Raw genomic sequence first — 201,973 nt, forward strand, 5'->3', positions numbered from 1 at the left:
AGTCTCAGAGCTCTTAAGTTTCTTGGCCAGTTCATCCCACGGGTTAGTGTACAACATCCTCACTTCCTAGTAGAAAGAGAGGGAAGATCCTGACCCTCGTTGCTAAAGTTTCCAGGCCCAGCTATCAGAGGTCAGGTGAGCAGGTTTCCCTGGGACCCACAAGATCTTACCCCTGAAAACCCCATCTCCTCTGCCACCTTCTTTTATCTTACCTAGTTGGTTTGTGTGTGTGTGTGTGTGTGTGTGTGTGTGTGTGTGTTTTGTTTTGTTTTGGTCTCCAGTTGGCATCTAAGAACTCTTCAGAGCTATCATGGAGAATCTGAGGCCTGCTCTGTTTGAGGAACTAAGAAGTTTTAAAAATCATTCTAACTTTATAGATGCAAATAGGAAAGGATTATATGAAATGCAGGAGGCTTAGTAAAGAAAATTCCTAAGATGTTAGGAGGGATACATTTAGGAAGCTTATTGTACAACGTGATGACTACAATTAATAACAATGTATTGTGTTCTTGAAAAGTATTAAGAGAGTAAATCTTAAGTGCTCTCACTACAAAGAAAAGCAAGTAAGAAAAGTGAGGCAATACATATGTTAACCCAATCTAGCTATTACACAAGGTACACATATTTCAAAATATCATGTTGCACATTATAAACACACAGTTTTTATTTGTCAATTAAAAAGAGAAAGGAGAAAAAGGAAATTCGCAAGATGAATGAGAAGGTAGCTATCACTAATATAATAAAATTCAGTGAAACTGGTATGAAAAAAGATCATGAATCAGGATTACTTGGATGTCTTGGTACAGATGACAAATAGTGAAACTGTATCTATGATGTTTTCTCCTTAAGTTGCTAAATTGCTCACCACTTTGAGTTCATATCTTCCTCTTTTCATTTGTGTGATTTCTTCCATGTCCTCTAATTTTGTTACACATGATGGCATTTTATAACTTTTTATTTTATGATATTAACTACCAGTTGTACATTTTTGTCAGCTAGAAATACTGAACAAAATTAGGCTATAGATTGCTGTAAATCCTAAAACTATTATTATTATTATTATCATTTTGGTACCAGGGATTCAACCCAGGGGTGCTTAGCCACTGAACCACATCCCCAGCCCTTTTTTATATTTTATTAGGGACAAGATCTTGCTAAGTTGCTTAGGGCCTCACTAAGTTGCTGAGGCTGGCTAATTGAGAGTCAGATTTGCAACACACTTAAAATAGTGAATCAAGATACTGAAGGTTGACTTTTTTAAAAAAAAAAATTGGTTTAATTTTTTAAATTTTTATTAGAACTTTACTTTTTTAAGAGCAGTTTTAGGTTCACAGTGAAATGGAGAAGAAAATAAAGGGAGTTTTCCTATGCCCTTTCCCAACACACACACACACACACACACACACAGCCCACACAGCCAACACCCTTCCCCATCAACACCCTGCACCAGAGGAGAGCATTAGTTACAATCAATGAAGCTACATAACACACTGTCATCATCCAGAGTCCAGAGTTGATATTAGGGTTCACTCTTGGTGTTGTACATGGTGTGGATTTGTTCAAACATACAATGATATGCAGCTCCTGACAATCATGGAGTTCTTTAACTTGCAAAAATTTAAACAATATATTCAGTAATGATGGCAGTGATGATTAGTAGTCAAACAAGTTTACATTTATGATTTACCATGAATAAATTTTTGTGCTAATTATCATCCCATATAATTCCTCATGATGTAATACTACTATTCTATTGTCAGGGTTTGGATATTAACTGTCCCCTAAAGGCCACATGCTAAATAAAAGCTTGTTCACCAGTCTGTGGTGCTAATAGGAGGTGGTAGAACCATAGTAGTAGGAGGTGGGGCCTATGGAAGGAAGTTAGGCTAACCCTTGGAGGGGATATTAGGACCATGACTCCTTCTTATCTCTTTCTTTTTTGCTTCCCCAGCCACCATGAGGTGAGTAGCCTCTCCTCATACACACCTGCCATGATATACTATGGTGGCAATGTGGTCAAAGGATCATGGACTTAAACTTCTGAAACCATCAGCCAAAATAAATATTTCCTTCTAGTAAGTTTATTTTCTCAGGTAATTTGTCACAGCAACAGAAAGCTGACTAACACAACTATGATTATGCCCATTTTACTGAGGAGTGAAGTAATTTGTATCAAATAGAAGCAGATACAGGTTTTGTGAAGAACCAGACACCAAAGCAATTAAAGGTCCCCTTTCAAGAAAGGGATCATGAAATCATGAAAACAAATTGCAAACAGAGCTTTGGATGAAAGTCCAGAAGTTTACACTTCTCATGTTCTTGACCTTTGGCCTATCAATTCTCAACTCAGATCTAAGAAAGTCACAATTGATCAAGGGTGTCTGACACCAAAGATCATGACTTGAGTCTCTGTTATGCTGCCTCTGGATAGGTAAACATAATTTTCTGTTCAGATTTTTTGCCAAGTTATATTAAATTATTGTATAGGGAGGTGGAAAGCAGGTATCAAAGCTATGAGACATATTTGATACAAATTTTTTAAATAGAGAAAAAGGTTCCATTAAGTTAGTATTTTCTGCAAATTTCTGCTCAAAACTTTGGTTCAATTCCTGGGTACCAGAGTTTCATAGGAACATAGTTTATGAACTTTTGATCCAAACTCTTCAACTGAAAAGATCTCCTACATGGGTTTTAAAGATCTTGGAGGACAAGTGACTCATAATAGGCACATCTATATTTGTTGCATGAATAATTTGCCTAATCGGGAAGGCATTTTTTCTGTCCTAACTTAATGCCACATTCACCTCTTGATAGCATCTCTTTGGTTTGCAGAACACATCCGTGTCCTCCTTCTGAAATGTTACTGCCTGAAACCAATGAATATAAAAATGCCGTATTGTGTCTGCCTCATATCTCCCAAGCTCTGAGTCTGATGAATGTCAGGGGCCCAGGGGTGGTTGGGGAAGATCATGTCATCGGCCCTTTATGGTGCTGACTTCAGGAGATGGGGACCATTCCTAGCCTGTGGCCCAGCTGTAGTGTAGCCAAGGACAAGAATCTTGGACTTGAGCTCCTGCTCTGCCACTTCCTTGTGTGTGATCTTGTGCGAATCACTTGATTTCTCTCAGAATTGGTGATCCCATCTAATCTGTGTCTATAGAGTTCCTGGCTTGGCATCTAGGATATCAGTGATCGTTCTCTGTTATCCTTGATATCTTTCAGGGTCAGAGTACTTTGAAAGCTGGGCACCGTGATGCACACCTGCAATCCCAGCCACTTGGGAGGTTGAAGCAGGAAGCTCACAAATTCAAAGCAAGCCCTCAGCAAATTAGTGAGACCCTGTCTCAAAATGAAATTTTTAAAAATCAGGGGTGGGGGAGGTGACTGAGGACATAGAGCTTAGTGGTAGGGTGCCCCTCTGTTCAGTCCCCAGTGCCACACAAGATACTTTGGAAATAGTCCTCCACGACCTCTCAGACCACTAGAGAGCACTGATTTAGTATCTGAATGACAGAATCATCCATAGAACGAACTGAATTGAACTAGGCTTCCTCTGTTTCATTTCTCATCATTGAGAACTGGGCTGGGAAGGGCTGTGTCATGAGGACATAGACCATTGGATTAGGCATGCCTGACACCATTTATAGAACGTATGTTCCCCTTCAAGATAATGCTTTACCGGTTTTATAGCTTGATTTGTGATTCAACTATTGAGAATGGAAACAGTTTAAGTTGCTCAATGGCACATATTCAGAGAAAAATAGTTCTCCAGGCTCAATCCTGACAGACTAATCTTGGTCATAAAATTTCTATCCTCAAAATTCATGAGGTGGACACTTGATTGGGGGGAAAATTATGTTTAGACCAACCACACTCTTCACAGTCTCATGGATTTGGTCATATGCCCACATTATCTTATTTCCAGCCTAAGGAATCCATATTGTCTTAGTGCATCTTCAAAGACCAACAGAGCTAGCTGATTATTTCACTTACCTTCCTATGCAGGCCTGACTACATGATTTGCAGGACCCAGTGAAAAATGAAAATGTGTAGCTCCTTTTCAAAAAAGTGCTAAGCATTCCAGGATAACAACTGTAGAGCACTAAACCAAGCATGAGGTCCTTCTGAGCCTGGGGCTTTGTGTGAGTGAATGATGGCCGCGCTCAGCAGCTCCCCTCCTATCCCTTCATGCCTGTGGCTTTCTTGGAGACTGTCTTAGTCAATTTAGGCTGCTATGACAAAATACCTTAGACTGGATAGTTTATAACAAAAATTTATTTGTTATAGTTCTAGAGGCCAGGAAGTCCAAAATCAAGGCACCAATAGATTTCATATCTGGTGAGGACCTACTCCGCATAGATATGTCTTCAATATGTCTTCAAAGGTCATATCTCTGAAGCCACATTAGGGATTAGATTTCAACATATGAATTTTGAAGGAACACAAACATTCAGACCATAGCAGGGACTTATTAAAGATGTTACTGATGACAACATCTAAAATTTCAAAATCATGCTTTTTGCAATGATAAGTCTATACTCTTCTTTTCTTCAAAATCCAAGTATGTTTTCTAGTGTTTTGACTTTCTGAACCAATCATTTGGAACTTCTTTTTTTTTTAATCAATCAGAATATACATTTTTTTCTTTTCTCTTAATCACTGTACAATAATCTCTAAATTATCAATACTTTTCTGTATCCCTTTAAAAAATATGGATACCAAAGTCAGACCTAAGGCTCAGGTACGTCAGGAAACCTGACAAGTATTCAAGAGAGTAGAATCAGTCATTGTGATGGAAACATCAAAATGTGTGATTTTTCTTTCTTTGATTTACTAATATTTCTGCATCTACTGTTCATACGTGAAACTGGTTTATAGCTTTAATTCTTACACTTTATTTGGTTTTAGAAACAAGGTTATAGTAACCATATACAATAAAATAGGCAGTTTTACTCCTCTTCTTTACAGTAGTGTTATGAAATAGAGATGACCTTGTTCTTCAATATTTATTAAAACACATCTGGAAAACTATATGATGATATGTATTTTGGGGAGGTAGAAAAGAAATGGAATTTTTTACATTAATTTAGTCTCCAATCAATAGATCCATTTAAGTTTTACTTGAGTTAAAAAGTTTTAGCTGTTTGCATTTTTTAACTACTTTTAAATTTTATTTATTTATTTTTAAATTTATATATGATAGCAGAATGCATTACAATTCTTATTATACGTGTAGAGCACAATTTTTCATATCTTTTTCATATGAAAAATTGTGCTCTATATGTGTGATAAGAATTTAATTGGAATTTTAAAAAGAAAAAATATCAGAAAATTAAAAAGAAGAAACAAAAATCCAAATTTCTATTATCTTTTTTTTTCAAAATATGTATTTCTTGGGAAGATAGAAGATGGAGTAGAATTAGGGAAGAGGATATATTTTTTATCAGTTCTTTTTAGTTATACATGACAGTAGAATCCATTTTGATAAAATTATACATGCATAGATCATTTCAATACTTTGATATGTATGATCAACTTTTTTTTTGAATGAAGAAGGCCTTTGGTGAATCCATTAGTAGAATGGACCCAGCTGAGGAAAGAATCTCTGAGTTTGAGGATATATCAGCAGAAACCTCCCAAACTGAAAGGAAAAGAGAACAAAGACTGAGAAAAATTCTAAAAGAACAGAATAGCCAAAGACTGTGGAACAACTACAAAAGCTGCAATGTGGGACTAATGGTGAGATCAGTGCATTAGTCGGCTTTCTGTGGCCAGCACAAAACACCTGAAATAGATAACTTACAACAATGAAAGGTTTCTTTGGGCTCACAGTTCATGGTTTCAGTTCATGGTTGACTGGCACATTGCTTTGCTTTGGGGCTGTGGTAAGGCAGTACATCAGGGTGAGAGCATATGGGAGGGAAAGCTGATAACCCCCCCAAAAAAACCCCACAAATGGCTCTCATACCTTAATATTTTGAAAATTTCTCTTCTTAATCTTAGAGAAAACTTAAAGGAAGTATAGTTGATATGCTAAGAAAGAAGAGAAAATGGAATCATAAAATGTTCCCTCTAACCTCAATAGGCAGAAAAGAGCACAACATAATGAAAAAAATAACAAAAGCAACAAATTAGAAAACAGTCACAATTATGGTAGATATTAAGCCAACTGTATTAAAAATCTCTTTGAACACTAATGGTCTCAATGCACCAATTCAAAGACACAGATTGTCGGGGGCTAAAAAACAAACAAAAAAAAACCCAACTCTAGATATAAAGACACAACCAATTAAAAGTAAACAAGTGGAGAAAAATACCATACTAACACTAATCAAAAGAAAACAGGAGTCATTATGTTAATTTCAGATACAGCCAACTTTAAATCAAGGGATAATGTCAGGCATAAAGATATTCAATACATAGTGATAAAAGGGTCAATTCTCCAAGGAAACATCCCTAACATGTATGCACCTAACAAGAAGGCATCAAAATATATGAGGCAAAAACTTATAGAGCTCACTAAAAGAAAGATGAATCCACTATTATTATTGGAAACTACAACAGCTATCAAAAATAGACAGATCCAGTGAGCAAAAAACCTTTAAGGACATAGTTGACATCTGTAGACTACTTCATTCCAAACAAAATAACACACATCCTTCTCAAATGCATATGGAACATTCACCAATATAGACCGTGTTTTGGGGCCATAAAATCATAACTTAATAAATTTTAAGAAATAGAAATCATACAGTATTTGCTCTCAGACCATAATAGAATTATACTTGAAATATATAGCAGAAAGATAACTAGGAAAAAATGCAAAATATACATACTTTTAAAATAACAGATGTCAAAGAAGAAATCTCCAAAATAAATTTTTGAATGTTTGAATTAAGTGAAAATGAAAACACAACTTAACCTAGTTTGCAGGAGGCAACAAACCAGTATTCTGAGAGAAAGTTATGGTTTTGAAAACATATATTAAAAAATAAGGAGGCTCTAAAATTAATAATTTAAGCTTCTTCCTTAGTAAAGTAGAAAAAGAAGAAATCAAAACCAAAGTAAGTAGAAGAAACAAGAGCAAAAATCAACAAAATTGAAACCAGAATATCAATAGAGAAAAATAAATGAAACCAAAAGTTGGTTATTTGAAAACATAAATAAAACTGATTAACCTTTAGCCAGCATAGTTATGAAAAAAAGAAAAAGGCCACAAATTACTCAGAAATGAAAGAGGAGACATCATTGTATCCCATAGACATTAAAAGTATATTAAAAGAATACTATGAACAACTCTATGTCCACAAATTTCTAACATAGATGACGAAATGGACCAATTCTTGAAAGACACAAAAGTCACATAAAAGGGCTGGGGTTGTAGCTCAGTGGTGGAATGCTTGCTTAAAACATGTGAGGCACTGAGTTCCATCCTCAGCTCCATATAAAAAATAAATAAAAATAAAAGAAAGTTAAAAAAAAAGGTACTTAAGAAGCTGATAAGCTGAAGAGACTTCTGTTAAAGAGAATGAATCAATAATTAATAACCTTCCAAAACAGAAAGCACCAGGTATAGATGGATTCACTGGTGAATGCTACCAAACATTTGAGAGAGAAATTAAACCAATTATCTGTATCTATTATGTAATAATGGTACCTGGGTATTTGATTGCTTTCCTTATGTCTGCAGACTCTTTGATTTCATTTTGCTATTTAATAATTTAGTCAGGATAGGCTAGGTTATGATATAGTAACAAATCTCACCAAACTTTTCAGTGGCTTACCGCATGGAAGTCAGCTGTTAGCCGAAGGCTGATAGCTTTTCAGAACAGTTTCTTTCACGACATGTAACCTATGGCTTCTAAGTTGCAGAGGCAGAAGAAAGATCTTTATAAAGGACTCATACCCACTGGCCTGGCATTGGGTGAATTGACAGGAAATTTTCACAGATCACTTACATTTGTTGCTAGAATGTACACTTTGGGGCCAGAACTCTTCAGATGTCTGTATTAACTGTCAGGCAGGCAAAGGAACGTAAAATGCCTGGTTGCCCAGGAAGAGAAAAAGGACACAAGATTTAGTGGACACATAGCTTTCTCTCCGTCATGTTTGCCACATTATATCATCCTTGAGTTTTATTGATTGTGTGGTTTTGCTTTATTTATTTATTTTTAATTATTCTCTAGTGTAAAGAGACTGGGAGGCATTCTGTTCCACTGAGTTAAATTTCTTCTAATCAAGTTGGTTGCCGGTCTTGGGCTTGCCTTTCTGTCTGCTTATTTCTCTTGCTCCCTCCCTTCCTTTTCCCTTTCTTTTCTTTTTCTGTCTCCCTTGCTCCTTCTCTTCCTCCTTCTCTCCCTCTTTCCTTTCTTTCTTCCTCTCCTCTTCTCCTCCTTCCTTCTCTCTTTGGTAATGTATTTACATAGTTATCATGTCATTTATTTTCATCTTGAACAATTCAGTTCATAATCTAATTTTTGACTTTTATATTCACTTTTTTCCCCACTATATCTACAAATCAGCTCTTTCTCCCCCAAATTTTGTCTTGTGGGTTGAATAGTCCGGGTGTGTATGTGAGTGTGTGTGTGTGTGTGTGTGTGTGTGTGCGCGCGCACACACGCGGGCTCACACACGCACGTTTAATATGAAGAATGTATTTCTGGAGAGTCTATCTGGGGTCTAAGTAGCATTGGTTAGAACATATAATCCTTTTCTCTGAGATTTTGTTAAATTCTCACACCAGGATTTACAATGCCCATTGACCTTGGAGCTCCAGCCACCGGATGTTCTCAGGTTTGGGACAGTTTCTATAATAAGTTCACTTGGTTTTTTTTTATAGCTACTGCTCTTTAGAAGAGAAGATGAAGATGCCATGTGACTCGCTGCTCTTCGGTGAGGATTAGTGGAGTTATTAATGAGAATGCTTGGAATTTTGAGATGCTGAGGTGGGTCTAGAATCCTAGCTTTGCTGTGCTCCAGAAGTTCTGATGACTAATTTTTGCAGTGTTGACTGATATTTGCAGTGTATTTCATCAAGTTGCGGTTTCATTCTCTCCTATTTGCTGTTCATTCATATTTTGGGACTGGGCCTCATGAGTTTTCTCTTTAGGTGTTGAAGGGGGAATATTCTTTGATAAAAATCCCATCTGTTATTTCAACTTAGATCTCTCTTCAGTTTAATGTTGCAATTTTTTAATATAAGTTGTCAATTTAACCTAAATGACTTGCTTGCTTTAGTTCAGAGATTTTTCATTTTTAAAACTCTGGATTTTATCTGTGGGTTTGTAATTTTTGTCTCCTCTGCCCCCTTTTTATTCGTTATCAGTCCTGCTTAAAGATTTTCTAACTTTTGGTTTCAAAATCACACCAACAATAGAAGTTCTAAAAAGCTTAAGACAGGCTCTCTACCCTTGGTGAACTTTTAACAAAGGTGTAAATGTTAGAAGATTAAGATTTAAATAGTTTAGTTATCGGCTAGAAGATGAAAGTGTAGAATTTAGAATTAGGAAAGTGAGCCTGGTGCTGTGGTGCATGCCTGAGAGCCCAGCTAATCCAAAGGCTGAAACAGGAGGATCACGATTTCGAGGCCAACCTCAGCAACTAAGTGAGACCAGTCTCAAAATAAAGAAATAAAGAGGAGCTCAGGGGTAGAGCTCCCCTGGGTTCAATCCCCACTCTCACTAGGGGGAGGAAAAAGAATTAGGAAAGCAACTGGGCCTAAGTAACATATTAACTTGCTAGGGCTACACAATAAAGCACCAAAGATTGAGTGGGTTAAATAGCAGACATTGATTTTCTCACAGTTCTGGAGGCTGGAGATCCAAGATGAAGCTGTTAGTGGGTTTGATCTCTTTCCTCTTTGCTCCGTGGCTTGCAGTTGTCTGCCTTCTCCCTGTATCCTCATGTGTCCTCTTTCTGTCTCGATCTGTATCCAAATGTCCAGTCAGATTAGATTAGGGCCCACTCCAATGACCTCATTTTACCTTAATCACTTCTTTAAAGAACCCTTCTCTAAACACACTTGCATTCTAAGTACCGGGGTTAGACTTTAGGGAATATAATTCAGCCTATGACGTGTGGTCAGGAAAGACTTTCTTACTCATTATGCTGCAAGCAAAGAGTGAAAAATACAGTGGCTCAAAAGGAAGAAGTCTTGTTATTTTCTCTCATGAAAGTAGATGACACAGGACTTCTTCCATGTCATCCAGACGTCCACGTCGTTCTTGGTTGTTGCTCATTCATTTCCCAGAGAATGGCTCTCCCCCGGGCCTGGACCTGGGCAGGCACTCAGTGCACGCCTGTGGCCCAGCTGAATGAATGAACAGCTTGGTGTGATCTGGGACAATGAGGAGCTGGCTTAAAGGAAGTCTGAATCTTGATAGAAATAAATAGGCAGGAAATATAATTAAATATATATTGAGGTGTCCTTGAAAGCCATAGGGGACTTATGAGGTTGGGATTGAAAGGGATGATACAAATCCAACTCATTTATTGTACACAAATGAGGAACTTAGGACTCAAGAAAATGAATTGATTTACCAACATAGCTAATAGGTCATCAGTTCTGTTATTCCAAGTTAAAGTCACTGGTTTTCCTACTATGATAAGTAGAATATGGACACAGAACACATATATTTTTTAATCTGAGAAGTGACATGGTGTTTGCTGTTTTAGGAAGGCCAACTTTTTGGCTCCTATGTGTCACTCATCAATGATTATCCATATGCTCGCTAGGACTGATTTTGCTCACACACAATATAATCTGTCCCAGGACAGCTAACAGCCCCCTAGTCTTGTTCGTTTTGGTAGGAGGGGAAAGGAAATCCTTTGTTCTAAGAAATTCTGTGTGTTGGGGGGGTGAAGATAATCCTCCCTAGTGTAAGCCAGTCATGTTACTTTCATTTCCTTTTACCAGTGATTGGTCTAAGTGTTGACATGTGACCCAGGTGAGCCAGTGAGATGTAAAGAGGATTCTGCTGGGCCGCTCCTTGGTCAGCTTTTCTTACAAATAACCAGGCAGAACCCAACTCGGAGAAGACCACTTTGCCCCACATCCTGCCTTGAAAGCAGCTGTACAAGCCACCTTATTGATCATAAGGCAACATCAGCGATGGCAGGGCAGAAAGAGAAGCCCTGCTTGGGTACACTGTCACATTGTGAAATTGTCACATACCTCTTGGAAGAGCCATTTGCAGACTCTTTGACATGTGAGATCATTAAATTTTATCTTTACTGCTTAAGTTGCTATTAGTCAACTGTGCTGTTCCTTGCAACCAAAAGGATTCCAAACTTAATATTATATGTGCTTTTTAAACAAGCACTTAAATGACTAAAAACATCCCTTGCAAACCCTGCAGTATCTAAATAAGAAAGTATAAAATAAAAATTCACAATTTGTACATGGTGAAGAGAGGGGTCTTGTTGACCGGAGGGTTCAGGAAAGTCCTTGCGGGGCACAGGGCATATGGTATCTGGGGCTTGCTCACACTGTGGGCAAGAGTGAGGCAGATGAAAATAGGGTGCTCCAAGAGTAGGTGAAAGGTCCCAGCATGAGCCAATGACAGCTCTTTTGGACACTGTGGAAGACCTGGATTACATTTTGCCTTAGGCTCTTGGCCTAAGTGTTGGACCTCCAGTGGGTGCCACAGGAAGCCTGCTCCTTCAGCGTCACAGTACTCAGTAAAGACTGTAGGCAGGCATGTGTTGAGGTAGGAAGCTCTGGGGCTGAATGGCTTGATAACAGCCTCCTCTGTATCCCCCACTGGGCTGCAGCACTTGCCCACAGCTCTTTCTGAGTGAGTTTCCTGCCTAACATCTTCCTCCTGGGCCTGAAGCTTTATCTCTTTGCTTTATATCACTGTCTTAATCTTTGTGTTGGAGGATCAGATCTACAGCCTGAAAATTTCCTTCATGGTCCTGGCTCTTCATATCTACTTAAGACAAAAGACACTCTTGTGATTTTTTGGAAGCCTTCCAGTTTCTAGTCTCCTCAGATCATCTCATACTATTCATGATGAAAAACCCCATGTTTTAAGGGATTCTTCACCTGTGAGGCCTGACCCTATGGTTACAGAAGGAAAGGCTGGTCTCTAGGGCCAATGGGTTACTAGTGGAGCTACGTGGTCTTAGTTGGATGCATCACTTAATGTTTGGGGGCTCCACTTTCTTCATTTATAAGCAGTAAGTTACAGGGGCTTTGCTAAGCTGAAATTGGTTTTGGTGGTTGTTAATTAGAATTGCTGTTCTTCTTAGACAATGAAATCATAGGATCCCACTTCTTCCTCATCTACCATCATTTTAAAACTGAGATTGTATTTTAAGTACATAGAATGAAATAAGTAAAGGCAAAAGCAAGCTTTGGCTTGCCAAGCAGGGCAGAAGGGATTGGTGTCCAAAGCCTCAGTGTTCAGAGGTGGGGTCTTTGGGCAGTGATTGGATCATGAGAGCTGTGATCCTATGAATGGATTAATCCACTTATGGATTCACAACTTAATGAATTATGGGGAGGTGGTGGAGAGAATGTAGGAACTTTAGTTGGAGGAAGTAAGTCATTGGGGGCATGCCTTTGAAGGAGATATTGGGATGCCAGACCCTTCCTCTTTCTCTTTGCTTCCTGGCTGCCATGAATTGAGGGGCTTTGTTACAAGAGGCACTCCCTGTCATGATGGACAGCCTCGCCCAGGTCCAAATCATGGACTGAAACCTCTGAAGCCATGAGCTAGAATAAATCTTTCCTTCTTCACGTTGATTTCTCTCAGATATTTTGTCACAGTAACACACAACTACCCACAATGACCTAGCTTCAGCATTATCAACACAGGCCCGTCTCGTTTCATTCTTACTCCTCTCAGATAATTTTGAAGCAAACATCAGACATTTCATTACATCATCTGAGTTACTCTGGTATAAGAAGCGCGGCAATATTATTTAAATAATAAGCTGCTATTTGGGTATGTTTTAAATTCTAGCAAGAAAACCATATTGCTATATGATGTGATGTTTCAGACGCTGAGTCTTATGTTTAAAAACAAAATTTGTATCTTGAAATTAACTTTTTTTCTCTTATGTGGAAAAAGAGAAGTTACAGTAAATTTAAATATATATATATATATATATATATATATATATATATATATATATATATATATATAAACAGAGATACCCATCTTTTAATTAGGTGTTCTGAGGACTATTTTATCACAGAAGTGATAGAAACTTTTACTCATAGACTAAAAGTTAATGTAAACAAGCTTATGCTGTTGTACTTTCCAGGTAATAATTGGAAGCAATGTTCTAGTTTAGTCGAACTTGATTTTATAGACTATTATTCCTTCAACAGAAAAAAAAAATCTGTAGCCACCTACTCTTAATTCTTCCCTCCAGGGTAGGGTTGAGGGCTGAGGGATCTAACTTTTTTACAAATACCAGGTGTGTCAGCTGCTGCACACCTGAGAATGGTTGAGAGAGCCACAAGGCCAGGTTCCTGCTGTCTGCTGACCTTCAGGTGGGACAGCCCAGTGCTTTAGCAGAATGTAGTCCAGAAGGTTCCTCTGGGACTTCTGCAGCTGCTGTTGCTGCTAGTCACGAAAAGTGCATCTAGGAGGAGCCTGGAAGAGGTGCAGGAAGGAAAGGGCTGGTCTTCCACTGAAGTCGCCAGCAGACCTGCCCTGAGGGTGTGTCTGGAGTTAGGGGAACTTTTGAAGAAGGAAGTCTGTAGAGAACTCTGCTATGGCCCTTCTTATTCAGTAGAATTAAATTCAGGGCCTTTGTTGTTGTTGTTGTTTTTCTTTTTGGTACTGGGTTTGGAACCCAGGGGTACTTTGCCACTGAGCTACATCCCCAGTGCATTTTATTTTTTACTTTGAGACAAGGTCTTACTAATCTGCTGAGAGTCTGGCTAAGATGCTGAGGCTGGCCTCAAACTCACCATCCTTCTGCCCCAGCCTCCCAAATTGTTGGGATTACAAGTGTGCACCAAGCACCTGGTTAAATTCATGTCTTTTAATAAATTTCCTAGTCAGAGCCCAGCCATTACACACGATAGTCTGTCTATTGCTCAATTTACCTACCCACCTATCTCTTACATCTATTATTTACCTCTATCTTTTATCATATCATCTCTTTATCATCTCATATTTATGTGATTTTGTCCAGAGTTAGGGTACAGCAATATGTTGCATTTCTAGTTTATTATGTTTTGACCTGAGTCATAATTGCCCTTTAGACTCTGCCTTGGCTTAAGCAGGAACATAGATTGCTTTCAGTTGCCCACTCCTTCCCACAGGGCTGAAAGGAGGCCCCCTCCGCAGCCCCAGCAACCGCCCCAGCCTCCCCACCAGGCATTACTCCCCTTCCTTAGAGGCCTTCTTGGAACCCTGGAGATCTCACAGGCACCCCGCACCCCGTTTCCACCCCAGGATTCATGCTGTCTGCCACCTTTTCTCTGAGCCACTAATCAAAGCTTCCCTGCTCCCCCCAGCCCTGTTCATCCCAGTGCCGCACCTATCCTGTCACCTCTTCACATTTTTCTTCATAAATTTGTGTCTTCATAGGTTCTCCCTTTCCCTCAGTTCTTACTCCCCTTGAATCCACTATTTTCCAGTCTAGCCATCCTAAATCCATCCCCTTGAAGTATTGGTAAGATGAGACAGATTTAAATGTATCTACCAAGCAACCCAATGGAAAAGGCCCCTCAACCTTATCCACCGATACCTCACCCTGTGTTCTGGGGAACCTTCCATCTTCAGCTGCTATCTCCCCACACACTCTTCCTCTCACAGTCACTGGTTTTATTCCCTTTTCCTCTTTTTCAGAATGCCTTCTCCTCTCTACTGATATAAATCTGTTACTACCTTCAACCATTTCCCAATTTAGTAATGAATAAGCCCTTTTAGCACTCTTAACTATATCTTACTTTTAATTGCCTTAGAATTGTTTCCTAATGCTTCATGTAAGTCTGGCCTTGTCAAATTTATTGTAAGGTCTTCTAGGGCAATGATTAGATCTTCCATGTTACTATTTCAATCAGACTAGCACAGTATTGTGTATGGGGCATGTGCTCAAAAAATATTTACTGGATGAAAGACTACATTTCCTGGATCATGCACCATGACATGAACCATTTCCTTCTGACTGTTCAGCCAGTTCCCTATTAGATGGAACTGGTGGAAGGGCTCAGGTTGCAGGGGAATCAAGAATATGAATGAGTGTGTGGCAGGGGTGGGGGTGTGCTCCTGCCTGATTAACAAACATTCCAATGTCAAATTAAATTTATTTGGGGATTATTAATAATACAGAAACTGACATATCTAGCAGTAGGATAAATGTTGCAGCTGTTAGATATAATATTTATGAAGGCTGTATACAAACATGGAAGAATATAAACACATTCTACCTGAAAAAAATACTACTGTGAAATACACCAAACTGATCACTGTGGCTCTGTTGACATGAAATTTTGACTCATCCTCCAGAGCACTACCTGTCTTTTCATCTTTCTAAAATATTTTAAACCCAAAGAGTATATTAAGAGTGATAACATGAAAAAAGTCATGGCAGTTGAATGACTAGAAAAAGTGGATCTAAGATGGTTAATTATAATGATTAGATGACAATTATTCAGATATTTTCTTTGACATATTATTTGCTTATCTGTTTTGCCTCTTATCTTGCCCCATGCTTCTCTAATTACCTCAGTTTTTTTTTCTTTCCTAGATAAACTTGGAGAAAACATTCTTGTCTAGTTTCCTCTGGCCAGCACCAATTATTCCTACATATGACGGTGAATATTAATGATTTCCCATTCATCCTCCTTTAGTGAACACACAACTAGAAATAATGACACAAAGAAATAATCTGAACCCTTCCTTGGTTTACTGGACCCCCACAGATCTCTATTTTCTTTCTTTATTAAATATTTTTAGTTATAGACGGATGCAGTATCTTTGTTTATTCATTTTTATGTGGTGTTGAGGATCGAACCCAGTGCCTCACATGTGCAAGGCAAGCGCTCTGCCACTGAGCCACAACCCCAACCCCCAGATCTCTATTTTCATTCATTCATTCAGCACTGTCCTTAGTCAATATTTTTTTTGTTGTTTTTTTTAAATAGGAAAAAGAACACTGCAAAGTTTATTACATGCCTAAGGCATGGAAGTCAATGATTTTGATGATCATCCAGAAGGCACATTATTATTTTTACAGGTAATTTTAGCTTCAAGAAGTACTGAAAATGCACTGAATTAACAGAATTAGAAACCAAAAAATTTCAATGGGTTGGAAAGATAGATAAAATAAAACAGAACAAGTAATGAGTCAGTGAGTATAAGGATCTGCAGTGATCATTTAGCGCTGTGTTTGTAGAAATAAATGCCCAATCTCTGGTGAAAAGGCTTCAGGGGGCTTAACCAGGAGGAAGTTCCAATCAGAGCCCCAGGTGCAGAGATGCTGAAAGAAGAGGCTCCTTTGATCTCGGGTCATAGTGACAGAAGTACAGTAGTTGCATCAGAGCCTCTGCAGGTAGGAGGAGGAGCAGATCAAACCAGGAGTCCAGAGCTGGGGCATAATCCTCAGAAAATAGACAGAACCCTGAATAAATCAAAAGATCCTATAAACAGCAGCAGCACCAATATAGGCAAGGGAGATAGCAGAGCGCAACAGACAGGAGCTCCTGCAGCAGGAACCAGAGGCGTGAGGATTCCCGTGGCCCTTGAGCAGCAGCAGCAGATGGAGGTGCTGCTCCTGGGCTCTGTGGCTCTGGCCCCATCTCTCAGAGGAGGCTTCCCCTGTGCTTGCAGCCCTCTCACTGCTCTTTCCGTCTCAACTACTCTTCCTTCCTTGCTCCCCTCTGGGTCTTCCTGCATGCTTTTCTCTCTGCCTGGAAAAAAAAAAAAGTTATCTTTAGGAGAAGGGAAATAATATGAAGCATATTCAGTCCTAAGGATCTCACCTGTAGAGAGGCTGACAAGCTGGAACCTTCAAAGGGAAGCTGGAAGGAGTTTCTAGAACATTCCATATGATGAGTGACCAAAGGGTCATGAATGAGAAGCCTGGAAAGAATATGCCAGGACACAGGAGATGTTTCTGAGTGTCCAGTAAATCATCATGTGACAATATCAGAGCACCGAGGAGGATATAGAGCATGGTTACAGTACATGCCTCTAGTCCCACTTATTTAAGGTGGAAGGACCACTTGAGCCTGGCCAGGAGTTCAAGACCAACCTGGGCAACATAGCAAGACCCCATCTCAGACAACACATAAGATTTAAAGGAACTGACTCAGTAAATTATTATTATTTTTTTTTTTGGAGGGGGGTGGTACCAGGGATCTAACTGAGAGGTGCTTTACCACTGAGCTATGTCCCCAACCCTCTTTTATTTATGTATTCATTTTTAAATTTTGAGATAGGGTCTCAATAAGTTGCTGAGGACTCCTCTAGTCTCAGGATTCCCAAGTCACTGGGATTACAGGTATGTACCACTGCACTCAACCCTTGAGTCTTTTGAAAACCCGTGCCAGATGTTTAAGTTCTTTGAAATAGGAACATGTTCAGCCAAAGTGGTAGGATAACATAAGCAAGACTTTTGTGCCAGTGAGCTGACCAACCTCTGATTGATAAAACTTAAATGTGCTTGTCTGGTATGAATTCAGCAGATCCGAGGAGGTGTGCTTCTTAAACTAAGGAGCCTAAATTGTCCAGAAGATATGTAATGTGAGGGGTTTTCAATAACACAGAAGGATTTAATAAGATCTTTTGGTTCTTATTAGTCCTCCTTACACATTTGCACTATGCACTGTTGTAGCCACACAGTATATTTTTGCTTTGGCATCCAGCTACCAAACCCATGTGGGGATGAAATTCCTGACTGAGCCTCAGCTTCTGCAAGCTGAGCTGCTCCATGGTTGGTGTGTTGTAGAAAGTCAGGCCTGGGCTCCCTTCTGTCTCTGACACAGATGCTCCACCACTTCTACTCGGTCTACAATATTAAAGCTGTTGGCTGTACCAACAGTGTGCTCCTGAATAGGGGCGAGAAAGAAAGCTCAAGAGAATGTTTGTAGCTGATAACAAGAGAGAGTGTCTGGTTTTGCTAACCAAACAGAAGATGAAATGTTCTTTTGTATGTGAGCAGGAAGCAAACAGATAGTCTACTTCAATAGCTTTTTATATCCACCAGGCGTGTTGAATTTGATCTTTTCCATCAGTATTATCTATACAACCTCTTTCATGAGTGATTTAGTTAGAAGAGTCCTGTGACCCATTATTCAAAGGTATTATCTCTTTCAGGGACAGGATTGAGAGCTATACCCCATATCGAAGTGAAAATGAAATGACAAACAAAACCTTATAACAATTTGTGCCATTTTTTAGTTCTTTATAGAAGGCTAGTAAAATTCACAAAAGAAGTAGTGGTGAAGAAATTGCTGACTATAATTAAAAGCCTTCAGCTTTTCAAAAGAATAATTGGTGAATTTGTGAAGGCCCATACCTTCTGCAGCATGATTTTCACATAATCCTAAATTAGATTTGACTATGACTTTATTAGGGTTAAATAATTAAGCAATGCATTAGCATTGTTGATGACTACATTAGATTATAAAGATCAGTTGATCTGTTTATCAAATAGCTGTCTGGCTAAACCAACTCAAGTGGATTCATTTCTGGCAGCAGGTTTGGGAAATGTCTGTGTTTAAAAAAAAACCAAAATAGCATTTGAAAAAAAGAAAAGATACATATTAAATAAAACCTTTGTGGGTTGTATTATGAGCCCTTTTTCTCCACAGTCAGTTGTGTCTTGCCTGAGAAGCCCTCTTTGATTTTCCCCTGCACAAGGTCATATCTTTTCTCATACCCATGGTGGACTCCATGCCCCTCCAGCACTGTGAACTGGGCACTGCATGGCTTCTTCATCTGACCGATTCCTCCCTAGATTCCAAGCCCCTTAGACAGCAATGAGTGATTCAAGGACATCTCAGCATTGGATTGTTCTTGGCTCTAACAATACCTGGTTTCTGCAGGGTGCTACAGAAGAGCAATGCTGTCAGCTTTTCCTTGGAAAGAGGGTGTGGGAGTGACAAGTGGTATGAGGTGAGGCAGAAGGACATCTTGGCTCTGTGGGTGTGTCCCAGACTGTGGGAGCTGGGAACCAGTTGGAAGAAGGCTCAGCTGCCAGACATTCTATGGATAATTAAGTAGTTTTAGAACAACCAGGTGTGCTGATGGCATAGAAAGGGGGGCAGGAGCAGTAATGAGGGTCAATGGAAAAACAAACCAAAAAATTGGGAAGAATGCCGAAGCCAGAGGGGAGCACTGTTTCCCTAGCGGGAATCTAGGGATGGTGCCTCAGGTGCTGCTGCTCCAGATGCCTGGTCAAGCATTGCCTGTGTGGAGCTGCAGGTGGCCACCGCCTCTCCTTGCCCAGAGATGTGGCAAGTTCAAGTTGCCCAATCTTCCCAGGTGGGGAGGTAGTCCAGTCCTTCAGGAAGAGTCACTAGCTCCGTTCAGGAGACATCAGTCCCTTTTATCATGGCCATCAAGTAGGTTCCAATAGAACTATGTTTTAAACCTGCAGTATTTACAAGGACAAGACTGGGCTGCTCCGTGGTGCCTGGGACGACTTCAACCTTTGAGCTAATGGAGACATAATTGAGTAACAACGTGAAATTAGTGTCATCGCAAATGATCTAGTGCCTCAAGTTAATTTCACCCGGTTGTGTTCCAAGAGCAGCAGACTCACTCATCTTGCTAGCAAGCTGCCACCAGAAAGATTTCTTTTTGAGCATTTAGGAAATAAAGTTCACGTATTCGGCCCTTACATGTTGAAGGAGAAGTTTCACGCCTCAGCCTCTTAAAGGTATCTTGTTATTCCCTGTTTTGCTTCTAGGAAGCAGAGGGTTGCGGAAATGACTTGGGCGGGTGCATCACTGTAGCTGAAAAAGACACAGACGACTTCCCTGGGGACCTGAGCCCGCCCGCAGTCTTCCCGAAGGTGCCAGGCAAGCGTCCGGTTCTTTCGGACGCTCGTAGTCTACAGCCGTGTGCAGAGGGTCTCTGGCGCCTTCCTAGACGTCTTGGGACAGTCTGGCTGGGTCAGGGTCGGCGGGACAGTGCAAGCTAGGGGAGTGGGCCCGACTGAGCCTCGCTCCTCGTGCCAAGTACACCGTCGCGGAGGCGCGGTCAGCTTCCCTTGAAACTGACTTCCCGCCCCGGGGGCCTGGCAGTGGAGCTCCAGCCCCATCTCCTCCCCAGTTTCGGGCGGCCCCCAGAGCTGAGTAAACCGGGTGGAGGGAGCCGGTAAGGATTTCCTGAGCGCTAAGGGCAGAAGGAGGGCGGGGGCAGGAGTGCTTGGAGCAAGGACCCTGAACCTGCCAGCGCCGCGCTCCCGGGTCCGCACAGCCAGCGCCTCCCCACGCGCTCTCCGCCCGGGGCCACCCACCCTCGGCGGCCCCCGCCCCTCTTCCGAGCTGTGGGGAAGCGAGCTCGGGAGGAAGAAGAGGGTAGGTGGGGAGGCGGATGAGGGGTGGGGGACCCCTTGACGTCACTGGAAGGAGGTGCCGGGGTAGGAAGTGGGCTGGGGAAAGGTTATAAATCGCCCCCGCCCTCGGCTCTGCTTAATCGAGGTCCGCAGGAGGCTCGGAGCGCGCCAGGCGGACACTCCTCGCGGCTCCTCCCCGGCGGCAGCGGCAGCGGCGGCTCGGAGCGGGCTCCGGGGCTCGAGCGCAGCGGCCGACGGGCGCCGGACAGCGAGGATTACCCGAGAAGTGGTTGTCTCTTGGCGGGAGCCGCGGAGAGGGGCTCTCGTGGAGCTAGGCAGGAGCGCCGGGCCGGCAGCCGCGGAGCACCAGAGGAGGACTGGCTCAGGCGGTCGGGTCGTCGGCCGCGGGGAGCGCGGGCACTGGGCGAACAGGCCGCGTCGCGCTCACCATGGTCAACTGCTGGGACTCCGGGGTCCTGCTGTGCGCGCTGCTCGGCTGTCTGCTTCTAACAGGTGAGGCACGATCGGGCCCTGGAGCCTAGCGGGGCTGGGATGCTGGGGCCGGGGCCAGGTGCACGCGGGGAGGCGAGGCTGCAGCCGGGAGAAGCGAAACTCAGAGGGAACCTGGGGCACTAGTTGCGGCGGGAACTCCTGGGGCCACGGCGCCCCAGTAGCTGGCGGGGGACTAGCGGGCATCACCGCCCACACCCGCGTGGCGCCGCGCTCTGGTCTGTGCTGGGGCTGCGGGATTGCGGCAGGAGTCGCTTGATCCCCTGCCCGGCTCCTTACTGGGGTCCCCGCTCTCCGCATCGAAACTCTGGGCACCGGAAGCATCACACACCGGACCTGCTTGGCACCCAGAGCCTGCTCCCAAGCCGCCAAGAGCGGGTCCGCAGGGTCCTTCGAAGCTGGAAAGAGCGGCTCCTGAGCGCCGGTGAGCCTGCCCAGGGCTGTGCTGAGGCTGGGGAGTTGGCGATATTGGGCACTGCCCATGACCTCGCGCCGCCAGACCTATAGAGAAGAACCAATTTGGAGAGGGTCGCGTGCCTCTGGGGAACAGACAGATCACAAGAGAGGGCCGGCCTGTTATTCCTGGACCCACTTGGGGCCCTCGAGCCAGACTACCCTAGGAACATTCAGCAGCGCCTATTCCTCCCTGACGCTCGCTGTGCGCAGCCACCGGGTGGGGCCTCTGCTGGTAGCTGGCGGGCTGCGCGGTCCAGCCCAGGTCGTGGACTGCGTGATCCTAACCAACCAAGGCCCAAAGTACCATTAAATTTTGGAATTGTAAGCTTGTCTTTTAAATTACGAGCCAAGAAAGGGCGGACAATTTGGACCAAAAGATGCTGTTTGAGGAATCGTTGAGGTCTGCACCCGTTACTTAAGTCAGCTTCGCCGGTCCTTTGGAAAACAGGCGCTGAAACGGTCAAGGGCCAGATTTTTAAGAACAATTAGTGTGGAGACCGCCGCCCTTAAGGGGTCAAAGCTTGAGGGGACTTAGGGACTCGTCTTTTCTGCTCAGTGGGGTTCCCTCTCCTTGCGCGCAAAGGGCCAGATTTTGGAGCGCCTTTCTTTTAAGCATCGTGGGAAAAAGGTACAGTACCACGAAATAAGTCATTGTAATGATTCCCTGGAAGGAAAGTCAGAAAGATTAAACTTCTTTTTTTTTCTTTTTTAACTTGCAAAACCCAAAAAGCAGTAACAAATATTCTCAGCGGGAAGACTAATTAGATAGTTCTACCGATCTAATTGCAACTATTTAGAAGCTAAGAAACCCAGAGGAAAGGCGAAATCCTATTGTGTGGGAACTCCCTACAAGCTGGGAAAGGTGCTAAAATAATTACATTAAATGAAAGATTGCATTTTCTACTTCACAAATATAGTTTTTTTAAATTTGAAAAGTTGCTTATATTAAAATATAATTGCTCAGAGAACTTAACATTCCCAGTCTCATAGGTAAATGTAAATCTAGGTAAATTCTCAGAACCCCAAAATACAAGATAAAACGGAACACCTTATTGGATTTTCTGCTTCACACACGTTTATTTTTTCAAAACTGTGGTGGACTTTAATGAAGCATAGTTCTGTTTGCATTTAGGAGCATCTTAGATTGGTGGAAGCTTTACAAGAAATGTTAGTGGGATCCTCTTGTCGTTTGGATTATAATTTATTTGGACACGAATCTTGGAAATCTTTCTGATTTTTTTTTCACATTTGTGAGAAGAAAGGGAGACAAACTGACAAAGTGTGAACCCCCTTACCTGATTGCTTCGGGAGTATTCTGTTAGCAAGCAGGTTTGTCACGCTAAAATGCGTCTTTGAAAACTGCAGCTTCTCTGGCTGAATTAGAAACATCTCAGTAAAATAGTCAGCTACCTGTTTTCTAAATAAGACTTTCCAATTTATCAGGAAGCTCTCTTTGTCCAGAAAGAGGCCCCCCTATTTCTGCCTGTGGATTCATCCTGAGTCACCCTTACCCATATGAGCTCCAGTCTGTGACCTTTTGGGTGCTATATTTAAATATGTATCAGTTATCAATATTGTGTGTGCATGCATGGCATGTAAAATAACTAGAGGTTTATTAATACAAATAGGTAATGCATCTCTCTCCTAAAATTTATGGGGGTTTTTGTTTTCTTTTTGTGGTACTGGGGATTGAACCCAGGACCTTGCATTTTGCCTGTACCACTGAGCTACCTCCCTTAGCCCAATGCATCTGTCTCCTAAAGTGTGCAGTTACCCTCCAGATACCTAGAGAATAAAGAGACACTCATAATTCAGATACTTTCAGGTCCTCAGTATTGTGATCACTTTCTCCATAAAGGAAATCAGTCATCTTTCTCTAGAGGTGTCTCATTTTCTTACTTTTAAGGCACCACACCCTTGATTAAAGTCACAGATTCTTTAGGTTTTGTCCTCCACCCCGGTTTTCTTGAGTTCATTAGCAGCTGACATTTACAATTTACCATAACTAATTGGAAACACTTAAACTGAATTTTGTGAGGCAAGTCCACAGTAATAACATTAGGTTGAAATGTATAAGAAAATAATACCTATTTCTAAGTTGAATATGATACATCTCTCATACTAGCTTATTTTATGTGGTAATTTTTGTTTTCTCTGAGGCTTATAAAGTCATACTTTTTTCCAAAGTTGCATCTTTGACATGTTAATTATTTAGGACCTTAGGCAGTCCCCATCTTTTTTTTCCCAATTCATAGATCATTTTACAGATAAACTATAGGTCACTGCCTATTCTAGTTCCTCGAATATTTTTACTTTTCTTTTGAGTTTAGCACTTTGTTACATTTTTTTAATTTTCCTGTTGAAAATTCTATAATGGACTAAGTAGTTTCTTTTCTAATGATCACCAAGTAGATTTTGTTTTGTTTTTATACATAAACTGCAGAAATTAGAATAAATGGTCATTTTTCCATGAAACAGACTAAACTCCGCATCTCATACTTATATATAAAATGGAGAATAATCATCTGATGCTGTGGCTGTAGGGATAAACTGGGTTCTCCTTGCCATCAGCAATCACATTGTGGAATGTACCTGACTGACCAATTAACATGGTCTTTACTGGGTAGCGTTTTGCAGGAGATCGGCTGTCTGAAGATGCCTAAAACAGTGGACCTAATGGTCTTGGGCTTTTTCACCAGTAGAATGTGTAAGTCTGTGACAGAGATACTCCTTTATAATAGTCACATTAAGTCTTATAAGGATACTTGTTATTTGAAGCCCCCAGGCATTTCTTGATAAAAAAATTGATGCTTTATTTGATCAAAATGGCTTTATTTACAAAGAATTCCAGGTTTCAACAGAGCTACTAAACCCTTTGTTTAAAAATGGAACCTATTTCATTTGACTTTTAAAAAGAAAGCCAAATAATTGCTTTTTCTCCCCCAAACTATGTAAACCTTTTTTAAAATCTGCTCTGAGTGAATGTAATATAGAAGTTGAAAGCAGTGTGACACCAAAGAAAAAAAGAAATGGTTTTATATCAACCAAAAAAAAAAAAAAAAAAAGACGTAGTGCCCTTCAGGAAGATTATACAACACATTGCTTCTACACAGCAAACTTATGGCTGATGGTTACTATGGCTTGGGCAGTTTGGCAAGGTGAGAACAAATAACAGAGTAGATTTTGCCCCGGCTTTAAATTGACATGTGTGAGTGTGCTTAAGTGAGACCTCAGCCTTGAAACTTAGTGAGATCCTAAAATAAAAATAACAGTATTAGGGATGTAGCTCAGCGGATGTTTGCCCCTTGGTTCAATCTCCAGTACAAAAAAAATTCTTTTAAAAGCCCAGGGCGGGGGAGAGACTGTGGAAGAAGTTGGGGGATGGAAAAAGTGAGAGAAGTCTCTTAGCCCTGGGGTGTTAAATGCAAAGCCTGCTGATAATAGAAAACAGTATCAGGTTCTTGGTTCAGGGTATGTTGGTAATATCAAGTAAATATCACTTTTCAGTGTAGCTGCCATTGTCGATAGTAGAGGGAGTTTGAAATCACAAACAGTAAAAATATTACAATGAGTGGCTAAAAAGTGTAAAAAACATCTGTTGCACTGGTTTTAAACAATTTGATAGATCAGTCCATCCTCTGGAAGAGGCTTGTAGAATGAGACCTCCTGCCAAATGCTTTCCAGGATCATGGTTGAGTCCTCACACATTTGGGTGCCTAGGAAATTGCATGCTGCTGATTAAATTGCTGGATTTCATACCAGATTGAGGAAAGGGAAGGAAATGGGAGGAATGGGGTATTTGAGGGAGGGCTTGAAAGGAAAGCTTCTGGCTCAGTGCATGGGGCTGCAGGGGGGTTTCATTAAGGAAATGGTTCCATTGAGTCTACTGAAGATAGTGGACTAGATTTCCTGCATTGCTGTTGGGGCGGATATAGGGAGATGTCAAGAATTCCTGGGGATTTCCCATCAGCCTTAGTAAACCTGGACGCCTAAAAGCCATTTCTGATCGCTGCTCCTTTCCCTGATTTCAAGCTGCATGAGAGACTTGATCTTGTCTGTCAGACACACTCCACGCTTGTGAGAGCCGGATGGAATCTCAAGATCCATCTGCTCATTTCAGAGACAAGAAACTGACCCAAAGATGTTTAGTAATTTTTTTCAAGGTCAATAGCTGGCTGGTGGCAGACCTAGGAAGACAGCCTAATGTTCATCCTACAGACATTTCTTTTTCATTTGTATTATATTCTCTATCCTAGAAAGAGTAAAGATGCACAAATACTCATCGAATAAAATTATTACAGTGCTAAAATTTCTTTCTAAATGATAGCATCTCTTTTATTTATTATTATTATTAATTTTCTTTTCTTTTTTTTTTTTTTGTCACATTGGGGATCAAACTCGGGGACTCTTACATGCTAGGCAAGCACTCTATCACTGAGGTACACCTCCAGCTCCAGCATCCTTTAAAATATATAATTATCTTTTACTTTTTAAAGGCCATAAGGATTTAAATTTAAAATATCCAAAGGATGGCTGCTTAGTAGTACACTGAGACATTTGGAGAGAAGACTAATTTTCCTTGGGAGCACTTGGAATCCCTATTTTGAATGGCTGTGGCCTAAATATTTGTGGCATATGGCACCAGCTTCATCTGTTACCAAATCCCTCCACATACTCTATTCCAGCTACTCAAACTCTACCCCAATCAAAAAAATTACTCTTCTTCAGATGGGGCTTCACTTTTGTCATATCATTCATGCTGCTCAGGTACCTGTAAGACCCTTCTTCCTTCCTATTTAATCTCTTCACCTCTACCTACAAAATCCAGCTCAGCAATGCAGAACTCCTCGTAATAGCCACACACAGAACTACTGGTTTCTTCTGCTCCCTACATCTCCTGTATGAATCCCTCTTTCAGCACTTCTCACGTTGCATTATTAGAATTTTATGTGCCTATATCCTCCTTCTTTGACCAAGAGATTATATCTTGCAGATCTTAGATCTACCTCCTCATGTAATGTCTGGTGTGGAGACTTAGTGTTGGGATGGATGAATGAATGAATGAATGAATAAATGAATGAATAGGTATTTCAAAGAAGGCTCTTAGGGTCAAATATGCATTTATTCCAGCATGCTAATGTATTCTTTCCCATCCAATTGGCTTCAGTTACAGGAAATTAATTAGAATGACTATTCTCAATAGATATTAGTCCTTTCACAAAGTGATTAAGATATAGAAAATAAGCTATTATTTTCAGCTGAGAAACCATCCATGTAACCACCTCCTGTTTGGGCATAAACTGGGACTCCTGAGTCACTAAAGCCAGGCTTTGGTCTCTGCAGAAGTTCTATCTTAGCCTCTATTGGCAAGGTGCTAAGCATTTCCACTTTATCCTGCAGTGCCTTATGCAATCTTCACAAACAACAAGGCTGTCAGATCTTATGGTTTCACTTGCTCTCCCACTGACTCAAACCTGAGTCTTTGGGCTCAGCTGGGATACAAACCTGAATGATAGATGCCAAATCAACTCTGTTTCAATAGGCACCTTTGTTATGGGACCAGGTTAGTCTGCCTAACTAACTTGCTTAGGATGAGTTATCCTCAACCCTTCATTGCAAATTGGTTCCTGGCAGGATTACCTTACTAAGTATGAGTCAGGCACAGAAAGACAAATACCAAATGTTCTTTCTTCTATGAGGCCAACTTTCTAGTTTCCCAATATAAGTAGAGAGAAAGTAGAGACTAGGAAGGATGTTGGGGAGGGAGGGATGGAGACAGGATGGTTAAGGGGAACGTTGGATATAGGTATAGATACCTATATAAGGGGAACGTTGGATATAGGTATAGATACCTATAGTTAACAAAACTTAATTGTATATTACAAAATAACTTATACAGAAGATTTTGAATGTTCCCAACATAAAGAAATGGTAAATGTCTGAGTTGATCGATATGTTAAATATCCTAATGTAATAATTTCTTACTATATAAACATATTGTAATATCATACTTACCTCATAAATATATACAATTATTATGTTAAAACTTTTTAAAAAAGAATTTAAACCTAAAAAGGAACCATAAAGTAGTTAATAATAAATAAAAATATAGTTCATTAATTTAAAAAAATCCAAATTCCATGGTTGGGGCTCAAAAACTCATCCCCCTTCCTACCCCAATCTCCAGTCCAACCTACATACCCACAATAGACTCCAAAACAAGCTTCTCAAAGTGTGGTTCATGGTCCAGCAACATTATCCCTGGGAACTTAATACATCACAGCCTGTTATTTTTGTTTGTTGAAAAAAGGAAAGGCACTGAATTTTAATAAAGATTCATAGTTCTGATGTCAGGATCCAATTCCTCTTCATTAACACCCTCATAATGACCTCTGAACTGTCAAAGATAGTAGACTGGGGCTAAACACAAACCTCTTCTGCATCAGTCTTGTGCCCTGTCTTCTGTGGGGACACCTGTGTCCCATTTCCAATCTCTTTTTTTTTTTTTTTTTTTTAACAAAATCTTACACTTAGCTCCAACCTGTAATCAAAGTAAACAAAAGTTGTGGTCTTGAGGAATATCATGGTCAACCATATCATGGGTGGCACAATCAAGGTCTTAGAAAATGTGGATTTGGTGGAAAATAGTAAAAATGGCATTAAATAGATAGGTTTTAACCAGAAATAAAGGTTCTACAAGGCATATGCTTCCAAAACAAAATTACTGGTGTTGAAAACCATCAGGGGTAAGTAACCATTTCCAGAATTTTCAGCTGTCAAGGAGATACCACTGTCTTACTGCAGCTATACATGTATTTGTTCTCCTTATTGGCTTGAAATTTAATGTCTTGTTTGTTTTCACTTACATTCTTCCTTGTCTCATTGCCCATCTCGACAAGTGTCTTTTCCTTCTCATAGATTATCACCATTCTTACAGGAACTTTTTCTCAGCCTCATTTTCTATCCTTCTATTTAATGGGTGGAGTGTAAATGGGATTTCCTTTAAAGCCACAGAACCACCCATGTGGTCTACAGAAGCAAAGCTACAACAATGATCAAGTTCTTTTGTTAAAAGAGGCCTGAAGTGAACCTGGAATAAATGAAAAGCTTTGGCTCTTATTATATACAAATGTAAAACCACTTAAACTCAAGGCCACCTTTAGCAAAACCTTAATAAGTAGTTTTCCTGCCAAGGGATTTCTGTGAAACCCTTTGCCTCTCTCTAGGGCCATGGTCCCAGCCTAGACTGTTAGAACTGTCAGGAGAGCTTTAAAAATCTTCATACCCTGGCTGCAGTTCTGACCAATTCAATCACAATCATATTCTCTCCCTCCCTCCCCAGCTCTCTCCCCTCCCCTCTCTACTGGAGATTGAACCCAGCAGTATTCTATCACTGATCTACATCCCAGTGCTTTTCATTTTGAGACAGGGTCTCCCTAAGTTGCTGAGGCTGACCCTGAACTTGTGATCCTCCTGTATTGACCTCTCAGGTAGCTGGATCTCAGCAGTGTACCACCAAACACAATCTCTTGAGTGGGACTCTGGCATTGATCATTTTAAAGTGCCCAGCAATTGGCATAACCTCAAATTGTACAGAACATTAGAATTACCTGGAAGCCATGCTAGATCACTGGGTCCTACCTTGGAGTGTCAGATTCAGTAGGTCTAGGTGGGGTTGACAATCTGCTTTTCTAACAAGTTGCTAGGTGATGCTGATATACCTGGTCCAGAGACTACACTTTGAGAACCACAGCCCTAGAGTCAGTTTAAGAGGCCTCACCACATGGGAAGCACCTGTACAAGTGCCCACCTGTAAAAGGCACTAGATGATCACCAGACCTAGGCAGAGGTGGAGGAATTATCTATCTCTGAGGATTCCTGCCAGGAAGAGTGTGAGTCAGCAGAATGTGGCCAAAGAATCATTCATATCAAGTGCTAGGGCATGTTACCAATGGGACTAAATGAAATGCCTTTTGGTCTATTCTGCCAGCTCAGAGCCAGAACTAAGTTGCCAGTCTAGACAACAGAGCTAATAGTAGCCCTCCTCTGCCTTACTCTACGTAGCATTCAGACTTTCCTCTAATTAAGGGTTGGCCAACATCATACTACTGGCCTATCCCAGGTCCCCAGTGCCTCAGTTGTACCCTGTTTCACTCCAGTATGTCCTGCAAAGTGCTGCCCAAAGCCTCATGATGCTTTGCCTCTCATGAGCTTCTCACTCTGTATTTCCTGGGCTGGGATCAGCCTACCCTACTTGGAAGGCTAACTTCTACCTGCTGGAACAGTAAGATTCTGCTGGCTTTCATGGGGTGCTGATTCTGTCCCCATTGTCAAGAAAATGCACCATTATTTGGAAACATGATACTGGAACTCTTGTGACACACCAAGAACCCAAGCTGTTTTGCCTTCCCTGAGAGCATCTAGAGGTACTTCTGGAGCGTTTAATGCCTAATATTATGGGGCTCCACTTTGGCACTTTTACTTTGGAAAACAGAATGAGTCTATTCTCTGCTAGTTGAGCACTTCTTCTGCAGGGCTGAGATGCAATAGCTATTTGTATCCATCATCTGTAAGTTGGTGGCCTAAAACAATTCATTATGTTTTTGAGTCTATAGATTAGACGTCTGGGCTGGGCTCAGCTGGTCTTACCTGAGGGAGACAGATGCTTTGGGGTAGGAAAAAAAGGAGGAAAGTAACCTCTATTGACTGTCAGGCACTGCGATTTACTATATTATTTCACTCATTCCCAGGAGTAGCTGTGGTAATAACTCTGAGGAAAGTGATGCTGAAGTAAATCAGATACATTCTCCAGGCCTCACCTGGGTTATCCAGGCAGGTTCCAGTCCCTGGCAATTGAAAGGGGGCCTTGCCATGGGGTCTTCCTCTCCATGCAGTTCTTCCTCCTTGAGAAGTCTAGCTGGGGCTTTCATAATGGAGGCAGGGGTGTTCCTAAGAGCACATGCGGGAGCTGCAGGGTGTTCAGGAGCCTAGGCTTTGAAATTCCTCTATCACTCTGCCATATTCTGTTGGTCCTAGCCAAGGCTCATGGGATGGGAGGCAGCCTCCTCTCTTGATACACAGTATGATAGCAATGTTTTCCAATGTGCCATGTTGCTGTTTAGCATTTCACTTTTTCTTTTCAGTCTAATTGTTAGGTTGGAATTTGGCAAGAAAAATCATAGTAACTAATAACTAATAGTGAATACTAAATAATGCCTTGGCTCTTCTAAACAGCATCTAGGAACAAAACAACTGACCAATGGCAGAGCTTCACATTTCAAACATCTTTTGTTTAGGGTCCTTAGGTCACTGTTAACTTGATATGCCATGTTGGTACAGTGACCTCTTAGAACAACCACAATACCAACAAAGGAGGACAGCTGACCCCAGACTCCCAGTAAAGGCAGCTTTGCAACTTCTTGGGGCTTATCTCATGGGGTTCCTGATCTAGCTCCTTCTTCCAGAGGATATAATGATACTGTAAGGCGAGAGATCCTTTTGGGGAGGAAAAAAGGAAGAACGTAACCTCTATTAACTGTCAGGCACTGTGATTCACATACATTATTTCACTCATCCCCAAGAGAGAGATATGGTAATAACTATAAGAAAAGTGATACTTTGATAAATGAAATGCTTGTTCTATGATCACAGAAGTGGTATTTAAAGCTGGAATTATTTGAATTTGATCCTGTCAGACTTTGGAGTTTCCTTCCTTACCATGCATTACAACCTAATTTGAAAAGCAAAGAAGGAAAAAATACATAGTGGGGGTTCTGACAGTCTTCCCCTGCTCTCAAAACCAGTCTATTCTTGGAATTTTGCCAACCCTAAAGAATGTGAGAAGCCACTGCTACTCCAGCTTAAAGTGGCCTTGGGAGATTCCACTGCTGCATGTTGCAGACACTGTTAAAATCTCCAAGACAGAATTTAATCATGTGTGCTTTCTTATCATAGATATTCAAGAACCTTCCCAAATAAAGTCAGAAAAGGATCCCCAAAGCCGTTAAGAACATGGTTTTACATGGCCTTCCAAACTGGCCTCTTAGAAGTGGCTTTAAACTAGTTCAGATTACAAAGAAGGATAGTCTGAGGCCAGCATTTGATTCTAGAAAAGTTCATGCAGACAGGTCCTTGAGAGAAGCTGGGACTGGCCTCTGACAGTTTCCGGGAATCAAGTGTCTGCTCCTCTGTGTACTTTCTAGATCCCAGCAACCTCAAAGACTTGAGCTTCTTTGGAATGAAAGTGACGTACCTGAGGGAAGGACCCAGACATGTGTTGACCCTGATGGCAGTCACCTGTGAAGGAGGGAGGGAGGACACTCACTCTGTCCTCAGGGAAGAGGAGGAATACAAGTCCTGAGCCTCTCTTCAGCATAGGCATGGTGCTGGCTCACAGTTGCCCCTTCCTGAACATCCATGCGGGCACTTTTCATTTTGTTGATGGGTTGAAACCCTGAAGCTGAGGACAATCTGATTACTTGCCAAAAGCCACACACTTAGGAAACAGACAGGCCACATTCAAACATGTCTTCTTGATTTCAACACTGGAGTTCTTTCCACCATCATTTACCTAAAGGAGAAAATCTAGGAATTAAAGAAAAGGCAGAGAAGTTCCATTTTCAGGGTTTAGAATGAAAAGCTGATGTTGTTCAAGGCCTAGTTCTAGAGAAAGTTAAGTTACTTTTTAGTCTGGGGTAGCCAGCTACAGGCCTTGATTGACAGTACTTGTACAGTTTGCAAAACAAGAAGTTTTTTTTTTTTTTTTTGGCAGTGCTGGCATAGAACCTAGGGCCTTGCACATTCTACGCAAGGGCTTGCAGAGCTATGCCCTGGCCCTGGAAGCATTTCGACAAGGCCAGTTGCTCTTTGTGTCCCTCCTTCTCCTAGATAATTCTTTTAGATATTTAGATGCAACAAGTCAAGAAAGAAACAACAAAGCTTTACTTCTGCCTTGATCTACTATACTGTTCCATACCAGAATACGAACATGTTTATCAGAAACAAAAAAAATCCTATTCTGCCACCTATTGAGGAGTTTTATCTTTTGCTCTAAGGAAATAGCTGGAAAGTATGGTCAAATGTAGCTACATGCTTTGGATGGAAATTAATGGGAAGGGGTGAAAGAAATCCTGTTTGATTTTTTTTTTAAATGATTGTTTTCTTTTTCCTAAATTGGCATTAGAGAAACCAAAGATATATGTAAACAGATGAAAAGACAGGGATATATTAGGATTGCAAACAAACAATTTAAAAAGGCAATGTAAACTCTTGCTACAGCATTTCATCTATGATTAATGGTATTGTTTTCTTTTGGGGAAACATTGTTTAATTCTCTTTTTCCACTTAATGTCTCCAGCAGGACCAGATTTTTGTTCTCTGTTACAATTTGAAAATTTTTATAGCTTCAGAATCTTCCCCATAGGGAATTCTGTTAGAACTACAGCAGGGGAAACACATGGAAGTTGAATGATTGTATTGACCTAGAATGGACTTTGGATACCTATAATTTCTTGAGAGCAAGGGAATATTTGACTCACATTGTTGATGTACCAATTAAAAGCAATCTACCTCTCACATCCCCATCCCATTTTTTGTCCTCAGAACTGGTAAATGAAAAACATCCTGTGCAGTGTTTACCACACAAAGATACAGAGAAGGCCAGTGGGGAAAATGAAAAAACAGGAATGCTGATTTTCAGGAATTTCTATTTCCCTTTATCTTTTTTTGACTGACAAACTGAAGTAATTCTATATCCTAATATATCTTTTTTAAAAGAAGCAGTAAAACTCCAAAATGTAGGAAAAAAGTTTTCTTATTTTGTTATTTTTTAATGTGCTTTATAGTCCAAACAGATGGGACTGGGACTGCTTTGCTGGAATAACTCATTCCCCATTTTGGGATAATGTTAATAACAAACTTAGTGGTAGAGACTTAGGAACTATATTTTCGTACAGTGAGAGAAAAATATGGATCATGTCAATCTTAATTCTCCTGATGCCAGTTTCATATCCAGTATTCACTGCAGATTTATATCTTTCCAACTTGAGTTCAGGCATGCATAGGAGGCTATTTTAGAACATCTTACCATATTCACTTAGAAGGTTCTCAAGTGATTATTAAGTAATCCATTATGTTTTATTTATGACTACATGTATGGTTATATTCATTATGCTCAATGTTTACCATGGAAAAAGTGTTCGTTCTTTGTATATTTTACTAAAGTGAATCACTTACATTAGTGAAGAACTTGCAACTCATATCAAAATGTGTCCCTTAAACACAAAGTGCACACAGTTTGGAGATATTTGTTCACTTAGATTATCATCTTAATTTTTTCGGTATTTATCTATCCACTTCTAAATGACATCTCCTAAGAGGCCAACTTTTGGCAGAAAGCCCTTCAAGAGTAAGGGCTCTTTCTGATCCAACTTTGCAGTTGCGAATATAGCATTTGACACCTAGTCACTCAATAAATGCTGTTGAACTGACAGATGCTGATGTGAGTGTGTAAGTGGAGGTGGCAGTAACTCTCTCAATATGTTATGTGATGTTCTGTTCTTTCCATTTGGACCATTCTCTGGGTCCAGCCTATCTTCTGAGCTGACTGTTCTCCTGATCTGACTCTAGACAGGATTGAGAATAGGGATGTAAGCGGTCCAGCCACTGGAGAATTTGTTCCCAAGAGATATTGTCCTTGAGATTAATCTTCACTCTAAGATTCTCTCAGCTGGTCAAGGTTCCAAAATAGCACAAAAGAGGGTGATTGGAAAGTTTTAATTTCTAGCTTGAGATACTAGGTAAGGCTACTATTGTAGCAATTGTTTTTACTGCTTTGTATAAGAACATTTTGGCTGAAAACTATTTTTTTTTGGCCCTTCATCATCCATGGCATGGACTAGACAAATAGAGAAAAGGAAGGACAAATTAGTCCTGGCTAATGTGTCGCATCTGATAATTTTCTTTTATCCATCTATGAATCTTCAGCCTTGCTTTCCACCATGATGCTATGCTTTAAAAAGCACCACTTGATATGGGAATGTCTTCCAAAGAATGTTTCTTGTGGCTTTTTTCTTTCTTTTTTCTCCCTCATCTTTAAGAAGCTATCATTTTTAGAAACAGAAGTACCAGTTTGGGGACAGCAAAGTAACTTATTAACAAATATAATTTAAGACAAGAAATATAGAATCATGTAGCTTTAGAACTAGAAAGACTTCAGAGACTCTCAATGGGCATGGTACCTACAAGAAATCTAAGAACATCTGAATGAATGAAGACTGCTTATTCTTTATTTATTTTTTGTAAGGATAGTTTATTTAAAAATTTTAAAGTATTCATGTCCTTTGACCAGCATTTCTCTACAAAGAAATAACCCTAAATGAATTATTATGGGCATATCACATATATTTACTGTTTAGAAGAATAAATTATTATAAGTTACCCATAAGTCCCCAGGCAAGATCCTGGTTTAAGTTTTTTAAAATACAACATTTGCCATATAATCAATAAAACATTACATACATGTTTAGGGGAAAAAAAGTCAGATGAAGCCAGGGTTAATTCTTACACCTTGTACATAAAGTATTCTGTATTTTCTACCTTTGATATTGAATAAGTATTTTTATTCTAATGTCAAAAGACATTCTTTTTAAAATTTTTTTATTTTTATTTTTTAAATTTATTTATTCTAATTAGGTATATATGACAGCAGAATGCATTTTGATTCATTGTACACAATTGCAGCACAACTCTTCATTTCTCTGGTTGTACACGATGTAGTGTTGGACCATATGTGCAGCCATACATGTACCTAGGGCAACGATGTCCATCTCATTCCACCATCTTTTCTGCCCCCATGCCCCTCCCCCTCCTCTTCCTCCCCTTTGCCCAATCAAAGTTCCTCCATTTTTACCATCCCCCACCTTCATTATGGATCAGCATCTGCTTGTGACTTTTTTTCCCCAGTGCTAAGTGAAGTCAGGTAGACCACAGACTGAAAAAAAAAAAAAAAACTATGTGAACTAGAGCACTGAAAGAGGATGACAGAGCTTTCATTCAGAAAAGAGATGAAGGAGAGCAGAGTCATTAGAAGCAAGAGAATCTAAGGGATCTTGTTAAAAAAAAAACAAAAAAACAGTTGTTGAGCTGGGGATGTAGCTCAGTGCTAGAACATTTGCCTAGCATGCATGTGGCCCTGGGTTCCATCCCCAGCCCTGCAGAGAAAAAGAAAGAAAAGAAAACAGTTGTTTAAAAATAAAGTTGAAATTCTAGAGGGTTTGAATTCTTTGAACGAGAAAGAGTTGAGAATTCCTTCAGCAAAAATGCACTCTTCTTCAGGTCTCACCTTCAACTTTATTATTCTGGGAGAATCTTCTCCTTCACTGGTCTGGGCAAAGCCTTACCACACCTGTTCCTTTTGCATGATAACATGAAAATATAATGCTGTTTTATATTTATATAAAAATTCTCTATAATATTTCATATATCTGTATATAGTAGTTTATTTATACATCATCCATCTAAAGTTACAAACACTTTAAAGAAAACAATCTTCTTTGTTATTGTATCCCTCTCTTAGTATATGCTCAGAAATATTAACTGAGAGAATTAATGCTGAAGTTAAAGATTGGAGAAGTCAATAGGGTAAGGGGGTGAGAGAAAGGGGTCACATAGGGAACATAGTGGGAAAAAAACCAGGAATGGCTGGCAGTACAAGAGAGATAAGAAGAAAAGATAAACCAGGGAGAAGAGTTCTCAGATTCCTAGCCTCATGCATGGGAGTCCAACCCTTAGCCCAGTTCATCAATCTCATGGGGGTAGGGAACTGGTGGCTTAATTCCACAGGAGCAGCTCTAGGGTTGGGGAACTTACTACCTCTTCAGAGTTCTTCTTTCTGGTTTTATGCAAGTCCTGCTGACTGGTTAATGTCTTGTCCTCAAGAATGGGCTGATTCATAAGTTGTTTCAAAACCTGTCAGACTGGGAGACAAACATTGGCAGAAATTATAGCTTTCTCTTCTCTCAGAGATAAGTATCTTGATGATATTAAAAAGTTTCTAGAAATAAAGAAATTTCTAGAAATGAAGTTCTAGATAGAGTAAGAAGGTGTATAAATAAAAATGCCCTGAAAGTTAAAACAAATATTTTCCAGATTTGTAGTACAAATGACTCTAAAGTTTTCTATGGATATTTAGAAGGAAAGACTTAATTCACATACTGGAGTGAATCATGAATATTTAGCAAACTCTTTCTTTTATCAGTTGAAATATTTCTGATGGAAGCATACTGCTTTTAATAGGTTACTTTTCCTTCCAGAATTTTGACTCTAGGCAAAACTTGAATAACAACAATTCCAGCTAAGATTTTTTTTTCAAGTTTTCAAAATCTTGGGAAGGCAGAGCTATTATCCAATATTAACCAATGTAAATTAAGTGAGTCTTAGGAAGTGTGAAAATTATAAGCACCCAGAATTAAAAAGAACAATTTAGTCACCATGTCAATTCCACAGTTAAACAAGATTCACCTGAAAGCTATGTGTAATGAAAAGGAATTGTATCTCAAGTTTAATTTAGAAGGAAACTGATTCTGATGATAGCAGATATAATGGTCAAGAATGCTGTGCAGTGAGGCTTACAAAGTTTGCTGTCATTGTTTTAAAAAACTCAATTCCCCAATGATGGATAACTTGATCTCATACTTCTGGCCATTTAAATCTCAAAGGTCAGAGATCTCCTCAACTTTCCTCTTAGTGAATTCAAAGCATCTCCTTTATAGACAATCTGAGGGATTCCAGAAGAATATTTTCTATGGAGTTCATGAACTACATCAAAGAAAGCTGAAAACTAACATAGGAACTTCACACTCAGCCTTCAATCTCATTTTATTCCTCTCCTATTTTTATATGCAAGGCAACCTGTATTCTGTCATTATGTGTAATTGATAATAAAGTTGAAAATGTTGAGTATATTAAGGGAATAGAAGAAACATAATGTTAGCTCTAACAGTGTATTTTGCCTTTCCTTGCATAGACAGCTACAGTGTTAAGTACACGGCTTGTCTTCTTTGCTTTACTGTACAAAAAGGCATTATTTTGGATTCAAACTTAACGCCTAAACAGGATGCATTTTTTATGGTTAATAGCATTATAACACAGCTCCATGACATTTTTTCTCCCCAGAAAGAATTGTGTGTGAATCTGAAGTTTATCTGTGCCACATGAAAGGTTGTAAGACATGGCTGAATGTAATCAAAGTTCCCAGTTCCCACTCATGTGCTTTAACCATTCCATGGCAGGCTCCTAAACTGAACCGACAGTAGTTTCCAATCTCTGTGATGCTTTCCTTCTAAGAAACTCCACAGGAACGCATGTAAATAACATGTCCTTGAAATTCAGAGGCCTGCTGTCATCATCTCTGCAAATGCCTGGAACTTTAATGGAAGCAGAGTATTTGGTAAAATCTCTGCCAACTGTAATCCTAATGCTCTGGAGAACAGAGAAAACTTTGAATTTTAAATTGTGGGTTGTACATATCATCTTTGCTTCCAGACATAACTGTTTTCTTAAAGAGAATATGAAGAATGCTTTTGACAGAATGGAACTTGTAATTCTAAACAATTTAACATTAGCCTTCTAATCTCTAAGGCAGTTTGTCTATTTTATTAATATTACTACCATGCCAATTAATGCCATTTTATCCAAATACTCTTTCAGCTATAAGCATTCTGTTACTGAATTCTGCTATATAGAACTGTGATTCTAAAGAGAATAAACCAACTGATAAAATATTAATTCTATTAAAAAAATCACTTCCATGAAGTCAAGTGTTTTACATGTTATCTTGTATATATTGAGTACATATTTTCTGAAGTTGCACTTCTGAGGAATCAGTTACTGTATATTTTTCAGATGTTTATTATCAGAAAATACATATAATCTGGCTTGAAATAACTTGAACATTGTTCAACTTGAACAATAGCATAATGCTACTAGTGATTATGAACCATTCTATGAGACATGACATCAGAGTCCTCTGAACAGTGACACTAGAGAAGAACATAAGCTGCAAATGGAGCTTCCTGCTACTGACAGAGAAAAGGGAGAAGTGTCCAAGACAAAATAGTCCTTTTTTTTTTGCATTTTGGGGGTATAAAGAGCATCCATTCTGTTCATAACCAGTTGAAAGTCTAGCAGAATTTTCTACTAATACTTTACAAGCTATGTCAACCAGATCTTGACCTTTGCTCCAGGCAACTCAGATAACTTCCATGACACGGTGTGGTAAACTCAAATGACATGTTAGCTCTATGGAGGTGGGTTTTAAACTCATTCAATAAAAGAATAGCAGTGTGGGAGTAGAGCATTTTTTGGGAAAAGGTAACCCCTTGGTCAGCAGATTTCTCCTGCCCAACCTTAATTAACTCTCATGTCACATGAAAAGGAGTTGTGCATGGCAATAGGTCACTGGAAGGGTAGGCTCCTGATGGTAGCTGGTGACAGGTCTAATGATCAATGAATGTGCCCTGTTAAACTGTGACCCTCTGAGAAGCCAGTGTCAAGTAAAAAGCTCCAAGAGGCACCCTGAGATATGCTCCCCTCGTAAACATTGACACTAGGAATGTCCATGTTACTAAAGGACTTTCCCCTGGTGAACATTTTAAACCACAGATTTTTTCTTTAAAATAACTTTTATAAAGTTATGGGGAAAACGAGTAAAGTCAATGATCCATGTATGGATGGAATGAAGTTCCAAATTCCAGTCATTTTAGACATTACCATTTCAGTGACATCCTTATGCCTTGAGCTGCAAAACTGTGAGTTTTATTAACTCACAACTAAAATATGTATTATGGGGGTTGGGGGTATATAGCTCAGTAGTAGAGTGCCTGCCTGGCATGCACAAAGCCCTGGATCCCATCCCCAGCATCATATACATGCACTCAACACATTCTCTATTCCCTTTCCCTCCCTCCCTCTCCGAGACCCCCCCAACCAACTTATTAATTATAAGATAGTTTTAAAACAAACTTTTCTCCTTCTTGGACAGAAAAGTATAGGCATACCTGTATGCTGGTATATATGTATGCATGTATTAACACATTCTTTCATTTGTTTTCTTTTGATTTAAGACCAACTATTAACAAATAGGAGCTTGGTGTGTAGCTCATGGTAGAGCACTTGTTTAGCACATGCAAGGTCCTAGGTTCCATCCCTCACACCAAAAATCAAACAAGGCCAATTGTTTTAGAAGAAAACCCCCAATATTAAAAAATTAATATATGGCTAATTGTGGGACTTAGTTATTTTTATTTTTTTAAATATATTTTTTGGTTGTAGTTGGACACGATGCTTTTATTTATTTATTTTTTTGGCAGGGGTGAATTTTTTTTTCATTATTTTTTTAAATTTTTTTTTATTATTAGTTGTTCAAAATATTACAAAGCTCTTGACATATCATATTTCATACATTTGATTCAAGCAGATTATGAACTCCCATTTTTACCCCGTATACATATTGCAGAATCACATCGGTTACACATCCACTTTTTTACATACTGCCATACTAGTGTCTGATGTGTTCTGCTGTCTTTCCTAGCCTCTACTATCCCCCCCCTCCCCTCCCATCTTCTCTCTCTACCCCATCTACTGTAATTCATTTCTCTCTCTTGTTTTCCCCCTCCTTTTCCCTCACTTCCTCTTATATGTAATTTTGTATAACAATGAGGGTCTCCTTCCTTTACCATGCAATTTCCCTTCTCTCTCTCTTTCCCTCCTCACTCTCGTCCCTGTTTAATGGTGATCTTCTTCTCATGCTCTTCCTCCCTATTCTGTTCTTAGTTGCTCTCCTTATATCAAAGATGACATTTGGCATTTGTTTTTTAGGGATTGGCTAGCTTCACTTAGCATAATCTGCTCTAGTGCCATGTGGTGCTGAGGATTGAACCCAGGGCCTCCCACATGCTAGGCCACTGCTCTACCACTGAGCCACAACCCCAGCCCCTGTGGGACTTAGTTTATGCTGCCGCCATACATATTCCCATGGTTCCATATCTTCTGTGCAGCCTGTTGGCAGATGGAACACAAACCCTCCAGTCGTTCTCCAACATCCTAGAAGTGAGAAAAGAATTTAAGAATGTACATTCTAGTGCTCTTCATTATAGTGTTGGCCTAGCTAGTGCTGTTGTCTTTATTTAATGCAGTAATTCTAATCAGTGCATTCAGTGAGAATGTCCACTTCATATTACCTGATAAATACCTGAACAGAGGCAGACACAGAAGTTAAGACCCAGACTGGACTTTTTCTCAAATGCCACAACTAGCATCTCAAACACAAATTTTGGAAGCTTCTAGAAATTTGCAGTTACATTCTTCACTTCTTTCCTACCCTTGCCATCAACAAAAAAGGTTCAATGAGATTCAGTCTGTGAAATGTAAGCTTTTAATAAGCTACATCTTGAGGAAGGAATCCTTTTATTATAAATGATGTTTAATTAACCTCACACAACCTTGGTAAATGGCTTATGGTCTTAAATTCAAGTTTTAGAAACATGATACTTAGGAAATTATATTTAGATAAAGATTCCATTTATCATGTAGGATTATGTACTATTGAAAACATAGTAGGCAAAATCAAAGACAGATGCTTCTCATTTGAAATAAATCTAATATACAAAGCTTTGAGTTAAAAATTTTATAATCAATAATTTTTATTTTAAAAGGAAATGCCAGTAGATTCTTCAGAGTTCTAGTAACAGAAATGTCAATGTGACTTAGTTTATTATATTTTCATTTAAATAGTTAAAACTCAAAATATGAAATTAGAAGTGACTTAAAATTAACACTAAATTGAATTTAAATTATTCTAATTCAGTAAATTTTTTTTGCAATATGTTTGTAAAACTTCCACTATATAAATAGTGATGTTATTTATCATAAAAGAATTAATTACTTCTCTAAAATTGGACTTCTGAACTTTAGGATGGAAAAACAACTAGTGTTAAAACCTTAATACTGAGGGGATCATATGTAGAAATAGATTTCAAAATAACACAATATTTTAGACCTTCAATGTAACTTTGTGATTACTGTAGTCATAATTTGTTGGGGTTTTAAAAAGAAACAACAGCTTTATTGAGATAAAATTTACTTCTGTGGGAGACCAGAATAAGACACCCCTAATATGACTGTAGGAGATCAGAATATTGAAATGTTAAATTCAGTGATTTTTTAAAATATATTCCGAGTTGTGCAACCATCATCACTAACTGAATTTTAAAACATTTCATACCTCAAAGAGAAACTCCATGCCATTACCAGTCATTCTTCGTTCACCCTCTTCCAGTCCCTGGCAACCACTGATCTGTTTTCTATCTCTATGGATTTGCCTGTTCTGGATACTTATATAATGAAATCATATGTGGCTTTTTATGACTGGCTTCTTTCACTTGGCATAATGTTCTTGTTTTTAAATTCACTTTCTCATACTTCTGGAAGCTAGAATTTGAGATCAAGGTGCTAGCAGATTTGGTTTCTCCCAAGAGACTTCTCTGTGTGACCTCACTATGACCTCACATGGCCCTTTTGCTATGTGCTCCAGCACAGTCTTTCAAGTTTCATCTATGTTGAAGCAAATATCAGTACTTAATTCCTTTTTATTATCAAGCCACATTCCATCATAGGATATACCATATTTTTCCATTCACCAGTTGATAAACATTTGTGTCATTTCCATTTTGTGACTTTTACATATAATAGTGCTATTAGCATCTCTGTATACATTTTTATGTGGACATATGTTCTCAGTTATCTTGGGTAATTGTTGAATACTGTGTTTAACCTATGATTAACTATGTTTAACCATTTGAGGGACTGCTAAACCATTTTCCAATATGGCTACACTGTTTTAAAATCCTACTAGGAATGTATGAGGGATCTAATTTCTTTACATTCTCACCAACACTTGTTATTATCTATATTTCGTATTCAAGCTATTCTAAGAGGCATGATGTGCTATGTCACTGTGCTTTTTATTTTCATTTGCCTAATAATGATATTCTTCATCATTTCATGTGCTTATTGGTCATTTATATATCTTCTTTGGGAAAATGTCTATTCAGATCCTTTGTCAATTTTTTCAATTTAGTTACTTGTCTTTTTATTAACCATAAGTATTTTTAAAATGTAATTTCTAACTTGTACACTGTTATCAATGACTTATGGTCTCAGAATCAGAATTTTTAGGCTGGAAGGGATTATACAAATCAAAGTCTAACCTCCTCCTTGACAGTTGGATCTGAGGCTTAGAGAGGCTTGCCCATGGCCTCAATAGACCTACTCTGCCACAGAGCTGGGGAGATTAATGACTCTAAATTAAAAATAGAAAAACAGATGTTTCATGATCTATACAGCTGTGCATTGCTTATTGACCTGGTTACTTTCTGAGAAATGCATTTTAGGCAAATTCTTTGTTTTGTGAACATAATAGAGTGTACTTAGACAAACTAAGACTGCTATGATGTCAACAGGCTTATAGGACCATTTTGGATATGTGTTTCATCTTTGATCAAAACATGGTTATTGTCTTTGACTAATAAAGCACTTTTTAATATAGACTAACCCTTTGATTTCAATATATTAAGAGCTTGGGCCAGTGTCTAGTTGGAAGTGGAGCTATGGGACTTGTCTTGAGGTTGCATACAGTTAACAAGAACACTTTTTATTTAGAGCAATAAAAATAGTAGTTCTCTAAAGATACTTTTAGTCTTATAAGAATCTTCCTTGAGTCTTAAAAGTGACAGCAAAGCTGTCTGGCTCATAATGACCTCTGCTGGGCGTATGTTCCTTTAAAATCCATCATGGTAGCTTTTAAGAATTTTGAAGAGGGCTGGAGTTGTGGCTCAGTGGTAGAGTGCTTGCCCAGCATGCACAAGGCACCGGGTTTGATCCTCAGCACCACATAAATGAAAAATAAAGATATTGAAAAAAAAAGAATTTTGAAGAAAGAAAATCATTTGGGCTTTGGATTTGGTTACAAAATAAAGCCATATTTTGCTTGGAAATGTACCCTTCCCATGGAAGTCAACTTTCCATTTTGCCTAATGAAAGGAAGATGGGGAATGGAGGGTAGCTTTCTACCTGATATATGGCATGTGGGAAAAGATAAATGGGATTGTTGTTGGAATCATAAAGTTCTATTGTTCCTACAACAAAAGAATATTCAGATAACATCAATATAAAGTGTCAGTGTTCAAATAAGGATACATTCACACAGTGGTTTCTTAATGCTACTTGCTCATACTGCTTGAACTATGGATTTTTCTAATAAAGAAACATTCATAAAGTCCATTTTCATTGTCTGCATGGAGTGTTTTCATTTTATTTAAATAATAATTTTCATATCAAGAAAATTTATATAAATAATCCATATGCCCCTCATGATCATATTGTAGTTGACTTTACCAAAAAGGGATGGGATCATTCACTGAGGAAATGATTCTAAATCTGATTTTTAGGCTCCCATGGCAAACAGTGGAAAGTTTGATACACACCCAACCTTTACAGTGGGAGAATCATTGTTAAATTACAGCACTCCACCCTCAAAATTGAAATACCCTGTAGATTTATTATCTAAATGGGCTATCTAAATGAATTTATTATCTAAGTGTGACTCTGGGCTACTGAGAAGAAGAGTAAGCCAAGTTGCCCATGGTATAAAGATGTATATGTTTATGAATATGTGCATATTTATATCTTTACATATATCACTCATGAGATATAAAAAGTGACATGAAGTAGATGCTTAAAAATGTTTGCTGAATGGCTAGGCTCGGTAGCACACACCTGTAATCCCAGAAGCTTGGGAGGCTGAGTCAGGAGGATCGCAAGTTCAAGGCCAGTCTCAGCAATAACAAGGTGCTAAGCAACTCAGTGAGACCCTGTCTCTAAATAAAATACAAAATAGAGCTGGGGATGTGGTTCAGTGGTCGAGTGCCCCTGAGTTCAATCCCCAGTACAAAAAAAAAAAAATGTTAGCTGAATCTTCATTACTTGGTGGTCATATGGATATTAAACTGACTCAAAGAAATGTTTTAAGGCTTAATAATGTGATTTCAAAGCATTCAAGGAATTTAACTTTCTTTTTCCCCTACTGGTTTTCCTGTTAAGCTATAGTCTTGGTATTTCCATTAATTTTTATGAGACCTTAGTTTCCTATTAACTGAAGAAAGGAGATTTACTAGAAGTGTCCAGTTACTTGAAAGTATAGTTTCCTTATACCTTTCCTTTGTTTTAATTAACATTTATCTAGCTTCCTCATTCCAAGTGAAAAATTAATTTATATTAGTGGAGACAAATGTAATAGAGAAACCACTTTCTTGGCATTTCCCCAGGTAAAGTTTCTAATAACCTTCTTTTTGCTGCCTAGTATCTTCTAACCCCTCAGTCTGGGTGTCTCTGAGTACAAAGATGGCACAAGGAGTACAAAAAGGAGCTTGCAAAGGGCATGTTCTTCGAAGGGTCTTCTAAATACAACACTTCACAGGGCTGGTTTGGCATGGCTGTTTGAAGTTACAGGTTCTCTCTGATGACAGAAGTACTGGTGTTCTAAGTTGCTGATAAAGAAAAAGTCATAGGATTTAGAAACCAAAGTATCAGATACTCATAGCATGAAAATGGAGGCTTCTCCCGCCATGGCCTCTCTGGATGGGAAAACGAATCACTCCACCTAGACCACAAAGGTAACTATATAAGTAATGCCAGAATTTTCCTCAGGAAGCTTTGTTGGATCTTTTCCAGAGTAGGAACAATTGTTCAATTAAGTCCCCAGAATTCCATGCCATAGGGAAAGGCAGAAACTATTCTGGCCTAGAAATTTTTCAGGGAAGGTGTTCTTAATTGCTGGATGTGGCTTTAGAAAAGTCTCCTGTTGACAAGAATCACTAATTTTCAACTACTTTGCCTAGACTCTTAAAGATGAGTAAAGTACAAAATGTGTCCCTTGGTATGTGAATGGACTGAATCGTTTTATGGGGTTATTTAATCAACCAATCAGATGTATGTGAATCTGATTTCAATTTAAATATGTTACTATGGAATCATTAATACTATCAGTAATTTGATATCAGGACCTTAGCTATAAAAGTTACTTTATTTTCTTTCTTTTCTCTTTTTCAGTATTGGGCATGGAAACCAAGGGTATTCAACCACCGAGTTACATTCCCAGATCTTTTATTTTTTTGAGACAGGATCTGACTTAGTTGCTGAGGCTGGCCTCGAATTTGTGATCCTCCCACCTCAGCCTCCCAAGTTGCTGGGATTACAGGTGTGAGACAGTGTGCCTGGCTAAAAGTTATTTTTAAATATTACCTTATTAGTAACATCAGAAAAGCATATAATGTTCAGTTAGCATCTTTCTTTGCAGTTAAACACCCAGCAAAATTATCTCTAACAGAAGGGGGCGTGAAGGGAGCAATTCCAACAGATTTAAGGACCAGTGGATATCTGCAACATAGAATGTAGTAAGCCAGCCCATCAAGGACATAGCATTGAATTCACATCCCTCCCTAAGAAGTAGATCATGGGTTTTTCCATTTTATTCATTTTATTCACAGCTGTAATCCCTGCAGATTAGGAGGCTGAGTCAGGAGGATCATAAATTCAAAGCAGCCAGCCTAGTAATTCAGTAAAAACCTTGTCTCTAAATAAAATACAAAATAGGGCTGGTGGTGTGGCTCTGTGGTTAAGTGCCCCTGAGTTCAATCCCTGGTACCAAAAAAGAAAAAAGAAAAAAAGAAAGAAAGAAAGAAAGAAACACCAAATTAAGTAATGCAAAAGGTCTTGCACTTAGTAAGTCGAAAACAAAACTTAAAATGCAGATCTTTTAACTAAGTCCAGTCTTGTTTTTTTTTTTTTTTTTTTTTTTTTTTTTTGAGACAGAACCCAAAACATACAACAGAAAGCACAGCTGGGTATGGTGTGGGAATTTGACACCTGAATCTCATCTCACAGATCTGTAACCCAACATGAAAAATTTAGAGGACCATTCATCTCAAGCTGCTACCTTAAGTTCCACTGTATAAAACCCATTTTTTAATATTTATTTTTTTAGTTATAGGTGGACACAATATCCTTATTTTATTTTTATGTGGTGCTGAGGATCAAACCCAGTGCCTCAACAATGCGAGGCAAACGCTCTTCCTCTGAGCCACAATCTCAGCCCTATAAAACCCATTTTTAAAGTAAAAAAATTTCCCAAGATTTGTCCTAAATAGTTAAACTTCCAAGTCTGTCTTTCCTCCCTTCCTCTAACCCTTGTACTTACCTAAATGTCACTAATTCTGGGTCCCTGGTTTCCTGCCTTAACCAGGTTTTGCAGTTGCCTCAGGAGGAGGAAGCAGAGGATGGAGAAGAAGGGAAAGCAGAGAGGGGCAGGAGGGATGAGAGGAAGGAGGAGGCAAGAGAGACTGTTGCTGACTTTATTCTGGATGGTCGACGAGAGTTTCAAGAGAAACTCAACCTCTGTAGGACCTTTGGCTCAAAGAATCATGACCCCAGGAGAGTCCAAATGGAAGGTCACAGATCCGAAAGCACCTAGTTCCATCTCTTGGTTTATAGATACAAAAACTGGATCTAAAGAGAGAGAGGACTTGTCCAGGGTCACACAGCTAGTTGCTAGAACAGATGTCATTATTGCACTGTACAAAGATGTACAAATCTTAAAGTACTTTCATACACTTTATTTCATTGCTTCACAACAGTCCCCTGAGATGTGCCTGTCAAATGTCACGTAAATGAACAATTTCCTTTTTACTGTACCATTACAGAAGTAACTTGTAGATTGCGTAAGAAAAACCAAATAGTTTCTAAAACTGACTTAGATCCTAAAATTAGTCTTACAAATGAGGAAACTACTTTGGAAAGAAAAATGTCTGGCCCCCAAAAGCATTGCTCAACTAATTGCTTATCTATTGCTAAAATTCAGGAAAATTCCTATACCTTTTAAAAAATTATTGGTTCTTATCATACTTATTTATAGGGTAATGTGATAGTTTGATACCTATATATAATATATAATAATCCAACCAGAGTAGTTAGCATTTCCATCTCCTTAAATAGTTTTTAAATTTTTAAAATTTACATATAATAATTGCATCAGTTTATGAGGTATATAGTATGATATCTCCTTTTTATGCAGAAAAAAATACAGAAGCCTAGTCTAACTAACTAGATAACCCATACTGGTAGAAATTTAGAATTTTAAATATACTTTGGATGACACTGACATTTAATCTTGAGAGTTTTAAATAAAATATTATATATTTTATCATATATATATCATATATATAATATGATTTCATTTTGAAACATGAATCTATTAACATTCTAGATATATGGGCTTTTAGATGATATAATACTTAAGTTATTTAGTATAAAAGTATATATAATATTTATGAGTCATATTTGGATTAGAAAGAATTTGTGAATTAAGAGAAACTTAAATTCAGTGTATCTTTGTGCATGTGTAAGTAAAGAGAAAAACTTACTTTATGAAACAATAACTTTAAAAAACAAGATGAGAAGGCAATTTGTAAATAATACAAGTAAAATTTTTGTTTTCCAGGGTCTAGTTTGGGTTCAAAATTAAAAGGTCCTGAGCTGAGTTTAAAAGGCACCCAGCACGTCATGCAAGCAGGCCAGACACTGTATCTCAAATGCAGGTAAGTGACTGTGCTGGTTTGGGAATAATCTACTTGTCCTTCACAGGGCCCAACTATTATTTCCCTGGTAGAATATAGAGGTAGATTTTAGTGGTCTCTTTTGATCTGCAAAGTTCAAACCACCACGTCTCCAGCTTCACATGGACGGGAAAGAATTATAAAGACAAAGATGACTACACTTAAGAGAAGACAGAATAGTGCTTGCCAATAAAATGAATGTTTAGGAACTTTGCTGAGCCTTGGCTCCAGTCTTGATTGTGTTTTATTTTCTTATTTACAATTGCAGGGGGGACTCACCCCATTCATGGTCTTTGCCTAAAATCGTGAGTAAGGAAAGCAAAAGACTGAGCATAACTAAATCTGCCTGTGGAAAGAATGGCCAACAATTCTGCAGTACTCTGACCTTGAACATGGCTCAAGCAAACCACACTGGCTTCTACAGCTGCAAATATCTACCTATATCTAGTTCAAAGAAGAAGAAAGCAGAATCCACAATCTATATATTTATTAGTGGTAAGACTTCCATTGCTATGTTCTGTTTGCTATTGCTTGGCAGAGGGCTTTAAATCTACCCTGGTCCATTGGAAAGGTGGCTTTCCTAGAGAGTATCAAACAAATGGACCAGGAAAGAGATTACACCCTAGTGTAGAACTTAAGAGAATTCAGTTTTGCATAATGCATTTGAACAAGAATTTTTAAGGCCTAGTCAGTGAATTGTACACTCCATAAGATAAGAGACTCTTGTCTATTTGGCTCACCATTACACCCATAACATGTAGAAGTGTCTGAATGGATAATAAATGGTAGGATCTTAGTTCTATTTCTTAATTATTGAGAAGCCTAAAATAGAATACATGATTTTGGTACTTTAACACACTATACTGTCTTATATGTTAGAATCGTAAAAATTTTTTTTTTCTAGGCTAAGGAAAGTAGCTCAATAGTAGAGCACATGCTTAGCATGTTTGAGGCCCTGGGTTTCATCCTAGCACAACACACACAGACACACATGCAGTTGTTTTTCTTCTAGATTAATAAATGTAGTATTATTATTTTCTCTTGAACGTTACAAAATTGGTTCCAGTTGACAATGGTTTATTATTTCATGTTCACTGAGCAAATATTATATAAGAACTGGCATACACCACTGAATAGTGAAAAGGACAAAAGGTAAAACTGAATCTCTCTCTCTTTCTTTTTCTTTCTTTTGGTGGATCTGGGGTTCAATCCAGGGCCTCACACATGTTAGGCAAGTGCTCTACCACTGAGCTATATCCCCAGCCTGAAATGAATCATTTTTGGTTCTAATTTCTATGATACTCTTTTTTTCTGTCCTTAGAGAATGAGCAAATGAAGTAATAATATTTAAAGGGAAGAAATGAAAATTTTTTAAGGAAGTATACATTGAAAACAGAATTGGATCCCTGAGAAAGAATATAAAAGTGCCCTGTTGTGTTTCTCTTTGTTTAATCCAGTCAATTTCCAAAATCATTGAGGGGGATCTAGAGACCATAAAGCAAAATTGGTAGACACCTCAGGCACAAAATTAAGTTAAAAATGTACATATGGTGGGTCTTCCTCCTCATGAACTAAAGAACAGGATATTTGCTTAGTAGGCAATATAGTAGATTTAACATCTTGGTGCAATTCTTTTTTAATTTTTGAAATAAGGTAACTAGACAATGTTTTACTCATGCATAATCTCTAACTCTCCAGATTTAGGATTAGTCTTAGGAGACTGAACAGTTTCATGATACTGACAGTTACCTCTTTAGCTACTATCAGCCTTATGTTGACTGAGCCAGTGTTATATCCCTACTCTTCAAACTGTTCTGACCTGTACTTTTCCTGGGTAGCTAACTGTAGGGACTACACATCCTAGCAGTTTGCCACTGTAGGGATGCATCAGCCTACTTACACATAGAGTAGGCTGCAGACAGGGACCTGGGTATAGAAAGTCAGCACACGCCTGTGGGAGGGAAAAGGGCAGAAAATGGGGCAGAGTTGGAGATGGTACAGAATGAAGAATAGAGACTTTGAGAGAGGCAATTTTGCAGCTCAGAGGGAAAGAAGACACAATGCCTGATAGTGGTGGTGGTGGTGGTGGGGGAATTATACTTGGCCATCTGTTTTCTTTTTCTGGTTCCAGAGTGTATTATTATATTTTTTTCCAGTGCTTGAATAGAAAAGAAAGCACTCTGCAGTGCTTCCTAGAGACTCCTATCTCTCTGGAGGAGTGGGACTTTAATACTAAAATCTGTATAAACTTTTCTCCTGTGGGTTTATCAGAGTCTGACTTGCAATTCAGACACACAAATAAATAAAGGAAGACCTTAATGTGTCTTCTAAAAACAACATTCAGTTATTCTCCCTTTAACTCCTACAGAAACAGGGAGTACATGATTTACTCCAATCCCCTTCTATGACAGAACAGATATGTAGCTACTTAGAATTATTTACACTACCCAACGGAGCAGATCTGGCAGATAATCATGACTTTGAGTGTTAAATCAATTGTTAATCTAAGCCTCGTGAAGGCAGATCTGTGTCTGTCTGATGACTCTTCTTATCTGTAATGTGCCTCCCCAGGACAGTGCCTGACAAATGGCAAAAACTCGGTATTTGTAAAATGAATGAATGAACTGGTTAATAGGTGCTTGTGGAATACTATGTTAAAATTGATATTGAGGCTAAATTCCAGGTTGAGTACAAAGAGTGCCATGAGATTGGAGAGTAGTGGCCATTATTTCATGGACTCATAGCCTCTGCTCTCCTGTAACAGTAGCATCAGGTTACAAGTTCCAGTATCTCAAAACTCTGCACAATTTGTTAGACATTAGGAAATTGTCTCTTTCAAAGACTCTTCTAGGAGAAGAAAGAATTGTGAAATGCAGAGTGTTTCTTAGGCATTTCTTGTGAAACACATACAAATACAGTCCATAGTAAGAATATTATGAGATCACTGGAAAATTGTTAGGAGGTATCATGAGATTGATCATTTTTAAATAGCACTAATACTAAAAGATGTTTGGCTAATAATGGTAGTCACAGAGGAGTATCCTGAATCGTACTTGCTTACTAATTAATCAACAAATATTTAGGGAACATGCTATGTGCCTATAGCTGTCCTCCTATGATAAGTGACACCTATTTTGTTATCTTTTTCCTGGCAGAATATTATTAGTCTCATAATCATACCTTATAAAAGTCCAAAATAGCTGTGATATAATTCTTTAAACAATTATAATGTTTCCAAATAGCCCAACATTTTATGTATTTCTGTATTTATTATTTTATTAATTCCCTTTTGGAGGAAATTTGGTCTTCTGCTTTCATTTTTATCGAACACTTCCATTACAGGTTTATTTTAGTTCAGGGGCACTTGGTCTCTGCTGACTCAGAGGATTATCTCTGGGATTAATATAACTCCATCCATTTTTTGATCACTCACTAGATACACAGCTGTGATTACTCACTAAATACAAATTGGCTATCATGTATTTATTGTTGAATATTTACTTCAGAACATGTTGTTCTGTTTGAAGGATTTCTTATCCCTGAAAAGCATCTGCAGATGTGTTGACATTTCATTTTAGTTTTTAAAAAGAGGGGGAACCATCTTTTGATATCTTCTGAAAAAGCAAACCTGTAGTCTATAGTATTTTTTGGTTTTTGTTTTTGTTTTGAGGGTATTAAGGATTGAACTCAGGGGCACTCGACCACTAAGCCACATCCCCAGCCCAATTTTGTATTTTATTTAGAGACAGGGTCTGACTGAGTTGCTCAGCACCTCACCATTGCTGAGGCTGGCTTTGAACTCACAATCCTCCTGTCTCTGCCTCCCGAGCCACTGGGAATACAGGCATGCTCTACTGCACCTGGTTCTATAGATGAGAAAAAGAATCTGCAGTATATAGCTTTGTGTATGTATCACCAAATCCAATGTATGAATTATGAACAAACTAATATTTTAGACGTTGATTGCCTGTTATGTAATAGGCACAGTTCCCATCTGAGTCTCATACAGATATAAGTTTTTCTGTATATTAAAGAGAAACTAATACTCTCACTTTATCACTATTATTTTATATAAATCCACCAATCCTCTGATATATCAATTTAATTACTCAAGTGATTATATATTTAACTACTTGAATTTATTACTAAATTGTCTGGTTAAATTAAAATTAATGAACTTCTTACACTAATATAGCTTCTTACATTTGTTCCATTCCTATTCACTTAAACAAACAGTTTTGTTTATATCATGCCATTTATCCCTCACCAAGATCTACTCAGGGCTCTTGGTTCTTCACTTGTAAAAACCAAGGCTCTGTGGGGTACAGTGAAAAAGTATTGACTACAAGATCAGGTGCTCCGATTTCCCTTCCGAGTCTCAGTGGCCACAAGAGATGGAAAGGGGCAAGACCAAAGCAAGGGGACCAGCAGGACAGATGTTGGCCCCTATTCACTTCAGACTTTTGGGGAGGGAGAGAGTTGATAGGCTTGTGGGATCCAGCCAGTCTTGTGATCAGATGCCAGGTGAGTGAAGGACAGTGAAGAGTCAAGTGACACTCAAATTCTGGTAGGGGTTGTATGGCCAGATGGAGTTTTACCCTACTAAATGATGCTGATGTGAAGATATCATCACACTGGCATCCTCCCTGATACACCCTTGGAGTGGTCTAGGCACTGAAATGAGCATAGCTGAAAAATTAAACCCCCTCCCCCAGTAATTACAGCTACAAAATTCTGAGTTATAAAGAAAAGGGAAAAAAACACCACCACCACCACTGATTTGTTGCATGTTACAGAGGATTTCTGGAGAAATGGTGAATTTATACATCAGATATTCTCTCTGGGACAACCTTTTCGAAAAAAGGTTTTTGTTAAAATTATTATTATAATATATGAGTTATGACTGGCAAGTAAGAAAAATGACCAGAAATGTTTTAAAATGGCATCTCTAAATGATTTAGTACTGTGTGTCTAATTCAGTGAACAAGACCTTAAACTTTGCATGTTGAGCTCCCCACACTGTGAAGTTAGCCTATATCCCTCCCTTCTCCAGCCTTGAGCCTTTTGGGGGGTTACTTAAATATAATATTTTCTCTTGGAAAATTATAATTGGAAAGTGAAAAAAAATGGGGTGAAGCTATGGTTACGTGGCCATCTCCAGTTCTTTGCTGTGAAAGAAACACACTGCTTTTCCTCTGTATCTCTTCTTGACTATGTTTCTCTCTGAGTTCATTAAAGTAAATGGGCTAGAGTATGTTCATGAGTTTTTTCCTTCCAATTGTTTTCTCATATGCATAAAACTGATGAGCTCTGCATAATAGCCCAACTTAAGACATAAAAAATTAGCAGACACATTGGGTCAATAACTGAATAGTAGTAGAATTTCTAACAACAGATATTTTTAGAAAGAGAAATAATTATGCCTTTATATGAATGTATTTAGTTGTGAAAAAGCTCTATCTGGCTAGGGGACCCTGAGCAAGTAAAAATCTTAACAGTACAGATGTTCTGAGAAGTATTCAGTGTACTCATTTGTATAGCAAATTTTCTTAAAATTTTTCTTAAGAGTTTTTACATAATTATTTCTGAGAGAAGCTGAGTTGGCATTGCCTGCATGTTATAGAAGAGAAACATTCTCAGACACTTGCACAGGAGAGATAGAGTTCATAAAGTTGTCACTTGTCAGGATGGGGATCCAGGTCAGATTTCTAAGTTTAGGCTATTTCCCCTACATTTGGACTTTCAGCTCTTGACCTCAAACTATGACCCAATTATTATCATCTTTGAAAACATATAGTTATTACATTTTTAAAAATCTCAATTTAATTTTTTTCTTTCTGTTTTGAGTAATGATAGGGGTTTGGCTGGATTTCAGTATGTTTCCCAGTGACAGACCTTAGAGAGGCAAATCCTGATTCTGAAGAACTTTGTATGGTGGCCTGATGGGAAAAAGCCTTGTTTTGGCATCTGCTCCCTGCACTCTGTCTCACTGCTATATTCTAGCTCACACAATATGGGAAAAAGACACGACTCTATCTACAAAGTTGAGCAGCGCTTTTTAAAATGTGTATCCCAAGCCAGGTACAGTGACGCGTGCCTGTAATCTCAGCAGCTCGGGAGGCTGAGGCAGAAGGACTGTGACTTCAAAGCCAGCCTCAGCAAAAGCAAGGTGCTAAACAACTCAAGAGATCCTGTCTATAAATAAAATACAAAATAGGGCTGGGGATGTGGCTCAGTGGTTGAGTGCCCCCAAGTTCAATTGCCAGTACCCGCCCCCTCCCCAAAAAAGTTAAAATGTGCACAGTTAAAAGTTAAAATGTGCATAAAATTCAGTTATTGACCCAATGTGTCTGCTAATTTTTACGTCTTAAATTGACCCATCAGTGGGCTGTGCAATCAAATTAGTGAGTTGCAACCAGCATTAAAAACACAGAGACTAAAGTGGAAAATATCCATGTATACTACAGATAGTAAGGATAAGTTTTGTTTAGTAAAACTAATCGCTTCCACTATATCCATATATGTTCTCCCTCCCTATGGCGGGAGACACAAAAAAACAAAGATGTAGAATCCTGTAATTTTGAAATTCCTCAGTTACTTTCTACAACTATAACTCATATTTTTAAGAATATTTTTTAAAAACACAGGTTTTATGTTTTTAAGAGAATAACTATTCTTCAAACATGGGTCTCTGTGAAGAATGAAGAAGACTCCTCCTAGACCTTAACAAGGAGCCCTCTTAGTATTGTATGGAGCATGGACACTCTGTCACAACATTGCCTTCCTTTAAATTTCTTCCCAGATTTTCCACAATTAGGTACACATAGGAGGTGCTCAGTAAGTACTGTCTGATGATGGGAAGGTTGCATAGCTGGTGTGTGTCACCCAATTTGCTGTGTGGGTATGGCAAGTGGGACCCCCCCCAAAAAAAATGGCCAACGTAACAAGCAGGGACATCAGTGGCAAAACTCGCAATTGTAGACTGACTCACAGAGCCTCTCTGTGTCCACTTCCCCCTGTAATGATCAAATGACTCTTCTAAGGTCCTCTGATGTAAGCTCTTCATCCTAAGCGGGTAGTGATGCTTGCAATGCAGAAGTCATGATGGGCAGCAAGGACATGGCATGGCTGATCAGGGTGTCAAAGCCTCTAAGGAATTTCAGTGGGATCATTGTTATTTTTGTGAGAGAAACTTTAAGTTTCTATTCATCAAAATCTTCCTCCAAGAGAAAATAGACTAAAACAGTTTATGTTCTGTAGGAAGAAAACAATCAAGATACCAACTTTAAAAAATAAATAAAAAGAACACTTGGCCATACTAGTTGGCTGAATTCTTTAGATCTGGATTTTTTTTTGGAAATCTATGACAATTACCTGTTATTGCTTGGCTAATGTCTAGAGTCTTCTGGTTTTAGATTTTAGTTTTCAACATCTCCCTTCCCCACAACAATCTATACTTTCCTTATTCCTTGCAACTCTCCCGAAACTTGGCTTCTTCCACTTATTTCTTGATACTTGTTTTTCTTCTAGTACAGGTCTTCCTGTATGAGTTAGTTTTCAAGTCCCAGGGATTATCTATGGTTTCTACCATAGTAGTCACTTGAGCCCCTGTATCTCCAAGAAGCAGGGAATGTAGACAGGCTGGGTAACAGATCCTGTTTTTCTCCTGTGCATTTGCTCAAGAGACAGATGAGTACATTGGAGTGAACAAAGTCTGGACTCTCAGCCTCTGGACCACACTTCTGAAACCCAGGTGGCTTTCCTAATACGGTAGCAGGCTGATTTGCACTTACAAAATTCTACTTCAAATGATTTTCTACTAGAAATCTCTAGGAATTTTCTGGTCTATCTGTATACAACTTCATCAAAAACCTAGTATAAGGTCAGGTTTTGCTAGATTTTCTTTGTCCCCCATTTTTATGAAATTGTGAAAGAGGAGAATACAAATATGTCTGAGGTTTAACATGTGCATTGAATGTTGTTTGGTACCGCAGGTTTTTCCTTGGGAAAGAGACTGCACTATATTCTGGCTATGTGCTCCCTCTAATACTGAAGCATTCTATCCATCACAGCTGATTAGGACCACATGGCAAGAGTTTAGAGCAGAGTAACTTAATTCTTAACCATTTTCCTTTCCAGTACATGAAAATTTGATGGAAGACATTCTTGATATCTTTAAGCCCTGCTATTTCACATTTCCCTTCCAGAAAGGTTTCTGTATTGAACACCAAGGGACCTCAATTCTAGTATGGAAATACATGTAATCAGGATGGAAGCCACTAATGGTGGGTTTGTTGGCAGTGAGACCTGTTGCATTTTCTTTCCTTCGCTCCTACCCCAGATCTTGTATTCACTTAGTATGTTCTTAGGAATGTCATCCTCAGCACTTGATACTACCAGTCAAATGTTCAGGCCATTCCCTTACAAATGAGAGCAATTCCTAGTGCTCCGTAGGCTCCATAATAGGAAATTTTGGCATGCCAGTTCTGTAGAGCCACATGGCTGAGCCTTGCTAGAAAAAACACAATTGTATATCAGTAGGCATTTAGTAAAACTACACAAATACTCAAAAATAATCAGAATGAACATAATTTGAATAAGCCACTTGGATACAATCTAAGACTCTGAAAAGTTGAGGACTAGGATGGAATTATGAAATCTCAAAATGGTAGTGAAGTCCAAAGGCAATAAAATTCACCATATGCTCTCATTTCCCCCCAAAAAGAAGTGTGAAAAACAGTGGATCAAAACTTTATTATAGTTTTGAGGATTTATAAAAATATCCAAGTATGTCATTTTAAAAAATGAGGAAGGGACTTTTTCAGAAGAAATCCCCTTAAGCTGAAAAGCCTTTGAGTTTCTGACATTTTATAACTTTGATAATGATAATTAAATGCCTGTTCTGCCTAGAGAGGAAGAGCTAATCTCTTTCGATTTGTATAGTCCTTGCAGTTCTGATACACTTCAATTTTCCCTTATTATTTAAAATATTTATTGTTCTGTCACTTGGAGCCTTTTGCTGAGTTACTCTGGTAGTCATTGTGACTAACTGTGCTATTCAAAATCTATGGTTTACTAAAACAGTAAACGCCCCTCCCTTCCTTCCTTCCTTCATCAAATATCAATTAATAAGCTATAGTTGAAACAACATGACCTGGGCTTCATGATACTTTCCAGATCTTTGACTTTGGAAAAGTTGCACAAGAATAACGGCTAATATTTAAGTAGATTTTGTTCTCTGTGAAGCACCATCCTAAACACTTTACACACATGAACAGATTTCATCCTCACAACAACCCAGTGAAATTGCATTGTCATGTTTTTAATGATGTGTGTATCTGTATGCGTAAGTATATATATAAAATGAATAATTTTAAAAATTATTTTTTTCATAGCTCAGTTGCAGGTTCATAGCAAAGTCAAGAGGAAGGTACAGAGATATTCCCTATACTCACATGCACCAGCACCAACTCCCCATTATCAATGTCCCCCACTAATATGGTATATTTCTTATAACTGGTGAGCCTACATTGAGACAAGTTAATCACCAAAGTTTATAGTTTACATTAGGGTTCACTCTTGGTGATGTCCATTCAATGAATTTAGACAAATGCAGAATGACATGTGTCCATCATTGTAGTATCATACATATTATTTCCACTGCCCTAAAAATCCTCTGTGCTTCACCTAGTCATCTCTTCCCCCAACTCTTATCCTTATCCAGGGCAAACACTGATCTTCTTTTTTACTGTTTCCATAATTTGGCCTTTTCCACAATTATATGGTTGGAATCATACAGTATATATCCATTCCAGATTGGCTTGTTTTGTTTAGTAATATGTATTTAAGTTTCCTCCATGTCTTTTCATGGCTTGATAGATCTGTTGGTGCTAAATAATATTTTATTGTCTAGATGTACTACAGTTTATTTGACATTCACCTAGTGAAGGACACTTGGTTGCTTCCAAATCTTCGCAATTATGAATAAATCTGCTAAAAACATATCCATGCACAGGTTTTGTGTGTATAAGTTTTCAACTCCTTGGGGTAAATACCAAGGAGCATGATTGCTGGATTATAAGAGTATGTCTAGTTTTGTAAGAAATTACAAACTGTCCTTCAAAGTGGCTGGACCATTTTACCTTCCCATTAGCAGTAACAGTTCAGATTTTGGCCATTCTACATACATATGTAATGGTATCTCATTGCATTTCCCTGATGACATGATATGAACACCTTTTCATATGCTAATTTGCCATCAATACATCTTCTTTGGTAAAATGTTTGTTAAGATCTTGGGCCTATTTTTAAATATGTTTATTTTCTTATTGTTGAGTTTTAAGGGTTCTTTATATATTTAGAATAACTGTCAGCTGTCTTTTGCAAATATTTTCTCCCAGTCTGTGGCTTGTCTTCTTATTCTCTTGCTATTGTGTTTGGTGGAGCAAAAGCTTTTGATTTTAATGAGTCCCTCTTATCAATTCATTCTTTCATGGATTATGCCTTTGATGTTTTACCTAAAAACTAATTGCCATACCTACGGTTATCTACTTTTTCTCCTATGTTCTGGGAGTTGTATAATTTTGCATTTTATATCTAGGTCTAGGACCCATTTTGAGTTAATTTTTAAGAAGAGTGTAAGGTCTGTGCCTATGGGGTTTTGTTTGTTTGTTTGTTTTTGTTTTGTTTGCACATGGATGTCCCATTGTTCTAGCATCATTTGTTGAAAACACTATCTTTGCCCATTGATTTGCCTTTGTTCCTTTGTCAAAAATTAGTTGACTATATTTATGTGGATCTATCCTATTTCACTGATCTATTTGTCTATTTTTTTTTCTGATACCACACTGTAGTGATTACTGTAGCTTTATAGTTAGTCTTGAATCAAACTAAATTTTAGTTAGTCCTCCAACTTTGTTCTCTTTAGATAATGTGTTGGCTATGCTGGGTCTCTTGATTCCTCATATAAACTTTAAAATCAGTTTGTCAATAGCCACAAAATAATCTCTGAGATTTTAACTGAGATTGCATGGAATCCAAAAATTGAACTGTGAAGAGCTGACACTTTGATAATATTGAGTCTTCTTATGTATGAACCTGGACCATCCCTCCATCTATTTAACTTTTTGGTTTTACTCCTATTAGTTTCCTATATTCCTCACACATATAGATTCTTGATATGTATTTTATTAGGTTTGTGCCTAAATATTTCATTTGGTGAATGCTAAAGTAAATAGTATTGTTTTTAATTTCAAACTCTTCTTCATTGTTGGTTAATAGGAAAGCAGCTGACTTTATTATTAACATTGATTATACAAATTACCAGAACTCACTGTGTTATTTCCATACATGCATACATTGTGCACTGATCATGTCCATCCATCCTCAAGCCCCTCTCCCTTCCTTCTCCTCCCCCAGCACACCTCCCAGTCCCTAGAAGTCCCTCATAATTTCTCTTTTTCACCCTCCCAGCATTTGACTTTTTTATATTAACTCTGTATCCTGAAACCTTATTATATTCACATATTATATCCAGAAATTTTTGTTATTGTTTTTTTTTAGATTTTCTATACAGATGATCATGTCATCTGCAAACAAAAACATTTTTCCTTTCCTATCTTCCTACCTTTTATTTCCTTTTCTTATCTTACTATATTACATAGGACTTCCAATGTGATGTTGAAAAGGAGTAGAGAGGGGAGATCCTTGCCTTGTTCCTCACCTTAATGGGAAGCATTACTGTATTCATCTGTTTCACAGAAGGTTAAGTAACTCGCAGAGAAAGTGAAAAAGTGTTTGCCCTTAACCACCTCTCATAGTCAGGAGTTCATATATATAAAACATTTGGAACTGTTTGGTGTATAATGCTCACTATATGTGTTTATTACTATTACTGTTATTATCATCTTTTGAGGCTTGTTTTCTTCATCTGTAAAATGAGGTTAGGATCACTACCAGAAAGTTGTTAGGAGACCCTCAGCTTTCAAGGAGCTTATAATTTGATAGCAGAGCATTATGGGAAAAGAGCAGTACAAGTGGTTGCTCTCCTGGGAAACTCCCTACCTGGTTCCACTCCTCCCACAGGTCTTCTATATCAACTGGCTCCTACTCATTTTTCAGGCCTGAAGTTAAAACAGCAGCCTTTCTGGAAGCTGCCCCAGGCTCCTCCAAACTAGGAGGGGTGCTTCTGCTGACCGTCTCCTTTCACACAGAACTCATCTCTCACCAGCTTTGCTTGGATCAGAATTCAATCTATTTTGCTTACCATGATAGCCCCAGGACCCAGCACAGGGTCTGGCACATAGAACCATTAAATGTTTGTTAAGTGAGGGAAAGGAACATGGGATTTTAAGTTTATATTAGTTTTGCCTGGTTTCTTTGACTCTGAAGAGGAAATTGAGGGAACAGTGAGAAAATGACCCCAATCTGGAAGCCAAAACTCATGGCCGAAAAAATGTTCAACAGACTAGAACAGTGAACTGTGATTAGCAAGATGCGATTCGACAGGAATAGATATAAAGGCCTATATTTGGCTGGCAAAACTCACTAACTCTCCTTGTTCTATGTGGGGTAACTTGTGGCCTAGACAGCACACCTGCGAAAGATTTCAGGCTTTCAGATGACTCAGCATTCATGGAGAGAATGAATCCAACTGTGGGATGCATTAATAAACATATAGTGTCCAGAATAAAGGTACCAATATTATTGTTTAGTTTACACCTCAAGAGAAATACTGAACATAGGATTTCCAAAGCAAATTATTTAACCTCTTTGTATTACATCATCTGTAAAATGGGTACCTGCCTCATAGGTTATGGGCATTAAATAATTTCACAAGTTTATTTTCATTGGCAAGGAATGACTGAAGGGATTGAAATGTTTAATCTAAAAAAGTAAAGAACTGGGTGTAAAAATAGGAGATGGGAATGTGATGGTCTCCTTCCAAGTGAAAAAGAGATTAAACTTTATCCTTATGATCCTGGACGGCATAACAACTATCTAAGAACAAAAGTAGTCAAGAAGGCAGCTTGACATGAGGAAACACTTTTTAACACCTAAAGCTATCTAAACATGGAATGAACTGTCTTGGGAAAGAGGGAGTCCCCAAAGTATGTAGGAAATTTAGCACAGGAAAGGTGCTTGCTTGGTGGGACTGGATGAGATGATGTCTCAGAACCTTTCCATGTTGGGATTCTTTAAGTACCCAGTGTATGTCAATATTATTTACTGATTTATGGCTCAGGTTCATTTCAAAACAATCCAATGAGATAAACTCTCTCATCAGTCTTTTTCAAAAAGTTGGAGGCATTCGATATGATGTTCAAGGTTGCATACTTCATAAATTATCTAATCAAGCTTTGGGCTCAGGACTGTTTGCCTCTAAAGCCCCTGGTCTCCAATCTGCCTTGCCTGGGCTTCCACCCCAACTTCCTTGCACTTTCATGTGCAGTACAGGATTGCAAACTGGAAGTAGGCATGTCAGATTCAGGCCAGACTGGCAGGCACATCACATTTGGCTGCCAATACTTAAAACTGGAAGAGTTAAGAATCTGATTTCCTACTTATTTTATGAACTGGAAACTCTAGCCACATTGGCCCGTATTCCCACTTGGCAATAAATGACTGTAGTGAGTAAGAGCTCCCCTCTTCAGACCTACTCCTCACATACTAAACTGCCACCAATACCAATCCTACTGTCTTCCCTCCAGTTCCTCCACTCATTTTCCTTCTTTGCCTGGCTCCAGAGGGACATCAGTATAGAATACTCCATACCTAGTATGAACATTTCAAATGAGTTCAAACAAATCATGTTTGGGGAACAGAACAGTGCCTGTCCTATGTTCTAGATGAGGAAGCTGAGGCCCAGAGAGTACCCCGGTGGCAGAGGTCATCAGCATAGCACATCCATGAACTCTGGCTCCCAACTTCCCCTGCTTATGAGCAGGAAGTAGGGGCTGTCCTGATGGAATTCATGGAGGCTCTTCTCCAGGAGACCCAGTGTCCCAACGAGAGACTCTGACAAAACCTCCCCTGCCCTTGAGAGGGGATGTCCTCTCTAATCTCCATGAACCAACCAGGACTGGTGCTCATTTGACTGTTAGTTCTGAGGTGGTCATCACAAAGTCTCTCCTAGAGGCCTCAAAACCTTAGAGCAGAGAGCTAAGAAGGGATCCTGTGACTCAAGCTCAGTTCAAATCATGGAATTTATCAGTCAATTTTTTCACATTGCTAGGTTCCATCAGGAAGTTTCATGTTACCTCTGTCTTGGGGTCATCACTTCTTTCCCACTAGGTGTGGACAATTGAAGGTGTAATTGTTCCCAAGATATTCAGAAAGAGCAGGGTCAGATTTTGGTGTGGTGAATATAGTCTGGTCCAAGATTAGGAAACCCAAATTCAGGTTTGGCTTGGCCATCACTAGTCTTCCTGTGCTGTGGAAGGTCTCTCCTCTCTGGTACTCAGCATCCTCATGAGATGCAGTCTTCAGACATCCTAAAAGTCCCTTATTCTTATTTTATGACTCAGAGGAATCATAGAACTTGGAACATGACCAAAAATCTTGCCAGTAGAAGAGTTATAGCAGTTTATTACAGATGCTTGTTTTTCCTTTCCTTCCTCCTTCATTTGTTTCATTTTCCTTCCTCCCTTTCTTTTTCATTCTTTCCTTCCTCACTCTCCTTTCTTCCTCTCCTCTCCTCTCTCTAATGCCTAAACTGATGAAGTTGGAAGATCTGACTGAGGTCAGTCATCTGGAGAGAAGGACACAGAAATCTACCAATTGCGGTTAGTGTGAATACCTGAGGGGCACAGAAAATCAGGGACTTTCTTGACCTGACAGTTTATGAAGCTTACCATCTATCCAGCATTTCAGTCTCACTAAAACCTTTAAGTGACCTAGAGTTTAGCTATAAATTTTAAAAATGATGTCCCTACCCCTCTTTAAGGCAAAATTTACTATTTACTTTTTCCTCTAATCAATATGAACAATCCTGGTGGGGGCCGTTGTGCAGGTGTTGTCTATGCAGCTAGACCATAAGAACCTTGAGTCCCTGGCCTGGGCCTGATGTACACTGCCAGGTACACAATACATTCTAATTCCCCCCTTTTTTCCCCTGCCCACCTCATCTGATGTCCTTTCCATAAACATCTGTTGACTGTGTGCTATGTGGGGTAGGGTGATAGATTATCCTGATCCCCTGAAGCTAGAGCCCCCATTCCAAGGGGCAAATTCATAGAGGCAGAAAAGAGGCTGAGGCATCATCCTCGTTCTTTTCTCTCTTGACCCTTCCCTTTTCTCTTCTTGTGCTATTCCATCTACTGTGATAAGCAAGGCAATAAGACTTCTAAGCAAAAATCACATCTGAAGAAAGGTAGGTAGTAAGTAAAGAGCTTTGTTATCTTATTTTGTGGTACACATATAATCTGTTTTTTAAATATTTTAGGATAGCAGCTTGAATCTAAAACACAATAGCCTTCTCTCTTTACCTTGCTCTAACAGAAATATTTTTGTAAGGTCTCAGTGGCAGAAATGGGCAATTAATATTCCTTGGTCACTACTTTTGAATCTGGGTACTGATCCACCAGTAGTGATGACAATTGTTATGTGATACTCGTTTAGATGACCAGGATAAATTACCAGAAAATACTGAATTGCATGTTCCATGTGGAATGAACTACTCAGAAGAACCCATAAAGTGAAGAGTTGTCCCTGGAAGATATCCAGAAATTATTCCAGCTCAGAAAACAGTAGGTCACTATTTCTAAGAAAGAGCCCAAAGTTTCGTTTTCTTTCGAAATAAGTTTTTATTGGGATGTAATTCACATACCATACAATTCACCTATTTAAAATGTAAATTCAGTGGTTTTTAGCATATTAACAGATACAAGCAACCAGCAATTTCACAACATTTCATTGTCCCAAAACTCTTTGACTCTCACTCAGTGTCACCTCCACTGCCATGGTCCTCCAGCCCTGAGCAACTGCTAATTTCCTCTCAGTTCCTATAGATTTGTCTCTTCTGGACATTTTACGTAAGTAGAATCATACAATATATGGTCTTCTGTGACTGGCTTCTTTTACTCAGCATATTTTTGAATCATCTGTTATATTGTGTATCAGTCCTTCACTTCTTTCTATTGTTGAATAATAGTCTACTATATAGATAAGCTCATTTTAGCTATCTGTTTATTAGTTGAATGACATTTGGGATGTTTCCACTTTTTGACTTTTTAAAATAATGTTTTAATAAATGTTGCATGCAAGCTTTTGTTTCGACATAAGTTTTCATTTTCTTGTATAACCAGGAGTGGAACTGCTGGGTCATATGGTAACCCTATGTTTATTTGCGGAACTGCCAGATTGTTTTCCAATGTGTTTGCACCATCAGCAATGGATGAAGGCTCTGATTTATCTATGCCCTTGCCAACACATGTCATTGTATCTTTTTTTTTTTTACGACACTCACTTTAGTGGATATGAAGTGTAATCTCACTATGGTTCTCATTAGTATTTTCCTAGTGGCTCATGATGTTGGATATCTTTTTATGGGTTTATTGATCCTTTGATTTTGTCTCTGGAAAAATGTCTGTTCAGATCCCTTTCCCATTTTTAAATTGTGTTATTTGTTTTTATTATCAAGTTGCAAGAGGTCTTAAATTATTACTATTTTATATATGTTGTAAATACATTTATATATTCTAGAGATATGAAACACATCTAGATTTATATATTCTAAATATAGCTATTATACAACTGTATTTTAAAAATATATATGGGTATATATAAATATTTTCTTCATTCTTGATATAAGCACCCTAGCAGATACATAATTTGCAAATTATTGTCTCCTGTTCTTTGGGCTATCTTTTCAATTTCTGGATAATATTCTTAAAAGCACACAAGTTTTTAATTTTCATAAAGTCCAATTTGTCATTTTTTTCTTTTATTGTTTATAGTTTTGATATCATAGGATAATTTAACTCTGATTCCTTTTAAGAGATTTAGAGTTACCTCTCACAGTTAAGTCTTTGATTTATTTCTGGTTAATATTTATATATGGTATTGTATAAGGGTCCAACTCCATTTTTGCATGTGGAGTTGTTCTAGCAACATTTGTTGAAAAGATTATGCTTTTCCCATTGAATGGTCTTGTTGGAAATCAGTTGACCTGGGTTTATTTCTGGAATCTCAGTTCTATCCCATTGATCTGTAAATCTATCTTGATAACTGTTGCTTATAGTTTTATTTATTTGTTATTTGTTATTTTTTGGTACTGGGGACTGATCTCAAGGGTTCTTTACCACTGAACTACAACCCCAGAACTTTTTTCAGACAGGGTTATTAGGAATACCAAGGTATCACAAAAAATCAAAAACATGCTCAGAAGTGGGTCAGCAAAACAAACTTTACTTCTGCGAGAAGGGTGTACTACCAAAACTAGGCTAGCAAGTGCTTTGGGGAGGTAGTCCACCTGCTTTTATCCCTAATGCAGTGCTTCCCCTTACCCTGATAGGAGGAGCTCAGGGTTACAATCTACATGATTAGCTAATTTTAAAATTGGGGCAGACAAAGGGAAAGGCTATACTTAAAAATGGTTACTTGGATCTTTACATCCCAGTTAAAATTAAATACTGTTTCTGAAAATGGACCATCTAACTTTCTGTTTCTCACAGGGTCTCACTGAGTTGTTTAGGGACTATGTTGCTAAGGCTGACCTGAAACTTGTGATCTTCCTGCCTTAGTCTCTCAAGTTACTGTACCACCATGCCTGGCGTTATTGTTTATAGTTTTAGTTTAGAAACCGAGATATTTTGAGTCCTCCAATTTTATTATTCTTTTCCCAGATTATTTTGTCTATTCTGGTCTCTGGCAATCATCTAGAATTTTAGAATCACTGTCAACTTCTACAAAGAAGTTAGCTGAAATTCTGATAAGGATTGCATTGTAGTAGGTCACTTTTGCAAGTACTGACATCTTAACAATATTGTCTTCCAATTCACAAACGTGGGACATTATCCCAATTATTTACATCTTCTTTAATTTCTTTCTACAATGTTTTCCAAAGTGTAAATTTTGCACTTCTTTTGTTTAGTACTAAGTACTTTATTCTTTTTGATGCTGTTGAAAACAGAATTGTTTTTATAAATTCATTTCCAAATTGTTCGTTGCAAGTTATAGAAATATGATTCATTTTTATATATTTATCTTGTATATTGTATCTTAGGATTTTCTTTATATAAGACCATGTTATCCAAAAATAAAGACTGTTTTCCAAAGCATATCAGATTAGGCCCTGACTTCCTTAATAAGACTTCTATAATGCAAGAATTAAAATCAAGAATCAATAAACAAGATGGATTCAAACAAAAAAGCTTCTTATCAGCAAAAGAAATAATCAGTGAGGTGAACAGAGAGCCTACATTTTGGGAGCAAATTTTTACCACATGCATCAGATAGAATACTAATATCTAGAGAATATAAAGAAGTAAAAAATCTAACACCAAAAAAAAAAAAAATAACCCAATCAATAAATGGGCCAAGGAACTGAACAAAAAACTTCTCAGAAGATGATATACAATCAATCAACAAATTTATGAAAAAATGTTCAACATCTCTAGCAATTAGATAAATGCAAATCAAAACTACTCTAAGATTTCATCTCACTCCAATCAGAATGGCAGCTATTAAGAATACAATCAATAAGTGTTGGCGAGGATGTGGGGGAAAAGGCACACTCATACATTGCTGGTGGGACTGCAAAATTGGTGCAGCCAATATGGAAAGCAGTATGGAGATTCCTTGGAAAACTGGGAATGGAACCACCATTTGACCCAGCTATCCCACTCCTCAGTCTATACCCAAAGGACTTAAAAACAGCATACTACAGGAATACAGTCACATCAATGTTTATTGCAGCATAATTCACAATAGCTTAACTGTGGAACCAACCTAGATGCCCTTCAGTAGATGAATGGATAAAGAAAATGGGTTACATAAACACAATGGAATATTATTCAGCATTAAAAGATAATAAAATCATGGCATTTGCAGGTAAATGGATGGAGTTGGAGAATATAATGCTAAGTCAAGTTAGCCAATCACAAAAAAACAAATGCCCAATGTTTTTTCTAATTTAAGGATGCTGATTCATAATGGGGTTGGGGTTAAGTATGGGAGGATTAGATGAACTCTAGATAGGGGAAAGGAGAGGGAAGGGAAGGGAAGGGAAGGGAGGGGGCATGAGGGTAGGAAAGACAGTGGAATGAGATGGACATCATTACCCTAAATACATGAAGACACAAATGGCATGTATGAAGACACAAATGTACACTTTTTGTACAACCAGATATGAAATATTGTGCTCTATATGTATACTATGAATTGTAATACATTCTTCTGTCATATATAACAAATTAAAATTTTTTTAAAAATCCAGCTGATTTCATGATTAAAACATTCAGCAAACTAGCAACAGAATAGAACTTTCTCAAACTGATAAATTACATTTAAAAAACAAAACAAAAACAGAAAACAAAACCCCACAGCTAACACCATACTTAACAGTGAAATACTGAATGTTTTTTCTCTAATATCAGGAACAAGACAGGATTTTTCATCTCCATCAGTTTTTCATCTCCATCAGTTCTACTATACTAGAGGGTCTAGCCGTGGCAGTTAGACAAGAAAAAGAAGTAAAGGTATCAGGATTGGAAAGACTTGGGCCTACTTTTTCTTCTAATAGGAGCAGTATCTCTGGTTTAATTCCTAGTATCTCTAGTTTAATTCCACTTTGAGTTTAGTTTTATGCATGGTGAGAGATAGGTGTTTAATTTCATTTTGTTGCATATGGATTCCTAGTTTTCCCTGCACCATTTTTGAATAGGCTATCTTTTCTCCAATGTATGTTTTTGGAGGCTTTTTCTAATATAAGATAACTGTAATTATGTGGGTTTGATCAGTTAGATTTTATAAAATACTTTCTATACCTATTGTGATAATCATGTGGTTTTTGGTTTTTGCTCTAATGATATGGTATATTAATTACATTGATTGCTATTGAGATGTCAAACCAGTCTTCTTGTATTCCTGGGACAAATTCCCCTTAGTCACTGTGCATAATGCTTTTTACATGTTCCTGGATTTAATTTACTACTTTGTTGTTCTTGTTGTTCCTATATCTATATACTACTCTGTAGTTTTCTTGTAATGTCTTTTTAGTTTTAATATCAGTAATTCTGGCCTCATGGAATGAATTCAGAAGTTATCCTTACTCTTCCTATTTTTTGGAATGATTTGTGAAAACTTAGTATTATCTCTTTCAGTTGGTAGAATTCACTTGCCATTTGGGCCTCAGCTTTACCCTGTGAGCAGTTTTTTGTTTTGTTTTGAAATTACAAATTTAATCTCCTATTATAGATTTGATTGGGTTGTCTATTTCTTATTGAATTATTTACAGTAGTTTGTATCTTTCTAGGAATTTATCCACTTCATCTGTTATATAATTTATTGGCATACAATTATATTACTTTATAATATTTTTTGCTTTAGTAATGTCAGTAGTAATATTCACTGTTTCACTTCTCATTCTAGTAATTCACGTCTTCCCTTTTTTTTTTTTCTTGGCTTATCTGACAACTTTGTCACTTGTGTTTGTTTCCAAAGAATCGGCTTTTTGTTTGCTGTTTTCCTCTATTATTATTTTTCTCTTTAGTTTCTACTCTAACATATCATTTTCTCCCTTTTCCTTGCTTTAGACTTAGTATGCTATTCTTACCAACATCCAAAGGTAAAAGGTTAGATTATTGATTTGAGATCTTTCTTCTTTTTTAATAGAAACATTTGCATGTGAATTTCTCTCTAATTACCGTTTAGCTCATCCCAAAAGTTTTGCCATGTTGTTTTCATTTTCATTCATTTCAAAGCATTTTCTAATTTCCCTTGTGATTTCTTCTTTGACCACTAGTTATTTGTTATTTAATTTCTACATTTTTGAGAGTTTCCCAAGTTTCTGCCTGTTATTTGTTTCTAATTTAATTCCACTATAGACAGACAACATTACTTTGTTATTATTTATCCTTTAAAATTTATTACATTTGTTTTATGACCTAGCATATGCTATGTCCCTGAGAATGTTTCATGTGTACTTGAGAAAAGTGTATACTGCTGTGATGGGAAGACTATTCTAGAGATCATTGTCAGGTATCGTTGTTTGACAGTATTATTCAAGTTATCTATTCTCTTTTGATTTCCTGTCTTGTTGTTCTATTCATTATTGAAAGAGGGTACTATAATCTCCATTTTTATTGTTGAACTGCCTATTTTTTCCTTCAACTCTCTGTTTTTGCTTCATGTAGTTTTGATGTTCTGTTGTTAGGTATGTATGTTTTTAATTGTTATATATTCCTCATGGATTGACCCCCCCTTATTCTTATTAAATTTTCTTTTTTATCTCTACTAACATTTTAAAGTCTATTTTGCCTGATGTTAGTATAGTGACTATAGCTTTGTTGCAATTGCTTCAAAACTCTGTTTGGAATTGTCAAAAGTTTCGATGGACAGTATGAGTCAGTATAGAACTTGCCTCTCTTTTCCTTTTTTTGGGGGGGGTGCTTATATTTCAAATGAAATATTTCACTAATTGACAACATGCCCTTGAGTATTAAGGATGATCCATTGCATAAAGATGGAACTGTCTAGATGGAACTGTCTTCATGGGACTGGTTAATGAGTTTTTATCCTCTCCATTTCATCCTCAATAAATGAAATAATATTCACCCTCAATAAATGAAGCAGTTTGTGTCTTTCTAGGAATTTACACATCTTTCTTAAAGTAACTAAGAATCCTCATGACTAGGACTTGGAGGTAAGGAAAATGAAAATTAAGGGAAAGGAAATCTGGGAAAAGTTTATAAAGATCATAAAAATGTAAATGTGCTAGAAAATAAGATATTTACTCTTGAACCCTTCTGAGTCAAAAATATCCTTAAATTTCAGGAGTCATTCATGTGCTCTGAACCCAGCAGTATTCCCAGGTGATGCCAGTAGGAAACAGAGTAGAATAAGGATGGCATGCTGGGGCCCTGATGCTTCTTAATGTGCCCATGACTGTAGATTTCAAAAGGAAAAAACACATTTTAAAAATAGACATAATTCCATTCTGAGCAAGGGTGCCTGTTTGATCTTTCCCTGTGTCCAAGCACACTTCTTGTCCTGAAGGATAAGTGACAGTCCAGATACTCCCATTGGGTGAAAAAACCTCATATTCTATGCCAGTTTCCTGTTACTGCTTTGAGCTCTAAGAATTCAGAGAGGTGAGGGCAGTGTGACCTTTACCTAGCTGTGTGTTGGCATGCATCCCTGGTGACAATGTGTCTGAGCTGCCAGTATACTGGCAATCTTTGGAGCAGGTCTTCCTCACTCTTTTAACAACCAGCCAATTTGGTCTCAGGAAACCACTCTGCAGTTGTAGCTGGGTTCAAAAGTCATTTTTAATTTTGTGACAAAAACAAATGTGCCTTACGGGAGTAGTAAGTGGTTTTACTGGTGATATTAATGGAACCATGACCTCTTCTGTATCTATGGTCCTACAAAACAAAATATGTTTGTATTATGTCAGACAAGTTCTTTCTTAGCCCTTCCTTGAAGCAACTGCAGAGGAAGTATACTATTAACAAGCCAGAGAGTAGTGGTGTGTGTGTGTGTGTGTGTGTGTGTGTGTGTGTGTGTGTGTGTGTGTATGTGTCTACAGTCATAAGCTCATCTACAAACACAGTGGATTTATAATGACACCACTGTCATAAAAATCCTGTGGTTTGAATTGTGTTTGAATGAACATAAATCACTGAAGTTCTGACATCTTTGAACAGAACTCTTATGGGCCCAGTGCTGAAACTGAAGTTGGCTTTTATTTTAATTACTTGCTTATTTATTTGCTGTACTGGGATGAAACCCAGGGGTACTTTACCACCCAACTCTTTTTATTTTGAGACAGGATCTTCCTAAATTGTCCAAGCTGGATTGTAAATTGAATTTGCAATCTTCCTACCTTAGCTTCCCAAGTAGCTGGGATTACAGGCATGTACCACTTAGACCAGTTTGGGATTGGCTTTTAGAGGCCAACAGCAGTGGTAAAATTTAAGTGTTTAGGGATCCAAAGAGACGAAGGGGAAGAAGAAACTCAAGACTTATCAAATTAGCCACTCTAATTTTCATTTGGAATTAGCATTTCACTAGCCTAGAAATGACTCTACTGATGTTTACTATTTCCTGTAGGAACTTTTAATGCCAGTGTCCTTTGTTTTTCAACATTTTCATGGTTGTTTAAGGAGACAATAAATTAAATATGAAGGATTTACTGTTTAGTTGAATGAATTAAACCATTTCCTGGTGTTTGTGTTTACCTTGGGAGTCACAAAGGAGACAAAAATGTAGACTCACAGGAGGAAGGAAAGGAATGATCAAATCCCAATAGTTCCTAACTGAATGTCTAGCTCAGCAACTTTATTTAGAGGAAGAATTTAATGCTGATAAGAAACCCTTGCTTCCATTTAATTAGCTTTTCCTATATGCATATGTTCTACACACATTGAAAATTCCTAATACACATACAACTTTATTAATCCTGACAGTTAATGTCTCATTCTATTATAGAAGACAAACTAAATCAAATGCAAAAATGTATACATTTTCTTAAGTTAAAACATACTTTATAATTTGTTTTAACTTTAATTGATTACTATTGTAAAATAATACAAAATCATTCTAGAAGAGCTACCATCAAAGATAATCATAGATAACATTTTAGTGTATTTGCTTCTAGTCTTTTCTATGCCAGCATGCGTCTAAAGTCAAGGTGTTTTCAAGGACAAGCCCATTCTGACACTTGTTGAAGAAAACATCCTTGTCTCTTGCTACCCTCTGGTGGTTTCCCTCCAATCCATGGCATTCCTTGGTTTACAGATGTCACATCAGTTTCCATCTTTGTCCTTAGATGGCCATCTTATAAAGGATGCCAGTCATATTAGATTAGGGGCCCACTCTGCTTAGCGTACTTAAGTACATCTCAGCAACCCTATTTCCAAATCAGGTTACTTCAGAAGCATGGGGTATGGAGGAATTAGAACTTCAAACATATCTTTTGTTATTGTTCTAACAATCAGTGTGGCCACCATCTGTTCTAGGCAACCACTGCCTGACAACTGTTCTTGTTTCTTCCCGATTCATTCTCCATTCAGCATTAAGAATTTCCTAACTGATTGATCTGAGATGACCAGTAGGCAGGTGAAAGCCTGGCTGGTTCTTTTGGGTCGAAATGGAGAAAGTTTACTCTGGACATGTAAGGCTGGAGCCAAAGTGGGAGAATCAGAACACAGTGATTACAGAAGAAATGGCTGCCTGAGGGGGATTCCTGAGGGCAAGGACAAGATGGACAGTGAGAATGTTTCTAAAAGCATCTGATGTTCATTCTGGTTGGAGGTGTGGGGGTGGGGAGGGGGCGGGAGGGATGATTTATAGGAAAGCTAAACAGGAGGTTTGAATCCTCTTTGCCTTTGAGATGGGCCAAATGCCACACTTAAAAGGAGGAATTTTGGTAAAAATTTGAAGTCTTCCAGACCTCTCTGCAGGGACTTGCATATATTTTGCTCTTAGTAGATAAGAAGTACATACTAAAGAAACAGATCTAATATGCATACAAAATAAATGCAGTTTTCAACACTGTTTCTCACACTTTGTACCCTCCCCCTAAGCAACTCAGATTTTCTTATTCATTATTCATTACCAAGAAAGGTCTAGAAAATCTTTAAATCATGCTTCTATCATCCAATGATAATCCTCTAACCAATTACACTTCTGCATCATTTCTAACTCCAAAGGGAATTAACTTTCCACACTGCACCTGTGGCTTTGAGTTGTCACAAAGGCTCTGGAGGGTGCTTCCTGGAGAACTTAGCATAGCTGTGTTAAGAACAGTCTCCTTTCTCTCTCACTGCACTTCTATAGCTTTACCCCATAGCAGTCCCCCATATCTCACTTGCATATTAGGATATCAGAGCAATCCAATTGAAAGCCAACAACTGAATAAGAAATTTGGTTTTATTAGGCAAACTTTCCTTTTCTGGGCAGAAACACAGAAGTCCAAATTCAGAGACAAAAGAGTATGAATTTAGGAATTACTTTAAGGGCAGTATGGTGTATCCTTGGTTGTGTGTTGAGTACCTCACCAACTACCGTGTCTACATGTTTCTATTTCAATCACTTTTATGTTTTTTTTTTAACTGTGGGTTTGTTTTTTTTCAGATATAGGTAGACCTTTCATAGAGATGTACAGTGAAATACCTAAAGTTGTATATATGAAGGAAGGAAGGCAGCTTGTCATTCCCTGCCGGGTTACATCGCCTAACATCACTGTTACCCTAAAAAAGGTAAAACTGGGCAATGCTACTCTCAAGAGTGTTTTTATTGCAAATGAGTATAATAAAGTTTTAATCACTTTGTCTCTCTGAAACAATTTTCTTAGATATTTGGGCTTCTCAGTGGACTTATCTATAGTATCCTTTTACTACAAAATACTATTAGTTATACCTGTACATGCTTTTAATTTTTAAGTAGGATAAAATAATAATTTCTTAAGCACAAATCTACATAAATAATGAAAGAACTAAAGTCATGGAGCTTTTAATATACATTCGTAAGTCCAAATGTATGCAAATGTGAGAAAAGCCAATTCTATTGTTTGTACAAATTAATAACTTGCCAGTGGTTCATCAAGATCAATGCTGAAGACAGACTGTCAGCCGGGTGCCTAATTTTCCAGGCATTGACATGCTCTTGCTTCATGCCATGAAGCCATCACCACATTTGGTTTAAAGTTGAAGAGTTCCTGGTGACCAAAAGAAAAGCTTACCTAATGCTGGGTACCCAAATTTAGCCTTTTATAAAAAAAAAAGGGGGGGGGGAGAAAAATCCATCCATGGGACTTTTCTTTATATTATGCTGAAAGCTGTAAAAGAGATTTAGAGTGGAATCCAGTAAAAACAAGCTTCAATGTGACATTCTAGCTAATTCATCAGCAATCAGAATTAGGAGTATACTAGAACTACAGACTGGATAAAAACTCCCCAAATGAAAGCTGTACCAAATCTTGAAAGCTTAGAGCTTTTAAGATTAAACCCCCAATGCAGCACCTCACACTGTTCACCACACAGCAGGTACTCCAAAAGTGTTTGGTGGTAGTGGTGGGGAAGTTGAAAGTATTGAAGTTGTGAGTCTCGTATCACCTATTAACGCTGAGTCCTGAAGTGTGATGAGGTATCTCCTTGACTTCTTCCTTTGCAGTCACTTTCCTATATTCCTAACTCAACTTAAGCCCTCAATGTAGTCCATAAAAGTCAGCTTTTGGCCTCCATTATATCTGGGTCCCATTGCCAGTAAATATAAAAATCACTGGATATAACACCAGAGAAGTCTAACTCCTCAACTGATCTAGAAAATATTGGGGACTACTGGCCATACTAAGCATTACAGCCAAAATTCTGACTTCCCATTTAGGTATCCCTGCCCAGAAATTTCTTAAGGCTGCCATCTCCCTGTCTACTTGTGTGTCTCTTATGACATCTATCCTACGTAATGGTTTAGTTTGTATAAGAGAAAGGAGAACTAGAGCTACTCAGAGCAGAGGATGGTGCCACATTACCACTAACCTATTGGCCAACCAAATGACCCAACCTCTGTCCACCTCAGTAACCCCATTTGATGGGTGGGGTGATTACAGTGGTACTGCCTTGCAGGTTGTTAGGAAGATCAAATAAGGCAATATATGGAAAGTATTTAGACCAGTGTCTGACACAAGACATGCCCAATTAAAGAGTCCGCTGCTAGTATTGTTTATTTTTAATTTTAATATTCAATATTTGATTTATTACCAAATCATGTTTTCAGCTGCATGGCATTACACCTCTTGGTCTAAGATAATAATTGCTACATGACCAACATGTAGGAGAAAACCATGGGGAGCCACGAATGGTGGCACCTGCCTATAATCCCAGCAACTAAGAGGCTGAGGCAGGAGGACTGCAAGTTGGAGGCCACCCTGGGCAATCTGGTTACAGGAATAGGGAAACTTTGCTCTTTCATGCAGACCCTACTGGAGATGGGTTTCCTGTCACAGGTAGAGCAAAACTAAGTTATTTACTCTGTTTTACTTCCTAAGATCTATAATGCACAATTTTTTAAAAATTGAGGGAAACAGAAACGGATAAAATTCTAACCAATTTTGGTTTGGCATATGCTAAACACAGAAAATATTCTAACTTATTACATATCTATGCTGATGTAAAATTAACATCTTTTCCTTCTGTTTCTCTTATCACCTCTTTTCTTCTAATTCACTGCCCCCTACTTCCCTGTGAACCACTGTTAGGTAGAAGCAGGTAGCCCTGCCCAGAAATTTCTTGAAGTTGCCATCTGTCTGTCTACTTGTGTGTCTCATGACATGCAGCAATGACCAGAGCTGATGGGCTGCGCGATCAATTACTGTTTTCCCTCTTGTCAGCAGAAAACAGTTACTTTTTCAGTGGAATAATATTAGTGGAGGCAACAATATGAAAAACTTTAAAAGAAATGTTAATATATTTTTAAGTTATACTGAGGAAATCCATCAGCAAACCTTTCTTAGATTCAGCACATATTTATTTTACTTATTTTAAAAGTATCATAGATTTAAATTCTGAGGTTTTTTCCCCTTGTTTGTGCCAATTAGAATACAAGGTCCTTTCCCCCACTGAATGTAGAGCATTCTTAAGCTAACAGGTAGAATCTTGATTTTCTAGAACATGAAAGGAATTTTTCAATTGATTTCAGTTCTTCATAAACAGGATGTAATTAACTATAAGCAACATTGTCAACAAATACCAATGTAGATACATCTACTGGAAGAGAGAGACACAAGTGACTTCTGGACTAGAAATTTCTTCCATTGGATCACAAGTCCAGATTCACAGCTTCAACAAGCAACATAAATACTTGATAAGGGGAGAGAGAGGGGGATGTCAGATATGCCATTTGAGAGGAGACAGAAAAGATTTCAAACATCTTTATGGAAGTTATTAGATATTTCCTTTATAGTCTGTTGGGAGAAGGTAATCTGATTTTTTCCACTTTGCCAAACTGGGGACAAGTAATCATAGTAGTATATACCTCTGAAATTGGGCTGGCAACTTGGCATCTAAGGAATTTGGCTAGCCAGCCTATGGAGCAATGACCCCATTCTCCCTGCTGGAGTGTTTAATTTAAATATTAAGTCTTGGAGTCTGGGATTATTGTTCAGAGCAGAGTACCTGCGTAACATACTCAAATTCCAGGTTTGATCCTCAGGACCACACACACATAAAACTCCTGTATATTGTAAGAAGGCTTGAGAATACTACTAAGAACTTGAGGTCACTCCATTTCCCTGGCCTTCAGAGGCCATCCTCACTGTCAGTGGCTTCCCCTCTCAGAGGAAGAATTGACACCTCCTTGTGATGCAGCAGTACTCTCAGACTAGCCCCAACCAGTTATAGCGTTAATTTACAAATCTTGGAGGATCTAGAACTATTAATAGTCCCTTTAGAGACAACCATGTAAAATGGGAGAACAAAGTTATGACTTATTAAAATTTCCAAAAGATGAGAATAGCTCAGCAGCCCATTGAAAAATGCTAATTGGTTTCTCTGTTGAGTACAAAGCCAGTTTACTATCAAGATTCCCAGAGGCCAGAGAGTATGGTATGGGCTCCCATCAAAAGTCTGACATGACAGCAAGTTCTATCCTGGGTGTATGCAGGTTTTTGCCAAGTCTGAGAATATATTACCATTAATTACTATAATGTATCATAATACAAATGTATCTTGATGTATGAAAAAAAAAAAACACTAAAGAACCAACAAACAATCCAGAATTTTTACGTGTACTGTTTTTTCATTTTGGATGAAAATTATGTTTCCATTTACAGCCAATGAAAATTTTGCCACAGTGCCAATGTGATTTTTTTTAAAGCATATTTCTTCCTTTTCAGTTTCCATTTGATACTCTGATCCCTGATGGAAAAAGAATAACTTGGGACAGTAGGAAGGGCTTTATAATATCAAATGCAACATACAGAGAAATAGGGCTTCTGACCTGTGAAGCAACAGTCAATGGACATATGTATAAAACAAACTATCTCACACATCGGCAAAGTAAGTGATGCTCCAGGGGCATGAAACGTGAGCCAGAATGTTCTGTGGCTTCTCTGCCTAATGAAATCTTGATTTTTTTAAAAACCTGTCTCTTCTGCTTTCAGCCAATACAATCACAGATGTCCAAATAAGCACACCAAGCCCAGTGAAATTACTTAGTGGTCACACCCTCACCCTCAACTGTACTGCTACCACTGCACTGAACACAAGAGTTCAAATGACCTGGAGTTACCCTGATAAAGTGAGTAACCCATTTCTTTATTTCTTCTACTGCACACTATTCATTTTTACCAAGTAAAACCCCACTGGGTTTTTGAGATGAGAAAATTCTGACTCCTGTGGCAGCTGTTGGTCAATAAAGAAGCTTTGAGCTTGGACTGGGTTCTTTCCTTGCCTGGCGTTCATCAGTGTGATGTGCATAGATACCGTCTTTTGATGTCTAGGGGTTTGTTTTGAAGTGTGTTGGGTGCTGTTCCTATTGCATGATTCTAGGTGGAAAAGGGGATTGTTTTGTCCCTGGAAACAATTCTTTAGGATTTAGAGATGAGAGAGGAATTTATCACTAAATGCCAGGCAGGGACTGTCTTTTGTAATGACAACAACAACTTTCTGGAGGCTGTTTTTGTCAGCACATTCATTTAAGGTACTGGCAGACATTCAGGCACCTGATTACAGCATGTTTGGAAAAGATACTACAACCCAGTCATCCAATATTCCATTTGTTAAGTGTCAAAGGAGCAATTCTGTCCTTCAGAAAAATGAGAAGAATGAAGCCTGAGCTTGGATCCCTTATTCAAATATATCCTTTCAGACAGCAATTCTTTAAAAAAAATGTGTAGATGGAAAAAAGATGATAAACTGTTCAGAGAATTCTGACAATAGTTCCAGCCCCCAAACTGCGTATGACTTATGTGGCATATCCCAAGTATGGTCATTTCTTATGTCATTCAGATTACCCAATCACAAAGCTAATTTATGATAAATTATGTATAAAAGATTAATGCATCATCCCCAAGCGATTGTTGTTTCCCATAAATATTTCTTGCCATGGAAATGGAATCATTCAGCATCAAGATGCAATAAGCACCCTATAGGGATACAGGGACTTCGGAGTCATAAACTATTTTCTAGAAAATAATATTGCTTCATTTAAATTAAAATACTATGACTTGTAGCAATATTTTATGGGTCTTGATAAAAGTCAAATATTCTCAATAAATGCCAAGAGGGAGGAAACTTTTTTATCTTGGTAGTGTTGCTGATTTAATTTAAGAGTATTGATAGTACTTCCATTGAATGCCAGAAATCTAAAACGGTATTGTCCAATGGAACTTTCTGTGGTGGAAATATATTATACCTGTGCTGACCAATAAAGTAACCACTAGCCACATATGACTAATGAATACTTACAGCGTGGCTAGGTGCACTGAGGAAGTGAATTTTAATTTTGATTAATTTTAATTTAAATAGCCATGTGTGACTGGTGGCTGCAGTACTGGACGAAGGAATTCCAAAACACAGGATGAACTGTTCTCCAAGGCAGAAACAATACCAATGTTATTCAAACTTGGAAAGAAAAGAATTCTCAAGCAAGTAGTAAAGCCTATGCAAACAGGCTGCAGCAGAGACTCCTCAGACTGTTAGGTTAGGGGACTAACTGACCTTTGATAGTGGTGACTGACTTTTCTCTCTGGTTACTACTGAGAATAAAGAAAATGGCCTGAACATGTCTGTGCCAACAGACATGAAATTAAAAGGCAGGTGAGTTGAAGTTTATTAAACAAGGCAAAGAGAAATGCTAAGCTCAAAATCCAAAGATCAGTCTGATTGGTTTTCAAAGTCTTTTTTTCCATGACCCACCCCAACCCCCACACGAAAATGTTGATAAGAGGAAATTATATATTATGTGTTTGAAAATGAAAAGGAGAAGGCACTGTGATATTGTCTTCTCAAAACAGTGAGCAGGTCATTGCTACCAGTTTAGACTACTGTGCCTCAAGGGCTTCTTTTGGTCTTCCCTGAGATAAATGTGGGACAACACCCTCCAAATGCTGGCCAAACTTGCTTGTCCCAGATCCATTTGCCAAGATTTTGCAGGAATTGGCAAGCAATTCTCACGAAGTGAAATAATGAAACAAGGAGTATTTTACCTTAGTATGTAGAACTTAGTTCTTTTCATTTCCAGTAGTAGCAAAGGAAACTTATGTAGTGATTTATTAAGAGAAACACTGTCATTAAGCCAGGTACTAAAGATAATTATTGCTCACATCTGTATGTTCCAGAGAACAGGTTACTGTTTAGAGAGGTATGTGTCCTGGAGTAAAAATACTAGATTTGTGCTCAAAAGTTCTGAGTTTCTGGCATACTTTAGCCAATGTCTCTGTGGTTTCAGTTTCTTCATGGGTAAAAGAGGCAATGATTCTGCCCATGTCACAGGGGTTGTATAAAATAACTGAGATGATACATGTAAAAGTCAATTTGAAGAATTTAAGTGCCAAATGAAGGCTGGTATGCTACATAATTGAAACACATCTAGACAGATGTAGTTTCCAAACATCTTGCTCTAGGTGGATATGGTATCCTTCTCAGAAGAAAAAAGAAGCACCTGTCAAAATAATGAACTGGGAACTGTCAAAATGCTATTACTTTAAGCATGAACAGTTACTACATCTACCTTTGTTATATGTTTTCTTTCTATAGACAACTAAGAGAGCTTCTGTAAGGCAACGAATTGACCAAAGCAATTCCCATGCAAATGTGTTCTACAGTGTTCTTATTATTCACAAAGTGCAAAACAAAGACAAAGGACTTTATACTTGTCATGTGAAGAGTGGACCATCATTCAAATCTGTTAACACCTCAGTGTATATATTTGGTAAGCAATAATTCAGCATTGCCAATTCAAGTTATGCTTTCTAATCATTGTGGACTTCGAGTTCTTTAAAGGAATAAACGTTCTTTTGGCTAAGTGTTAACACTACCACAAATGAATACAACTTTGCCACAGTTTCTTCCACCCCACTGCCAAAAAGCAAATCACATTAAGTGCTCTTTAAATTTAATAATTTTGAATTGGACAAAGATTCTTTTCTTTAGAAGCTCATAATAGTTAATACCCAGATCATAAGATATTTATGAAATCCTTCATTTAGTGTTCCATATAAACAAAACAGGAAATGGTCAGCTTTACATTTCTTATCTGGGAAAATTTTCTCAAGTACTTCCATGAAATAAGGAATTAAAGGAGAAGACACTGTGATCTTGTCTTCTCAAAACAGTGAGGCTTGATACATTTTTTGATAAATAAACATAAGGCTTGATACATTTTTTAGAATTAGTGCTATTTTATACCTGGTTTTATTATCATGAAATCCTAAATTTGTTGCTTGATTCCACTATGAAAATTCTGTAGAGAAAGTGCTTAAAAACCAATTTCTATCCATTGTTGAAAAGGAAAACTATGCGAAGAACAAAAACTATGGAGCAATTCTATCAAAAGCCATTTATTTCCTTTTGGCTTTCTCGGTTATTTTAAAGGCCAAAGAAACTTTCTCCCACCTAACTCATATTTGCTGAGAAGATTTTTTAGAAATATTGCCCACTTTTTTGTTACTGTGATACAGATGTTTCAGATGTTTCCTGTCGCTCTGACACTGTTTTATGTCTATAGGATTTTCCACCTTTTCATTTGAAAGTATTTCATCAACTAAGGTGCTTTCAACGTAGTTTATTCATTGAGCAACCACTGGGTTCACTGATTGGTGCCATCATAACTCAGCTCTCTTTAGCTTTTTATTGACTGCACCCTCCCTTAATATTCAGGAAGGTTTTTATTACTTTCTAATGTACTTATCACTTCTCCTTTCCAAGAAAAAGCGTTCATCACTGTGAAACATCGGAAACAACGGGTGCATGAAACCATAGCAGGCAAGCGGTCCTACAGGCTCTCCATGAAAGTGAAGGCATTTCCCTCACCAGAAGTTGTATGGTAGGACCATAACCATTTTCATATCAGTTTAAGACATATTTTGTAAGTAAGAAGATGCAAAAGCCCAATAACTTAAATTCCTAAAAGAAGTATCCAGAGAAAATTCTTGGGCAATGCTGGAGAGTAGAAGCTGTGTTGACTTGTGGGTGGTAGAGAGGAGGAGGACTGAAGGGGAGGGAAGAAATGCATCACGATGAAACAGGAGATGGGGGCGGGGTTATTGCTCATTTCAGCTGAGATAGTCCCTCACTGACACCAAATTTCTTCATCTCGAATCTTCCTGTGATGTCAACACTCTTTAAATGGGATGTGTTGGGCAACAACTAGGAAGCATCTTGAATGTGTAACATGCTCTATTAACTCTGAAGAAGTGGGCCCTTGTAATGAGGATGCTGAAAATAATTCTTTTATATACAGCTGGGTTGAAAGTACCAGTCTTGTTTTAGAATTAAACAAACATTAATAGAGATAAGACATTCATTTGCAGGAGTGAGCAAATGGATTTACTTTGAAAGTTGCATATTCAGAAATTACTTAAACAGTTTTTTGTTGTTGTTAATAATCCTAGTACAACATTTGTTGTAAAACGGTGTGATCTATTTATAATCTGCATTTTTGTTAAATTACTTTTAAACACTAATATATTTGGTTTGTCATTACACTTTAAACAAAGAGTAAGGTATAAAGCTGATTAGGATAACAATCCATGCAATATAGAAATGGTAGCAATTTGGAATTTCCTCAACCAAAGCTAAATTACTTGGCTTTCAATATCACAGGAGTGATATATTTGTTTTCTATTTCCTTGAATATTTCATAGGGAGTTAAAGAAAAAAAAACTTTGTGTTATGTATTCATGCCATTGCAATAGAAAAATAACTTTTTTTGTTGTTTCATAATATCTTAAAAGGGTTAACAGTTAATCATTAAATTTTCTAGTAATTTAGAGACCAGGAGATACACCAATGCCTGAGTGTCACCTTATCTGTTCGTGCTAACTTTTTCAGTAACTAAGTAGCAAGGGCCTAAAAATAGTTCAACCCATCTTCAAAAGTACCAACCTAATGGTTAGAAATAAAGCAATTCTAAAATGACCTTGTAATCACAAAGTATAACTGTCATTTTAATTGCTTTGGAACTGAGCCCCACCAATAATGGGGATTTGTTTACAAGACTGTGTAATACCAGCATGATTATAAACTGATACCATTTCCAATATTATATCTTTTTTACGGAACACAATAAACTCCTCACAGATTAAAAATGCCCACTTAAAAAACTATGCATTTAAATGAAATCCCAAAATTTTAGAGTTTTTAAAAGGGATCTCTTAAAATAAATAGAAAATCTGAAGTCACTAGGCTCAACCTCTGGTCTTACAGTGTATAGTTTGCAGTAGAGCCAGGCCTGCATCTAGACCTCCTGACTTACGTCTCTACATGTAACTGGATGACATCAAGTCATTGATTCTATATTTAAAATGTTTTAAAATTCCTTTTAAGTTTATAGTTTGTTTGTTTTGTGTCTTAATAGTTCTTCCTCAGGGGAAAATACCTTGATTTCACTATAGTTTTGCTATGAAAGGGACAACTGGTGTGCCCATTTATATAGCTAATAAGAACTCCACATGAGATCACAATAGGAACGTCTATTTTTATTTTTATCTGGAGAAGTGATCTAGTTGATCTAACTTACAATGGCTCTTGTACTACTCATGGAGCCTTAAGGAAAACTCTGAAAAACAAAAACTCTGAAAAACACCTCAGATGGAATCAGAGCCTGTACCTCTGTGTTAATACTTAAAGTCAAGATGGCCACCAGCATCCCTGTGGGTTCATTAAGCCACCACTTTTCTTTCTACCTTGGTTCACTTTTTGCTCTTTGCCAATCCATATCAAGTAGTACCCAATCTATAAACAATACCTGCCTTTACTGCAATGTTGGTGAATAAATTTTTAGACCAATGTTGATAAGTCAAGGCTTGAAACTGATCAACTGGAGCTTATATACTGAAATGGCCATATTATCAAAGTGATACCAGAGAGGCATATGAAGTGACTTACTGATCATGTTTTAACCACAGGCTAAAAGATGGGTCACCTGCAACGGAGATATCTGCTCGCTATTTGGTTCATGGCTATTCTTTAATTATCAAAGACGTAACTGCAGAGGATGCAGGGGATTATACAATCTTGCTGGGCATAAGGCAGTCAAATGTGTTTAAAAACCTCACTGCCACTCTAATTGTAAATGGTAAGTTTACAGTTTGTACATTCTTTGGGTCCTGATAAGGGGAAAATTAATGAAGATTTATCCAATTCAAACATCATTATAATAATGCCAAAAAAACCTTAAAATTTAATTAATTTTTGCAGTATAAGGGGTTGAAACCAGGGCCTTGCACAAACTAGGCAAGAGCTCTACTACTGAGCTAAATTCCCAGCTCTTTACATTTTATTTTTAGATAGGGTTTCAGTAAGTTGCCCAGCTTGGCCCTAGAACTTGCAATCCTCCTGCCTCAGCCTCCCAAGTAGCTGGGACTACAGGTGTGCAACACTGCACCTGGCTCAAATTTTTAAATAGTTGTTTTAAAAAACACTTCTGTACCTCTCAATTATTTCTTGTTTGCTTATCTTCCATAGGCAACATGATTTTTATAATTGTAATCATAGTGTATATACCTTAGAATCAAATTATTAATGTTCTCAAACTACTTCCACTTTTTAAAAATAGACGTTTTCTTGACAGATATGAGGACTTATAATGTTTTTGTTTCCCTGATGTTAAAACCAGTGAGATTGCAGTCCCTTATGTAAGGGCCAGAAGAAAGTCATCAGAACAGTTCTTGACTTCTGTCCTTTTCTTCATCTCCTTTCCAGTGAAACCCCAGATTTATGAAAAGGCAGTGTCATCATTTCCAGACCCAACTCTCTACCCACTGGGCAGCAGACAAATCCTGACTTGTACCGCCTATGGAATCCCTCAACCTGTAATCACATGGTCCTGGAGCCCCTGTAACCATAATCATTCCAAAGCAAGGTAGGGACAGTTCATTTCTTGACTAGCTTTTGAATACTTTTTGCCACCTCAAATTAAGGTTAATGGACACAGTTAGGAATTTACAGAGGAAATGTGCAGTGTATTTAAGGCAAAGGCTCTCCTTGCCTTGGAAACAGGTAGGCAAGAGCTACTCCTCTTCCTTACTTTAAGTAGTTGATTTTATGTGGTGCTAGGGGTGGAACTCAGGCCTCAGGCATGCTAGGCAAACTCCCTACCACTGAGCTACACCTCCAGCCTTCTCTTTCCTACTAAACATACCTTAGCACTGGTTCATTCTTACACACGTTTCTCTAGAGTGTATAGTTAAGGAACACAGGGATATAACCAAGGTCACTTATGAGCTGTCATTTGCTCAAGTTAGAACCTCAGCCCTCTTGTTTCCCAGCTGAGGATCTCCAGACATCAGCTAACCCACTGTGTCAGTTATATGGTCTTCCCACTTTTCATTTTATCTTCATTGGACACCATTCAAGATCTTTCCAACACTGATGATCAACCGTTTCTTACTTCGGAACTTCAGTCATGCTTTTCCATCTATCTGAAATGTACCTCTACCCACTGTCTACCTCATAAGAAGTCCTTCTTTATCAAACCCCAAGGCTCAGCTCTTATATCACCTTCTCAGTGAACCCACCCAACTGCCTCATTTCTCCCTGAACAGTATGAAAAGCACTTTATTCACACCACTGCAAAATCAACTGATATGCACATGTTTCTCTTCCTCTGAGCTATGAATTAACTGCCCTGTATCTTTAGGGAGTGTCTGATACACAGTAGATGCTCAATGTGTATCTGCTGAATGAATACACCCCTACCCTCTGTGGATGTGCAGCATTTCCTTGCATTCTGTTGATGACTGAACCCCGTTTGCTTTTTCCCATTTTTGTTTAGTCTGAAGGGATGATACCAATGATATAGTTCATGAGCGTTCATTTGAAAAACAGGAATAGAATTGATAGGTGCAACAATAAGGTATTATTGAAACTGCCCAAGAATTATCATTATGCCAAAATATTTTCTTTATTGCTTTTAACTCCACTTGTAGAGTGGGAAGACTGCTGTTTTAAAAAAAAAATTAGCTTGATAAAAAGTAAACTAGGCATAGTTTTAGCATAAACAGATAGATGAGGCTATTTAACTTTCTAGATTCTTCCTGCAACTCCCAACTCTTCATTTTGTGTCTTAATCCTTTATTTAGGGCGTAGCAATAGTGGAAAATTACTGGTGAGTTATGGAATTCCTGAGAAGTAGCTATTTCCACACATATCTGATTTCTCATTTGAGTGTCATTTTCTAAAAATAGAAGTATAGAGAACTTGAAAGTCTTTAATACCCTCTTTACCACTACAGATATTTCACTCAAAATACAGTGAGATCTGATAAGACCTTGTATTATTTTGCTAAGTAAAGGTAGGAACCCCTATTTATAGACTCTTTCTCATAATACTTTGATATATGTGCTGAATAACAGTCTTTTATAGATATTTTAATTTTTGTTTTAGAATTGAAAATTTAAATTTAATATCAATTGAATTTCAGTTGCAACTATTAAAAAATAACAAGGAGTGACATAAGTAATTTGAGGTTGCATGATGCTGATAAATTATGATTTGGAAAATGATAGGAGCTGAAGTAAAACTTTGTGAAAATTAGCACTCTTTTAAATTTCTTTGTGGTATATGGGATTTTTCCTCCTGTTTCATGGAATACACTCACCAAGGCCTTGGAAGACATCTTATTCCTTTTAGAATTCTTCCAAGACTCAGAGCACAGCCTTAAATATTTGTTGGGCATTGAATTATTCTATTAAAATCATTCACTTTTTGCTACTCACAGGACAGATCAGAAATGAAACCTTTAACTGTTTTCATGCTGCAGATAATTCATTTCTTCAATATGTTGTTGTTTCAAATTATCTGCCAAAAATGTGCACATCCAGAAGCAGCTTTCGTTCTTTAGTGAGTGTATGTATACCAATGGAACAGGCATTGGTATACCTGCACAGGCCCAGGTTTGGTGCTGGGTGGTCAAATTAGTGTACTTAGAAATATTTCTGAAATGTATACAAGATCATTGTACCCTAGGAAACTAATAAAACAACTCTATTTCACCCTGTCAGAAAGATAAAAACTAACATTTATATATAAATGAAGCCCTCTTTAATTACTAAAATTTCTCAACTATGTCTTTATGTAAATGTTTTTATATACTAGATTTACTTAGGAATTTTCATTACTGACATAAAAAAGGAATGTTCTGTAACACTTTTGAGTTGTATAGTAATATATCTGCATAGTGATACATATGGTTGATCTTCAAAGGAGATTGAGCAACTAATGCTTATACATTGCTCATAAATATGTAGACTGATTCTTAGTGTTAAAATTTGAGAGTCAACCAGGTATAGTGGCACACACCTATAACCTCAGTAACTCAGGAGGCTGAGGCAGGAGGATTATAAAGTTGAGGCCAGCCTCAGCAACTCAGCAAAGCCCTAAACAACTTATAGAGATCCTGTCTCAAAATTAAAAAAAATAAATAAAAATAAAAATAAAAAGGGCTAGGGATGTGGTTCAGTGCTAAAAGTCCTCTGGGTTCAATTCCCAGTACCAATAAATTAATCAATAAGTTAACTTGAGACTCCAGTTAAAGGGCAACTCTATATATTGCCACAGGTTTTTTGTTCTTATTTAGCTGGTTTTCTTAGTACTAGGGATTGAACCCAGGGATTGATGCATGCTAGGCAAGTGCTCTATCATTGAACTCTATCCCCATACCTTTCTATTTTTTTTTTTTTTTTAATTTGAGACAGGGTCTTACTAAATTGCCCAGGCTGGCTTTGAACTTATCATCCTCCTATTTCAGCCTCCCAAATAGCTGGGATTATAGGCAGGTACCACAGTACCCATAGCAGTTTAATTTTTGAGGACACATTATATTTATTTTAAATAGCCCAAAATTAATTGACTTAACATGGTCAGCTACTTTACGTATTTAGGTTTAAAAAAAAGAGGACCAAATTTGGATTATCTTTCCTGGAGTCTGATAAATATGTAACTGTATTTAAAATTATCAGAACTATTGCTCAACTAGAAATTTCCTCCTTTTTAAAAAGAAGTAGTAAAATGTTTTATGTAAATGACTTGTTTTAATGAAGTAATACTGTGGTTTTGCCTACAATTCATTCTTACACAATATGTATAAGAAGCTGTGATGTGGTGTTGCTTGGTAGAGTGACTATAGATAACAATTATGTACTGAATATCTCATCAGAAAGGATATTGAAAGTTTTCCCCATGAAATGATAAGTTATTGAGGAGACAGGTATGCTTATCCTGATTTAAACATTCCACAATGCACACATATTTCAAAACATCATATAGTATGCCAGTGTTATGTATAATTTATAGATTTTTATGTATCAAGTTTTCAAAAGCCATTAGGAATAAAAGGGAGAAAAAGATGGTTATTTTAAATTTACATACTAACGAACCAAGAAGAAATAAAGTGTACTCTTTCTGTGATTTTTATGTTTCTGTGTATTTGGGTGTTAAGTTGTAAGAGAACTAGGAAATTTCTTTTAAATGTTTACTGATATTAAAATAGGTTACCAAGACTGAATGAGGAGTTTGGGGATTTTTCTCATCTTAACAATTGGTAGAGAGCTCTAAATAAATCTGCTAAACCTGCCATGTTTATCATCCACAATGATGTTAAGTTTCTAGTAGCTCTCACATGTCTAATTCACAGCTTCTGCTCATATAAAATAATTAAACACTTCACAGAGAGAATATGAGGATAAAATGAGATGAAATAAGTGGGAAAATACACAGTGCTGTGGAAATGCAAGGTTGTACTTATTGCTACCATTGAGGGGAGTACATCTCTCTAAGACCCAAGATTTCTAAGTAACTTGGAAGGAAATTTCTGCCTGCTATGGAATTTCTTATGACAGTGAGAAACCATACCAAATATTTCTGAGAAATGAACAGAAATTGTGGAAGATAATATGCACTCTTTCTCAGCTTTGAAAATGGAAATCTAGTAGGTCTGAGGGGGAAAGGCCATAGAATTCTGGAAAATATAACTTAGGACTTTTTCAGAATTAGATAAAATTATAAAATTAAGGAACTATAAAAAAGTTAGGCAAAAGTAACAGGAAGAATAAATTGAAGGATGCAAAGGGAGAATGAAGTAACTCTCCCAGGTCACATGGCCTACCCCATTCATCAGTTTCCCAGTCATGGGAAGAAGTGATTCTGCCTTGCATAATGGCTAAGGCTGGGGGGGGGGGTGTAGAATGGGCCTGTGGAATAGCTGCCACCAGTTCAGCCAGCCCACATTTGATTTCTGGAACTTCACATACCCCCTGCATTTTGAAGAAACAAGTAAGACTACTAAGCTTCTGGGGGGTGGGGTGCTGGGGTTGTGGCTCAGTGGTAGAGCGCTTGCCTAGTCATGTGAAGCACTAGGCTCGATCCTCAGCACCACATAAAAATAAGTAAAAGGTATTGTGTCCATCTACACCTGAAAAATTAAAAAAAAGATTGCCCAGGGCAAGGAGGTTATTAGTCTCTAAGGGAACTAGAGACAATGAAGGATTGGAGGATAGGGGAAGATATAGAAAGGGCAGACTTGGCATCATTTGTTTATACTCTAGTTTACCAGTTCTGGTTTTCTTAGGAAGAATCTAAGAGGCTGAAAGACTGCTTTTATTCTTGTATGTCAAGGAAACCCTCAGATAAATGACTAGAGGCTTCTGAGACTGAACAGGTCTTTGTGCTCACTTTCATCTAGTCATAGGATAAGGAGTAGGCTTCTGCTGGGTCATCTTACTGGCACTCTCCATTAGCTTAGGTCACCTCCCCATTAATGTCCAGAGCTACTGGTTGTTTATGAATTGTCTTGTCACAGTTTTAAAACTAAGGCTTAAGTCAGTATGGTGACCATACCTGTAATCCCAGGGACTCAGGCAGCAGGGGCAGGAGGATCGCAAATTCAAGGCCAGACTGGGTAACTCAGAACCTGCCTCAAAATAAAAAATAAAAAAGGCTTGATGTGTTGGGCATGGTGGCGCATGCCTGTAATCCCAGCAATATGGCCCTAAGTACTTGGCGAGACCCTGTCTCAAAATAAAATATAAAAAGAGATGGGGATGTGGCTCAGTGGTTAAGTGCCCCTTGGTTAAATCCCAGCTACACCCCCGCCCCCCGAAAAGGCTGAATGTACTCCTGGGTTCAATCTCTGGTACCATACACAAAAAAAATTAATAATATAAAACTAAGGCTTGTTTTTTAAATGTTGAATGTACCTAGGTCTCTACAGAGAGATTCAAGGACTGCAGTCTTTGATTACTGCAGTTTTAGAGCAAGTGTTCTTTAGAGCATAGGCTGCCTTAATTCTGTCTCTCTATCTGTCATAAATCATATTCTGAGTAATAACACTGATCAACTGTAAGATACACCTGCAAAACAGATTAAATCAGTCCCCTCTACCGGGAAAAAATGTTAGGTTAAACTGAGTTCTTTATGAAAATCTCACTTTTTTATCCACTATCGGTGATGGCTAATGAAAATTTGTAGAGACAAATTTCTGCTACTTAATGTTGCATTAATATTGCTCACATCACAGAAACCAGTTTTGCACATCATTGCTGTTCAATCTAAATACAATGCGATCATCTCCTCATCACACAAATATTAGGTACCAACCATATGCAAAAAATAAACACCATCTGTCTTTAACATTTCTGTTTTAATTATGTAAAATCAAATATGTTTGGCAATTACTTACTGGATCCATATATGTGCCTGTAGAATGCCAATCATACGGTCTCAGGGCTAAAGATCAGAAATCAAATCAAGGAAATGGGTTCTATTCTTGGTGCTGTCCTTGACTTCTGTGTGACCTTGTCTGGTTACTTAATCTGTGCTTCCATTTCCCCTTCTGTAAATGGCAACTGCCGGTCCTCCCCTTTCCTCTAATACACAGCTATGAAGGAGTTAAATGAGAAAAATCACTTTAAATTACATTTTCTATTTTTGAAAAAGCTTGAAATAATTTCTCAGTTGTTGTACACTGATATTTCCCTTCTGCTTTTTATAAATCATAAAGCAATTTGACCATTAACTCTGAGGATTAATGACAAATTAACAGAAAATTTCAGTTTATAAATATAAAATGCTTTCATATAAATAATAATCTGAATGAGGCCCTGGATCCCATCCTCAGCATTGCAAAAGAAAAAAAAATACAATAGTCCCACCAGCACTGGTGTCAACCTGGACCCACTTTGCCAGCCTCTGTCCCGAAAAGGCTTTATCCTTCCCTACCCAGTTGGCTCTAAAACCTTGCTTTTTTTATTTGGTCTTTTGCCAATTAGTCCCTTCAGGATGCAGAAAATGGTGCTGGTTTCTCAACTCATGGAAAGCTTTTTCCTTTATTATCTAAAATGGTAAATTTTCTAAGAAAAACCCAATGGACATAGTTGGACCCTCAAGGAACCACTTCCAAAGCTCTATAAAGTAGGTCAGCCTGAAATCTAAAATAATTACATACTTTAGAACTTAAACAGAAAATAACGGTCCCTGCCACTCTCAATGACAATTTGATGTCCCATTTCTGAAACACTCTTCATCTGCCCCAGTAGGAAAGCACTAGTGGGGGTGTCTAGAGAAAGCTGATCACTCCAGGACTAAGTGGGATTTGCTCCTTGCTCCTGTGGGGAGGAGGGGTGGCCTAAAAAGCAGGGAAAGGCAGAGGCCTCTAGGAACTCTGAGAGCAGCTTGCCTAATTGCATTTCTCTATTGTTTACGTTAGCAAATTGGCAAGGAAAAGAAGCCCAGAATCATTAGGGATGTGTCAGGGATACATCATTTGGGAGAAACATAGTTTTGTTCATCAGTGGGGTATGTAAAATTAACAGGACAAAACCAAAACAATTGCTAATGGTAGTTAATTAGAACTGTACTCAAGGACCCAAATTTAATTGACTGCCAACATAAATGTCTATTATTTTTATGCTATAACAATTTTATGTCCTGTAGTTTGTTTTCTATCTACAAAATGAAAGCTTTAACAATTCGATTGAAAGTCAACATTTCCTGGGGGCAAAATGTAGGTCAGATGTCTGGAAGGAAATGGTAATTTAAGAAGACTTCTGCTTTTGGAAATATGATCACTTACCTCATGTTTTAATATTTACCACGTTGTTCTTCAATATACTTACAATTTGTGTTCATGTGTCACTTATCATGTATTCTGTGCAGTGTGTATGCGTATGCAGGCTTGAAGCAAGCATGCTACAGAGAATTTTAATTTACCACAAACAAACCCTGAATAAAATGAGGACTTTAAAGAAGACCACTTGACCAAGGACCACTTTAGCAGAACTCTGAGCTTCAACAAAGCCAAATAAAACTGGCCATCTTATACAAGAGGCTTTTATCACAAGCCAAAAATGAATGTTCACTTACTAATGAGAAACTTCTCACATTCTATTATGTAATTACTGGTTAGTTGAGGAAGTGCACACTGCCCAATGTGAATGTTCAGACAACAGCCCTTATTAATATTTCATACAAAGTCCTGAGAACAGAGCACAAGTTCATTTGCCAAATGCCTCTTTCCCACTTTCCTATGCTTTGTGAGATTTTCTTTTTCCCATTCTTCATAGTACTACAGTGAACCTGATGAGTAATTGTTTCTAATGAAGTAACTGTCTCCCATAATTGCTATCAAACATTTCATTATGTGTTTTAAACTAAAAGGCTGAGTCATAGGATGCTGGATTTTTTATAGAGATCTGTTCAGCAAGAGTCAGTGTAGCTTCCAGGATTAGGAATACCAGAAGACAGTAACACAATTTGGGAACACTCCTTGAGAATACTGACAGAACCTTTCCAATTTTCTTTGGCCTTAGTCACTTGCATAGCATGTGCAAAGTACAGGGTCCTACCTGTAGCACTAGAAAGAGGGAGGGGGCATTTGTATTACTGAATCTAGAAACTATTGTCCTGATACAAGATCTTTAGGTAATAGAGAAATAACACATGGCATCTATAAAACAAGAACCTATGCGTGGACATCTACATTTTGTATATGTCTCCACTGACTTGGTAGGTCATTTTTCAAAATCTAGCGGAATCTAATCTGTAGATTTAATGTAAATTCAGTGCTTTTTTAAGTGAAAAAGCAGAACATGGTGGATTGAGAAGATGCAGAGGGTGTGTAGGATTTAGACTATGGCCTTCTCAGGCAGTGCCTCATAATGAGCTTCGAGTCACTAGTCCTTGTTTCCTCACACTTTCTCCAAAAGCCTGTAGAATGTTTTGCCATCTTCAGTTCAATGGTCTGCTCAATTATAATAGCTATAATGAATTTCACCAGTATTCCCTGTCTATTGTCCAAAGCTGTGTTCATCCCTTCACACACATTATTCTTAGTCTATACAACCATTCTACATAATGATCATAATTTTCTCAGTTTTGCCATGAGGAAAATGAAGCTCAGAGATTTATTTCTCAGGTATTTTCAGATAATGGAATTAAAGGAGAAGGACTAAATAGGTGGCATTGCAGAAGGTGCTTTTCACTGGTGTTCCACACAAATCCTCAGAGTTGGTAACTGTGAACTCTCTAAGGATGGAGCAAAAGTCCTCTTGGGGACAGGTTTGGGAAAGCACTCGCTCATCCTATTAGGCTTGCTCTTGTCAGTAGTTAATTTGAGAACACCTGTTGAGAGCTGGGGATGTAGCTCAGGGGTGAAGTGCTTTTCTCTCATGCATGAGGCCCCAGATTCAATTCTCAACAACTTCAAGAAGAGAGAGACAGAGAGAGAGAGAGAATATGAATATGAATATATCCTGAAGATTCTGGAAAGTCAAATGGAAAGGGAAAGGGAAAGAGACAAAGATGTGGCAGAGTGATGCAGGGATATTTATGGGTTGAAGTTTTAGAAAGGACATGCCAGAAGATTAATTTGGTTTGATCATTGTATTAGGGCTGAGAAGAAATGTGAAAACCATAATTAGAAAGGCAGATTTGAACCTGGCATGAAATTTCTGGAGTGGATTCAGTCATTCCTCCCAGCTCACTTTCTCTGGCTCATGCCTGGGTTTTCTGTTATCTACAAACCATAAGTCTACCTTGTCATTTCTTATAGATTGATGGCATTTTACAGACTCATTACTGGTAATCTTATTCTTATGGCTCTTCAGCATGTTATCACAAGCATTGAAATCTCTGAAATTCTGCCTCCCATGTCTAAAAAATCAAAGCTTTGGATTTTTACTCTGGCTTTTTAAAAATATTACATGGGCACACATGCCCTTAGGCCTTTAATGTTCCATATGCCTTGTCCTCATTGAGAATTATGTAATATGATCACTTATTGCTACATTATTGACAAATATTCCTTTGTAAACTGGAAAAGGTTTTTAAACAAGTAAAGTTAAGAAAAGTAAAAATGTGTTTTCAGAGACTATCTAGAGCCACACAGAAGATTATCCCTGGTAGAAGATGTGTGACCTATCATTTCTATTTGTATTTTCCTTATAGATAAGTTCCTAAGCACTTCCCTATGGGACATGGTTTTATATACACTTTATATGTATTACCTCATTATCGCAGAACTTCTATGAAACAGAGACTATAATTATCACCATCACAGAGAATGGAAGGACCCTGTTGGAAAACCTATACTGGTTGACGTGTCAGAAAGACTACAAATGAGTGGCCATCATCAACCAGGCAACTAAAAGCACTTCAGCTGTCATTACAAGGGTTGTTTTCTATAACAACTGCTTGAACATTAAAATGAGTAATTTGGGGGTAAAAGCTTATGAGCCAGAAAGCAGATGTTTTAAGAAGCCTCTGTTGTGACATCAAGAGCCGATTTTAGAACGTGTTAGGATACAGAAAGGCAATAAAATCTATAGTTTAAGGACAAGGACTTAAGAGCTTAAGTCTTGGTTTTGCCTACTGCCATCTACCACCTATGGGATTCATGGCAAAAGAATCTCCTTGAGTCAGGGTTTTCTCATCTATACAAAGGACAGCACTGACATCATAAGTTTGTTTGGGGGAATTATTATTATTGTGCACCTCACACATGCTGTGTAAGGTGAATGAACCCCATCACCAGACATGTTAGAATTAAATGAGATAATATAGGAAGGACTTAGCCCTCTGGCTGGCATAATGCAAGTGCTAAGTTTGTCTGCTGAAAGTTATCCAGTACTTTTAAATAATCTTAGGCAACCCTGGGGCTGTGTACTACAAAGCCACTTCCCTCTGAAGTGGCATCACATATACATAATATCCTGTGAAAGCTGACAATAATCTGACAACATGATCCATGGTATTAGATTAATATACTCCCAGGAAACATGCTTACATTTTGGAGAGGGACAGGTCTTGTGACTCTGATGACTTGTTCCAAAGAAGTTAGAATGGGACCAGAAATGGTAGGTGTTTCAGATTATTTAAGAAATTAAGGGAGTTATAGTAGCCTGGATCTACTCTCACTTATGAATTCTTTCTCAGCTATTAAGTGCTCACTGAGTCTTGTTCAGTCCATAGTAGCATATGGCTCTTGTCATTTTATTTGCCTGTGCTCTACTGTATTCTAATATTTTCCCATGAAGTTGACTTGTCTCTTCAATAAACAGAGACATTCCTTAATAACAGTCCAAAGTAAATCATGTACTTTCAGGGGGAATGATTTTACACCTGAAATGAAATGTGAATGAGAAGACTTTTAAGTGGAATAAAATAGGACAAGTAATTATGAGCCAATATTTTTGCTACTCTTGGAGGAGAAGTAGAATAGTGTCAGTTTTCTATTTTCCATTAGATCAGAGATACCGCTTCACATGTCAGCATCTTTGCCTAAATTGAAATTATCCAGGTCTATCAATTTGTCAGGAAATGATACTGCTAGGCTGATTCTATCTAGGACCCCATCGGCACCCAGGTCTTCATTGATATTAGTTGTTGAGAATGGATAGGTGCTGATAGTGGTGACACAGTGTTAGTTTAGGAGGTGTGTGTGAGGTTACTGGATGATCACTAGTGCCCCTTTCTTCAGCACATTTGAGATAAGTGATAGATGGCAGGGTTGACACCTGATGTGAGGTTGGGTCCAGATCTAATCAGGACATTCTTTGTCAGGATTCATTCTTCTCATCAGGCAGTTAACTGAGCACCAGACATTCATTTCTCATCTACCCTAGGGACTGAGGTGATAATGATGAGCAATTCTGCCTCCCATGTCTAAAAAATAGTCCCCGTTCTCAAGTAGCTCTCAATGTAGTCAGATAACCAAATGACAACATAACTGATCTGTTTTCGATGTACCAGGCACTGTAGACATTATACAAATTAACTCATTTGGTATCACCCTAGAATTTGCTGATGTCAAAATGCTATTCTTTAGATTTTTTAATTTAATTATTTTCCTTCTATTTGCCCTTTAACACCTATAATAGAACTATAATAGTAAGATATGTAACATCAGGTTGCCTCTTTGGAGTTCACAAAGCTAAGAACATATTCAGTCCCAAAGAATTTGTAGTGGTTCACAAAAAGTATAATAAATAATGAAACAACTCTGGATGAAGGAAAAAAATAAGACAATACAGAGCTGGGGCCCACATGCTAGTTGTTGAGACAAGAGAAGAAACAAACATTTCCAAAATTAAGGGATCCAAAATATGAAAACATGTCTAAAGAAGTACAAGGCTTCAGTGTTTTGACATCCAAGAGAAATGACTTCTTCTCTCACATTCTTTGGGACACAAACTCCTCAACCATGTGGATGTATAGGACTGGTAACTCTGACATCCCTTGGTATTGGCAATGGCAGAACATCAAAGCAGAATTTTTAAAAGTGATTTTGTGGGCTGTGATCCAGGACAAATTTCAGAATGATTCAAGTAATCAAAAAGTCTACAAGTCCTCTGAACAATTTTCTATGACTCTGATTCTCATAACTGGGCTTTTGCTATCCCGAGTTACATATCTAGAAAGTTATAAAACCACCATTTGAACTCAGATCTGATATCTTAAGATCTGTTCTTTTTGCTAAATTGTGGTTTCCCCATCTCCAACCCTGAAGACTTTCTGGACATTTCTATCCACTCTCTAGTAAATAAGCCACTATCTTCCTTTTTAGAAGAACAAAATACAGTAGTAGTTTGAAATATTCTTCACTGAGTGATTGGAGGTAATATCTTAAACTCTTTCCTGAATATGTTGAAGGATATTATTTGGAGCCACTCCTAACATTTCCCTAAAGATTTCTTATTTATCAAACCACTCTTCCTTAGCTGGCCAGCCAGTCCTTTACTGAGAAAAATGAGTGAACAAAATCGATGTTCTCTTTGAGGCTCCTCTCCTCCCTGAGTGTAACCAAGTAACTGTCCACCTTTTCAGCTTCCCAGTCACCCAGGTATAGGGCTGAAGATACTCTGGGCCCTGGCTTAGATTCTGTATATACTAGATAGGAAAGGTGGGGAGAGGGGACCACCAGAGCTCACACTAAAAGTGGAGGTGAGAGAGGAAGAAAGGAAGCAAAGGCTGACAGACAGGCCTTATTCCGAGTGAATGGACCATAGGCCCTCGAGAGCAGGAAGCAGCATAAGCCAAGGCACTCACGGAAAAGCTCTTATCTAAACAGAGGTGGCCCAGGGTGCTGGATCCCCTCCACCATTGTCCAAGAAGCTGACCCAAAACCTACAATCCCTGAAACGCTTCTCCACTGCTGCTTCCCCACCCCCACTGAGAAAAGAAGAAATTTTCAGTATGGTCTCCAGGGCGTCACTAGGTCTCTAATTGCACAAGAAAGTCATTCCTCCAGAGTACCCTCAGCCTGACCTTGTGACCACCCTGAAGACCCTGGCCCTCTTCCTGAAGCAAAAGGAGCAGGAACCATTCTATACAAACATTCCTTTCAACCCTAGGCCTTTTTCTGCCAGCATCCTCTCCTCTATATTGTTTTATTTGTTTTAAGAGAATGCGAGAGGTGGGGAGAAGATAGTGTTTGCAGATTCTATCAATCTGATGGCTCAGACACACTATCGCTAACATTCTGACACAACACGCCTGGTAGCAGAGGAATGTTTACATCAGGCCCTTCTGCAGGATGGTGCACCATAATGCAGAGCCAGCCCTGGTCTTGCCCTCTGGCAAGCTTCCAGGTGGTCTTTCTTTTCCTATCAGTTTTTTTTTTTAAAGGACATTTTATAGTCTTGATTTGCTCTTTATTACTGTTCTAGCCTTTGTTTCTTAATTTGAAATGATTCAATATTCTTTACAAACAGATTCTAATCACAGTTAGCTCGTGCAGTAAAATCCCATTAAACAGATAAGTAGAGTACCCAGCTTTTATCATCCAAAAAGAAAAAAAAAATTATTCTCTATCTTGGGATGCTATTGAATTTTCTAGAGTCTCCTCCCTGCCCCCCCCCCAATTAAATGGGCTTTAAGTAGACACTGAAAATACACACACACACACACACACACTTTCTCTCTCTCTCTCTCTCTCTCTGTCTCTCTCTCTCTCTCTCTCTTTCATTCCCAGGCAGTGGCTCAGGCAATAGGCAGCCATCGGATGTAGGAGTACTCAGTTCAGCCCTGCCCTCTCCACCTCTATTCCAGAGGTGCTCTTTAGAGTACTAAAGTTTATAATAAAGCAAGTGAGTTCATCCTAGAATAGCCAATGGGTGATGCAGACAAAAGTAAGTTCCCAGGAAAAGAAAAAGATTGATAAAAATTAGCTTATTTTATTTTGTTGCAAGATTTTAAAAAATGATAAATAAAATCTGTCAGCCAGTAGAAGGCAAAAAGTTCCCAAAATTTTTTCATCAAAGTATATTTATGACCTAAACTAAAGAAATTTTATGTCAAAATGTAATTATGAATAATTCCTCTACCACCTTCCTCTCATCCATGTCTGCCAAAGGACTAGGTACATCTTCCTCTTGGAAATTAAAATTTTCTCATAGTGTGTGACTTTGTGCCAGTCTGAATTCAGAGAACTCCCAGAGTTTTTCTCTGAAACAAGTGACTCCGAGCCAGACTCCCCCTAGAAAGTATGATAGGAAAGATTTGGGAGGTTCCTTGGGAATAAAGTTACTCTGGGTGATAGAGCTCTGGTGTGATGGAAAGAGGACATGAGGGTTCTGCCCAGCGCTACCCTTTCTCTATGAACCTGAGAAAGGCATTTGATCTTTCTGGATCTCAGTTCCCTTACTGGTAAAAGGATTTGTGAAATGGGGACCATGATTCTTGCTTCTTGGGGGACTGTGAGAACTAGTTGAGGCAAAATGAATGTATATATCTCCTATCCCAAGCCTGGCAAATAGTAGCAGCTCAATAACAACCACTTCCCTTCTGCCAGCCAAGGGTAAACCATAACAGAATTGAGATTTTTGGGGAAAAAAAATGTCAGCTTAATATAATTTCTAGTAGGTTAAAAGAGGATCCTAAAATAAAACAAATACCTATTTATCTTAGGAGTCAGCAGTAAAGTAGACCTTCTAGAACTGGTGTGGTTATTTAACTAGCAGAACATCATCTTATTATAAAATGAGAATTTGATACTGGATAACAACAGGAATCTTGGGTACCATAACAAGCTCTAGATGGCAACTTCTAAAAAGGCTAAACGAAGAGTTGGACCACTCCATCAAATTCTTCAGAGAAAAATTCTGTCATTTTTACCCAATTCTGAAATTGTTACCCAATTCTATTTTTTTCTCATATGAGAGAGCCACTTTCAAGAAAATGTAAATACCATCAATGACTAAAGCTCACCTAGAGTCTTCCTTCTGATTCTACCAGATGTAATCATCTATCTTCTAAAGAAAAGCAAGTACAGATCTGAATTTTAGGCAGGGGTGGGGAAACAGGAAGAAGGAATAAAGAAAACCTAAAAGTCAGAATTATTAAAAATCAGCACTTAAAAAAAATTACAGGTAAATGAATGTAAGAGTACTTTGGGGAACATACTATGCATCGTATTTGCAAGTGCTGGATTTGTAAAGGTGAATAGAAACTGTGGTGAGCTCAGGAACTAACTGCAGGATAACAAGGTAAGATCTAATGACAACTGTACTGCAGAATCTGCACACAATGGACATTTGACATATTTTGGATGTAAGATGAGAGGCATTAACCACATTTTGGACATAAGCTAACCTAACCATGTTATAAAAAAGTGGCTAAAAAAGACATAAATTCCCAATGCACTAATAATGTTAGTATAGTGAATATCTGAGGCTTTTCTTCCTATATACAAAAAAGCACTGGGGTATAATAATTTCTGAGTATGTGACAGTAGTCCATAGATCATATTACCTATGGTATAAAGGTTAAGTGCAAGATTCTGAAGTGAGCCAGAAATGAGTACAAATTCTAACAGCAGCTAATACTGTAGGTTTGACCTGTATTGGCTTCACCTTTTGCTGTGGGTCCAGACTGACTTTCCCTGATTTTGGTCACGAAAGAGTCAAATATTTTTATTTATTTATTTATTTATTCATTTATTTGATAGTTGTAGATGAACAGAATGCCTTTTATTAATTTTTATGTGGTGCTGAGCATCAAACCAAGTGCCTCACTCATGCTAGGTAAGCACTTTTCCAATGAATTACAACCCCAGCCCAGAGTCAAATATTTATAAGTGTAAAGAGAACAGGGCAAATCCATTACCACTACAAGTATGTAGGTCATTAGTATGTCATCCACATATATGGAGGGTGGCAGTTTCCCATTATGTGTCAAGAGAAGAAGACTAATAACTTAGACCAGATGGGAGAGCTCTCCAGATGGCACCCAGTTGGAGTTAAACAGATTGACATGTCACATGTAGGGTCCCAGCTCCACGTGTGGGATACATAATTGGCCGACTTGTACTTTATTTGTCAATCTCTGGTCCAAAACTAAGTTGTTTCAACTCTAGGGCAATTGATAGAGAAGACATGGAATACTCTCTTACCCCCAGAATTCCTTTTTTCCTTTCACTGGTTATAAATACCTCCATGCTATTATACTTGGCATGCTATATGCACATGGAGGTAGGAGTCCTAAAGCTCATTAGGAAAGGGACAGAGGCTTGGAGCATAGAGAGGACAGCACGGACCTGAAGCTGATAACAGTGGCCTTGTCCAGAATAGTGCATGGGAGCTTTCTTATCTCGCTTTGGCAGGAGGTGCTGTGGGCTTCCTGTGCGAAATCAGGAGCGAATGCTGCTTTCCTCTTGTTGTTCAGCTTCCTCCCCCCTCAAGACGGTTCCCAGCACAGTGATTATCTTTGCATCTTCAAACATGGCACAATCTACTTCCTTAAGAGCTTGATGTATTCTTAAAACTTAGACAAATTCCCCTCCCCCTAAATCTCTTTTCAAGTGTTGTTATAGAGTTAGGCTCCTAAATGACATTCTATTTTTATGGTTCCAATTACAAAGAGGGAAAAATAACAGCCCCTAAATTAGAAAAGAGCCACAGATTCTGTCCTTTTCTTTTGGAAGACCTGGCAGTAAGTCAGATATGGTTTCCATAGTAGGACCTGTGCAGTTTGTAACTATCCTTGGAGCTGTAGGCAAAGTGGGAGGTGGGGGGTCGAGGGAGAAGTGGAGAGGCCAGAGGTCAATAGACCCTAGTGAGCTCAGTCAGTAGACTGTATTTCCCCTGGGAAATGCCTAGACTTGCTTTACTCTAACATGTTTCTTTGCATTTCCTGAGGATCAAGTATATGAATGTATAATCTTTGACTAAAGCCCCCTTATCTTTTTCATTGCTTTAACAAAGAGAATGAAATATAGAGCCTTCTCCTGCAGATACAAGAGAACCTCAGGTGTCTAATGTCACAAGCTTAAGTGCACACGCAAGTGTCTAATCCAGGTGTACACACATGTATACACACAGATTATATATACTCATGTATGCACTGAGGGCAGGGAAAGGTGAAATCAAATAGTAGTTCAAGGCACAGATGTTACAGTCCAGAAAATAGAGAATACTTATAATAAAAAACAGGGCAAACTGACTTTTATATAATGATTTATATAAATCATTTAATCATTTATTTAATAATAAAACTGTATTATTAAAATGTTTCCAATAAATGAGAAAATATATAATTTAAGGTTTCTCTAATAAAGGAGGATTAAAATGTTCACTTCTCTTACCTGATGATTTTAAAGAATAGCTAACAGGAATCAAAGAAATTTCTTAAGAAATGGCCATACCTTCTTTTATATTTTAAATCTTGTAATCTAACTGTAAAAACAGATATTTCTAAAAATATTTGGAGAAATCTGACATATGGATTAGGTACAAATACCAACATGGAATTGCTAATCCTATTAGGCATAAAAGTAGCATTGTGGTTACTTCGGAAAACATGCGTATTTTTTAGAGATATGCACTGAAGCACATAGGACCAAAATAATATGTCAGAGATCTGTTTTAAAATGTTTCACAAAAGGAAAAAATAAAAAGCAATAAGGGACAGATGAAGCAAATGTGGCAAAATTTTGATAAATGAAATCTCAATGATGGGGCTAGGGGTGTACCTCAGTTGTAGACCACCTACCTGGCCTTGGGCCCTGGTTCCATCCCTAGCACTACCCCCTTCCTCCCTGCCTCCCACTCACACACACACTAAAAAACAAAACAATCTTGGTGACAGATACATGGCAGTTTCTCATATTATGCTCTCTACTTACCAATACATTTGAAAATAATAAAAACTCTTCATAGAAATATAACAGTACTTTATGCTGTCTGTACTTTTACAAATATTTATGGAATACCAATTACAGGCTAGTCCCTTGCTTAGCTATAAGGACAGGGTGAATAAGTTGACATGACCACTGTCCTCCTCTAGCTATTCCCACTGGGGCTTCAGAGCAGTAAGTGGCCACTGAGAAGGTAGTGATTACTCTGCAGGAGGATGTTACAGGGCATATAACAAAGGAAGGGGTGCCTAGCCTATCACATTAGACAGTTTAACATTCTGGGGCCCTCCCAGCTCAAAAACCACAGAGAGGAATAACTGAACTTTTTTTCTGACCCTCATAATCCCATATATCCTGGCTTCTTTCTTTCTTTATCCTCCCACTTTCATTTTACATAAATCTTTACTGCTGTTGGCTACTTAAGATCAACCACTCATTCTTTCTGGAAATAAAGCTTTAAAATTCCTTCTGGTTTGAAAATCTCCAGAATTTGCCAAAAATGGGTAAAATTGAGACAAGCAAGATTTTTGATCACCAAAAGTTCTAGTTCAGAAGGTAAGAATACAAAATGATGAAATATTTTAAATAAAAAGAAATTTCATGGACTCTAATGATAACATCATCAACCTTATTTTATAATTAAACACTTGAGGCCTAAGAAGTTAAAGAGCTTGCCATGATACCCCAAGACTTGAAAAGAAATAGACTGAATTTCATAACCACTTCAAGATGTTTGTTTCCATATGCATTTAATTAATCCTGGAAAAATTTAGCAGTTCAACTGAATATTCTGACTAAAAGCCAGCCTTTTATAAGATGTGAAATGCTATTATTTCCTCAAGGTTTCTATTCATTAACATAACTTCACTCCCTCCCCGTGTCTGCATGTTACTTCCACTAGGAAAAAAATTATAATCTAGATATTAATTTTTCTAATTTATGCAGTTTTCTTTAATATTTGGAACATGAAGGACTTATGGCAGCATAGTGCTGTTTTTTTCAATTCAAGTAAATACATTTGCTATTTTTAACTTCTGAGAAGGAATACAGGAAAAAATCTAAGGAAAAGAAGATTTACATAAAATTTGTGATTTTGCTATCTAGGGACTTAGCCAGTGGTTTTCATTTCACCACTGACTGAACCACACTGCAAAGCAACATTGTAATGACATACATTTTGTTTAATAGGTATGACTTTTGTTCCAATAATGAAGAATCCTTTATCCTGGATCCTGAAAGCAACACAGGAAATAGAATTGAGAGCATCACTCAGCGTACAGCAGTAATAGAAGGAAAGAATAAGGTACTGTTTGTAAAAATTAGCATTGGGATATTCTAAAAGTACACTCTCATCTGTCTGTTCTAAGAACGAGAAGCAATCCAAATGCTCAAACAAAATTCAGAGAGAGGAAAAACAGTATCTGAGATATGTCTTCGTGAATATATATATTATTTAATCTGCTGTATTATTTAACTGACCCCGATTCTAAGATAAGGAATATTCGTTCTTAATGGAATAGATGGTGTTTTCCTTTTGAAACCCATCCACATCAGCAGTTTTCAATCTTGGCTACAGGTTAGAATCCTCTACCAATTAGCATTACAGACAAATCTCTGGGGTGGAGCCCAGGACTCATCAAACTTTCTAGGATTCTAGGATGTAACCAGATCACTGACATACATAAAGTAGGATTCCAATAAACAAAAGCTAATACAAGTCTAAGGCTAAACTTGAATGTTTCCATTTCACAAAAAATCATGTTTTCCCCTCTATATTTGCCAGGGCGAAGCCTAAGTTGGGATGTGCGAACATACACAGTCTATCAAGGTTCTTCAGCCTAATCGGGTCTAGCAGACATTTTTTTTTCCTGCCATTCTTGGGCCATTCATTCCCTCTTCCCCCACACCCCAGCCTTGGCAATGGCTGACACCCTGTGAACCAGGCAAGTCTCAGTGGATTACAGACATAGTGACTTTTTCCCTGTGAACTAGTAAAGAATACACTTAAAAATCTGCCATCATCATGCACAGGGAGAGCAGAAAAAAAAAAGAAGAAGAAGAAGAAAAATCAAATAATCCCTTGCTGAAATGACCATATACATGTGCATTAGAATAGATTGTTAATACAGATGGCACTTTCTGCTGGAGTGTGGTGATGCTTATACATTTATTCAGTCATATTCTTTGCATTAGAAGATGAAAAAGTAGATGCCTTCATTCTCCATGTAGGATTAACAATAACAACAAATATCTGTATGCTTCATTATGTAAAACCTTCTGATGTGCTAATGTCACCATCATTCTTTAACAAACCAGAGTGGTTTTCCCCATTTTAAATATATGGACAACTGGGATGATGTTTAACCCAAAGCCACACAGCTTAAAAGGGTAAATAATAAGAAACTGAAACCAAAGTCTTTCTATGTGAAACCCAGTTGACTCTCACTGCTAAGTAAGCCAATACAGAAATTAAAGTGATGATGGCTTATATGACAATATCAACAGTCACAGATTTAGCAACATTTTTCTAGTTACAGCAGTAGTTGTAGGTGGTTTATAACTTTTTTTAACACAAAAATGAGCAAAGCTTAAAAACATTCCATGATTGGAAAGCTGGGAATGGAACCACCATTTGACCCAGCTATCCCACTCCTCAGTCTATACCCAAAGGACTTAAAAACAGCATACTACAGGGACACAGTCACATCAATGTTTACAGCAGCACAGTTCACAACAGCTAAACTGGAGGGCCAACCTAGATGCCCTTCAGTAGATGAATGAATAAAGAAAATGTGGCATATATACACAATGGAATATTACTCTGCAATAAGAGAAAATAAAATCATGGCATTTGCAAGATAAATGGATGGAATTGGAGAGTACAATGCTAAGTCAAGTTAGCCAATCCCAAAAAAACAAATGCCAAATGTCTTCTCTGATGTAAGGAGGCTGATTCATAGTTGGGTTGGGAGAGCAGCATGGGAGGATTAGATGAAGTCTAGACAGGGCAAAGAGGTGGGGGGGGGAGGGAGCAGGCATGGGGGTAAAAAAGATGGTGGAATGAGATGGACATCATTACCCTAAGTACATGTATGAAGACATGAATGGTGTGAATATACTTTGTATACAACCAAAGATATGAAAAATTGTGCTCTATGTGTGTAATATGAATTGTAATGCATTCTGCTGTCATCTATAAAAAATTAGAATTTTTTTTTAATTCCATGACTGGTATTGAGAGAGCAGTTTAATGAAATATTTAAATAAGAGAAAATTCTATAAACTTGAAGGAATAACCTGGGTGATGCTACACTTTGGGGGAGAATAAAAACTATCTCAGTTTAGTAGAAGTGGACAGCAAATCAGTTGTACTAGAAAAATTTCAAGACACCATTAGTAGTGTCTATTCATTTGGCCTTTTCCTGACCATGTCAGGTAGATATACTTTTAACTGTTGGATATTTAAAACAAAAATTTACAAGTTAATTCCATTGGTAACTTCTACTCCTATTTTGGTATCTTATCAAAATATGCAATATGAAATAAATGGAAAATGAGAAAGCTATGTGAAATTTCTGATTACTTTGAACTATGAAGTAGCAACCTGACTCCATGTATAATACCTATAAAAAATGATAACAAAACCCGACTAAGATCAAAGAACTTCCCCAATTTTCTCATGTATGCTTGGAACAGATATATTGTCTTGTAATTCTGTAGTTAGGCAGAAGATTTTAAATGCAGACTTTTTTTTCTTTGTACCAGGGATTGAACTCAGGGGCACTTATCCACTGGGCCACATCCCTAGCCCTTTTTATATTTTATTTTGAGAAGGGTTTTGCTAAGTTGCTGAGGATCTTGCTAAATTGCTAAGGCTGGCTTTGAACTTGCAATCTTCCTGCCTCAGCCTCCCAAGCTGCTGGGATTAAAGGTGTACACCACCACACCCACATGCACAAAGCTAGTAATTATATCACTTGATCTATACTACAGAGCCCCAGGGTCAAGCTCTGCCCCTATTTGTATAAATACTATAAATCAGTTCACCATTCTCAACTAGGGGGTCTCTCCCCAAAAAAGAATGGAATTAATCATATTTGCTCTACTTAGCTTCCTGTTATAAAGATGAGAAGCCCTATATATACACTATTATAATAAAATGACTACCATATTCACCCAAATGCAATTTACCAAACTGATGCAATCATGCACAATGAAGGTTACCGTTAAACAATTCTTTGCATTAAAAAATCTTTTAATTCTCTTTCTAAACAAAGTCAAAATGTATATAGGGTATATATCCTACAAACATCTATAATAGTAACACATTAGACTTGAAGAAAATTATTGATTTAATGTTCTGAGTTTAGGCAAATTTACTAATTTTACTTTTAGTATTGACTGTCTTTTTGGGGGGCATAGGGGTATCTTTTATATATCTTGTTATTTCCAAATCATGTGCAGTGTTCTTCATTTACTTTTTTTTTTATATAGAGAGAGTGAGAGAAGGAGAGAGAGAGAGAGAATTTTAATATTTATTTTTTAGTATTCGGTGGACACAACATCTCTGTTTGTATGTGGTGCTGAGGATCGAACCCGGGCCGCACGCATGGCAGGCGAGCGCGCTACCGCTTGAGCCACATCCCCAGCCCCTCTTCATTTACTTTTAAACTGTATTTTTTATTCTGTAAATGTTTACAAAGTAAATTAGAGTCCCAATTTAGGTGGTGATGATCCCTTTATCTGCAATCACATATATAGCGTGCCCAGCAATGCTACTCTATAGGTCAGGCATAAGGGGGTTAGCACTAGTGCTGGGGCACTTGCTACATATTGGAGGGAGGGTTGTGTTTTGTTTCGTTTTTTCGGTCTGTTTAACTCAAGGAAGGATATGAGGGAAATAAAAATGAATTTCCTTATTGGCAGATTTTGGCCAGATTTGTGAAATGTGAGTCATCAATTACAGTGGCTAATAGCAAATGTAGAGTTTTCATATTGTTAAATGAGTTGCCAAATTCTTGGGCTCATGGATATAAAATAGGAAGTAAAAGGAATCCTATGTTAGAAAAAACACACAGGAAAGACACATTGAAGCATTCTGAAAGGTCAGAGAATCACTACAATTTCAATGTAGAAACATTTCCATTGAAATCATTTGAGGGCCCATTGAGAAGTGGGTGTGCTGTATGATGCAAATCTGAGACAGAAGCAGCAACTCTAATCACAGAATTACAGCTTGTGTTTCAGTTCCCACACAGCCCCCAGGTTAATTTTAGATTATTCTTTGACCTTTGTCCATCTACTTTTATTGCTCCCTGAAATGCTCAAAAGCATGCTGAAACATCCCGAAATTAAAACACTGTTCCATATATAGATTTTTTAAAAACTAGTTACAGAAATTGGGCTGAATGACACTCACCCCATTCATTCAAATGACATTGTAAAAGCAAATTACTAATGCTTAGCAAAAGGGAAGGAAGGAAGGAACATGAAGAAACTCCAAACTTATAGTACTTGCCAGTAGTTTTCATGCATGTTCCTGGGTCATACAGAACCCAGAGACTGGACTAGTCAAGTCTGTTTCTAATATCCAAATCCTTGAGATCCTGGAAGAGCAAGTGGAAGCACCCCCAAATCAGAAGTCCCCCAAAGTTTAAGTAGTAAATATAAAGAATGAAAAATGAGTTCTTTAAAAATGTAGAATTACATTGGATTGGAAACCTCACCAAAACCCTGCTTACCCCAAACTAACCAACAAAATTGAAATTTTTTAAATGTTAAGTTGATGTATTTGTCCTGTGTAATAAGGCACTGAACTTTTAAAAATATCTTTATCTTGGGCTGGGGATGTGGCTCAAGCGGTAGTGTGCTTGCCTGGCATGCGTGCGGCCCGGGATCGATCCTCAGCACCACATACAAAGAAAGATGTTGTGTCCGCCAAGAACTAAAAATAAATATTAAAAAATTCTCCCTCTCTCTCTCTCTCTCTCTTTCTCTCTCTCTCTCTTTAAAAAAGAAAAAAAATATATCTTTATCTTATTTATTTTTTATGTGGTGTCAAGGATCGAACCCAGTGCCTCACACATGTGAGGCAAGTGCTCAACCACTGACCTACAAACCCAGCCTGAGGCACTGAATTTTAAGTAGATGTGTGAAAGAATTGTTTCTTCTGATCTTCTGAGAGATCGGAACTTGGACATTCGAATTTTATTTTAGCACTGTTTCTTTCTTTCTTTCCTCAATCTTCTTTCATTTATTTTTAGTTGTAGAAAATGAAAACTAAACATGGAGATAATTCAAGTAGATATCCTTGAGAATTTCTTTTGGTGTTCACTATAAAATAAATTATTAAAATTTCAAACGTATGTTACAACTCAAATCCTTGGCACAGCTAGAAATAGTGATACATGCCTGTAATCCCAGGGATTTAGGAGTCTGAAGCAGGAGGATCAACAGTTTTAAGGCCAGCCTCAGCAACTTGGTAAGACTCTGTCTCAAAATAAAAAGGGCTGGGAGTAGCAAAGACCCTGGGTTCAATCCCCAGTACTGAGAAAAGAAAAAATCTTTGGTACTTTCTCTTAAAATATTAAGGTGATATTTGGTGCTCCAATTGTTCACTATTTTCATTTTTCCCCTTTGAAATAGTAATATCCGCTTATGATCACTGGAGGACAGATCTGCCCCCTTTTAATTTTTTTATATATTTATTTTTTAGTTTTAGTCAGACACAATATCTTTATTTTATTTATTTATTTATTTATTTTTATGTGATGCTGAGGATAAAACCCAAGGCCTCACAAGTGTGAGGCGAGCGTTCTACCGCTGAGCCATTACCCCAGCCCCTGATCTGCCCCTTTTAACAAAGATCAATGCGCTGACACCTACTGTCCTATGCAAAATTGTCTTCACACTCAGCTACAATTCACACTTGAGTTTTTTCTCCTGATCAGTTTATATTTTCAAATATCTTTTTTAATGAAAATGTTTAAATTTATAATTTGAAGATATACTGTCTGTAAAAAGAGATGTACTCTAGAAAGGAGATAATTTTTAATCAAGTCAATCATAGGACATACATTTCATCTCATTTTAAAATTTTCTTCAACTATAACCTTTTCATTCACCAATCACATTTTCAAACCACACAACATTATAACAGTTGAAAAACATCTTGCAGCTTATGTAAAATGCTATCAAAGAAGGAAAACAGCAATTCTGTACATGGAGCATTTAGCTTATGTGACCCAGCTCTGCTGATGAAAGTATTCTAAATGAAAAACCCAAAGTGTAGACAGAACTTACCAACAGATCTATGTTATTCAATTTTAAAAGTTTTAAGTGAGAAGCAATATGGTACAAAGACTGAGGCACTAGAGTTAGAAACATGGGGCGTAAGTTCGACCCAAGCTACTCTGTGTTCTTGTGCACCTTGGGGTGAATCACTTAACCTCTATAAACCTCAGATGTCCCATTTGTCAAACAGGGTAATGCTCTCATCTCATAGGTATAAAATGAGGATTAAAGAGATAATGCTATATGCCATACAGTGTGCAAGGCACTTTAGAAGCAAGGGCCACATAAGGTACTCAGAAACAAAGAAAAAAATGTACATTTCCATTATTTTCTACTTCTATTTTAAAAGAAACTTTGGTGAGGGACATTCTGGAGTAGGCCTGATTATAGAGAAGATATCTGGTTTTGGAAGGCATCATTAAAAGAAGAAAGATTTGAATACATTCCTATCTTCATGGTTCTTCATATAACAGATTCATATCACCTCTGGGTACCATAACTTTATTTTCTGATTATACAAAAATCATGATTTATGTTGGAGCCTTGATAATGGCTACTGCCAGACTATCTGCACAGGTTTAAACATGCCAAATGTGCACATGTGAATTGACTTTTCCATGTAATGAAATTCAGTTCTTGTTCTTGGTTGCTCTGAGTTGAATGAAATGAAAATCTTTTAAATAGAAGCTCTAATATGACTTACTGATGCAGGTAACTGCTATCTGAAATTTCCAACACTGTCAAGTGGACAGAATTGGTTTTCCACTTATTTAATGAACAATACATCTGAAAATCTAAGTAAGTTTCTACTTAGGTAACTTAGGATAAACACTTGAGAACATACTTCATGAGAAAAACAGTACCCAAGCTGACACATGCAGAAAGCTTCACGTGAGGTCCTTGTTTCTGAACCTGTTGCAGACTACCTTGAAGCATCTGAGCCCAAGATTCCTGAGACAACATAAGGCAGTCGGAATCTTACTTGATGATCTCTACTGCCCTTCCAGCTGCCACCAGCTAACAGTTCCTTTCACATTGCTGTCTATGTCTCCTAATAACTTCCATTTTTTCTCATGATAAAAAGAGATGGCTATCAGAATTTTTTATTTCCTTCCTCTTATCAAGATTACTAACAAAAATAAGAAAAGCTCTCTTTCCAACTACTCTCTCTGTTATTTACCTAATACAGTGTTTCTTCTTGAAAGAGAATATATATATTTGATCTTCAAATATAGCAATTATTCTCTCTTAAAAGTTGTTAAGAGTAGTTGAATGAAATGAACTACTGTGTCATATTCATCTCTGTCTCCATGGCAATATCTAGACAATCTGATGATTGCTCAATAAATGTCTGCTAAATTGAATGAAAAAATGCCACATATTGCCGACATTTTCATTACCAATAATTTCAATAATACACAGAGAATATATGGGTAAATGTAATTAAGCAGATGCGCCAACATTTAAAAGAGAAAGCATTTAGAAAAATTTAAAGCAATGAGTTTGCTGGCTAAAAAAATTAAAAGCATGGTTTTAGTCTTCATGGTCTGTAGATTAAAGATAGAAATACCTTAATTTATTAGATGGGATAACAGACCACAAATAAATTGCTTAGTATATTCCTTAGCAATTCAAAATGTTAGGACCCTTCCCAATAACCAAACCACTTGTGGAATATGTTCACCACCTGAGAAAAAGTCCTTCATCACATTTTAGCCTATGAATTACTGTAGCTTTTAAGTCACCTCACCAATCAATTATACTTCAGCTAGGACACCTGATCAGTACTGAAGCATCAGCATTGTCCCTCTAATTACATATCCCATAACCAGTTATTTGTGCAAAGATTTATATGTAACTGGATCAACTTGTGTTTGTGTGCATGTGTGTGTAATTTTAAGTATGATAAACTAGCTTTTTTATGTACAATATATATTACTTGTTTAATCAGGGATGTGTTAAATTTAAGAATGTTCAACAACTTGTCTCATAATTTTTTTTCCTTATCAGAATGCCATTCTTCAAGCTGTCTAAAATGATGTTTCATTATTTTTCAGGCATCACAGTTTAAAAAGTACTTTCAAGTTCATACAAACTTGACTACTGTTTAAGAACAAAATTGTCAAATAGCACTAAAATCTAGTAAAACTGCACTGAATTCATCATTTTATATTTTAATGTTCTAGATTACAATTGAAAGAACTGAGAAATTATGTAATTTACAAACACACACACACACAATTTCAGTAAGCTTTTTAGCCTCTCATCTCCTTCAGTACCATTTGAAAGCTGCATCCACATAAGAGATATGGTTCAGCCAAACTTTCTCTTCTGTCCTTGCTTACTTAATATACCCTATATAGAACCAAACACAGAAAAGACCTATTTCCAGCTGGCATCCATGCTCTGAGCTTACCCAAACAAGGGAAGGACTTGGCCTCACCTGTTCCTTTTATCGACATGGAACTGACCACCTCATAGAGTGGGACGTGCAGTCCCACATCTCAGCTTAAGGTCTATAATTGTTATGCCAGCAACACAAGATAAGCCTGAAACCCTCGTATGAGTCGGATGTCATGGGCCCCGGTCTCCTGAGGACCTGCTTTCCTGTTATTTTTCCATTCTTGTTGGGGCTCAGCAAGGGGAGAGCTTCATAGTAACCACCATTCATACAATACTGTCTTTGTTAAATGAATGAAATAATGGAATCATTTCAATCTTCTGAAGTTGCTTAGAGGGGTGGGGATATAACTCAGTGAAAGCGCTTGCCTAGCATGCACAAGGACCTGGGTTCAACTCCCAGCACTACCGCCTGCCAAGATAAAAAGTTGCTTAGAGATGTTCAAATATCTTTTCCTGTTGCTAAAGTTTCTTTTTCTTTTTGCAGACGGCTAGCACCTTAGTTGTGGCTGACTCTAGAATTTCTGGAATCTATAGTTGCATGGCATCCAATAAAATAGGGACTGTGGAAAGAAACATAAGCTTTTATATCACAGGTAAGCCACACATCGTATGCCCATGAAAACAGCCTGACGATCTCAGTCTCTACTCAATCCTGTTATCCTGTTTGCTTTTAGTGCACTTATAGCTTGATTATAAAAAAAAAAAAAATTCCATAGAACTGTCAGCTTTGAGTACCTTCATCCTTGCTCTCAGGAATAGAATTCTACAACATCATTGGCTCTCCTAAAGAGTTATTTCCCTGAATTCTCTTTTAGAGTTATTTGTGTGTGTCTCCCTCCCAGACTGGATTCCGAATTTGGGATCTTGTATGTTCGTTTATGAACACCCGTCAGCACAGGGTCTGACACATACTAATTGTTCATGTTCAATAACAGTCAAGGAAACCAGTTATTAATACTTATGATGATTTTTTTAAACCTATAAGCTAATCATTGCACAACTTACATAATTTATCCTTTGGGGGAAATGATGCTCTCCTGTAGAAATCTGAAACAGCTTCATTAATAATTAATGGGTTATTTTTTTAACAGTATTTAAGAATTTTTAGTTTTAAATATGATAGTCTCTGAAAATCTCCAAACCTCCAAGGTACAAAAATGGCATTCCCTGTGCCCCTCTGTGGGTACAGGAAGGAAATAAGTAACTCAAAGTATAAAAACAATTGTCTGGCTCCACACTCCCCAATTTCTGAGGAAACATGGGCAGTCTGCCAATTCTTGGGAAACTTTGCAGTACATGGGGCAAGTGGCACAAAATTGCCTACGATCTCCAGAAAGAAACAGACAGGACTAATTTTCATGAGACAGTTGGACTGTCAGGTGACAGAAACCTTTTGGCAAGTTAGTCAAGTCCCAGAGAAACTGGGCCATGGGAGACATTGAATTTCCTGGAGGAAATTCTCTCAGAAGATCAGGGCTGGAAGGCATTCTTAGAGGCTAGACACCATTCTAGATCCTGAGCACTCCAGATGAAAAAACAGGGTCTGGACAGGGGAGAAGGTCCATGGCAGGGCCACTCTAGACCAAGTCAGTCCCTGTCTTCTCACTTTATGGAAGTGGAAGGGAAAGCAGTTTGCATCCCTTCCAAACATGGAAAGGGCCCTTCCGAGAGATAGATTCTGACAGGGATTTGTATTGTCTTTTAAATTTAGTTAGAAACAAGTTACCATTTAAACTATGTGTCTGATTCAGAGTACAAAAGATGGAGCAATTCCTGTTTTGCTCTGAATATTCAGCAAGTTTGCAACAGTTTAATGAGCACTATTAAACAACACACTAAAACTGAGCACTAAGCTCTTTAAGGCATATCAGTGAAGCCCTATCTTTCCAGCAGACAGTTCTAAGACTGAGCAAATGAAGAAATGTTTAAAAAAAAATTACATGTATCCCTGTATCAAAATGTCTGTGCAGAAGTGATCTGATGGATGAATTTACTCTAGAGGCATTGCTGTCCAACAGAGATAAGCCACAGATATAAGTAAAAGTTTTCTAGTAACCACATGTTTAAAAAGTGAAATTAGAGGGGAGAGAAAAATAGAAGTTCACTGGATTAGACAAAGGAGAATGAAGGGAAGGGGAATGGGAATAGGAAAGACAGTAAAATGATCAGACATAACTTTCCTATGTTCATATATGAGCATACAACCTATGGAACTCCACATAATGTACAACCACAAGAATGGAGTATAACTCACTCTAATTATGATCCCATGTATGTATGATATGTCAAAATACACTCTACCATCATGTAAAACCAAATAAAAAAATTAAAAGTGAAATTAACTTTATTTAATCTAGTATATCCATAACATTGTAATTTCAATGTGTAACCAACATTTAGAGGGTTCTGGAGATTAAACCCCCAAAGCCTTGTGTATGCTAAGCATGTGCTCTGCCACTGAGTTAGAACCTAGTCCTGTGACCACCATTTTAAAAATATAACACTACTTCAGTTTTTAAATTTTAATAACTTTAAATAAAATAATCTGAATAAAATTCAGGTCTTTAGTCATTCTAGCCTTATATATATAGTGCTCAAAAGCCACACATGGCTAACGGGTACCATATTGGCTAGTGTAGCTCTAAGCCTTTGGGAAGGAAGCAGGATTTGAGAGGCCCTGGATAGGGGTAGAATCTGAATAGGTAGAGGGAAGAGGTCAAGCCTGCCTTGATATTTTGAAAGCCAAGGCAAGAGTGCTAGCAGAGACCCACAAGTCATTGGTCTAACCACTGACATGTTCTAAATCAAGCCAAGAGGCTGATACATATTTTTCAACTTCCTATGGACATATATACTTTCACAAGGACCCAAAAGGCCAGCACAAGCTTAGAAACCTGGTACTATTCAGAGCGGTGGAGTAGACTGCAGCAGTACCTAATGGCACAGAAAGACTGGCTGACCCATTGCTTCTTTCCACCCCTGAATGGGCCCCACACAGCTAAAGACCATGCTTCTCCTGTGTGTGGTCTCCCAGCCTGCCCCTACACTTGCCCATGCCCCTCACAAACAATCTTCCTTGACTACTTCTCGGATGAACCTAGAGGTGTACACACTGGCAAGCAGTCTGATCTCAGGAGGCCAGTCCTAGAGAAGAGAGAGGCTAAGTCAACCTGGAAGCAGATTTGGGATAAGCTTTTTGGGGAATTTTAAGATCCCAAGGATCAAAAGCATGATATAGGCGTGGAGTAACATGGGCTCTGGGTGGGTATAGAATGCCAGATTCTTCACAATGTAGGGAGGGGTACAACCAGAAGACACCCATCAAAAGTCCCAGGACAGAGACCCTGCTTACCGGAGCCTGAGCATAGCACTAGAAGAAGATGTGCTAAGAGTGGAAGGGAAAGGCCCACTCCCTTCCTTCAAACATACCTGCTAGAAGCTCTTAGTACTTTTGCTCTAGAAATTCAAGAGCTTTAATCTTAAAATTGAACATGAGTTTAGGCAATCCAGCCTCCCTTCCCACCCACTGCCTAGACTATCCTTTCTCCAAATAATTCTTTACTATCAGTCCTACGAAGTTCTAGTTTGAATTGGTAATAATAGATTAATTTGCTTACATTATTCATTTATTTTTAACCAATTATCTTCTTTTTTTTATTTGTTCTTTTTAGTTATACACAACAGTAGAATGTATTTTGATATATCATACCTACGTGATAGTATAACTTCCAGTTCTTGTCATTATATATGACGTGGAGTTACACTGGTCATATATTCATATATGAACATAGAAAAGTTATGTCTAAGTCATTTTACCATCTTTCCTATCTTTGTCACAAGATATATTTTCACTAGAGATGAGGCAAAATAGTCTTAGAAATAATACACTTAACATGTTTATTTTTCTGAAAAAAAAATGTTTATTTGCTCAATGTTAATCCTTAAAGGAGCATCTTGGAAAAGATGTCTAAAAATTTAATGCTTTAAAGATCTAGATTTGGATCTTTATTGATCCTCCTTTCAATCTTATGGCCCTGTCTTGAAATACAGTAATAACTTTGCCTTCCAAATTGATGAAAACTGGCTAACTGTAGTCCTTAGCATCCTTGACTGTTTCAACTCCAAATTTTGGCACACATTTGTACATGGCATCTGCTTGAAATAAACAAAACTTTATAATAACCATTCACTTTCTTTTTAGAGAATATTATTCCTGTTCTTCAATGAAAGAAAAACCTATATTTCTAACAAATGAGATCTTCTTCATCCTTTTAAATTTCTTATATTTGTCTCTTTCATGAACTTAATCCACATCTGAGGCAATCAAGTCAAAATGTCTATCCCCTAATGTACTCCTTAATGAACATTACTCATTCACCTAACCCTAGGTAGAATGTCTCTTCTGAGCAAGAGTTGATTCTTCTCCATGACACCTTGTAAGACTCCATGGATGTGCCTATGTTAGATGGATGGGCATTATTTGGTGATGACTATGAGTGTACTGAATCTGCAAAAGATACTGAAGTGTGGGAAGATTTCTTGTTTTCACTTGGAGGGTTAAAAGGCAATTCTTTCTTGGGTCTGTTTTTGTACTCAGGCTAAAAAAAAATCAACATGAATTAAGGGGAAAATCCCTCTGGGTTCATTAAGCAGTTGCGGACACTTTATTTATGATCTTCCATGGATCAAAAGAGAATACCAAAGGGGTTATATTGAGAAATAGATAATCCTCTCTAAGGCTGCCTGATGACTTAAACCAAATTACTTTAGTAACTATGTCCCTCATACAAGAAACAGACCTCAAAATGGATTTGGTGCTTTTCTTTTCCTCTGTGTGTGTTTTTGCAGTTTTGCTGGCACTCAGCATGACTACGGGTGTGTGAGCAGTTACTGAGGGTGAAACAGGAACAGCGGCTGCCTTATCTCCCTGGTTTCCCAATGTCACTAAATGCATTTTATTTTGAGATTCCTGGTGGTGCTTGGCAAAGATAAACAAAATCTTCCATCAGGAAACCTGTGAGCTATTTCCACAGGAAGTTTCAAATCACTAAAGTAAATAGAAACTCTCTACATGATCTCAATGGTGTTACTGGGCTCATTTGGGTTTTACCTACCAGGATGAGTCCTTATAAATGGAAAGTCCGTGATCTTTTAAGAGATGATCTGATTGCAACCAGTGCAAAGTACTTCTGCTCTAGTATCCGTGTAACTTTGATGGCTGATATTTTACTCCTCATACTTGGAAAATGTCCAAAATGTAAAATGATGATGAATTAGAACAGCTATTTCTGACACCTTATTGTTAAGTTGAAAATGACTGTCAACTGCTCCTGCATCTTCTGGCACGTTCTTAGATTTTCATTTTAGAGCAGGAAAACCACTACTAATCTCCTCTCTTGTCAGCCACTGACAACTTCATAAGCCACTGTTATCCCCCATTCCCAGGATTCAAATGAATACTTTGGCATTTCTTCAGACGTGACACTTTATAATAAAGCCAAAGCCCAGAAAAATCAGAAAAACAAGCAAAGTGAGATTTAGGAAAAAGTTGATATGATATCTAATTTTGGACTATTGTCCCCTTAAGGTTTAAAGGTTTCTTTATAGCTTTGTGTGCAAAGGATAATAATAATAATAGCATAACATAGTGCTTTTCATCTTCAAAGCACTTTGTAAAATGTTGGCCCAAATTCTTTGCTCAAATATAGATACACTACTAGTAACAAGTAATGGGAGGGTTTCGAGAGCAGGTCAGTTCAGGACCAGTAGCCAATGGTTTTTTAAAATCCTCAGTAAAATGGTCCAGAATGTCAATAAGGAACTCACAGCCTAAAAGCAAAATGCTGATCTTAGTACAAATGCTGAGGAGAGCACACAGATTATCACTAAAGTAACTTAGAGAAGAAGGTGAGCCAGGAATTGACACTGGAGAAGAAATGGCTTTTAGTGACACAGTCACTTTCAGAACATGTTTAAAATGTTTTTGAGAGTAAATGTGACTTTTTTTTTTTTTTTTTTTGGAGCTGCTGGGGATTGAACCCAGGGCCTTATGGGTGGTAGACAAGTGCTTTACCACTGAGTATAGCCCCAACCCTAAATCTTTTTATTTATTTATTTATTTTAGTATTTTCTTAGTTGTAGTTGGACACAATATCTTTATTTATTTTTATGCGGTGCTGAGGATCAAACCCAGTGCCTCACATATGCAAGACAGGGTGCTCTACCACTGAGCTACAGCCCTAGCCCAAAATCTTAATTTTTTAAATTATTTTTGCCATCTTTGGAGTTTAGCAACTCTTCCAGTGATTTTTTTTAAATTGTTCTTTTCCATTTTTGAAACCTGGAATTTTCAGAAGAAATCTTTGCTCTTTTATGTCTGAGTAAGGCCACCACCATAAAGGGGGCCTGGCTTTCTTCTGGTCCACAGTGCCAGCAAAGAGTGAGGATACTGCTGGATCAGCAGCTTGTCACCGGCAAAGGGTAGGGCAAATACCTACAACTTCCCATGCTTATTTGTAAGCTATTTTGGTCAAGTTTGCCCATACATCTATCTTTGGGTTTAGTGCAAATTGCTCTTATGTTACTTCACACTATTTTGCCCACTTCAAATGTCCAATTATGGGTTGAGGGTATATAGCTCAGTGGGAAAGCACTTGCCTTGCAAGTGGGATTCCATCCCCAGCAAAAAGTGTCCACTTACCAGTAGGAGGACTGTATATAATTCAAAAAGTGGGAAACAAGGTTATCATACCAAGTTAGAAAAAAACATTCCACTGTGAAAAGCAACTTCAGGCAAATAAGGAAAAAGTGCCATCCTAATAAACTGTCCCTGATTTGCTTTTCCTATCTCACTTCTTACAGAATGAGCTTACTTGGTCTCCCTGTTCTGTTAAACCAGTTCCCCTAAAATAAAAAGACAAATACTCATCCTTTTTAATGCTAATGCTGAAAGAATTTGTGTAGGAACAATTCTTAAGTTCTTTGACTATCTCATTAGATGACACTGATTTTTCTACATTTTTTCTGAAATTCTTCATTCTTATTTTATAGATGTGCCAAATGGGTTTCATGTTAACTTGGAAAAAATGCCTACAGAAGGAGAGGACCTGAAACTGTCTTGCACAGTTAACAAATTCTTATACAGAGACATTACTTGGATTTTGTTGCGCACAGTAAACAACAGAACAATGCATCACAGTATCAGCAAGCAAAAAATGGCCATCACTAAAGAGTACTCTATTACTCTTAACCTTATCATCAAGAATATATCTCTGGAAGATTCGGGCACCTATGCCTGCAGAGCCAGGAACGTATACACAGGGGAAGAAATCCTTCAGAAGACAGAAGTTATTATTAGAGGTGAGCACTGCAACAAAAAGGCTGTTTTCTCTCGGATCTCCAAATTTAAAAGCACGAGGAATGATTGTACCACACAAAGTAATGTAAAACATTAAAGGACTCATTAAAAAAGTAACAGTTGTCTCATATCATCTTGATTTATTGTCACTGTTGCTAACTTTCAGGCTCAGAGGAGATGCTCCTCCCAAAATGAGTTCGGAGATGATAGGAGTAATTATGAGAGCCCCCCAGGTGCCAGCTTGGGGCTCCCCGTTCAGGCTGAGGGCTTTGCCCTCTGGGGCCGACCTGGTGCACGTTTGGATTTGGAGGATCCCTGCACTGCAATCTCTGTTTTTCGCTCTTGCTGTCTTCTCCTGCCTGATAAACAACAACTTGGGACTGATCCTTTCCTTCCACTTTGATGCCAACCTCTTTTTATTTTTAAGTTGTGAAGCTGCATAAACTGAATAACTTAAACAAATGCTGGTTTCTGCCAAAGATGGACATGAATAAGTTAATTTTCCAGTTCAGAAATGAGTACCATTGAATTTGAGACTCTGTTGGACTTCTGCCTGGTTTTATTTTATACTATTTCATCTGCTCTTGATTTGTAAATAGCACCTGGAAAGCAAGGTGTAATGCGTATTTATTTGAAAATGCTTTTTTTTTTCTTTCATTAAGCACGTTGATCTTTAGAAACTGGAGTTTCTAAAATGGGCCCTGGGGATGCAAGATGTTGGTATAATTCAAAGAAAGTAAAGCTTGGCACAGTGTTTATTATGAATGTCCACTTAAATCAACCACCCCCACTCTCTCACATACTTCCAGGTCATATTCATTATGCTGTTAGTTGCAGGAACAAGTCCAACAACTAGTCACTTCCCCAGACTGGACTAAACAGCCACTAGCAGAACTTGAAAATGCACCAAGCCTTCGTTTTAAATATCTGTGTCTCCCTCTTATTCTCTTAAAGAACTCTATCATGTTGAGGTGATGGCATTCAAAGGTGGTCCACAATCAATTTATATTTATTTAAAGAAATAAAAGCTACTGTAACCAGAGGTTTAATGCATTATTCTAAATGTCAATTGAAAATCTATCCATTAAAAAAGCCCATTTTCCCCATATGCAAAATGTTAATTGGATTTTTATGAGGATTAAGAAATGGCAAAACCACAGAAGCAGAATCAGTCATTTAAAAATACAAGCCATTTCTTTTTTAAATCAAGACAGATTATTATCTCTTGTTTTAAGCTTGCATTTTAGGGGAAAGTGAATTTTTCATTAATTTAATATACATTGTTCTGTTGTTTTCATTTATGATTAATTATTATATGTGACTTGCATGAACTACAAGGGAAAAAAAATAAAACTATAATGACCAAAATAGCCGTGGCTGGGCAGTTCAATAGGAGGTGACAATATGACAACTTTTCAAGCTTGGGAACTCACCAGCCTGTTTCCTCCTTTAGGTAGCAGACTCTGTCCCACGGCTAAACTTGTCTTTCACGTGGGAATTGCTTTTGTCAAGTGTGAAAGAGTAAACAATAGCATTTCCCCAGAATGCCAGTTTTATGGAGCCCCAAATGCTCTGAAAACAATTAGTAACCTGGAAGTTGTCAGCCCAAAGGAAAGAATAATCAATTGTATCTTGAAATTTTACCTATGGCTCTTTGGCCTGGTCTCTTTGTTCATTATAAGTCTGTGTGTTCCTTCAGGAAACAATGCCAAACAGAACTTGGGGGCCTTGGTTTTTATGAAAGCTAAAAAAGCAAATGAAATAATTTAGGAATTACTTATGAAAAATGATATATTGGACATGCAAAGCCAACCATTTCCTTCCCCTTACTCCAGTTTTTTGGGAGGGGAAGATGTTAGTATTCCAAGAGATGATTTTAAATTTTCCAAAAAAAGAAAGAGAGAAAAAAAAGAATTTCATAGACTAATTAATTGTTCACTATGTAATTAATCTTCCAGACAGCTGTTTTTTAGAAAAGAAACTAACTGAGTGAATTTTGCTTTTTGTTACACCTAAGGGTATGAAATGAGGTGAGGATAATAGAGGGGAAAAAGAGAAAGAAAGAAAATTGGTGGAATAGGGGTGTGAGGCTGGTTCCTTAGACCCCATTCCAAATGGAGAAAAGAAATTATATATTTATAGGACTGAGAAATCTCTGGGACCATAACACTGAAAAGAAGAACCACCACCTGGTAGGCAGCTATCTTTGGCTACTGATAACCAGCAGAAATATTCTGTTAATTCCAATTTTCTCAGTTTAACAGGACCAGTTGTACTTTGTTAAATTCTGGAAAGAAGGTATCTATTTCCATCGAGTACACATGGGTTCAATGTACTTTTCTTAAAATGTCAAATCAGATTATTACAGTATATAAAGTAGGAAATTAACAAAATATGACTCCTGGATTGGGTCGTCATTTGGAAACTAGCCAAAAAATGAGACATTTAACACAGGGCAACATTTTTTCCAGAAATAAATCCTAACACTGTATGTTTCAGAATGTTTATATGAACCTTGTATTTAATTGAGATTTCCATGTTAATTCTGCAGCTTTTTGGCTGCTTTTATTGTCTTATGTTTGTGTCATAAATAGGGCCTTTGGGGGTTCTTTAAGACATGTATGTTGAAATAAAATGTTCTCTTCTATATAAGAATTGTTTTCAAATACATCTGTCAGGGAAGTCCAAATATGTCTGTGTTGATGATTACATCTATGAAAATAATTTAGGTGTTGTGAGCCTTGCATTTGCATTTCCTTTTAGAAGGCCTATGAGCAACGACAGATTGTTTTAGCATATTTTAACACACTGGAAAATGTGCAGGAGGAAGCTCTAAAGAATATATAACTCAGTGAACTGGGTCTGAGTTATTTTAAATGAGATGTCAAAGTTGTCTTGCCACTAAAGAAGATACTAAATAATAATATGATACAATTCTTTACTATCTTGTCATGTTTCATTGATATGTTTGGGGTCTTTGCTGCATAAAAATGTCAAATTTGTAAAGAGCAAGCAGGGATCATAAATTGAAGGCCTTATACAAAGCTGCATTTTCAGTTAAGTAAAGCTGTCTGACAGACTGCCCAGAATGCAAACACAGAAATGTTGCAACGGTTCTGCAACATTTAGGAAAAGAATAGGAAAGACATGCTAAAAGAGGAAAAAGGACCATTGCTATCATTCAATCTACACTATGTCTGAGAAGGTTTTATAAATCAGAGCACATCCTTCAACACTGTTTTGTTTTTTGTTTTTTTGCCTTCAGATTTCATTTTATATAAAGTGACTAATGATAAGCTATGGAAATCAAAATTTATTGAGAAATCTGTTTCTCTTAGCTGATAGTAACCCTGCCATGTTATACTATTTCAACATGCTATAAAAGTCATATGATAATATACTTTTAACCTGGGATTTCTAAATGGCTTTAACGAATGCTAATCCTGAGAGTTTTCCTGCAGGAATAAAAAGAGAAAGGTTTTGGGAGTCGGCAGAATCCTACAGGGACTTGGAATCAAAGCCACTGCACTGTATCATCTTTTGTAGCATTGTAATTACTCCTAAGCTGCTTTCACAGTGTTAGTACACTAAGATGAGGAAATCAAAAATGGTCAGAGAAAGTTCATACTGTATAACTGAAACCAGTGACGCAGAATGTGTAAGTTATGCCAAAACTCTTTTGATTTCTGTTCCAGGATTTGCAACGAGTGGAAAGGGATTATTTGGGAGGGTGGGAGAGACATTAGGATTGTTTTTGTTCTTTTTCCTTGGAATCTTAAGCTACCACTCTAGTACCCACCTAACTAGAATGTATACACATCAGCAGGACTGACTACTTCATTAGAGACACTGTACTCATTGGGGGCCTTAGGGGTACTGCTGTTCCTATGTGGGATTTTAATATTGTAATGTATTGCATCTTAATGTATTAAATTCATTTTGTTGTACTATATTGGTTGGCATTTTATTAAAATAAATTGTATTGTATCATATTTGTATGTTTTAAGAGAAAATAATATAAAATACAATATTTGTACTATTATATAGTGCAAAACCTACAAATCTGTGCCTCTGCCTCTTGAATTAATCTTTTGGTTGCTTGCACTGGGGAAGGAAATGGAGGAAGGGAACAACCAATAAAGCTTTCAAAATTCAAGAATTCTGTTTGGTCTACTGCCTTAAAATTGAGGTTACAGAGTAACACAAACATACCCTCACAAACATCAACAAAAATACATAAGGCTGGGAGTATGGCTCAGTGGTGGAGTGCATGCCTAACATGCGGAAAAAAAAAAAGTGGAAAAGGACTATGAAATTATATTAGCTTATCTACCAACACAATACATTAATATGAACATTTATTGTAAGCCTATATGCAAAATCACATTTTTCTATATTCCTAAAACTACACAAGATCCTTGCATTTTAGAAAAACTCTTCTCTGCAGGATGAAGGGAACAGGGAGGAGAGAAGGCAACCAGTTGGCCAGGCAAAAACTTTTCTATTAAAATTTAAAAATACAGAATCTAGTTCTTGATTTTATTGTGTTCTACACATTTCAATTTATTAAATTTATTCAATTTATTACTAAAGAGAAAGCAGTAGATTAACTACTGAAGAGAAAAGGGACCAAATGTAAATGAAACCTTGAGTTTTGCTATTTCTATGTATATTTAAAATGTTGATATGCATATAAGATAAAAGTAAAACTGACAAGTAATCACAACTCCCTTTCTTCCCTCAATAGATCAGGAAGCGCCACACCTTCTGCGAAACCTCAGTGATCACACGGTAGCCATCAGCAGCTCTACCACTTTAGACTGTCAAGCTCATGGTGTCCCAGAGCCTCAGATCACTTGGTTTAAAAACAACCACAAAATACAACAAGAACCCGGTAAGAGATTTGTTTTTCCTTGCATTTATTTCTCGTCCTTCCTCACAACTCTTCTCCCACTTTCCTATCATCTGCTTCTCCTACATCTAGGACTACTTTACTAAAAGAGCTGCAAAAACTAGGCTCATACTTGTGTCAACTTCCGGTGAGGAATAGTTAGACCTGTTCTTATGGGGCCCATATTCCTAACTCTATAAAAAAATCCTATCAATTGTAATGCTTTATAGTGCATTGAACTCCTCACCTAGGAAAGTGAGGAATTAATTTCTTGGCGTGAAGTATTACACAGCTTTGAACATCTAATTCAGAGAGGAGATTTATAATCTTTCAAATTCATCAACACCAATTTTAATGATTGAGAAAAGAACGCTATTTTCATACTGGTAAAAAATTTCTAAATTAGTTGTTATAGACTTTTTTTTCCAACAATAAATATTCTTAAAACCACTAGAGCTTAACCAGTAAGTAAGTACAAACACCATCTATTGCAAACCTCATGATGCTATGGTTAAGATTATCTGACCTTATTTATATTTTTTATTAATAATTACATTTATATTAAAACTAAAGTTGCCACTTGCCTGGCACCAGCAAGGTCCTGGGTTTGATCCCAGCACCACAAAATACAATAACAAAAAATAAAATAACACTGCCATTTAGTTGTAATATTCCAACAACCTAAATCAAGTAAGTGGCAACATTAAATGGTCCTTACGTGTGAGTCTTCTACTCCAACTGAAACCTCCATTTGCACAGGATAAGTTTGTATAACAACTCCAAATTTTTAGATAGTGACTAATGTCTTAGAAGGGCCTTATACTGCACAGGTCCCAAACCAATCACATCACATAATTTTTCTCCACAAGGTAGCACCTATAATGCTGACATTATACACTTATTCATCCAAACTAGAAGGTGATTACCTTACCTTTGCCCTCCTCATCTAATCTATCACCAGACTGAGCAGCTTGTACCTACTAAATATTAAATGTTTCTCAAATACATCCCTTCCTCTGCTGTCCAATTATTCTACTGGTTCAGGTGCTCATTAGCTGGCCTCAACATCTGCAGTCATCTTGAACTTGTCTCCCTCCCTCTCTTTTCTATTTTCGACACAGCTCTATAAAATGCATCTGTGACCATGTCACTTCTCTGCTTAGGTCTCCTGCTCACTCCCCACCACATCATCTGATAAAGTTCAAGCATCTGACACAGAAAGCCCTCAACAAATAGCTCTGCCTACTGCAAGTCCATGCTCAGCCTCTCCTGCTTTTTATAGATCACTGCCCACATTATGCTGCTTCAACCCTCTGTGCTTTTTTTTTTGTTCTTATGCCCCTTCTGCCTGGAATACTTTCCCTTTGTATGATGCCTACCTGTCCCAAGACTCAGATTTGCTGTTCTCCCTCTACCAGGCCTTGCACAACTCCACAAGGAGACGGCAACTCCTCCATAAGTCTTTATTACTTGTGAATGCTTCAACTTCTTTCTTGAGATTTTGAAAATATATATATAATCATCACTTCATATGTGTCTATATTATCTGTTTCTTCTGCTCTCTTAATTTTTAAATCATCTTTTGATATGTATTCCCCCTCCTGAGAAATAGTCTATCTTATTTATCCTATTTTTATCTTTATATCTTCAGAATCTAGCATAGTATTTGGCAAATAATTAATGAGTGGTTTTCAGAAAATCATATTCTATACTTAGCAAGTTTATTTGTCTGGACAAATGCCTGGATTTGGGATAGAGCCTCTACCATAGAATTTTTTAAGCCAAAGAGACCTTTAGAGTATCTTTTAAGCCAAAGAGACCTTTAGTCCAATATGGCAAATCGAAAATTGGCTAAAGAGGTAAAATGGTTTACCCAAAATGATACACTACCAAGATAGGTAGTTCCATGGAAAAGAACCCATTGAGGATTTCTACTACAATAAAAGGATGAGTGAATACATCAACAATAAATAGCTTGTAAAAGGATGTGTGTAATATTCTTCTTTAGAGATTCAGAGTCCATTTAGTACATATAAAACCCAAAGAAGTCTTGCAGTAAAGAAACATGGTAAATTGGTTTTAATTCTGTATTCCCAAAATTTGCTTGATCACAAAATACATTTTATATAATATTAATGCATGATGATAAGTGTATCTTTGAAAAAGTAAACTGACCTAAGTTCAGTTTAATACTTTGGATATGATTTAAATCAAATTTGAAAGCTCAGGACCATAATGGGCATGGAGGAAAGATTTAGCAAGAGAATGTGTCCAGGCAGTCACACAAAAAGAAAAGGATTATGATGTACTAGGGAGATCAGAGTTTTAGGCCCAGCATTCATGAGTCATGTAAGAATTTGAACAACTCACTTGTCCTACTCTCTGAGCTTCTATATACTTGTTTATAAAATCAGAATAATGTTGACTGCACAGGGATGTGGTGAGGTTTAAGTGAGTGAACATAACTAACCTGGCCCATGGTCATAGCTTAGTAAATGCTACCTTCAGACCCACCTCATTTACACAGAAATTGGCTCACAAGTTGTCAGAATTCATGGAAGGTATCAAGAGTTAATAAGTTATCTATCTCAAATATCAAACAACTCTAAATATAAGAAAGATATCTACCCCTGAAGAATATCTGCAACAGATCTCTTATAAATTCTTGTGTAAAATATTTATAAATATCACTCTAATATGCTTTTAGCATTTATTAAATTCAACTATGCTTTATATCTCTTTTCTCTTTATTTACTCTTTAAAACTACTATATCCTTTTGGAAATGAATTTCTTAATTTCTTGGAGACAATCTTTTACATGTATATAGGTCCTATAAAGTTTCATACACAATATTGCCATTTGAGTCAGCAAATGCAGTAGCCAACATAATATGCTCCATGTCTACGACCCCCATGTCCATATACATAATTATCTTCAAAGACGCCAACTGTGGTTATTTCTTTTTACAAACCCATGGGTAACAAATTATAGGTAACCAAGGTGATCATCCTTAATCAGTGTTCCAAAGCTAAAAGGAAAGAACATTGAGCCCAGAGCCTAAAAAGCCTGAAAACTAGTTCATTATACACTCAGCCATTGAGGCCAGAGTGAGTTAAACAAACAAAAAAGAGAATAAGGTGTGTATCCTGTAGAAACCTGGGATACATCTTTTATAGGAAGCCTGGCAGCTCAAAAGGGATCTTTATACCAAAAGAATCTTAGGGACCTTGGATCCATGATAGGATCCGGTCCACTATCATAGTTATTTGTTAAATGATGACTCGTCCCCATTCCAAAGAAAATATGCAAGAGGAAGCAGGGCACACACGAGAGCTCATGCTCTAATGGCCTGCTGAAAGACCTCAGGGTAGTCAGAGCTTTTTCCTCCCTGCTCATTTCCTTTCAGGAAAAAGCTTTCAGTGGGACACAGCCATTCTCCAGAAGAAATGCAATCCCAAGAAAGTGTTACGAAAGCTGAGTAGTAAATTCTTGGGCCAAAGGGCATCAAGCAAGAACAAAAAGGATGCAGGAACAAAAGTGTATGGGCAAAGGAAGGCATGTAGACAGGGCTGGGAGAGGCCACCTCTGCCAGGGAGATCCAAATGAGAAGAAAAGCAGCCCTGGACACCCTGCTGGCTACTGCCCAACTGAGGCAATAGCAGGCTCTCCCCAGCCTCATTTTACCACTGACTGCCCACCACCGGCTGCCACTCATTTATCCTTACTAGGCCTTTCTCCTCTGTTTCCCTCAGCCCTCTGGACTGCAGACTATTTTGATTCCTGCTTGAAAAACTCTCCTTCCTCTAAGTTCTTCTTGCCCCGCTCTAATTCTTGTCACCAGGGATTCTTCTCTCACATTCCAGGACAGGGATTCTTCCTTTCTTCCAATGTCCAAGTCTCTTCTGATTTATGCCATTCAGTGTATCACTTGGTTGGTCTCTGGTTTTATGTGTGCTTATTTTTTTAAAAAAAAATTACAAATAGTAAAGAAGACATATTAAGATATATCTAAGAATAATCATAAAAATTTATGAAGCATTCACTAGGCATCAAGGCACTATGTATGTGTGCTAGAAATCTCTCATTTAATTTTCACAATTATGCCAGGAATGAGGACACACACCTGTAATCCCAGCAACTCAGAAGGTTAAGGCAGGAGAATCACAAGTTTGAGGCAAGCCTCAGAAACTTAGCAAGAAAAAAAAAAGTTAACGAGTTGGGGATATACTTCAGTGTTAAAGTACCCCTGGCTTCAATCCCCAGTATCAAAAAAATAATGAAACTATTTTTCATAACTATCCCATGAGGTAGGTATTGTTGTTAAATGCATTGCACAGATGAATTTTCTTACCAAGCACCAATTAAGTTGCCAGCACTGCTCTAAGTATTTTACTGATATTATTTTAATAAGAAGTGCTGAACGATTACACCTGTTTTGTAGACTCAAGGTTGAGAAAACTTAAAGAGAGAAATACTAGCTCAGGACAGGATTAATGGGCAAGGCACCACATTCAACCCAGAGAGTTTGACTCTGAAGTCAAGAGTTTCACTCTGAACACTGAGCATGTGGAACTAAGCATTAGTTCACACTAATCACAAGAGGACTAGTTTTAAAGGACCTAAAAACAATGAATATCTCCTCATTACTCACTCATAAACATGGAATTCTCTGGAAGACAGTAGTTTATTTAAAGAATATTTTAAACACCCTAGAGCATATTTAAAACAATAAAGTATTTTTAAAAACAGACATCACATGTACAGAGTTAACAATTTTGAAGCCAAATGTTACTTTTAAGTTTTAAAAAGTCTAGAATTCATTTCATATCAGCCCAACACTCATCTATTTACTGATTCAATAAATATTTATAAGATGCTTCTTCATGTCTGGCACATGCTAGGCTCTAGAAATATAGCAGTGAAAAACTTGGGTAACAAAAACATCCAAAACAATTAACTTACGTATACATTTCAATGAAATACAGCTTCTTCAAGCAACAACCATGTGTGTCCTGACTTATTTATTATCATCATGTCAAATAGTTTTTTTAAAAAAATGGAGTAAGATGAATAAAGGGGACAAGTACTATGACTTAATCACAGGATTAAAATATCTTTAATATGAGAGATGAGGACAGGTTGATCAACAGGTACTAAATTACAGTTAGTAGCAAAAAAATTCTGGTGTGCTTGCTGCACAATAGATTAACTACAGAAAACAATCATGGAACCACACTTCAAAAAGCTAGAAGAAAATATATAGAAAGTTTTCATCGTGAAGAAATGATAAATGTTTGGAGGGTGGGAATGTAGCTCCATGGTAAAGTATTTGCCTAGCACGAACAAAGTTCTGGGGCTCAATCTCCACAACCAAAAAAAAAAAAAAAAAAAAATTCATTCAAGAAATGATGTTTGAGGAGACAGATTTGTTTAACTTTATTTAAACATTACACAATGTATACATGTATCAAAATGCCACATGGAAAATGTGTAATTTTCAATATGTACAATTTTCTATGTATCAATTTTAAAATAAATTTAATTTTAAAAATCTTTACTACATTAGATAATCAAAAAGAAAACACCTTTGTATTTTAATTTTGCTACTTTAATACTGAGCATACAATAGGTTCTTACTAATTCTTAGTTAAATATATAGAATAGAGGAAAGATAAGAAATAAAAGAGAATTTGGGACAGGTAATAAAAGCAAGAGTCTCCAAACTAGAACTGGGTAAAGAAGCTACTAGGAACCATTAGGAGGGACTAATAGGGTACAAAAATGTTGACAGATGAAGGTGATGGGAGACATATTTACCTTGACAGGAGGAAATAAAAGCTAGTGTGAGTGTAATACAAGGCAGCAATCAGAGAGAAAATGCAGCAGTATATTTATTTATTTATTTATTTTTAGTTTTCGGCGGACACAACATCATTGTTTGTATGTGGTGCTGAGGATCGAACCCGGGTCGCACGCATGCTAGGCGAGCGCGCTACCGCTTGAGCCACATCCCCAGCCCCAATGCAGCAGTATAAAGGAACCAATATCCAGAAAGAACCACACAGGTCCCACCTTGGAGATCAATTCTATCTGACAGGTCTGAGTTTGGTTTGGTTCCCAAGGATTACCACACCCCAGAGCTCCTTTAGGAAGCATTCATTTCTGCTGGGAATGAAGCTCAGTAGTACAGCACTTGCGTAGCATGCACAAGGCCCTGAGTTCCATCTCCAGCACCAGCAAATAAATAAATACACCCTACTCTTAAAAAAAGAAAATGAAAAAAAAAATTTCTATTGGGCTAGAAATGGTTAAGGTTTGCACTCAGACTTGGGACAATGATATGAAGTCACCTTAAAGAAACTGAGATCCTGAGTCTCTTTACTATCTCTCCAGTCACCTGCTTGAGGGACTGGCAGCTCCTTTAAAATAATCAAAAGTCATCTTTCTACCTCATACCCTTCACAGATTTTTTCACTGAGGTCCTAACAAGTGACATGGCTGAGTGCGTGCCCCAAGAGAGGGGCTGGTGGCAACCTACTTTGTAGTGGCACTTTAAGGAATAAGGATAAGGATATGCTTGCAAAGCTGACAAAACGCAGCAGTCCTATGTAGGTTTACACTGATACAAGTACAAATGATCTCACATATGATTGTGCAGAGAAAATGGAGTTTCTGAAATTCATTAAAATGCTGAAGTAACAAACTCTCCCTCTTTCAAAAATACATAAGATAAGATAATATAAGGAAATACTGACCTGAGATCCTTTTTTTTTTTAGAGAGAGTGTGAGAGTGAAAGAACAGAGAGAGAGAATTTTTTAATATTTATTTATTTAGTTAGTTAGTTTTCGGCGGACACAACATCTTTGTCTGTACGTGGTGCTGAGGATCGAACCTGGGCCGCACTCATGCCAGGCGAGCGTGCTACCACTTGAGCCACATCCCCAGCCCCAGACCTGAGATCTTTATGGTAAAGCCTGCCTGTACCAAAAATTGTCATCGAACTCTTATTTAAATTTCTATAAGAGTGAAACATTTTTAGACTTTGAAGGTAAAAGCACTAGTATTGGAACAGAATTGAGAAAGAATAAACTGTGTCTTCAATAGACTGAGGCTGGAGCAGGAGAGGACCACTCTAACCCAGTGATTAATATACCTTAAATGGAATTTTTCCTGGTTACCAGGACTAAGTATTTATCTACTGACCTGAAAGGGACATTTTTCCTGTCACCAACCTATCCCTGACACCATTTATCTGTATTTGTAAGCACCATACTCATTATCACACATAAAGAGAGGACAGAATCATCTCTGGGTGGTAAAGTGATTTGAACAGATCTAGGAAATAAGATATCTTAAGGAAAGGAGAGAGAGATGAGGATACTAATGAGAATGTTAATAATGCCCAGGGATGATAAAACTGACCATCTTCATCTCCCGGCTATTAAGAATTGACAGTTTTGCTTGATTTCATAGTAATAATGCAATTTAGAAAGTTCAATTATCATTTGTAAAACTTGAGTAGTAAGCACCTTTTTTTTCTCACGCAATCTACTCTATGATGCACAATAAATGAAGAACTATTATAGCAGAAAAGAAGGATGTTCAGGATTCCCAGGTATGCATAGGGCAATGCATGTGAAGGTGGCCTGTGGCTCTTACCATCTCCACTAAGGCTGGTGGGACTGGCTAAGCTGCTATTCTCACTAGTCCTTTCTCTTCAATACGTGACATCAAAGTCAGAGGGATCTCTATCCAGACCAAGAAGCAGCCCAAGTTTCAATAGTGAATAGTGAAACAGCTCTTTTCTTAGGCTGAGACCTCAAAACACATTCTTAAATTTTATTTGTACTTCTGACAACAATAAAATATGAAGAACACTCTGAACCAATGCAGAATCAAGGCTTGTTCTTTTCCAAGAATAAACTTCCTTTTAGAAGGTGAAGAGAAAGGAGTGGCAATAAAAGAGTGGAGCTGGGTAACTGCACAGAAAATAAAATCTGTTGGCATTGCTACAAGTTCAGAGCTACAACCCTGACCTCAGTCAAAAGAGGAACCCTGACTTTAACCAGTCACAACATGACAAAAAGACAAAAATGTTACTTTATATAATTCCCACAATTCTGCAATTACATCTTAATATTTGGCTAGTTCAATGAAACTGAAAAGTACAGCTGTAGAGTTCAATAGTTTACATCTAGAAAAGTAAAGTAACCTATAAGTAAAGTCCCATTTTGAATTGGAAATCAGTAGAAGCTATTTATATAGAATCAATCTTGGCTCCCAAATACATTTTTTGTTGACAAGTTTCAGCTTATACAGGTCTCACACATATAGATGTACATACATACGCAGCATCATATATCAAACCATACCCTAATGCTTTATCCAAAGTAAATTTCCTGGCTGCATTTCACAGCATAACATCCTCATTCCTATTCAGCCCATAAAAGCCTTCTGAAAGCTGCTGGCCACAGTAAGTACAACCTGAGGGATCACATTTTGGAAAACACAAACAAATGCATATGAGCTAGCTGTTTTAGTTTGGTTGGAGGTAGGTGTTAAGTTCTCTTCAATTTGCAAATGAAAATTCAGAATGTAAGAAATAGGAAGGAACTTTGCCAATGTGGACATCATTTTATTTTAATTTTTATTTTATTTAGTATTTATTTATATGATACTGGGGATTTAACCCAGGGTGTTTTACCAATAGCACATCTGAGCGCATCTCCATACCTTTTTTAAAAATTTAATTTTCAGACAGGGTCTCACTAAGTTGCTTAGGTCCTCACTAAGTTGCTGAGGCTAACCTCAAATTTGCAATCTTCCTTCCTCAGCCACTGAAGTCACCAGGATTACAGGTGTACACCACCACACCCAGCATGGTCATCATTTTAGAAAGACTTTCCTTTTTTTTTCTTCCTAATTGTGGCAAAATACATATAACATAAATTTTACCATTTTAAAGTGTACAATTCAATTACACTATGTACATTCACAATGATGACAACTATTACTATATAATGTAGCTTCAGAACTATTTCATAACCCAAAATGGAAATCCTATATTCTCTCTCTTTTTTTTCCCCTCCTTTCTTTGCAGTGCTAGGGTTGGAACTCAAGGTCTTATACATGCTAAGCCCGTGCTCTATCACCAACACCCTCAACCCCCAAAGCTGCTTCTTTTTGACAGTGAATTTACTTCTTCCTTCAATTCTTTCTATGACCTCTTAGAACACGTGGGACCATACTTTGAGCCCAGCCATGGTCAGCAGCTCATCTGGTCTGAAGAGCAGTCAATGCTTGAGAGGTCAACAGTAAAGGGGAAAAAACGGGGGACAAAGAAAATAGAGAAGAGAAATAAAGAGATACAGGGATCTAAAGGTGGGGAGGTGTACTCTCTCAGGAGTTATCCCAGGGACTTCTAACTTGTCTAAAGACACTAACCCCAAAACTAAGAGCACTGACTGGGCTTTTAGAGTAGAAGGGGGCTCAATCTCCAATCTACAAATTCCACCTTATACTGAAGATTGCATGGTTAAAGAAAGAAAATTCATATGCTATCTAAGATACACACCATCTTTTAGCAAAATCACATAACAGGCATAAACTAAGTGCTGGAACAATGCAGGAACCTTGAATTTACATTCTCATAAAAATACAAGCAATAAACTTAAACAAAATTATAAGCATATAGTATACGATCATACAATAATTACTAGGATGAAGATTAAAATAAAATAATAAATTATACTGAGTGGCAGTGTCATTCTATGGGAAAGCCAGCATCTCTGAGATGAAATCTGAATTTAAGAGGATACTATGTGACTTGCTTGTATCATTAAATATACCTTGGAAGTCCTTTGACATCAATACACATTGTTTTAATGGTATGTATTCCTAAAATTTACTTAGCTATTTAGAAAATATATTTTCTTGATTTTAACCTCAAGAGTATTTCTCTGTCTTATAATGGTCATTAAAAATACTATTAATAAAGTCAGTACAATTTTAAATATCATGCACAAAAAAGCCACTGTAGGTGAGTGATTATATTTTGTGATATAGACAAATCCATCCTTATAGATATGGTATGGTAAATCTGAACATACCATAAGAATTTATTGAGTCAGAAGTATATGCACACACACCTCTCTCTGTGTGTTTTACAAGTTATAGATAGTTGTGGTTGATAGTCAAGATTTTATAGTCAATGACTTTCACCTTAAAGTATAATAAGAAAAAATAAATTATTTACAAAGTCCCTTGAAAATACTAAAAGAGTTGGACATATTAAAAATTTAGACCACAACCCATGGATAAATGTGTAGTCCAATGTGTTCACAAACTGATCCACAATACCACTAGCAACTAATACAATATGTCAGTTAAGTACTTACACTGAGTCTTCTCATCAGAATACCTTATTGGTATTCAAGAAAAACAACCCTCTGTAAAGTATTATCTCTTTGAGGCTAATGAAACCTGTGAAATCACCAGAGGTTGCATTTCTAAGCTCTAGGAACTGGGGGCATTTTGAACCTTAAGATGTCAAAATTAACTGACATACAATTTGACAAATTCTGAGAAAACAGAAACACTGCGAGTCATCAGTAAATACTACTACTTAAGGCGTAAGACTCAATGCCTAGCATAGCTTCATAATTTTAAGCAAAGATCACAAAACTTACTCTCATCCTCCAACCCCTATACTTGATTTTCTACTGTCTGGATTCATTTGGTTGTTTCCTTAATGAAGGTTAGCTAGACACTGAAGATTATGTAAAAAGGCTTCTCCAAGAGTACACTGTGGAGCAGGCAGATAAGAAAGTCAGCAATTTGATTATAAAATGATAAGTGCCAGAGTAGGGGCATATACAAAGTAATATAAGAGTAACAGAGAAGGGGTCCAAGAAAACCAAAAGATGCTTTCCAAAGTAGCTAAACCTTGATTATTAAAGGACAAGTAACTTGACCCTTAACCGGATATAAAGTCACTGAGGCTTATCATGAACTGCAAATTGATCAGCATGGTCATATCAAGGATCCATTTAGAGAGATAACAGGCACTGAGGCTTGGAAGACAGAAAGAGGCCAGATGATGAAGGTCCTTAACAAAAATATAAAAGCTTGTCCCTATGTACATTCTCTAAATCAAAGTTGTATCTAATCTATCTGGCATCAATATTTTATTGACTCAGTAAATTTAAATAAGTGAATTTGTTTAATATTTCATTTAAAAATCATGAGCTTTAACATAAAAAAAATTCATATTTTTGTCTTCTCTTTAAAAATCAGAAGACATGCCTAGACTCAAATTCCCATCTGGCAGGAGCTAAGATGAGGTTTCCACTTTCAGATGGAAGATAGGCCCTCTATGCTCCATAGGCAACCCCTCCCATCCCCACAGACCCATGATTTCATTCCCAACTCATTTATGTTATATGGTTGATTCCTGAAGGCATCTACATTTGCAAGTCTTGCTCTATGCCCTGCTGATCCAATCAGATACAGCTTCTTAGAGTAAAGAGAAATAAATACTGAGTTTGCACAGGAATTATTATGATTTTAGCGGTTGAAGACATCTGTATTCACCCTCTGAAGCCATGGAAATACATAAACAAGCACATGGAAATGACTTAAGCAAACTCTCTAGAAGCAGCCAGGCATACAATTCACCACCTCAGCAAGACAAAGTAAAGATCATGTTTATAAGTGAGTTCTACCTGTTACTTCTAATGATTCACACCCAACTAAAAAAGAAAATTCAGACAGAGCAATCCCTCAAAGAACCCAATACCATTCTGTATAACAACAAAACTTACAACATATCTCAAAAAAAAATGTAACTTAAAAAATCATTAAACTATTAAATGACATAAAAGACCTAAATAACTCAAAATCCTTGCTATTCCTAGATAGAATATTTGTTATTGGGTGGAACCATATTGCCATTTTGGGGGGTCAAAATACTGGCAATGTCACATGCTTCAACCTACAAGTAAATGTGACGATTTTCCCCAAATTATTAATAAATTCAGTACACTTTCAAACAATATCCCAACACTGCTTTTTATAGAATTTGATAAGGTAAACCTGAAATATTAAAAAAATAAAGAGCCAAGAAAAATCAGCCCATTTTGAAAATTACATCAGACTATACCAGATATCAATATGTATTATCAAGTAATCATAAACTATGTGGTACAGGTATAGATAAACAGGCCATTGAACAAATAGAGAACCTAGAAACAAATCCATTAGTATATGGAGATGTGGTATCTGATGAAGCTGGTACCAAAACTCCATAGGAAAAGAAGAGGGGCTGGGGATGTGGCTCAAGCGGTAGAGCGCTCGCCTGGCATGCGTGCGGCCTGGGTTCAATCCTCGGCACCACATACAAAGATGCTGTGTCCGCCGAAAACTAAAAAATAAATATTAAAAAATTATCTCTCTCTCCTCTCTCTCTCTCTCTCTTTAAAAAAATAAAATAAAATGTTCCACCTAACTAGTAATCAAGGAAATGTACATTAAAACCACAGAAACATACCATTTCTCGCTCATCATTTTGCCATTACTTAAAAAGTATAATACCAAGTATTGATAAGTATACGGGGAATGGCAAGCTCTTGCTTATTGGTGGTTCAGATATAAACTGATTCATTTTGAAAGACAATTGGTAATAATTGAAAATGGGTATGCCCTATGAACCAGCACAAGGTACACAATACTGTGTGAGATGTTCATTGCAGCCTTCTTTGTAAAAAAATAAAATACAATCTACAACTATCCCACAGGAAAGGAGTGGATTTTAAAAACCTGTGGCCTTTTTATACAATGGAATATTACACATTAATTTTTAAAAATGAACTCTATCTACATGTATCAACAAGGATAAAAATTAAAACACTGATGAATAGAAAAAACACAAGTTGAAAAGGATGCAAACTGTATGCATCCATTTAGAATTTTTAAACACAAAATAGTATTATATATTGTATATAAATACTATTCATGAAAAGTATAAAAACATGCATGAGAATGATATGTACCAATTTCAATACAATGATACCTTCTGGGAAGAAGGTAAAGGAAAAGATAAAAGTATAAATTTGGGCTGGGGATATAGCTCAGTTAGTAGAGTATTTGCCTAGCATGTACAGGGCCCTGGGTTCAATCCCCAGCACCACAAAAAAAAAAAAAAAAAGTATAAATTTTATTTTATGTGAGGGAAGTAAGGGGTCTAAATAAAATATGGAAAATGTTGACATCTGGTAGTCTTAATGATGGGTGCATGGGTTGTAATATCTCTATACCTTTTAAGTTTTGAAAATAATTACTACACAAGAATTAAAATTAAGTCATAAATAGAATCCTTGTTAAAAAAAATTCACTCTTCAATAGAACAGAGCCTCTATTATAAGGATTATTTCATTCAAAGCAAGGATCAATAGGTTAAGGCAATATAGAAATTAGAAACAACTGTGAATTATGTGTGGGCAGAAAATAATAAGAACAGTTCTTGTTCATTGGTGTGAAAGAGAATTAAAAAGAGTAGGGAGTGAGGAAGGGCCTGACGAGGTAGAGTTCTAGGTGGCACATATGATGGTGACACATCAGTGTTTTTGTGCCATTAGTTAAGAGCATAATGTGAAGGCAAATCAGAAGGAAAAGCTTTGCTCTTGATTCTGAACATCCTCCCACCCTAGCTCCTCTCCTCAATGTGATGCAAAGAGGAATCTGTGCCAGACACAATATTAGCTCATTAGCATCCCATTACTGCCTTATCACCTTCCATAATTACAAATCTACTTGGGTAAAATCCAAATTGACTTTATTTTCATGTTGTTAGCTTTAAATTTGGATTTGAGAGATAGAAAAAGGACTGATGTTTCAGATCTCCTGCAAAGGAGATGATGGTAGGTAGCAAGAGAGCTGCTATCATAAATGCCCAATGACCCCCATCACGTATTCTCAAGCCATACTTTTATTTTCTATTATTGCCACTTACACAATACCCTACACTTTTCAAAGCTTCAAATTTTTCACTTAAACTACTTCAAATGATCCTCATAATAATGCCATGAAATAGGCAGAGTAGGTATTGTTCTCATTTTACAGATGGGGAAAACAGCTCCAAAGAATGTCAATGACTTAGCCAGAGCTTAAAAGCTTAAAAACATTCAAAACATCTTGGATTCACCTCTTTTTATTCCTGTATCCAATAAAGAATCTGTTCCTGCAGGTTGTTTCTACCAAGTGTCTATTTCCATTTCTTCCTCTCCACTTCATTTCCCAACATCCACATTGGGGCATCATCATTCCCTGAGTGAATTACAACTGGTGAACCAGACTTCCAGATGCCACTCTTTCCTCATTCCAATCTATCCTGCATTCTCCTTCTAGACTAAACTTCCCTAAACATCACTTCCATTATGTCATTTCCCTTCCATTATGTCAGTCCCTTCTTGACTCCTTCTTTTAACCAAGAATCAAAAGGACTCCCCAACCAAGATTTCAAAGCTCTCCTTAAAACTCACCTTTTCCAGTCACTACTCAAAGTAGGTGCTTTGGAAATAGAAATGGTTAACATACATTTGAGAGAATATTTGGAGATTGCAAATTTTTAAAAAATCATGTTTACATATCAAATCAGCCAAGTTTTGTGTTTTTTATTTTTTCATATAATACTGCTCAATATTGGCAGAATGATAAAACAGTCTCTTACCCAATGCTGGTAGAAGTGCTGACTTGTATAATCTTTTTGGAAGACGATTTGATTATGTGCATTACATTTTTGACCTACAATTCTGTATCCTAAGGAAATAATTAGAAATAGCAACAACAAAAACAACAACAACAAAAACCTTATGCCTAAGGATGTTAATTGTACTGTTATTTAAAATTATAAAAATTATACATACATGTAATTAATGCCACTCATCTATCATGTCTTTTACTGGACAAATTCAATAGCCATCATATTTTCCATCTCATCCCCATACAGACTTACATGCTTCCAGTGGCTTTTCACTGCACTTAGAATGAAATCTAAGTCTTTACCATGGCCTACAGGGTCACGAAGGATCTGGGCTCTACCTAGTTCTTGTTTTCATCTCTTCTTTATTTTTCCCCCTCTTCAGAGGTGGAAACCAGGCCTTGCACATGCTAGGCAAGTGATCTGCATGTGAGCTACATCCCCCATCCTAGTTTTTCATCTCTTCTGCTGCCTTACTTTGTGCTAGCTACAGTGGTCTTTTTCACATTTCGCAAACAAACTCTATCCTGCCTCAGAGACTATAAATTTGCTGCTCCCTGTGCCTAAAAAACCATTTTCCAACTTTTCAGATGGCTCGTTCCTTCCTATCTTGCAGGTCTCTACTCAAACATCACCTTCTTCAAGAGTCTTCTCTGAACACCCAATATAAAATAGCCTTCCCTGCAGCTCAGGTTGGAGCTCAGTGGTAGAGGATGTGTTTAGCATGCATGATATCCTGGGTTCCATCCCCATAACTAAAAATAAATAAATAAAATTAAAAAGCCTCCTCACCCTTCTTAACCCATGATCCTCTTTATTTCGTTTATTTTCTTCATATACTTCGTTGCTACCTGAAATTACATTATTTATTTGTAATTCTCCAAAACTAGAATTTAAGCCCTTTGTAGGCAAGAATTTTTATTTGCCTGTTTATTATAGGTCTAGTTCATAGTAGGAGCTCAAAAATATTTGTTTTAAGAATGAACAAAAGAAGTGCACTTAAAAATACTAAAGGAACAACATCTGAGAGGAGGTAAAATTATAGCCGCTTGATCTTTTTACTTTTTAATTTTCTTTTATATTTTTATGCTTTTAAACATTTCTCAAAATTTATACTTTGAGTCTATCTTTTGTAATCAAACAGAAACTAGTTAACAAAATATAGCCTATACTCTGGTCAAACCCATTTTATTACTAATCAAGAACAAGCCCTCAGTGCATATTCATTTCAACATCATGCCTTTTCTCAGGCCTTCTTTTCTTCCTTCACCTCGGCCCAAGGTCCACCTCCTCCATGCATCCTTTCCTGATTACTTCCATTCTTTTTGATCTCCCTCCCTTTCTCAGCCCTTGCACTTGATTGTATATGTTGTGCTACATTTACTCATACTCATTCATTAAATACTTTCTGTATATTTTCTGTGTCTTGAAGCCTTTCAGGTGCCTGTGCATTCCTAGTATTCCTTCCTTCACACTGTGCTCTGTGGCACTTAATACTTGCCTTTACCATATGACATGATGTACCATTCATTTTTACATTTATTAAGACGAAACTGCTTTCATTTTTACCTTAAGGTTGAGGAAACTGAAACTTTAGGAAGGTTAAGTAACTTTCCTGAAGTGAAAAAGGCTATAGTGGTAAGGCATGGATTCAAACCCAGCCCAAACTCTTTGCCACTATGCTATGCAACCTCACCAGGCTACATGACAAATGAAACATGATTTCCTTTGACCCATAGGCCACAAATGTGCTTTCAATTAAATGCATGATATTGGACAAGTTATTTGACCTTAGGGAATCTCAGTTTCATCATGTGTGAAAAAGACAATACCACTTTGCTGGGTGTTATGAATGTCAAGGTATGTTGAATTGCATGGGGCTTAGAAAAAGCCCCATGCTGGGAGTGAATATAGTTGTTAGTATTAAATATGCTATTTTTTGATACCTACATCTTTAAAGTAGGGAATAGCAGCTCCCTGTCACTTCTGCCTACCCCGTGGGACATCCACATCTCCATAGCTGGGATCACAACTTTCCTTGGTGAGGAAAGTGCTAGCAGAAAGCCTGGACAGCAGAACAAATAAGCAGGGCTGCTCCTGGTTAATCAGAGCTCATATTTCCTCCTCCAAACTCGGATAGGAAGACACTTGAGTTGAAGAAGTTGTTTTGTTTGTCATTCAGGTCCACTAATTTAAACATCTCTCACTCCTCAGGAATTATTTTAGGACCGGGAAACAGCACACTGTTTATTGAAAGAGTCACAGAGGAGGATGAAGGTGTCTATCAGTGCAAAGCCACCAACCAGAAGGGTGCCACGGAAAGCTCAGCATACCTCACAGTGCAAGGTAAACAGTGCATAGGAAAGCAACAAGACACTGTTCAGACACCTATTTCCCTGTTTGTTTAACTTCCCACCTCCCAGTCCCCTGCTGCCTGGCGCAATCTGTTCCTTCCCTGATCTCCTTCTCCTGCCTCCTGCCCCTCCGGGAAGGTACTGTCTGTTTCTGTCTGGGGAGGCACAAGGCAAAGCCCAAGATGGCCAGGCTAAGCACATACAATCTAAACCATCCCAGCAGGGGAAGTAGTTCCTGGAAGAAAAGAACTCCCACTGCTGACAGCATGTTACAATGACCCATAGAGAATGGCCTGAGTGGCCCACACCTGTGAGAAAGAATCCAAGAAGGGAGGGAGGGAGAGAGGAATCCACACTCTTCAAACTGCTCTTTTTTTTTTTTTTCCTTTTTAGATTCCCAGAAATTAGACATGTGCTTCTTGCCCCAGTGTTTTCCTAAGCTGGTTTTTAATATGAATAGGCATAAAATATTATCAGGGAGAAGCAACACATAATAAACAGACCACATTTAAGAAAAATATTCCAGTGCTTCCTTTTTCTGGGCCTCAGAAAGTTTGTTGAGTGGCAAAACACAAAAAAGCCAAATTTTGCCCTTGCTTTGGCCATCTGGCTTCCATTTAGAAAACAACTTAGACCTCAGTTTCAATTTTCCAATGCTAAGAATCATCCAAAAACATAAAATTTACAGCATCATAAAATACCAAATTGGTACCTCTCAGATGTAAATATCAATGGCATTTTGAGGTCTGATATGAAAAGATGAAACTTGCTCAGAAGCCTGTTTCCAAATGCTCACTAGTGTACTTCAGAATATGCAAGTACTTCTGGAAGAGGGATTAAGAAGAAAGCAATGAACTTCAGTTCTTTTACCCTGGAAATGTAATAATGCTTAGCGAACATAACTCTGAGAATTCACACTCTCCATTCTTTTCTAGGAGATGTTTTAGAGTCTCCTAAAACTGAAGTACCACAAATTTATATTTTCAGGAAAAGTGAGAGAGTAGCATTCCCCCAAAGACTTTCAATAATGTCCCTGCTTGCCTCCCAAATGATTCAAAACATTCTTTTCAACTGTTCTGCTCACACATAGAGGAAATGTGCATCTCGCTTGAATACTTCCTTCTTCAAATGGTTGCTCCTATCTTTTAAGAAGGACTTCCAATGTGACCTTAGGAGTGGTTACCTCAGGCCATGGAAAGCAGAGAGTAGGAAGGCTCCCTATTATCAGATCAAATGCTACTTTTCCCCATGTCTTCACAAGAACCCCATCAGATACACAGAACAGTTACTATCAACCTCCAAAGGGATAGGAAATGACTAACCTAAATCACAGTCAGGCAATCCCAGACCTGAAATGGAACTAGACTTTTTTCTTGGACTGGATTTAAGTGCCACCACATGGCAGCTCTGCCTTGCTATTTCTGTCTTCCCAGCTTCTCTTCCAGGGAAAAAGGGTCAACAATGACTGGACAGCTAATGACTTGGGAGAAGCTCCGGCATGAAGCAGAGTTGTTTATGCAAGTTAATAGGCCTCCCCTTTTCTGCTGATCTGGTTTTCAGAAACCACTTCACTTAAAACTGTGCTTTATTAGATCTATCCACCAAGCAAGACCACTACTCCTCCTTTTGCCATAAGGTTGTTCTTTCATTGTTCAAGGCCAGATCAGTGCCACTAAGGAGACCCCCAGACTGGATTAGAGCAAGCACTGTGGCCACAGTGAGCCTGCTTCACCATAGATGCCAAGTGTGGCCTTTGTTCTTCATGTTCATCACACAGCCTAGAATGTCTTCTGTCCAGGCTCCATTTCAATTCCAGCCAAATTCTTCTTATCCTCCAAGGCCACTTTCAATACTTTCTACCTGTCCTTCAAGATGAATAGCAGAGTCACATCCTCATTCTCTTCTCTGCTCTCCCACATCATGGTTCTAGGCATTCACAGTACTTATTTATATTTGATTATTATTTCAGCCTTGATCATCGCTTCTCTTCCTACTGAATTGTAAGCTTATAAAGGCAGGAACTGTCTGACATTTCCTTGTATTCCATACCCATGCCCAGTGTTCAGCAGGAAACATATTTATTTAATATCTGTGTGTGCAGGTATTGTGCCAGACAACAAACAGTACAGTGAGACCTCCAGATTCACAGGCCATGAATTCCCAGATTCAACCAACTGGTATAAAAAAATATTCAGAACAACAACAACAAAAAAAAAAAAAAAAAAAAAAAAACCTGCATCTGTCCTGAACATGAACATTTTTTCTTGACATTATTCCATAAACAATATAGTATAACAACTATACAGAGCATTTACATTATATTAGGCATTATAAGTCATCTAGTGATGATTTAAAGTATACTAGAGAATGTGTGTGGGTTCTATGTAAATACTACACCATTTCTTTTAAGGAATTTGAGAAGCCCGGGGAAAAAACTGTTTTGGATACCGGGATGGCAGTACTTAATCCTATTAAATCTTACAAAATCCAAAGAAGTGCACGGTGTTATTCTCAACCTATGGATGGGAAGATGGAGACTCACAGAAGGCAAACTGCCCAAAATCACAAATATATGATGAGGCTGAAACTTAAGTCCACGTTGGTATTATCCTCAGGATGTTTCTGCCTTTCCCCACTCTTCTTATTCTGAGAAGGAAGTTGTCAGCAAGGTCTTATAAAATTAAGCATTTGCCATCTTTCAGTTATTCTGTTGTTTTGGTTTCTTCTCTAAGTGCTTCTTAATTCCTTACACTGATTCCTTTCTCCTCTAACACGCTTTTCTGAAAAGTCAGAAAACATAAAGAATACTACATCACTGAGAATTTCTAAAAGACTGTAGAAGCCTCTTGAGGAAAGCAGAGAGAGTTTTCACTGAAACTGTACATGTTGGCTGCCATTATAGATGTTCTGACCCCTATCATCTCTTGACTTCATCTCTCACCTCCCAATTCACCCTCCTACTTCTCTCAACCTCCAACAGTCCAGCTCCCAATACAGAGTGGTCCTTTTCAACAAGCTACCTTCAAGCCTGGTATCTCACAGTGGCTCCCAACTGCCCAATGCCCTCCTCCAGGCACACACAGCCCTCTCTTGGCTCCTTCTCCAGCCTCATCTCTCACTCTTCCCCACCCACCTCCAACACTCCCTAAATACCTGGGAGTCCCTAAACACGCTCAGACTCCTCATGGCCTCTCTGCCTTTCCCCATCTTTTTCCTGTCGTCTGAACAACCTTCCCAATTGTTCTGCCCCTGGACAATCCCACTACTCATTCTTAGAGATCCACACTTGCTCTGGTATATTCTCAATTGACCTCCTACTTCACCATCATTTTTTCCCTCTAGGTTCCTTGAAGGCAAAGCTTGCCACTATTTATTATTCATTTTTTTTTTATTCTAGAGTACTCAATAAACATTTGTTGGATTTACTCTATTTAGAAAACCACTATTTTATGTCAGAAAAAGGAAATACATCAACATACTGGTTTAGGGCAACAGAGAGAAGCCACATTCAATAATCTGTTAACTCAACAACTTACTTATCTGCTCAGAACTATGCAGAATATGGAAGTGTGAGCCTCCCTAACCTTGGTGTACTCTGAAAACCCAGTTAAAGTAAGGTCAAGGTGCACATGAACCATGTCCACAAACATTTTGAGGCTCTCCCAAGAACAAAGAAGAAACACCAAATGGTATAAAAACACACTACACAATGCCACTAAGAAGGGCTAAAGGCTTTCATAGAGACTAAGAAGGATATGAAGTATGACTTAATACTGTGTCCTCTAGAATGGTAAGGTAGAAGAGGTTGAAATTGAGATGATAGAAAGTTATGCAACAACTCTGGATATCCCTCTTGACAATAACAAAGCCTAAATAATCCTAGCTAATCCCTACTGGCTAGTCCATTGCATTTTGTATGAAACTGATACTTCCGTCTCCCAACCTCTTCTCTGTTATGTGGCATAGAATGTGGCCTTATCCTCTGAGCTCTTGTTTGTAATGTTTTCCCCTGCTTTCAGAATAATATCTGTATCCAACCTCTTTGCTTAAAAATTATGGCTAGCTGAGAAAACAGATCACCTGATCTGCAATCATGAAAACACTTGGGTTCATTTATAAAGGAAACATAAATAAATGGAGCCATTTATATGAATAAGATAATTTCTGAATAATGCAAAAAACATTTTTTAGGATATTTAACCTAGAAAAGAGATAACATGGGAACAACATGTCTGTTTTCTTCAAATACTTACAGAGCTTTCTGACATAGGCATTTAACTCATTATTTGACACATCAAGAAAAATAACTAGAACCAAGGAAAGGAAATGGTAGTAAAGTTTCCAGGACACAGGTTTCAGATCCATATAAAGATATAGTTTGGAACAGGAAGAATTTTTGGAAGTTGATACTACTTGGATCTTAGGAAATCCTGAATGTATGAGTCAGGTGCAACACCTTGAATAGAAGTACCTTAGGCTCGTTGAAAAAATTTAGGTTCATCATGGGATGTGGTTTCAAAACAGTTGACTATAATTATCTGCTCAGTAATTTTACAAATGAAATTGGATTCTTACTCTAAATCATTACTCATATCACCCTGGTGACTGTAAAACATTACCTAGATTTAGACTTGATTTCCTGTTAGATGCACATGGACCCTTCAAACTGACCTATCTTGTCAAATAGGGTTTAGGAAACGAAACCAGGCATACAAGTTGTGTCTGTGGCTATGTTTAACAGATTGAAAGAGGTTCAGGAATTAGCCAGGAAGGAAACTGTCTGCTCTTTTTATTTCCTTTGAAAAAGGATTCCTATACTCATAGATAAAAACAATGTGTTATTTTTGCATCTGAAAAGGATGAATGGACGGTGGAGTCAAAGTAGCTTCTTTAAATAATCACAGGTCTTGTTTGGTTTGGACCTAGCCTAAGCACAAGTGGAGTTTTCAAAAGGGAAGTTCCAATATTAAGACCAACAACAGAACTGTTCACAACCAAAACCATTTCTGAAATTAACATAGCACTCAACAGCCCACAGAATTCTATGAGACTGTTACAATGAAAGTGTAACACATTTTCATTATTATTGCAATGAATATATACAAAAACTTTCTTATAGTAAATTTAAGCCTTACTATATTTCAACAGCATTTATAATTAGGAGAAAAACAACTTGAAGAACAAAAAAAAGTTTTTTGAAAATGATTAATGGGTTCAAAAATGACAGAAAACACAAAAATACTGCCTTGGGATCTTGCATTCTAAATACCTGGCACAGCATATAGGTGTGATTTGCAAAGTTCATGCCACAATAATTGCATATTAACATTTGAGAAAGGACTAGAGGAGTTATACACCATGTTCTCTAATAAAATTCCTAGGTCAAGAATAGAAAAAGCTCAAAATCAAATTGTCTTGGGTCTGCAGCCACTACAATTTTATCACCTTTGGTCAGCTTTCAGTTCATCTTTGGCCCTCTTTTGGTCCCTGCCTGTTCTCTACCTTCATTCCCCTCTCCCTGAATCCTGCCCCCTATTCTCTCCCCTGGTTATCCTGGCACTGAGGAGGGATGTAATAAACTAATCCACATGACCATGTTGGGGACTAATGTTGTTTCTCTCATGGGTGTTATAATCTCAAAGGAATTCCCAAGGAGAAAAAAGTGCTCAAATAGATGAACTAATTCCACATAGGAGGACTTGGGGCAGGGATACACAGGACATTTTACTTCAACTCTAACATAAGGCTGGCCTTGGTTATGAATTCAAAAATGGTGACAGAATTTAGTTAGGGTGATTTGAGATCTTTGTAGGCAGTTCTTAAGGCAAAATAATTCAAAAAAAAAAAAAATCCACCTTAATTCTTCCTGTGGAAACTAGGATGGTGTAAAACTGCACAGGGAATCACAGAATTGAGTGTTAGGCTTAGTTAGCAAACTTGGTGTTGGCCAGGTGAAGGCCTGGTCCTAGTAATTATACCTTATGCTTATTAAATATGCAACGCACTGTTTTAAGCAAGTGTGTACACATTACTTAATTTTTTGCAATCCTACGAGAAAATACAGTTCTCTGAAAGTAAGAATCTAGGCACAAAAAGGTTTAATGATTCGTCAATATCAGGGCTAGGAAATGGTACTGAGTTTGATCCCCTGTACCCCCCCCCCAAAAAAAGAAGAAGCAGCTAAAGAAGCTTACTAACCCTTAGAGGATTGTTTTAAGGATTAACATAGTTAATATAGCATATATCCTATGATAAAAAACATTATAAGTTATTAGCTAACATTATTGTTTATTAATATGATGTATGGATCCCATTTCAATACAACTTTCTGTATTTTACTCTTCTGAACTTAGCCAGTAAATCACCCAAGTGGTGTTCCAAACCACACAATTCCTGTTTGGCTGAGGGATTTGGTTTGTGGTATTAAAAACTAATGTCATAAATAGCAATTTTAAACATATTTACCTAAATTACTCTTGAAAATGTACTTCAAATTTAATCTGAATACAGTATTTCCACACATCTGTCCTAAGATAGATTCCAAATCAGCATAAACAGGTTCCTAAAAAACCTCAAATTAAAATAACAATAGAGCCAGAGAATAAAACTAAACTACCCTGTGGTGTCATACAAATTTCGCAGGAAGGTGGTAGCTCAGCAGTCTGCAGAAAATGATGGATACTTGGGTCAAATCTAATTAGTTTTAGGAAAAAAAAAACTGTGACACACGTTGTATGTTTGGATGGTTGGAAAAAATAAATCTTGCCCTGGTGGACTTAAAAGTGATAAAGGGGAAAAAAAAAAGGAACAGAGGAAGCCTACCAGGTAGGGGCTGTTATCCCTGCTTTTTATGAATCTGGAAATGGATGCAGAGTCCGTGATCTACAGATTGGCTACTCAAAGGGTCACATGATGGCTTCCTGCCCATTCTTGATGAAATGTGTACTTAGTCCCTAAGTCAAGGCAGGTGCTGGGGGCCAAGGTACCCGGGTGGTTTGCTTCTTGGGAAACCATCTGTAGCCCACTGGCTCTACTGTCTCTCCATCTGGAGCCACTGGCTCTACTGTGGCAGTTGGGTGCCACACAGCGCCAGGGCTGTATGCTGCTGCCAGACCACATAACTCAGGCCATGTGTACAAGAAGCCTCCATCACCATCAGAAAGGCTCAGGCCACTGCGCAGCTGCAGAGACTTTAGACAAGACACGGCACACTTCAGAATTCAAATAACCCTGCATGGCACCTGCCCTTCCTATTTCTGAAGGAATGACATGAAGCCTGAGAGGACGACTTATATGGAACACTGTACGACAACATCAGCAATCTGTAATAAAAGGCACAATTACCATATACTCTTCAAATTAGTTATATTCTTCTAAGTATCCCAAATAAAAATAGTCCTGTACTGTGTCTTGAAGCTGGCCTTTGCACACATCACGTGGGAGTGATGTCCCTGAGACCCAGCACAGGCTTCTAATTATTATCAAATCCCACCCACATTTCCGCTGGCCTCCTTTCCCCTGCCATGCACAGCTGGGCTATTTCATGCACTGAGCTCATAAGCTGTCATTGGTAAGTGAAGCTGGATGTAGTCAGGCCAGTATATATATATATAGATAGATAGATAGATAGACAGACAGACAGACAGACAGACAGACATCTGACTGCAGAGAAAACACCTAAGGGCTTATTATTTAAATCAGCCTGTGAGCATAGGATATCCTGCTGGTGGTATTTCAAATGGATAGAGATACAGCTATCAAAGGGAATACAGCACAGATGCTACATCATAGACTGTAAAATTCTTTGTTTTATTTATATTTTTATGAAGCAGTACTGAATATTATCAATATAAGTAGGTCTTTCTTGCCTAATACATGTTCATCTTGAAGATAATTTCAAAGAGCTGATTCCTTAACTGTGTTTGCACACAAATACAGTCAAGTCCTTCTGAGAGGAATTTTGCTTGAGTAAAGACTGTGGAATCAGAATTTGGGAGTGAGCTTCCTGCCCCACAGAATGCAGTGGGAAAGTTCCCACAACCAGAGGGGGCCTCTCACAGCACATTCCAGGCGGGAAGCATCTGCAGAGGTTCTATGCAGACAGTGCCATGTCTCAAGATGCTCTCAGCATTTGTGACAGCCAAAGCCACTGTGCCATGTCCTGAGAAGATCCAAATCAAATTCCATAAACTTATTATTTGTAGCATAAGCAAGGGTGTGTGGATGTGTGTTTCCATATAGCAATGCAGCATTAGGCCTTACACTGTAGAAGAAATCCACACTCCTGAGTTTACAATATTCCCACCATCAGGACACACAGTGAGAGAAAAGCTTATCTTACTTTGAAACCTCTATAAGGAAGTTGTTCTCAATCTCATGAGGTTCAGGGAAACTTAACCACAAGTTGACAAAGAGACAAATGAAGTCAGATTCATGAGTTCACTTGACACTATTTTCAGGCTGTCTCCTATCTGCCAGGCACTCTTCCAAAAATGGGATACAGCAGCAAAAAGAAAACCATGATCCTACATTTTGTTGTTTCACTGAGAACTCTGAACATGCTCATCAGTTCAGATCTGAACACCAACCACACCCTCTCTCTTACCATTATATACCACTTCCTGGAATAAATCTGGGACATAAGTGGTGGTCCACATACTTACTAAATTAATATGTGGGAACAGGGATTTATTGTTGTTGTTTTGTTGTAGTTTTTGAACTCAGGGGAACTTAACAGCTAAGCCACATCCTCAGTCCTTTTTTTTTCTGTTTTGAGACAGGGTCTCACTAAGTTGCTTAGAGCCTTGCTAAATTGCTGAGACTGGTTTTGAACTTGCAATCCTTCTGCTGTCAGTATCCAGAGATGCTGGGATTATAGACGTGTACCACCACCATGCCCAGCAGACCAGGGATTTGACCTTGAACTCATGAAAGCCTCATGAAACTCTTTGGAGACAAAAAAAAGCAAAATAATAATTTATCCATTCATCTGAGGAGTTGTATGAATAAGATGAATAAGATATGGCCTCAGCTGGAAAGCTTGGGAGAAAAAGTATGGAGATCCAGAAGAACTAGTGTACTCATGTATTTATTTATTTAGGTACTGGGGATTGAACCCAGGGGCTTTTAGTCACTAAGCACCACCCCCAGCCCTTTTTAAATTTTTTTTTTGTAGTTGTAGATAGATAGAATGCCTTTATTTGTTTATTTTTATGTGCTGCTGAGGATCGAACCCAGCGCCTCATGCATGCTAGGCAAGCTCTCTGCCACTGAGCTATAGTCCCAGCCCACTGAGCCCCCTTTTTATTTTGAGACAGGTTCTCAATAAATTGCTTGAGGACCTTGCTAAGTTGCTAAGGCTGGCTCTGAACTTGCAATCCTCCTGCCTCAGCCTCTTGAGCCCCTGAGATTATAGGCTTGTGCCACTGTGCCTAGCAAGCTAGTGCATTTAAAAAGTGGTAAGTATTTTGGAGCAAGTGGGAGGGCAGCAGGAGGTGAAACTAAAGAGATAGCCAACATTAAACATAAATAACCTAAGCATTTCAAGTTTTGTTTTTGATTTTGTCTTTGTTTTTAATTGAGGTACTTCTCATGCATGCTGGGCAAGAAGTCTGCCACTGAGCCAGACCTCCAGTTCAGGATTTGGATTTCTATCTTGGTGATGATGGAGAGCAAATGCTGAAACTAAGGCAGAGGAGTAACCAGACTGAATTTGTATTATGGGATTACCACTCTGGCTGCAGAGGTGGAGAAGACACAGCAGGCAGTTAAGGCTAGGTGGGAGACTACCACAGTGGTCCAGATGAAAAATGTTAAGGCCTTACTTTTAGATGGTGACAATGGGGAAGAGAGGAGATGACAAATTCAAAAGCTGTGGAAACAGAATGGGAAGGAGTCTGTGAGGGACTGCATGGAAAGAAAATGCCAATTTCCCCTATACTAAAAGACACTTTGTGGCGGGGAATGAGGCCTAAAGGAAGTGATTAATATGCACTTGTAAAGGCCAAAAAGATAAGAAAGGAGGAGGAAGTGGCATGCTCTTGGAGGCATGGCGGTTAAACATGCAGAGTCAGATAACCTAGGTTAAAATCACAACCCCACTACTTTCAGGCTGTGTGACTTTGGGGAAATGGCTTAATCTCACTGTTTCAATTTCCTCACTCATAACATAGGAATAATCTAGTTTGTGGGACTGGTGTGTTGGCAAATGGATGCATGCCCATTCTACTCAATATTATCGTTTTGCTATCTGCAGGATTCTAACATGTGTGTTTGCTATGATTCAGGATTAAAAAAACTCCAATGACTCCAAATGTCTGCAACATTTAGTTCTAACCATCATGCAATACACAGTTCTCTAAGCTTTGGTCTTTTTCTGTGACCTGTATCATACTGCCCTATCATCTCCCAGGTCTGGGGTCTTACACCATTCCTGTTTCCTATCCTGCCTTCCCCTGGTGTTTTAGTTAGCTTTTTCACTGATGAAACTAAAAGATCTGACCAAAACAGTTACAGAGGAGAAAAGGTTTGTTTAGGGGCTCACGGCTTCAGAGTTCTTAGTCCATAGAAGGCTGACTCTATTCCTTGGGGCTCGAGGTGAGGTAGAATATCATGGTGGGAGAATGTGGTGGAGGGAACTCATATCATGGTGATCAAGGAGCAGAGACTCCAAGCTCCAGATACAAAAAATACACCCCACAGCCACACCCCCACAGTGAGCCACTTCCTCCAGCCACAACCCCACCTGCCTCCAGTTACCACTCAGTTAATCATATCAGGGATTAATTCACTGATTAGGTTAAGGCTATAGCCCAATCATTTTTCCTCCAATCCTCTTGTATTGTCTCATATGTGAGCTTTTGGGAGACACCTCCTATCCAAACCATAATACCTGCCTTAAATCACATCATAATCCATTTCAAATACCACTTCTTCTGGAAAACATTACATTTAGAATCTCTGAAGCTTTTAAAAATCAAATTTCTCTGTATTTGCCTTAAGTCTCCTGGTTAGGTTTGAATGGGCTTCTTGACAGTGGCAACTCTCCCTTACTCATTTTCCCTATTTCCTATGGCACCTATCTTTGCTTTAGCAAGATTAAATACATCTTTGTTGAACTGAAGTTCGGACCTACAAGATGAAGCATTTATGAAATTGAGATTACTACCACTTACTTCACAATTCACAGGGTGGTTGTGAGTGCTTGGCATATAAAAGTATCATCATTCACATCATCATTTCTAAGAAGAAAAAGTTTCACTTGTTCTTGGCCTACCATAATATAACCTGTCTCATTTTAATGAGTTGGAGGATAATGGCATTATTTTAGAATTCCTGGAAAATTGTCCACCAGAGTCAATACATAGGGAACCACAACTGTGGCCCACCAGGGATTCGTTCCTTAACAAATACTAGAGGCATCGCTTAAAGACTATGCATTTTTTTATTTTCAGTCTTGAAGGATTCGTGCTCAGCTCTTGATCTCTATAATCTTGGGAAATGAGGTGACTGGGAAGGATACAGCAATCACCTCCTCTCACCTTAGCCCATGCAAGCCAACTACTGATGAGGTTTGAAATAGAGCCCCAGCTGCAGGGAGCAGGACTGTGGGTGGTATGCACTGGCTTCTCCAAAAGGACCAAGCAGGCAATCGTGACAGTCCTTGAGTTTTATTTTTATTTTTTAAATCTACTTTGAAGAATTTTGTGAGTCCCAAAGGAACTCTTTTATGTAATTTTTTTTTCTTTTTCTTTAGAATTTCCTCTAAAACCCATCAGGGAGATTTAACATATTCCAGATTTAGCACTTTAATGGGCTTTTGTTTCTGCCTTAATTTTTCCCCATTTTTAATTTTTCCTCTGATTTTTAATTAGCTATCTCTGGGATTACAAAGTTTGCAAACTTAACAGCAGAATTTCCGGAAAGTCTTTCATGTATGAGTTCATTATGGTAATACTGTGTACCCTGCCTCACTCAGAACATAAGTCTCAGTCTCTGAGGCTCATTCTGCACCAGCAGACTGTGTTCACCAGGATAAACCACTTAGGGGCACTGGCCTTTTAACAAAGGCCCCAAAAAAACTTAGTTTCAGTCCATTTTTTTAGCATCATCTTGGTAATTTTTCTCTCTCTAGGAACCTCAGACAAGTCTAATCTGGAGCTGATCACTTTGACATGTACCTGTGTGGCTGCGACCCTCTTCTGGCTCTTGTTAACTCTCTTTATCCGAAAGCTGAAAAGGGTAAGAACATATCAGATGAAGTTCTCTGCTCCTTTTTACATAATATTCTAAACTGCCTGATCTGCTGTCTAAAACAAGTACTACACAATGTTAGACTCTCTTCTTTCCCTTCCTTCTAGTTCCTATCTCTGATATGATGAACACTGAAACAAGATAATGAAAATATCTCTAGACAGTGGTGTGTTCAACTGAAAGGCTAAAACAATGAACAGATAAATATTTCTCAGGAACAGAAGGATGTCTTTAATCTAAAAAGCTTGTAATTAAGCCTTTTTTGTTTTGTTTTTGGTGATGGGGACTTTGCACATGCTAAGCAGGCATTTGCACATGCTAAGCAGTCATTCTACAACTGATCTATACTCCCAGCCCTGTAATAGCATCTCTACGTTAAATTGAGCTTGGGTTCTGTAAATTCTTCATTGCCTTCATCTCACACTCTGCTAAAAAAATAAAAGTAAAATTAAAACCCACCTTTGATTTGGCTCTCATAACATCACAGACAAATAAGGACACTTTTGTTCCAATACCATTTGGATCCCACCATAACACTGTGTCCAGTTGGAACTCAGAACATCAGAGTTCTACAATTAGACCTGCAATACAATCTGCTTCTCTATGATTCAGTGGGAAGACTAACATTCATGCCTCAGATATTCACTGTCACCTCGCTGGGTGCAGAGTGCTAGGCTCTGTTCCAGGCTCTCTGGTGATAGTGAAAAGAAAATGCTACAGTGTGCAATCTGGGAGGAGACTGACTTGAATCAACCACACAAATTTCAAACTGCAACTCTTATGCTAGCGGAATGATGTCTAAGAGGGGCAGTCAGGCAAAGAATAGAGGGATGAGTGTTGAAAACAGAGGGGAAAACACGTCTGAGGCTGGGGCAAGGGAGGGGAAAATAATGAGAATGAGACTAATAAGAGGTCCAGTAGGACTTCAGTGGGGAGAGCAAATAGCATAAGATATGAGGGTAAGCTGGCAAGGCCAGGACTGGGCCGCAAAGGCTGGCTAGGGAGGGACTTGTAGGCCATAGTAAGAAATCAAGTCTGTATTCTAAATGCTATGTCAAGGGCTGGGGTGGTGGCTCTGCAATAAAGCGATTGCCTACTGCGTGTGAAGCCCTGGGTTGAACCTCGCACCACATATAAATAAATAAATAAATTTTAAAAAGGTATTGTGTCCAACTATAATTTAAAAATAAATTTTAAAAAAAATCTGTCAAGCCTTGTGGATGGAGGGATGTTAGGCAAAGATTGGGGATGGTAAGTGTGACAGATATATGTCTAGAAAGATTATTTGGGCTTCAGTGAGGAGAATGGACCAAAGGAGCGAGAGTGAATAGAAAGGCACCCAGGAGAAGACTTACAATAAATAGTTAAGGTAAGAAATGATGATAGGGATGACCAAATGATTAAAGTTGAGAAATATTTAGGAGGTAGAATGAATAGGACTCAAGAAAGGTCAAGGAAACCTTTCTAGAGATTAACCCTTATTAATGTGACAGGTCTCATGGGAAGCTGTTTATGTAGCATCTCAGTTGATCCTTTCCAAAATATTATTCTCATTTATAGATAGGAAACTGAGGCTCAGAAAGATAAGAAAACTGGTTTAAGTTACTATAATTAAAGCTTAGTTTTGAACACAGGCTGTTTGATATTCAAAACCCATAAGGCACACTTGATAATGTTGGTATGAGAGGCAAAGCTAGGCACCACCCTCATTGGTAAATGTGTAACATCAGGTTTTTGTTTGATTGGTTTTAAGACATGACAATTAAGGCCACTGCTTTTGAAGAAAACAAGGTCCCACAATAGTTTTGAAAGGCGAGACATATCACATAGGGAAATACATCTAACAAAGGCAAAGCTTGCCAAGTCTGTAAGACAGGTACAAAGCTATAGGAGTTCAAAGGAGGAGAGCCGGGAGAAAAGACCTCAGAGAAAGCGATACTTGAAATGACTTTGAAGGTTGTAGCTTGAAGGAAAAAGGAGAAAAACACAGCTGACTCCACCCCTTTCTTATTCCCCAGATTGGGGAAGCAGTCTGGTTATTCAGCATAAGGGAAGACACAGGAAATACTACTAGAATAATAAATTTAGACCATATTACAGAGGTTCCTTCTATTTCTAAAATTCTGTGAAATTTTGATGATGGGAAGCAAAAGATCTTTATCCCAAAAACAGAATGTCTCTAAAATTTGTGGGAGGCGAAGAGAATAAGACACCAAAAATATTTCCATGTGGTTTCTCTAACTGCAATATCAATTTCTCACCAATAAAAACTATATCTTATCTTATTATCCCCACTCTGCTATACCAGGGTTAAAATTGTAACTAACATTTATTAATGCTTACTATAAACTGGGTCGTGTTCTAACAACTATACATGGACGGTTTCATTTGATATTCACAACCCTGGGAGATCGGTACAATTATTTTCACTATTTTCCAGATAAAGAAACTAAGCTTAGAGAGGTTGAACAACTTGCCCAAGGCTATGTGACTGCTCAGAGGTTGAGCTGTGACTCAAACCCATGCAGTCAGCCTTCAAGCCAAGCACCTAGTGGCTGTTCAGTGTTACTGTCAATTGAGAGAATAAATATTTTGTCAACTAACATTTTACTATTATGCTGCCCTCAAAGCCCTTGCTTAACATCTGTGCGGTGTTTTGTCTCATCTGCCATATTGAGATAAACCATAAAATTCCGTAACTATCACATGGGAACACTATCTCCAGTTGCCCAATTCTCAGCCCCTGTCAACATTACTACCAATGCTTCCACACTTCCTACATAAAACCAATATGCCCCATGCCAGGTTCCAGCTATCCTATTCTCTTTGAAGGCTGGAGACTGTTTTTCATAGCCTTGGCTATATTGAACATAAAAGCTACTCCAGTAACTTCTCTCATGAGCACCCAGCACTCTGAACTAAAATTTATACTGATCTACAGGCTTTCAGATTGATAAACCTTTACAGTCTAACACCAATGACAAATGCTGTTAGTGACAAATGTGCTCTATATCTTTGATTTCTACTATTTATGGAGGCCAGGCAAACCTTTCTTCCTTTAACTATTTGTCACACATTTTCGTGATAATTTTTGTTAGAAGGAAAACGACTCCAAGTGATGGATTAGGTGAGCTGTAATGGCCCAGATCAGTGTGAGTAAGGGCTGAAGAATGTAGTGGGTGTGAAATGGTATGTAGGGAAGGGCTATCTTCTTCACTCTACCTGATTCCAGTTGGGGAAAAGTCTGGAAAGCAGGGCCCCAAACCTCATTTAAATGAGATTTACATAACTTTTAGGCAAGAGTTATATGTGAAAGCCTGCTTCTTTCTGTCCTGCCCAAGAGCCTGCCCACAGAAATGCAAATATCGATTCTGCCAGTTTTCCCATTAACAGGAAATATACACATCGACATAAATCTGACATTAAATGTAAGTCCAATTACCTATGGTCTGACATATAGGGTACTTTCTGAGCTTGATTTGCATTACCAAGAAAGCAAGCACCTCATGGCAGATACCTGTCTTAGATACTTGCTATCCTACCAAAAGCCAAATGAACTCAGAATGTGGTTGTGTTTAAGTCTTATATTATCCCTTGACCTTTGAAATAATCAACTTCTATTTCTTACCAAAGGTTAGTCTTATTGTAATCTCACCAATGGATTGTATAGTCTTTTCCAGTAGCTGAATCAACTAAGAAGTCCAGTCTACTGAGGGTTTAAACACTTCATAAGCTATGTGCTTTCACTACCCCACAGATCCTGTGTTTACTTACCACTCTGGCCTTTCTTGTAAATGCAGAAAAGTCACAGTTCACCCTACTGCTGGCCTATCTGTAATGTACATTCAGCTTGTACAGAATAGCCACAGAAAACTATTGTTAGTCATTGTTTGGGATGATTTTTATAACAATAGCTTTGCATTTTTTAGAAAAACTATCACACAATTGTCTCAGAACAAGCATGACATATAAGGTCACTAGAAAATTTGAGTATATTTTATACAAGATAGGATGGTAGAGCTAGTACTGCAGAAATGCTCATGAGAATAGTAAGAAGTTGTTTTGTAGAGACTGTACACTTTGGGGAGAGGGGTAATCTCTGGACCTGACCACATAGTTCCAACCAAATAACCCAAAGCAGCAGAAATATTATCTTCCATTTAAAATCTGAGGTTTTTCAAATTGTTTTCTTCTTGGTAACTTTGAGGTCTTCTTATTTTTCAGTCGTCTTCCCAAATAAAAACTGACTATCTATCAATTATAATGGACCCAGATGAAGTTCCCCTGGATGAGCAGTGTGAGCGGCTCCCCTACGATGCCAGCAAGTGGGAGTTTGCCCGGGAGAGACTTAAATTGGGTAATATACTTGTTCAACAGCCTCATGAACCTATCTGAGCCCCTACTTCATGCAGAACATTGTGCTTTGAGGGATGCAAAAGTAAATAAGTTGTGGGATTCTACCCTCCAGCTGTCCACAAACTATCATGGGAGATGTACACAGAGGTCAAAAATTCTAATGGTATGCTGAGACAACAGTATAAGATGATAAAGGAGCACCTGTGTGTTCATTCAGTATTTCTTAAGCCCCATCTCTGAGCAGCAGATGCTAGTCTAAGCCCTGAGAATACAAAGGTATTTGGGTTTGGGTCTCCTCCCTCAAAGGGCTGGTATGGAGATAGATGCAAAATAGGTAAGTGAAGGGAAAGGGGGAAAGAGGAGCTCTCATGGGAGGCTTATAATTGCCAGCATTCTTAAGTGGAAACTATTGGGAAGTTAGCCACGTGAGTCCCAGAACATAATTCAGGATGGCAAGTAACAGTGAAATTAAACATTTGGTGAAAGAGTTGGTACTCTTCAAGGATGTGGCTCAAAACTTCTCTGCGCAAATTCCCAAATTATAACCTTGGAGTTTCCGGGAGTGTTGGGAACGTCCAGACAGAGAAGAAAGCCCTAGGGGATCATTTAAGTTTCATTTTTGAAGAGCACAAACTTGTTTTCCAGGTAGGGCAGATGCTGTAAACAGCAGACAAATGTGCTTTCCCTCAGCTTACCCCTAGTTCCTCCAACTCAGACGTCACAATGCACATTAATCTCCAACCCATGGTGCTACAAAACAATTGAAACCTCAATCACTCCTACCCAAAATGTTTGGACTGTGGCTTCTAAAAGTTTTCCATTTACTCCTGTGTATGCCAGAGTCATTAGTGGTTGGAACTAGGAAAACAGATTGTGAGTTCAGTGTTCCTGGAGTTTGTCACTCTCAGTGTGAAGAGCCCCTATTCCAAATCCAATGACTTGACCCCACTCCCAAGCTATCCTGGGGGCATGGATGGACAGAGAAGAGGGTAAAGTGGCTAGTCTTCCTTTTCTGTAGGGTCTTGAAATGTTCTGATGGTTTAAGAAAGGACAGCATCAGGTTAGGTTCTGTTTGGCTTGGGGAAAAAGTTTGAGAGACAGGAGAAAAGTCAGCAATGGCTACTGACAGGGGAAAAAAAAAAAAAAAAGCAATGAACTAAATTAAGGGCAGGTGGCACACTGATGAGTGCCTTTTGCAAGTCTAAATTACATGGCAGCTAGCCCAGCCCCTCAGTAACCTTGGCAGAGAACATCAGATCATTTTCCCACAAGCATGAACCGCACTGCTTTCCAGAGTTACTAGTCACAAATATGCTTCTTCCAGGACAGGACACATGAGTTTTCCCTCCCGGCCCTTCATTCCTCCCTGGTATCACTGTGATCCATTGAGGGAGATTGTTAACCCTTCTCCTAGAATTCTCCTGGGGCTCAATAATCCCATTTCAGGCATTTTTTTTCCTTACTGAAAAATCTTTCTTATCATTCTTTTCCTTTCTGGATTTGCCACATGCTATGATCTGGCTGGTTTCCATTTAACTGTCTTTAATGGGTAGGAGAAAGCATGTCAAGTCTAACTTTGTCTTTTAATGCATAGTGTGGCTGCAAGTTTACAGGAATGTTCCTCTGATTAACGTGGGAGCAAGGAGGCCCAAGACTTCTTTGCTTTGTAAGCCAAATAAATGACAGAAAGTAATATGAAGTAACGTCTGGCAAGTGAAAGTAACCAAGATTATATCCAGATCGATGAAAAGAAAAGCTGCTTTGATGGGCAGAGTTACACTGGGACTGGAACTATAGAGAAAAACATAGACCAAGGAATGATTTCAGCTGTACCTGCTCTGTTGGTCACTATGAACAGCCATGTGAGGGAAGGCAAAATTTATGGTAACTGATAGATGGATTCAGTTGGAGCCTGGGTCAAAGGTGCTGCTACCATTGAAACTCCTAAAACCCAAGAACAAAAAGAATCCAGCACCCCTCTCACTTTTTTTCATGATTTCTCATTAACCCTGGGAAAGAATTCAGCACCTCTAAATTTATCACAGAAATTAGGATAATGTCTGACATTGCATCTTTCTATTGGAAAATAATTTAAAGGCAGAATTACCTAATATGGGAAACCACACAGGGAGTCTCTGGGATTTGGCAAGTACACAGTGCCTGGACTGGTGTTGCATCTTTTGAGACCAACCCTCCCTGAATGCCAGAGAGGGGCCCAATTCTTGCTGTCCTGTACTCTCCCCAGAGTGGCCAGGAGTCCTGGATAGTCCAGGACATTCTTGGAGAAAATTCCAGTATTCTTGCATAGTGTGACAATGACCTAACACATTTCTGAGCTAGTTTGTAGCATTCCAGGCACTACACTAAGGAGAATCTCAAGGGAAAGGGATGGAGAAAGGTCAAGTCCAGTGCAACTGTGCTCCCTGAAACTGGAACCATGGGTCTGCAAAAGAATTCCAACACATCAGATGATTAAAGAGTCCATAATAGCTTCATGCTGTTTTATGAGGCAGCAATCAACTTCCAAGAGTATAAGTGAAAAGACTGAGAGAAGCCAAGTGAGAACCAATGTATTCTCATTGACAGAGGCAAAGCCCCCAAACACTTGTTAAAACAAAGTGTGTTATGATGGCTGAGAAGGGAATGCATGGGGGCGGAAGTTGTAGAAAGAGAAAGGATTCCATGTGCCCAGAACAGGCAAGGGTCTTAGGAGTGTGTGGAGAGACTATCACAACACTTTTCCTACTAGATGATGGAAGGCACACTGTGGAAGGAAAACACTGTTTTTTAACCCTAAATAAAGCAGATAATAAACCTCCAACTGAAATATAATTTTACCAATCTGGGAAAGATGTAATTTCCAAGTGCAGCACTTTCACAGTCCACTGGATGCTTTTGTATTCAAACACAGGGTACCCGTTCTATTTCTTGGACAATTTTACATGAAGAAAAAACCAGAGACTGTATCTTTGCCCATGTTGCATGCTCTGAGAGGAATGGTATTATTCAGTAGTCACCACAGATGAACATCTGACCACAGGAAAAACATGTCATCTCACTACTGTTCCCCTCCTAAAGCAGAGCATGTCGCTCTGAGACAGAGAGAGACAGCCACACAGAGGCACTTGTGATTATGCTGCTAACTGAAACTTCCCCATGTCCTAACTGGATGCCTGGGATGGGGGCAGTAGAAGAGATAAAGCAGAGGCAAGATGAAGACATTTTTGTCACAGAGAACTGTAACGATTCTAATACAATGAGGAAGCAGGAAAGCTTTATTACAAACCTTACAAGAAATTTAAAAATATACAAATGTATGTATGTGTATGTAAATGTGTGTGAATATGTGTGCATCAATCTCCTGGTCTCCATCCCACAGGCCCCTCTTGTTACCTATGACTGTATGAGGCCTGCCTTACATAGCCCATGAATTTCTGAATTCTCTCCATTCTGCATCATCTATACAAGGGACCTGCTCTACACCTGGCACTGGGTGAAATACAGAAAAGGTTCAGACAGCATCCTTGCCCACCTGAGTCAACTTGGCTCACTGAAGGGTGGGGAAAGAAGCATATTAACAGTCATTATAGCATAAATAATGGGCACACAAAAGAAATCTTGCTTGGTTATTGAATCTGGTAACCATTTTTCTGGGAGTGAAACAAATTTCTATCATGTGTCAAAGCATGAGGACTTGTAATGATCATATAATAATTGCCAGGGATTATTCTGTCTGGCAAGGATGTCTAAAAAATGACTTAGTATTTATTTTTTAAGTTATGAAGCATCATTATAACCCATGGCTACAACTACCATTCTTGATTTCTTCTTTTTTTGCTGAGAACAGAAGAATGACCTTAAGTGACAAGAAACAGGGGTTAGGCTAAACATACAGAAGTTTTTTTTTGGTGATGTTACTTAACAATGGAAGAGACCACTCAGGATTTGGTAGTGTCTCCTCTCTTGGAGGACTCTATGAAAAGGAAAATATTACCTTCACTAAATACCTACCCTAGCTCTGAAGGATGCAGGAGCCTCAGAAGCAAAGGAAAAAAGCTAAGAGGAAGAAACCCCAGAAACATGTTCCTGTTTATGTCTCCTTTAGGGTTAGTTCACTGGAGATTCATCCAAAGCTACAGCCTCACAGAACACAAAGGAAAAAGCACTTCCTTCCTGAAAAACACTTAAACTCACCTTGCTGGCTTGGCAATAAACCAATGTCTTCTTTTCACTGTAGGCAAATCGCTTGGAAGAGGGGCTTTTGGGAAAGTGGTTCAAGCATCTGCATTTGGCATTAAGAAATCACCCACCTGCCGGACTGTGGCTGTGAAGATGCTGAAAGGTGTGTGTGCCATCATTTGGCTTTTGTCTGACTCATAATCTTTACACATTCCCCAACTTTTGGTGCAAGTTGAATATAGGAATAAACAGCTATTTCTACTCTGGCAATATCACTTTCTTCTACAGCTCCCTTTGTTCAAGGACTTTTATTTTTTAATTTGCATTTGTTCTTTTTAGATATACATGACAAGAGTGTATTTTGACATATTATACGTACATGTAGTATAACTTATTCTAATTAGGATTCCATTCTTGTGGTTGTACACAATACAGAGTTTCACTGGTTGTGTATTCATGTATGAACATAGGAAAGCTATGTCTGATTCATTCTACTGTCTTTCCTATTCTCATCTTCCCTCCCTTCCCTTCATTCCCCTTTGTCTAATCTAGTAAACTTCTTCCCTCCCCCACCCCAAGGTGTTTTAGATTAAACACACACTAGCTCAGAATAAACCTTGTCAGTGCTAACAATCCAGAACTGTCCATGGGAAAATGATCTCTGTCACCTTAAGATCTATCTCCTCTCACATTTCAGACTAGACTAATAAGGACATACGCCCACTGTAACCATAGGTTCAAAGTGTTGACATGATCCACTATGACTGTAATGGAAACTTAGCTGCACATCACAAATCCCAAAGGCTTAGCTTGAACTTGCCCTAACTATAAAGTGAAACTAGAATGCTAGAACAACTTAACTGATCAGAACTGTAAACTAATTTATACTGCCAAGCTCTACCAAAAAAAAAAAAAAAAAAACATTTTTTCTTTAGAAATTAAATTTAAAAAGTCAAAGTATATCTAATGTTGAAAAATACATGATTCAAAAAAAAAAAGACAGGATTGAAAACTCAAAGGGCAGTCTTTAGCTTTCCAAAGTCTCCAAGATTTTGCCAGGATATTCTGAGGCACTGGAAGCAGTGGGACTAAGTAGGTACTTAGCATGAGCTTGAGGAGAGAGGGTTCAGTGCTTAGGGAGACTTCCAAGGTCTTACTCCTAATCCACCACTGCCACCATTACTTCAGAAGCCACAGGTAAACATTTTTTCCACCTCAGAAGGCTGTCCTCATCAGAGGAAAATTGATGAAACTCTATGAAACAGGGAGAGAGCAAGTTTGGACAATAGGTACCAAAACTGATAGAAATAGTAAGTTCCAGTATTCTACAGCACAGAAAGGCAATTATAGTTCACAACAACTTATTATATATTTTATAAAGAAATAAAAGAGATGGGCTGGGTTGTGGTTCAGTGGTAGAAAGCTTGCCTTGCACGTGTGAGGCCCTGGGTTCAAACCTCAGCACCACATAAAATAAATGAATAAAATAAAGCTTTTGTGTACATGTACAACTAAATATATTTTTTTAAAAAGGAAACAGAAGAGAGGAGTTCAGAGGTCCCCAACACAAAAGAAATCTTAAATGTTTAGGGAGATAGAATGCTATTTGGGGCTGGGGATGTGGCTCAAGCGGTAGCGCGCTTGCCTGGCGTGCGTGCGGCCCGGGCCCGGGTTCGATCCTCAGCACCACATACAAACAAAGATGTTGTGTCCGCCGATAACTAAAAAATAAATATTAAAACTCTCTCTCTCTCTCTCTCCCCCTCTCTCTCTCTCTTTAAAAAAAAAATTTTATAAAAAAAAAAAAAGAATGCTATTTACCCTGATTTGATTACTACACATTGTAAACATATATCAAATTATCACATTGTACTATTATGTGTGCTCCTCAAAAAATTGCTACAAAGAACCCGACAGCTCTAATTTGAAAGTAGATTGTGAAGGAGTTTCGTATCCACAATCAGGACTTTTGTTCGGGGTGGACTACCCAGATGATTACAGGCATTTCTGTGAGAATATCAATGCCAGCATGCTCCCCCAACCCTGGCTGCTGAGGAGAAGTAGCACCAACGTGTCTATGTGAGAAGTAATAGACTAAACACTCTGTTAGGTTGAATCACACAAAATTTCTATTTTTCTTATTTTCTCTCACCAATCTTCTGAGGTAGATATTATTATTACAAGTTGGTAGATGAGGCAACATGGTCCAGAAAGATTGGACAGCCTCTGCAAGACAGCATAGCCCTTAGGGCAGAAACAATAAGGTCTGCACCAGCATTGACTGAATTGCTCTTTCCCTCACAACACAGTGCCACAAGAGCAGGGAACAGAGACCTAGCCTCCTGGAAATTGGCCCATTGCTCCCAAATCCTTCAAATGATCCCTGTTCCATTTCCCTGCTTACTTTCTCATATAACATCTAGGAGGCATGTCTAATGTCCACACTATTCTATCACACATCCAAGATCACACCTGTGGCCCTGCCTAGAAATGGAACCATCTGAGCAGTGGTTCTCAAAGTATGGTCCTGGATAGCTATGTCAGCATTTCTGAGAAATATATCAGAAATGTGTATTCTCAGGATTGATGAGTTGGAAGGGAAAAGATTCTGACTTGCGATCTCTTTTAAAGACTCAGAGAATCTATTCTATGTCATACAGAAATCATATATGTATGGGGCTGGGGTTGTAGCTCAGTGGTAGAGCACTTGCCTAGCATATGTGAGACACTGGGTTCAATTCTCAGCACTGCATACAAAATAAATAAAATAAAGATTCATCAACAACTAAAAAAGAAATCATGTATGTAATCTTTAACATATCTTCCCTCCCACTTTTTTTCTGATTGAAAAACATTTCCAAATCACCCACCCTATAAAATTCCTAAAAATTTTTTTTTCATTCAGCTTTCTTGCCTAATTGGTTGGCCATCTGTTTTGGGGAAAAATAGAAAAAGCAGAATGCCAAACAAAGGCCATTAGTAAAAAGCTCTTTCAAAGTGTCCCTGAATAAAACCTTAACGTATTAGGACCTTACATCCATGTCTGAAATGAGAAATCATGTTGTGTATTTATCCAAAAATATTTGTTGAGCATCTACTGTGAGCCAACCCCTACCCCAGTGGGAGGTTTCTGGAGTTTATCTAGTTATTATTAAAAAATGATTTGTGCTTATGAAATACCACATCAGTATCTTCCATAATGTTCAATATACACACCACCTTCAGTACTGTGACAGAAATACTTACACATGGATACAGAGTTTCTATTATAGCATTATTTGTAAAAGCAAGAACCTGTAGATGGATGACACACAGGCTTTCAATTACAGCAATTTTTGTAACACCAAAAACACGTAGACAGTTTAAATGCAGGAACATTGTTAACTGATTCAAAGGAATATTTAAAAAAAAAAAAATGACTGGCCCAGCCTTGACAAACACAGAATAGAAATAATCTCTGACATATTAAAAAGAGGTTTCATAGCAGCACACTTCACAATAGCTAGACTGTGGAACCAACCTAGATGCCCTTCAATAGATGAATGGATAAAAAAAATGTGGCATTTATACACAATGGAGTATTACTCTGCACTAAAAAATGACAAAATCATGGAATTTGCAGGGAAATGGATGGCACTAGAGCAGATTATGATAAGTGAAGCTAGCCAATCCCTAAAAAATAAATGCCAAATGTCTTCTTTGATATAATGAGAGCAACTAAGAACAGAATAGAGAGGAAGAACATGAGAAGAAGATCACCACTAAACAGGGACGAGAAGGGGGAGGGAAAGAGAGAGAGAAGAGAAACTGCATGGTAAAGGAAGGAGACCCTCATTGTTATACAAAATTACATATAAGAGGAAGTGAGGGGAAAGGGGGAAAAAAAACAAGAGAGAGAAATGAATTACAGCAGATGGGGTAGGGAGAGAAGATGGGAGGGGAGGGGAGGGGAGGGGAGGGGAGGGGAGGGGGGATAGTAGAGGATAGGAAAGGCAGCAGAATATAACATACACTAGTATGGCAGTAGGTAAAAAAGTGGATGTGTAACCAATGTGAATCTGCAATATGTATATAGGGTAAAAATGGGAGTTCATAATCCGCTTGAATCAAATGTATAAAATATGATACGTCAAGAACTTTGTAATGTTTTGAACAACTAATAATAAAAAAAGAAAATGAAAAATAAAAATTAAAAAAAGAGAAGGAAAAAAATTAAAATATATATGATCCAATTTATGTAAACCCTCAAAAAAATGAGATTTCATTGGGATATATATAAACACATAGGAAAAGATCTGAACTCAAATTATCAGCAGTAGCTACTTTTAGGAAGGTAAGAAGGCTGGAGTGACTTGCACTTTTTACTTTAGATCCTTTTACTCCTTATATTTTTGTTTTGTTTTTTCTTTGGGGGTTTTGTTGTTGTTGCTGGGGTTTGTTTTGTTTTGGTGCTGGGGATCAAACCCAAGGCCCCATGCTCTACCATCGAGCTTCCTCATATCTTTTTACTCTGATTCATATTATTGGACTATTTCATTGCCACAATACTTTACTTTAATATTTCTAAAAATAATTTTAGAATATTGAATGCCATAGAAATTAACCAATGAGAATAAACAGAAGAAAAGCAATTTAGGGTTTAGACTGCTAATTCTCAGACTAATGTTGCTTATCTCTGAGTGAGAATGAAGTTAGTCTAATGCTATGTATCCCCACAACCTAAGATAACTCTGTGAACTCCAAGTATGAAAGAATATAGGAAGAAAATAACACACTGCAAAGATGTTTGCAGAAGCAGCCATCCTGCCCTTGTCAGGCCCCTGGTGCTCCTCTGTGACTCCCCTGAGGACACAGTGAGACGAAAAGGGGAGGTGTGGATACATCCCCTGCCTGGAGGGTTCTCACTGTACCTGTTTCTGCTAGAAGAGATGCCTTTGGAAGGTACTTTCATGAAGTACCCAGCTTTTGTGTCAGCACACTGCTAAATACACTAGGTCCACCAAGAGGAAATGTCCAGTGACTAACCCCACTACAGCACTAGGCCTCACTGTAATCAAAAGGATGTCGCTCGGGAGGGTGGGAGTAATAAAAACAGTTCGGAGACTTAGCCTTTCTGCAGAATATAGTAGGGAAGTTAATGAAGTGACTGGCCCAGCCTTAACAAACACAGAAGGCAGGAATGCTGCCACCAGCGGAAGGAGCCCCCTTGTCTTCTTGCCCTGACTCTTCCTTGCTTCTCACACAGAGGGGGCCACAGCCAGTGAATACAAAGCTCTGATGACTGAGCTCAAGATCTTGACCCACATTGGCCACCATCTGAACGTGGTTAACCTGCTGGGAGCCTGCACCAAGCAAGGAGGTAAAGGAGAAGTGGGGTGGGTGCTGATCCATCATCTCCCATACACAAGAACTCTCACACACAGCTTCTCCCTCACCTGCAGGAAAATGGATTCTCAATAGATCCAGAAAAAAATAGTCTATCCATTTATGGAAGGGTACTCCCATGCTAGAAATGCTTTCCCAGTACAGTTAATCCAAAATTTGGAAGAGGACCTCCTTTTAAATCTCCTTCAAGAGGGTCTAGGTCAAGTGGAAGGCATTTTTATATCAGGATGACTAAGGTAAAGGTGTAAAAGAATTAATCACTACTGGTGGGATACCAGGAGGAAATAATGTGGAAGACAAACAAAAGGGCCCTTCCCTTCAGACCCACCATGCAGATAAACTTTATATCCTGAACCAAGGGACAGGAATAGGGTTGTGCCTTTTGACTGAGGGCTCCAGAAAGTTCCTGGAGACCTTTCTTTCCACCTCGATGGCAAGGTCAATGGTTGGGTGTAGATGTGGACTCACTACCAGAAAGAAAGGTGCAAAAAAAAAAAAACAAAAACAAAAACTGTGCATACAAATGTTCTCCATGTTCCCAGTGCAGGAACTGGGGGGAAGGTGCACTGGGGAAGACGGTCTGTTAGGAGTGGTAATGGGTAGAAAGAGGAGTTGAGGGATGGAGAGGCCAGAAATACAGTCCTAGTCCCACCTGCTTCTTCGTTATCCTCGATAAGCTTTTCTCCAGTTCCTGCTGCGGCAACCTCATTGTAGTTGCCTTGGCTCTGCACCTATAAAATGCATCAGGGCTAAGGAGACCACTCACCTCCTCGAAGGCTTCTCAGCCCTGGGCAGTTAGCCATCAGTAATGCAAGCACCTATTGGGGCAAGAGAATTGCTGGACCCCCGAGACGTGATTTGCCGAGTCTTTTTTCTGGGTGGGGAGATGCACAGCTCTACAGGGACTTCCGCTCTGGTACCCTGAGGGAAGAGGAGGTGCTGTGAGGATTCCTAACAGACATTTGAAAGCCAGAAAAGTCCTGATAGTAACAGAAAACTACCCGTATGAGCTATGTCCTCAGAGCGTCTGGGCCTCCGCGGGGCCTGCTGGCTACCAGCACGCAGCCAGCCCGCTGAAGCAGTTCTCGGTCACTTCCGGTTAGACCCGGAAGTAATCCTTGTGCTGCCGGGGGAGCCTGGAGCAGGCAAGAGCGGGCCTTCAAGCCACACGTGGGACTCACGGGGCAGCTGGCTCCCTTCCCAACAGCCTGCTTCCTTAGGCCAGTGGGCAAGCTATGGCCAGCCAGACAGCATGTTTTGAGTTTTTAAAATAGTTGGGACAAAAAAAAAAAAAGGTTGAAAGGGATGGTATTCTGTGACGTGGAAATATATGAAATTCAAAGTTATATGTTCATAAAGTTTTATTGGAGAATAGTCGTATTCCTTGAGTGTATTAACAAAAGCTGATTCCAAGTTACAAGGGTACAATTGAGGAGTTGGTTGGCCTGCAAAGTCTAAAATATTAACTATCTGGCCTGCAAAGTCTAAAATATTAACTATCTGGTACTTATCATCCTCTGCTTTACTGCCTCACAAGTCCCAAGGCAAACTCAGTGTAGACACCCCCAGACACCAATACTGGGAAGAGACAGAACAGGTAGCCTATTTTCTGCCCTGGGAGGGAAAAAGAAACTGCTGAATGGTTCTGGGGCTGGTGTGACAGTAACCAGAGCCCCTCTTGCCAGGGTCTGGCTAATGGTAGAGGGTGCCTGGCATTTGCCTCTCTGTTCCTTTCTTTCTTCTGCTTTCCCTTCCTGCTCCTCCTCACACCTACCCTCATTTTTTATTGTATTTTTGAAACCCTTCTCAGGTTAAATTGCAGAAGTCATAGTGCTCATTCACAGCCTCTCATCCCTAAGTTGCATTCCTAGATTCACTAATAAAAGACAGGTTGGTTTGTGGTTTCTCAGTCCAACTGAAGGCTGATCAATGGCTGATTGACTTGGTGTGACTAAGCATGTGCTATTTTGGCTGCAGGGCCTCTGATGGTTATTGTTGAATACTGCAAATATGGAAATTTATCCAACTACCTCAAGAGCAAACGTGACTTATTCTTTCTCAACAAGGTAAGGATTTTAAAAGTAGTGTTCTTTTTAAGGACAGCAATGGGTTACCATTTAGGCTGTGGCAGCATAAAGCAGGAGAAACCTAGTTTGTTTCATTAATGAAATTAATTAAAACTAAAAAAAAATTAATTAAAACTCAATTTCTGCTCTTCTTTTTCAACATATTCCTTTCATGCTAATCTGTCATACTCTCTTATAGAGAGTGCAGACTATCATTTAATACCAGTGTATGCAGCAATAATTGGAAGTTACATGTACTAGCCATTTACCTAAATTCCTATTAAATATCTCGATAATTTTCTCTAAAACACACACACATGAAACACACTTACGTACAAACACACACATGCACAAATTAGTTAGGTTTTTTTGAAAATGATTAAATACAGTTGCCTTCGTTTAATAGAAATTAAAATACAATCATCTAAGAGACTTGTCTAGTCACCAGTAATGGGACCAGAGATTGAAATCATTCTGTTTACTTTCTACTGCTCTTTCTCCTACCTCTGACACTGTTACCACTCATGGCATCCCTAACTGACTCTGAATCAGACCTATCCATGAAATAAATACATAGGCCCAGTGACATGCACCTGAAATTTCAGCAACTCTGGAGGCTGAGGTAAGAGTATCACAAGTTCCAGGCCAGCCTGGGCAACTCAGTGAAACCCTGCATCAAAATAAAAAGTAAAAAGGCTGGGGATGTGTCCCAGTGATAGACCACTTGCATAGAATATGCAGGCCCTACATTTAATCCCTAGCACTAAAAAAAAAAAAAAAAAAAAAAAAAAAACCTGAGTTCTTAGAGCAAGCCAGACTTAAGAAATTACTGACTGAAGACAAAACAACTTACTAAAACTTTGCAGTGTGTTAAATGGCACTAGTGCTGTGTCCTTCTTTAGACTAGATAAGCCAGGGGACAATAATTCAAAATTATTTACTAGTAATCATCAACAATAATGATAAAAACTTGTAGTGTTGAAGTTAAGCACTTGGACTCCAGAATCAGACTTTCTGGATTTAAATCCTGTGCCTTCCTCTCATGAAATCTGGAAACTTGAGCAGATTACTCAATTTAACTAAGGAACTAACAGTTGAACCCAACTGATGGGATTGTCGGGAGAATGAAAATCTCTCTGTTAAGAACTCAAATAAATTTTAATAATCATCATTGCTCCAACAATCGAAAGATTGAGCACTAGGGGTGTGGCTCAGAGGTGGTATGTTTATCTAGTATTTATGAGGCTCTGAGTTAAATCCCCAATACTTCAGGGGTGGGGTGCAGAGAAAGATTGGTTGTGTCCAACTTAATGCCACCGATTTGTATGTGGATAAAATATCAGACATCTAAGGATGATGCCCTTTTCTGTCATGTGTGCAAGTCTTCACACACATATAAGAACCACTGGACACAGCCAGGAGCGGTGGTGCATCCCTAAAGTCCCAGCTGCTTGGGATCTGAAGCAGGAGAAGCACTTAATCTTAGATGAATACAAACCTGGGAAACATAGTGAAACCCTGTGTCAAAGAAAAAAAAAACTAACCAACCAACCACTGGACAGCTGACCCATATACTCATCCCCCAAGCTTTGATCAAAACAAAGACACAGGTGTTCTACCAGACTGGCAATATGTATGCAAAAATATATTTTCCTTGGTTTTAAGCCAGACTCTAATTGGAATCTTGAAGCTGAAAGGGATCCTTGTGATCAGCTAGTTCACACTCTTTTATTTATATATATATATATATATATATGAGTTGTAGTTGGACACAATAACTTCATTTATTTATTTATTTATTTATTTTTATGTGGTGCTGAAGATCAAACCCAGGGCCTTGCACATGTGAGGCGAGCACTCTACCACTGAGCCATAACCCCAGCCCCTAGTTCACACTCTTAAATATAGAGGTACTCAAAGAACTCACATGACACATAATTACCACAAAATGAAGTCAGGGAGAGAAAGACTCAGCTCTCTTGATTCCCCTTCTAGGGTTTTTCCTGTGCACCACACTGGATAAGGTGGAAAAAGAAAATGTGGACAGTGGTGCCCTGTACTGAGAACAGTACAAATTCCTTTCAGTCCTGAAAGCCCTGGACTGGGTTCAGGAAGAGCTAAGGCAGCAGAACACCCCAGGGACCTGGGCAGGATGGAACGTTTGGGTTCGTGCGTCCTTTGTTTTGAAGAGTTTGCTTCCTTCTCTGGCTATATTTAATGATTTGCCTCCCTGTGCAACTTGGTAGAGCTGTGTTTTTGTGGAAAACCCACTGCTATGTTTCACATTTAGAACCTAAAGGAATATAAAGAGAAAGTGAAGAAAAAACAAAACCAATGACTAAATTGAAAATAGAATATATTCTTTTCTAAGTTCACTAAGATCCTTAAATATTATTTGGGATAAATTTGCTATTCTGCCAGAGTTCAAAAGTTAAGTAAATTAACCTTTCTTTAACAGAGATGGTTACTGATAGACAATGGTGAATATACCATAGATTAGAGGTCAGGAAGGGAGCAGTGAGCTTGGTGGCATGTCCTAGGAAGTGACTTCTGGTGGTTGTGATAAAGAAGGCTGCCCAGAGAGTTTACATAGAAGCTGATTCCTGAGTGATCTCTGGTAGTATTTTTCTACCCACAACACTGCCAACAAGTTTCCTGCTGCCTTCTGTTGTGGGAAGGGTCTGTGGAAAACACAATTCCAGTTCCTAGCTGAGAGAGCCAGATCTCACTGCCTCATGAAGACACAAAAACAAATAATTGTATTTTTATCTGCCTTCAGGAAAATGTGGTACCCTGGGCTCAAAGCAGAGCAAATTCCCTTCAGTCCTGAAATCTTGGACTGGATTCAGAAAGAGCTAAGCCAGGAAAACCCTCTTGCAGGGTAGAGGGGTCCAGTGGTGGTGGGTAGGTAGATATTCTTTCTAAGGTCTGCCTCCCTCCTGCAACACAGGAAGGGCTCCTGTTCAGGGGCCAGGAACCTCTGTACCCTTTACACTTAACAAGGTTTGTTAGAGCTGACCCACCCAAACCTCCCTCTCTCTGTCCTCTGCTTGCTCCCATTGTGCCCTCTGGTGGAAGGATCACTCCTTTTTTGTGACATTTCTAGAAAAACCAAAGGAGTGTGGCTAATCCTATCATTACTTGTGTGCAGGTGGATCGAGGAACACCAGTGAACTTCAGCCCCTCCCAACCCCTATTTCAGTATTTCCATCTAGCATAAACCAGGCTATGTACATGATGTAGTCCTAAAGCCACTGGACCTGCAAGTTTCTAGTGTCAGAGTTTCTAGATGAATGTCTTGTTCCACATGAACACTCAGGACGTACATCTCCTTTCCTGAGCCATAGTAGGATGATAGAATTTTTCAAATGAGGAAGATGAAACCTAGAAAAGTAAGCTGACTTGCCCAAGATCACATGATTAATGGAAAAGCTAGCATCCAAACCAGGACTTGGATGCCCCATCCAGGATGAAGGGCCATGTCTAACTCATATTAGGATAGACCTTTATCTTTGTTTTAAATGGAAGCCAAAATTAAGGTTCATGTTCTTTCCTTTCCCAAGGGAATCAGAGAAATTGGAAACTACAGCCTTCTCTTTATAACTTCTCTCGGGGATTAAAGATTCTTTTCATATCATCTGAATGATGATAGAAGTATCAAAGTTTCATCTCTTTCACAAGATGGCATGTGCTATATAGGAAAGTTGCTAAGGGCACAGACTCAGGAGCAGGCCAAACCTGGGTTCAGATTTTGCCATTTGCCTATTGTATGTGCCTTTGATTACTAAACTTCTCTGAACCTGTTTCTCCACTTTAGTAAGAACTACTTCATAAAGTTATTTGGAATATTAAATAAGAAAACATATGCCCATGAACTGGGTTTGTGGCTTAGCAGTAGAACACTCGCCTAGCACATGCAAGGCCCTGGGTTCAATCCTCAGCACCACATAAAAATAAATAAATAAATAAAGGTATTGTGTCCAACTATAACTAAAAAATAAATATTAAAAAGAAAAAAAGGTATACTGGCTAATACAATAAGCATTCAGTGCATACCAGCTGCTATTAATTATCTTTTTGGGGGGTTGGGTGAGTACTGGGGATTGAACTCAGGGGCACTTGACCACTGAGCCATATCCCCAGCCCTATTTTGTACCTAAATAAGACAGGATCTCACTGAGTTGTTAGCACCTTACTTTTGCTGAGGCTGGCTTTGCACTCGCAATCTTCCTAGCCTCAGCCTCCTGAGCTGCTGGGATCACAGGCATACACCACCATGCCCCCCCTCCTATTAATCTTCTTTTATCTGGCCTAAGATGCTATCTAGATGCTCAGACAAGGGTGAGCAGATCCCACAACTCCAGCAGTAGCCAAGGCACCTGCCACCATCAATCCATCACTGCTAATTCAGTATCTATCTTGTGGAATGACATTTTCCAACTCAGGTGATTGCCTGCTAGAAGGACTAGTGTCCCCATTGCTGTGCTGGGGCTCCTTTCATTGGTGTTCTTCTTCATCTGTTCTAAGGATGCAGCATTGCACGTGGAGCCTAAGAAAGAAAAAATGGAACCAGGCATGGAGCAGGACAAGAAACCCAGACTAGATAGTGTCACCAGCAGTGAGAGCTTTGCGAGCTCTGGATTTCAGGAAGATAAAAGTCTGAGTGATGTTGAGGAAGAGGAGGGTAGGTATTCATTCCTTCCTGTCCTACAGTCTGAGATATTTTTACAACATACTGTGCATCTCTGACATTTTTTTCTTATTTATCACCCTAATAAACATCCGTGGGAGACTTGAAGGGTAATGTCCTGAGGAGATAAGATTTGAATTAAGATTATTTACAGAGTTACTAATTTTGACAGAGAACTGTGTGATTGTCTCCCCTCAGGCCTTTCGTTTGGCCGGGTCATACCCCTCCCCATGCTTGGATCTATGGGCTGGAGGCCTGGAAAAATCTCTGATGTTCATGTTGAAATTCAAATGAACTCTGATCCACTTGTTAGTTTGTTTTATGTTTTGCTAATGTTGTTCTAATAAACTGGGATTTAGTGTAATAATAAGAGCCATTACAAACAATTACAGTTCTAATGCTTTGCAGATTCTGATGATTTCTACAAGCAGCCCATCACTATGGAGGATCTGATTTCTTACAGTTTTCAAGTGGCCAGAGGCATGGAGTTTTTGTCTTCCAGGAAGGTCAGCTTATCTCCTTACTATTTTTCTTCTTCTAACAAAAAAAAAAAAAAAAAAAAAAAAGCAGGAATAAAGTGAAGTTTTATTTTTAAAGTTTTTGTTTTACAAAATAATTGCTTAAATTTATTTTTAACTGATACATTAAAACCTAAAACTTGTATGTATTACCATATGATGTTTTGATACATGTTTACATTACATAATGTTTCAATCAAGTTGAATATATTCATCTCCTCAGTTATCTTGTCTTTATGGTGAAAACTTCCAAAATCTTTTCTTCTTTGCCAGGCATGGACACATGTCTCTGCTATAAATCCCATTTTCCTAGTATTTGCTTATACCTATTGTCAGATCAGTCGGGGCAGGCAGTGGCCAAAGGAGGCAGATTTAAAAGGGCCGCTGAACAGGCTTTATTGAGATATCCTCCAGGGTGGAACTCAATCAGATCCACAGAGGGGACAGGAGAAGGGTCTGAGGAGAAACCGTGTGGAAGCTCGACCGGACTGGACTTTTATGGGGCTTACAGCAGGAAGGGAAGGGCTTGGGACAGGAAAAGGTGTTTCTAGGGTCCCTTGCCCCCTTGAAGTTGGTCAGGGGAGTTGGCTGAACTCTAGGATTGGCCAGGGGGTCCTGTTAATTGACAGGCCTTAGTCAGGAGATCTGGCTGATTGACAGGCCTTTCCGTCGGCATCTGATTGATGTTCTTTTCCGGTGCAGGCTGCTTTGTTCTAAGATGTCACTAAGTCACCACCAAGTTGCTGCCACCGACCTAACACCTATGTCCTTTAGTGTAGAACAAACTCAACTCAGGTGCCTGAATTTGTCCTGTTATGAGGAGTTTTGAGAATGATAAATCTGGGGTACCAAAGAGTAGAATTTAATACCAAGAGATTCAGATTGGACAAATCCAGCAGCCATTCTCCACAGTACCCTCTGGCATGTTTTCAAAATTGGTCAGAACCCCAGAGTATAGGACTTCCCTGGAGAGCATCTATCATTCCATCTACAAAGGGTCCTCCCACAAATCCACAGCTGGATAAAATCTGACCCCCACCAGCCAGAATAAAAGGTTATGGGGATATTTTGCTTGGTGACGAAGCTCAGATTGCCACCTTGGTTCACCAGGATGCTGTTTGCAGACAGTAGCCCACCAGAGTCAGAGCATTTCTTGACTTTCAGGTCTCAAAGGACTTATATTTGTAAAGAAATGCTTCATGTTTATGGTCACTCCATGTGCGCTGAGAGTGGCTTCCTTCACAGCATGTGAGAGGGATCTTCAAATTAAGAATAATGACACTGAGGAAGCACAGGAAATTAGTTAGTTAGACTCAGGAAATGCATTGATTATGCAATTGTTTTATTATAGTGCATTCATCGAGACCTGGCTGCGCGAAACATTCTTTTATCTGAGAACAACGTGGTGAAGATTTGTGATTTTGGCCTTGCCCGGGATATTTATAAGAATCCCGATTATGTGAGAAAAGGAGATGTAAGTCAGCTTGATGTTTATTTATCTCATTTATACCCTGTCATTTTAAAACCACAGACCAAGGCCCTTGGTAAATATTTATACTTCCTCACCAGTAGTCTCTGAAAACTGTCCTGTGCTTTGAAGACGAGCAGTCCAGAAGATCCATAGAGCGCTTGTATGGGACTCTGAATAGCCACTGTCTCCTGGTTCTATTGTCCCTAATCCCTAATCCCAGATCTCCTGACTAACGCCTGTACCGGTCCTTTCTGAAGCACTGCCTGAGACTTGCTAACCAGAGAAGTGTTTAGTTGGGCCCTGGTAAGGCCATATCATTCCTTGCCGTGGGCTCCTATGGGAGTTCCTTGTACCATTGAAAAGAACAGCCTGGACTCTTTCCCTCAAATAAACCCAGATGATTGATTCAGCAGGTGTGTGTACCTCCGGAGAGGGTGGAGTTTATCTCACTGGGAGGAAATTGATTACCTCCCCTGTATGCCTTCCATGCCTAGCATCTCCTTGCTGGCGTACACCGGCCCCCTTCTCCATTTGTTTTTGAACATAATGTTATTTGTCACTTAGTAGGTGACCTCTTGTGTCCTCTGTGGGTGATCTCTCTTCTCTGACCTCTACCATGAGGCCTTCAGCTTATGTCTGAGCTCTGATGACTACTCTACAGCTACAGATCACCTAGAAGTCTTGCTCAACCATTTTGCTGGCCCCACCCCCAGACTCCCTGATTTAGTAAATTTTGGGTAGGGCCTGAGAATTGGCATTTGTAACAAGTTTCTAGGCTGTGCTGACTTAGCTGGCCAGGACCATACTTTGACAACTACTACTCTGCTGTCACTTTTTAAAGGAGGGGAAAAAAACAAAACTTTCCTTGGAGACCTGGTCTTCACAGATGATATCTACCTGTGTTATTGTCTGTTCCTCTTTTCTGTTCCTTCTGTGTCTCTTTCAACCCCTTCGCTCCTCCCCCTTCCTTTTTTCTTTGTCTTTCCATTATCCCATACTTTTGCCAGTCCCCATCCATCCAACTCCCAGGGCTAACTCACTGGGATTCTTGCTATCTGGAAGAGAAGGAAAATTTGTCTGCAGGCCTGAAAACCAGCCATATAGTCTTCTAAGTACTAAATACTTGAATATTAAACTACCTTTCTTCTTCAAATACCTTTGCCTGTTCTCTGTATTGAATGACTTATTTGCGGGGAATGAGGGAGCTAAGAATTGAGCCCAGGACCTCATACATGCTGAGCATGTCCCCTACCACTGAGCTGAATCCCCAGACCTCATACCATGACTTTTAAAATCCTGTCTTTTTGCATAGGAATGCCTTTCAGACTTTTCCTTCTTAGGAAAAATTCCAGAAAATCATCACAAATTTTCAGGATGTCCTCTAATTCAGATCACTCTTTCCCAAGCCTTCAGTGTCCCTGTGGAATGCAGCCTCCTCCCCCCTTCTCCCCCTCCAAGCAGAGTGGGGCAGGGAAGATTTCTTTCAGAACCATGGAGTTAGATCTGAGGGGCTCAGTAAACATTCATTGCCTTTGGAGGGTTCTGAGTAGTATGCAGTGCAGTCTTCTAGCATAACACTGCACACCCTATGAGTTTTCTCTGTTTGGAAAGCATGGCTTCTCTAAGAAATGATGTCTGGGCCAAGCATTAATGTGAGAGGTGATCCACAGGCACCTGAGTTGGGTGCTTTTTTTTCATGCCCTTCTTCTCAAGCGTGCCTTGCCTTCTTCCAGACTCGACTTCCTCTGAAATGGATGGCTCCTGAATCCATCTTTGACAAAATCTACAGCACCAAGAGTGACGTGTGGTCTTATGGAGTGTTGCTGTGGGAAATCTTCTCCCTGGGTAAATTTGGAGGAGGGAAGAGATCAAACAGCCTAGAAATAAATGTATCCATCTTCTGTCAAGCATCCTTTGACTAGACACAACCTTGAGATCAGCACTCAAATTGCAAACTATAGAAGGGGCATGGATCCTGGTCGCCTCTCAGTACAGTCATGATGTGTGTGTGTGTGTGTGGCTTTTACAAACATGAACAAGGTCAGACAGTAGAAAATCTGGAATCAGGTCTATCTTTCTCTGCCCTTTGCCCCCTTCTCCATTGCCTCAGACACCCCCATATCTAATGCCCTTACCCTTTTCCTCCCTGTAACACCTGCTCCCTCAGAATTTCTTCTCAGGAAAACACCTGATAAGCACAGCTGAAACATGGGGAAGGTGTCTTTAGATAAAGGAGGCATCAGTGGGTCCACTGCATGCCATGGGGGCTGCAAACCTAGTTGTAGCTGCAGCAGGGATTGCCTGCAGCTTGGGGCCAGTGGTGATGCTGCCTCCTATTCCACATCCACCCAGCACTCCCAGGTCTGGGTGCTGGTTTATAAGAGCCAGAGAGATCCAGCCAAGGTAGTTATACAAAAGACAAGTAATAGACAGTGCCTCATCCCAGAAGGGGACAGGAGTTTCTAAAGGGGGTGAAGATGGGATTTGAGACCTGGCGAAGTGGTGCATGCCCATAATCCCAGCAACTCAGAAGGCTGAAGCAGGAGGATGGCCTTAGCAACTTTGCAAGACCCTATTTCAAGATTAAAAATAAAACAGACTGGGAATGTAGCTAAGAGCTTAAGCACCCCTGGATTCAATCCCCAGTTAAAAAAAAAAAAAAAAAAAAGATAGGTTTTGAATTGGGAACGAAGGGACAGGGTCCAAGGAAGCAGACAGAAAGAAAAAGGAGCTGTCTTTTCAGTGCCTCTGATATTAGCACATGACACAGCCCTACATTGCTTTATGCAAGTAAACTATAAAGAACACTGGTTATATAGATTCTGCCTGCAATTCACCCACTGAGGGTTTCTAGAAACCTTGCTGGAGTTCTCTTATTCAAAAGTGTGCATGGAACCCACATCTGCTCCCAAATACATAGTAATGATGTGAGGCCTCCCAAACACAAGTTCTAGCCAAGAGTCTTATGGACTTTGCCAAAAATTTGCCTTTCCTAGCAAATAAAAGTCATCCAGTAACATCCCTGGTTTCCTGTAATGTGTAAAAATCATTCCCCTGCTTTCGATGACAGGCACCTGTAGCTTCCAGTCTTTGAAAGCCACTAGGCCTTTGCAGTGACACAGTGCCAGCACTGCATGTCTCCCAGCTGCTTCCTACCAGCAGTAATCACAAGAAAGTGCAAACATTCTGAGATAGACTAGATTTGTGGGCTGGAACAGAACCGACTGGGAGGCCTTACCCACTTGTACACTCAGTCAGGGATCCCCTTAAAAGGATTGCTTATAGGAGAATCTTAGTCACGCTGGCAAAGGGCAAAGTCTAGGTGCCTCTGGAACCTTCATCTTTGCAGACTCCTGACCATGAGCAGCCCCCAACCCATACCACTGAACCTTGTTCTGGAGTTCAAGACACTCCCCCTTTAGGCCTGTCATAAGTGTTAGTCCCCAGTGCTGTAAGACTTAAAATCACTGTTACTGAGGTAGGCCCAATCCATTAAATAGCCTAGTCCATTGGCTTTCTAAAGGTCACTAACCTGAGGAATGAGACTCTAGTGATGGGATTTCTTGTGGGGACAGAGCAGGGACTCTTCATATTATTCCTTCCCCTGACCAAAGAAATAGGAGCAGCCATAGGAATGACATAATACACTAAATACCATGAGACCAAACAGTGAAGTATGTGTCTGTGTTGCTAACCTCCTCTGTGTCCTACCCTATGTTGACATCCACTTCAATCACCATGTTTTATTATTCAATCGTGATGTACAATTACAATGTCTTACTACTAAATATTACTTTAAAGGGAGGAAAGAAACACTGAATTGTCCCCTTATGATATTTTGTGCCCTGAAACTATAATGTGCCTGTGTATCCCCACTCTGTCTCCTGCAGGTGGGTCTCCATACCCAGGAGTACAAATGGACGAGGACTTCTGCAGTCGCCTGAAAGAAGGCATGAGGATGAGGGCCCCTGAGTATGCAACTCCTGAAATGTGAGCCAGCTTCCTTCATTCCTCACCACAGCACCTCTGAAGGGAGTTGATGTGTTAGAATCCCCATCTTGAAAGATGCAAACAGTTATCCTTTTCTTCAGGGTTCCCTGTCCTCAGTCTCTATTGGGCCCTTCTGTGCTGGGAGTGTTTTCCTGAAGTGGGATACATTGTCCTTGATTCATCCCACTATTTCCTCCTGACCACTGGCATGACTTTTCAAGGCTCTAGCTGGGAACTGAAGTTAGAAATTTAGTTTTCAGGTATAAATCCAGGCAAAAACAAATAGACCACCCAATAAGAGAATGCAAGACCTTGACCGCACTCACTAAGTGGGAGCCTAATGAGCTAAATCACCACATGGTCAAGGGCCGGAAGTACCTTTGACCATAAGTCCAAAGGTGCTACAGACCCACGAGAGGCATGCTTTGGACTGTCGGACAAGTAGTGTAGGAGGGGGAAAGAAGAATTCTCTGACCAAAGCTATGATTATACTCCACAGAAGGAGACCTGGGCCATGTACCTTCTTTAAAATCCTTTAGAAATAGGCTCTGCTGCTGTCCGGACTCTGAAGCAGACAGCTTCTTGAGGTGCCTTCCTGCTGTACCGTCCTTCTGGTGACTCTAGGAAGGTGACAGGCTCTGTGTGAAGGCTTTCCCATTGTTGGGTTGTACTTGCTCGCCTCTCTTGTGCACTCTTTTCCTGAGATTATGTGCGTGTTTTGCAGTTTGAGGACTGATCAGGAATGTGATGACACTTGCAGTTTTGTGGAGCTGCTGACAAGGACTTGGGCCTCTCTGAGGCGGCACCGCCTTTCCTGAGCAGGCAGGCACCCCCCCCCCATCCCACCCACACAATGGGGTCCTGTCAGAGTCCTGGGATGGCCTTTGGGGAGGAGTCGGGTAGTGAAGGAAGCGTGGGCTTGGCCAAAGGGCAAGGTTGCTGGCTCTTTTCTTCATCATCTTGGGATAAGGCTAGGTCAGATCCTGGACAGGGAGCTGGATGAGGGAGACAGAGGACTCAGGCATGAAGGCAGGACAGGGGAGCAACCTGCAAGCAGGGAAGAGGCAGGAGATTGTTTTCATCAGTCTTGCATCGTGGCCTCTTCAGCAAAGCACAGGAAGTTTGAGGCAAGATCTCTTTCTGGGACTGCAGAGTGAAATAAGCCTTATGAATTTTCACTTTCTTGAGTCCTTTAACTCAGTGGTTTAACATGAGATCATTTTGCACTTTATGCTTCCTAAATGTTTTCCCTATGTAGTCTAATGTGAATTTCCCACAACCTTCAGGATCAAGTAGAACAGATATTATAATCTGAATTTGACAAGTATCAAAACTAAGACTGAGAAGTATGCCCTCTGTCATCTAAGTGTAGCAGAGGACACAGATTTAGAAACCAGCCCCTGTACAGATTTCCTTGACCACAGAGGTTGTTAAATTAGTAATACATCACACATTCCCCAGCAGAAATGGTACTCTGATAAACCTATGTGTGCTATGCATTAAATATGTCCTTCACTTTTATATAATCTGAAAATCATAAATTCTCAATTACTAACAATAATAATAATTGCAGTTATTTTTACACAATATTAACTAAATGTTTATTTAGTGCTTATAAGTGCCAGACACTGTTTTAAGCACTTTTAATGTATATTAATTTGCTTCATGCTCATGACAACTCAGTAAAGTATGTGATTCTATTAACTCCATATTACAGATGAGAAAGCCAAGGCACAAAACATTGCTAATCAGTTGAATAAACTCAGTCTAAGTTTAGAGACCATAACATCATCCTACATACCAGTAGGATCTGTTTCCAGTTCTCAGCCAGGTTCTGGTCCAGAATAACTCTAGATGTACAAAGTAACCTCCACTTTGGACTAAAGATTCCCCTAGATTTTATCAAGGCTTCAAATCTTTATATAAATTTCCTCCATGTAGCCCCTGAGCCCTAAGCAACTTGTAGACAGGGATGTGGTTTCTCAATTCTAGGAAGAAGGTCAAAGGAGTGGAATCTAGAAATGAGAAACCACAAATGAAACTAGAAAACAGCCAGTGGTTATAGGTGGTCCCTATTGCTAGTTTATTTTACAAATTTTAAAAAGTAAGATGTGACTTGGTGAGGGGCTGAGGCTGTAGCTCTGCTGTAGTGCACTTGCCCAGCATGTGTGAGGCACTAGGTTCGATTCTCAGCACTGCATATAAATAAATAACACAAAACAAAACCGAAACTGAATGAAGCAAAAACGGAATAAAAAATCGTTGTATCAATTTTCTCTTCCTCAGGGCCGACAAACTTCAAGCCTTTAGTCAACCATTTTTTCCAGTTTGCCTGAGAAATTTCTAGGAATAGGCAGCTTGAAAGAAAAACAAAATAAATCAAAAGAAGAACACATTGTTTTTTGAAATGGTCACCCATTCTCTCGCCTTCCCTCAGGGGCGAGCAATTTCACTTACCCCCAAGCTTCAGGCGTTCCGCGTATGAGCCACCAAATGCTGCAGTCTCTGGCTGGGCACAAATCACGAGTCTCCACACAGCTTGTAGATTCAAACAGCAATTCTTTATTCCCGAACTCACACCGGCCGTCTACAAACACGTTCTGGGGGAATCCACGTTCCCTGCCCAAATCCACTTCTGCCCAAATCCACTAGTCTGCCCAAATCCACTCCACATGGGCTTCTGTCTCCCAAAAATACTGTCTGACCCTAAGAACTCAAGAGGAACTCAGCAGCAGGATACGCCCTATTCTAAAGGGGGAACACCCTAATCTCCTATTATGCTAAACTGCCCTATTCTAAAGGGGGAACACCCTAATCTCCTATTATGCTAAACTGCCCTATTCTAAAGGGGGAACACCCTAATCTCCTATTATGCTAAACTGCCCTAGTCCTTGAGCAAGGTCACCTTTCAGAAGTCCTTCCACTAGACAGCATGGGAGTAAGCTGGCAAGGAGATTGTCATACCTACTTGGCTGATGGCTCCCAGCAACCCTTGGAATACATACACCATTGTTTGCCTCTCAGAAGTATTGTTAGTGAATGGTTTTTCTTGTTGTTAAGACTTTGGCCAACATGGAGATATATTTTATATATATATATATATTATATATTATACAGTGAAGTCCTTACTGCCTAATTGGTAATGATGTTAAAGGAAGTCTAAGGGGACCCCCTTTCAGATTTCAGTGCTAGGAACAGCCACACTTCTTATGAGTACCCAATTTGTTTTTTAACTCCTAGCTAATATGCATCATAAAATTGATTATTTCTTGGTTATCTTCAAAGTGTTCAGAATCCTGATGTAACTTTTGCATATGAACTTTTCCCATAGTTTTACCTTTTTTCTTATTTTTATTTTACTTTCCTCTTCATATTCTTCTCTTCTTTAAACTTTTCTGTATTCTTACTATCTTCACTGATTACCTCATATACTTTGAAACAAAATAGGGATATACGAAAGAGAGCTACTAAAGGCACACATCTGACCAGGAACAGGGGTAGGATGACTATTGGAGTTTCTCAGACTTTTCCCTTAACAACACCCAATTCCCAGCCCTATGATAATGTCTGCAATGTGACAGAAGAATTCATGGAAGGAACAGAGCTGTCTCTTCCCAGAAACCAGTCTAACTTCCTTCATGAGATATTTATGAAGTATTTACAGGCCAGATCCTGCACTAAGTGAGGGTTATGGAGATGAGGTTCCAGGCCTCATAGTTCTTACAGACTAGTTCTGACCAGTTCCAAAGTCCCAACCCATTTAGATTTTGATCTGCCTCAGTCAGAGTCCTCTCTGGTCCAGAGGATCTTCTGAAAAAAGAGATAACTTAAATAAACATTACATACAGAACAGAGAGAGCCCAAAGAGAATAAATCCTTAATCCAGTGTGCGTGTGGACCTCTGGCATGTTTTTCATAGAGAGGAGTAGATAGAGACCTCTACTCCAAGCAGACATGACCAAGAAATAAGCCCAATATCTTTACATCTAAAGTGATGGAGGAGAAGAATCACAGAAAAAACCTGTTGAAATTGGATTCACAGAATAAGATTTGGCCTCTGAGATATTAACACAGATGTTTCAAATCCAGAAGCCTGGCTTGTACTTTTTTACCTTAGTGTCAAGAGGCCAGTTTGTAATAGGAGCTTTGAAATGCTGGGCAAACAATAATCAGCCATACACAGGAACCTTGCACACAGTACAAGGAACAACTGAAGTCCACACTTTTGGGGACCTTACCTTTTAGAAGCAACCTGGGTCATGTACCCAGCACCCCCTCCTGTATCTGATACAGAGCCTAAAATCAGAGAACTGTGAAGACTTGAAAGTATAGTTATTGAGATGTTGGCTTAAACTGACTTCTGTTACTACCCAAGAATGAAATAGGAACTGCCAACTATTCATCCATGGTGTTTGCAGCTATTTTTAACTTTCAGGACACTGTCCTGATTTTGAGAGTGAGTGTAAGAACATTCCACTTCACATCCAACTGCAAAGAACAGCGGTGTTTCCTTTCCAAGAAGCTCTGCTTGATCCATAGGACTCAATCCTTCCATTCTGCAGAAGCCACAAGCACTCCAAAGAACCTGGGTCACAAGAGCTCTGAAGGATTGGTTTGTTAGTGGGCCTTAGTGGACTTGTGCTCCCACTGCTAGCAAGATATGGCCCATGCTGCCTCTTATGTGTTGGTGCTACAGACCCAATCATAATAATGAAGCAATATCACTACTATAAAAAGCATGATCTATCTATCTATCTATCTATCTATCTATCTATCTATCTATCTATCTATAAGAAGAACAGCCCTCATTTTGCAACATGGCAGGCAGTCTATATAAATATACCCTGCTCTTCAGCTCTTCCTCTGTGCTTTCACCCAACAGCTACCAAATCATGTTGGACTGCTGGCACAAAGACCCAAAAGAAAGGCCACGATTTGCAGAACTTGTGGAAAAACTGGGTGATTTGCTTCAAGCCAATGTACAACAGGTAAAGCTAAATTTATCTAGACTCTCATAGGCCAAATGCCTTTGAATGTGGTCAAGGGGGTGTGTTTGTTGGTTGTTTTAAGAGCTCTTAATAGAAAAGATGAGATCAGCCATTAAAAGTATGTCTGCACACAGAATTACCCTCTCAGAACACAAGCAAGAGTGGGCAAATGACATAGATGAATTTGACATAATGTTTTACAGATATTGGTTGAAATAGAAATCTGTGCATTAGAGTTCTGTCATTGCTATTTTAGGATGGTAAAGACTATATCCCACTCAATGCCATACTGACAGGAAACAGTGGCTTTACCTACTCAACTCCTACCTTCTCTGAGGATTTTTTCAAGGACAGTATTTCAACCCGGAAGTTTAATTCAGGAAGCTCTGATGATGTCAGGTAAGATTTTTTTCCCCCCAAACTTTCTATTACAGAAATTTCAAGCATTAAAAAAAAAAAAAAAAAAAAGCCAGATGCCATTGGGCATGCCTGTAATCCCAGCAGCTTGAGAGGCTAGACAGGAGGATTGCAAGTTCATCTCAAAATAAAATATAAAAAGATCCGGGATATATCTCAGTGGTAAAGTGCCCCTTGGTTAAATCTCTAGTACCAAAAAAAAAAAAAAAAAGATAAAAGAAACAAACAAACAAAAAGAGAGAAAAGAATTAAGTAATTATCAACCCATATGTCCACCTCCTAAATCCAACCATTGTTAACAATTTGCCACATTTTGTATATATAGTTCAAATGTGGGCAGGGGTGGGCTATGTGTTTTTCTTTGTTCTGAACCATTTTAAAGTGGGCTTATCACACTATAATACTTTACCCCTAAATCCTTTGTATATATCTCCTAAGGACATTCTCCTGTATAACCACACCAAAATTATCATACCAAAGAAATTACTTAATATCTCATCTAATGTTCAAATTTCCATAATTTTCTTCAAATGTCTTTTATAGATTTTTTTAAAAAAGAATCCAGAATAACACATAACATTTTCTTAGGTTTCTTTAATCTTACTCTAGAACCATCCCCTTTGTTTTTCGCCCATTACATTAACTTTTTAAATTAAAACTGAGATGAAACTAAACAAATAAAACTGGCCTTTTTTTTCTTATTTAACAAATTAACATACCTTGCATTACTCCAAGCTAGTAATTACTCCACAGAGGAGATTAAAGAAGGGAGGGACAAAGAACAAATATTTATTGAGGGCCTCTGCTGGCCAGGGATTTGCTCGTTAGTACTCATAATTACATATGTATTAAACATATTCAGTCCTCATATTATAGTTACACAGACATGTGCTGTCATCTTGCACCGTGCAGGCTCTTTGGATACATTATATTCAAAACAATCCTGTGAAGTACATATAGCTTGTTATACAAATGAGGACATTAAGGCTCCAAAGAGGAGAACTTGTCAAAATTTATGGCTAAAAAAATGGAAGAAAAGAGGATCTAACCCAGGAGTTCTGACCCTTCCTGTACCCTATGCAATCAAGACCTCTTTTTGGACCATTAGAAGGTCTTGTGGGCATTCTGTCTACTTTATCTGCAGTAGACACAGTCCTCAGATTTTGACCTCAATTCTGCCACCATGGAAGGAATGGTGAAGAATTGCAATAGTCAGAAAACATTGATAGCTATCTGTGACAGGCTTTGAAGAAATCCAGTGGGCAGCCCAGACCCATGATGGATTTCAGGTCAGCAACACCAAGAGACCAAAGCAAATGAGTCATCCAGTTTTTAAAGAAGAGAAAACTAGCTTGGAGTAAATACCTTAGCAAAGCCTGATTGGGTTAGAGATGAGGGTGGGAATACAGTGTCAAAGTAATTTGGACCCTTCATGTTTGTTGCTTAGCCTTATGCCTCAAAAGGAGCTGGCCTAGGATATTAATGGTGATAGATTATCAGCCTGAGAAATTCAATCAATAAGTGAACTTGCCTATGAGTAACTGTCTAGTGGATATCCCTGATGGTCTTTCCTAATAGGTTGTCAACAAAAAACAGTAGGTCGCAATCAAGAAATTATGCAAATCCTATTTATTTCTCCCATTAAGTATTCACAGTACAGAATATATAAGACTGGCCCTAATACTCAATTATGTGATTAAATCAGCTTTGCAACCTTGAAATGTCATTATTTATCACCCCACATTTTGTAGGGAGTAGGATCTATACGTGATCAAGTTACATCACTTCCCTGGGCATCATTACTCTCCTGTACCATTAAGTGTTTGGGCCAAATGATGTTTTAGGTCTCTTCTAGGACTAATGTTTTCTGATTCCACAAAGGAACACAGTGGGTCCTTTTGGAGTTTTGCCGAAAACCATGACATGTGAATTGACACCTATGGTAGGAAGTGTTATTGCTGTGAGGATTCGCAGTGGGCACAACAGAAAACTTGAGCTTTAAGTTAGGCAATTGTGCTGGGAGTGGTGGCACATGCCTGTAATCCCAGCAACTTAGGAGGCTGAGCCAGGAGGATCACAAGTTTGAGACCAGTCTGGGCATCTGAATAAGCCCCTCTTACAATAAAAAATAAAAAGAATTGGATTTGTAGCTCAGTGGTAGAGCACCCCTGGGTTCAATCACCATTATAGAAAATGGAATTTGGTTTATCTTAGCCACAATACAGTGCCCCTAAACTCCTAACTAATCAAAGGTAAGTGCATTTTTCTGTTTTAATTATTCTTTTTGTTTTTTCATTAGATACGTAAATGCTTTCAAATTCTTGAGTCTGGAAAGAATCAAAACCTTTGAAGAACTTTCACCAAATACCACCTCCATGTTTGATGTAAGTCATGAAGTTTAGCTACACAGTGCATCCTAACAGAACCCTTTCCTGGCTCCACACAAACACCAACTCTAGGAATCTAGTAGCTCTTGGTGAAGGTCAGCAATCAGCAGTGATTAAAATGACAGTATCAGCTGGGCATGGTGGTGCATGCCTATAATCCCAGTGACTCTGGAGGCTGAGGCAGGAGGAAAGGAAGTTCCAGGCCAGCCTCAGCAAATTAATGAGACCCTGTCTTAAAGTAAAATTTTAGAAAAAGTACAGGGAGTGTACTGAATTCCATTCTCAGTACAAAAAACAAAACAAAGAAACAAAAAACATGACAGTGTTTGGGAGACTGACAACCAGCCTTAGCTATGCAAAACTAATTTGAAAGTGAATTACATGGTTTGAAGATGAGCCATAATTCACTCCAGGGCCTAAGTCCTTTTTTGTAGAAATTTAGTCCCTTAAAAATTTCATGTGTTTCTAAGAATCTTGGCTCCTTTTTTAAAAAATATTTATTTTTTTAGGTATAGTTGGACAAAATGCCTTTATTTTATTTACCCACCTTTATGTGGTGCTGAGGATCGAACCCAGGGCCCCACACATGCTCTACCACTGAGCGCTCTACCCCAGCCCCAGCCCCAGAATCTTGGCTCTTAATGATATATTCTTTCTTTGAAAGTAGTGGAGGAACTCCTAGTTGTCAGTGACTAGAACTTGTGATGCAGCAGCTTTGAGTCCAGAAGAAGTCCACCTAGGCTTTTGGTCCTTTTCCTCCCAGGTTCTGCAGGCTGAACAGCCATGTTCCTACTCAGACACACTGGGAGAAGAAAACCAAGACAGCCTTGCAAACAAGAACCTCTCCCAGCTCTTCTTTCCAAAGCCCTAGATGTGAGGTTGAGAGAACAAGGAGAGGAGAGGAAGGTTGGGCAGGATGGCACTTCTCTCAGGGCAGATCCTAGTACTCTGAATGTGATCTCCAAACAAGCTCAGTGCCAGAGTCTAGAAGCAGGCCAGAAATGGCTCTCAGGACCCATCCACACCCACTGAGTTAGATACCACCTTGTCACTGATCCCAGGAGATTCCTGTACACATTAAAGTTAGAGAAATGCTGATGATAATTGTATTCCACAAAGACCTGGAAGAACAACACTTGAAAGTTTTTCAAATGTCATCACATAGTCAACGTGGCTATGAGACGAGCACAGTCACATTAAAAAACACAAAAACCTGCTGGATGTAGTGGTACATGCCTGTAATCCCAGCAGCTCTGGAGGCTGAGTCAGAAGGATCACCAGTTCAAAGCCAGCCTCAGAAAAAGTGAGGTACTAAGCAACTCAGTGAGACCATCTCTCTAAATAAAATACAAAATATGGCTAGGGATGTGGCTCAGTGGTCGAGTGCCCCTGAGTTCAATCTCTAGTACCACCCCTCACACACACTCACACACACAAAAAAAACATGTTGAACACACCAGACTGAGGGTAAGATGATTTAAAAATATAAACATTTAAATTTTAACTAGCAAAACACAAAGGTAACGTAGATGAAAATTTTGTTTTGTTGCTTGGTACATAGGGTGCAAGTCCAGAAAAACAATACAGAGCAAAACATGGGAGATTTCTCAACTTTAACACTAACCCTAATATAGCAGTGATAGCTATACTGTGACAGTTTGCTTGTTTGCTTAGGTGTTTACTGATAAAGATGTGAACACAACTCAGTAAGAGCCCCAGGGGAGTTAGGAACATGATACGAAGTCTGTTTTCTAGAATATGCCATATTAATAGTCATGAAGAGTCTACATAAAACTCAATGCTAAAGACAACTCCATGAAATCTAATCACTGGGAACTATGAACAAGGAAAGTCTGAAAATTTTGTAGAATCTTCAAGAAATCAAACTATATCTTTATAATTTCCCAGACTTTTTACATATTGTAACCACCAAATGAAAGCATATGCATAGCCAACCATCATCTGCCAAAATTAGTTTTAATATATCTATGTAATTCACATAAAAGTTTCCTGTGGCAAGTGCTAACCTGTTACCTGCAGTTTTCCTTTTGTTTAAGTCTATTTACTTTACCTTCAGGAGGAAGGGCTTCAAAGCCACTGTGAATTGACATTGCTTATAAATGAGTTTGTAGTTGCTGATATGTAGATTTGTGTCAATAGGTAGGGATTGTGGAGACCAAGAGCAGCACCTGGAGTGACCTCAGAGGTACATCCCAGTATCATCCCCCAGACTTAGTGTGGACTGCTCTGGGCCAGGCAAGTGTTTAACCTTCTTCATTTGTTCCCCATTAGGACTACCAGTTGGACAGTAGCACTCTGCTGACCTCCCCTTTGCTGAAACGCTTCACCTGGACTGACAGCAAACCCAAGGCCTCACTAAAGATTGAGTAAGGAAGCCGAGCACCTTTTATGTCATCAACTGATGTGGGGAGGGTAAAGGAAGATACAAGGGAAGATGGTTTAATGAGGGATATTTGAGGACTAGACTACTTGCCTTCCTGAACAGAAAGCTGTTTTTCCCCAAAGGGCAAGAAAGGGGGCCATAAAATTGGGCAAATGCATACCAGACTCTAGGAAGGAAAGCTAGTGTTTAAGAGGGGAAAATTTTCACAAAATTCCTGCAAAACACATGAAACACAGAGCCTTAGAGGGAAGGTTCCTGAGCCCAGCTGTGAGGGTATAGGTGGAAACATGCTTATGGGAGTAGGAAACAATGACCCCCCATTGTTCCCTGGAATAGCAGGATTTGTACCAGAGAGGTCCCACTACTGCCAGGCCTAAGACATGCCACTCTGAGAACTCAGCCCTTCCAAATAAGGACTTTCTACTTCTTGTTGATCTTGTTACTCTTTTCTCACTTGAGATTTCTCCACAGATCCCTGGCTTGTTTAGTCAGTTTCCCCCTCCATACTGTGGCCATTACTGTCAGAATTGCTTGGGATTGTGCTTTCTACTCGACTGGTCATAGGTGTCTTTTCAGCAACTCTATGCTAGTCTCTACCTCTGATTGTCCAAGCAGACATTCTCTCCTTTCCTGGCCCAAATGCCTGCCCCTTTCACCTAAAGGCAGAACCCACTCCTCTTAAGTCAGGGATCAAGCAGACTTTTTCTCAAAGGCCAGATAGTGAGCTGGTCAGTTCTGCAGCCACAGACAATACATAAACAAGTAGGCGTGACCGTGAATACATGAGAAGATGCTCAACATCATTAGTCATCAAGGAAATGCAAATAAAAACCACCATGAGATATCACTTGACACCTTTGAAGATAGCTGCAATCAAAAAGTCTGTTGCAAAACATGTGAAGAAATTAGAACACTTATACATTACTGGGATAATGTTCTTACAGGTTAGTAGTTGCTCAGAAGGTTAAACAGTTATCCAAATGAGGCAGTAATTTCACTTTTAATTATATACCCAAGAGAAATGAAAACTTATGCCCACACAAAAAACTTATATACAAATCTTCCCAACATAATAATTCATAATAGCTAAAAGTAGAAACAACCCAAATGCCCATCAATTTATGGATAAATAAAATGAGGTATATCTATACAATAGAATAGTACTTGTCAATAAAAAGTATAAGGTACTAATACATACTATAGTATGGATGAACCTTGAAAATATTATGCTAAATAGAAGAACCTATTCATAAAATATTATGTCTTATATAGTTCCTTTTACATTAATGCCCAGAGTAGGCAAATCTAGAGACAAAAAGTAGACCTGTGGTTGCCAAGCCTGGTGGTATGGAAGGAGAGGAGAGACTACTAATGGATCTCGGTTTTGGAGAGTGTCCAAATGTTCCAGAATTGTGTTGGTGGTTGCACAATTTGTGTATATACTTGTTAGCTTCACATTACTATAACAAAATACCTGACTGAGATAACTAACTTAGAAAAGGATTATTTTGGCTCCTGGTTTTGCATATTCCAGCCTAAGATCAGGCAGACCCATTGCTTTGAGCCTCAGATGGGAGTGTCAGATGTGATGGCTGGAAGCTTGTGGTGGTGCAAACTGCTTGCCTCATGGCCAAGAACAAAGAGAGAAAGAGAAGGGGCCAGAGTTCCACAGTCCCTTTTGAGGTCATGTCCCCTGTGACTTAAGGACCTCCCACTAAGCCCTACCTCCTGAAGGTTTCACCATCTCCAAGTAGCACTACCCTGGGGACCAGCCATTTAGCACATGGACCTTTGGGGGCCATTAAAAATCCAAACTACAAGACTGAAAACCATTGATTTGCACACATAACATAGGTAAATTGTGCAGTATGTAAATTATATGTAATCAAGCTCTGGTTTAGAAGGAAACAAAACAAAACAGATGGCCTGCCCGTGAGCTATAGTGTGTTGAACTGTTATCTAAATCCAAGCAAAGATGACGACAAATCCCCCTATAGGATACTTAGCTTAATTCACCAAGTCAGTTGGAAAGACAAGGACATTTCCATACAAATGTCTGCATACTTGTTCCTTTTAAGGTAAAAGCACAACAAAAGTGCCAGAGCTGAGACAGCAGATTAGAGGACACAATGAGGAAAGGATGGATATAAGGAGAAAGTCAAATACTGTTCTTTTTTTCTTCTTCTTATTTTGGAACACATCAGTAAGTGGGTGACTACTTTTTTCTTGACTTTTGTTGAAGAAAACAAAACCATAATTTGTGTTCTGTTCTCTGAGAACACAGATGTGCTCCTCCAGACCAGCCATTCACAAGGTTCTCTTCTTGGTCCTGCTCCTGTTAAATGACAACAAAAAATTAAAATATGAAGATAAGAGAAGCTTCTCTTCCTCCTGTATCCATCTTAGGCTGGATGTAACCTACAGAACGACCCTGGAGCCTTGCTAGTAAAACACAGCCTCGTGATTTAAAAAGCTTTCCCTCTAGAACACAAGCACAATAGAAAGACAGATGTGACAGATGTACCACTTTTGTGTGTAACGCTCTTTGTTTCTTAAAATGATTTTAAAAATTACCACAAATGTGGTTGCTTAAAAATAAAGGAATTTACTTTTTCTTAGTTTTGGAGGCCACAGGTACGAAGGTATCGGCAGCCAAATTCCCTCCACAGGCTGTGGAGGAGAATCCATTCCTTGCCTCTTCCAGCTTCTGGTGGTTTGGGGCATTCCTTGGCTTGTGGCTGAACCTCTCAGCTCCATCTTCACATGGACTTCTCCTCCCTGTGTGGTCATGATCTCCTTCTGTCTCCATGTGACTGTATTTGGGCCTCACTTGGATAAGTGTCACTCTACAGACCTGAGCTTAATCATATTTTTTGCCATATGAACTGATATTCAGTTTCCCTGGATTTGATGTGGCTATTTGCAAGTCAGGTTAAAGGACATTTTTTTCCCATTGATCATATAAACTATTTGACTTCAGAATACCCAAGTCTTGGAGTTATTTTCTACCTGGAATTATGGATTTACACTAACTAATCATATATTACACCCTTAGCCACTGGCATTTCTCCTTCTGCCCAGTGACACCAAGCTGGCATGAGGGAACTAGTGTGCAGTTTTAGAACAAAGAAAATCTGATGAAACTTAGATGGCCTCCCTAATTAATTCTAGGACAGATGTGGACAAATGTCCCACTAAGAGAGTGGCTTCTAGTGTCTTATTTTGAGAAACCTGTTCTGTACATTTGTTTTCCTTTTCTCTTTTTAGCTTGAGAGTAACCAGTAAAAGTAAGGAATCAGGGCTTTCCGATGTCACCAAGCCTGGCTTCTTCCTGTCCAGCTGCGGACATATCAGATCTGCGCATGACAACTCAGAGCTGGGAAAGGAGGATTTGTGCTGCTCTCCACCCCCAGACTACAACTCCGTGGTGTTATACTCCACCCCGCCTGCTTAATGCATGACACAACCTTCTTTCTAGAAGCACAAGTGTACCTGCATTCTCAGAAAACTAGCTTTTGCCAGTATTATGCATATATGAGTTTACACCTTTACCTTTCCACAGGAGCCAGCTGCTTTTTGTGACTTTTAATAGTGCTTTTTTTTTTTTTTTTTTTTTTTTTAACTAACAAGAATGTAACCCCAGATAGAGAATAGTGACAAGAACACTACTACTCAATCCTCATGTTACTCCTCTTAGAGAAACCCTTTCTAAGCCCAATGACTTACCTGCTCCAGTCCCTGAAGCCTTAGGACACACAAAACAAGAGGACTCCAGGAGATCACTGGACTCTACTAGGTCAGTCCTTTACTGGAGGGATCATGCGCTGACCTAACCAGTGTCTCAGAAGACCTCTAGCAGGCCTAAGACATGTAAGAAAGAGAGGAAGATTGGGAAAAAGAGGGGAGATGAGAGAGAAAACAAGACTAGGCATAAGACAGATTTTGAGATGCATCATATCGGGAGGGAGTAGGAGAGGGCATCTGCAATGCCGCTTCCGTGGCTTCCCAGCCCTGACCAGTGGACTTTCAAGACACTAGCCAGGAGCACACAGGACAGAGAGGAAGGGACATTTCCTGGATTCTGTGAGACAAGGACAATTTTTTTGATTAAAGCAAATCTTAAGACTTTACCTATAGGACTGGTTCTAAGGCCATTCATATGAGTGGGATGTTTTGATTTATCACATTAAGGGTGGCACTCAACTGTCAGCTCATACTATCAGCCTCTCTAGTGAAATACACTGAGAACTTTCCAGAGCTAGTTTGGCTCCAGAGCATGACGGCCTGGCACTTGGCATGTTGCTCATGGGAAGCTAAGTAGCTAAGTGGTCTGTTTGTCTGTTCGGAATGTCTACTATTGGGCTCAAAGCTGCATGAAAAAATGATGTCAGATTGTATTTTGAATATTAATGTATAGACAAGACACTTAACTTTTTGTATCATCCTGTTGTGTACAGTTATTATAAAAGGAAGCTGAGGAGAATGAGAATATAGTCTTATAGAGGGTTTTCTCTGTACCAAAACTAGAACTGATGGAATAAAATCCAATAAGGCAGAATGAAAACTCTATCTCTGTACCAGCCAAACCAAGTCACCCAGAGTTGGGACCTGAAGCAGAGGAAATTAACTGTGATTCCTTTTATTTAGTAGAGATTCCACAGTCTCATGCTAATCTGGAAAGATGTGGAAGAGCATTAACCAATGTTTATTAAGCACTTTATGCTCCTTGAGAATAAAAGGTGATATGTAATTTATGTAAGATGTTTCTACACTTGGGACTCAGGATATTAATTAATGAGCCATCAAATACAGAAAAGCCTATTTCATCTGCTTTGGACCTTGCCTTGGGTCTGAGAATGGTGGAAATAGGGAGACAGGGTAGAAATAGGGAGACAGGGTAAGAAAGGGTGCCTCCTTCTCCAAGATCTAGAGATAAGTGCACCCTGGGTCTCTAACATGGCTCTGTTGGATGCTGTCTATGCAAGTTATAGTTTGTGTACTTGGGATGTATGCAGCTGCTGAACCAGTCAAGAGCTGAACAAGCAACAGTGAATCACTTCTGGGAGAGCAGAGCATGCTTCCTTTTATGCATGTAACTTAAATCTAAGACCTGAACTCTCTAAGTATTAGAAGAATGTATAATTATTTCCCTATTTGCCACATTTCTTGCTTAAGTTCTTTGTATGAAGAAAGAGGAGAGTCAGCACATTCCCCAGTGAGATAATAGGTGCCCCATGGAAGCTCTTGAGGACTTCCCAGCCAGGACAGAGGAATGAAGAAGGTCTCTCTACCAGGAACTAAATTCAAACAAAATCAGGTAGGGCCAGAAGAAGGGAGAAATCTTTGTTCTTCCTCTATCCATACACAAACACTCCAGTGAAAGCTGGCAGTAATATAAATCAGGTAATTAGATGGAGGTTAAACAAAATACTCCAATCCTCTTTCAGATCACATAAGCATTCAGCAATTGATGATAAAAAGAAAACCTTAGCTATTCATGTGATATCTTGATTTTAATAATCTAATTCTGAATAAAAAAGAGATTTAGTGTATACCCTTTTCCAAAAAAGAAAAAATCTATTAGGATTCTGTTACTCAGCTTCTATAAGGACTGGGGCTTATAGCCTACATAAGTGCATCCTAAAAATGGTTCCATCTAGTCTTCGTATAGAAAGATAAATGGAAGCTTGTAATAATGGGTATATCTAATTGCAAGGCATTTGTTCATTAAAACAGCACTGAAAGTTAAAACACTAATTGACAATAATATTAGAAACATTTGCCATTTATGACAAAAATGGTTAGCACTAACAAAAAACAAGTACTTCCTTCCAGGGTTTGTGAGATAATCTATGTATAACAGTATGGATGGAATGGAACTGAATGTACCTTGTGCAGATCTGTATCTAGTTAGCCCAAGAAATGATGCTCAGACATTAGTTTTAGCCAGGGGACAATTCTGTCCAAATGCTAAAAGATGTTGCTTAGTTTTTTTTTTTAATCTCTTATTTTACAGCTCATAAGAATGTCAAACATGAAACAGATACATGCCAGCTCCACTTATATTGATTAAAAGAGGAGTGCATCTTTGACTGGCAGTGGCAGTAACTTTATGTGTATGTGTGTTTTTGTTTCATGCTTAACTATTTAAATAAACTGGAATTTTAAAGTTACTTTTATACAAATCAAGAATATATGCTACAGATAAAAGTAAGATATTGGTCCTACATTTCTAGTCATGATGAATGTATTTTGTATACTATTCATATAATAAAATTAACTTCCCAAAACATCTACATATTTTGTCCTTAACTTCCTTGTAAGTGGAAAAAAAGGGGTCATGAGTGTCTCTGGGTAAGGGAGCAGGGAGGACTGGTATTCTGAAAGATCTCATTAAACACCACTTATTAAGCACAGCACAAGAAAGGTAAACCAAATGCTACTAAAGAGAGGGCATGGAGCTTTCCATCATTACTACACAATAGCTGCTCTAAGCAATTGGAACACTGCAAACTGTAATAAATAAATTAAACAAAAACAAAACCAAAATCAAACTAGGCAGATTGCCCAGAAAACCAAACACTAAAATGAATAAATTCATGAGACAAAGCATACACTGAATGAGCGCTGGCTACAGATGAAAGTACCCTCAATTAAAAAGAGGCAGTCTTCCCTAATCACTAATTTTCAGCTGATAAACAATTATCATAATTAAAGGGTGTGTGAGAATATGTATGCACATGTGTGTTAAGAGTTTATGTGCAGAAAACCATACAAAATGACAAGCAAAAGCACAAAATACAAGAACTTCCCTAAGAAAAGAACTTCTGTTAAGGCGTCTTCAATTTGGTTTTGTGGATGATGTCCTCGGAGGAACAACACAGGTAATAACTATTAAACATGGAATAAGTGACCAACACTCTGTCTTGGAAAGTGGCTGTGCCATTTATTACCTGCCTGACCACAGGTATGAAGCTAGATTGCAGAAACATAAGGAGAAAAATTGGGCCTACTTTCATGGGGACAGAGGTGAGAAAAGGGGATAAATGTCTAACTTCAGTAAACTTGTAGTTAAGAGGGCAAGCATTGAAAACTTTCAAGAAGCTGAAATCCTTTTGAAAATACTGGTTTTCATAACCATCACTCATTTGGGCAAATGATTTGAAGAATACTTGAGGTATCAGCATCACATCAGAGTTTAGAAATTTCTTCATGACTCTGGAAACTTATGGTATATTTGGAAATCTGCCCCACCACCCCTCCAGCAATAAACCTTATTAAACCTTATGGTTTAATAAGGTTTATTGGACTTCTCAGTGTTAAACACACTACCAGATTTTTTGGTTTTACAGCTAGGAAATGTTGAAAAAATATCCTGGATCCCAATACAGGGCTGGCCAACTTTCTGAGGAAAAACACAAAGCACAACCTAACCCCAAAATCCAACTTGATGCTGCTAGTATTCTATTTTTTGGTCTGGATTGTGGTACATAAATGTGTTTACTGTATGATAATTCAGACTGTACACTTATTTGTGAACTTTTACATACATGAACATATGTGTATATGTATGCTATATTCAAAAAGATTATTAAATAAAAAAAACCCTGCCCCTTACTACCATGACTTTTCATGGAAGAAGCACCCATTTTTTAATCTTAGACTAAAACATATTAACTACATATTTGAAATAAACCTGTACAGGTGCTCAATTTATGTGAAGATAAACCCATTGTAAACTGAAATTATCCTAACTCCACCAAATGTCCAAACTTAGCGGCACAGCACCATATAAAATGTTAGCTGTTTCTCCTTGTGATCATAGGGCTGAGTGCTGCCCAAGAAAGGATCCAAATCAAATTTCCAAGTATTGGTTTTTATTAAATGTGTATTGCTTTTACATCATAGAGTTGAAATAGTATAAGTCTAATTCTTGTAAATTAGGCACCGTCATCTTTTATTTTCCATTTTAATTTGTACCCCCAAAATACCTAATGAATATATGCTTTTCCATACATTGGGACCTGGAACCCATCTAGAGAAAGTAGTTGCCATAATTTGAGGTGTTTAACACATGCCAGCAACTATTCTGAGGAATAAACTAATTTTATTTATGAGGCAATCTAACATGATACATATTATCAGATGCATACTTTTCATTTTTTCATTCTGCTTTCTCTTCTAAATGGACAACCCAAGGATGCTGGTATACTTGACTCATTCCTCTCATCAACTTAGATGCTGCTCCAACAATTCACCACCCATTCACCCCCAATGGACTCCCCACTTTCTACTAGACCATACAACATCCTGTTATTTGTCTTACAAAATAAAAAAATTGATCCCAAGTTCTCCTCCACCTACCACCATTTCCTATTTTCCTTGACAGTAAAATTCCTGAAGCAAGTTGGTTATACAACTTGTTTCCAACTCTTGTTTCCCCCAGTCACTGTCAACCCTGCTCAAAGCCAGCAATCTTAGTAACTGGCACGCTCAAACAAAGACTGTTCTGCCTATCCATGAGCTGGTTGCTGAACCCAATGGTCAATTCTCAGTCCCAATCATACTTGACACATTAGCAGCTTCCTAAAAACACCTTCACTTTGATTCTAGAACATTACTTTCTTCCTCTCTCTAGCTTCTTCTGTCCCTTTGGCTCATTTTACATGTCTTCCCTGACCTTTGAACATTGCTACAGGTACCCCAGAGCTCAGTTGTTGGAGCTTTTCTCTTTGTCTTTTCTGACTCCTGTGACCTTAGCCAACATCAAGGCTCTAAGTGGCATTCTTAGGATGATTCTCATGTACAGATAGTCCTCTGCTCTAAACTCCAAACACATACAAGGACTAATCTGTTATTTCTTTTTAATGCTCTGGAAGACTATTTTTCAAAGTTAGTTGCCACCATATCACCCATCCCACTAGACCCTAGGCAATGTGCCTCTGCCAATTCTGCGTCACAGAATCAAGAGATGATTTCATGACTGACTTGTAATTAAAAGAATGTGGCAGGCGTGACACTGCATGATGTACAGGCTGGGTTAGAAAGATCATGCACTTCCCTCCCATCTGTTGGTATTTTCGAAAAGCTCTTGATAGGAACCAGCACCATGCTTGGAGAAGCCTAAGGCACATAGAAAAGCCACATATAGGTGCTCAAGTGGCCAGTTTTCAAGTCAGACCAGCCCCAAGACTTGATTTCGTAGCTGGGGGGCCAAAGCAAGCACAAGCTTTTGCAGCTGTGCTCTATTCAAACTCCTGACCCACAGAATCCCAGAGCAGAATAAAATGTTTGTTTCATGCCATTAAGTTTCATGTTGTTACAACACAATAACATCTCAAATTTAACAGGCCCCAGACAGAAACTCCCAATGATCTTGCCTCACTTCACATATCCTCAAACTCCCAAGTCTTTTTCAATGCAGGACAGTTCTCCATTCTATCAGCAGCAAGCCCAAACCTTGAGTCATTCTTGACTTTTCCTTATCCTATATCCAATGAATTGTAACATCTCTGTTGGCCCTATTTTTTAAAAAAAATCTTATTATTTTTGGTGGGGTTCTTTTTTTGTCTTTTTTGGAACTGGGGGTCGAACCCAGGGCTTTGTGAACTCAAGGCAGACGCTTTGCCACTGAGCTACATCCCAGCCCCTTAGTTATATCCAGAATATAACCACTTCACATGACCATTGCCAAATTTTCACCATCTTTCACTTGGAAGGCTGCTGGAGCTTCCTAAATAATGTTGCTCCTCCTCCCCCAGTCTGTTCTTAACGCAGTAGCCAAAGTGACTCTTCTGAAGTGTTTAACTATGTGCTCCTTCAGCTGAGAATCATCCTGCAGTTTCTTTTCATTGAGGGTAAAAGCCAAGTCCACAAGACACACCCACCCTCTGGCCCCAAGACCTTTCTGGGACCACTAGCTACTCTGCTTTAGATGCACTCACCTCTTTTCCATTCCTCCAAAATTCGTCTTGGCCTGGAATACTTTTCCTTCACTTATTTGCAGGGCTGGCTCCTTCAAGTCCTTGTTCACTTACCACCTTTTTTCAGTGAGGCTTCCAACCCAAACCACCCACTATGAAAATGGACTGCCACCACCTCATTCCCCCACATCTAGATGGGCAAGATGAAACACAGGATGGATACATAAATGTGCATTGCAGATAAATTCTTAGTATAAATGCGGACGATGCAATATTGGAGGCATACACTAAAAATCTTTACCCTATCAACATCTCTTACCCTGGATGGTTTTTCTTTTAACTGTTACTACATTCTAACCTAACTACATACATTCCCATGGGCATTGGTTCCAGGGGCTCCCTGTTGGTCCCCAAATCCACAATGCTCAAGTTGCTCATATAAAAAGCTGGGGTATTTACACATAACCAAGCTTACACTTTAAATCATTTCTAGATGACTCTGACAACTAATACAATGCAAATGCTATGGAAATAGTTATTATACAGCTACATCCCCAGCCCTATTTTGTATTTTATTTAGAGACAGGGTCTCACTGAATTGCTTAGTGCCTTTCTTTTGCTGAGGCTGGCTTTGAACTTGCAATACTCCTACCTCAGCCTCCTGAACTGCTGGGATTACAGGTGTGCGCCACTGCACCCAGCTCTCCTAATATTTTAAATTTGAGGTTGGCTTAATTTGTAGATGTTAAAACTGAGGGCCAACTTGTCTACTCCCTACTAAGATGGAAGCTTTCAAAACAGAAAATTATGCCTGTTATGGCCAGAGCTTTTTCCTTTGTTCCTAGAACTGTCTGGCATATAATAGGCATTCAGTAAATACTTAAAGAATGAGTAAAACTCAATTCATTGAACTGGCACTGAGGGGTTGACTAAGTTCACAGAACTCTAATCAGAATTTACTGGTTTGTTAACCACCAAACCATGTTGTGGTCAATACATTGTAAATACAATAATTTAAAAGTCTTCTGTTCTCCTCTTTCTCTTCCTACCCCTACAGTTTATATAGAAGATTTTAAAGGTGTTTCTCACTGTGTGCCTGCTAAAAGTGGGAAGAACCACTGCTTTAAAGCAAACAAAAAATGATCAAGTTGTGAGTTTCATTTATATCAAATGTAATACTAGCTTTAACTGTTATTTTTCACATTTTCCCAGAAGAAATTTAAAGCTAAAAGGCCTTTCAAACATACCCTCCACCCTAGGCAGACTAATTTTCCCCTTCCTCCCAGGAACCTACAATATGCATTTTGATTCCCATTGAAATCCATGGACATTCTTTCAGTATCATTCCACAGAAAAGGTTTCCTGTAATGCCCTCCTTTTTCTGATTTCCAGAAAACCACAGATCTCAAATTAGAAATGATCCCTCTTCTAATACTGTTCTATTCCTCAAGCCCCTTATTGACTTCTATCCTGCACAGTATTTCTTTCAACTTTTCCCTCCGAATGCAGAAAAAACATGCATGTGCATGTGCACACACACATACACACACACATCCAGGCTCAACAAATGTCAACATTTTGCCATTGTTTCCTATTCTTTTATTCTGGATAATGTTTCTGGAGAAACTGGGGGAAGGGGTGCTTCTCATCTATATGGCAAATTTTTTTTTTTAACTTTTTTTTAAGTTGTTGTTGGGACACATGCCTTTATTTTATTTATTT

The 201,973-nt window shown here is 38.5% G+C and overlaps 1 protein-coding gene across 1 annotated transcript; it reads left to right on the top strand.

Annotated features, from left to right (window-relative positions):
* The first annotated feature begins 20,627 nt into the window (after positions 1 to 20,627).
* Positions 20,628 to 193,950, top strand: Flt1 (fms related receptor tyrosine kinase 1). The gene is made up of 30 exons (XM_076872583.1): positions 20,628 to 20,985; positions 48,050 to 48,146; positions 48,433 to 48,659; positions 73,461 to 73,585; positions 77,218 to 77,380; positions 77,485 to 77,621; positions 80,081 to 80,255; positions 81,251 to 81,368; positions 83,452 to 83,621; positions 84,248 to 84,407; positions 103,359 to 103,473; positions 112,351 to 112,459; positions 118,917 to 119,225; positions 123,971 to 124,117; positions 141,086 to 141,217; positions 153,359 to 153,465; positions 157,702 to 157,834; positions 162,071 to 162,175; positions 167,258 to 167,371; positions 169,375 to 169,463; positions 173,991 to 174,147; positions 174,562 to 174,659; positions 176,023 to 176,145; positions 177,876 to 177,987; positions 180,033 to 180,132; positions 185,015 to 185,120; positions 185,377 to 185,519; positions 187,837 to 187,921; positions 190,217 to 190,311; positions 193,596 to 193,950. Exons 1-30 carry the CDS (start codon positions 20,922 to 20,924, stop codon positions 193,780 to 193,782), a joined length of 4,002 nt encoding a protein of 1,333 aa, XP_076728698.1. The 5' UTR covers positions 20,628 to 20,921; the 3' UTR covers positions 193,783 to 193,950.
* Positions 193,951 to 201,973: the final 8,023 nt, after the last annotated feature.

This window comes from Callospermophilus lateralis, chromosome 12 (assembly GCF_048772815.1).
Source record: "Callospermophilus lateralis isolate mCalLat2 chromosome 12, mCalLat2.hap1, whole genome shotgun sequence".
NCBI classification, from domain to species: domain Eukaryota; kingdom Metazoa; phylum Chordata; class Mammalia; order Rodentia; family Sciuridae; genus Callospermophilus; species Callospermophilus lateralis.

Excerpts from the sequence above, each read along its gene's own strand:
- Flt1 (XM_076872583.1), top strand. The coding sequence starts at position 20,922 with ATGGTCAACTGCTGGGACTCCGGGGTCCTGCTGTGCGCGCTGCTCGGC. Across the intron at positions 20,986-48,049 it reads CGGCTGTCTGCTTCTAACAG|GGTCTAGTTTGGGTTCAAAA; the intron begins GTGAGGCACGAT and ends TTTGTTTTCCAG. Across the intron at positions 77,622-80,080 it reads CCTGGAGTTACCCTGATAAA|ACAACTAAGAGAGCTTCTGT; the intron begins GTGAGTAACCCA and ends TTCTTTCTATAG.